Consider the following 269,570-nt stretch of genomic DNA (forward strand, 5'->3'; position numbering starts at 1 on the left):
GGAATTTATTCTTATTTATTACTTCCCAGAGTATTTTTTGTAATGCTAAAATGCAGAAAAAAGTTTCTTTTTCTGCTAGATATAGACTGTAAGCTCTATGGAATAGAAACTTATTTCAGTGTAATCAGAGTCGGACTGGGGGGTGCAGGGCCCCTGGAGTGGGCCGGCTGCATTCCCCACCGCGTTCCATCCCCTGCCGCGACCCCCTAAACCCCCCCACAGGGCCCCCCTCCCGACGTCCTCCCCTGAGCACGCATAAGTGAAACGCGTCAGGGGAGGACACCTGCGGCTGGGGGAGTGGCAACAGGCATAGAGTCTGGGCCGCCGGGGCCCACAGGGTTTCTTCTAGTTCGACCCTGAGTGTAATTTTCTTTGTAGGTCAATTTTAGGGCTATGGCCTTCCAGTGTAGAACACAGATGAAAAGTGCTGCACTTATGGAAAACTATACCCCCGAAAAACGTAGGTCTTTATAAAAATAATTCTCTAATATTAATGGAATATTTCCATTAAATGGGGATCTAAGCGCTGTTGCCCATGCATATTTTACCAGACTTTTTGTAGGTTAAATCAGTTCTGTTCAACTTTGTTATACATTATTAGTGATGGGCGAAATGTTTCGCCAGGCATGGATTCGCGGCAAATTTCCGCATTTCACCATTGGTGGATTGTTTTGTGAAACAAAAAGAATTGTTGTAGCATCAAAAGAATTGTCACGGCATCAAACTAAATAGTCGTGTGTCAAAGAATAGTCAAGCGTCAAATAATAGTCGCGGCGTCAAAATAAAAAGTCGCGGCTTCAAATTAAATAGCCGCACATCAGAAGAATAGTCGCGGGCGACAAAATTTTTTTACGCGCAACATTTTTGCTGTTTCACAAATTTGTCACCGTTTTGCAAATCTTTTGAAAGATTCGCAAATTTTTCGGCAAAGCAAAACGCAACAGATTCGCTCATCACTATACATTATACATGTTCAAGGGCCAGGTTTTTATCAAAATCATGATGTCATACAAAGACTTTGATCATCAAAAAATCCTTGGAAGACTGTATCCAGTCTGTAGTCCTCCAGTCAAACATCTCTGAATTAAAGCATGCTGGGAGCTGTAGTCCAGGGAAATAGGGGTTGTATGGCTGAAACTGAACTGTACTCACCATATATTTCATATGAACAAGATGGCTTATATAGTGCTGCAATTAAGTTTGTGCCACTTTAAAGAGTTAGCGGGAGAAGTGAGGCAATTAAGACCCTCTTTAAAACACTAATGATGTTCCAATAAATGCTTTTTAGTTCCATATCTTTCAAAATGACAAGTTTTTAGTGGGGTTAATATGTCTTAATTGACTTTCAAGATAAATACAAGTAATCCAGTTTCCCATGAGGTGTTTACTAGCCATAACTCAGATTCTGTGTGTGTGAGCTCATTATAACCTGATCTATTTGCAGGGAGATAATGATGTTTCAAGACAAGAAACTATGTCCTTGTATCAAAAATAAGACGATATTTGTCATTCGGAGGCATCATTAAACCTTGAAGCTATTTAGTGCCATGCAATGCTGGAATGACAATAAATAACTGTGTGGAGTAAGTTAGTGCAGCATGCCGGGGAACACTTCTCACTTTTGACTGACTGATGTGTTTTAAGAATATTATTGATGAAAAAATATAGTGTGAAAAATCACTCTTAGGTAGAAACTCAGTCACTTCTACGTACTCATTTCTCCTTCACTGAGGACTTTACAGGTGAGGTTTGGCTCATTCGTAGGTAAGTTACACTCCAGTCCCTTTTCTTTAAATTCTCCAACCAATCCGGATTTGTTATCAGGGTGCCCTGACGCCACCCCCATTCCCCTGAAGTTTTCTGTGCATCCGGTACCCATTATATCAGTGTGGCTTGGGCAACATGCTGCCCCTAAATTTGAGTTGCCCTAGGCCCAGGTTTCGCAATCCATTCAAGCTCCTCCCCACTTCTAAAAACCACCTGTTCAAACCTGCTTCTTGGATACCTTGGGGCCGATTCACTAAAGTGCGATAAAATTTATCGCACGCTTTTTTGCGTTAAATAAGTCGCGACAATTAGCGCGCAATTCACTACAGCATTACCGCATGCGGTAAGTCGCCATATCGCATGCGTAAATTTTCGCGCAACCGGATGCGCTAGTTTAACGCATGCGTTAATTTTTGCGCTGAAAAGAATACAATCGCATGATTCACAATCACTTAGGCGCGCTAAATATCGCATTGGTCTATGCGAAAATTAACACCTACTACAGGCAGGCGTTAAATTATAGAAAAGTACAGTAAATTAGTTTTTGGCAATAAAATATGGACTTACAGTGTTATTTATTCAAGTCTGTGTCTTTTTACTAAATTTTACTAAAGTCTTGGCATGTATGGAATTTCGCTACTATAGTAGTAAATCTTTAGTTGCGATGATATACAGTACTATAGCGGTAAATATTTAGTCGCGATAATATACAGTACTAAGCGGTAAATATTTAGTCGCGATAATATACAGTACTATAGCTGTAAATATTTAGTCGCGATAATATACAGTACTAAGCGGTAAATATTTAGTCGCGATAATATACAGTACTATAGCGGTAAATATTTAGTCGCGATAATATACAGTACTAAGCGGTAAATATTTAGTCGCGATAATATACAGTACTATAGCTGTAAATATTTAGTCGCGATAATATACAGTACTATAGCGGTAAATATTTAGTCGCGATAATATACAGTACTATAGCGGTAAATATTTAGTCGTGATAATATACAGTACTATAGCGGTAAATATTTAGTCGCACAAAATACATTACTAGGTATATTTTGGCTGTTTTTTTGGCGCGATTTTCTAATGTTTTCCAAGTAATGATTCCCAAAAGTACCTAAAGCTATATGTGTGCGTATTTTAGCACCTGATTGGGGGGAGGTGTTGGCCAGAGCACATTTTCCCATTTTTGAACATGGAGTATGATTTTTGGGTGATTTGGAGGAGGAGGTGCAGCAACACCCCCAGCCTTCCCGTGTAATGCGGCCACAGCTCTTCAGGGAGAGGGCCACGTTGGAGGGCTTAGGTGAGGATGAAGTGGTCAGGTGGTACAGGCTCAATAAGGCAGCAATCACCAGCCTGTACGAGCTGCTTTAGCCTGTTAACAATTACTTTGCCTGTAAGTACCTACAATCTTTAATCCTATACACAAGAAATACCAAACAACTTGTCCCAAAAAAAATATATTTATGAGGGAACACTTCCCCAATTTTATTTTTTTTTTTGTAGAACAAAAAAGAAAGCAAAAACAAAAACAAAAAACAAAAACAAAACATAGGACAAACAAAAGATAGGTTCCACAAAACACTAATTGCACCGTGCCCAATTCACTTGCGCTTCCGAAGCTGCCTTGTTGAGCCTGGAGGAGGGGGAGCTGCGGTGGTAGAGCTGGTAGAGCTTGTGGGCTCTGTTGGCTTTTGGCCCTGTTGTTTGAGGGCAGCAACTTGTTCTCTTAGTAGAGCATTCTGTTCTGCCAACAGAGCCACTTTTTGCCTTTTCAGCTTTACTTTCTCCTCCTCCAGGCTCAACATGGCAGCCTCGTGTCTTCGCATTGCCGACTCATGTGCAGCCTGGCGTGCCTGAGCCTCATTGTAGGCCTGAGTGGCCACACACAAGTCGGAATGGAAGAAATTTAGCTTGCGCATCAAGATTTTGTGGTGCTTTATCAGTGTTTTGTGGAACCTATCTTGGGCCTGGGCTTGGAGGCCTGGGGTTGGGGCCTGGGTTGGGAGCTGCTGCTGCTGGGGAACATTGGCCGGCTCCTCATCTGAGAAGAGGGCCACGTCGCTGCCACCGACGTGGGACCCTCTTTCGCTTTCCTCCCCACTAAATCCCTCTCCTTCAAATTCAGGATCACGCCGTGGGGAGTGGAGCCGAGACGAGGAGTGTCCACCTTTGGGAAAAAAAGAAAAAAGTTGATTTAATTTTTTTTTATCTTCATGATGCAAAACAAACTTCATGGACACTGATTGTCAGTTTTGTTCAAACATGACCAAGTTTATTTGTACCCAAACATTTGTGGACATTGATTCATTCCAAATGAGGCAAAAAGGTTAAATCAAGTTGAAAAGATTGACTGTCCAAAAGTCAAAGATGAACTGACTGCACCTAACCCAGCAAGACACACTTGGCAAATAACACCCCTATCTTATTAGCAATACACTGCACTCCTGGAACTGAAACAGCTGCAATATACACAGACACAACTCATTATTATGCCACTGCACAAGCCTAACACAAAACACAGGTCGAACCAAATTTGTTAAGAATAATACCTGGAACGGGAGCAGATGCCGTTTGTCTGCGTCTGCTCGGCCCAGGTGGAGATGAATCTGTTGGAGAAAAAGATTGTTTAACCTTAAAGAGATACAGACACCAGAAAGGAAATTATTTTTAACATTGCCTTTGCATGCTATTTATAATTTGGCCATAAAAGTATTTGGCCAAGCTTTTACATTCCCTATCTGATCCCCCATGTTCCTCTATGAGGGGGCGGCCATATTTGTGCAGCAGGAGGCCGTTAGCATTAGAAGCTATAACTGACAGGCTGAGAAGGGACAGTCAGGCTGGCAAAACAGTCAGGTTTTGGGTTTTCAAGTAACAATTACTTACAAAAGCAGCCCTATCCGTAAAAAATGATCAACACGACCTATAGGCAATTTAAGTAGATTTATAATGTAACATTTTTTTTTTTTAGATCAGTATAACTTTAATCTTAAGCTTCTCTGCCAAAGTAAATACACTTGGATAACTGTCATTACACCTACCTTGGCCAACATTCCGATCTGTATCGAAGATGCCGGAGACACCTCGCACTCTCTCCCGCTGTATAAGTGGCAGCAGCTGCTCCTCATAATGGGTGTAATGGACCCTCTTAGCAGGCCCTCCTCCAGTCCCTGATCTAAAGAAAATATACAAATGGTTTTATTGTGTTGTCTCCAATAAGCAAGCCATAACAACGCAGTCACTTTTTGTTACTCATTGTTGTCGCAATCAATTGCCTTTACTTTCAAGTGTAACAATACTAAGGCTGCGACACCAAAACCATACTAAAATGCTGCAAGTTGCTGCTAAGTGGCCTTGCTAACTCCCATTAAATAAACCCAATAGGACTGTTCTGCCCCAATAAGGGGTAATTATATCTTAGTTGGGATCAAGTACAGGTACTGTTTTATTATTACAGAGAAAAGGGAATCATTTAACCATGAAATAAACCCAATAGGGCTGTTCTGCCCCCAATAAGGGGTAATTATATCTTAGTTGGGATCAAGTACAGGTACTGTTTTATTATTACAGAGAAAAGGGAATCATTTAACCATTAAATAAACCCAATAGGGCTGTTCTGCCCCCAATAAGGGGTAATTATATCTTAGTTGGGATCAATTGCAAGATGCTGTTTAATTATTACAGAGAAAAAGGAAATCAGTTTTTAAATTATGAATTACTTGATTAAAATGGAGTCTATGGGAGACGGGCTTTCCGTAGTTTGGGGCTCTTTGGATAACAGGTTTCCAGATAAGGGATCCCATACCTGTGTGTGTATATATATATAGATAAGTAAAAGATGTCGGCACTCTTAGGAGTGCCGACATCTTTTACTTATCTGCAGATGGCCGGCACACCCTTAAAATTCAAAAAAAAATTTTTTATTGAAAACTCATTGTTTAAAAACCAACGTTTCGGTCCTCATTAGGACCTTTATCAAGGATGGTCCTAATGAGGACCGAAACGTTGGTTTTTAAACAATGAGTTTTCAATAAAAAATGTTTTGAATTTTTGAATTTTAAGGGTGTGCCGGCCATGGATTATTTCATGCTAAATACTCAGATTTTGGCTGTGCACCCCACAGAATACTAAAAGCCTTGGAGTGCAGACACCATCAGGACTGATACATATATATAAGAAGAAAAAGAAGCCGCTCTCTCAGGACTTAGGTGCGAAAATAAAAAGTAATTTATTGAGTAGATGAACTGACGTTTCGGCTGAACACCTCAGCCTTTCTCAAAGTTAAAAACACATTGTGAATGCTAACATTAAATACAATGACTGGCGGGAAAATACAAACAAAAACTGGGTGTGACGTCACAGTTTCACGTAGTCCAATACACATCAAGCGTGAAATACTCATTAGCATAATAAAAATATGTGTCTCATTCTTTATGTATAAACAAATGCTTTGTACAGCCGCAATAAACATAACACCTAAAGAAAGAACCGATACCAGTGGACAGAAAGAGTGAAACTAAGGGGCACATTTACTAAGACACGAATCAGAACCGAATTGGAAAAATTCCAATTTGAAAACAAACATTTTGCGACTTTTTCGTATTTTTTGCGATTTTTTTCGGCGTCTTTACGACTTTTCGGAAATTGTCGCAACTTTTTCGTTACCAATACGATTTGCGCGAAAAAACGCGAGTTTTTCGTAGCCATTCTGAAAGTTGCGCAAAATCTGGTGATTTTTTCGTAGCGTGAAAAGTTGCGCCTTTTTCGTAGCGTTAAAACTTAAAAGGTGCGACGTTTCGCGCAAGTTTTAACGCTACGAAAAATTGACAGATTTTGCGCAACTTTCGGAATGGCTACGAAAAAGTCGCGTTTTTTGGCACAAATCGTATTAGTAACAAAAAAGTCGCGACAATTTTCCGAAAAAATCGCAAAATACCGATCATTACGAAAAAATGCAATCGGACGCATTCGGCCCGTTCGTGGGTTAGTAAATGTGCCCCTAAAAGTATCAAGTATAGACAAACAATGTATCAGATATCGAGTTGAAAGGAAATTATCCAACATGTAACAAGTAGTGAGAGACAAAGTGACACAGGGGTGAGGTTACAGTTAACACGACATGGCCAGGCCCCTGAGGCCCCGGCACCACCAGAGGCCCCAGAGGCTGAGGACGCCGCTGAGGAGGCCCCCGAGGCCGACACTCCCCCCCTTGACTCCTCCCCCAGTTTCCCCGGCCCTTGAGTTCCCCCCCCAGCCCCCCGGATCCCAGCCACCAGGTTCTCCTGCAGACGAGGGAACATCACGTCGGTCAATGCAGGAGGACCTGGAGAACATGAAGGCCAAGCTGGCCCAGCTCCGGGGGGAAATTGCCCAACTGAGGAGGGATGTAAACGAACTCAAGGGCAGCAAGCCCTAAGTTTTTTTTCCCCCCCTTTTTTATTTTTATTTAAAGATTTTATTGTTAAAGTAAAAGTTTTTAGTTTTCTATTTTTGAACTGGGTAATGTCTAATTATTTTTCCTTCCTTGATATGGTATTCTATACTTTCATGTAGTTTCTCCTACACTCTTACATTTATCAGTAACAGCATCAATATGCTATATGGGTTCAATTTTTGTAAATATTCTGCCAACAATTTTGTCTTGAGCCCATTTTGTTGCCAGAATAATTGCAATATTATATTTGTTCCTGTTTATTAAAGTGCCCATAACATATTTGCCATTTATTCTGTGTCTAAAATCTCCCACTTAATTTAAGCCACTTTAGTAAATGGACCCCTAAGTATTTGGCTAAAGATTTCTTAAATGCCCCCCCCCCATTACTGGCCTAATTTGATGTTGTACTACACAGCTTTGAGGACATAAGTTACACACATAATAATAGGCATGCCATACATACAAGTAAAGTAAGCAGGAAAGAAGGCAAAACGGAAGGAAAGACAGTAAGCCAAAAGGAAAAGCCAGTTGAGTAGAAAAGCAGATGAGCAAGTGTTTAAATAGAAAGATGAATGCAAGATATTTACCTGTATCTGGAGTCCTCTGCCATCTTTTTTCTCAGGACCCTTTTTATATCCTGATACCGCTTCTTGCAGTTTTGGACATTGCGGAGGCACACACCCACGCTATTAACAGCCTCCGCAATGTCCTTCCAGGCCTTAGCTTTAAAGGCAGTGGGTGTTTTGGCCGCATATCTGCCTATGACCTTCTCATACACAGGCACCAGGGTCTCTATCAGTGCATCATTTTCAAATGTGTTAAATTTGAGACTACGCAGCCTCTCCTGCCCCTTCCTTTTGCCAGATGACGGGCCAGATGAGGGGGGAGGAAGGCCATCGCTCTCACCGGTGGCTTCCTCCGGTTGGTAGTCCCTGTCTGTGCCCTCTGGCTTGGACTCATCAGGGCTCCCCAAATATAACAGCCTCTCAGAGTCACTGTTAGAGGACACATTTGGCAAGTGTTTTTTCTTATATGCCTGCATGTTAGCAATAGCAAATTTCCCTGGCCACTCCATGTCAGCACTTACCGGGATAGCCCCTCCCCTCTGCTTCCATCAGAAGGACCCTCCCCAAAGCTTTAAAAGACCAACCCTACCTCCTCTCTGGTGTCCCCCCCCCCCCCCCCCCAAGCACATTGCCTCATTTTTTTTTTTTTTTTCCGGAGTCCTTGATGTCTGGGCTCTGGGATCAGGAGGGCACGGTGGTGCTATGGCAGGTATCACTTGTTTGTCCTTGATCCATGTGCTCTCCCAGCTGCGGTTGGCAGGTGCTTATCCCCCCATCTGTGTGCCCTACTGGGCCTGCTTGTGAAGCGTCCAGCGGCAGTGGAGTGTGTGGCCCCTACACTCCTCCTCATTTTTACAGATGGGAGAGGGAGGTGGCAGTTAGCTAAGCATCAGGAAACACGGACTTAGTTAGCGGCCTGAGCCTTATGGCCTCCTTTCCTTATTTCCCCTATACTGGGGCATTATTTTTTTTCTTTAAATGGAGGATTCCAGGTTTCAGAGCCAGCTGCCTTCCTCACAAGTCTTTTCCAAGGTTGAGGTAATTTAAAAAAAAAAATGGGTGCCTTTCAAGCCAGCACACGGAGGTAATGCTCAAGATGCAAGCTTGATTTCCAAAATCTCAACATTTGGAGCAAATTGGTAAGTTTGCAAGTTTGTCTATTCTGTAAGCTGTGCAAATGCAATGCTTGTTGGTGCAGACACCAGTTGCAGGTAATTACCTGACAGGGCAGTATTCAGCTGTAGGTAATGGGGTAGTTAGGTGCCCTCCCCCTTTCCTTCATTCCCTTTCTCCTTCCAGGCTGTGAGGATGAAGCCCCAGGAGTATGAGGTAAAGTCTCTGGGTTACACTTACGTTTTGGTGCCTCAAGTTGCTGTTACTCCCCTTCATACTGCTTCTCATACAGAGTTGGGCGAGTCTTTTTAGGCTCGGGAAGTGGTGTCTGCAATGTGTATATGTAACCTGGTTCAGCCAGTGTGTACATGGGGATATGTGCCTGCCTGGAATGGGCAGCTTAGCACTTGGCTCTGTAGCAGAATCTTTATGGGCCAGATTATTGGAACAGCCTACTAAATGTATATGTTAAATAATTTCAGAGGTTCCCATGCGTAATATACCATCTATGCTGAATGTATATGTTAAATCATTTCTGTGGTTGCTATGGGCAATATACCATCTATGCTAAATGTATATGTTAAATCATTTCAGTGGTTGCTATGGGAAATATACCATCTATACTGAATGTATATGTTTAATCATTTTTGTGGTTGTTATGGGCAATATACCATCTATACTGAATGCATATGTTAAGTCATTCCAGTAAAATACCATCTATGCTGAATGTATATGTGAATTCATTTCAGTGGGATCTCATGAGAAATATACCATCTACGCTGTATGTATAGGTTAAACATATTAGTGGGTAATATTCCATGTAAGTCTGAATGTATAGGTTCAAACACTTGAGCGGTCCTCATGCTGGGTAATATGCCATTTAAACTGATATGTATGTTAAAACACATCAGTGGTTGCCTGGCGGGCTTAGATAACTAACCATTTGAATGTATATGTTGCAGCATTTTAGCGGTACTGTGGGTTGGAGGCTAAGGCAATGTCCATACTGTATTGATTCAGTTTTGGGTCATATTGGCTTAGGCAGCTTCCAGGTAAGTAGGGGTAACATTATCACTGATAGTGACCCTGTATCATGCTTGTTTAATCAACATTCATTTTGGTTAAAAGCATAGTTTCTATTTGGGTATTGCTCACCCAGTGACTATGGCTTATGTAGAAGCAACAGCCAAGCTGGATAATGTAGTTTGCATGTTAATGCAGTCCCTACGCTGTATTTTATTTGTTTTTAAGTTCGTGGTCAACTGACTTAAGGGTACAACCAAGCAGAATTGCGGTTGTAGATGTATTATATCTAACCGAGGTGTTGCGTGCAGGTATTATACTGTATATTTGTATAAAGCTAAATTCCGAAGGGGCAGCAACACAGTGTATATGTATTTTTCTCTTCTTTCAATACAGGAACAGTACAAACAGCCAAGACTGTGTTTAGGTAGGATACACTGGTCTGAAACCAGCAGCCATCCTGGCTTCATATGCACTGTTATACTGTGTAGATGCAAAGGGCAACACTCAAGGTGCAGACAGGTATTACACACTACGTATGCACTGGCATGCTACAGCTGTTCAAATTATATGTGTGTGTTTAATGTGACTTAACTCGGAGTTACAGTCTTACTGTAGACACAGTAGTCATGTGTTATCTTCCAATTACGTTATGGTTTCAGACCTGTTAGGTGCTGGTTTTTCTCAAGACTAGTGGTTGGAGGATTCCCACTACAGCTGTGCTGCTGGGGTAAGAGTTATAAATGTTTATCACTCTTTAAATTGCCAGGGCTTCTGATCTGGCAGATACTTCTAGGAACAAGGAGCGGCTCAGGGGAACGTGGCTCACAATGCCTTGTAGGTTTCCATGGTTATCCATATAGCAGGGCATTATGCTAGAAGCCTGATCAATAGGGCTCTGTATGGTCAATAATTAACATTCCCTGGCTCTGGACTCTATGACTGGTTCACCATTTAAGTCCAGTATTCAGTCAGTGCATTGGTTTAAAGAACTTCTTGTATATGTGACTACAGACATAGTAATCTGTATAGGCAACTATGGCCATGACTAGTGCATCATTTTCAGGCCTAGCTGTTGGGGTAGATAGTAAGATAGGCCTGTCCTGTATCCTTGGTCAGGTACATAGATGGGCCAGTTAGCGGACTAAGTTTAGGCTCAGAGGCCACATATTACAACTGTCATATTTAGAATCTTAGAAGGGTGCTTGGACCATCAGCAGGCTAAGGCTATGGGACAGACCCATGAGCTAGGTGGCCTATGGGTTTGAGCACTGTGATACTGTTGGTATGGGTCGCTTTCCTTTTATATCTATAGGTGGATAACTTTGTCCCCTTACCTAGGTTTAATTCTCTCTTTACCTGGGTCTTCACTTCCTGTTGGTGCCCTTATTTTAGAGTCATAGAGTCATAGGTTCTAGATCTAATCTACATGATGAAACCTTTTATCCTTTTTTAGGGTATATATCCTCATAGGTAAGAGTGCATTTCTGCAAATGCTAGTCTGGTGGGTATGTATTACAGCTGGACCCCCATTCTATTTTTGCGCAGATCCTGTAGTGCCATCAAAATTATGCTTGGGCAGGATACCAGGAGTGTAGGGTTAGGATCAGCCTTGTCTGAAGCTTTCCCTATGCGGTTTCCTCAGAGGCAGGCACTGTTGACTTCCAGTGGTGGCATGTAGTCTCTGGGGGTTAGTATTGGCAAACCATTAGTTAATAACGTTTGGTAGGCTTTTGTGTAGGGTACCATTTTAGAGCCTATGGGACTTACAAGGCTCTTGACTGGTTTGATTAGCCAGGTTAGTTTCATGGGTCTCATGCTTAGCTAGATTTTTCCCAACTGGACTCCTGGAACGATTCATGGGTTTTGGGGTCTAGGACATGGGCAGGCACTTATGCACTCTGTAGACATCAGGGGGAATGACATATTATCTATAAGATGCGTATGTTTTGCAGGGGAAAACAAGAAGGCTATTTGTATTAGCTTGTCCTGGTCTGATACAGGTAGAATGTCATTGACTGACTTTTTTTTTTTTTTTTTGTTTCCCCTGCCAAGTCTTTTCCTCAGGTGTTTACTACTTTAGTGGTTTCCAGCAGTGTTCGCTGAGAGAGCGCATTATTTCAGGCGTGCTGGTAAGTAGTGGAAGTAAGAAGACCTTCGGGTCTGTTACTAGCCTCCTTCCTTATTGGTAAGTGTTTGGTCCTCTTTCCCCGGATGTGGGTTGCACACTCATTATTTGGGCTTTGCCTTTATAGGTAAAGTTGTTACTCTGGCGATTCACACAACTCAATCCTCTTTTATTTCAGCCCTGATTCCTGGGAAGATACAGAGTTCACAGGTTTTTACCAGGTATTGCTTTCTACACCCCACAGTGGGGTTTTCTCTTGGTTTGGGATGTTTCTGGAATAGATTTATACTCTGGGATCCAGACTTCCTTCCTTTGTGGAACTTTTACCCTCCCAATTAGGGATATTAGCTTGCTATGTCCCGGTAAGTGTTGACATGGAGTAGCCAGGGAATAAGGAAAATTGTATCATACTTACCGTGATTTTCCTTTCCTGGCCACTCCATGTCAAGATTCCCACCCTTTTTTTCTCGGTAAGTGTCTAGAAGCTCATTACTAGACACCGGAGTGGAGGTAGGGTTGGTCTTTTAAAGCTTTGGGGAGGGTCCTTCTGATGGAAGCAGAGGGGAGGGGCTATCCCAGTAAGTGTTGACATGGAGTGGCCAGGAAAGGAAAATCACGGTAAGTATGATACAATTTTCCTTATTGAAGCTGAAGCTCAAGCTCTCTCCTCTCTCTAGCACTTCTGTGCTCTCCCAGGGCAAATGGCCAAAATGGCGCCAGTTTTATGCTGCCGCGTGCGTCAAGTCGCGTGGCAATTGCAGCGTGCGCAATGCAAGCGCACGCAACCGTTATCGCATGTGCGCTAATCAGCACGCAAGCGAAAAGTACCACGCTGCACGTGCGCTAATTAGCGCGCACGCAGTCATTACCGCTGTGGGCGTGCGTAAATTAGCGTGCATGCGGTATATACCCCGGGTGCGATAATTAGCGCGCATGCGAAAAGTATCGCACAAGTAGCACTACTAAAATATCGCATGAAATACTATAACTAGCTATAAATAGCGCGCGTTAAAACACACTTTAGTGAATCGGCCCCCTTGGTTCATAAAACCAAAAAAATTAATTAAAACCAAAACTGGAATTGCAATGGTTCATAACTTGATTCTAACGCAAAAGAGCAATCCTTAGAGCCTACCACAAATGGGAGTGGTATTTAGGGGTGTGGTCACAAAAATGGGCGTGGTCAAAAAATGATGTGCTGTGTACGGCATTTGTTTTTGTCCCTCTTTCCATGTTCAAAATGTCACAGGGCGGGGCTATGAAGTGGCAATTGGCTGATCACCGCATCAACATACCTTCCAACATTTTGAAAACGGAAAGAAGGACAAAAATAAATACCACTTGACTAATTTTGGCAGGTTATTTAAAGTTTGAACACAGGTCTGGGGGTTTTGGGGTCCTATTTTATGTGTTATTACAGTTTTAGTGATGCGGGGGTTAAGGAAAACTCACTCAACCCTAATTGGAAAAACCATAACCTGTAGCTGGCCATAACCAGCAAAATGTTGCCATTGTAGAGCCCACACCCGTACCCACAGATCAGTTGTGTCAGGGAATAAGTAGTCTCAAAGGAGAACAGATATTCTACACTTTCTATTCTGGGCTTTTGGACCAGCTTAAGGTCACCATGGCCCTTTAGTTAAAAAGGCTTTTGCCTCCAAAAATGTCCCCACTCACCTTATTCACAGCACATGTTTTAGGCTGTTGCCATGGCAGATGAGTTTGTTTTTTATTATTTCTGATGAAAAATGGCCTAACATGATCAGAAAATGTTCAATGTTCAAGGCCTAGATCATTATTGCTATAGGGCTGCTGAAGGTCTAGTATGGTACCAAAGTTCAGCTTATAAGCTACAGCATCATCTTGAGCTTTGGTTCTTCTTTTCTCTCCCTTCCGCAATTGTTTATATAAGTGTAAGGAAACCTTGCATTCCTTGTGAAAGTTTCTTTAAAAGCTTTATATTTTCCCCCCTGCTTTCTTTGCAGGCGTATTCTGACTTTTCATGTGGAACGACAATAATGATTGAAATGGTAGATTTTATTGCCAAGATGGAAAGATGACAGACAGTCTATGCTTTTATGGTTTAAAGCAAGTGCTTTTATTTTCTTTTTTGATCAGCGACTCCATAGTCCTTTGTTAATTGAAGTTACTATATACTGTGTATCAAGAGGCTTCTACAAGGCTGCAGTCGAGAAAGAATTGGAGATGAACAAAGAATGATGAAAGAGGTTAGAGATGCACAAATATAATTTATATGTGTCTTATTGAAGGTTCAGATGTATATGGCATGGAAACAATACAGCTCTTTCTACTTTCTGAAGACATGAGTTCAAAGGAAAGTTGCTTCACTTCTTCTACATTAAAACAGAACATGAAATATCCCATTTTGTATCTCAAATTATAAGATAGATATATATATAATATTGCAAATGATATTCTCTTTTATTTAAATGTAGAAGATTGAAGGATCAGCTTCTTAGGTTGACTCTTATTTTTTAACAATGGCCTTCAGACAGTAGATTTAGTAAGCCCAAACAAGTGAATCAGGGAAGGCCCAAAGGCTTTAACTTGTAACTTGGATTATCCCTTCTTTACACAACATGGTGAGCCAAGATCTGATACCATAACTGTTTACACAGAATAATGCACCAAAGCAACTCATCGAGTCTGTCCTTCAGGTAATTAAGCACCCATATAGTTGGATGAATGCCGGCACAACCAGAGTGTGTAGTGTGATGCATTGTACATCTTAGCAACATAAGTTAAACTCACATTACACTGTTGTATTAACTTCTCCAAAAGGAATACACTAGGGGGCACATTTATCAAAGTCTGAATGAGTACGAATGTGAAAAATTCATATTTTTCTAACTTTTAGAGCTTTGCGTAATTTCTACAATATTTTCGTTAATTTCTGCAACTTTTTCGTGCTTTGTGTCAATTTGTGCAACAAAATCTTATTTGTCGCAATGACTATGAAAGTTTAGTAATTCATTCAAGCTTCGGTATCGTGACTTTCTTTTGGACAGGTTGGAGCTGCAGAGTGCCATTGAGCCCTATGGGAGACTTTCCTTGGGCCGGGTTGGAGCTGCAGAGTGCCATTGAGCCCTATGGGAGACTTTCCTTGGGCCAGGTTGGAGCTGCAGAGTGCCATTGAGCCCTATGGGAGACTTTCCTTGGGCCGGGTTGGAGCTGCAGAGTGCCATTGAGCCCTATGGGAGACTTTCCTTGGGCCGGGTTGGAGCTGCAGAGTGCCATTGAGCCCTATGGGAGACTTTCCTTGGGCCGGGTTGGAGCTGCAGAGTGCCATTGAGCCCTATGGGAGACTTTCCTTGGGCCGGGTTGGAGCTGCAGAGTGCCATTGAGCCCTATGGGAGACTTTCCTTGGGCCGGGTTGGAGCTGCAGAGTGCCATTGAGCCCTATGGGAGACTTTCCTTGGGCCGGGTTGGAGCTGCAGAGTGCCATTGAGCCCTATGGGAGACTTTCCTTGGGCCGGGTTGGAGCTGCAGAGTGCCATTGAGCCCTATGGGAGACTTTCCTTGGGCCGGGTTGGAGCTGCAGAGTGCCATTGAGCCCTATGGGAGACTTTCCTTGGGCCAGGTTGGAGCTGCAGAGTGCCATTGAGCCCTATAGGAGGCTTCCAAAATCATGCACTGAAGGATCAAAGTCAGAAAGGTTTTTGCTCCGTTTACGATCATTAGGATACAAAAATTTGTAACTTTCGGAACACACCACAATATTTTCATACGACCACGATACGAATTTTCGCGCAATTAACGCACCTCAGAAATTATCGAGGTTAGTCCATACAGGGCCATATTTCAGCAGCCAATTTGGGTCCCTTAGACTTATTTAACTGCTTATCTGCCCATGTATGGGACCCTGATGGGCCTACCCAAACGATATGTGGCCTAAAATTGACCAGATGTCGATCGTGCAGGTTTCATTTTCCCATCAGATCAGGGACCGCATTGGCTCATTGATGTGGTCCTCATTCCAACGAATCCTATTCCTGTCATTGAAAATTCGATATCGCCCACGTTAGGTGGGCATATTAGTAGAAAAATCCGCTCAGATCTTATGGTGTATGGCCACCTTCAGACTAGTACTCTTATTGCTGGGAAGCATTCCCTGAAAGGGTTAAACTTTCAGAAATCTGTTTTACACCCCAACTGGGGTTTTGGTATGTAACTGATCTGTATGTCTCCTAAATGATCAAACTAATTCCTGTCAGTGTACAAAGGAAATACAGGTATGGGACTTGTTATCCAGAATGCTCAGGACCTGGTATTTTCTGGATAAGGAGTTTTCCCATTATTTGGATCTCTATACTAAAAATCAATGAAAAAAAAAATTAAACATTAATTAAACCCAATAGGATTGTTTTGCCTCTAGTAAGAATTAATTATTAATCTTAATTCCAATCAAATTACTGTTTTATTATTACAGAGAAAAAAGGAATCTCTTTTTTTTAAAAATCTGAATTTTTCAATAAAAATGGAGTCTGTGGGGGAGATGGTCTTTCTGTGATTCGGAGCTTTGTGGATAACTGGTTTCCGGATAATGGATCCCATACCTTTACCTCTCTGTTCAGTAAATCTACTGTTTATGGTTAAGAACAGCTAGGGTTGCCATCCGGCTGGTATATAGCCAATATAGCTGGTAAAACACCTGCCAAGGCCGGGATTACAAATTTACCGGCAATGTACTGTATATACTCGAGTATAAGCCTAGTTTTTCAGCACCCAAAATGTGCTGAAAAAGTCACCCTCGACTTATACTCGAGTTGGTTTGCTGTCCCACATTTTTTTTTTAATCTTTATGCCTAAATTGTCACTTTCTCTCTATGCTCTACCCACAGGCATCCTGCTATAGACTCTGGCTGCAACTTTTTTTTACCTCCCAGTTGCTTCATCTACCTTCCTCACCTGTCCCATTCTGCACTAGACATTGCACTTTATATTCTATATAAACTATATATATATAGTTTTGAACTCTTTGTGCTTTATCTTGGTTGCTGATTGAGCTAAGGGGGTAGTACTCTTAAGGTATCATTGATGATACCATATTATTTTTGTTGACCCTCTTCTCCGCTTACAGAGCTAGTTTACTGTTTTTGTTTTATATAAATATTTAAAAACATATACCCCACTGATGCCTCAATTAATGTTATTTTATTGGTATTTATTTTGATTATTGAAACTTAGCAGTAGCTGCTGCATTTCCCACCCTAGGCTTATACTCGAGTCAATACGTTTTTCCAGTTTTCTTAGGTAAAATTAGGTACCTCGGCTTATATTCGTATCGGCTTATACTCTAGTATATACGGTATTTATGCCCATTGTCTGCCTACCTGAACACCAATCTGTTTAATCTTAAATTTCTCTTTCCTGATCCTTCCAGAATCCTCTATCCGCCATTGCTTCACTCCTTTTGTTATTACTCTGCCTCTTTGTATCATCACCGCATTTGTGGTCATTATCTCGCCCCCTTTCATCAGGACCTGCCCACCCAATACAGCCCGCAGGTAAGAAAATGTTATGAAGGTGGCAACCCTAAGAAAAGCTGGTACCCAAATTATTTATTGGTTATTTATTAATAATAATTTCATATGCCTACTAAAATGTAAGAGTTACATTTAAATTTAATGAAAGTTACAGTTCAGTTACAGCAGCATTTCCTGCACTGTTTTTATAAAGGATCATTTTGAAACAATGTTTTCCATGATGCAAACCCAATCACCTGCTAGTCACGGGTTGCCCTTGTCCCCTTTCTGCCACTGTCCCCTTTTCTGCCACTGCCGTGTTCCCTCCTTCACTGGTTCGGATGATATAGGAGGACTTTGGCTGACATTTGTGGGTGGGTGTGTTAGTTTTAACTGACAGTCGATGACAGACCTGTTACTGTGAAAATGTAAAAATGAAACTGGGTAAAAAAGACAGACTGCGCAAAATAAAAAATGTTTTTAATATAGTTAGTTAGACAAAAATGTAATCTATAAAGGCTGGAGTGAATGAATGTCTAACATAATAGCCAGAACACTACTTCCTGCTTTACAGCTCTCTAAGCTGTTAGCAGTCAGTAGCCAATCAGTGACTAGAGGGGGCCATATGGGACACAACTGTCAGTTAGTTTGGTATTGAATCTGACCTACGTGCTCACAAACTATATGAACACTTGTCCAATGTGGCCCCCCTAAAGTCACTGACCAACTAAGAAGCAGGAGCTCTGGCTATTATGTTAGACATCTGCTCACTCTAGCAATTATAGATTACATTTTTGCCCAACTAACTACATTAGAAATATTTTTAATTGTGTGCAATCTTCACTGAAATGTTCCTAAATCAGGTAGATTCCTGAAAAATGGGGGGGGGGGCAGGTTTTATTTTTTCATCAGATTGGGGGGGCACATCGGTTGACATGTTTGCTTTTGGAAGTTTCCCATGTTTTGTTGTTATTAAAGAGTAGAATTTTGTTCACCTGTACCATTTGCCTCACTTACACAATGTTCTGGGGAGTCCCAGTAAACAGCCCGCTGAACCCACAGAACAATAAGCTGAAGGTATTGTATGTAAGCCTTTGTACAAGCATCTGCGTTGCTGTTTCCAATATCCCACGGCAACGGTAGGTTATTAATGTATTCATGAATCAATACTTTTTCTAACAAATATTCTCTTTTCTGCATGAATAAACTAGGTCAGGACCGATGCTTAATCTCAGATAAGCACAGGCTAATCTAGTTTCCCTGATTGCCTTTCTGATTGGCTCAGCCCCACGGCCGCTTTTCATTGTCTCCCAGGTAAATGCAATTTAACTGCCAGTATGTTGTTATTAAAAAATATATCTAAAATAAGAGTGTTCCAAGTGTTTAGTGCGCGGGTCTGACTGTGCTGTGGCCAGCAGGGGGCACATAAGGAACTGCCTATGTCTAATTAGCTGTTCCACCAACATGTTCTTCTCAACCAGATTATCTCTGCATTATGTATCTGTATATTCCATGCACTTCTCCTACATGTGTATATGTATTGCTTCTCCCGGAAATATGCTTTGTGTATTAATTGAAACCCAATGTATCTTGCTACAGAAAACAAGCAGCATGATAGATTAAAGAAGAAATTGAAAACAAAAATACGGGTACAGGTATAGAATCCCTTATCCGGAAACCCGTTATCCAGAAAGTTCCGAATTACGGAAAGACCATCTCCCATAGGCTCCATTATAAGCAAATAATTAAAATTTTAAAAATTATTTTCTTTTCCTCTGTAATAATAAAACAGTACCTGTACTTGATCCCAACTAAGATATAATTACCCCTTATTGGGGGCAGAACAGCCCTATTGGGTTTATTTAATGGTTAAATGATTCCCTTTTCTCTGTAATAATAAAACGGTACCTGTACTTGATCCCAACTAAGATATAATTACCCCTTATTGGGGCAGAACAGCCCTATTGGGTTTATTTAATGGTTAAATGATTCCCTTTTCTCTGTAATAATAAAACAGTACCTGTACTTGATCCCAACTAAGATATAATTACCCCTTATTGGGGGCAGAACAGCCCTATTGGGTTTATTTAATGGTTAAATGATTCCCTTTTCTCTGTAATAATAAAACAGTACCTGTACTTGATCCCCACTAAGATATAATTACCCCTTATTGGGGGCAGACCAGCCCTATTGGGTTTATTTAATGGTTAAATGATTCCCTTTTCTCTGTAATAATAAAACAGTACCTGTACTTGATCCCAACTAAGATATAATTACCCCTTATTGGGGGCAGAACAGCCCTATTGGGTTTATTTAATGGTTAAATGATTCCCTTTTCTCTGTAATAATAAAACAGTACCTGTACTTGATCCCAACTAAGATATAATTACCCCTTATTGGGGGCAGAACAGCCCTATTGGGTTTATTCAATATTTAAATGATTTGTAGTAGACTTAAGTTATGGAGATCCAAATTATGGAAAGATCCCTTATCCAGAAAACCCTGGGACCCAAGCATTCTGGATAACAGGTCCCATACCTGTACTTGACAGGGAGCATGAAGCTCCACCCCCTTTTTCTTTCTGATCACTCCTTCTCTCTGATTATGAAGACCTCAAGAGGTGCCTACTGGGCATGCTCACTTCCTCTGCCTCAATTAAAATCAATCAGGTATGTGCAGTAGGTACGTCTTTGAGGTCTTCGTAGTCTGAGAGAGGAGTGATCAGAAAGAAAAAGGGGGTGGAGCATCATGCTAGACAAGGAAGTCAGTAAAAGAGCTGCAGATCAGCTGCTTGTAATAGAGAAACACAAGTAAGAAAAAAAGCTGTATTTGAACAAAACAAAACTGGATGGAGAGAAAAAGTATGTATGGGGCTGTACAGAATAATTTAAGAGATGTAAAAAAAAAAATAGTCTTTAATAAATAGACTCAGTGTGGCCATTTTAACCTCACTGCAACTGCAGCTGTGGCTGTAAATGAGCCCTTTGACTGTAAGCTCCACTGGAACAGGGCCGAATATGAATGATATATAGTCCCTCTGTTGAATATGTCAGTGCTAAATAAAGGATATAATAATGACAATGGAAATTATATTATTTTCAATATTTTCTCTGGAAACAAACCTGTAAATCATTAAGAGTGGAAACTCCATGAAACCTATTAACTGTGGGGAATCTGCTAAAGCCGGTAAATGTGAAGCGAGGGAGGCAAGGAGACGGCAGAGGGGGCCGAGTGACACCTCAGACACCTCACCGGAGTGTTATTCCAAATGATTTGCCTTCTGATAGCGAAACAGAGTCTAATTAGACAGTAAGAGTTCAGCCTTGTCAGGAACACACAGAAACGCAAATCAAAACTTTCACCTAATTATTGCACATTCATTCATAACTCGTTTAATCTCCCAAGATAATTATTATTACTGTCACTTTGAGGGAAAAAATACAATAACTTTTTATTGGAACAACTTTCTGATGGCATTTCTTACCAATCACAGCAGTTTTCCCACACACGTATCCTCTTCAAACTTGTATTATAGGCAGTAATTCCTACTGATTACACCACCCACACTGAGGGGCACGAGGGTGCAGGGAAGGTGCATTTGTGTCCATAGTTGTTACTCCCACCACACCAGTGAGTGCACCTCCAAAACACTGTTAGTCCCAAGTAATCCCTTCCTTCTCTTCATTCACCCCTCTCCACCTCCAGTACCTTTCCTCAGGGGGACTCACACACCCCCTATCTCAGAGCTTAGCCCAATGGTACCAGCCTTGCCAGGTGCATCTTGGGTCCCTCCAACAACCTCTTCAGGCATCAGTTTGAAGCACACCAGGGTTCTCACTATACCCTGAACTGCACACTTGGTCCCTAAGTTGCTGGGTACCCACTGAGGTGCTAACCCCTTCTTCCTCCTTGGTGGGGAGCCTGCTGTCCTTGCTAAGTGTTCCCTCTCTAGGATGAGCTCTTACAAACGCTTCCTCTATACAAGCTACTCGGACAGTTCTTCCACCTGGTGTCTTCCATCTTGCTGTTTCTGGTGTCCTCAGGCCCCAAACTCGCTGTTGCAGTTGTTTCCCTTTGGCCATACACAGCCACCCCCTGACATTCCCCTTTATACCCTTAAGGGCCCTTGCATGACTCCTGCCAGGGAAAACCCCCTTCTCTTTAGCTCCCACTGATGGTGACTTACGGGACTTACAGTATATAACTAATAACTCTCTGTCCATACACGCACCGATAATATCGTACGAAACCTCGGTCGGTGAGTCGACGGTATCGCAGGAAGCTGCTGATATCGGACGACTCGCCGATCGGCCAGGTCAGAAAATTTTGATCGGGCGCCATAGAAGGCGCCTGAGCAAAATCTGCCGCCAGGGCTGAATCGGCAGAAGGAGGTAGAAATCCTATTGTTTCTACCTCCTTATCTGCTGTTTCAGCCCTGACGGTGTGTGGCGGATCTGACGATGTTTTGTGCGACCGATGGTCCGACTCACTGAAAGTCGATAAAACGAGCGCTATTTATAGCATGCGATAAAAATTTTATCGCTTCTTATTTTTTAAGAACGCTCAATAATGCACGTAACCATTACTTTCGGAAAACTACTGTTCTGAAAATTACCATTTCCAGAAAACTGGAGGAGACTCTAGGGCCAACACAGACTTGAAAAAATCCAACTGCAAAGTCCGTATTGTGTTGCCAAAAGCTGACGAACTGCAATTTTCTTTATGTACCGCCTGCCCCAAGTAGGTGTTAATATTCACACAGACGAATGCGATATTTGGTGCGTTTAACGCTTCATATGTGTTTGTGAATCATGCGTTAGTATTATATCTATGCGAGAATTAACGCAATGCGAGGTAAATGACGCATTGCAATAGTGCGTTTTTTTGCGCATGCGATATGCATCTTAACGCATGCGAAAATGACTGATGAATCGGGACTTAATTATCACGTGCTTTTTAACGCAAAAAAGCATGCAATAAGCCTTATAGACCTTTAGTGAATTGGCCCCAATACATCATTTAACCCTCTCGCTCCCCATTACAGCATGGTATGTTCACCTTCATTTCCCTTCCTCTCCTGTATCAGAAGGATTGCACATGCTCAAAATCATATCTAAAGGGGAAGTTCACAGTCAAATTAGCTTTTGCTTTGTTATAGAGCAGTGCTGTCCAACTGGCGGCCCGCGACCCCCCTCTGTGTGGCCCCCCACCTGTCTGGCTGCTTTGATGGCTTACTCTTGTGTAACCTTTAAATGGTATCAGTACTGTGATTAACTGCCCCCTGCATGGTTCTCACCTCAGATTCAGGCTGTAATCAGGCTGTATTGTTTAAATATGTAATCCCCTGTGTTGTTCACACCTTTTAATCTCTGCATTGTTCACCCCCTGCAGTGTTCACACCTCAGGCTCAGGCTGTAATCACCCCCATTGTTCCCCTGTTCACACCTCAAGAGCAGTAGAAACCCACAAATAATCCCTGCACACTACAAAAAGAACATATACTGAGGTTGTACTGCAATTAAAAAGTTTTTTAATATATAGTTATTGTGCAGACTGTAAGAGCAGTGCCAGTATTGTGTCACTGTAGGCTGCCTGTGTGTGCCATACACACAGGCATCATAGGGCAGGGAGAGTATGGCACACACAGGCAGGGTAGGGAAGGCAGAGTATGGCACACACAGGCCAAGTATGGCACAAACCAGCCAAGAATGGCAAACACAGTGAAAGTATGGCACACTCAGGCAGGGTAGGGAAGGCAGAGTATGGCACACACAGGCCAAGTATGGCACAAACCAGCCAAGTATGGCACACAGGCAGGGAAGGGAAGGCAGAGTATGGCACACACAGGCAGGGTAGGGAAGGCAGAGTATGGCACACACAGGCAGGGTAGGGCAGGCAGAGTATGGAAGGTTTTTGCTGTACTACAACCATTAATATGGGTATGGTCATGTGATAACATGGGTGTGGTTTCAAGTGGGTGCGGTTTTTAAAAAGGGGAGTGGTCAAAACTGGCTTACATTATCGGCCCTCCACCACGTAGTTCGGAAAAATTCCGGCCCTCGGTACAACAGAAGTTGGACAGCACTGTTATAGAGGGTTCTTTCAACTTTTCAGTTGGTCTTCAATTTTTTTTTGTATTATTTGCCTTCCTCTTCTGCCTCTTTCCAGCTTTCAAATGGGTATTACTGAACTAAAAATGTATTAGTGACCTAGGCCAAACAATTCTTCTACAGTGAATGGACTCCATTTAGCTTCTACCCAAACTAGTTTTTGGCACTCTGACTGCTATTTCCTTTTTACTTATTCATGCCATGACTGTAACAACTCCTTAATCAGGAACAGAAGACTCCAAGAAAGCTTATAATAGCCGACAGCCGTGATAATAACTGTTGAAAAACAGAATTACGTGGCAGAATGTTTATTTGTGCTCATAATTTTACGAATGTTGCTTCAATTTACAACTTTTAATATATTTCTCCCATATTTGGCAGAATTGTCTGTGTCCTTCCCAAGTAATGTCACATCTGTACTCGACACTGAACAAGCTGTACGGGTTTCTGTAAGGCAGATTAAACTCCTAGTAACTAAAGTCAAATGGCTATAGCCCTACTGTAAAAGGCAAAACATAACAAACTTAGAAGGGGAACATAGAGCCCCCACAAAAGTGTAGAAAAAATCATTTTTCCTTTTACCAGGGAAGGAAAAAGCTCTATTATCATGAGCATAAATATTGCTAAATAGAGGTGCAGCATGCTGTTCTCTCTGCCTGAAATACACCTGCCCCAGGGGCTGTTCCTGACTGGCACAATTCTCAGCACTCCTGGAGCTGAGTGCAAACTCTACATGCAGAAGAGGTGGCACATTGTCAGGAACTGGGTGTTCCCTTGGGTGGCCCAAAACCTGCAGGACCTTAGATTTACCCATGGGTCAGGCCAACCACCATCCACACATTCTCTGTGGGCCATTGGCAGGTTTGGACCAAACTTTTCCATAAACCCATCCCACCCATAACCTTACTATGCCCTACTTCCTTCCATTTGGTATTTGTTGACTTTATCCTGACTTTTGGTGATGCCAGAGATGGCAGGGTTAGGGTTGAATGTGGGTTTGGGAGTGGGTGGGTTAGGGGTGGTGCAGGTTGGGAGTGGCTGGGTTAGGGGTGGTGCACGTTGGGAGTGGGTGGGTTAGGGGTGGTGCAGGTTGGGAGTGGGTTAGGGGTGGTGCAGGTTGGGAGTGGGTTAGGGGTGGTGCAGGTTGGGAGTGGGTGGGTTAGGGGTGGTGCAGGTTGGGAGTGGGTGGGTTGGGGTGGTGCAGGTTGGGAGTGGACGGGTTGGGGTTGGTGCAGGTTGGGAGTGGACGGGTTAGGGTTGGGAGTGTGTGGGTTAGGGTTGGTGCAGGTTGGGAGTGGGTGGGTTAGGGGTGGTGCAGGTTGGGAGTGGACGGGTTGGGGTTGGTGCAGGTTGGGAGTGGGCGGGTTGGGGTTGGTGCAGGTTGGGAGTGGGCGGGTTGGGGTTGGTGCAGGTTGGGAGTGGACGGGTTGGGGTTGGTGCAGGTTGGGAGTGGACGGGTTGGGGTTGGTGCAGGTTGGGAGTGGACGGGTTAGGGTTGGAAGTGTGTGGGTTAGGGGTGGTGCAGGTTGGGAGTGGGCGGGTTGGGGTTGGTGCAGGTTGGGAGTGGGCGGGTTGGGGTTGGTGCAGGTTGGGAGTGGGCGGGTTGGGGTTGGTGCAGGTTGGGAGTGGGCGGGTTGGGGTTGGTGCAGGTTGGGAGTGGGCGGGTTGGGGTTGGTGCAGGTTGGGAGTGGGCGGGTTGGGGTTGGTGCAGGTTGGGAGTGGGCGGGTTAGGGGATACCAAAGGGTGCACCAGAATACCTGTGAGCATTGTGCTTTGTGTCAAGTGTCAGACATTCCATCAGTTGTAACAGGCGCAGGGGAACATGGGCACAGTGTATTGTGCGTACCTCCCAAACGTCCCAATTTTAACAGCTCAGCCCACAGTCCCTGATTCTTCTTCATTTTCCTTTGATCTCCTGCACTGAACGCTAAAAAAGATACAAAGTTTCTCCAACTTAATTAAATAAGTAGCTTTTTGCAGAGCCTAGAATACTTTACAGGCAACACCTGTACTTTTATACAATTGTAACTAATAAGCTAAATAGGTCTTGCAGCTTAAAGGGCAATTTAACCTTCATTAGCAAAACTGTAATTACACATAAAACAAAACCCCCAGAAATGTGTTCACAATTAAAATAACCTGCCAAATTTTGTAAAAATGGGAGTGGTATAGTGTGCTGATGGGCATTAGGAAATGAGCCCCATGCTCTCCAGACTTATTTTATCTTATAACATTAAAGAAAAGCAATTACGTTTATAAAATACAAACTGACAGTAAAAATGGAGACCCTTCATTTGAACCTCTTAAAAAAAAAAATGTGTCCCTGCACTCAGTATCTGGAAGGTACTCGCGAGCGCTGCTATCTAATGTCATTTAGCGGAGCAATTTAATGCTCTGCTGCAAATTACCGGCCGGGGCACGCAGCAGATATTGTTAGCCAAGAGGAATATTTAATAAAAAATTAAGCGAAGGTCATGCATCTGAAAATATCTAATTTGCTGGAACAGTTAATAAAACTAAAGGCAGGTGGGGGAAAAAATTAATTTTTAATATGAAAAAACAATGAAACAAAATTACCCTGAAAATGGCTCATCCATGTCTGATACAGTTTAAGAATGAAAGTGTCAGCCCTTTCGACCCATTATATATATTTTTTTTGTATTGTTATTCTCATTAAATATTTATATTACATTTCTGCGTACTGAAACAAGAACAGACCTAGAAACCAGCAACAAAATATGAAGGGTCATTTATAAATGCATAAAGGTTTGGGACCTGTTATCCAGAATGCTTTGGACCTGGGGTTTTCCAGATAAGGGATCTTTCCGTAATTTGGATCTCCATACCATAAGTCTGCTAAAAATCATTTAACCATTAAATAAACCCAATAGGATTGTTCTGCCCCCAATAAGGGGTAATTATATCTTAGTTGGGATCAAGTACAGGTACTGTTTTATTATTACAGAGAAAAGGGAATCATTTAACCATGAAATAAACCCAATAGGGCTGTTCTGCCCCCAATAAGGGGTAATTATATCTTAGTTGGGATCAAGTACAGGTACTGTTTTATTATTACAGAGAAAAGGGAATCATTTAACCATGAAATAAACCCAATAGGACTGTTCTGACCCCAATAAGGGGTAATTATATCTTAGTTGGGATCAAGTACAGGTACTTTTTTATTATTACAGAGAAAAAGGGAATCATTTTAAAAAATGTGAATTATTTGATTATAATGCAGTCTATGGGAGTAATTCAGAACTTCCTGGATAACGGGTTTTCGGATAATGGGTCCCTTACCTGTACTTGGATTCAAACATGTTCTTTAATTGCACTATGCTGCATTGCTCCCACCCAGTCAGTGCCCCTAATGAACCCTGGAGCTACCTCTGCCCTAAACATGGTGATAATTCCAGGGTTGGACTGGCCCCCCTGGGCACCAGGAGTAAACCCACTGGGTCCCAGTGCCTGTGTGCCAGAACCAGTGAGGTTCAACAGGAAACAGTGTGGTGGAATATGGGGGTGGGGAAATGTGCAGGATGATTATTGGCTGTGGCAATCATTGGTGTTGGTGACAGTGGTGGAGGGGTACTGTGCAGTGTGCCGGAAGTAGTCGGAGTGTTGGGTAGGGTTGCCACCTGTCCGGTTTTTCCGAAGGGCTGTCCAGGTCAAAACCTCCAATCGCTGTGTCATAGCCACACCCCCCATGGTGTCACAGCCCGCCCCGCAACATCATGGCCCCAGCTCACCCCGGCATCACCCCCACCCCCTGGCCGGCTAAGAAAGCCAGCAGTGGTGGCAACCCTAGTGGTGGGCCTGTAGCTGTGGGGGAAGGGTGGCAATGTGCTGGAGGTGGGCCCTTAGCTCTGTGGGTCCTGCCTCCCCCAGTCCAACACTGAGGGTTCCCATTGCATGTTGTATCAATAGCTGCACTGTGGGTAAAAACATGGAGATTTGTGCACAGTCCACTGTAATTGTCAATGACCCTTATGGTCTTGTATCCAGACCTGCTGTTGAGCAAATTGGACTTGGACACCTTACTGGGTCCAACATTCAATTAGTCCAAGAAAAACTGCAACCAGCAATATTTTGTATTTGACTGTTGAAAATAATAAATGCTTGCCCAGCTCATGTAACTGTAATGCCTTAATGGTATCACTGTGCAGTTGCGAGTGTGGATAATGGATTAGTGGGAAGACAATTGTTCTGCAGGAATATCCGACAAGGTTCCTTTTCTTGCAATTGCTTAATGCCTGATTAACACTGAATGCTGCTCTAGGGTTAATATCAATTTTAAAGACTGGCAAGGAAAACATTAGCATTATGAAAGCTGAAGCCTGACAGGTAACTGACTGGAGACCTGGTGGTGGGAATGCATGAAAGATAAATGAGCATTTATAGCATGTTATTCCTTTTTCATGGAACAACTGACATTGAGCAATACGTGCATGATAGTAAAGGTATGGGATCCATTATCCAGAAACCCGTTATCCAGAAGTTCTGAATTACCAAAAGGCCATATCTTCATTGACTCCATTTTAATCAAATAATTTAAATATTGTAAAAAGATTTCCTTTTTCTCTGTAAAAATAAAACCGTACCTGTACTTGATCCCAACTAAGATATAATTACCCCTTATTGGGGGTAGAACAGCCCTATTGGGTTTATTTCATGGTTAAATGATTCCCTTTTCTCTGTAATAATAAAACAGTACCTGTACTTGATCCCAACTAAGATATAATTACCCCTTATTGGGGGCAGAACAGCCCTATTGGGTTTATTTAATGGTTAAATGATTCCCTTTTCTCTGTAATAATAAAACAGTACCTGTACTTGATCCCAACTAAGATATAATTACCCCTTATTAGGGGCAGAACAGCCCTATTGGGTTTATTTAATGGTTAAATGATTCCCTTTTACATAGTAACATAGTAAGTTGGGTTGAAAAAAGACATACGTCCATCAAGTTCAACCGTAATGCCTATATATAACCTGCCTAACTACTAGTTGATCCAGAGGAAGGCAAAAAACCCCATCTGAAGCCTCTCTAATTTGCCTCAGAGGGGAAAAAATTCCTTCCTGACTCCAAGATGGCAATCGGACCAGTCCCTGGATCAACTAGTACTGAGAGCTATCTCCCCTACCCCTGTATTCCCTCACTTGTACTGAGAGCTATCTCCCCTACCCCTGTATTCCCTCACTTGTACTGAGAGCTATCTCCCATACCCCTGTATTCCCTCACTTGTACTGAGAGCTATCTCCCATACCCCTGTATTCCCTCACTTGTACTGAGAGCTATCTCCCATACCCCTGTATTCCCTCACTTGTACTGAGAGCTATCTCCCCTACCCCTGTATTCCCTCACTTGTACTGAGAGCTATCCCCCCTACCCCTGTATTCCCTCACTTGTACTGAGAGCTATCCCCCATACCCCTGTATTCCCTCACTTGTACTGAGAGCTATCCCCCATACCCCTGTATTCCCTCACTTGTACTGAGAGCTATCCCCCCTACCCCTGTATTCCCTCACTTGTACTGAGAGCTATCTCCCCATACCCCTGTATTCCCTCACTTGTACTGAGAGCTATCTCCCCTACCCCTGTATTCCCTCACTTGTACTGAGAGCTATCTCCCATACCCCTGTATTCCCTCACTTGTACTGAGAGCTATCTCCCATACCCCTGTATTCCCTCACTTGTACTGAGAGCTATCTCCCCTACCCCTGTATTCCCTCACTTGTACTGAGAGCTATCCCCCCTACCCCTGTATTCCCTCACTTGTACTGAGAGCTATCCCCCCTACCCCTGTATTCCCTCACTTGTACTGAGAGCTATCTCCCCTACCCCTGTATTCCCTCACTTGTACTGAGAGCTATCCCCCCTACCCCTGTATTCCCTCACTTGTACTGAGAGCTATCTCCCCTACCCCTGTATTCCCTCACTTGTACTGAGAGCTATCCCCCATACCCCTGTATTCCCTCACTTGTACTGAGAGCTATCCCCCATACCCCTGTATTCCCTCACTTGTACTGAGAGCTATCTCCCATAACCCTGCATTCCCTCACTTGCTAAGAATCCATCCAGCCCCTTCTTACATTATATAACTTTATCAGCCAGCACGACTGATTCGGGGAGGGAATCCCACAACTTCACAGCTCTCACTGTAAAAAATCCTTTCCGAATGTTTAAATGGAACCTCCCTTCTTCTAAACGAAGTGGGTGCCCTCGTGTCCGTTGGAAGGACCTACTGGTAAATAAAACATTAGAGAGGTTATTATATGATCCCTTTTCTCTGTAATAATAAAACAGTACCTGTACTTGATCCCAACTAAGATATAATTACCCCTTATTGGGGGCAGAACAGCCCTATTGGGTTTATTTAATGGTTAAATGATTCCCTTTTCTCTGTAATAATAAAACAGTACCTGTACTTGATCCCAACTAAGATATAATTACCCCTTATTGGGGGCAGAACAGCCCTATTGGGTTTATTTAATGGTTAAATGATTCCCTTTTCTCTGTAATAATAAAACAGTACCTGTACTTGATCCCAACTAAGATATAATTACCCCTTATTGGGGGCAGAACAGCCCTATTGGGTTTATTTAATGGTTAAATGATTCCCTTGTCTCTGTAATAATAAAACAGTACCTGTACTTGATCCCAACTAACTTGGGTTTATTTAATGTTTAAATTATTATTTAGTAGACATAAGGTATGGAGATCCAAATTCTGGAAAGACCCCTTATCCAGAAAACCCTAGGTCCCGAGCATTCTGGATAACAGGTCCAATACCCGTACAACAATTCAGAGGCAAAGGAGTGGGGGATTTGTCCTAATATGAGATGAGCTTTCCAGAATACAGATCACCATGTCTTTTGTTTGGCATTTCTGCAAATTTAGCCATTACGCATATGTTTTGCTCATCACTACTCATTAATCTGCAGTGAGAATCCTACTATCCCCCATAATGTCATCTTGTTGATGAACATGGAGGTAAAATCTGAAATGAAAAAGCCAGAGCAGGAATAATTGCAGAAAAGTTGCAAAAATTCCAAATTCTTTAACTTGTCACATGAAAACTGCAACTTATTGCGAATTGTTATACAAAAAAAATGAAACATCTGACATTTACTAAAGAACGAAACTGAAAAAGTTGTCGGAAAATTGCCAAACTCTGAATTTTCCGACTGGCACCGAAACCTCAACTTTTTCGAATTGATGCTCAAAAAACTATCGTCAAAAAGCCCCAAAACCTCTAAAGTTTTGGAGAAAAGAAGGATCCTGGGAAGGGAAGAGATATCTGCCATTGATTAGTGATGGGCGAATGTTTCAGCAGGCATGGACTCGCAGTGAATTTCTGCGTTTTGCCATTGTCGGATTGTTTCACGAAACGTGAAAAAATTTGCTGCACGTCCAAAAATTGTCATGGGCGTCAAAAGAATTGTCGCACGTCAAAATAAATGGTCACAGGCGGGAAAAGAATAGTCGCGGCGTCAAAATAAATAGTCGCGCGTCAAAGAATAAATAATAGTCGCGCATCAAAAAATTAGTCGTGGACGACAAACTTTTTTTATGTTTGACATTTTCGCTGTTTCGCAAATTTTTCCCGTTTCGCTAATTTTTCGGCGAAGCAAAATGGGACAGATTCGCTCATCACTACCATTGATTTACATAATGTCTCCAAGTTTTAGCTGGCGAATTGTCAGATTCTAACTTATGGCCGTTTGGACACAAAATAAATCTCGAAAAGTCGCAACTTTTTTTTTTCTGCGGCTTTTAGCACTAAAAATCCGAATCAGAAAAAAAAAAATCAGATGGTTAGTAAATGTGTAAAATATTGGGTTAACAATGTCTATAAGTTGATGGAAGTGTTATAAAAATGCAATATAATGCAATCGGTGTCAGATATATGCTCTCTAGTCCCAAACGCCATCAGTATAAATATTGTGATCAAAAAGGTATCGGCAGGAACCCCACTGCTCAGACACTTCCAGACTCAGAGACGATGTGAAATAAAACACTCCAGACAAGAATGAATAATCAAAGAGTAACAGCATTATTAATGGAAATGCCAAGCGCAAGAACAACATCAAACCCAGGCCATAAAGCAATGTGCCCTGCCGCTGATAAGATGCATAAAAATTACATTTCAGATCAACTTTTTATTTTTTTTTTTCTGCAGTCTGGCTTGGAGAATCTGTAGAAGAGTTTAAAAACAAATAAGTTTATTTTTCTATTCTATGTACATTTTGTAAATTGCTTTATTCATTTTAAAGGGGAACTCCACCCAAAAAACTTGAGCTTTTTAAAAAGTAAACTTTAATTTCAAGCAACTTTGCATTATACATCAATTAAAATATATGCAGCCTTTTCATGATGTTTAATGTAATAATATGGTTTGGAACAGTTCTCTAATCCCCGCCCCATGTTTCCCTGCTGATCTGGCTGACTACTTTGTGACTCAAATAAAATATAACAGTAGTCGCCTGTCCTCAGCCTTCAGCCTGCATCCTCCCAGTCCCACAATTCCCTGCACATGTGATGTCAACAAGCAGGGGTGGGCCAAGCCGACTGGGCGCCCTAGGCAACCCGGTAAGCCACCTCGCCCCTACACCTCCCCCTTCGGAGCGAATGCGTTGTTCCGCCAAGCATGGGGGGAGGTGCAGGGGGTCATCACAGGGCAATGCTCTGGGCCAATGCTTCTGATAGAAGAAAACTGCACCAGCCCAGGGTACCCTTCAGCAAGCACCCCTAAGTAACTGAGACTTTCCTTCTCCTTTAGGGTAAGAACCCACAGGGCAAGTTCCTCGCCCCTTAATAGATCTCTGCGAGTTACTGCTCGGAAAAGGCTTTCCACCAACAACAATAGGAGTAGCCATTGGAAAGCCCTTTGCGTCTCTTCGGTAATCCAAAGTTGGGCAAAGTTTCCTCCTGCATGCAACTTTGCGCAATTTCAGAAACCGAAGTGATGCAAAGGGCTTTCCACCGGCAACTTCTGTTGTTGCAGATGGAAAGCCTTTTTGGAGCAGTTACTTGCCTGCAATAGCAGAGATCTATCGTGTGCGAGTAATTTGCTCCTTGGGTTCTTACCCTTATGTTGTCCTGTGCTGGACATACATAGACCAAGTCCTGTCTGACCTACTGTCTTATTGCATGAATTCAAGTTGACCACACAAGTAAAAGCAGGAAAAATGCACAGATTTGCTCAATCAACCTGCAGGAATATCGGTTGCACTATTTAGTAGGAGCACAGTCCATACATGTCTAGATTGGGTACTCACCAAATTACATCTTTATCCACCTTTTCTATCACAATGGTGGATGACCAGCCACACTGATCATTTTGGAAGACAAAGCATGTCCACATCATTGACCTCATTGTCTAAAAAAGAATTTCTGTTTGTGTATTAAGGCTTAAAACTATGCAATGCATAAACTACATAACCGTAACAGTCTGTGTTTCATATCCCAGAGTATTTTATGATATTTGCAATGGTGAAATGACCAACAATGTGAAAAAGCAGACTAACAACACATGTAATATGGTTTAGTATATTCTCCAAGCTTATGTCAAGGCAAGCACGATATGTGGTCCTCCAGTGACCGACTTTCCAACAATAATTTCCTTTGAGCTTTAAATAAAACATTGCTGGACATTTTTCATGGTCATAATCCTGTTTTATTAAACACAATAAATAATATATGAGTTAGAATTCCTGTAGCATAGAGTCAGCCATCAAACGTGAAGCTACGGTGTTTTGTTGATAAATCATACACTGTGAATCTACTCCAGTGTTCATTGTCCAGTGAAAGAACACATTTGGGTTTGCACTCACTTTGTCTCCATCAAGTAAATGTAAATCATAAGAAATACTATAGTGCAATGGAATGTTACTGACTGAACAGCCATTTACAATGGTGGAGCCTTAGCTAAGTGTCCGTTATCATTCCATTCCCACTGCTTATTATAACATAGTAGCTTATGGGTGTTTTTAGAGCAGATACATGATTTTTGCCTTAATCGTTTTGTATTATGCTTATTAATAATGAGAAAATACATAAAGTACTTATTGTCCTATCGACATCAACATTTAATGCCATTATATATGTACTATGTGGCCATGTAAAGGCGTTATTTTTTAAATTGTGAAGTTTCTGTAATATTATACCACAATAAATCACTAAAGTATAAAGTAGCAGATCACTGCAAGCTGTTTGTAAGCTATTTGTAAGCTATTCTAAATAGGGCTCTCCAACCCTATTTGTTACTCAGTAACCCTTGTTAAATTACGGTAAGACCCCCTGTTTGATTTTTTTCACAACTTATGTTTTTGCGCAAAAATATTATTCTGTTTCAGAAAAAACACAATTTTTTTTGCCTTTCATTATGCGACAGCCGTGTCCCCTAACTCCCCCCCCCTCCTGCAGGGGCCCCCCTAACCCCCCCAGGGTCCCCCACCCGATGTCCTCCCCTGAGCTCGTGTAAATTAAACTTGTCAGGGGAGGAACGGTCGGGCAGGGGGAGGGTCTGGGCCGCGGGGCCCACCAAGATTTTTCCCGGCCAAGTCCGACCCTAGTGACAATATGAAAATGATGTGGTTCTCATGGATTTGCCCAGTTTTGACAGGACCGCGCCCAATTTGCTGCGTGACAATAAAAAAATTCAGCGCGACGAATTTTTCCACTCGAATTTTCACTGAAGTTTTGCAAAACAATTTGCCAATGGTCGAAATGCAGAAATTCGCTCAATCATCACTACTTGCATTTAGTGGGTTGGTGTATATATAAACTATAAGAATGATAGAAAAATGTATATGTGACCCTCTGTCAAATCATAGGGAAGACTAGATCCTTCCTACAATCTCACAAGATCAACCTTAACTATACTATAAAGTATTTGGTCTGCATATGGGTGTGTGTGTCCTGGATCTCAATCATATCCTACCAGTAACCACCCAACGGTCACAGGGTGGAGAGGGCCTTGCAATAATGTAAATGTAAATGCTTGTTGCCTAAAATATCAAAGGAGAACTAAAGCTAAACTAAAGAAGTAGGCTTGAAATGTTGTACATTATGTTTTTGGTTTTTGTTCCAGCCCAAAGCAACCACAGTACTTTAGCAGTGAAGATCAGTGCCTCTGAGGATACCCCAGTAGCTCCCCATTTTCCATTAATAATTAGCCCTGTAGCATCAACTCATATGACAGGCAAACCTTATTTTCTTTAATAATTTGCAACAACCCCTAAGCTTAGCTTCTCAACAGCCACCAGAGCTTACTGAGCATGTGCAGTGCCACTGACACTCCTAACTAAAACCTAAGATGGAGAATGCCTGTGCACAAGTGTAAAGACCTAAACCATTACTACTATAGAGATGCTGAATAGTGATGGGCGAAATGTTTCTCCAGGCATGGATTCGCGGCAAATTTCAGTGTCTCGCCATTGGCGGATTGTTTCGTGAACTGGATGAAAAAATTTGCTGTGGAAAATTTAGCCGCATGTCCAAAAATTGTCACTGGCGTCAAAAAAGAATAGTCGGGGCGTCAAAAGAATAGCCGTGCAACAAAATAATAGCCGCGCTACGAAATAATAGCTGCGGGCGACAAAATAATAGCCACGCAACAAAATAATAGCCGCGGGAGACAGAATAATAGCTGTGGGAGACAAAATAATAGCCGTGCGACAAAATAATAGCCGTGCGACAAAATAATAGCTGCGGGTGACAAAAGAATAGTCGCGGGCGACATTTTTTTTTTTTTTGCCGCACAACATTTTCACCGTTTTGCGGATCTTTTGAAACATTCGCAAATTTTTCCGCAAAGCGAAACGGAAAAGATTCGCTCATCACTAATGCTGAACCTTTAGGCTGGTACAGTAAGTTCATGATATAAAATATGGATTTCTAGACATATACATTTTTAGGGTTTAGTTCTCCTTTAATGCAAAAACAGTCTGAAGATCATTTAGAAGGAGCCATAAATGCTTATTTGCTTTTCTAAATATATTTAAAACTATAGCTTTGCTGATATTTTTTATATTTCTGTACCCACATTATGAAGTAAAGGGGAGCTTGACCTAATTTTTGACCACAAAAAAAAGAGCTTTAGCTCAAAAAGTCTAAAAACGACTGTTCTAGAACCATTGTAGATATCAAAGTGATAAAAATGTCTGTGAGTGAATGAAATATGCGGTGGATTGTGCTTAATTTGAAAAAAACATATTTGACATTCACGAGATATTCAAGAAAAATGCAGCTAAAAACTTAATTTTTAAAAATGTCAAATTATTAAAAAGTCAACAGAGACTTGTTCTTCAGCATTCAAAAATTTAATGTTTATATTTTTTTTCAGGGATTTTTGAAAGTCCAGATTTACAGCCATATTGAATATTAATTTTTTGTTTGTCATTTTTTTTTTACTATGAATTTAGTCTCACTATATTATTTATTTATTCTAGTTATTTAGGTTTTTTTATGGAAATCTATTTTCAATAGAAAAATGTTGAATGTGAAACTATAAATAGCCAAAAAAATGGAACAAACAAAAGCCAATCTGCTGTTAACGCAGAACCCATTATGGGAGGAAAAGTAGAAAAACACACGAAAATGATTGGACTTTTGCCATCTGATGCTGCAAATGATTCCTGCCTCCTTAGCAGCGAATGAGGGACAATAACCAAAGATTTCATTCTTGAGTTTTTTTTTCATCTAGAACAAGAATATCAAACCACCTTCTGTAGTTACAAAATTGTAAATACAAATGACCATATTTAGATATGTATGTATGTATGTATAACTTTATTTATAAAGCGCCACAAGGGTACGCAGCGCTGTACAGTCTTACAGAATACAAAATTACACACAGGGAGGACAAGTGATATAATAAATAAATACAATAAATACATATATGTATATATATATATATATATATATATATATATATAAGTGCCATGTGGTATGAGACACAGTAGGAAGGAGGTCCCTGCCCCGTAGAGCTTACAATCTAAGTGGTTGGGTAACATACAGGCACAAATTGGAAGGTAAGAGTGCACCAGGTATGGGCATTTGCCCTTAAGCGCAGGACTGGGCAAAATAATGTCTTAGTGCTCCAGAAGGTAACAGCTGAGTTTTTTCTTAAAGAGAGTTAGTGAGTGTTCCCTACGGAGGGATTCAGGGATAGAGTTCCAGGTAAGGAGCAGCGAGATAGAAAGGTTTAAGACGAGAGAGCGCAGTGGGTGTGGATGGTGTAAAGAGACGGAGGCTCTGAGAGGAGCGGAGGAGACGACCAGGAACATGTAGGGAGACCAGTGAAGAAATGTAGTGAGGAGCAGAGGAGTGAAGGGCTTTGAATGTCAACAGAAGGATTTTGTAAGCTATCCTTTGCTTGACAGGCAGCCATGCTAGCGAGCTTAAATGAGGCTGAGCAGGATCCCTCTTAGGAGAGAGCAGGAGGGTCCTGGCAGCAGAGTTTAAGATTGATTGCAGGGGAGAGAGGTGGGAGTCTGGGAGGCCGGTTAGTAGGAGATTGCAGTAATCTAAGCGGGAAAGGATAAGGGCATGGATTAGTGTTTTAGCTGTTGCTTGTGAAAGAAAGGGGCGTATCTTGGCAATATTGCGGAGGAAAAAGCGGCAGGTTTTGGCAGTGTTATTAATATGGTTAGAGAAGGAGAGAGACTGGTCAAAGATAACCCCAAAGCAGCGTGCAGAATTTACAGGGTTGATGGTCATGCCATCAATAGTAATGGTGAAAGGAGGAGGAGGGCCAGGTTTGGGCGGGAAGACCATGAGCTCTGTTTTAGCTAGGTTAAGTTTGAGCTGGCGTCGGTTCATCCAGGAGGAGATAGCCAGGAGGCAGTTACCAATCTGGGTTTGATCATCAGTGGTTAGTGCAGGGGTGTCTAAATATATCTGGATGTCATCTGCATATAAGTGGTATTTAAGACCAAAAGAAGAAATAAGGTCTCCTAGAGAGAGAGTGTACAGGGAGAACAGCAAAGGACCAAGCACAGAGCCCTGAGGGACCCCCACACTAAGCGGAACCAGGGTAGAGGATTTGTTAGTAAGAGCGACAGAGAAGGAGCGGTTAGAGAGATAGGAAGAGAACCAGGATGCTGCTTGATCCCAGATACCCAGAGAATAGAGAATTTTCATAAGGATATAATGGTCCATAGTATCAAAAGCAGAGGAAAGGTCTAGGAGAATGAGAACCGAGTAGCGTCCTTTGGCCTTGGCAGTCTGGAGATCATTTGCCACTCTACATAAGGCCGTCTCAGTGGAGTGCGCAGGCCGAAAACCAGACTGCATAGGGTCCAGCAGATTATGGGTGCAGAGGAAGTTAGTTACACGAGAAAAGACAAGACATTCCAGGAGTTTAGAGGCTAGGGGCAGGAGAGAGACAGGACGGGTCCAGCGTAGCCTTTTTAAGAATGGGTTTGACACATGCTTCTTTGAAGAGACAGGGAAAAGTACCAGAAGCCAGAGAGGAATTGAATATGTGGGTAAGAGCTGGAGTAAGGGCAGATATACAGGTATAGGACCAGTTATCCAGAAGGCCCGGGACCAAGGGTATTCCTGATAAGGGGTCTTTCCGTAATTTGGATCTCCATACCTTAAGTCTACTAAAAAATAATTAAAACATGAATTAAACCCAATAGGGTTGTTCTGCCCCCAATAAGGGGTAATTATATCTTAGTTGGGATCAATTACAGGTACTGTTTTATTATTACAGAGAAAAGGGAATCATTTAACCATTAAATAAACCCAATAGGGCTGTTTTGCCCCCAATAAGGGGTAATTATATCTTAATTGGGATCAAGTACAGGTACTGTTTTATTATTACAGAGAAAAGGGAATCATTTAACCATTAAATAAACCCAATAGGGCTGTTCTGCTCCCAATGGGAGACAGGCTGTCTGCAATTTCTGTAATTTGAACGGGTTTCCGGTTAACGGATCCCATACCTGTACTATTAAAATGTACAAAATGAGAATAATAAAGATAATATAATTTGGGTTCCAAAAAACTAATAACTGTATATGTTTGTCCATAAATGTTGGCTAGAGATATGGCAGGGCCTCATAGACAGTTCTCATACTGTTGATAAAAAATAAAATCTGAACTGTCTTGGCTGCTTGCATTGATGTATGTGGTATGTGCTGTCCTTGGGGTAAAGTCAATAATGTAGAATTGTATTTCTTTTGGCAGAGGTGCACCAAAATGTCCTCCTGTTTTCCCTTCAGTGCACTTTGTCAGCAGACCCTGTTAAGGCACAAGTGGATCAATAATAGAAATACGTATTTCTGACAGATCCACCTGAGATACACATTGATCTATTCTGGTTTCAGAGTGGGTAGCTCACCCCAGAAGATGACATAACATTTCAGCAAGGTCTTGACCTGTATTACAAATCTGCCTGCTGTTAAACATGTTTATTGATTAAACCATTGATCACAATTTGTATCAAGTGTAGGTGTCCCAAAAACCTGCACTCAACTCGAACACCTGTCTCGACAGCACCGGAATATCATTGCAGACCAGTGGTGCAATGATATTGACTATACAGGGACTATAGAGATTGATCTACAACAGAAATTGAAGATCCACAAACAGCATTAGCAAATGAAAGCATTAACTAGACCAGGTCCATCTATCCCAAGTTTTAATATTGTATCTGTGCCTACCGGTGTCTGTCCTTACAGGATACACCTCAATGGAAGATACCTTCTTTTGAATTGAAGATACTTTCTTCTATCAATTGTGCGCTACAAAATCTAGCTCTCCTACCCCTTAGGCTGATGGCAGGTACTTCCCATTCAAGTCAATGGGAGACTGCAGGGAGCAATTTCAGGCACTTTTCAGCTTGATGGAAAGGGTCAACTGAAAAGCACTCTTAGTGCCATCAGCCTTGAAAAATGTGCCACGTATCGGCCTCTTTTTGGACCATGCTTAACATTACCTCCAGGGTAAAGCCTAATGTAAATAACAGCTCATCTATTCTTAGCAACATACTCAGTCAAGCATGATGTACTGTACCACTGGATTCCTTATTTATTTTACCTTCAAGAGCAGCTAGAACTGCTGTCTTCCTACTTAAACATATATATATACTGCTATTCTATACACCTGAAATTCCATCCATGAATTCCTCAGTGAACAACCTTTCTTTAACCCTTTCAAATCTAAACTCAAAGCATGCCTCTTTGAGCACTAGCGCAACATTGGATTTTTGACTCTTGCGATCCAATGCCTGCACCACTGTGAATGGCAGTTCCTTCAGTTGACATACTGTACATACACATATTCAATGTTTACTTGCAAATTAGCTTGCTTGTAAGAATCCAGAACAAAAACAAAAATATATTCATGTATTTAGCCTGCTTTAGATGTTTAATGTTGTGACTCTTTTGTTTACACTCTACCAGTGGAGAACCTGCTATAGTTGCTGGAGATTTCAGGGAGAAATTTTGCTTCAGTCTATCTGGAGACCATCTACACCTCAATGGTTTGTTGAGTAAACCTAGTCAGGATTACACCATCATATAAAAGATAATTGGAATATTTAATATATAGAGCAACAGGTAAATTGCTTGGATAAACTAGTGAATAACAGACAACATCTGGCACAACAAAGTCCATATACTTAATTGGCAATTAAATGATAGTAGTGAAAATGCAATTAAAATATACTGTAGATCTAAATATTAGGACAAAATGCTTGTAGCACATTACTTAGGTGTTTAAAATATACACTTTGATAATGAAGCTGAACGCCACATTTCACAATGGTATTCTGTACGCTGGCACGAGCAGCTTGAACGGACACACTTTGGAACCTCATTTTTGGTACAATAAGGCGTTTATGCATAGGAAATGCATTTGTGCAATTGGTCACAATTTGTCACAATGATGTGCAACAGACCATGGATAACTGGGACTATACGTATGGCAGATATAAACTGTAACAGTTTGATACCAATTGAGGCTGCTACAGTATCTGTAAGCAGTTGTTGTGGATGTCAGCAGAACTAAATTGAGGCTAATACTGCAGAAGCCAAAAGACCAGTGGGTACTCCATTCTTCTGATAAAACGACTGAATTGGGCAATAACAATATTGCAGTATTAGCAGTTGTAAAATTGGAAGAGACCTCACTCCTCTGAAAATACCCAAGTCGCTCTGTGGTGGAAGGAGGAGAGACTGGGCACCTGGTACTTGTGGAATCTGAAAATACTTTTACAATTGACCCCACTAGGAACCATAATAACACAGACATGTTATTTTTTGGTAAGTGTCGGGACCCAGGACTAAAGCCCTACACATGTATGTTATAAAAAATCTCAGTAAGTCTGAAGAAGGTCTAGCAACCCATAACAACCAGGCAGTTTGTTCTGGTCACTTGTTTCAAAACAAACATCTGATTGGCAGCTATGGGTTACTAGACCAGGTGCAAACTTTTTGCAAATTTGACTATATTAATGCCAAAGGAGGTTACATTTTGCCCAGGATGACATTATATCATAGCAGGTGGGCATTCCTTTATTATTATATTCTGTATAATTCTGTGCTTACTAATTTGTGGCAATGGTTTATAGAAGGCAATTTCCTTATTGCTTCAGAGTAATGACATTGTCACAAAGTATGGTCCATACTGTGTTGGTTTGCAGAGATGGCAGAAGTGGTAGAACTTGACTGGCCGTCACCTTAACACCAGTCTTGAGTGACTTTCAAAAATATATTATAATGGCATTTTAAATAAACAGAGGGGCAAACAGACCCTCCACAGGCCCAATAAATGGCAACTGTCTGTGACTTCCTACAGCAGCCAGTGTGGGCCTGCTCAACACCTGTGGCATGAATTGGAACACCAATACAACCAAGACTGGTCTACAATCATCAATATGCAACTTCTGTAATTGGAAGCAAATCCCACAGACATTGTTCCAACCTCTAGTGGAAATCATTCCCAGAAAAAATAAAGGGTAAGGGCTGTTGTAGCAGCAAAGAGAGAACCAAATTCATATTAATACCCTTGGTTAGAGAATGAGATGTTAGACCGGAAGGTGTCCACATAATTGAACCACATAATTTACCAATATATATGCTGCATTCTTCATATAACACAGACGGAAGTTGTTATTCTGGTTCCCACCATAGCATTTGCCCTTATAACAGTTGTTGCAAAGAGAAATGTACCTTTGTTCATACATGTGGGTTGTACGTTAGTCGTGTATTGAACCAAGTAAATAAAGACAATTAATTGCACAGTTAATTTACAGTTGGTTTCTCAAGGCATGTCTTTTGGTGAATGGAAGTTATGGGAGAAATAGTATTTGGATAATTTGTCTAAAGACTTTTATTTAGGCCTAAGACTATAAATACGCTGTGTTATGTAACACAGAATAAACTAGTCTATAAAATGAATGGCAGCAACAAGACACACCAATAAATCTTAGGAGACTGGGAAATTGTTGTCAACTATAATCTTCCATTTCATGTTCTATTTGTAGTCATATTTTATGTTAAGGTAGTGCAGGGTGCAACATAATAAAAGCTAGATGCAAGGAGGTGCCTGGGTTGTGACCCAACTCCATCTGGGTATGGTATGATAAGCAATCAGAGTCTATATAATTGGGGGTTTGCAATGGTTTGCAGAGTACTTTTCATAGTGAAACTATCCCTAATTTCTTTGCAGCTTTTGCTAACTTTTCTGGCAACTTTCCCTTTAATAAAATGAGCCCTATAGTAAGAAACATTATCGAACTGAGAAGGAGCTCAAGTTAAATGTTTAGAAAGAACTTTGGTTTGAAACTGGATTTGTTTATGAGAAGATGTTAGATTTGTTTATTTGTTTATGAGACAAATCAGATGAGTAACCCACTAGGTAAACTAATAGAGCAGAATATTAAATTATTAAATTTTTCTTCTTAGATATTTTCTCCTGCAAAGAAAAAACCCAAAAGATCTGAATGATAGTCCGGAGGTTACACGCAGCTGTAAGCTGTCAAATTAGCAAAATGTTAGGAGGTATCTTCATTTCATTCATGCATAAAACATGCACCGATATAACAGGAGACACAGGGCCAGATGCTCTGCTCTTTTTTGTATTATTATAGGTCACAATTGTTTAAAGATTTTTTACCCTTTCTGAAATGAGATTCTTCCATTGTATTGTGCGAAAAAGAAATGTAAAGCTTTCCAGTCATGATACTTATAGGAGGTGCCTGTTTTTCAGGGAGCGATTATCATCAGGTGTTTTGATCTCACTCCTTTATAAAAGTGGTTTTACATGGCAGAGACATGACTTTACAGCACAGTGATCATCATTAGCTCAGTGGAGCTGAAAAGTTCCCGAAATGCTTCTATCAGAAAATGTCCCATAGGAATCATATACTCATCCATGAAATAATAGGTCGGGTCTAGTTGTGCCCTTTATTTCTTCCATTTCTGATGGAGTGTGTTGTGTGTTAGAGCATTATACCATTAAAGATGGAGTTCAATAGTGATGTAAAAGTCAATAGCCTGGGGGTGGGGAGATTTATTTAGCATACACTACCCACAATGCTCCCAAATTCATACTTATTAGAGATCTTTGGATCCATCATTACCCCTGACTAGTGATGAGCAAATTTTTGTTGCCAGATATGGATTCACAGCAAATTTCCCCATTTTGCCATTGGCGAATTGTTTTGCAAAATCACCGTAGAAAAATTCATCCCGCGGTTGTGGCAAAAAAAGGCACGTGAGACAAAAAAAAAAAAGACGTCGTCGACAAAATAAGACGCCGGCAACAAAAAAGTTGCATGTGAAAAGTGTTTCACGGATTTTACTGCCGTTTTGAGAATTTTTTGGCGAAACCGGACAGATATGCTCATCACTACCCCATAATCAGGTACATTATATGGTCCTAATGAACCTAATGACTTATAACCTGTAACGCTAAGTGATTAGCAATAGCAACCCAAATCCATTCTGATAAAAAAATGTCTACTACCATATCTGAAATGTGTCATCTTATCTTAAACAATGGCCTTAATCTCTTTGCTCTAAAAGTAAAGGATAAGGAACTGATTTACCGAAATTTCTATTTGTTTTTGCAGCAAAAATCGCAAATTTATATTTGGGTTTCCAAATGTTTAAGGACTTGAATGAAAATATTTGCCATCAAAAAGCGGGTGGGTTCATGTAGAAGTCGATGGGAGTTGTATTCTCAGAATTCAATCTATTTTTCAATTTGAGATTTCAAGAATAATTTGAAATTTGTCAGACTCTTTTAAAATGAAGGGAATGTGATTTCACAAGTGATGAGCAAATTTTTTCAGAAGGCATGGATTTGCAGCGAATCTCCACATTTCGCCATTGGCGAACTGTTTTGCGAAACGTCCACGGAAATGTGCATGGATTCGCAACGAATTTCTGCATTTCCCCATTGGCGAATTGTTTTGCAAAACTTCAGCAGAAATTCACAGCAGAAAAATTTGTTGCGTGTCAAAAACAAGTCGCGGTCACGTCAGAATGAGTGTGGTGGCAGCAAAAAAAAAAAAAAGATGCGCAGCAAAAAAAGAGGCGGGTGACAAAAAAGACGTGGGCAACAAGAAAGTCACACAACAAATGCGTTTCGTGGATTTTCCGCCATTTCACTAATTTTCCTGTTTCGCGAATTTCTCAGTGAAGCGAAACGGGACAGATTCTCTCATCACCAGATATCACTGCGTATTAATCTGTTTTTGCGATCAAGTTTTTTTATTTTTTTTAAAAAAGTGCACAGTCAAGATACGAGTGATCCTCTCATTGGCCCGAAAACATGGTGGAAATAGCATAAATAAAGTAACAACTATCCCTAAGGATATTTCCATGAAAAAAGTGCTAGATCCTGAAGACTCCAAGATTTGCCCATTTGTTAAACTGCACACCATGGGCACAACTTTCTCCTGCAAAGGAATGGGCACCACAATGGTGAGAGTTGGGTGGGCACTTACACACCCATCACACTATTAGTGTGCCAATCAACTAACCCATAGTAGCCATGGCATTACCACTTAGACAAGGCACAACGAACAAATTGGCAAACATCCCCAGTATGATGAACATGACTAGCGATGAGCGAATGTGTCCCGTTTTGCTTTGCCGAAAAATTTGCAAAACTTTTTTTTGCCAGGCCCGCACCTATTTTGCTGAGTCCATTTTGCCGAGCCGGCATCCAATTTGATGGGACCACACCTATTTTGATGCGATAGTGCCAAATTTGATGTGAGCGCAACTTTTTTTGACGCGCAACCAATTTTTCAGCAAATTTTTGCAGGAGTTTTGCCAATGCTGAAATGTGGAAATTTGCTGTGAATCCATGCCTGGTGGAAAAATTTGCTCATCACTAAACATAACCTTCATACACCTTGGGGCAGATTTACAGCAAAAAAGGATTCTCCAGGGAAGGGAAGAGCCATAGATTTCTATATGATCTCAGCAAGTTTTCGCTGGCAAATTGTCGGATTCAGATTTTTAGCCCTTTTGTTGCTCAGTAAATCTCAAAAAATTCACAACTTTTAGTGCTAAAATATCTGAATTGGAAAAAAAAATCTGAAAGTTAGTAAATGACCCCCATATTATTAGTAAACTAGTTCTCAAGAATGTTGAATATAGAATTAGTGATGAGCGAATCTGTCCCATTTCGCTTTGCCATAAAATTCGCGAAATGGCAAGGAAATTCGCAAATCAGCGAAAAATCTACGAAACGCATTTGTCGCATGTCATTTTTTGTCGCCCGCGTCTATTTTTGTCACCCATGGTTTTTTTACATGACCGCACCTTTTTTTGATGCGACTGTGCCCAATTTGACATGACTGTGCCCCCTTTTTTACGCAACCTTTATGATGCGGCCACGCCCAATTGCGTGCAACAAAAAATCTGTGCGTCAAATTTTTCTGTGACGAATTTTCACCAAGGTTTCGCGAAACAATTCGCCAATGGTGAAATGCGGAAAAAAATCACTCATCCCTGTACATAACAAATTGAAACAAATTTTTATCCTCACCGCTGACCCCTGAAATAGTTGTCCAATTTCCGTGGCCATTTCAGCTTAAACACTTGCGGTTTTGTCAGTGCTTTCTGGAGATACTGTAGATGCATTTGGAATGAAAGTTTGATGGCAAATGCTTTCACATATATATACAAATAATACATGATGTTATTAGTCTGTGGGGAAAAGTGAATTTACAGTCAGGTTTCCGGCTTCTCATTTAATATAATATTTAAAAGTGAAAAGAAATATGAAGAACATACATAATAAAACAATTTCATGTTAGGCTCAGACAGAATTAAATTCCCCGGAGTAGTGGAACACTATTTTTAAAAATTCAGAAGGCAGAACCATATGTTAATACCCTCTGGATTCTCCATGTGGATGCTCTTATGTAACGGATTGTACCATAATGAGTCACGCCTCGTCCTAGTGCTTACAGTCTGTAGCGTTACTCGCTATCTCTTTATTAGTGTGCGGCAAAACATCAAAGCAAGGAAACTAGAAATTCAAAAATGAAAACGAGTATATTGTGTATTACTTAAGTCTCAATTTTACAAAAAAAAGTACAAAATTCCCATTTCCGATTAGGGAAAGTCTGTAATATTCCATGAGATATTGTTCCATTTTCATATTACTGCAAAACCCTCGGTTTTCTAGAAGTAGTGATGAGCGAATCTGTCCCGTTTCGCTTCACCGAAAAATTAGCAAAACAACAGAAAAATTTGTGACACAGCAGATAATTAGCGCACAAAACAAACGGAAAAATTTGTGACACGGCAGATAATTAGCGCACACAACAAACGGAAAAATTTGTGACACGGCAGATAATTAGCGCCAATGTGATGCAACTGCGCCTATTTTAACATGCCGATGGTGAAATGTGGATATTCGCTGCAAATCCATGCCTCACTAGTGATGAGCGAATCTGTCCCACTTCACTTCATCGAAAAATTTGCGAATCTTTCAAAAGATTCACGGAACGGTGAGAAATTTGCGGAACGGTGAAAATGTTGTGCGTCAAATTGTAAATTCTACAACAATTCCTTTGATGAGGGATGAAAAGGGAAATCATTTGACCATTAAATAAACCCAATAGGACTGTTCTGCCCCCAATAAGGGGTAATTATATCTTAGTTGGGATCAAGTACAGGTACTGTTTTATTATTACAGAGAAAAGGGAATCATTTAACCATGAAATAAACCCAATAGGGCTGTTCTGCCCCCAATAAGGGGTAATTATATCTTAGTTGGGATCAAGTACAGGTACTGTTTTATTATTACAGAGAAAAGGGAATCATTTAACCATTAAATAAACCCAATAGGGCTGTTCTGCCCCCACTGAGGGGTAATTACATCTTAGTTGGGATCAAGTACAGGTACTGTTTTATTATTACAGAGAAAAGGGAATCATTTAACCATTAAATAAACCCAATATGGCTGTTCTGCCCCAAAAAGGGGTAATTTTATCTTAGTTGGGATCAAGTACAGGTACTGTTTTATTATTACAGAGAAAAGGGAATCATTTAACCATTAAATAAACCCAATAGGGCTGTTCTGCCCCAATAAGGGGTAATTATATCTTAGTTGGGATCAAGTACAGGTACTGTTTTATTATTACAGAGAAAAGGGAATCATTTAACCATTAAATAAACCCAATAGGGCTGTTCTGCCCCAATAAGGGGTAATTATATCTTAGTTGGGATCAAGTACAGGTACTGTTTTATTATTACAGAGAAAAGGGAATCATTTAACCATTAAATAAACCCAATAGGGCTGTTCTGCCCCCAATAAGGGGTAATTGTATCTTAGTTGGGATCCAGTACAGCTACTGTTTTATTATTACAAAGAAAAAAGAAATCATTTTTAAAAATGTAAATGATTTGATTGAAAAGGAGTCTATGGGAGATGGGCTTTTTGTAATTCAGAACTTTCTAGTTAACGGGTTTCTGGATAAGAGGTCCGATAACTGACTTATAAGTCTAGGAGGACCATATGTTTATATAATACTGCACTCAATATAGAATGGATAGAGTAAAATCTTTGGAGAAATCTATGGGCAGGTAATAAATGACTTGAAAGCTCATACTTGTACATACATTTATACCAGGTATGGATCTTTAAATAAAATAAAGAATTTCGGTTTCATATTTAATTTGCCTTTATTATACAGCGTTTTACGTGTGAGTGACAGGTTCCCTTTGAAGAACCAGTTTTATCATTCCAAACTGCCAATCAAAATCTGATTTTTGTGGTTCCACATTAACATTACAAAAGGAAAGATGGAAATGGTATTTTCCCTGTGTAGATGTGTTTGTAGCATTCCCGACACTTGCATTGGTTGTGATAATACCGGTGCATTAATAACCATTGCCATTGATTTCCTCCAATAGATCTGAGTGCCAGCGTGCATTAGAACTGCTGTTTTTGACATTAAGGGTTGAGCATTGTGCTCTTGACATTCCGTGGAGCAGATAATCCACTGGAGTCTTGGGAAACAGTTTAATTCTTTTCCTTTTAGTTCCGTTCCATGAAGCGTCTTTCTTCAGTATCCACTTTGCTCAACATAAAAAGCCATTTCTATTGACTTCTAAAGGACTTTCAAATGATAATGCCGTTCACTTCATATCAATATGGCCTAGATTTGAGTGAGAAATCTATAAATGGAACGCTGTGATTAATTTTCTCATTTTTTTTTGCTGTGCGTTTCTGTTGATAAGAATCACAATTGTAAGCACAAGACTGGAAAGGAATTAAAAAGACGTACGAAATAATTTCATTTGCTATTTATTCCGGGGTTGCCGTTTATTTTCACTTACCTGCGCTGCACAGATATTCTGCATTGCGTCTTTGACTTGAAATGAAAGAAACGTGCAAGAAAAAGAGAGATAATAATAGGTTTATTTATCATTAATAGGGCTTCAAAGTGCATCCATTAAAAACTATACACAAAGCACTTGCACCCACTACATTCAGCTATACTGGCCTACTGTGGGGCGAGGGAGCCATGTTCCTTTCACATGGAAGATGGTGAATATGGGGGTCTCTTTGTATGATGTGCATATAGTCACTAAATGTTTAGTAACTGTCTAGTTTAGAACCATGGCCCTGTGTTTACTGGCTGCTGTTCTACTTTGTGGGCATCGTGGGCTCTACATTGTAACGTGTAATCCTTTATTGCTTACCCTCTACCTGTGCCTGCTTTAAGCTGTAGAGCAGGGGTCCCCAACCTTTCTTACTCGTGAGCCTCAGACAAATGTAAAAAGACTTGGGGAGCAACACAAGCACCATAAAAGTTCATGGAGGTGCCAAATAAGGGCTGTGATTGGCTATTAGGCAGCCTCTATGCACCCTATCAGCTTACAGGGGCTTTATTTGGTAGGAAATCTTGTTTTTATTAAACCAAAACTTGCCCCCAAGTCAGGAATTCAAAAATAAACCCCTGGTTTGGGGGCACTGAGAGCAACATCCAAGGGGTTGGGGAGCAGCATGTTGCCACCGAGCCACTGGTTGGGGAGCACTGCTGTAATGCAATTGCCTTAATTAGGGGCTAGTCAAGTCTACCTCTTCCTTCACCCTCTTGCCTTCTGAATTCCTGAATCTTGAGTTTCTATACCCAGAATTCCTATAAGTCTGTTATGCTCTTGCCCTTTTCCCCATATTCTAACTTTCTTTGTGTTTTTAACCCTGTTCAAGAGATGTCAACCAGCCCCATGTCACAAGGTAGATAATGAGGTAGATAATGATCCACTACTGGCCTTTTTGAGACGGTTTTGTTTATATATCATTTAGTGTGAAGAGAAATTCAGGCCTTAAAAAGACCAGGACTGGATTATTATATCCCTCATGCCATGGGGTTGGTTGATGTCTCTGCTGGCCTGTTACAAGGACTTTGCCTACCACCTGCCCAGATCTTTCCTGCTATATGGACATTTCTCCCTGTCCACTCCTTGTTACTCCTTTGCTCAGTAAATCTTGCTTTAACTAAGGCCAGACCTAGGAATGGGCAGGGTAGACTCCTGCCTAAAGTGCAGTGTCTTTGGGGTGCAAAGTTCCCAGCAGGCTGCTGACCAAAGGACCACCAGCAGATGATTGAGGAGTAAGTGACGTCTTTGGGTGGAGGAGCGAGTGATAATTTGTGGGAATGGGTGGCTAGCGGTGGCATGATGGGGGTGTTTTGAGTCATGGTGGGGCACCGAGCCAGGTAGTATTATCTTTTGCAGCAATCCTACCTGGCCCAGGTCTGGCTTTTACTGCACATTGACTCTCAGTGTTATTCAGTCAATGCAATGTTTTCTAGAAGCTTCTAGAAGCACTCTCCTCAGATAATTCAGGAGAAAACCCTGGCAACCAAACCATACCTCACAGACACAATCTCTACCCATTTGCGCCAGTGATGCCTTGGTAGAAAATATAAGAAAATATTTAACCTGGATGAAATAATGTAAAACAAATACTGTGGGTGCAATATATTGGACTGTGTAAACCTTAATAGGCATGGGGGGGGGTCATTTATAAAATTCGAGCAGCGCATATTTTGCATAGTTTGCACGTAAATATTCACAATTTGCGATTATGCCATATTTAAAAACTTGTAAGGACAATCGCACACACAATTATGTTTGTACATCAAATGCACCGATCCTGTCCAGCTTTATAAATACAGGTTTAAGATCCGGAAACCCGTTATCTAGAAAGTTCAGAATTACGGAAAGCCCGTCTCCCATAGACTCCATTTTAATAAAATAATTCAGATTTTTAAAATGTATTACCTTTTTCTCTGTAATAATAAAACAGTACCTGTACTTGATCCCAACTAAGATATAATTACCCCTTATTGGGGGCAGAACAGCCCTATTGGGTTTATTTAATGGTTAAATGATTCCCTTTTCTCTGTAATAATAAAACAGTACCTGTACTTGATCCCAACTAAGATATAATTACCCCTTATTGGGGGCAGAACAGCCCTATTGGGTTTATTTAATGGTTAAATGATTCCCTTTTCTCTGTAATAATAAAACAGTACCTGTACTTGATCCCAACTAAGAGATAATTACCCCTTATTGGGGGCAGAACAGCCCTATTGGGTTTATTTAATGGTTAAATGATTCCCTTTTCTCTGTAATAATAAAACAGTACCTGTACTTGATCCCAACTAAGATATAATTACCCCTTATTGGGGGCAGAACAGCCCTATTGGGTTTATTTAATGGTTAAATGATTCCCTTTTCTCTGTAATAATAAAACAGTACCTGTACTTGATCCCAACTAAGATATAATTAATCCTTATTGGATGCAAAACAATCCTATTGGGTTGAATTCATGTTTTAGTGATTTTTTAGCAGACTTAAGGTATGGAGATCCAAATTACGGAAAGACCCCTTATCCGGAATACCCTTGGTCCCGAGGATTCTGGATAATGGGTCCTATACCTGTATAAACACAGGCAGGGCAAATAGGTTCACTGTAAAAATAATTCTGCGCTGCACAAACTTTATAAATGAGCCCCAATGTCTATAGAAAAATGATACGTTCTGGCACAATATAGGATAAAATCTTACTTGGAATTAATAAGGATTGTGCACCTGAATTTGCCTTCCAGCATCATCATAGCCGATTAAACACGGCCTTAATATTCTGAACGGAAGATCCGCAGCTGCTCATTATGATGCCAAAGTATGTGGCTTATTAGAACATTTCTTCATTTGCAGCGTCCCAAAGGTCAACAGCTAGAAGGTTCCGCACAAATGCAGATGTTCCATTTTATTGACGTATTTTCATAATTTATTAGTAGCCATGGATTCTTTTTCAACGGAAAACTGCTAGTTTAAAGAGAAATGAGAAACAGATACAATTGTACAGATAACTGTAATTGTTATATTATATATTTCAGAACAGAATATTAGTTTTTTTTTTCTAAATGGTCCAAATAGGTAGATTTATTAACATTTTAAAAATGTTCCAGTTCCAGACAGAATTTACTCAAGTGCATTCAGCAGTTGAATTTAAATCTGTGGTCACAAATGAGACTTTGATTCTTATTCTATTGAATGCACCCATATTATCATGGGTAGTGATGGGCGAAATGTTTCACCAGGCATGGATTCGTGGCGAATTGTTTCGCGAAATGGATGAAAAAAATTGCCACGGAAAAATTTGCCGCACGTCCAAAAATTGTCGCCGGCATCAAAAAAGAATAGCCGCGCGGCGAAATAATAACCACGGGAGACTAAATAATAGCCACGTGACAAAATAATAACCGCGGGAGACAAAATAATAGCTGCGCGACAAAATAACCGCGGGAGACGAAATAATAGCCGCGCGACAAAATAACCGCGGGAGACGAAATAATAGCCGCGCGACTAAATAACAACCACGGGAGACGAAATAATAGCCGCGTGACGAAATAATAACCGCGGGAGACGAAATAATAGCCGCGTGACGAAATAATAACCGCGGGAGACGAAATAATAGCCATGCGACGAAATAATAGCCGTTTGAAGCGAAAGCGATTCGCTCATCACTAATCATGGGATATCCAGGGTAAGGGGTAACTCTATGCAGAAAACATCTGCAACAGAATTGAACTTCTAGAAGCAAAATCCAAATCCAAAAAGATTTGTTGAAACACATGCACTTTTCATATCAATGACAGAATTAAATCCAAAAGTTGACAACCCACAGGAAGTAATAGCATTAAAATAATGAAATTGGCACAAAGTGGAAATGCATCATAAATCAGGCAATTTATTAAACTCAAATTCGGTTCCAGAATTCGGAGAGCAATAGCTGCCCGAATGTTTTTAATCGTCTCCATTGATGTGCCACAATATAAGTTATTACACTCGGATGGATTTAGCTCTGGGCTGTGACGGGATCGACCAGGATCAATAAATGCAATTTCCAATTTTGTTCATTTACTACAAGTTTAAGTGGCCCAGTGCACTATACAGTGGGTACGCCAATGGATTTTCATGCTCATTTTCTTAAAAAATTTGGTTTTTCTCAAAGCTATTTCTCTACATTGCTGGACTTGTAGTATGTTCATCTCTATCCTCCAAATTCTTACCAGTGAGACATATAACCCAATACTACCACCCCTATGCTTCATAGCCATGATGGGATTCTTTATGGATGTTCTGTACATGGGTTTAGGCTAAAGTTTTTACTCAAAGGGTAATGGTACATGGGACATCACTCGAGATAAATTATCTCCAGCATGGGTGATAAAATATCTCAAAATACATTTCCATTGACATCAACCTGATTTGCCGATTGTAAAACAGTTTACTTGCATATTCAAGCCAATAGTCTGCGGGGGCATTTTTTACTGTTTAACATGCAAGAAATCTTCAACGTAAATGTATTTTGGATGTTTTGTTGTTTAATGATCTAGTGTGGGCAACAAGGTGTCCCATTTGCCATTACCCTATGTAGCCGAATAGTATGTGTTATATGTCCCGCTATGTGGCTAATTGGTTGCCTATTGTAACCAGATTTGATGGCTGGCATGCTAGATAGCCCAAAAAGACATGTGTTGGAGGTGCTTGCGGCAAGCATTCCTTGGGAGTGTTTTTGGGTATTGTTCCAAAACTTATTCCAAACTTATATGGTTTGAAGATAATATTTTGGGTTTTGTTGTTCACATTTATAAAATAGCTACAAATTGTTAATTTAAGCAGTGGTCTTCATCATTCCCAAGACTTTCTCTCATTTTGTTGTTTAGTGGTTTAAATGAAAACTAAGGGGAGGTTCTGGTAAGTACTTTGGGGGATTTGGTTATGCCTATTTGACAATGCCCTGGTCATGTGATTCTGGTTTAGTTACTACTCAGCCATACATTGTGAATGTTATACTAGCCAGTCTTAGGCCTCAGGGATTTTAGAAAGTACAATATATATATATGTGTACAGGTTTCTGACCCGTTATCCAGAATGCTCAGGACCAAGGGTATTCCGGATAAGGTGTCTTTCTGTAATTTGGATCTCCATACATTTAGGGGCACATTTACTAAGACACGAATTCGAATCCGAATTGGAAAAATCCGATTGGAAAACGAACATTTTGCGACTTTTTCGTATTTTTTTCGATTTTTTTCAGCGCCTTTACGACTTTTTCGGAAATTGTCGCGACTTTTTCGTTACCAATACGATTTGCGCGAAAAAACGCGAGTTTTTCGTAGCCATTACGATGCGCTCGTATCTTATCGCGACTTTTTCGTATTGAGCGCTCGTAAGCGGCGGGCGAAACTTTCAGACTTAGCATGATTTTGGAAGCCTCCCATAGGACTCAATGGCACCCTGCAGCTCCAACCCGGCCCAAGGGAAGCCTCCCATAGGGCTCAATGGCACTCTGCAGCTCCAACCCGGCCCAAGGAAAGTCTCCCATAGGGCTCAATGGCACTCTGCAGCTCCAACCCGGCCCAAGGAAAGTCTCCCATAGGGCTCAATGGCACTCTGCAGCTCCAACCCGGCCCAAGGAAAGTCTCCCATAGGGCTCAATGGCACTCTGCAGCTCCAACCCGGCCCAAGGAAAGTCTCCCATAGGGCTCAATGGCACTCTGCAGCTCCAACCTGGCCCAAGGAAAGTCTCCCATAGGGCTCAATGGCACTCTGCAGCCCCAACCTGGCCCAAGTAAAGTCTCCCATAGGGCTCAATGGCACTCTGCAGCCCCAACCTGGCCCAAGTAAAGTCTCCCATAGGGCTCAATGGCACTCTGCAGCCCCAACCTGGCCCAAGTAAAGTCACCGTACTGAAGCTTGAATGAATCCGAATCTTTTGTACTCGGCACAAAGGCTACGAAAAAGTCGCGACAAAATACGAGAGCATCGTAACGGCTACGGAAAACTCGCGTTTTTTCGCGCAAATCGTATTGGTAACGAAAAAGTCACGACAATTTCCGAAAAAGTCGCAAAGGCGCCGAAAAAAAACGCCAAAAATACGAAAAAGTCGCAAAATGTTCGTTTTCCAATCGGATTTTTCCAATTCGGATTCGAATTCGTGTCTTAGTAAATGTGCCCCTAAATGTATGGAGATCCAAATTACAGAAAGACACCTTATCCGGAATACCCTTGGTCCTGAGCATTCTGGATAACGGGTCTGAAACCTGTACACATATATATATATTGTACTTTCTAAAATCCCTGAGGCCTAAGACTGGCTAGTATAACATTCACAATGTATGGCTGAGTAGTATTGGTAACGAAAAAGTCGCGACAATTTTCCGAAAAAAACGCCAAATACCGATCATTACTATAAAAAAACGCAATTGGACGCATTCGGCCGGTTCGTGAGTAAGTAAATGGGCCCCTAAGTCTACTTACTACTTACTACTATATCAAGAAAACATTAATTAAACCCAATAGGATTGTTTTGCATCCAATAAGTATTATTTATATCTTAGTTGGGATCAAGTACCGGTACTGTTTTATTATTACAGAGAAAAGGGAATCATTTAACCATTAAATAAACCCAATAGGGCTGTTCTGCCCCCAATAAGGGGTAATTATATCTTAGTTGGGATCAAGTACAGGTACTGTTTTATTATTACAGAGAAAAGGGAATCATTTAACCATTAAATAAACCCAATAGGGCTGTTCTGCCCCAATAAGGGGTAATTATATCTTAGTTGGGATCAAGTACAGGTACTGTTTTATTATTACAGAGAAAAGGGAATCATTTAACCATTAAATAAACCCAATAGGGCTGTTCTGCCCCCAATAAGGGGTAATTATATCTTAGTTGGGATCAAGTACAGGTACTGTTTAATTATTACAGAGAAAAAGGAAATCATTTTTAAAATTTTGTATTATTTGATTAAAATGGAGTCTATGGGAGACAGGCTTTCCATAATTCGGAGCTTTCTGGATAATGGGTTTCCGGATGAGGGATCCCATACCTGTGTGTGTATATATATATATATATATATATATATATATATATATATATATATATCCAATGCATTCTTTTTGGCATAACTTGCAAGGTATGGGGAGATTTATTATGGTAGTGATGTGTAGAGTCAGAATGAATGGGAAAAATATGTAAATAAATAAAATACACCCCCTTCTGGAGGTAAATTGATGACTGCTTTACCTTATTACCATGGCTACAATACAAACATAACTTAATGGCAATGTGTATAAAACACAACTTGATGGGAGTTGTACATAAACCCCAACATTTCACTTTAGATAAGATCAACTGTGGTTTTTTTGTTGCCAAATCCTCCATTATGGAGCGCACATATCTACGCACGGGCGCATCTATAAAATATATTTGTCAATGAATAATCAGTCAAGAATATGAGACATATGTAGGCACTTACAAAACAGATTAACTGATTACAGTGTAATGAAACAGCGTTTCATGATTTTGAATTATTCCATCCATTAGTTATTCAAGCTGGCTCCCAAATTAGCAGTTAATAATTGCTTCTTCATTTAAGTGAGGCAAGAAATTACTATTAATGCAGTTATCATTTGTGCGTGTTTTGTTTGCTGAGAATTTATTAAGCTTTTCGGTGTCGGCGAGAGTATTTACTTTAATGAGGCAAAAATACATTTAGTTTATTGCTTTTAAATGGGTAAATGTAAAACGTATTATTCCTGTTTGTTTGCAGTAGCAGCTCAGTGACAGAGATGGATTCATGGGGCAAAGTGCAGAGACTTGAAGCAATTCTTCTAAGGGGCTGATTTACTAACCCACGAATCCGACCCGAATCGGAAAAGTTCCGACTTGAAAACGAACATTTTGCGACGTTTTCGTATTTGTTGCGATTTTTTCGGCTTCTTTACAAATTTTTCGTTACCAATACGATTTTTGCGTAAAAACGCGAGTTTTTCGTAGCCATTACAAAAGTTGCGTAAAAAGTTGTGCTTTTTTCGTAGCATTAAAACTTACACGAAAAGTTGCGCCTTTTTCGTAGCGTTAAAACTTAAATGGTGCAAAGTCTCGCGTAAGTTTTAACGCTACGAAAAAAGCGCAACTTTTTGCGCAAGTTTTAACGCTACGAAAAATCGCCAGATTTTACGCAACTTTCGTAATGGCTACAAAAACTCGCGTTTTTACGCAAAAATCGTATTGGTAACGAAAAAATTCGTAAAGAAGCCGAAAAAAACGCAAAAAATACGAAAAAATCGCAAAATACCAATCATTACGAAAAAAACGCAATCGGACTCATTTCGACCCGTTCGTGGGTTAGTAAATGTGCCCCTAAGTGTTGGGTAGAGTTCACAATTTTTTGCAGCTGGGGGTTCCCTTTTAGTAAGGATTTGGGGTTCGGCCGAATCCCAATATAGTGTCTTCGGTGCATCTCTACATTGTAGACAACACACACAATTCAAGTTTTGCACAGCTGTAGATTACTGAAATGTTGAGGGACCACAAGTTTGTTGACTACTTTGGGAATTTGTTATGGCTAAGCTGCCCATGGAAAACTAGAGAGTTTATCAATTTACCAATCTATTTTGGAAGTCATTGTAAACAGGTAGAAAAGATTTAGTTGAAGCATCCATAAGCCATAGCCGCACACTCATCCTGAATTGGGATTGGTACAATAGGGAACTGCCTAAAGTGCAGCTGGTGGGAGGGACCAATTTTAAAAAAAAAGGACTTCATAGTGACTCCCACCCTAGTTTGCTCTAACTTCCGGAAAAAAGTGAAGGGGAGTGGTCTACAGTGGGGAGCAGGGAATGGAAGGGTTACCACAACCAGCAGGGAGGCTGTTGATGATGCCACAGGTGGTCTAGGGGGCGAGTGGGACCAGGTCAAGAGGTAATTGCCTTGAATGTATACACAGAGGGTAGGGGTTTGCATTGGTTTGGCAGTGGGCAAGGGGTGGGCACCAGTGGTCGCTGACAGTGGGGTCCTAAAGGCCATGTCCTCTGGTTGGCCCTTGGTTCTCCAGTCCTACACTGTAATCACCATTTTTTCCCATCGAAATGAACAGTATGGTGTGTGTCCTCCAGATGTCTTCTGCATGAAACTTCAGATAATGCATTTACAACATAGTGCATTTCTCTAATTGGTAATTGTTAAAAAAACAACCAATCTGTCCACATAATCCAGTGTGTAGAAGTAAGGACATACAGTACATTAATGTGACCTTCTGTTGTCCACCTTCTATTGTCAGTACAGTACTAACTCTAGGGTGTATTCCTACTGCAACGTCTATCCAACACTAATATTAATGAATACAGGGAATTAAGATGAGAAAACAATGCATTTCATAAACTACACAGTAAATATATGGGACCTGTTATCCAGAATGCTCGGGACCTGGGGTTTTCAGGATAAGGGGCTTTCCATAATTTGGATCTCCTACCATGTCTATTAAAAAAATATTTAAACAGTAATTAAACCCAAATAGGATTGTTTTGGTTCCAATTAGGATTAATTATATCTTAGTTGGGATCAAGTACAGGTACTGTTTTATTATTACAGAGAAAAGGGAATCATTTAACCATTAAATAAACCCAATAGGACTGTTCTGCCCCCAATAAGGGGTAATTATATCTTAGTTGGGATCAAGTACAGGTACTGTTTTATTATTACAGAGAAAAGGGAATCATTTAACCATGAAATAAACCCAATAGCGCTGTTCTGCCCCCAATAAGGGGTAATTATATCTTAGTTGGGATCAAGTACAGGTACTGTTTTATTATTACAGAGAAAAGGGAATCATTTAACCATTAAATAAACCCAATAGGACTGTTCTGCCCCCAATAAGGGGTAATTATATCTTAGTTGGGATCAAGTACAGGTACTGTTTTATTATTACAGAGAAAAGGGAATCATTTAACCATGAAATAAACCCAATAGCGCTGTTCTGCCCCCAATAAGGGGTAATTATATCTTAGTTGGGATCAAGTACAGGTACTGTTTTATTATTACAGAGAAAAGGGAATCATTTAACCATTAAATAAACCCAATAGGGCTGTTCTGCCCCCAATAAGGGGTAATTATATCTTAGTTGGGATCAAGTACAGGTACTGTTTTATTATTACAGAGAAAAGGGAATCATTTAACCATTAAATAAACCCAATAGGATTGTTCTGCCCCAATAAGGGGTAATTATATCTTAGTTGGGATCAAGTACAGGTACTGTTTTATTATTACAGAGAAAAAGGAAATCATTTTAAAAATGTGAATTATTTGATTACAGTGGAGTCCATGGGAAATGGAATTCAGAACTTTCTGGAAAATTTGTTTCCGGATAAGGGGTTCGAGCAAATTAAACCTCCTTTGTGGGAGCAAATGCCACAGGTGGAAGACATTAGGAGACCTCCTCTGCAAGCTCCCCTGGCTGCATGCACCAAGAATAATATACTGTACATACCTATATAGACATATACAGGCAGATACCTACATTAATGCATTCTGGCAGTCAAACCTTCTCTTTTTTTTCTTCCTGCGGATCTTAATGATACAAATAAGAATCAGGAACACTTTAACACAAGGTTTTATTGCTCAAGGACCTGTATCTTGAAGAATAATTTTCCTAATGAAAGTCTAAATGGCATTTTGTGCTCGTCTCAAAGAAAATGTCATGTGGAGTTTCCCTTTGAATTAATCCGTCGGGTACATTTGAATTCAGTCTATTCCACTTGTTTTTTCTTCTTTTCTATCCTACAGGATCTTAGACAGAGAGAGTACTGCCATGGTGTGAAATTACAAGCTCTGGTTTTATCCATCAGACATGTCTGGGGCATGAGATTTTCATATCAATAATATCTTTATATGTCAATATTACCTGCTGGTACCATGTGCACTGGTCTAGATTTAATACACAAAAACCTATAACGGATGTTATTGTGCCATATCAGAACATTATAGATAGGGCTCTGCATATTAAAGGAGAAGGAAAGTTATTTTTGTCATTTTACTGCCAATAGATTTGCCACATTAGTGCCACCTAGAACACTATATTTATTCTGCAGAAACCATTACCATACCTGAGTAAACAGCTTTAGAAGCTTTCTCCCTTTGCTTAAGATAGCAGCTGCCATTTTAAGTAGCTTCCTTCCTGCAGTCTCTAGCTGTTATAGCTCAGATCACACATTCCTAGGGGGTAAATGAGTTCTTAGCATTCTGGTGGGAGGAGAGAGCAGAAGAGGGGAGAGAGGAGAAAGCTGGGCAGACTCTGGCCACGGGAATTAAGGATTTCTGAGAGAGGAAGTCAGACACTGGAACATCATGTTTACAAAAAAAAGACAAGAAATCCTGTGTTTCTCTTGATAGGGGCTTATTGCTGTATTTACATAGACCTTTGTGATAAATATTACTTAGTATTTACCTTTCCTTCACCTTTAAAGGAGCAGTTAAGTGTAAAAATGAAACTGGTAAAATAGACAGACTGTGCAAAATAAAAAAATGTTTTCAATATAGTTAGTTAGACAAAAATGTAATCCATAAAGGCTGGAGTTGGCAGATGTCTAACATATTAGCCAGAACACTACTTCCTGCTCTACAGCTCTCTAAGCTGTTAGCAGTCAGTAACCAATCAGTGACTTGAGGGGGGTTGGCATATGGGACATAACTGTTCAATAAGTTTGCTATTGAATCTGACCTGCGTGCTCACAAACTAACTGAATAGTTATGTCCCATGTGCCCCCCCCCCCAAAAAAAACTAACTAAGAGGTTAGAGAGCTGAAAGCAAGAAGTTGTGCTCTGGCTATTATGTTAGACATCTGCCCACTCTAGGATTTATAGATTACATTTTTGCCCAACTAAATATATTTCAAATATTTTTTATTTTGCACAGTCTGTCTATTTTACCCAGTTTCATTTTTACACTGAACTGGAGGGGACCCTTGTGTTACAATTGTTATATTCTGTGGGTTGATGAAATCAAATGATGCTGTGTGAGCTGTTGTTGTACCTCAAGAACAGTGGGCTCAGATGTTAACTGTTTCGTCATGTGATCATCACTGAGTTTCTAGCAGTGAAGTACTAGGTACAGGTATGGGACCCGTTATCCAGAATGCTCGGGACCTGGGGGTTTTCCAATAAGGGGTCTTTCTGTAATTTGGATCTCCTACCTTAAGTCTACTAAAAAATTATTTAAACAGTAATTAAACCCAATAAGATGGTTTTGACTCAAATAAGGATTAATTATATCTTAGTTGGGATCAAGTACAGGTACTGTTTTATTATTACAGAGAAAAGGGAATCATTTAACCATGAAATAAACCCAATAGGGCTGTTCTGCCCCAATAAGGGGTAATTATATCTTAGTTGGGATCAAGTACAGGTACTGTTTTATTATTACAGAGAAAAGGGAATCATTTAACCATGAAATAAACCCAATAGAGCTGTTCTGCCCCAATAAGGGGTAATTATATCTTAGTTGGGATCAAGTACAGGTACTGTTTTATTATTACAGAGAAAAGGGAATCATTTAACCATTAAATAAACCCAATAGGGCTGTTCTGCCCCCAATAAGGGATAATTATATCTTAGTTGGGATCAAGTACAGGTACTGTTTTATTATTACAGAGAAAAGGGAATCATTTAACCATTAAATAAACCCAATAGGGCTGTTCTGCCCCCAATAAGGGTAATTCTATCTTAGTTGGGATCAAGTACCGGTACTGTTTTATTATTACAGAGAAAAAGGAAACCATTTTTAAAAATGTGAATGATTTGATTAAAATGGAGTCTATGGGAGATGGCCTTTCTGTAATTTGGAAGTGGAGAAGTGAGAAATACAATGACAGTGTTTTATAAAAGGTTTAGTCCACCCCTTTTACTTTACACAGTTTTTAAAGCCTTAACTTTTTTTTTTTTTGAGATGATTAAATATGAGCAATTCAAAGGTTGTTCTACTCATCATCTGAGAGGGAAATGCTTGCTTTATCTTTATACATATGGTAAAAAGGGCTAGTCGGGTACCTAATGATACTGCCTAAAACTTCATCTATTTGATTCATTCTATTTGCATGAAATAGAAGTGACACCAGTGTAATCAATAGAGAGCGCTCTGTGTTATGTGCAATGTATTCTCTTTCATACTCAGGCCTGTAGCACTGCTATTTTTTATTGATTTTGGCAGTCACAAACTGTAGAATATAGTTACAAGTTCAAAATTGCAAATATGCAGTCTTTATTTTGGTATCTATCTATTCATCCATGTGTCTCTCTCTATTCATCCATGTATCTCTCTATCTCTCTCTATTCATCCATGTATCTCTCTATCTCTCTCTATTTATCCATGTATCTCTCTATCTCTCTCTCTTCATCCATGTATCTATCTATCTCTCTCTATTTATCCATGTATCTCTCTATCTCTCTCTCTCTATCCATGTATCTCTCTATCTCTCTCTCTTCATCCATGTATCTATCTATCTCTCTCTATTTATCCATGTATCTCTCTATCTCTCTCTATCCATCCATGTATCTCTCTATCTCTTTCTCTCTATATTTATCCATGTATCTCTCTATCTCTCTCTATCCATCCATGTATCTCTCTATTTATCTATATTTATCCATGTATCTCTCTATCTCTCTCTATTCATCCATGTATCTCTCTATTTATCTATATTTATCCATGTATCTCTCTATCTCTCTCTATTCATCCATGTATCTCTCTATCTCTCCCTATTCATCCATGTATCTCTCTATCTCTCTCTATTCATCCATGTATCTCTCTATCTCTCCCTATTCATCCATGTATCTCTCTATCTCTCTCTATTCATCCATGTATCTCTCTATCTCTCCCTATTCATCCATGTATCTCTCTATCTCTCTCTCTTCATCCATGTATCTCTCACTATTCATCCATGTATCTCTCTATCTCTCACTATTCATCCATGTATCTCTCTCTATTTATCCATTTATCTCTCTATTTATCTATATTCATCCATGTATCTCTCTATCTCTCTTTCTCTCTCTATTCATCCATGTATCTATCATCATAATTCGAAATATTGCCGCTGCTACATAGAACCTGAAACTAATGCATTGTACCATGGGAACCAGCACTTAACATAGATGTATCTTTTCTCTTGTTGGACTGACTATTACTTTTTACCAGGTGAAATATTGGATCTTTATTAGGTCTCTAACAGGACCCACCGGACCCAGACTGGCAATCTGTGGGTTCTGGTAAATGCCAGAGGGGCTGCTGTATGATGCCATAGACACTCACTAATTATTGGGCTGCTGGGGGGGCTGTTTGGGCCTCTGTGCCCAAATGCCAGGGCCTATTTCACACTTATTCCACATTGTGTAAAAACAGACAGCCCAAATGTAATGACAGATTTCAAGAGATGTTCCAATGAGAACCCTGCTTACTGAAGATGTGCCATTTATATTGCTCTTGCCTATTACTATGCAATCATAGGTGCTTTCATTCTCCTACAGGGAGCCTACACCCCTGTGATTATGGGTAGGCTGAAATCTTCACCGTCCATATGGCGAAATCCATTGAAGTGATTAATTTTCTACATTAAGTACAGTCATTTTCAGTGGAACAAAATCAGGAGAACTCAATCAGGAGAAAATTGATGTTCTATTTACAACACAAAGCAAAAATAAACGAGACAGGTATATATTTTCAGGTTGGAATTGTTCTGACAGTTATTAAAACAAATTGCGGTGCAGCCAGGAATGGATTGGATTTGTTCCTGGGAGCAGAGACACAGATGTGTATTTTCTTCATATAATACATTTGATACATTTTGATTCTGATGAAGCTTTGAGATGCTGGGAACTGTTTAAATGAACTTACAGTGTTCTGGAAAGCTTTTGTAATCATAACAAATGTAAAGAAAGAAAGTATATTGTATTAGGGTGTTATTGAATTAGTTGTTAGGTTTGTATAAAGCAGCATTTTTTTGGTAAGGTCTGTGTGAAGCTGCAGGGGTTACATAGTTGCAGGGGTTACATACAGTAGCTGCAGGGGTTACATAGCTGCAGGGGTTACATAGCTGCAGGGGTTACATACAGTAGCTGCAGGGGTTACATAGTTGCAGGGGTTACATACAGTAGCTGCAGGGGTTACATAGTTGCAGGGGTTACATACAGTAGCTGCAGGGGTTACATAGCTGCAGGGGTTACATACAGTAGCTGCAGGGGTTACATAGTTGCAGGGGTTACATACAGTAGCTGCAGGGGTTACATAGCTGCAGGGGTTACATAGCTGCAGGGGTTACATACAGTAGCTGCAGGGGTTACATAGCTGCAGGGGTTACATACAGTAGCTGCAGGGGTTACATAGTTGCAGGGGTTACATACAGTAGCTGCAGGGGTTACATAGTTGCAGGGGTTACATACAGTAGCTGCAGGGGTTACATAGCTGCAGGGGTTACATACAGTAGCTGCAGGGGTTACATAGTTGCAGGGGTTACATACAGTAGCTGCAGGGTTACATAGCTGCAGGGGTTACATAGCTGCAGGGGTTACATACAGTAGCTGCAGGGGTTACATAGTTGCAGGGGTTACATACAGTAGCTGCAGGGGTTACATAGTTGCAGGGGTTACATACAGTAGCTGCAGGGGTTACATAGCTGCAGGGGTTACATAGTTGCAGGGGTTACATACAGTAGCTGCAGGGGTTACATACAGTAGCTGCAGGGGTTACATAGCTGCAGGGGTTACATAGTTGCAGGGGTTACATACAGTAGCTGCAGGGGTTACATAGTTGCAGGGGTTACATACAGTAGCTGCAGGGGTTACATACAGTAGCTGCAGGGGTTACATAGTTGCAGGGGTTACATACAGTAGCTGCAGGGGTTACATAGCTGCAGGGGTTACATAGTTGCAGGGGTTACATACAGTAGCTGCAGGGGTTACATAGTTGCAGGGGTTACATACAGTAGCTGCAGGGGTTACATAGTTGCAGGGGTTACATACAGTAGCTGCAGGGGTTATATAGTTGCAGGGGTTACATATCTACATAGGGTTAATGTCCAAGGGCAACACATATTTGGTTATTGGGGAATGGGAAGCCCTTGTAGTGCATATATATATATATATATATATATATCTATCCCACAAACCACTCAACTATTATGGGCATTCTGTGATTCAGGGCTGGGCCAATGGAGAAACCCTCTTGGGTATTTATTAAGACTTCGACTGCTTTATTATACATTTTTTTTCCACAGGGACTAAGTTCTACCCGCAACTTGCTTGCTTTCAAGGTTAAAATTCCTAAATGGTTGCCCTTTAATTGGCCACCACCTAAATCACCTGACTGTAGTTGGCCAGCTTCAGATGGGTTTTTTTGCCTTCCTCTGGATCAACTAGCAGTTAGGCAGGTTATATATAGGCATTATGGTTGAACATGACGGACGTTTGTCTTTTTTCTACCTAACTTACTATGTTACTATGTTACTTGACCCATTGCCTGGTTGGCTGGGTTTGGCACTTATGCACTTATTTGGTGAGGTTGCCAAATGAACAGTTTGGGGAAAACATAAGTTTTAGATTTTATTAAATGAAATGCTATGTATATTATCTGGGAAACGTTCCTATCATCTTAAAAATTGAGTTAGAAGAGGTCATACAAGATTAGCTGACCACATGCTATTGAAGTCAACATCCTTGCACAGCATTCTATTTCAGGGACCATTGGTTCAGGACAGCAGGACTCCGATATGCTGTTACTTTCTTTGCCAATAAAGAAAATATCACAAAATAATATAGTCTGTACGGAACGGATCAACATCACTTACAAGGAAACATACTTTTAGTTTCCCTTTTTATTCAGCTATAATTCGTATAATAACGGATACGTTCATAATAGATTTCTGTTGCTGGGTTTCCAAAGATTTTATAAAGACATTACTGATTGTTAAAGGGATACAATTATGATTTTTATGGTTTTTATGGCAAATAATTCCCTCTGCCATTTAAAATTTTATTCTTGAACCAACAAATGTATTTTTAGCTGTAATATTGGTGTGTAGGCGCCATCTCAGTGCATTGTGCCTGAGTCTGAGCTTTCAGCCAGCGCTACACATTAGAACTGCTTTCAGCTAACCTATTGTTTCTCCTACTCCCATGTAACTGGAGGAGTCCCAAGCCGGACTTGGATTTCTTACTATTGAGCACTTAACTTTCTGCTGCTGGGCGTAACACTGAGTTGCACCACGCACATTTCGACACACACATTTTGACCTGCTCATCTCCTCTCCTGACTTTGGCCCATCCCTCGTTCAAGAACCTTAGCTGCCTGTGTCAATCCGGATCTGCCTGACCAAGCCTTCGTCTCATCCCTGTGTACCTCACTATCTGGCCTCACCAGCTACTCGTCACTCCCTTGCTCCCTGTATCATCCTCAGGCAAACTCTAGGGCAGTGTGGGGCGCTTGTGGGTCTCTCTATCAACAACTTGATCCTTTCTGGTAAGTCTGACACCTGGAAATACCACCACATTCAGGTTAGCAGTAGTTCTAGGGTTCTCTTGCAGAGGCAGGACAGACACAATGGTGCTTGGTGTAATTATATCAAAGTACAAAGACCATGTTTTGAGGCAAGAACCTTTAATGCAGTGATCCCCAACCAGTGGCTTGTTAGTAACATGTTGCACACCACCCCAATTAATGTTGCTCCCAGTGGCCTCAATGCAGGGGCGTATTCTTAGTTTCCTTCAAGTTTTGGCTACATAAAAACCCAGTATAATGCCAAACAGAGCCTTCTGTAGGGTTAACCCCACAGGGGTTGTTCAAAAACAATCTTGGCCTATTATTTAGAAAGCTAGCATGTGTAGTCAACTCTCGTACACATTGCCAGCCAGTCAGGGTTTATATAACAATATTATGCAACACTGGTATATATTTCTGTGTGCTGGATCAAGGGTACATCATCAGTAGAGTTTTAATCAATAACTGTGTGAATATTTTCATTTTATGAAGCCCTTGGTTTCCTTCCAGATTTCCCTTTGGATTATATATTACAGCTACGTACAGTTCACAGCTGCTGTTGGATTTGTAACTCCCTATTTAAATAAGTGTTGGATCTCATGTGTAACCTTTAGTCTTCTCAGTCCATTTCCTTTAAAGAAGATATTTTACATGCAAAACTATAAAAGAAAAAGCTACATACTGTATCCATATGGAGGTCATTAAACCAAGAGGCTCTCAATTTAATACCATATTGGCTGATAACCACCTTGGCTGGGTCTTTAGGATAAGCCTTAAGGTGGCCATACACGCTAAGATTGGCCAAGCAAGCAGATCTTCTCTCGATATCCCCACCTATGGGTGGGCGATATTGGGCTAATTCGATCATTTGGCCCTGGGGCAAAAAGATCAAATTAGAGAGACGGGTACAGGCGTCGGCCAGATCTTGATCGGACAGGTTTGAAAATTACTCGGATCAGTGACTGCATCGGCTCGTTGATGTTAATTTTCAAACCTGTCCAATCGAGATCTGTCTGATTTCAGGCCAGATATCGTTTGGGCAGGCTCATCGTTAGTGCCCATACACGGGCCAAATAGCTGCCAAATCAGTCTAAGGGACCGATATCGGCAGCTAGAATCGGCCCGTGTATGGCCACCTTTATTAAAGTATTTTGTCTTGTTTTCCCTGCAACTTTTTTATCATTCCGCTCCTAAATCTCAATGTTTGGCAGTTTACACGTGTTATATACAAGATCTTTCTTCCTTCCTTCGCTACTGAGTTCTTCAAAGCACACTTTATACATGCCTGGTAATATCACCAATAGGTGGCAAAATAAAGACCCCATTTGGCTCTGAGCTTTAGGAGCAACCTTGGCATACATGTATCTATACTGCCAGAGGGCTCTTGTGGCTCCGCTGTGGTTTTACTCTGTAAAAACGCTACATTATTTATAGCCTAGAGTATTGTGATCTAGCATTATGAATCGCTGTATTCTCTTCCAGCTTCAAAAGAACAAGATTGATTTAGTATCTCCTCTTGAGGCTTGGTTCAGGAGAACAAATACAGAACCATCTTATTGACTACTTGAAATGCATTTTCTTTGCTAAATCTAAGAGAATCCAGCAAGCTGACAATATGCGCCTGATTCATTTCCCTTGTCTGCTAGGAAAATAGTGAATATAACTGGTTTCAGGTTCTGCTCAGCCCAGTTCCCCCTGTCCCTGCCTGGAAGCAATGTACTCGCACACTGAATGCTGTTCTTTGGAACGCTTCGTGTAGTTTCTTAGAACAAGGCAGGATTTTGTAGACTGGTTTAAAAGAATAAACTTATGTAGATCAATTTCTCAGTGTCCATGAATTTGGGTTGTACTAATAAATAGGATAATGCGTTGTCTGGATATATAGATGGCTGTTTCTTAAACCGTAAGTAGTGATGAGCGTATTTTTTTCGTCAGGCATGTATTCACAGCGAATTTCCGCATTTCGCCATTGGCGAATTGTTTCACAAAAGTTCAGTGAAAATCCGCCGCGGAAAAAATTAATCGCGGTCACATAAAAATGGGCACGCTTGCGTAAAAAAAGCATGGGGGACAAAAATAAAATAGCCGTGGCAAAAACAAATATATGCAGGCAACAAAAAATAGCCGCGGGCGACAAAAAATTGCTGCGGGCGACAAAAAAATAGCCGCGGGTGACAAAAAAAGACGCGGATGACAAAAAAAAATCACGCAACAAATGCGGTTCGCAAATTTTTCGCTGTTTTGCGAATTTTCTTGCCGTTTCGCTAATTTTATGGTGAAACGGGACAGATTCGCTCATCACTAACCGTAAGGCTACTCTGGTGAGGCATGAGTTTCCTTCTTGCCCATCATAAATAAAAGGGCACAAAAGCATGCCCTTAGCTCTCATACTAAAGAGCTTGACGCCAGGATCTGGTTGGATTGGAAATCCGGTGCTAGGCGAAGAGTGCAACACCAGTAACCATATATTCGCAGCAAATTTCCCCGCATTATGCCATTGGCGAATTGTTTCGCGAAACTTACGTGAAAATTCGGAGCAGAAAAATTCGTCACGCTGAAATTTTTTGTTGCCCACAGTGTAAAAAAAGCGTGGACGTGTCAAATTGGGCACGGTCCCGCCAAAAAGGAGCAGGCAACAACAAAAAAATAGACACGGGCAACAAAATAGACGCAGGCAACAAAAAAATCACGCTTCGTGATCTGTAAATTTTTCGCCGTTTCACGAATTTTATGGCGAAACGGGACAGATTCAGTCATAACTAGGGCTTATGAAAATTAGGGTGTGTGTAAGGAGCAGGAGAAGGGATACCTACATCTTCCCCCCCCCCCCCCACACATCTCAAGAATACAGCACTGCCAAATGCAGGAAAATTGTACCCAAGATTTGCACTTTTGTGCACTTTTAATGGAAATATGTGTCATTATGGGTCCCAGCCTGTGTTTGTTTTTTGCATTATGGGGGCAGAAGGCCTTGGAGAAGATAATGATAAAAAAGGGACAAACTGGAGTGCTGCCCAATAACAAGTTCGATCAACCAAAAATCATAAACAAAATAAGAACTGTAGTAGCCATAATAAAGATTGTCTGCTCCTTAGACTCAAGGCCGTGCTGTACAGAAGGATGTCATAAAACAATACCATCATTCACAGTAAACAAAGTTCTTTTACATCTTTAATATTCTGCGTAAACAAAGTTAGCAAAGATCTGATCAACGCTGAGTAAAGAAACTGAACAGACAAAACATATTTGGAAGATTAATAGCCAGGCATCTGCAGGAGAAGAAGGGAAGGCTGAATCTGTGCCAAGATCAGTTGATAAATACATTGTCCAATTACAAGTTGGCAACAGAGACAAACATAAAATGATAATAACACTGAAGTTTTTATTTTTTCTGTCTTCGCAAAAATATCTTGCCTTGCTTATTCTTAATACAGGTATGGGATCCCTTATCTGGAAACCCGTTATGCAGAAAGCTCCAAATTACGGAAAGGTCATCTCCCATAGACTCCATTATAAGAAAATAATTCTAATTTTTAAAAATGATTCCCTTTTCTCTGTAATAATAAAACAGTACCTGTACTTGATCCCAACTAAGATATAATTACCCCTTATTGGGGCAGAACAGCCCTATTGGGTTTATTTAATGGTTAAATGATTCCCTTTTCTCTGTAATAATAAAACAGTACCTGTACTTGATCCCAACTAAGATATAATTACCCCTTATTGGGGGCAGAACAGCCCTATTGGGTTTATTTAATGGTTAAATGATTCCCTTTTCTCTGTAATAATAAAACAGTACCTGTACTTGATCCCAACTAAGATATAATTACCCCTTATTGGGGCAGAACAGCCCTATTGGGTTTATTTAATGGTTAAATGATTCCCTTTTCTCTGTAATAATAAAACAGTACCTGTACTTGATCCCAACTAAGATATAATTACCCCTTATTGGGGGCAGAACAGCCCTATTGGGTTTATTTAATGGTTAAATTATTCCCTTTTTTCTGTAATAATAAAACAGTACCTGTACTTGATCCCAACTAAGATATAATTACCCCTTATTGGGGCAGAACAGCCCTATTGGGTTTATTTCATGGTTAAATGATTCCCTTTTTTCTGTAATAATAAAACAGTACCTGTACTTGATCCCAACTAAGATATAATTACCCCTTATTGGGGGCAGAACATTCCTATTGGGCTTATTCAATGTTTAATATTTTTTTAGTAGACTTAAGACATGGAGATCCAAAATATGGAAGGATCCCTTATCCGGAAAGCCCCAGGTCCCGAGCATTCTGGATAACAGGACCCGTACCTGTATACAGTATGTATTGATATACATCCATTAGTATATTGTAGGACGTTGCCTCTGCTTGAAGGGAAAGTCAGTTTCTGTACATTTGCTACTCAACCATACTTACTTCTCTGACTTCTTTCTGATATCCATATCATACTCCAAACTAATAGACAGTAATGTTAATGTGAATTTTGCACCCTTTGACCTTCCATAATAAGGGTGTGTTGCCATTTTCGGTGCAGCTGTATTTCAGTACAATTGAATAGATCCATCCGCCCACTAAAAAGACCAGCTAGGTGGGTTATCTACAAACACCTGATTTGCAGCCCTCCCTCTGTAGTAGACAAGTCAGAAGTAGTCTGTATCATTTTCCTAATTCTTACCAGCTGGAAATTTTCAGGAACATACACTTTGCTGTTGTTGTACTGCATAGCACATTATTATAGGCTTCCCAAGCTTAATTACTAATGCTAAAGAATGTTCCTATGAGGAACATTTCAATTGTGCTATGTCAGTAATCCCATTGTTATCTACCGTAGTAAAATTGTCATGTAATTTTCATTTGCTGTACTTCAGTACTGTAATCAGACTCCACAGAGGGTAGAAATACTGACATTTAGGTGAGTAGAGCCAGTAATGAAATAGCTCTATTGCTTTAGTAATAATATGACACAGAGAAAAGCAAGGATCCTCTTGCATCAGTTGGACCATTGGCCCTGGCAGTATTGCTGTCAAAATCCATCAGTACGACTGCTGGGCATGATATTGACTGCTTTTATCTGCAGTCTAGCAACTTTTCAGAAGGTTTATGTCCCCTTTAAACTGCTATCTGGGGGCCTTGGCTTAATCACCCTACCAACCAGACAACCGTTTGGAAGTCAGAATGGAAACCTATTATTTTTTTTCCTTGTGCAGGTAAGAGCAGGAATCCAAAATTTACTTAGCGATTTAATAAGATTTACCGGTGAGAAACCTGTTTACCAACAGTCTTCTTATTATTATCCAACATGCAGAGATTATGGTGCACTTTTGGCTTCCCAGTATTCATTACCGATATTGTCCTTCCCTCTGGTCACACTTCTGAAGAGGGGAAATCCTTTAGTTGTTCCGGAGAAAGAAAATGAATTTTATGCTTCCCTCTCCAACTGCCAATGCAACAAAAAGGGAAACAGATATACAGAAAGCCGCTGGGACTCTCAGCTTATATTCTATTTTTGGTTCCTCAAGAAATGAGAGAAAGGGCTACTGAGTGAGCAGTGTGACACGTTGGCGAGCAGTCTAGTAGGGTTAGTAACATGGGCGTCCGCAGAAAATTTTCCAAGGGGGGGCAAGTAAGCTAGCATCATCCTGCAGCAGACAAATATATATATATATATATATATAAATATATATATATTTTTTTTTTGCAGGATGATACTAGGGGAGGCTAAAGATGGCCCATACACAGACTGACCTACAGCTAATGTGACACTTAGGGGCACATTTACTAACCCACGAACGGGCCGAATGCTTCCGATTGCGTTTTTTTCGTAATGATCGGTATTTTGCGATTTTTTCGGAAAATTATCGCGACTTTTTCGTTACCAATACGATTTTTGCGAAAAAACGCAAGTTTTTCGTAGCCATTCCGAAAGTTGCGATTTTTTCGTAGCGTTAAAACTTGCGCGAAATGTCGCGCCTTTTAAGTTTTAACGCTACGAAAAAAGCGCAACTTTTCGCGCAAGTTTTAACGCTACGAAAAAATCGCAACTTTCAGAATGGCTACGAAAAACTCGCGTTTTTTCGCGCAAATCGTATTGGTAATGAAAAAGTCGCGATAATTTCCGAAAAGTCGTAAAGGCGCTGAAAAAATCGCAAAAAATACGAAAAAGTCGCAAAATGTTCGTTTTCCAATCGGAATTTTTCCAATTCGGTCGGAATTCGTGTCTTAGTAAATCAGCCCCTTAGTGGATTCGCTGCTGGTGTAAAAAGTTAACCTCCCAACTACCTCTTGCCGTTCCCACTGACTCCCAGGGATACTGTACAAAAGTGCGGGTGGGGGTGCTTTTTTTTTTTTACCCTAAAATGTTTAGTATGTAAAAGCATTCATACGCGCACTTCTGTTAGGGGATCTGCAAACATTTGTGTTTGGGATCAGTTAGCTTAAAGGGGTAGTTCGCATTCAAATTCACTTTTATTTTTAATGGTTTTTCAGTTATTTCGCTTTTTGTTCAGCAGCTCTCCATTTGGTATTTCAGCAGCTATCTGGTTGCTAGGGTCTTATTTACCCTAGCAACCAGGTAGTGGTTTAAACAAGAGATGGGAATATGAATAGTTAAGGGGCCTACTTGGAAAAATAAGTAATACAAAATTATAATAATAATAAAATTGTAGCCTCACAGAGCAATATTTTTTGGCCCCCATTTGAAATCTGTATAGAGGCAGAAGAGAAAGGCAAATTATTCAAAAAAATTAATTAGGAAGACCAATTGCAAAGTTGCTAGGAATAGGCCATTTTATAACATACTAAAGGTTAACTTAAAAGTGAACCACCCCTTTAGATGTGTTTATGTTAGTTTTATAGCAAGAAAGGCAGTGGGTACTGACTCCCCATTATATACAGTGAGACGCAGTCCGTATTTACAAACCCAGCACATTATATACAGTGAGGAGCAGTGGGTACTGATGGCAGATATTCAGGCCCTGGCACTATAACACTGGCACTGATACACAGCATTGGCCCCACTGTAACTTACTATAAATGAACAAAACAATGACAAAAATAAAAAAAAAAATAGTAAGTGCAAAAAACAACAACAAATATACAAACACACAATGAGCTTTTTCAGAGGGAAAGAGTTAACTTACCCTCCATGTGTTAGGGTAGGGGATAGATTATAAATTATTATAGATGTCAGGTCAGGCAAAAAACAATTTAATGTCAGCTAGTGATTCTTTAGAATTGTATAGTACCTGGGCATAGTACCTGTGTATAGTACCTGTGTATAGTACCTGTGTATAGTACCTGTGTATAGTACCTGTGTATAGTGCCTGGGTATAGTGCCTGGGTATAGTACCTGTGTATAGTACCCGTGTATAGTACCCGTGTATAGTGCCCGGGTATAGTGCCCGGGTATAGTACCTGTGTATAGTGCCTGGGTATAGTACCCGTGTATAGTGCCTGGGTATAGTACCTGGGTATAGTGCCTGTGTATAGTGCCTGGGTATAGTACCTGGGTATAGTACCTGGGTATAGTGCCCGTGTATAGTGCCCGTGTATAGTGCCCGTGTATAGTGCCCGGGTATAGTGCCCGGGTATAGTGCCCGGGTATAGTGCCCGGGTATAGTGCCCGGGTATAGTGCCTGGGTATAGTGCCTGGGTATAGTACCCGTGTATAGTGCCTGTGTATAGTACCTGTGTATAGTGCCTGGGTATAGTGCCTGTGTATAGTGCCTGGGTATAGTACCTGTGTATAGTGCCTGGGTATAGTACCTGGGTATAGTGCCTGGGTATAGTGTCCGTGTATAGTGCCCGGGTATAGTGCCCGGGTATAGTACCCGTGTATAGTGCCTGGGTATAGTGCCTGGGTATAGTGCCTGGGTATAGTGCCTGGGTATAGTGCCTGGGTATAGTGCCTGTGTATAGTGCCTGGGTATAGTACCTGTGTATAGTACCTGTGTATAGTACCTGTGTATATAATACCTGTGTATAGTATCTGTGGGATGAAAACTGCAGCAAAAGTTGAGAGTTGGTTCTTAGGTAAAGTTACAGCTGCAGATTCTTCTTTTCAGTCTTCATTTCTGTTTCCAGTTTGCAAAATCTCCCGATCCCTGTGTGCTTCTGTGCTCTGATTGGTCAATTTTACTGTCTGTCAAGGAAGCTGTGCTCTGATTGGAGAATCCACAAGAAGAAAGATCCAATCGGAGCACAGCAAAACGGGCTTGAGGGGACAGTGCAGAAACGGAGTAAGGTTTTTTGGTTTTTTTTTGTTTTTTTGCTACTTTTCCGGGGGGGGGGGGGCAAGTGCCCCCTCTTGCCCCCTTCTGTGGACGCCCATGGTTAGTAACCTGTGTTACCAGCAGGGAACCCAAGGGCATAGATTCTGAGTGGAAAACATCTCCTTATTAGTCCACCCTTGAAGATCCTTGTTTGAGCTGTGATTAAAACCCATGTGTGCCTAATACTGATTTGCTATAACCCAGATTTGCTGAGTAACTGTATGTAATACTGTCTTGTTAAACAACCATTCCTAATGTTACGCTCCCACCATTGTTTCCTATAATTAGTGAGGGCTCATCCTAAGGGTAAATGGGTCAACTGTGAAACCTGTGTTCTGGTCAGAATAAGCCGGGAAGGGTGGTTGTTTGTCATAAATAATATTATATATGATCTGATATAAATATATAGTTTATGGAATTTTCATTTATCAGTATTAACTCACCAGCACATATGACATAAAACTCCTTTAGTCATCATGGATGGGTGGTTTCTTAGTCAGATGTGATTCCATATTTAAAGGGGACCTGTCACCCACACATAAAAACCCAAACCACACAGTTCCAAACCAAAACATCAGTCCCTTTCCCCATCTCCATCATTTATACAGAAATGATCTAGTCACTTTATTGTAACCCCTGGGACTTGAAGACCAATTGTATTTCTGATTCAAGTATCTTGATTCCCAGTTGGGCAGTTGGTTGGAAGCTGAAGAACAATAACGAAGACTGATCCAAGATCTGATCCAAGGCTTGTTATTGGTGGGACTGATTGTATTTCTGATTCAAGTATCTTGATTCCTAGTTGGGCAGTTGGTTGGAAGCTGAAGAGCAATAACAAAGACTGATCCAAGATCTGATCCAAGGCTTGTTATTGGTGGGACTGATTGTATTTCTGATTCAAGTATCTTGATTCCTAGTTGGGCAGTTGATTGAAAGCTGAAGAGCAATAACAAAGACTGATCCAAGATCTGATCCAAGGCTTGTTATTGGTGGGACTGATTGTATTTCTGATTCAAGTATCTTGATTCCTAGTTGGGCAGTTGATTGAAAGCTGAAGAGCAATAACAAAGACTGATCCAAGGTCTGATCCAAGGCTTGTTATTGGTGGGACTGATTGTATTTCTAATTCAAGTATCTTGATTCCCAGTTGGGCAGTTGGTTGGAAGCTGAAGAGCAATAACAAAGACTGATCCAAGGTCTGATCCAAGGCTTGTTATTAGTTGGACTGATGATGGCCCTTGATTCCCGCACTTGAATTCATCTTTATCTACCATCCTCACCTGTCCCATTCTGCACTATGTATGGCACTTTATATTCTATATAAACTATATACAGTTTTGAAGGAATGAGCTAAGGGGTGTAGTACTCTTAAGTTATCATTGTTGATACCATATTGTTTTTGTTGACCCTCTTCTCCACTTACAGAGCTAGTTTACTGTTTTTCTTTGAAATAAATATTTAAAAACATATACCCCACTGATGCCTCAATTAATGTAATTTTATTGTTATTTATTTTGATTATTGACACTTAGCAGTAGCTGCTGCATTTCCCACCCTAGGCTTATACTCGAGTCAATACGTTTTTCCAGTTTTCTTAAGTAAAATTAGGTACCTCGGCTTATATTCGGATCGGCTTATACTCGAGTATATACGGTAACTACTGAGGGATTTGCAATTTGTTGGCACAAACCTAGTAATCCTATGCCTATAGACATATCAGTTTGATATTTACAACAGCAGCGAAACACTACAATGTGGCAAATGAATAGCAATAACCTCAACAAACAAGGGCCAAACATGGAAAGTTTAAAAAACCAATAAACTTTATTGAGTTGTTATTATGCACTGCACACTGTACATCAGGTGTTCCTTAATATCTGTAATTACATTCCACAATCATTTTATGGCTATTTTCGCCATCTCAATTGATGGTATTGTTGATATGATCTACTTAATATCATTTGGAATAAATAAATATAGAAAAGATAAGCACTACATAAGTCATATCCTGAGTAGAGATGTGAAAGTTTGGCAAAATATATATATATATTTGTTAAAACCTTTCCCAGAGTAAAATAAAATAAGAATGATATAAGCTCCTCCTTAATTCTTTGTCCAGGCTTTTACATCTCTAGTCAAAGAGAAGCAGAGTTATATGGTACATGGAAGCCTTTCAAATTAGGGTGTGTCCTTATCAACAAAGCACTGAAACGGTTAACAGTGACATATTTTGACTTCACAATCAGATGCTTTCATTATTCTGACTACATAGGCTAATAAAAGCTAAGTTCTGATTGGTTGTTACAGTCTAGTTAATCAGGGCAAAGCTGATTACTACATAACTGCCCAATATACCATTCATACAGTATAAAGAAATGTTCTGTTATCATATAAATGCACCAGTTCTCTCGTTCAGGTCATGGAACTCTGAGATGGCCTCTGTTATTGTAAAGTACCCATTATGATATGATTATGAAATGAGTCAGGGGACATAAATTACATTACTTAGTATCATTTACAAAGATATGCTTTAGCTTTAACGGTGTACAGGTTTATTACTTTGAGAAGAACTGTTTAAAAAAGGCAAAAAGTAGGGTAATTAAAAATGAAGTAGTTTTTTTGGAAGAGAAAACATATTCGATGAGGCAGGCACTACCATCAAACTTCAGCCCAAATTAATATATGATTTTGAACCTCAAATGAGACATAATTAAATCACTATTACAGCTTGTTGTGTAGTTATGCGATGAAGATATTTTTAAAGGAGAAGGAGAGGTAAAAACTAAGTTTTATCAGAAAGGTCTATGTAAATACAGCCATAAGCACTCACAGAAACGCTGCACTGAGTCCTCTATCAAAAGAAACACAGAATTTCTTGTCTCCTTTTTTGTAAACATGTTCTTAGGGTATCTGACTTCCTCTCTCAGAAAAATCCTTCATTCCCGGGGCCCGGAGTCTGCACAGTTCTCTCTCCCTCCTCCCATAAGAATTCATAAAACTCACTGCCCCCTCCCTTAGGAATATGTAATCTGAGCTATAACGGCTAGAGCTGCAGCAGGAAGCTACGGAGACCAAGCTAAAATGGCAGCCGCTATCTTGAACAAACAGAGGGAGCTTCTAGGGCTCTTTACTCAGGTATGGTAAAGCTTTCTGCAGAATAAATATATTCTAGGTGGCACTAATGCGGCGAATCTATTGGCAGTAAAATGCCAAAATTACTTTCCTTCTCCTTTAAATGTGTGAAAGAATTTTTTTTTTTATGTTTTAGGATGAAATCTGAATTTCTTTTTAAATTCATGGTGTTGTCTTTGTTAAACCTGTAAAAATGCTTTATCACAAGGTTTTCACAATAAAAGGCAAGTTTATTCAAATTTAAACTGATTTAGGAAAATACAGAAAAAAATTAATTTGAAAAAGGTTGAATTTGAGTTTTCTGGATTGGATTCGAGTTCGGATTCAAGTTTTTTAAAAAAAAAAATATTCTGTCAGAACCCCCCCAAGTCCCATTAGTCAATTTTGTTTGACTCTTACTGGACTTCTTATTGCATTACAAGGGAATATATTCTGTAGGGATTGTGAAAATTATTAATCATAATAATGATAAATGTTTGGAAAGGTATCTCATTTCTTCTGATAAAAGATTATTAAATTATATTAAAATGGAAATGGTGGCCCATTAGTGATGAGCGAATTTTTTTGGCACCGAATTTCCACATTTCGGCATTTGCAAAACTTGCGCAAAAATTTGCCGTGGAAAATTTCACACACATCAAAAAAAGTTGTGGTTGCGTCAAAATAGGCGTCGTCAAATTGGACGTGGTTGCGGCAAAATAGTCATGGTCGCGACAGACAACCGCGTTTCGCAGATTTTTTGCCGTTTCACAAACTTTCCTGTTTCACAGATTTGCTCATCACTAGTGGTCATCTGTTCAGTAATTCATTTATGCTTTTCAGGAAAATTTTTGAGAAAATGTAATATCAAACTGGTCAAAAAAGTGCTTTATACATAGGAATAGTTTATAGACAAATATATATATAACTAAGTTAGGGAGGCCAATTTTTTAGTTCAAGTTTTTTTCTACAATTGAAAAAATTTGATCACATTTGTAAAGTTAAAAAATAACTCCATCACATAAAATTTGCATTGTTTCATTATTATTATTATTTTTTTTTTTAAATATGACTATTTGGAAAAAAAAAAAAATCAAAAATAATACAGATGGAAAGTTTAAATACACCTCCCACTGACCTTTATAGAAGCTGAATTTTTTTCATTTGGGTTGGAGAGGGTTTTTTTTTTATCAGTTGATATATCTTGAAAATGTAAGTTAAGAAAAATATAAATTCATTTAAAAAAATGGGCATGATTTTGTGGAATAGTGGAAAAAACACATTTCATATTTTAATAAATTTGCCCCTTAATTATGTAAAATGAGTTATTAAATCTTTTGTATAATGCAAATGTAATATAAAAATCTGAAGTTCCATGACCTGTATAAAAGCTGGAGGACATTTTTGGTTTCCCTGAGACCACTAATTATAGATCACGAGGCCATTGGCCAACATGTTCCCTAACTCCAAGGGCTCATTTTAATGATTACATTTATGTTTCCTTATCCAATGAGATAAAGCCTTTGCACAATTTCTAAAAATGATAAATGTGCCTCTGATTTCTGTGATCTGAATTCAGGCTGCACCCAGGGTCAGACTGGGGGGGTGCAGGGCCCACCGGGGCTGCTGCCCCAGGGGCACCGCACCCCTCAAGGTGCCCCCGCCGGCTGTGTCTCCCACACCCCCCGCCGCTCCCCCAAACCCCCAGCAGTAAAGGTGCCCATACACCTTCAGATCTGCTCACTTGGCGATGTCACCAAGCGTGCGGATCTTCTCCCGATATCCCCACCTACGGGTGGGCAATATCGGGAGAATCCAGGGCCAAACGATCGAATTATAACGACTGGTATAGGCAAAGTCGCTCCGGGGACCGCATCAATGAGCCGATGCGGTCCCCGATCCGACTAGATTTTTTAACCTGCCCGATCAATATCTGCCCGATTTCAAGCCAGATATCAGTCGGGCAGGCCCGTCTGTAGTGCCCATTAGGGATGTAGCGAACCTAAAAAAAAAAGTTCGCGAACATGTTCGTGAACTTACGCCAAAACCCGCGAATATTCACGAACTTTGCGAACCCCATAGACTTCAATGGGAAGGCAAACTTTAAAACCTAGAAAAGCCATTTCTGGCCAGAAAACTGATTTTAAAGTTGTTTAAAGGGTGCCACGACCTGGACAGTGGCATGCAGGAGGGGGATCAAGGGCAAAAACTTCTCTGAAAATTATGTTGTTGGCACAGCGTTGCGCAAAAAACGCAAGCTATTCTAGCGAAAATACGCGGCTTTTTTGCTATGTGGCGCTAAACACCATGAAAACGGGATTTGCGGAAAAACGCCATGTGTGACTTGTGCGGCGTATTGTACAATACTTTTGCGACGAAAAAAAACACGGCGGAAAACGCAGCGCAAACTCAAACTGCGAACATACACTGAAAGTTCGCGAACATATGCGTTCTCGAACACCCGATGTTCGCGCGAATTTGTTCGCCGGCGAACAGTTCGCTACATCTCTAGTGCCCATACACGGGCCGATTGCAGGTAGAATCAGCCTGTGTATGGGGACCTTAACAGCAATCGAGTCTGGTCCACACCGGGTTTTTTCCCGGTATCCCAGCGGCCCAGTCCAACACTGGCTGCACCTTTATAGTATGGTCAGTAAACACTTGGGTGCCTTCTAATATCCTTTTTTATTTACTGTATGGGTATACTGTATATATATATATATATATATATATATATATATATATATATATATATATTTTTTTTTTTTATAAGCATTACTAACTTGAAGTACAGTGCATTTATTTTAAAATAATAATAATAAATAAGTGATATATAATAATAAACTGCTATACTGGTCAGTTTGAGCATTTCTGAAGATACTGTTATAGTATTGCACTACATAAAGTGCATGTTCTGTATGTAGGTATATTTCTTTATACACTTTGGGTAATACAGTACCAGGAAAGAAAAACTTCTTTTACACGTCCCAGTTTATATAACTAACAAAATGGCCACAGTACAACATAAGTGAAATGTAAATTGGCAGCAATATCTTCCTTTGTGCCTAAATTGTATATTATATTCCTGAGTTCCAGAGTTCTTTGTGCCTATAGCATATACACAGCTCTTAAAAACAAATACAATTCATATTCATATAAATGCTTCTCTATAAAGAAAGTCGAATTAATGTATAATACCCCAGGGCAGGCTGGGAAAGTATTGTGGATCATGGGTATTTAAATGATTTTAGTTCGTATTTATCAGTAAATGAAAAATAAATCCCCAAATTAAGTATAAAATGAATAGTAATACTCTTCATTAGAGATATGTCAATGCAAGTTTGAGTTGAGTATAGTGCATTTTTTAATACCTGCTTGAAAGTGGCACATGTTTTTGCACAAAAATAACTTTCAGTAAGCCACAGACTACCCCAGTCCAATTGGTAGATGAGGGGGTAAGGGGTTTTAAAAGGGTAAAATGAAAAAACTGTGCATGTATTTTCCATTATCATTTATTTCATTATTCCATTAGACTCCGTAAGTTAAATCCATAGCAACCAATCAGCTCTGATTAGTTTTGTGCAGATAGAACCATATACATGTAGCTTTCTGGCTGGTTGCTATGGGCACAGACACAAGGGGCACATTTAGGGGCTGATTTACTAATCCACGAATGTGAATCCGAATGAGAAAAATTCGGATTGGAAAAAGAACATTTTGCGACTTTTTTTTTTTGTATTTTTTTCGTCGCCGTTACTTTTCCGTAAATTGTCGCGACTTTTTCGTAACCGTCACGACTTGCGCGAATTGTCGCGACTTTTTCATAGCCATTACAAATTTCGTGAATTGTTGCGACTTTTTCATTGCCATTATGACTTTCGCGAATTGTCGCAACTTTCGTATTGAAGGCTCGAAAAAGTCGCGACAATTCGCGATAACGTCGCAAAGTACCGATCATTACGAAAAAAACGCATTCGGACGCTTTTCGGACGTTCGTGGATTAGTAAATGTGCCCCATAGTGACCCTACTGTGTATAGGATGACAGCTTTAGAACGACTATTGTAGAAAAAGTATGAATTGGGTTTGAAACACATATTTTTACAGAAGCAGTTTTGGGGGTGAATATAAATCATTCAATGGGTTCACAAATAATTATCAAGGTCAAGAAACTTTTTTCCTACTGTAGTGATTGAGCAAATTTTTGGGCAGGCATGGATTCACAGCAAAATTCTGTATGTCGCCATTGGCAAATTTTTCCACGGAACTGCCGAAAAAATTTAGCGTGGCAAAACTTCGCTGAGTGAGGAAAAAGTTGCAGTTGCGTCCAAAAAAGTTGCATGTGTCAAAAAAGTCATGCAGTAGACACGTTTCACTCATTTTTTAGCAGGTTTGCAAATTTTTCATCGAAACGGGACAGATTCGATCATCACTAGCTTACTGTTTGATTAAGAAATATCTATCGTTTTTGTTCATTCTTGCTTTGAACTGAATAAAAGTCCAAAACTGAAAGCACGTTCACTTTCTGAGCAGGGTAATAATGGTCAGGCAGGCAAGCATCTCAATTTCATATGCAAAAGAATTCTCCATTGAGAGCCACCCCTTTCAGGTCTACAGAAGTATTTCTGCTCTTAAAAGAGACCTAAACCCTCCATATCAGATTTTCTCCACCCAAACTTTGGTGGACTGCAAATTCCAGCTGGGGCAAAGCATGAAGGGAATTGTAGTCAAGTAACCATAGGGATGGATTCTTAAAGCAACATTACACAATAAAATATATTTCAAGGTCCTCCAGGGCCAGTGGCTAAATTGATGTAAGGGTATCCTCTAATTAGAATACTCTACATCAGGGATCCCCAACCTTTTATGCCTGTGAGCCGCATTTAAATGGAAAAAGTGTTGGGGAGCAACACAATCATGAAAAAGGTTCCTGTAGGTGCCAGTAAGAGCTATAATTAGCTACTTAATAGCCCCTATGTAGACTGGTAGTCTGCAGAAGGCTCAATTTGGCATTATACTTGGTTTTTATGCAACCAAAACTTTTCTCCTTACCAGAAATTCAATAATGAGCACCTGCTTTGTGGCCACTGGGAGCAACATCCAAGGGGTTGGTGAGCAACATGTTACTCACGAGCCACTGGTTGGGGAACACTGCTCTAAATAGAGCCAGTAGGAATGATTCTCAATGGAACATTCTTTTGCATCTGCTTGGAATGCCTAATTTAGAGAGCTAGGGGGAGCAAATCAGTCAATTTTAGGGACGCTTCCCTTCAAAACAACAATGCACAATAACATTTTCTATTGTCCTCCGGGGCTAGTGGCCCAACTGATGCAGAAGGATCTCCATTGAGAACCCTGCCTGCTAAATTTGTGCTAGCCTCTATCTTCTTAGTTTCAACTTTACAATCTTTACTGAAGGTTTTGGAGGATCCTTTTGCATCTACGTAGCCACCATGGTGGCCGTGGAAAGCGTTTTATTGTGCAGTGTTGCTCTACAAAAGCATTCTTGGAGTATGCTGCGGGCTGTAGAGCAGTGGGTACAGTAACACTGCTCAGGAAGGTCATGGAATAACACGCGCTGTGCCTTTTCATGGAAAAATAAAATGTTTAGGCATCAATGTTTCTTTTTTGGTGATGTACAAAATTGCATCATTATGGCTTTCATATAGTTTCCCCATGAGAGTTATAAATGTAACCCAGTGCTAATTATAGTATGTAACATGGTTTACCTCTATAACTAAATATATTTTATTTATAAACAAGTATATAAAGAATAATAGCATTCTCAGAAGTTCAGTTATTTCATGGAACGGTCAAAAAAGGTTACAATTGAAGGTTCTAGCAACATATATATGTGTTATTACAGTTTTGGGGGGGGAAATCTCTTGCATCCCATTTTTGTAATGAACAGTTGCTTTGAAATAGCCTGGACAAAAAGGGAACATATTTAAAGCAGAAATTCCCATTGATATATCATTTTGCTGTGACAGAATTGTGCAAGTAAAGTATATTTTCAATTTGCTGGTATTTTTAAAGGTATGGAAATGGTATTGAGGCCTTATCTACAATGCATCTTTGGTGAAATCACTGAGACACAATCATTTAATTTCACTATATCATCACTATTTTCCTTTTTTATTTGCCTTTGTCATTGTCTTTTGTACTATCTCAGCCCACAGCCTTGCCTAAGCAGCCAATGCCTTCCTTGTTGCCTCTGAATGTCTTCCTATTGTTGTATAATGCCCTTGCAATCAGAAGGAGGTGTGGCTTACTACTCAATCGACAAAGAGATAAAATTGAGTAAAGTCTAGTTATCCAGCTGTATTAAGCAGTGTGCAGAGGCATGTAACATGAGCAATGGCCCTTTAAGTAATACCCTAAGGGGAGGTAGCACTTTCTACAAAGCAAGCCACACAAGCAGGTACCTCCAGCTCCTCAACATCACTTGGTAGGCCCTGTCTGTTATATTCTGGCCTAACTGATCATTTTAGTAGAATATGGCTTACATATTGAAGAACTTCAAAGCCCCTGATAAGCACAAACCAATCACATTCATTTTCCAGTGAACATAAATGGAGACTTCCAAGGGACTTGTCTGCAGGTTCAACCCAAGACCATCTCAAGCAATGCTTGCATGATCTGAATGACTCTGATCCTAGTAGTTGAAAAAGGAACTGCTTGTGCTTTGCCATATTGAATTTAAGTAGCCCTATGTAATTTGAAATATCTGTCAAAGCAGTATATAAAACAAAATACATTTATGGGAATAATATCTTCCCCTTCACACTGACTCTGTTAGGTCAAGATGTCAAGAGCTGCAATACTTCTATGCTTAACCAATATTATCAAGCTCATCCCTCCCAGTTCCTTTTGGGATCATATATCAAAATGTAAGGCTAGTTTAACCAAAGGATGAACTGAATTGACTAGGTCTATAGGTCTACTTGTCTCTGTGGAATGATAACGTGTGCTGCTTCTTATCTTTCATTCCCCAATATGGTTATAATAAACACTGTAATCATACATACTCTGTAAATAGGTGAGAAATGGAGTTAAAATAGAATTTGACCCAATAGGGGTCCAGCAACCTTAGCCAGCCCTTGGCTGAAGGGTCCACAGTAGTGATGGGCGAAAAGTTTCGCCAGGCATGGATTCGCGGCGAATTTCCGCGTTTCGCCATTGGCGGATTGTTTCGCGAAACGGATGAAAAATTTCGCCGCAGAAAAATTCGCCGCACGTCCAAAAATTGTCGCGGCGTCAAAAAAGAATAGTCGCGGGCGACGAAACAAGAGCCGCGCGACGAAACAAGAGCCGCGCGACGAAACAAGAGCCGCGGGCGACGAAACAAGAGCCGCGGGCGACGAAACAAGAGCCGCGCGACAAAATAATAGCTGCGGGCGACGAAACAAGAGCCGCGGGCGACGAAACAAGAGCCGCGCGACGAAACAAGAGCCGCGCGACGAAACAAGAGCCGTGGGCGACGAAACAAGAGCCGCGCGACGAAACAAGAGCCGCGGGCGACGAAACAAGAGCCGGGGGCGACGAAACAAGAGCCGCGCGACGAAACAAGAGCCGCGCGACGAAACAAGAGCCGCGGGCGACGAAACAAGAGCCGCGGGCGACGAAACAAGAGCCGCGCGACGAAACAAGAGCCGTGCGCGACAAAATAATAGCCGCGGGCGACAATTTTTTTGTCGCACGACATTTTCGCCGCTTCGCGAATTTTTCGCCGTTTCGCGGATCTTTTCAAAGATTCGCGAATTTTTCGGCGAAGCGAAACGGAACAGATTCGCTCATCACTAGTCCACAGTCTAATGATCCTATGTCAAGCCCTTACATATTTATATATGGCATTCTGTATGTTTACAGTATCCGGTGTAAGAAGGTCTGCAAAATCTTGAAATCAGTTGTCAAGCAAAATTCTAGCGGTTGGGGCGGAATTTCTGCTTTAAGAAATAACACATGCTCTTATATTACTTGCAATAACAAATATATACAATCTACATCTGAATATTAAATCAGCTTAAATAAAACCTTGCCCTTAGAGATAACCATTCTTAGGAGATCTACTAGTCTTAAAAAATATGGGGATTTTAATGCCCCTTTTCTTTTGTTTTTTTTTTTTTTAGATTATACAATAAAAATTAAGAATCATGCCATAAAACTATATGCAAAATATGCACACTATTATTGCATGCGTCATGTGATACTACATGCCAGTTAGTATTACTTTAGTTTTAGTAAGACCATAAAAACATCATAGGTCTTTTATCAAAGCACTATATGTACAATACAGTCCTTACTACCTCGGCATTAGCGCGTTGCCGGGGTGGGATGTCGTACAAAGAAAAATGCGTTCCTATATATTGTAGGAAGAACTGCGCTGTTGCAGATCCCCCTTTGTAAATAATATTGAGTCCTTAGCAATTCACACTTAATTAATTAATAATTAATTAATGCCTAGAAGTTTGTGTTATGTAAAACGGTCAGAATTCATTTTCCGTAATTTTGGAGGCAGGTTTCCATCCATCCTTCCCCCGGACAATCTTTGAAGCTTTGGCGGTAAATCTGCTACTGACTGACTCATTGGATCAGAAATCATCTTTGTGGTTTTTATCACCAGTTTCTCTTCTGAATTGCCCGGGACTGAACTTATTCGTTGAAGTTTCATTGGTAAATCGCCCATGCTATATGCTTTCTCGGATGTCGTGGAGCTCATCCTGAGAAGCTTTCTGGGCAGGTCCTCCCTGCCAGTTATTTTCTGTAGTTTTGGTGGCATCTTTGTACTTATGTCGTCGAGACTATCCAGACAGTCTACGGAATTATTTTTCTCTTTGATGTTACTTACTGCTGGTGCTATTAAAGGAGAAGACATCAGAAGCATATCTTCCTGTTCTTTAACACTATACGGAGCTGTCGGAACTTCAAAGGTTGCGTGGAACTGGGAATAATCAACTTTAAAGAATCCTTCTTCCAAGGAAATAACTGGAAAGAAGCGGTGCCCCCATAAAACTTCGTCTTCTGTGTATGAGGTCCTTGCTTGACAAGTCATGCCTGAAATGTAAGAAAGATATGAATTATCATGATATCATTTTGTTCCAATACCTACAGTTCAAACTCAATACCTAAATGCAGGGTTCATTGATCATGGTGTGCCAAGTTTTTTTATTAAACACTCAGTGTGGCCCAGACCAAAGAGGAATAAAGAACCATAGAATCTCCACCATTGGCACAACAATGTGTTTATGCCGGTGCACTAAAGTCTAAGATTGAGGCCCAATAAGGCTTAAAGCCTTTTTTTGCCAACTAATTGTGGATATACAGTATCTACTAGAATTAAGTCTAAAACAACTGGACTTTTCGGAGTTTTTCTTGAAAACGTACCAGTCATTTGAACTGAAGAAGCCACATGGATGAGTGGTGAAATGTTTTCAAGAAAAACTCAGAAAAGTCCAGTTGTTTTAGACTTAATTCTACTAGACAGTGTATATCATGGCCTGGGTGAATGAGAATCTTCATAGACTAATTGTGGATTTCAAAAACAAATATTCATAAACAAGGGTCCCCATGGGACGTCCATCAAATGCCAAGTGCAGAGTTCAAAAACGAGTTATACATACAGGAATTTTGTGTACTACAAGTAAAAATGTAATAGGTTTTAGGGATGAGTTTTTTCCATTGTTGTTCTGCAACTAATACACATAGGGGCTGATTTACTAAGACACGATTTCGAATCCGAATTGGAAACGAACATTTAGCGACTTTTTCGTATTTTTTGCGATTTTTTCGGCGTCTTTACGATTTTTGCGTAAAAACGCGAGTTTTTCCGTAGCCATTACGAAAGTTGCGCAAAGTCGCGATTTTTTCGTAGCGTTAACACTTGCGCGCAAAGTCGCGCCTTTTTCGTAGCGTTAAAACTTAAAAGGCGCGACGTTTCGCGCAAGTTTTAACGCTACGAAAAAATCGCGACTTTGCGCAACTTTCGTAATGGCTACGAAAAACTCGCGTTTTTACGCAAATATCGTAAAGACGCCTAAAAATCGCAAAATTACCGATCATTACGAAAAAAACGCAATCGGACGCATTCGGCCCGTTCGTGGGTTAGTAAATGTGCCCCATAGTATAACATAAAGCAGATGTTGTCTTAGAGCAGAATAAACTATAGATCTATGTTTTACTTAATATTCTCTGGAAAATATAGGAAATTCAAGGATTTGTATAACTTTTTTCACCTTTGACTGGTCATAAAGCCTAAATGTGACCAATGTGATGACAATAGCATTTGTATCAAAAGTGTACAGTAAATTAATAGACTGGGCATATGCGATACTTTGTAATTCCACTCCTTATGCACACAAGAACACATCATTATCCCAAAAGAACAATATATTTAATGAAAATTTCCAATATTATAAATACAAAACAGAGGTGGGATATTTCTTTACACGTCCTTGTAAAATCATGGCTGTAAAAAGGCAAAACTTGCAGTAGTATGTGCTCCACCTATATACAAGTATAGGACCCGTTATCCAAAATGCTAAGGACCTGGGGTTTTCCGGATAAGGGGTTTTTCCGTAATTTGCATCTCCATACCTTAAGTCTACTAAAAAATCAATACAACATTTATTAAACCCAATAGGACTGTTCTGCCCCCAATAAGGGGTAATTATATCTTAGTTGGGATCAAGTACAGGTACTGTTTTATTATTACAGAGAAAAGGGAATCCTTTAACCATTAAATAAACCCAATAGGGCTGTTCTGCCCCCAATAAGGGGTAATTATATCTTAGTTGGGATCAAGTACAGGTACTGTTTTATTATTACAGAGAAAAGGGAATCATTTAACCATTAAATAAACCCAATAGGGCTGTTCTGCCCCCAATAAGGGGTAATTATATCTTAGTTGGGATCAAGTACAGGTACTGTTTTATTATTACAGAGAAAAGGGAATCATTTAACCATTAAATAAACCCAATAGGGCTGTTCTGCCCCCAATAAGGGGTAATTATATCCTAGTTGGGATCAAGTACAGGTACTGTTTTATTATTACAGAGAAAAGGGAATCATTTAACCATTAAATAAACCCAATAGGGCTGTTCTGCCCCAATAAGGGGTAATTATATCTTAGTTGGGATCAAGTACAGGTACTGTTTTATTATTACAGAGAAAAGGGAATCATTTAACCATTAAATACACCCAATAGGGCTGTTCTGCCCCAATAAGGGGTAATTATATCTTAGTTGGGATCAAATATAACAGGTACTGTTTTATTTTTATAGATAAAAAGGAAATCAATTATAAAAATCTGAATTATTTAATTAAAATGGAGTCTATGGCCGACAAGCTTTCCATAATTCTGAGCTTTCTGCATAACAGGTTTCCGGATAATGGATCCCATACCTGTATTACTTTTAAAATAATCCTTTGAGGTCTTCAAGAGAGATCAACATTTTTAGCACTTTGTCAAAAAACCACATTTTCATCTATGTTTTTAACATCATAGACTCCATTACCCCTAGAAATTAAAAGAATGTAACGTGGCTCTTAAAAGCCAATGACTCACACAACATCTGTAACTCAATAACAACAAATTGCTAGTGAAAAATGGAGGTTCTTATCAACATCGGACAGGTAGATACTGATATTATAGCTACTGCACAGCAGAAGGACACCTACAGTACAGTAAGCTCTGCCTGATGACGTCAATAGAGATCCCACTGAAGTATAACTTACTTTATCACTGCCTGACTACAAAGACATGTTAAAGTTTCATTACATCAATGTTAAATTATTGGCTCCACCAAAAAGAAGCTACATAAAGCCGAGGCTAAATATATAGTGAAAAGGACTTCTGTACAGCAAAGCAAAATAATATTTAATCTATGGTTGTTGTATTATTACCAACATAATAACATGCTTGAAAATAGGTGCAGAATGCAGGGAGGTCTAGTGCAGTAACATGTGTGTGGAGCATTGCTGTTATGGAAGGTTTATTTGCTCTTAAAAGTAAACCAAATGGAATATAAATTCTACCCATAAGCCTTCTTGTCCATGTTCAGGTACGGTATCCGTTATCTGGAAACCCTTTATCCAGAAAGCTCCGAATTACAAGAAGGCCATCTCCCATAGACTCTATTATAAGCAAATAATTCTATCTCTGTAATAATAAAACAGTACCTGTACTTGAACCCAACTAAGATATAATTACCCCTTATTGGGGCAGAACAGCCCTATTGGGTTTATTTAATGGTTAAATGATTCCCTTTTCTCTGTAATAATAAAACAGTACCTGTACTTACATAGTAAGCTGGGTTGAAAAAAGACATATGTCCATCAAGTTCAACCATAATGCCTATATATAACCTGCCTAACTACTAGTTGATCCAGAGGAAGGCAAAAAAACCCCATCTGAAGCCTCTCTAATTTGCCGCAGAGGGGAAAAAATTCCTTCCTGACTCCAAGATGGCAATCGGACCAGTCCCTGCATCAACTAGTACTAAGAGCTATAACCGTGTATTCCCTCACTTGTACTGAGAGCTATCTCCCATACCCCTGTATTCCCTCACTTGTACTGAGAGCTATCCCCCCTACCCCTGTATTCCCTCACTTGTACTGAGAGCTATCTCCCATAACCCTGTATTCCCTCACTTGTACTGAGAGCTATCCCCCCTACCCCTGTATTCCCTCACTTGTACTGAGAGCTATCTCCCATACCCCTGTATTCCCTCACTTGTACTGAGAGCTATCTCCCCTACCCCTGTATTCCCTCACTTGTACTGAGAGCTATCTCCCCTACCCCTGTATTCCCTCACTTGTACTAAGAGCTATCTCCCCTACCCCTGTATTCCCTCACTTGTACTGAGAGCTATCTCCCATACCCCTGTATTCCCTCACTTGTACTGAGAGCTATCTCCCCTACCCCTGTATTCCCTCACTTGTACTGAGAGCTATCCCCCCTACCCCTGTATTCCCTCACTTGTACTGAGAGCTATCTCCCATACCCCTGTATTCCCTCACTTGTACTGAGAGCTATCTCCCCTACCCCTGTATTCCCTCACTTGTACTGAGAGCTATCTCCCCTACCCCTGTATTCCCTCACTTGTACTAAGAGCTATCTCCCATAACCGTGTATTCCCTCACTTGTACTGAGAGCTATCTCCCATACCCCTGTATTCCCTCACTTGTACTGAGAGCTATCTCCCCTACCCCTGTATTCCCTCACTTGTACTAAGAGCTATCTCCCATAACCCTGTATTCCCTCACTTGTACTGAGAGCTATCTCCCATACCCCTGTATTCCCTCACTTGTACTGAGAGCTATCTCCCCTACCCCTGTATTCCCTCACTTGTACTGAGAGCTATCTCCCCTACCCCTGTATTCCCTCACTTGTACTGAGAGCTATCTCCCCTACCCCTGTATTCCCTCACTTGTACTGAGAGCTATCCCCCCTACCCCTGTATTCCCTCACTTGTACTGAGAGCTATCTCCCCTACCCCTGTATTCGCTCACTTGTACTGAGAGCTATCCCCCCTACCCCTGTATTCCCTCACTTGTACTGAGAGCTATCTCCCCTACCCCTGTATTCCCTCACTTGTACTGAGAGCTATCTCCCCTACCCCTGTATTCCCTCACTTGTACTGAGAGCTATCTCCCCTACCCCTGTATTCCCTCACTTGTACTGAGAGCTATCTCCCCTACCCCTGTATTCCCTCACTTGTACTGAGAGCTATCCCCCCTACCCCTGTATTCCCTCACTTGTACTGAGAGCTATCTCCCCTACCCCTGTATTCCCTCACTTGTACTGAGAGCTATCCCCCCTACCCCTGTATTCCCTCACTTGTACTGAGAGCTATCTCCCCTACCCCTGTATTCCCTCACTTGTACTGAGAGCTATCTCCCATACCCCTGTATTCCCTCACTTGTACGGAGAGCTATCTCCCATACCCCTGTATTCCCTCACTTGCTAAGAATCCATCCAGCCCCTTCTTAAAGTTATATAATGTATCAGCCAGCACGACTGATTCGGGGAGGGAATTCCAGAACTTCACAGCTCTCACTGTAAAAAAACCTTTCCGAATATTTAAATGGAACCTCCCTTCTTCTAAACGGAGTGGGTGCCCTCGTGTCCGTTGGAAGGACCTACTGGTAAATAAAACATTAGAAAGGTTATTATATGATCCCTTTATATATTTATACATAGTTATCATGTCACCTCTTAAGCATCTCTTCTCCAGTGTAAACAGACCCAACTTGGCCAGTCTTTCTTCATAACTGAGACTTTCCATACCCTTTACCAGCTTAGTTGCCCTTCTCTGGACCCTCTCTAACTCAATAATGTCCCGTTTGAGCACTGGAGACCAAAACTGAACAGCATATTCTAGATGGGGCCTTACCAGCGCTCTGTAAAGGGGAAGAATAACCCCCTCCTCCTGTGAATCTATACCCCTTTTAATACAGCTCAGAACCCTGTTTGCCCTTGCAGCTGCTGCCTGGCATTGCTTGCTACAGCCAAGTTTATTATCTACAAGGACTCCAAGGTCCTTCTCCATTATGGATTTGCCTAGTGCAGTCCCATTAAGGGTATACGGGGCTTGCATATTTTTACATCCCAGGTGCATGACCTTACATTTATCCACATTAAATCTCATCTGCCACTTAGCTGCCCAGATTGCCAGTTGGTCAAGATCCTGCTGCAGGGATGTCACATCCTGGATAGAATTGACTGGTCTGCAGAGTTTTGTGTCATCTGCAAACACTGATACATTACTCATAATACCCTCCCCTAAGTCATTTATGAACAAATTAAACAAAAGTGGACCCAGTACAGAACCCTGAGGGACCCCACTGAGGACCTTATTCCAAGTAGAGAATGTGCCATTAACAACCACCCTCTGTACCCGATCCTGTAGCCAGTTTTCTATCCATGTGCAAACGACTTCACTAAGACCAATAGACCTTAGCTTAGAAAGCAGTCGTTTGTGGGGAACGGTATCAAATGCTTTGGCAAAATGCTTGATCCCAACTAAGATATAATTACTCCTTATTGGGGGCAGAACAGCCCTATTGGGTTTATTTAATGGTTAAATGATTCCCTTTTCTCTGTAATAATAAAACAGTACCTGTACTTGATCCCAACTAAGATATAATTACCCCTTATTGGGGGCAGAACAGCCCTATTGGGTTTATTTAATGGTTAAATGATTCCCTTTTCTCTGTAATAATAAAACAGTACCTGTACTTGATCCCAACTAAGATATAATTACCCCTTATTGGGGGCAGAACAGTCCTATTGGGTTTATTTAATGGTTAAATGATTCCCTTTTCTCTGTAATAATAAAACAGTACCTGTACTTGATCCCAACTAAGATATAATTACCCCTTATTGGGGCAGAACAGTCCTATTGGGTTTATTGTTTAAATAATCTTTTAGTTGACTTAAGGTGTGGAGTAGTTATAAGCGAATCTGTGCCATTTTGCGTCGCCTAAAAATTTGTAAATCTTTCAAAAGATCTGCGAAATGAGGAAAATGTTGCATAAAAAAAACAATTTATGGATGCAGGCAACATTTTTTGACATAAGACAGCAAAACATAGAAATCCATTTCCCCCATCACTAGTGTGAAGATCTAAATTACTGAAAGATCCCTTATCTGGAAAACCCCAGATCCTGAGCATTACGGATAATGGCTCCCATACCTGTATATCTTTATTTTTTTATGACTTGAAGTCGCAATAGTATTTGCCTGTCAGAGACTGATCCATGGAGTTTGGCTTAATTGTAGTTTTTACAATCTGAAACTCCTTGAAACCCATTTTTTTCCCCCTATTGATCTTGTGTTACTCCTGGATGAATGATTGTCTTTTCTTTCCAGATCAGAATACACTGGTACAGTACAAAAATCCCTAAACCATTTCTTTTAATAGCTCTAAGTCATTGTAATTGATCCCACGGTGATTTGGTGCAAGATTTCAATTTGCAGCAATCTGTGAACATCATTATCTTTTATTCCCATCAAGATGTTTCCAAACATAAATATAAGACTCATCAAAGCAGCTTAGCATTCTGCGCTGGTATATACTCTGAAATGGTGTTGGTGTGACTATATGTTAATGTTTGCCTTGCTTGTTATTGCTTTTGAGCTGTCATTTGTCAGGGGAAAAGGTTCTGCAAGTAGGTTTAAAGGGGAAGTTCACCTTTACGTTAACTTTTAGTATGTTATAGACTGCCCTAATCCTAGCGACTTTGCCATTGGTTTTCGTTATTTATATTTTTACAGTTTTGTTAAGTATTTGCTTTCCTCTTCTGCCACTTCCAGCTTTCAAATGGGGGTCACTGACCCCGGCAGCCAAAAACTATTGCTCTGTAAGGCTACATTTTTATTATTATTGTTAATTGTGATTACTTATCTTTTACTATTCATTTTCCCATCTCTCGTTTAAACCACTGCCTGGTTACTAGGGTAAATTAGATCCTAGCAACAAGATAGCTGCTAAAATATAATGGAGAGCTGCTGAACAAAAAGCTAAATAACCGAAAAACCATAAAAAAGACCAATTGCTAATTGTAACAGAATATCATCAGTTATCATATTGCCTGTCCCAGACATTAAAAGGGGTCTTCCATTCATCGCTTTCTTGAATCCAAATCAAATTATAGGCCCCATTAGGTCTGGAGAAGGTTTTTGCCTAATAATCGGTCAAAAGGTTTCAAAATAAGGGGATAAAAACGTTATATAGAGGATATTTTTTAGACGTCATCATCATTATTATTGATGAGCAAATCTGTCTCGTTTTGCTTCGGCGGAAAATTTGCAAAATGGCGAAAATGACCTGCATTCCAAAAAAAAAAAATTGTTGCGCAACTTTTTTTTGACGTCATTTTTTTTACACCCAATTTTTTTTAATGTGGGCGACAAGTTTTTGACGTGGGCCACATTTATTTTCACAATTCATTTCTGTGGCAAATTTTGAAGCCCATTTCGCACAAAAAAATGCCAATGGCGAAATGCAGAAATTCGCTGCAAATCAATGCCTGGCAAATTCTTTTGCCCATCACTAATCATAATGTGCCGATGGCTAGCACTCCCTATAATGCTCCTTTTAACTGTAACCTATAAGCTTTATCTTCCTATAAAGTGAAACCATTAATTTCTGCATTATTTCTGTTCAGAGTAGGACAATATACTTGTTATAAGGCAGTTATTCGACATTTAGGATATGTAAGCTTCCCTGACAAAGCGAGCGCTGCAGGTACCATTATTTCCCTGTATTTCCCTGTATTTCCCCATACAGAAAAGCAGAAGAGACAGGCTCATGTATCTTGGCTCCCAGAGAGCTATGGAAACGGTCACATTTGTATCTGGAAATGTCACGGCATGCCCTTTCTGGTGATGCTAATAATGTTTTTTGTATAAACCCATTTAGCTTGTGTTTTCCAGTTATTATAAGGCTAAACACTTTCACTACAGGGATAAGAATATTTATATCACACAGACAAAAAAAGACATTTCCTGTCAATGATGAACATTTTTGTTATAGATAAATAAACTGACATAATGTAGCATTGCGTGTTATTGTATAGGGTCTTGTATTCAGTACATTGATAAGCACAGACATTAGGTGTGAAAACCCACAGCTCCATATGTGTTTGTTCCTAATGAACCTATGAATCAAGGCACAATGCACAACATATAAAGCCAACCTTTTTTACCTGTGAGCCACATTACAATTTTAAAAAAATGTTGGGGAGTAACATAAGAAAAATGTAGCTGGGGGGTACTAAATACGAGCTATGATTGGCTATTTGGTACCCCCTTATGTGGATTGGCAGCCTACACGAGGCTTTGTTTAGCAGTACACCAGGTTTCTATGCAACCAAAACTTGCCTCCAGTCCAAGAATTCAATAATAAGCCCCTGCTTTGAGGCCGCTGGGAGCAACACCCATGGGGTTAGGTTGCAACATGTTGCCCCTGAGCCACTGATTGGGGATCACTGACATAAAGGCACAGAAAAGCCCTATACTCTTAGTTATCACCTAGTCCATACCGGAGGCATCAGTCATTCTGTTCCATCAAACCGCATAAGTCTGACTAACCCCATTCTGCCCCATTCCTAGCTGCCCAGAACACCCATTCCATCACTGTAGTGCCGCACATTTTGCTGATATGGTTTAATCCACCACCTGTAGACTGTAGATTTGGGGCTTGGTACCCAAAGTTTCTACTGGTCAGTCTACGGTTTACAAATCTATGGGATTATGGTTTTTTCTTTTACAGTAGAACAGTGGAGGTTTTGTTTATCCAACAGATACAAGATGGCCGACCATTATACAGTACACAAAAAGCACTAGGGATGCATCGAACCCAGTTTTTTGGGTTTGGCCTAACCCCCGAATCCATGTTAAGGGATTCGGCTGAATACTGAACCGAATCCGGTTGGCGCGTGCTTCGTGTGCGGTGAATTTTTATGCGGCATTAACCCTTCCTAATCCTAATTAGGATTCGGCCAGGACCGTCGATTCGGCCAAATACTGAACCAAATTCTGGATTCGGTGCATCCCTAACAAGCACACTAAAAACAGGACTTGTGTTTATTATAATCCTCTTTTTATACCCAGTGCCAGGCCAAGCTGGCCATGCACCCTGTGCAACCTGGTCGGTCTCCTTGCCCAGCTGTACAGGGAGATGGCGAGGAGCGATGCCGGGAGGCTGGTGGCACTAAAGACAGGGGAGGGAGTTAGTCCACGGTGGGGGGGGAAAAGGGCCCAGAACTATGGGTAGGCAAGGGAAGAGTTACGTGCCTAGTGCCCCCTCACTGTTGCAGACAAAAAAATTCACAGCTGCACTCACCTTAGGCAATTTTCTGTGATGCAAAATCTCCTAGACGTATGGCAGCGCCCCAACAATGTATAGAACAAAGCAGAAATAGAGACTGCACTCAAGCTGAATTTCAGCTGGGAAGCTTACCTCACTTATTATGCCAATGTACCCCAAAAAAAATCAACGTTTTGGGGGGGGCACTCCCTCCCTTGGTCAAGATGAGACCCTAGGCATGAGCATCTTCTGCCTCCCCTAGTTCCGGCCCTGTTTACCCCTCATTCCCATTAGTCCCCCCGGTGTAGCAGCTGGTCGCTGAACACAAATGCAGCAATTTTCAGGAAGCATCTGGCGCTCCCATCTCGTGCTTCTACGTACGATGTATCGATACATTCTTCAGCATTCAAAAATGAATGGACAAACTGAACAAAGGGAAAAAAAACCAAACCTTTGATCTCCTCGTGGCAGCGAGCGATAACATCTACTCTCTGTATGAAGTTGCTGCCTTTAGAGGCTGACATAACCCACAAAGATCAGAGCAATATGTCATAAGACACTCACATTATCAGGCCTGGAAATTGTATAAGGTTGGTTTCCTACAGAGTGAAAAAGTATTTCTAAGTGTGTGTTGGTGACAAGTGTAAGGATATTTCCAACGGGAACGTACTAATTCTAAAGGAACAAATCAGTAACTGGAGACAATAAAATCTGCCATCTTCACCTTCTCTGCATTTGCTCCCAGGACCCCCCCCCTATTTGAAATAATTATTCCTAAGTCTTTTTAGAAGGATTTAAATAGAAATCGATTGCTCCGTTAAGGGCAGGAGACATGAGCAGCTGAAATAATGTGTCCTCGAGGTCAGCCCTGATATGTGCTCAGAGCGCCTTGGAGTCGCCTGTTACCATAGCAACCACAATACCATAGAAACCTCTGGCAGCCGAGATGGAGATTATTTATTTATCTTTTGCTAAAAAAAAAAAAAAAAGTTAATTCTTAGGGGATGAGATATTTAAGTGATATGTTTTCTGTGTAGATGGCCCGACGATATAAAATGTATAAAAGGAGAATATAATGAAACATTGCCTTCGTTTCAGAGTATCCACCCTGGACCTTTGCCTGCGGCGTCTGCCAAAAATATGCGTAAGTATTTCAATAAACATCTGAGCAACTTGTCTGATGAGAAACACCAGACAGACGTGGGAAATGTGAGCTAAGGGGCCGTAGAGATGCTGCAGAGTGGGCAGAAAGGGTGTTTCCCTGGGTGTGGAACCTTGCCCAGAAAATGGGAGAACCGTCAATATAACATGAACGTATTGTATAACTGTGATACAATTCTAGTGCTTATTTCAACCAGCTGGAGTGTGGGTGGTGTAAAGGGGATATAACAATTATAAATATTGCCATGCATTCCCCCCCAAATGCTTTATACTCAACTAGAATTGTAGCATGATTGTGGGCTTTACAAACCAGTGCAGGTCCTTGGTGGTGCACCACTCCGCCTCTGATCTACCCTAGCCCCCATCAACCCCAGCTGCACCCTGCCCAATATATCCCACCTGCCCCCACCAACACTGCCGTGCCCCATGGAAAACATGGCCGCTGGGATATAATGAGGCCCAGCAGTGGTAATGCTTATAGTAATCTGCCATTGACCATGACTGACATAGAACTGGCAGAGGTTTCCTCCTCCTTCCATCTGCCGTTGCTTATTTATGTAATGGCCCTGCCTTGCCCTTTCTGGTTACTTCAGAGATTAATGTGTCAGGTATATAAGTAATAATAACATGCTGAGTCACAGTAGTGTTCCTAGACCACACACCCCCGAAGCAATACCTGCCCCTCCTCTTTCACACCCACTTGCCCCTCACATCCCAACTTTCCTACTTCCTTTATATCAGTGATCCCCAACCAGTGGCTCAGGGGCAACATGTTGCTCCCCAACCCCTTGGATGTTGCTCTCAGTGCCCCCAAACCAGGGAGTTATTTTTGAATTCCTGACTTGGGGCAAGTTTTGGTTGAATAAAAACAAGATTTACTACCAAATAAAGCCCCCTGTAAGCTGATAGGGTGCATAGAGGCCCCTAATAGCCAATCACAGCCCTTATTTGGCTCCTCCATGAACTTTTATGGTGCTTGTGTTGCTCTCCAAGTCTTTTAACATTTGACTGTGGCTCACGAGTAAGAAAGGTTGGGGATCCCTGGTCTATAGTTATGCCAATGCTTGGTCAGGTTGGTTTTGGGTTTGAAAAGGGTGGGCTATGTTTGGGTGCAGGGCGACCTGTGCATCACTACAACAATTTTCTTGCATCTGGTGTCATAATGGACCTACTTGGTTCCTCAAGAGCCTGTGGTGGGAATATGAAGGAGCTTATGGGAATTTTCGTTGGCTGGGAAATGATGGTCTGAGCCTGCTAGATGTAGTTAACCAGTCCGAATTGCAGGTGTAAATATTGTAAATCTGAGCCCAAATCTTTGTAGAAACACTTGGAAGATTATTTGTACTTTGTTATCTTCTCCATTTCAAATGATTTTACAAAAACTGCACAAAACAAGAACAGTTTTAAGCCAATAGATGTGCCGAATCTTATGTCATTTCACTGGATAATACACAGCTATGTTCAGTGTGAGCCCTATGAATAGGGGTTTTTAAATGAAACTATTGAGCAACATTTATCATGCAGTGAGCAGGGTCAGACTGGGGTGTCTGGGCCCCACCGGGACTACTGCCTGGGGGAAAATAATATACAGTACTATTGTAAGAATAAAGTTGTTAGCATAGCAAGAAACAAAGGACAAGACCTCTAGCTCCTCTTCAGGCCCAGGAAAATCCCATTAGAAATAAAGTACAGTTTGGCTTTTTAGACACATCTGTTGGGAAAGATAAAGAAAATGCCTTTCTCCATTCGCTGCAGTTGGAATTCCTATCAGCGGCAATAGATGCTGCACACGAGTTACACCACAGTCTGTCTTTGCTACAAGTCTACCAGGCTTTGATGCGTGCTGAGATTAAATGGACATACAGAGGAGCGGACATATTATTTCAGATCACAGGAACCTTCAAATTAATAAATGCTCTAACTCTCAGTCTGGAGCATTCGCGTAGAAGGCCTTACTGGGGAGATTGGCTGAGACCGTTTTATGTGCTAAGATCCCTGTTCGTATTGAGGAATTAGGCAGATAAAGGCTCAGTTACTACAGTGCAAAATGAGTGCAAACTGCTCTGGGGCCCATGCTAATCCACTGCAATGTGCAAGGGAAACATTCTTGGGAGCCCAGTCCTTGACTCCATGTTCTACATGTTCTACATCGGAAGCACAATTTGAGCCTCCTACATACCAGGGGGCTCATTTGTACCAGCAATGTGCTGTATGGAGTGTGAGGTGGAAGTCCTTATACTCTGTTCCAGGTTAGGGTTGTCAACTATTCAGCGTTAACCCAAACAGCTTGGGTGTTTGGGTCACAACTGTCTGTTTGGGTTTCAGCCTTGGGAAACCTGAACAATGATCTGGCCAATAATCAGCCCTGATGTCACCCCTTGGTTTTTGGAGAGGTCAAAGGTGGCAACCCTATTCTCCCAGGTCCAGTAATAGTTTTCCAGATACAGGTATAGGATCCCTTATCCGGAAACCCGTTATCCAGAAAGTTCCGAATTACGAAAAGGCCATCTCCCATAGACTCCATTATAAGCAAATAATTCTAATTTTTAAAATGATTTCCTTTTTTTCAGTAATAATAAAACAGTACCTGTACTTGATCCCAACTAAGATATAATTACCCCTTATTGGGGCAGAACAGCCCTATTGGGTTTATTTAATGGTTAAATGATTCCCTTTTCTCTGTAATAATAAAACAGTACCTGTACTTGATCCCAACTAAGATATAATTACCCCTTATTGGGGGCAGAACAGCCCTATTGGGTTTATTTAATGGTTAAATGATTCCCTTTTCTCTGTAATAATAAAACAGTACCTGTACTTGATCCCAACTAAGATATAATTACCCCTTATTGGGGGCAGAACAGCCCTATTGGGTTTATTTCATGGTTAAATGATTCCCTTTTCTCTGTAATAATAAAACAGTACCTGTACTTGATCCCAACTAAGATATAATTAATCCTTATTGGAGGCAAAACAATCCTATTGTGTTTATTCAATATTTAAATGATTTTTAGCAGACTTAAGTTATGGAGATCCAAATTACAGAAAGATCCCTTATCCGGAAAACCGCAGGCCCTGAGCATTCTGGATAACAGGTCCCATACAAGTACAGGGTCTCTTCGTAATTTGGATCTCCATACCTTAAGTCTATCATTTAAACATGAATTAAACCCAATAGAATTGTTTTGCCTCCAATAAAGATGAATTATATCTTAGTTGGTATTAAGTACAAGGAACTAAATGATTTAAGTGTAGTCTATGTGAGACGGCCTTCCTGTAATTCGGAACTTACTGGATAATGGGTTTCCAGATAAGGGATAACCTGTAGTTCCAGTTTGAGCTCTTAATATTCTCAATTATGAATTCTGTATTACTTTGTATGATTAATCAGAATCCAACGAAGAGCAGGTATATTAGACATATATTTTATCACTGATTGATTAGTTCAGGAAAATCAGACCCGTTTTAATTAAGTTTCTTTACTTGCCCATTTATCCATATCGAGCAGAGGATTGGATTTGCTGCTGTGAGCACATTTATATTATTTGAAGCAGAATATGAAGCTTGTAGCAAAGATCACTATCTTGTAACTATCATAGTGCTCAGCGGCCCGTGTAGCATAGCAGCTCTACATAACCCTGGCTGCTTTTTAATAAAGGGATTTAAACTTAATTATTATTATTTCAAGTTGGAACACCTGGCCCTTGACTGTCATACTCCTATGTACGCATACGTTTGACGTCACATAGGTAACATATGGCAGCTGGCAGTCAGTGATGGCCCCAGGGCCAATCCAACAGAGGCAGACAAGTGAAGGCAGACTGAGGCAGCCAAGGTGAGTTATTTTGAATGCATTACACGCTGGTTGGGTCAATATGAACATGCCACTGCCTTCTCCCGATTGGCTGAGCCAGCAGGCACGGAGTGGGGAATATCTGCCCATCCATGAAGAGAAATCTGTTTGTTATCTGTGCCCTTGGACATGGTGGAGTGTAAATCTCTGTCACATTACCAAACTGATAATAGTAGAAACACACTAGCAAACATGTCTTTTTGAATGTGTCGTTAAGCATTGTTCCTTTATATAGGGATACTATCTCTGGCAGCAGCATATGATTCATTTTAATGCATTCTATATGCTACTGTAGGTCCAAAACATTATCCCCAATAGATCCTTTCACTTTTATTTACATTAACTGATCTCTGTTTATTGCAGTTATACCCCCATATGTAATAAAAGGCACTATGTTTGCCCAGGAGCAGTAACCCATAGCAACCAATAAAATGTTTGCTTTTAAACAGGTGACCAGTAGATGCTACCTGCTGATTGGCTGCTATAGGTTACTGCTCATGGGAAAACGTAGTGCCTTGCATTACATAACCACCTTAGTTTCTATTTAATATTATCTATGTTTTAAATAAACACACTGCAGCTGCTACACTTTTCCACAACCACATATTGCACTTTCTCCTTGCAGCCGTGATGGGAGGGGGAGTGGCGGCACCCACAGTTACCAATGGGTGGAGGAAGTGGGCCTTGGTTGTGGTGGGGGAAGGTCAACGAAGGCCAGGGCCCTCCTTCCGGGAAGGATGGAAGGAAGGGAGGGAGTAAGAAAAGGAGGGAAGGGAGAGATGGAGGGAGGGAAGAGAAGGAAAAGGAGGGAAGGAAGATAATAAGGGAGGGAGGAAGAAAGAAAAGGAGGGAAGGATATCAGAAGGGAAGGGGGAAGAAAGGAAGAAAGAAAAAGAGGGAAGGAAGGGAGGAAGGAAGGGATATAAGAAGGGAAGGGGGAAGAAAGAAAAGGAAGGAAGGAAGGAGGTAAGAAAGAAGAGGAGGGAAGGAAGGACTCAGAAAAGCATCAGGGAGAGAGTAAGAAAGAAAGAAGGAAGGGAGGGAGGGATATAAGAAGGGAAGGGGGAAGAAAGAAAAGGAGGGAAGGAAGGGAGGAAGTAAGTTAGGGATATAAGAAGGGAAGGAAGGAAGGAAGGGAGGGAGGGAGGGAGGGATATAAGAAGGGAAGGGGAAAGAAAGAAAAGGAGGGAAGGAAGGGAGGAAGTAAGTTAGGGATATAAGAAGGGAAGGAGGAAGGAAGGAAGGAAGGAAGGGAGGGAGGGAGGGAGGGATATAAGAAGGGAAGGGGGAAGATAGAAAAGGAAGGAAGGAAGGAAGGAAGAAGAGGAGGGAAGGGAGGGAGGGATATAAGAAGGGAAGGGGGAAGAAAGAAAAGGAAGGAAGGACTCAGAAAAGCATCAGGGAGGGAGTAAAAAAGAAGGAAGGAAGGAAGGAAGGAAGGAAGGAAGGAAGGAAGGAAGGAAGGAAGGAAGGAAGGAAGGAAGGAAGGAAGGAAGGGAGGGAGGGAGGGAGGGAGGGATATAAGAAGGGAAGGGGGAAGATAGAAAAGGAAGGAAGGAAGGAAGGAAGGAAGAAGAGGAGGGAAGGGAGGGAGGGATATAAGAAGGGAAGGGGGAAGAAAGAAAAGGAAGGAAGTACTCAGAAAGCATCAGGGAGGGAGGAAGGAAGGAAGGAAGGAAGGAAGGAAGGAAGGAAGGGATATAAGAAGGGAAGGGGGGAGAAAGAAAAGGAAGGAAGGATGGAAGGAAGGACTCAGAAAAGCATCAGGGAGGGAGTAAGAAAGAAGGAAGAGAGGAAGGGAGGAAGGACGGACTCAGAAAAGCATCAGCACACTTTCATTGATTCCCTCTAAATAGGCATCATTTACTAAAATAATATTTTGAGAGTAACCCAAAGCATCCAATCAGATTATCTTTGATCTGTTGCACTTACAACCTGCCACTGACTATTAACAGCTGATGGGTATTCAATGTCTGATAAGTTGACTGCTATCATAGCAATTATTGATCTCAATCGACATGATGCGATGCCTGAGGCTGAGGGAGGTAATAGCCGAAGGCCACACTTGATATCACAGTTAGGCCTACATACACACAGCAACACTATGTCACAGTGCATAAATGAATGCAGTAATGAGAAAATTAAACCAATAGAAAAAAGTGTATTTCAAAAACACTCCCTAAATCCCTTCTAATTTCATTGATTAATTACACAGCAAGGTTAAAGGAAAGAAGGCCGGTGAGGTCAGAAAGTGCGCATTGGGATAAGAACTTAATGCACACAGCTCTGGTATGTACGGTACTTGAAACATGTAGCTGATATGAATATTACAAAGTAAAAATAGGTTAAATGTCGGCAAACTTAGATAACAACAACGGAATGCCTGCGGCTGCTTTGCATCGGGGTAAATGAAATGTGACAATTTCAGATAAAGATGGTGTTTTCTTGCAGTGTAAGTGAGTTGCACGAGCATTCGCTCTCATTAATTATAGATATATACATAGGTATAGGATCTATTATCCAACATGCTTGGGACATGGGTTTTTTTTCTAATAAGGGATTTTTCCATAATTTGGATCCCCATATAAAAATAATTTAAACATTAAATAAATCTAATAGGATTGGCTTGCCACTAATATGGGTTCATGCAGCTTAGTTACCCTTAAGTACAAGGCACTTTTTTATTATTACATACTGTAGAAAAAGAAAATCATGTTTAAAAATTAGAATTACTGTATTTGCTTAAATAATTGTGAACATTCTGGTTAACAGGAACATTCTGGTTAATGGGATTTCTGGATAAGGGATCTAATACACTTATATATACAGTATATGTCCCCTTCATCCTTAGTTGGCCCAGTAAATGTACCCTATATAATGCCAACCAATCAAAAACAACCAAATGCTAAAGCTACAGAACATGTCCATTAGTAAATGAGGCTAGGCATTAAGCCATTATTAAATGAACTACAACATTCACTCTACAACTATAGTAACCTGGTTATTCATGTGTGTTTTATATGTGTCAAACTATCATCTTCATTCTTACATGGATAACCGTGAATCTGATAAATAGCAAGGAAAGTTTTATTTTTTATAATTAATAATGATCCCTATCCAAAAGTATTCTACCCATTACATGAATACAGGTATGGGGCCTGTTATCCAGAATGCTCGTGACCTGGGTTTTTCCAGATAAGGGATCTTTCTGTAATTGGTATCTCCATAACTTAAGTCTGCTAAAAATCATTCAAATATTGAACAAACCCAATAGGCTTCTTTTGCCTCCACTAAGGATTAATTATATCTTAGTTGGGATCAAGTACAGGTACTGTTTTATTATTACAGAGAAAAGGGAATCATTTAACCATTAAATAAACCCAATAGGGCTGTTCTGCCCCCAATAAGGGGTAATTATATCTTAGTTGGGATCAAGTACAAGGTACTGTTTTATTATTACAGAGAAAAGGGAATCATTTAGCCATTAAATAAACCCAATAGGGCTGTTCTGCCCCCAATAAGGGGTAATTATATCTTAGTTGGGATCAAGTACAGGTACTGTTTTATTATTACAGAGAAAAGGGAATCATTTAACCATTAAATAAACCCAATAGGGCTGTTCTGCCCCCAATAAGGGGTAATTATATCTTAGTTGGGATCAAGTACAGGTACTGTTTTATTATTACAGAGAAAAGGGAATCATTTAACCATGAAATAAACCCAATAAGGCTGTTCTGCCCCCAATAAGGGGTAATTATATCTTAGTTGGGATCAAGTACAGGTTCTGTTTTATTATTACAGAGAAAAAGGAAATCATTTGTAAAAATTAGAATTATTTGCTTATAAGGGAGTCAATGGGAGATGGCCTTTCTGTAATAACGGGTTTCCGGATAAGGGATCCCATACCTGTACTAGATTCCCATATTCATTCTGTATATAGTCCATATGCTCTTAGGTCAAGAGTTTGCACCATTCCTGAAGATCTAAAAGTGTTAAATTATAGCAGAATGTTGCCCCTCTGAGAAATTAATTTAAGAATGCAAGTAGAGCATGCAAAGTGCAATTTTGAATGCAATGTCTTGATTTTTTTAACCCATAATGCATTATTTCCTTCTCTAAAACCAGTGCAATTATGGCAGTGATTTCAGTTGTGTCCACCACAATTGCTCCCAATACGCTCTTGTGTACTGCGGGTGCAAACGGTGTCACTTCTAGACTAGAGGTTCAAAACAGTGTTTGCACCTAATTCCGATAGCAGGACCCAGGGGGCACGAAGTACAAGTTACTGTATGATGAGCTCCAAGCGGAGAGTGTTCCCCCTGCTCCCTTTAAATGGTATTTGATTTGTGCCATTTTTATAAATCTCAGTATACTGGGATGACCCCACTTAAATTGTATCCAATAAACTACAGCTCCGTGGTCCAACTGTCATCTGTAATCTCATTTCTAATCTTTTTTATCCAAAGATATTGCACACAAATCTCTCTTTAGCTTCACTGCGCACTTCCTCGGACAGATCTTTACACTGGGGTGATCAGATTAAGTAAATTGAGGTTGAGGTATATTGAATGTGTCTAGCTGCAAATGGCTGCCGAGCTCTCCTCCTGGTCTTTGTATCTGTTAAATTCAACTAAATGGGCAAACCCCTTCTTTATATGTGATTATAAAGCTGTTAAACCATTTACAACCTGAACAAAAGAAAATATTACGTTAGAGTGTAGAGCAGAGTGATGGACTTGGTTGAGGGATACAGCTTGGTTCCATCTCAGCTTTCTCCGGCAGTTACTGTTGGAGCCATGGGACATAAAACCTTATGGTTACATAGTTACATAGTTACATAGTTACATAGGGTTGAAAAAAGACCAGAGTCCATCAAGTTCAACCCTTCCAAGTAAACCCAGCACACACAAACATCTACTGACCTATCTATACACTCACATACATAAACAATATATACAACCACTAATACTAACTGTAGATATTAGTACCACAATAGCCTTGGATATTCTGATTGTTCAAGAACTCATCCAGGCCCCTCTTATAGGCACTAACAGAATCTGCCATTACCCCATCACTAGGAAGGGCATTCCCCAACCTCACTGCCCTCACCGTGAGGAACCCCCTACGCTGCTTCAAATGGAAGCTCCGTTCCTCTAATCTAAAGGGGGGGCCTCTGGTGCGCTGATTGTTTTTATAGGAAAAAAGAACCCACCCCTATCTGCCTTTAACCCCCTCTGTACTTGTACAGAGAAAACAACCCCACCCTCGACAGTCTAACCTCATAGTTTAACCCTTCCATCCCCTTAACCAGTTTAGTTGCACGTCTCTGCACTCTCTCCAGCTCATTAATATTCTTTTTGAGGACTGGAGCCCAAAACTGCACTGCAAACTAAAGGTGAGGTGGTTGCTGCTACTGTTGGTGGTAGAGACCAGTGACCCACGACCCGTGACCCTAACCCACAACCCGCATTTTAACCTGCATGGACCTGCCTCCCGGCCCAACCCGTAACTGCCCCATCCACAACCCACTGATCACCATTAAACAGGAAGTGCTGTTGCTTCACACCACAAGTGACATCATCAGAAGTGGGCTGGGGTAGAAAAAAAGTGTTTTTAAAAAAATGGAGTAAAATATAGATAATATAATATAAAATAAGAACTATAGACAAAACCTTCAACCCAACCCTCAACCCCTAGACCTGTGATCCACAGACCCACATCTAAAAATCCTACTTGGAACCCACAGACTAGACGGCCTACTGTAGGACTCTAGTTGGTGGCATTCAAAACTGTACTCCATAGGCCACCTGGTATCCACTGATACTACTAGAAAACATGTCACCATTCAGCTATTCACCCCCATACAGTCAAAATACTGTCAAAACACATCAGTTAATAGAGCTTCTCCTACATGTGCTGCAAGTTGTATATTTGTGTTTCTATAAAGCTTTTTTACGAGTATCTGTAGGATCTGTGATACTCACATTGCAATGCTGTTGAAGGATAAAGGAATAAGAAACTTTCAGCTGAAATTTCTGGGGTGATATAGTACAACGTAAAAGGCCCAACACTAAGTTCAGATCTAAATGTTGCTTGGTTGGTTTCTATGGGTTAATACAAGTTGAGCAATGCAATAGTAACAAATCAAATACTTGCTTTTAAACAGCTTTAAACAGTGAATCAGTAAATTCCACCTCTCCATGGGCTGCTATTGGATACTATAACTGGAACAAACTCTACAACTTTTATTACACTAACCTTTTCTGCATTTGCCCCTGGAGTCTGGAATTAGGGAAGAGGGGTCTCAATTGCTGCGTTAACAGTTATAGTTCAACAATAGATGCAAAAAATATAATAAATTGATTTTCATTTTTAAGCCCTATTAGTACCCATTTTACACAGGGATCAAAGGCCAATGCCCTTACTGCCCTGCCCTAATTCTTGCTCTGTTGCCCCTGAATAACTTGCCAATGACTCTTGGCAGAACATATCTATTTATGTGAATGAGTTCCTAGCCGCAGGCAGAGGGGGTTTTCCTGAACGTGATGCAAGGTCAGAGCCTTTTTATTGAGAAGGGAATTGAAGGCTGGCCTATGGCCCAATGAGAAGAGAAGTGCTTGTTTAACACAGCAGAGCATAAATACATGTATAACTGAGCATATAGCAAATAGGATGCGGTCAGATGGCAGCAAAGGAAGAAAACACATTAAGCCGTGGCATTGTGTGAATTACAAAGAGCAGAATTGTCTCACTTTGGATTAAAATGTACATTACTCAGTGGCTGTTGCTTCCAGGTCAGCGCCGTAAGGAATTTATGCTTCAAGACTGATGATGATTTGAGGTTCAGTATTTGGTGAAAGAGGAAAGTCGGGGGGGGGGAAGTAGTTGGTGGGAGGGGGAGTGCCGGTCCCCAAGTGCCACTTTGGAGCATTTTAGCATTTAAGGCAGGGTTCAAAGTGCAAAAATACTTTCTTTGTATTTAGCACCCCGCTTTGCACATTTTATATGTCCCCTGTTAAGGCTGAGATAAGAGATTTACAACTATTGTCAAAGGGCCTTTTCTTCTTCTTTAAAAGGGATTATTATTATTTGGTTAAAAGGGAACTTTTAAACACAACTTACATAATTTTCATTAACTTCGCAATATACATCAATTAAAAAACATGCAGTCTTTCCGTGATTTTTAATGTAATAATATGGTTTGGAACAGTTCCCTAAGCCACGCCCCCTGTTCCCCTGCTGATCTGGCTGACTGCTTTGAGACTCAAATAAAATGTAACAGTAGTCTCCTGCCCTCAGCCTGCCTTCAGCCTGCATCCTCCCAATCCCACAATTCCCTGCACACGTGATGCCAATATGGAAAGGAACATCCCAGTGCAATGCATTGTGGGTTATGTAGTTCCTGCATGCTGTCTGTAAGCTGTGGAGAAGTTGTTACAATTTTAACATCAATGTTTTAGTCCCTCCTCCCCTGCCAGGATTTCAGATGATGCAGAAAGAGAAGGACTATTTTGCCCCTGGATTTCAGCATATAAAAATGGTATTTATTTAAACTTTTTGAAGGAACAGATTATAGTGATAGGTATATTATTATATTATTCTGTGTTGTGTGGGGCTCAAATTTTGGTTTGAAAGCCGGAGTAACTACTCTCAGACATACAGTACTGAGGCTTTGCAAGAACCAGGCTTTAACAAAAGATTTAATAATGAAAACACAAAAGACCCAGCAGAAATGTATAAATCAGCAGACAGAAAATAATGCCAAAGAACAGGCAATTGGTCTGGGCAGCCGGCAAGAAAAGAGAGTTTACGAACAGTCACAGGGTGAGGGAAGGGAAGGCCACAAACAATCAAAGTGTAAGTAACAGGCCAAGGATAGTGTCAGGGAATCAGATAATTAGGAAAAAGGGCGAAAACAGACTAACAGGATTCAGGAGCAAGAACGTCAGGATACAAGAACACAGGATCTAAGGAGCTCGGAACAGGAGACGTGGTCACCACAACAGGGCTTATTGATCCACACAGGGTAGTGGAGAAGGCAGGCTTGAATAGTCCCTTAACTATTGCCTTCGTCTGGATCATACCAAGTTAGCAGGGAACACAGACATGGGGGAAAAAGTAACTGACTGACTGCTGCACCAAAAGCCCATCCTGGAGACCTCTAGTGGCTCAACAAGGAGACTTGTGGCCATTAAATCTCTGGTTCCTGACAGAACAGTCAGGTACAAGTTATACAAGTTAGCTTAGGATTGGCCAGATTTTCATGTAGATGACCAGGTTAAATAATTTGCACCATATGGAGAAAGAACCCCAATACTGTTCAAGGGAAGCTTTTTATTAGATGATATTTCCATGTCTTAGCAGGTTGCTGTAAAATATGCAGTGCTAAAATCCAATACACTGAGATTTCAAATGTGCATATATTAAATAGAAAGCTTTCTCTTCTTAAGAAGGGTTCTATTATGCATGAAGTCAGGGCCACCATCAATGGGGAATGTAGAGTACTCCGGTCAAAGGCCCCATGGAAGACAAGAGCCTCAGGATACCCAAAGGTATGAATCATGGGTTGTGACGTAGGCAGGGTATGGGGGATCATGGGTGGGTCAACATTGGGCATGGCCGTGTTTTTCTTTTTTCCTTTTACTTCACTTGGTCACTGCCAAGAAGGATCAGCTGAACAGTGGGCTAATAATTATATGGGGGCCCCATGATTCCTGAAAGTGGCACTGTATAAAGTTTCAAACGCCACACTACAGGGAGTCTTTGATCCAAAAAGCCAAAATAAATAATAAACGAAACAATGTCATTAATTAGGGGGTCTTCCAAATATGTTTCCCTTCAGTTTTAGTGGGGATCTTTAATGATGCGGACAGGTTTCTGCACATTGAATCTATTATTTATATTGATTATTTATAATTAAGAAACCCATTAATATTTGAAGAGAGTGCGTATTTAAAATTGCATGTGGCGCGTGCCATCACACACACCTGCAGTGCTACAGCGGAGAAGCCTTCGTGCACCTTTGCTGCCGCGGCTCTCTTTTATGTTATATTTATTATATTATGGCTCACATCAGCTTCCCCTTTGGCTACTGAATGTCATATACCATGCAAAGCAAAACTGTCAGCTCGCTGGTTTCACCGCTCAGGGCCAATCTATAAGTGACTCAAATGGGTTATGCCTCTTGCCATGTTCCGCTGACTCATTCTGGAAGACAATTCTTAGTCTAATCCATTAGCGTCCATGTTTATTAGTCTTCAGACGCACTTTGAGGCGATCTGTACCCAAAAACTTGACGTAAATCAGCCCCTAAATTGACTTTTTATTGAATATCCATGCTATATACCAGTATATCTGCACAAAGAGGCAATGCCAATGCTAGCACATCAAATGTTTATCAATATTTGGCTGCGCTAATTACATATGTCAAAACGTAGGCTCTGCCGTAGCCAGTAATTGCACAGGTAGCAAAGCGCAAGCTAAATGTGATTGATAGCTAAATGATCTTACAGCTGTACTCAGAAACAGAGAGTTCTGATTTAACATAAATGATTTAGCTTGATCATTAGTAATGCTGTCTCGGCAAGCCCAAATGGTGTCTCACAGTCTCAGCAAGGATCTTCCCCTAACAAGATTTATAGCTGCCCTACATTTATTGGAATTAGACCTTCCCTACAGTTAAGGGACATAGACTTTCCCTAAAATTGGCTCTTTGGCACCACCTATTAGGCATCGACAGGTATCACCAAAGCTATCTCATCGCAGGTAAGGGAAGGGTTGCTACTCTACGGGGCCCCTTTGAAGAATTTTCCAGGGAGGTGGGGGCTCTTGCAGAGTAGTTACATCAATGCCTATGTTACCTATCAGATTCACATTCACAGTGTCAGTTTCATCAGGAGCTAATAATCTTCCTGTATGGAAAGAAACCCATGTAGACATTGGGATAACATAGACACTTCATGCAGTTAGTACCCAGGGAGAATCAAATTAAGGACGGAAAGAGCCTCCGTGCCACTCTAGTATGCAAACACATCATAAAAAAACATCCTGTAATGTTCTGGGGCAAAACTGCAGTTAAAGGGTCAGTATACACTCTTAAGTTCCAGTATCCAATGCCTTCACTCCCACCTTTGTTGTGACTGTTTTGGTTGCATTATGAGAATGATTATTGTGCATAGGTAATCTAATTAATCACCTCACAAGGATAGGGTTGCTAAACCTGGCAAAGGGGGTGAGGGCATGATGTTGGGGGGCCGATGTGATGGTGTCTGTGACGAATCTAATGACATTGTGATGTTTGGGCGGAGCTATAGCTATTATTACAGAGAAAAGGGAATTGTTTAAACATGAAATAAACCCAATAGGACTGTTCTGCCCCCAATAAGGGGTAATTATATCTTAGTTGGGATCAAGTACAGGTACTGTTTTATTATTACAGAGAAAAGGGAATCATTTAACCATTAAATAAACCCAATAGGACTGTTCTGCCCCCAATAAGGGGTAATTATATCTTAGTTGGGATCAAGTACAGGTACTGTTTTATTATTACAGAGAAAAGGTAATCATTTAACCATTAAATAAACCCAATAGGGCTGTTCTGCCCCCAATAAGGGGTAATTATATCTTAGTTGGGATCAAGTACAGGTACTGTTTTATTATTACAGAGAAAAGGGAATCATTTAACCATTAAATAAACCCAATAGGGCTGTTCTGCCCCCAATAAGGGGTAATTATATCTTAATTGGGATCAAGTACAGGTCCTGTTTTATTATTACAGAGAAAAGGGAATCATTTAACCATTAAATAAACCCAATAGGGCTGTTCTGCCCCAATAAGGGGTAATTATATCTTAGTTGGCATCAAGTACAGGTACTGTTTTATTATTACAGAGAAAAGGGAATCATTTAACCATTAAATAAACCCAATAGGGCTGTTCTGCCCCCAATAAGGGGTAATTATATCTTAGTTGGGATCAAGTACAGGTAATGTTTTATTATTACAGAGAAAAGGGAAATATTTTTTAAAAATGTGAATTATTTCCTTAAAATGGAGTCTACGGGAGATGACCTTTCCATAATTCGGGACTTTCTGGATAAAAAAATTTCCGGATAATGGGTCTCATACCAGTATTATGCTTTTTTCTGTGCCCTTAACATAAGCACATAGGCTGAACAAGTTCTAATACTCACTAGCATATCCATTTAAGATGAGAGCTGATTTTTATATCTTCAATTAACACTGGTACAAGATACTGTGCACAGAGCAGATAATTCCACATTTACTCTGCCTTTGCAGTGGAAGGAAAAAATATTGTTTTCATTCGCTCAATATATTGGCAAACATTGCAAAGTATTCAGCTACAGTTATGCTCACAATATTAATGAGTACATTACAGTACGATTATATACTGTATGTACAGCAACCCTTTGTGCAGTTTTAGGTGCGTATCTGTGTCAAGGAATCTGTGTGTGAGCTTCTATGACTCTTGTGTTGAAGAAAGTTAATAGCTGTGTAGTCCAGCAACAAATATTTCTTAATACAATAGTGCACAATACAATTTCTTCCAGGGCCAGGGCCACATTAAAATGCAAAATAATTCTCCAATGAGAATCCCAGCTGATCTGTGTAAATCTGTCTCCGTGTTCTCTGTTCCACCAACAGGAGTTGGGAGCTTTAAGCACAGTTTCCCAGCACTGAACAAGTCTGTCCCTTTATCCCCATGTCTGATTCCTGTGCCATATAATGAAGGGAAAAATGCCATAATTATCTCTATATGTAAGGTAACAGCAAAATGCCTGACACAGTGCTGGGAATCAGCATTCTCATTGGTGTTACTTTTATTTGTATGGGTAAGGAATTCATTTTAATAAATCTATTATCAAAACAATATTACACTGCACTGAAACTAACATACAAATTCATATAAAAGGTTTTCTTTCTGCATCATTTGTAATCCTGGCAGGGGAGGAGGGACTAAAACATTGATATTACAAATTGTAACAACTTCTCTACGGCTTACAGACAGCATGCAGGAACTACATAACCCACAATGCATTGCACTGTGATGTTCCTTTCCTTATTGACACCACGTGTGCAGGGAATTGTGGGACTGGGAGGATGCAGGCTGAGGGCAGGCGACTACTGTTCCATTTTATTTGAGTCTCAAAGTAGTCAGCCAGATCAGCAGGGGAACAGGGGGCGGGGCTTAGGGAACTGTTCCAAACCATATAATTACATATCATAAAAAGGCTGCATATTTTTTAGGGATGCACCGAAGCCAGGATTCGGCCAAGATTCTGCCTTTTTCAGCAGTACAGGTATAGGACCCATTATCCAGAATGCTCGGGACCAAGGGTATACCGGATAAGGGATCTTTCTGTAATTTGGATCTCCATACCTTAAGTCTGCTAAAAAATCAATAAAACATGAATTAACCCCAATAGGATTGTTTTGCATCCAATAAGGATTATTTATATCTTAGTTGGGATCAATTACAGGTACTGTTTTATTATTACAGAGAAAAGGGAATCATTTAACCATTAAATAAACCCAATAGGACTGTTCTTCCCCCAATAAGGGGTAATTATATCTTAGTTGGGATCAAGTACAGGTACTGTTTTATTATTAATGAGAAAAGGGAATCATTTAACCATTAAATAAACCCAATAGGGCTGTTCTGCCCCCAATAAGGGGTAGTTATATCTTAGTTGGGATCAAGTACAGGTACTGTTTTATTATTAATGAGAAAAGGGAATCATTTAACCATGAAATAAACCCAATAGGGCTGTTCTGCCCCCAATAAGGGGTAATTATATCTTAGTTGGGATCAAGTACAGGTACTGTTTTATTATTACAGAGAAAAGGGAATCATTTAACCATTAAATAAACCCAATAGGGCTGTTCTGCCCCCAATAAGGGGTAATTATATCTTAGTTGGGATCAAGTACAGGTACTGTTTTATTATTACAGAGAAAAGGGAATCATTTAACCATGAAATAAACCCAATAGGGCTGTTCTGCCCCAATAAGGATTAATTATATCTTAGTTGGGATCAAGTACAGGTACTGTTTTATTATTACAGAGAAAAAGGAAATCAGTTTAAAAATTCTGAATTATTTGATTACAATGGAGTCTATGGGAGACGGGCTTTCCGTAATTCGGAGCTTTCTCTGGCCGAACCAAATTCGTATTCAGATCAGTCGAAACTTTCACAAAGGATTTAGGGATCAGCTGGATCCCAAATTGTTGATTTGGTGTATCACTAATATGTTTTAATTGATGTACAGTATATTGCAAAGTTGCCTGAAATTATGTTTACTTTTCAAAAAGTTTAAGGTGTGTTTGGGTGAAGTTCCCCTTTAAATGAAGTATTGACTGTAGCCGCCTTTGTCCTTTTCTTTCCCCTCAACCGAAGTAATAAAAATGCCTTAAAATAGCCGGAGACAGACTAAGTACTAGCCATAGGGAGGGTCAAATGTGGCTATAATTTAATTTGCTAGATAGTGGCAATCACAGCTAAAGCGAGGGGGAGCGCTGAGGGAATGCTAGGGCTGCTGCTGGGGGCACCTCCTCTGTTTTCTTTTAGGGTGAATCAGTCTTTTGACTTTAAGGAACGTGGATCAGCTCTAATTACAGTGTTTCCATTTCAAGCTCATATCATGGGCAGCGCTGGGTGACTACGCTCAACATTCCGCCTGCTAATTGTGTCTCTTTCCTTCTCTTTGTAGAACTCAGCAAAGCATTCGGCCTTATTTATAGCATTTAGCTGCAAAAACCTAAACATTGGATAGAGATGAATATAGACAGAGCTACACAATCAAATTCTCACATCAAATGACAATCAAATGAAGCCTGATGGTGATGCTGAATTTGGCCAATCATGTGGATAATGTAGTCCTAATATTGTCCTATACAGACCTGATCAGAGAAGATTACATCAGTGGGTTGATGTGGTTCTCACCCAAAAAAGGCAAGAATTTGCCTGGCTGATATTGGTTGGAAAGGACATTTGGACATCCCCATATACTGGCCAATAGACCGCTGACACGGTCCAGAACAACTGAGTTGCCATTATATAGTGGCCCATGTAAGGCAAGCTTTAAGCTCAGATTTGGACTTGGAATCTAATAGGAAATGTGACCATTGCTCGCACAAGCTCTTCATTTGCTATTAATTGTAAGTTGGAGATTGGTGTTCCATCTGTTTCCACATATCACCAATATTTCATAAGCTTTAGGAAGTAAACTTGTTTAAAGACATACCGTATATACTCAAGTATAAGCCGATCCGAATATAAGCCGAGGTACCTAATTTTACCTAAGAAAACCGGAAAAAATTATTGACTCGAGTATAAGCCTAGGGTGGGAAATGCAGCCGCTACTGCTAAGTTTCAATAATCAAAATAGATGCCAATAAAATTACACTAAATGAGGCATCAGTGGAGTATATGTTTTTAAATATTTAATTCAAAGAAAAACAGTAAGTTAGCTCTGTATGTGGAGAAGAGGGTCAACAAAAACAATATGGTATCAACAATGATAACTTACGAGTACTACCCCCTTAGCTCAATCAGCAACCAAGCTAAAACACAAAGAGTTAAAATCCTTCAAAACTATATATAGTTTATATAGAATATAAAGTGCAATGTCTAGTGCAGAATGGGACAGGTGAGGATGGTAGATAAAGATGAATTTGGGAGCAGCCAGGGCACTGGAGGGTCTGGTTGCGGGTGGCCTAATTTGCACACAAAGGACAGAGGGTGCTAGTCTGGAGGGACCCATGGCACCTGACTCGAGTATAAGCCGAGGGTGACTTTTTCAGAACATTTTGGGTGCTGAAAAACTAGGCTTATACTCGAGTATATACAGTATACATGACAAATAAAGGACATATAGCGGTGTTGCTCAACTAAAATGTTCCTCTAATACAACATTCAGCCCTTTCCAGCATATTATTAATGTGAGATGTTGTTCACCAGCAACAGAGGTGGGTTATTGAAGCAATATTGCACAATTCCCTCCATAAGACCCTAGACTAAAGTGTAGGGAAGTGTTTTAGGGGGCCAAGTACATGCAGGTACCCACAGAAAATACAGGCACTGGACAGTTTAGTTAAAAGCAGATCTATGGGTCACAGGTTGGGTCTGGTAGAGCATTTTGCTTTGCTTCGCTCAAAGTAGACTTTCCACCTCCCTTCTAATCTTTTATAGGTAGCAGTTTGGGCAGTGGCCCAAGCTAGTAATAAAGTGGGTGTTGGGTCTGGGTGTAGGCCGTTGGTTCTCAGGGTCGGGTCTGGTCTACCCTATTAATCCAAAATAAGGTCCCTGATCAAAAATAAACCAGTGCCCGAGGGAGCATGAAAATGATGAAAATGTTTTTTTGTGCCCTTGTTATGGTCCATGATAAAAGGAAAGAAGGCATACAGAAAATTCTGTTTGCCTTTGTTTATTTGTGTTAGGTTTAATTATAGAACTGGGATACAAGATACTAATATATGCATTCTCTACCCTACTCTTCCCCCTGTTATGCTGCATCCCAACTTATCAACATGTTGTTGACGTTGCTCCCAGTGGCCTCAAAGTAGGTGCCATTTTTAAATCTCTGGCTTGGAGACAAGTTTTAGAAGCCCAGAGACACAGTTTTCCAAGCAGAGCCTCCTGCAGGCTAGCAGTCCCCATGGGGCTACCAAATAGCCAATTACAGCCCTTATTTGGCCTCCCAAAGAACTTTTTTCATGCTTGTATTGCTCACCAACACTTTTTACATCTGAGTGTGACTCATGAGTAACAAAGGTTTGGGATCCCTGGAATAGGGGGTCTGATGAACATGCACATAATTTTAATGCCTTCTTGCTGACCTGATAACATGATAGAACAAAAAGGTTAGAAACTTCCTACGGTCTTTAAATGATTCCTAATTTCTAAAATATAATTTCTAAAAAGTCAACCCAATCTTATAGAAAAATGGTTTTCAAGTCGAGTTAATATCACAGAGCGATATTCTACAATGTCACCAACAGTGCTCTTCAAAAAGGGCATCCTGCACCTCCTATATATCCAAGTAAACCAAAGTACAGGTATGGGACCTGTTATCCAGAATGCTCAGGACCTGGGGTTTTCCGGACAAGGGATCTTTCCATAATTTGGATCTCCATAACTTAAGTCTGCTAAAAATCATTCAAATATTGAATAAACCCAATAGGATTGTTTTGCCCCCAATAAGGGGTAATTATATCTTAGTTGGGATCAAGTACAAGTACTGTTTTATTATTACAGAAAAAAGGGAATCATTTAACCATGAAATAAACCCAATAGGGCTGTTCTGCCCCCAATAAGGGGTAATTATATCTTAGTTGGGATCAAGTACAGGTACTGTTTTATTATTACAGAGAAAAGGGAATCATTTAACCATGAAATAAACCCAATAGGGCTGTTCTGCCCCAATAAGGGGTAATTATATCTTAGTTGGGATCAAGTACAGGTACTGTTTTATTATTACAGAGAAAAGGGAATCATTTAACCATGAAATAAACCCAATAGGGCTGTTCTGCCCCCAATAAGGGGTAATTATATCTTAGTTGGGATCAAGTACAGGTACTGTTTTATTATTACAGAGAATAGGGAATCATTTAACCATTAAATAAACCCAATAGGGCTGTTCTGCCCCCAATAAGGGGTAATTATATCTTAGTTGGGATCAAGTACAGGTACTGTTTTATTATTACAGAGAAAAGGAAATCATTTTTAAAAATTTGAATTATTTGCTTATAATGGAGTCTATGTGAGATGGCCTTTCTGTAATTCGGAACTTTCTGCATAATGGGTTTCTGGATAAGGGATCCCATACCTGTATAAAAAGAGAATTTGATGATGGAATCAAAGTAATCTGCTAATTTAGTTTCTGTTTATCTCACATTCTATTGCTTGATACATCCGAAAGTTTCCATCCAAGCTCCTCTCTGGCTTCTCTGTTCTCAGCGACTTCTTTGCTGACACTGTTGCAGCTCCGTACCATTACTCACTGTGGCCCCGTGAGTCACCTCTGGTAGAATTAAAATGAACGCAACTCTCCCTCGGCAGGCTGTTCCTACATTTCCATCGCTAAGACTAATGATGATCAAAGATATCAAAGGCACAACATTGCCGGAAGCCAAGGGTATTTAAGGTCACAGCACCCAGAGGGGACATTTAATATGCTATTTCATTCTGGGTTTTGGGAGCATTTTCTGACATAAATTATGATTTGGGGAGGGGTTAGTTTTTTGTAACCCACATAATAACAGTAAACACCTGAATGTTATTAAAAAATGTTACCCATAATGCAACTGAACCTTCATTTAGTATACACAGTTTTTGGCTTTGTTATTTTTGTGATTTACCCCTGTGCTTTGGGCAATCCACTGGCATCAGTGACAGTGACATAACCCCTTATTCTTATAACTGTGATGTATGATACAAAGAGGGGAGACTTCTCTAAACTCAGGGGGCTGTTCCTGCTGAATTGTGCTTAGTACAGGGGAATCCCTATGCTGCCATAGCTTTATGGTATCTCTCTGTACAGGTTATGAGCAAACTTAGGGGGCTGTTCCTGCTGAATTGTGCTTAGTACAAGGGAATTCCTATGCTGCCATAGTTTTATGGTATCTCTCTGTACAGGCTATTAGTAAGCCTAGGGGGCTGTTCCTGCTGAATTGTGCTTAGTACAGGGGAATCCCTTTGCTGCCATAGTTTTATGGTATCTCTCTGTACAGGCTATGAGCAAACTTAGGGGGCTGTTCCTGCTGAATTGTGCTTAGTACAGGGGAATCCCTATGCTGCCATAGTTTGATGGTATATCTCTGTACAGGCTATGAGCAAACTTAGGGGGCTGTTCCTGCTGAATTGTGCTTAGTACAGGGGAATCCCTATGCTGCCATAGTTTGATGGTATCTCTCTGTACAGGCTATGAGCAGACTTAGGGGGCTGTTCCTGCTGAATTGTGCTTAGTACAGGGGAATCCCTATGCTGCCATAGTTTTATGGTATCTCTCTGTACAGGCTATGAGCAAACTTAGGGGGCTGTTCCTGCTGAATAGTGCTGAATATAGGGGAATCCCTATGCTGCCATAGTTTTATGCTATCTCTCTGTACAGGCTATGAGCAAACTGAGGGGGCTGTTCCTGCTGAATTATGCTTAGTTCCAGGGAATTGGTATATATTGGTAATATATATATATATATATATCACAATCTCAATCATTCTTACAAATAAAAAAAGAAAGTTTGGTACTGTATTGATACATTTCTTCATTCCCTCTATATAATATGTATGAGTGGTAAAGACCATCCTACATAATGTTGGTGGGGGGCACAGCTTTATACCCTACAGACTAATGACCTATTAATTAGCTTTGGGCATAAGAGCATTTCCATGTTAATGATTTTATCCTATTAGAAATCCCGGTGAGCCAATGACACAGTTGCTTGTTTGTTTCATACCCTGTAATCGGAGGTGGAGAAAGGATTAGAATATCAATATCATCTCCCACTAAACAGCGTACAGTTATTACTCTAATTATCCATTGTGATGAGAGGAAAGGCTTTTATAGGAGACTCATTTGGCCGCTGATGAATACAGGCTGCTTTTATGCACGGTATCAAATATGCATCTTCTGCAGCCAAAGCCCCGGTAACGAGAGAGCAAGTTACAGAAGCTGCCTGCGGAACAACATAGCTTCAGTCTGGGGTTTATATTAGAATTACCATGGTTACTCCAAATGATGGGTACTTGTAACGTAGCAACCGCATAAGGAGTTAGTGGATACAGATACTGCTATAGGTCACGCAGCTCTATGTATTTCTCTGTGTATCAATTTTACCCATACGCCGTATCCTCAGGCTGGGATATTTATTCTGCACATAGACGCATCATGGAAACTAAAATATTTATAATGTGCAAAGTTATTTCTTGTGAGATGTGTAGCGCATTTACTGGGAAGAGAATGTATTTTGATGCAGTAAAACACAATAACGTTTCTTTATGGCAACATAGTATATTTACTGTGTTATATGCTGCCCTCTGCCCTGAACATTATTCTTGTTATGTTCTGAGCTTTGTATTGTTGTTTCAAGCTCCATTATCTGGAAACCCGTTATCCAGAAGGTTCTGAATTTCGGGAAGGCCATCTCCCATAGACTCCATTATAAGCAAATAATTCTAATAACATTAATTTCTTTTTTATCTGTAATAATAAAACAGCATCTGTACTTGATCCCAACTAAGATATAATTACCCCTTATTGGGGCAGAACAGCCCTATTGGGTTTATTTCATGGTTAAATGATTCCCTTTTATCTGTAATAATAAAACAGTACCTGTACTTGATCCCAACTAAGATATAATTACCCCTTATTGGGGGCAGAACAGCCCTATTGGGTTTATTTCATGGTTAAATGATTCCCTTTTCTCTGTAATAATAAAACAGTACCTGTACTTGATCCCAACTAAGATATAATTACCCCTTATTGGGGGCAGAACAGTCCTATTGGGTTTATTTAATGGTTAAATGATTCCCTTTTCTCTGTAATAATAAAACAGTACCTGTACTTGATCCCAACTAAGATATAATTACCCCTTATTGGGGGCAGAACAGTCCTATTGGGTTTATTTAATGGTTAAATGATTCCCTTTTCTCTGTAATAATAAAACAGTACCTGTACTTGATCCCAACTAAGATATAATTACCCCTTATTGGGGGCAGAACAGTCCTATTGGGTTTATTTAATGGTTAAATGATTCAACCTTCTTATATATTTAGCCATTTAAAACTATAGCAGAGGGTGATTAACCCAGCCTGGCCTCTATATATTAAACAAATATTTTTTTTTTTCCTGATGTACTAATTATAAGGGAAATATGGAATCACTGATTTTCTTTCAGCTTCCCGCAAAATGACAGCCCTGACATATCGTTTTATATTAATTAGTCTTCAGCAGTGTCGAAGCCGTGCAGCGGCAGCCCATGATCAAATGGCTCTTAAGTGAGCGAACAGTTGCAAGAAAGGTCATTTGAGGAGGTCTCCGTGAGTTGTTGGGGCCAAATCGAAAATGAACCTTATACGAAAAAGAAGGAGAAAGCATTTTATTTAATTATCCGGCGGTGACTGTTCCCGGGATGGGGACAAGTTTAAGTATTGATCGGCGCTAATAGTGTATGTCCATAGATTTCCTCTGAGAATTGCCTGCTAAAGAGCCGAAGCTACGGCTGGAGTTTGGGAAATGCAGGGAAAGCTTTGCTTGGGGCCCCGGTGACCCCATGTCACTCCTATTCCTGTCCTGTGATTGGCAGAGATTCTGGAGTTCACAAAGCCACCCAGGATCTAGGTCAGAGTAAAAAAAAAGGCAAAAGTTGGCATCTTTTCAACTAAATAAATAACTAACAAACACACATGTACCATAGCGCTGCTCCACCTACATATTGCTACACTATAGGGGTCATTTACAGAGACCATGGATAGAAGTGCAACTATATGAAGAGGCAGTAATAGTCTCATTCTAAAAGCAATTGAGTGTTGGGTTTGGCAGATTGGAAATCTGGTACAGGTATGGGATTCCTTATCTGGAAACCCGCTATCCAGAAAGTTCTAAATTACAGGAAGACCATCTCCCATAGACTACATTATAAACAAATAATTCACATTTTTAAAAATGATTCCCTTTTCTCTGTAATAATAAAACAGTACCTGTACTTGATCCCAACTAAGATATAATTAATCCTTATTGGGGCAGAACAGCCCTATTGGGTTTATTTCATGGTTAAATGATTCCCTTTTCTCTGTAATAATAAAACAGTACCTGTACTTGATCCCAACTAAGATATAATTACCCCTTATTGGGGGCAGAACAGCCCTATTGGGTTTATTTAATGGTTAAATGATTCCCTTTTCTCTGTAATAATAAAACAGTACCTGTACTTGATCCCAACTAAGATATAATTACCCCTTATTGGGGCAGAACAGCCCTATTGGGTTTATTTAATGGTTAAATGATTCCCTTGTCTCTGTAATAATAAAACAGTACCTGTACTTGATCCCAACTAAGATACAATAAATCCTTACTGGAGGCAAAACAAGCCTATTGGAGTTATTTAATGTTTAAATGATTTTTAGCAGACTTAGGGTATGGATATCCAAATTACGGAAAGATCCCATAACCCAAAAACTCCAGGTCCCGGGCATTCTGCATAATAGGTCTAGAAGGTGACCATACATGGGCAGATTTATGCTTCTGATTTGAATCCTTTAGACCTATTCAGCAGCTTATCCTCCAATAGAAATCCTGCTTTGCTCTCTTTATGCTTGGCTTCATCCTCTGGTTTCATTCCATCATCTACAAAGCATTTTAATTAAAAAGCCCTACAGAATATCCTCCTTTCTGAAATTGCATTACAATGTAATACTGGCATTCAGAAACTGCCCAGTAACCACAATGTATTATAGAAAACACAGAGATGCCTTGACTAGCCACCACATTTTTAAGAAGGTCTACTTACCCTTTATAGCATTCCCTTGCTTGTTTGTGCCATAAAGGGAAGCTCCTATGATTCTACGGAAAAATTCCATTTTATTCTAAAAGATTTTCATTTCCAGAAACCTGACGTAGTCAGTTCAGAGGTCGGCACATGAGGAATTCTGAAATTTGAAGTCCAATTGAGTAAAGTGCGGTTGAGCAACAGCGTTTAGTTCCCCTTTAAGATGCGACGCTGCATTGTCCTTGCATAGTCAATGATGCATTTAATGAAACTCATACGGTGAGGATTCTTCCCCGTAATGAGTGTAGCTGCATTTAATAGCTGCAATAACACACTTGTGTAGCAAACACCGGACAGTGTTTTTTCATATCAGAATGAAGATGAATTAATTTCACTTAGTACATTTAATTAAAATGTAAATCAGGTATAACAAAGCACATATTGTCTTCTGTTCTGGAGATGCCTGTCCAACTCGCCTTAAGCGCCGCGTTATGGAAATACTTGGAAAGGTTACGAGCCAATGGTTGAATGCCCGGCTTAATAGAGAAATAAAAAGGAAAGTACCAGAGCCAAAGGGTCTTCAGTCTATTAAAGTGATACTGACACCTTTACATTGATGGAAGCTGCCGGTGTCTAGGATATTAAGGTACCCTTGGCTGTTTTTAAAACAATATTAAAGAAATCTCAATACTTTAGCGTGAATAGGACATGGTGTTATATCCGATATATAGCTCAGGTCTAATAGAGACAAGGCATTGGAATGACACCTGCCTGTTACAGTTGGTACTTCCCTTAAACAGGTAGGGGATGAGGGTACAGGTATGGGACCTGTTATCCAGAATATTCGGGACCTGGGGTTTTCTGGATAAGGGATCTTTCCCTAATTTGGATCTCCATAACATAAACATAATTTAAAAATTGAATAAACCCAGTAGGCATGTCTTGCCTCCAATAAGGGGTAATTATATCTTAGTTGGGATCAAGTACAGGTACTGTTTTATTATTACAGAGAAAAGGGACTCATTTAACCATGAAATAAACCCAATAGGGCTGTTCTGCCCCCAATAAGGGGTAATTATATCTTAGTTTGGATCAAGTACAGGTACTGTTTTATTATTACAGAGAAAAGGGAATCATTTAACCATTAAATAAACCCAATAGGGCTGTTCTGCCCCAATAAGGGGTAATTATATCTTAGTTGGGATCAAGTACAGGTACTGTTTTATAATTACAGAGAAAAAGGAGAAAAATCATTTTTAAAAAATGTAATTATTTGCTTATAATAGAGTCTATGGGAGATGGCCTTTACATAATTCTGAACTTTCTGGATATCGGGTTTCCGGGTAATGGATCCCATACCTGTACAAGGGTTCTCTGAAAAGTCAAGGGACTCCAAGCAATAAGCTCAACTTGACTGTATCCGGCCAATGAAGGTTGGCAAGTACCTGTTACCTTGTGTGTTGTCCTTTTGGCTCATTATGCTCGGGATGGCAAATCAATGGCAGCCAACTACAAACTTCCAGGTTCATTTAATATCTGCCAGTTAAAGGTCAGTCAATTAAAACTGATTTTTTGTGGGACTTTACTTTCTGCAAGCTAAGAATGATTCACTTGATGGCAAACAATCTGTTGAATTAGAAACTGAAACGGAAAACTTAGTAAATTAAAATTGCCCTGAGGGATTGTACAAAGTTTCTTTCTGCGCTCCCCTGCGGTGGTGTTCTCCTGCGTTCCATCATGTTTCCACGAGCGGTTCTTTCGGCACCCCCCGCCCCCTGTGGTGGAACACATGAGAACACCACGGCAGGGAAGTGCAGGTAGAAAAGTTACTCTGTACGAGCTCTAGATCTCTCATTTGTTATTATAGGACATGGTGCAAAGTGGAAAAAGTACAAGAGCATTCTAATGGTATGCACAAATTTGCAACTTTTTGCTCTGACCAAATTAAATGCAAACGGTTACATAGTTAAGCCGAGTTAAACAAATATCAAAGTCCATAAAGTTTAACCCTTCCAAATATACAACACTTTTATACAAACCTAGCAATGCACTCACATATATACAACTATATATATATCAATATCTATACCTACTGTAGATATTAGTATTACAATAGCCTTGGATACTATGCTTGTTCAAGAACTCATCCAGGCCCCTCTTATAGGCATTAACAGAATCTGCCATTACAGCATCACTAGGAAGGGCATTCCCCAACCTCACTGCCCTCACCGTGAGGAACCCCCTACCCTGCTTCAATGGAAAGTTCTGTTCCTCTAGTCTAAAGGGGGGCCTCTGGTGCACTGATCTTTTCTAGGGGAAAACAATCCCTGCTTTCTGTCCATAATGTCCTCTAATGTAATTGTAAAGTGTAATCATGTCCTCTCACTAGGGATGTAGCGAACCTCAAAAAAAAAGTTCGCGAACCTGTTCGCGAACTTCCGCCGAAAATTGCGAATATTCGAGAACTTTGCGAACCCCATAGACTTCAATGGGAAGGCGAACTTTAAAACCTAGAAAAGCCATTTCTGGCCAGAAAACTGATTTTAAAGTTGTTTAAAGGGTGCCACGACCTGGACAGTGACATGCAGGAGGGGGATCAAGGGCAAAAACTTCTCTGAAAAATTGACACACGCCGTTTTTCGAAATGATCGGTAATTTTGCGACTTTTTCGTAATTTCCGGCGCTTTCGTAAAGTTATCGTAAGTTTTGCGACTTTTTCGGAGCATTCGTAACGTTATCGTAAGTTTTGCGACTTTTTCGGAGCATTCGTAACGTTATCGTAAGTTTTGCGACTTTTTCGGAGCATTCGTAACGTTATCGTAAGTTTTGCGACTTTTTCGGAGCATTCGTAACGTTATCGTAAGTTTTGCGACTTTTCGGAGCATTCGTAACGTTATCGTAAGTTTTGCGACTTTTCGGAGCATTCGTAACGTTATCGTAAGTTTTGCGACTTTTTCGGAGCATTCGTAACGTTATCGTAAGTTTTGCGACTTTTTCGGAGCATTCGTAAAGTTATCGTAAGTTTTGCGACTTTTTCGGAGCATTCGTAACGTTATCGTAAGTTTTGCGATTTTTTCGGTGCCGGCGAACCCAAATTGCGAACATCACGAAAAGTTCGCGAATTTGCGGACTTGCGAACACCCGATGTTCGCGCGAATTAGTTCGCCGGCGAACAGTTCGCTACATCTCTACCTCTCACAAGTAATAGAGATGAGTAAATTAGTTTGTCTAAATACTTAATCTCAAATCTACAGCATGTAGGAATCTAGGTAGGATTTGTCATCACAAAGGTGACCGAACCCATCATCAAGCTATTTGCACAACCCAGTTCTAAATGTACAGCATACATTTTAAATCCCCTTTAGTTTTGACCACTAGACTGGGGATAGGTGACAGTAAAAGGTGAGGCAGGGAGTAAAGTATGAGGTAGAACAAGTTAAGAAGGTTAGAGATTAGGGAATATTGAGCTTGGAAGCCTTACCCCAATCAACCTTTCCGCAAGCCCAAATTGTACAAGGGAAGGAATGCCCATAAAAGTCCATCTGGCACCTTTCTATTCCTGGGAAAGGATGAGACTCTTTCATGAATGAGACCCTCTAATATCATCAGAACTTCTTTTACATATTCTGATATTAATATCCACATGGAATAAAATAAATAAATAAAGCCACTGTCCTGTAGGCGGCTTTAAGCCAGTTTGGGAAAGACAACTGTGCCAACGAGCCCAATCAACTGGCATTATGCAGTATCAACAGGAACTTCTATTTTCTTGCCAATTAATACTATATATAGCAAACATAAGTGGTGTTATTTTCATTTGAAAGCCCTGATCCTGTTTACAAAAGCAAGAATAAAAGAATCTATTTGCATCCTTATAGATTTTTTTTTTATGTTGTTCTTTTATAGAAAAAGTAGCAATCGGCGCTCTGTTGCCCCCACAGTGAAAAAACAATTGCTCTCTAATTTATCGCTTTGGAGTTTTGCTCTTGCAGTGACTAGCATGGCATTATTATATAACAGCAGAAAAAAACAAGTTGCGTGTATTAATAGTCTTTAGCTCTAAACTTGGCCTAAGGATCTACCTATTAGCCTTGGTAAAGAAATACCAACAAGTTCAAATAGAAAGCCCAGTCACTGACACCTAAGCCAAATGTGTTTTATTAGCCCCTAATTACACAGGTAATGAATTATCGTTGACTTAAATTCTCCATGTTATTTTCAACTTTGCACCTTGCTGTCCATCTTGAAAAAACTCTTTACCCATCTACATTGTGCTCTGCACCGAACCAACGTGTCAAGGCAACCAGAAGTGCTTTAGTATGAGCATTAAGAGCATATTCTTGCTCTAGCATCTAGTCTCTGTAAATAACCCCAGGCATATACCTTCCCTTTGCTTTCTCTAGCTTTCCCCAGTCTCAGGCCAAAGTCCATGGCTGACACTCAGTTTCATGAGGGGTTTCAAGGGTTTCTAAGTCCATGGCTGACACTCAGTTTCATGAGGGGTTTCAAGGGTTTCTAAGTCCATGGCTGACACTCAGTTTCATGAGGGGTTGCAAGGGTTTCTAAGTCCATGGCTGACACTCAGATTTATGAGGGTTTTCAAGGGTTTCTAAGTCCATGGCTGACACTCAGTTTCATGAGGGGTTTCAAGGGTTTCTAAGTCCATGGCTGACACTCAGATTTATGAGGGTTTTCAAGGGTTTCTAAGTCCATGGCTGACACTCAGTTTCATGAGGGGGTTTCAAGAGTTTCTAAGTCCATGGCTGACACTCAGTTTCATGAGGGGTTTTCAAGGGTTTCTAAGTCCATGGCTGACACTCAGTTTCATGAGAGGGTTTCAAGGGTTTCTAAGTCCATGGCTGACACTCAGTTTCATGAGGGGGTTTCAAGGGTTTCTAAGTCCATGGCTGACACTCAGTTTCATGAGGGGTTACAAGGGTTTCTAAGTCCATGGTTGACACTCAGTTTCATGAGGGGTTTCAAGGGTTTCTAAGTCCATGGCTGACACTCAGTTTCATGAGGGGTTTCAAGGGTTTCTAAGTCCATGGCTGACACTCAGATTTATGAGGGTTTTCAAGGGTTTCTAAGTCCATGGCTGACACTCAGTTTCATGAGGGGGTTTCAAGAGTTTCTAAGTCCATGGCTGACACTCAGTTTCATGAGGGGTTTTCAAGGGTTTCTAAGTCCATGGCTGACACTCAGTTTCATGAGAGGGTTTCAAGGGTTTCTAAGTCCATGGCTGACACTCAGTTTCATGAGGGGGTTTCAAGGGTTTCTAAGTCCATGGCTGACACTCAGTTTCATGAGGGGTTACAAAGGTTTCTAAGTCCATGGTTGACACTCAGTTTCATGAGGGGTTTCAAGGGTTTCTAAGTCCATGGCTGACACTCAGTTTCATGAGGGGTTTCAAGGGTTTCTAAGTCCATGGCTGACACTCAGTTTCATGAGGGGTTTCAAGGGTTTCTAAGTCCATGGCTGACACTCAGTTTCATGAGGGGTTGCAAGGGTTTCTAAGTCCATGGCTGACACTCAGTTTCATGAGGGGTTTCAAGGGTTTCTAAGTCCATGGCTGACACTCAGTTTTATGAGGGGTTTCAAGGGTTTCTAAGTCCATGGCTGACACTCAGTTTCATGAGGGGTTTCAAGGGTTTCCAAGTCCATGGCTGACACTCAGTTTCATGAGGGGTTGCAAGGGTTTCTAAGTCCATGGCTGACACTCAGTTTCATGAGGGGTTTCAAGGGTTTCTAAGTCCATGGTTCACACTCAGTTTCATGAGGGGTTTCAAGGGTTTCTAAGTCCATGGCTGACACTCAGTTTCATGAGGGGTTGCAAGGGTTTCTAAGTCCATGGCTGACACTCAGTTTCATGAGGGGTTGCAAGGGTTTCTAAGTCCATGGCTGACACTCAGTTTCATGAGGGGTTACAAGGGTTTCTCTGCCAGTTGAAATAGGCTAGTGGAGAAATGACATGTGTTGTACATGTGCTGTATAGTGATGAGCGAATCTTTTCCGTTTTGCTTCACCAAAGAATCTGCGAATCTTTCAAAAGATCCGCAAAACGGTGCAAAATTTGCAAAACAGCGAAAATGTTGTGCGCCAAAAAAATATTGTCGCCCACGACTATTCGTTTGTTGCCCCCGGCTATTCTTCTGTCGCCCGCGACTATTCTTTTGTCACCCCCGGCTATTATTTTGTCGCGCAGCGATTATTTTTTTTCGCCCACGGCTATTATTTTTGGATGTGCGGCAAATTTTTCAGCAGCAAATTTTTTCATCTGTTTCGCAAAAAAATCCGCCAATGGCGAAACGCGGGAATTCGCCGCGAATCCATGCCTGGCAAAACATTTCGCCCATCACTAGTGCTGTACATACAGGAATGCAAAGACATGGAGTCAGGAGTGCAATAAAGATCTAATTGTAGCATTCTCTTGGCTCTATAGGGTTGGTAAGATTTTTATTGCTTTATAGTAAAATAGTAGGCATCCAAAACTCAAAGAGACACTAACCCTTATTATAAAGCAGTCCCACTGTGCCCTCTCGTTCACTATAGGAGTTGAAAAAACTTCATCACACATGGAAAACAATTCACAACTGAAAGTTTCACTAAACAAAACTTTATAGATGCAAGGAAATTCACCAACGCTGATTACCTGCACTGCGTCAGCCATCTTGCTGTTATCAAACATATGGTGATTATTGTGTCATTTTGACTTCATTATATGACACAGGAATCAGACATGGGGCTAAAGGGACAGACTTGTTCAGTGCTGGGAAACTGTGTTTTAAACTTTCAATTCCATTAGCAAAACAAAGAACACGGAGCCAGATTTACACAGATCAGCTGGGATTCTCATTGGAGGATTAGTTTGCATTTTATTACAGCGCCGGCCCTGGTTTTATTGAGCAATATTGCTTTAAGAATACAGCCCTGATTTAAATGATGACCAATACCAGTAAAGCCATCTATCTAAAATATAATAAATAAATCAAATATCTTCTCCTTTACTTTCAACAGGGACTTTCAACATTACCTTGACCTTGTTTACTGGATCATAAACTACTCCATTCATGTTCTTTCTTGTGATATCCCAAACAGAGCAAGTTAAAAGCTTCCTGCTTGAAGCTGTATATGGCATGAAATATAATATGAGAAAGGAAGAGTTTGTAGAATAGAATGTATTTGTTCTGCCGTAGAATAATGCAGAATTCATTTTCCAGTACGATCATTTGCACTTAACATTTTACACAGCTTTATTGCCATGGCGATATTAATGAATTGAAATGTTCTCCATCCAGTAATGGAAGTCCCATGTTTCCAAAGCCCCAGCTTCATGCCTCGTTACAGTAATAACCAATATTAAACAGGATTTCATGCTATTTTGCAGATTTGGATTTTTTTTTTCTAGAGGAGTGCTTAGGAAAAGAGCACAGATCTTTCGGGTGAATTCCATGTTTAACCTATTTTTTTTTTCTCCTGCCATATGCAACTTCCGCGTGAAGGATTTAAATCTTATTAATGAAAAATGCAGCAAGAAGCACTATTTTCCTGCACATCCTCCAGCTTTTAGCTCTCTTTTTTGTCCCAATTTTATGAATCAAAATGAACAGTAGTCAAACAAAGAAAGCACCGAACAATCCGGACACCGAAGCTTCGCTAAAACCAGATCTTTATTTGTCCATTTAAATGCAAGACGCCTAACGCGTTTCGTGCACGTGCGCACTTAATCATAGGCATGAGCAGTAGCTCATCATTGAGTACAATGAGAGCAGGTCTACCTTCCATGTGTGTTGTCCAGTTTACTCTTCAGACTGGCTGGCATCAGGAACTGCCACTGCCACTGTCTTGTAATGCAAATGTTCCCTAGGTGGGCTGCCTTTATGATTGGCACTGCCAAGAGTATTCCACACACCCCCTATAAAAAATGAGCATGGGGTCCAGGCAGTGCAAAATGGGATTCCTATGCTCACTGTAGCTTATAGACATAGCAAAGCATATTTCAAAAAGAACTAAAGCTAGAACAGAGTATCCCCTGGAATTTTGCACATTGCATTACATTTTAAAGGAGAACTAAAGCTTAACAAACAAGTTGGCTACAAATTATGTTTGAATTCTTCACTAGCCCAAGATGACCACAACCCTTTAGCAATGAAGATCCGTCTTTATGGCAATGCCCCAGTAGATTGTCATCATAATGTAGTGACTAGTGATGGGCGAAATGTTTCGCCAGGTATGGATTCGCGGTGAATTTCCACATTTCGCCATTGGCGGATTGTTGCGCGAAATGGATGAAAAAATTTGCTGCGGAAAAATTTGCTGCATGTCCAAATATTGTCGCGGGCGTCAAAAGAATAGCCGCGCGACGAAATAATAGCCGCGTGCGACGAAACAATAGCCGTGCGACGAAACAATAGCCGCGGGCGACGAAACAATAGCCGCGCGCGACGAAATAATAGCCGCGTGCGACGAAACAATAGCCGCGTGCGACGAAACAATAGCCGCGGGCGAAGAAACAATAGCCGCGCGACAAAATAATAGCCGCAGACGACGAAACAATAGCTGCGCGACGAAATAATAGCCGCGCGACAAAATAATAGCCGCGCGACAAAATAATAGCCTCAGACGACGAAACAATAGCCGCGCGACGAAATAATAGCCGCGCGACGAAATAATAGCCGCGCGACGAAATAATAGCCGCGTGCGACGAAACAATAGCCGCGTGCGACGAAACAATAGCCGCGGGTGACAAATTTTTTTGTTGCACGACATTTTCGCCGTTTCACAAATTTTTTCGTCGTTTCACGGATCTTTTTAAAGATTCGCGAATTTTTCGGCAAAGCAAAACGGAACAGATTTGCTCATCACTAGTAGTGACTGTCTGTCAACCCCCAAACCCCATTCCTATCTGCCAAATACCCCTCCCCCTTGGGTTATAGCCCCAGCATTTATGTTATTACATCTCCCTTCAACATCATTGCCCTGCCCTCCAACATCATCGCTTCATTCCTGCAACATTACTAATCTCTTTGACACCACTATCCAATTTTAGAAATCCAAAAAGGTGGCAAACTTAGGTCTGAGTTGGTTTTAGCTGCCTAAGCTTAAGGACTGAATATACAAATATATATATTATATAATATATATGTGATACAAGGCTGATTAGATTCAAGTCAGATTCACATAACATGGCTCAGAGACCAGTGTATTATTCTGTATTTAATAATCAGCCCTGTAGTATTAGAGTCTATGACAGATGAACCTAAGTGTCTCCTTCATGATTTCCAACAACTCCTAAGCTTAGGTTCTTAACAGCAGCCCAGAGCCCACTGAACACGTGCAATGCCCCTGACACTGGAAATATGGCCTAGCAAGTTCCAAGATGGCAAGCTTCTGTGAACAACTTCTCAACTGATACAGTTAGTTCAGTATATAAAGTTCAACATTTCTAGCCATATCTTTACCTTGAAGCATATTAATAAACATTTCAGTATTTTTTTGTACTCCCTAGACTTGGTATTCTTCACATCACAAATGCGCTATAAGTTTATATCATCAAGACTAGTAAGGGGAGCAACCAGTGGATACTAGGGGGCACATTTACTAATCCACGAATCCCGATTGGGAAAAAATCTGAATGGAAACGAAAATTTCGTGACTTTTTCGCCGCCGCCAAATTTTTTCCGTATTTTGCGCAATTTTTTCGTTGCCGTCACAACTTTATCGTATTTTGCGCAACTTTTTCATTGCCGTCGCGATTTTTTCGTATTGAGCAATTGTAAACGGCGGAAAAACCAATCCGATTTATCCGCGACGGCATCAATTTGCGAAAAAGTCTTGACGGCGCCGAAAAAGTCGCGACGCCGATGAAAATATCGCAAAATACCGATACGGAAAAAACGCATTCGACCGCTTTTCGGACGTTCGTGGATTAGTAAATGTGCCCCTAGGACTTGTATTTTCCACTCCTATAGTGGGAACCCCAAAATGACTGCCTACCTATGGCAATAATCCAAGCATGGGCTAAATATCTCCACTGGATCAGCATAGGCACATACTGAGGAAATTAGCTGTACAAATAAAAAATAACAGCAATACTGTAAAGTCAATGTTATTCTCTGCTACAGTCAGTTAGACCATTATTAAAATTCTGAACAGGAAGCCTTTACATTTTAGAAAGTTTTCATTAAAAGCAAAATCTTGCTTCACATTGGGACTGTCACATGTACATGTACTTACGCTGAGCAGCAATGTACTAAAATGTAATGATGCGGCAAAGTCATTGGGAGACAACATAGTATACTGGGGCAGCCATGGCTACAACTGACTGCACTTGGGCATTCACTTGGGACATGTATTAAGCACATTAGCAAGTCATTTTTAAATTATGAGAGTACTCTTAAAGGGCCAGTAACACCATAAAGATTTTTTTATTTCTTTATTAACACTTGAGTTTGCATTTGTCCAACCAGCATCTACATATACATTATTTTTAGATAACCAATGCTCTACATTACATATGTGAAAGGTTTTTAGTCTATAATTATCTTTACAGTCAAGAATGGCATTTGACCCCTGTTTCTCCACCATTTAGTATGGAAACCATTGTATTCTACAGAGCTTATCTGTAAATTAATTTCCTATTGAGGCAGACCCACACACATGGGCTTATCACACAGTCCAATTGTATAGTCCTTTAGGGCTCTGGTACACGGGGAGATTAGTCGCCCGCGAGCAGGGAGTTTTGCCGCGGGCGACTAATCTCCCCGTGTACCAGAGCCCTCATGGGTGAGTGGCCACTTAATCCAATTAATTTAGTCGATCAAGTTCTGGTGCAGTCAGACCAAAGACAATGAGCCAAATGTCAAAAGTTGGCCATATGATGACCTTATTTGCAAGATAAATGAACTGCACCACAATTTTCCTATACCAATCCCCGAACCGACTGTGCCATTGCCGCCGTTAGAATTCGATCGTTTGGCCCCAGGCCTACATTTGCCCTATATCGCCCACCCGTAGGTGGGGATATCAGGAGAAGATACGCGAGCTTGGCGAGCTTGTGTATGGGCACCTTAACTGTGATCCCTTACCAACATGTTTGTTGATGTTGCTCCCAATGGCCTCAAAGTAGGTGCCCATTTTTAAGTTTCTGGCTTGGAGACAAGTTTTGGAAGCCCAGAGACACAGTTTTACTCCAAGCAGAGGCTCCTGCAGGCCAGCAGTCCCCATGGGGCTACTGAATAGCCAATCACAGTGGGCATCCCCAAAGGACTTATTTTATGCTTGTGTGGGTCACAAGTAGAAAATGTTGGGGATCCCTGCTCTATATAATGCCTTTTGCATTTAGCACTAGTTTTTGTGAGCGTGGGCCCTCAATGTCAGGTTCTCTGATGGGACCTAGGAGTCCCAGATCACAACTGCCAATCAGATCAATGTAAGTTGAACATTTTGTTCCTTACAAGAACACTGACTAAATATTTATATGATGCTATTTGTTTGACACGGAGAATAATATGTAAGGATTATAAGTGCAAATCTATACTTGCAGCGTAGCTCAAATACCAGATTATCCCTGCATTTTGCTGTTATCTTTTCCATGAAGACTGCACATTAAAGTACAGGAAGAATTAGAATAATGTGTTCATTTGACTGGGTAAAGCTTATTATACCATAAGCATTACAACAAACAAGGACACGTGGTCTCAGTCTTGGGATTTGTCTGATAAGAATGTTAATTTAAACGTATTTAAACTACAGTCTGTCGAGCAGATGCCTTGCTCATCCAGAGCTTATTCCATTCCTCCAGCCCAATATTTTCACTGCTGGTTGGGCAGGACCACACACAGATGGCTTCCCTGGACATCACAGAGCCAATTTCCCTCTATGTTTACTTGTTAGTTGCACAGCAATTAAAGTAACATCGCAAACGACAAGGGAAATATGAAAAAATATCAAATTTAAGATCAGAACCAGGAAAGTAAATTTCCATTTGCACTTGAATGCAAAAATACAGGTAAGAAGATTTGGTGAGGACATGGAGCTGGGGAAATAACTCGTTATATTAAAATAGCCCTTTAGTTATTGGATATTGCAAACTGACACTGGTATCATGGCTTTGGGGATTCTTTTTTTTTTTTTTTAAATAAAATATAAATGAGAACTTTGAATAAAGGCAGTAGTTATAGCTATGAGGTGAATATGTCCCAGGCATAATAGGCAAGGTTGCATGCCAACTACTCTTATTCTCAAAATATGATTTGGCAAAGGAACAGATGGCAGCACTGAGTACAACAGGATGCCAGATGCTAAGGTGCCAGACTGGAAAGTGATGATGGAGTTAAGATCGGGGAGGGGGTCAGTTGTATCTAATTTGACTTCTAGTTTTACTTAATTGCAAGTAACTAGAATGAGTTCTACTGATGACTTGTATACAGTATAGGGGATTCTAAGCTAGGTTTCCACTGTACAGCAGAGGGGAGGTTGGATATATGGGGAATGTTACTAGGGATCTAACCCCTATATAAAGCCTTTCCACTGTATCCCTTAGTTCTCCAAAGAAGATGCCCAAAAATGTAACTATAGATGCAAGCGTATTCAGCAACAAGAATCCTACTGGCTAAAAACTATAATTCTACAAGCAACAGAATTCACCTGTGAGAATGCTGCCTACCAGCACTATGCCAGTCATGGAGAACATGGTACCAGTCAGATGGGACTCGCAGTGAATGATTCTTCTGCATTTTAATGTCATCGCTGATCTTGGAGAGATTGAAATTTTTTTATTATAGCACAGGTGTGGGATCCCTTTATCCGGAAACACGTTATCTAGAAAGCTCCGAATTACGGAAAGCCCATCTCCCATAGACTCCATTTTAATCAAATAATTCAGAATTTTAAAGCTGATTTCCTTTTTCTCTATAATAATAAAACAGCACCTTGTAATTGATCCCAACTAAGATATAATTACCCCTTATTGGGGCAGAACAGTCCTATTGGGTTTAATTAATGGTTAAATGATTCCCTTTTCTCTGTAATAATAAAACAGTACCTGTACTTGATCCCAACTAAGATATAATTACCCCTTATTGGGGGCAGAACAGCCCTATTGGGTTTATTTAATGGTTAAATGATTCCCTTTTCTCTGTAATAATAAAACAGTACCTGTACTTGATCCCAACTAAGATATAATTACCCCTTATTGGGGGCAGAACAGCCCTATTGGGTTTATTTAATGGTTAAATGATTCCCTTTTCTCTGTAATAATAAAACAGTACCTGTACTTGATCCCAACTAAGATATAATTACCCCTTATTGGGGCAGAACAGCCCTATTGGGTTTATTTAATGGTTAAATGATTCCCTTTTCTCTGTAATAATAAAACAGTACCTGTACTTGATCCCAACTAAGATATAATTACCCCTTATTGGGGGCAGAACAGCCCTATTGGGTTTATTTCATGGTTAAATGATTCCCTTTTCTCTGTAATAATAAAACAGTACCTGTACTTGATCCCAACTAAGATTTAACTAATCCTTATTGGATGCAAAACAATAACTAACGCTTTATTGATTTTTCAGTAGACAAGGTATGGAGATCCAAATTATGGAAAGACGGAATACCCGGAATACCTTTGGTCCCGAGCATTCTGGATAAAGGGTCCTATACCTGTATTGGCTAACCCTGATGTTGCTGGGCTACACTTGTACACCTGTACTTTATAATGTATAGTATGCTGGGATTTATAGTCCAGCACTAATTAAACAAGATACATTATTAAAGTGTGGTTGAGCAGCAGTGTTTAGATCGCCTTTACAGGGGAAGGAAAGGTAAAATCACTAGGGGGCTTCAAAATGTTAGTCACCCCCCCAGTGATTGTAATCATTTACCTTATACCCTGGGTTGGTGCTCCTGTTACAAGAAAACCACACCAGCCCAGGGTAGCTGGGAAAGAATGATCCTCATCCATCTTTTGTCTATCTTTGGAATCCCAGGCCCATGCATGAACAGTACAGGGTTAAAGCCGGATTTTTTTGTTAAAGTTCATTCGGTTGCATCAATAAGAGAATTGGATGCATTGGATGCAATTGCTGTTTCTAATGTGAGCTCTGGAAGTGACACAGCCCACAAAATGATAGACTCAACGTGCACATTACTTTTTGTAATGAATTACCTTTATTATTCAAAATGTTTAGTTTGAAAGCTACAGACCAGGATCAGTTCTGCTAAAACTCTCACCAATATGCTCTCTGCTCTCTCTGTAGGGGGTTTCCCAGAGGAGGACTTGGCAGGCAGACAAATAAAATAAGTCCACACTGAACTGTTTTACACATACCTTCCCTCTCCTGTTTCATATCTTTGATACCATTGGCTGGTAATATCAATAAAATGCAAATGAAGCAGGAAAAGGAAGGTATGTGCAGTAACCAGTTTAGTGTCAACTTCTTGTTTGGGCAGTTGGTGTCGGTGATCCCTTCCAAAGAGAGAGGAGAGAGAGTTTTAGCAGTGCTAATCCCCTTTAATAGCAATTGCAGAGGCTACATTTATGCAGGAATTAGGCTAGAAATGTTAACACTGCATTATAGGGAAAATATAAAATTTCACGTCCAAAATTGCACACTGCACTTGCGATTGTTGATGACCACCACCGCCATGTTCCTCGGTTTCAAATAAGCAAAGACGACCCTCTCTTCCTCCCATTGCCTCAAACATTGACGTTATAGAGTAGCATCTGTTTTTATCTATCAGAGCTATAGCAACAGCTGTTGAATTGTAAGTTAAAAGACACGTTTCGCACACTTTATGAATGGAAAGAAGACATAAGGCTCTTCTGTTGCTTCCCTGCTCGCCACACTCCATTCACACACACACTACTGTGTAGCTCACAATGAGATGTAAGTTCTAAATTTAACATTAAAGATGGGAGAGCTGAATGAATCTTGGCAGGAGCTGAACCTGTGCACTGAAGGTCAAGCGGATCTTCCCAGTATTGCATTAAATTGGACACATATATCATTGCAGAGGGGAAAACTGGGAATCGTTACAAAAATGCTGATATAACGAGCTTAACCACAGATGAATCATAATGGGCAAAAATATCAGAAGAGAATGGGACATAACTGCTCGCTGATCTGTGTCTGTCCTTTGCTCTGACCATCCGCAGCTGCCAAATGTAGTTGAGGGGGAGGGAGGAAACACACATCCAATCAGTTTGGCCAGAACGCAAGGAAAAAACTGATTTTCACCACATAAAAAGTATTCACTGAACATAAATTCATATCATACAAAATTGAGATAAATAAGAATAAAAATAATGGGTTATTATTATAGGGAACTGTCAAGATGTCACAAACATCATAGATAAAATAAATTATCGTTATTTCCATCACCATCTGTTATTTATATAGCGCCAACACATTTACACAGCTCTGTACTGAGATTGCTAATCATTCCCATCAGTCCATGGCCCAGCAGAGCTTACAATCTAAGGCCATTCTGATCTAGGGCCAATAAATTTGCCTGTGTGTTTTTAAATTTGGGAGGAAACTTTAATACCCTAAGGAAAACCATGCAGACAAAGCAATAATATACAAACACCTTGTCAATACCGCCCATGCTAGAACAGAACTCAAGTTTATATCAACATTAAGGGTGAAGACACACTTCAGCTACTAAATGCCAAAAAATCCCCTGCCATAGACAACACTGAGAATTACTTCTGCTAAAACACATGCAGAGACAATTATCAGTAAATGATCAGCATTGTCTATTTTAGTAGCCATGACAAGTAGCTGCTACTAGTAGCTCCGTGTGTCTTCACCCTAAAGGGGATGTAAACCTTCACCAAAGCTTCCAACTTTCAAAAGCAGACGTCACAAGTTTAATTGTAGATACAAGAGACATTTTCAATGAGAATTATTCTTCCTAGCTCTAGATCTGACAGTTGCAAGACTGCTATAGAAGGTTTATGTCCAGAGAGGGAAAATGAGTAAATGTACAATATGTAGGCTGGCTGTAGGAACTCCATATGCCATTTGCCTACCCCTCCCAAATCCAATGAGTATGCCCCTCCATTATCATTTTTTGAGAGGATGTGTAATATATATAGGATGACTCAAAGAACTCTATATGCTAAACATGATACTGCAGTTAAAGCTTTAGCCCCACCCATAACCAACAACATGGCCGCCACACATTGTAGCGTTAAGAATACACATATTTACATATTTTACTCTTTCTTATAAATAAAAAATCATGTCTATAAAATGCTGCATACGAAAAATTAAATATCCTTAGAATTTAAGCATGAAGTGTTCCCTTTCAGTGACAGGGTAACACATTTGCTTTCAGATTCAGTACAGTAAGTTGGTGGAATGGAGGGTAGCATTATACAAAGTAAGGCCAAGAGATGTGTTTTAACACCAAATCCTTTTCTATCATATTAGTTGAGCAAAATAAATGTTACTTATACCTTATAAACTATTTAATTTTTTTACCCTTTAGTCTTGGAATTTATAGTCACGGCCAGTGGGCCGGCGCCATTTTGTGTACAGTATTATTAAGGCAAGCTTTGTATGACCCCAAAATCTTGTGCATTTGCCATCTCTGGGAAGTGCTGAATGGAAAATTAAGTAATTGTAATTAAAAATCTGAGCTGTCAATCATATACTGCCTGCCCCGCCTCTATGCCGCAGTCATAGAGGCGGGGCAGGCAAAATATGATTGACAGCTCAGATTTTTAAATGCATTTATAACAGGCATGGATGATTTAATTTAAAAAAGAATTAGGGTTTCATGTTTAATTTTATTATACAGTTTTTTATGTGTGGGTGACAGGTCCCCTTTAAGGTAGATTCACCTGTAGAATGATCAGAAGCCCTATACGGAGCAGTAAATGTTCCCTGTGATAGAAAGAAGCTGGAAAGTGTACGAGTAACAACTAGTCCCCACCGACTGGGAATCCATTTGCCCCGTTCTGTGCTTTGACCCAGTGCGATGACATATGAAATCCGCAGTCTTTGTGTGCGACAAATATCACCTGCCCGAGGATTTTGCTATGTGCTTATTAGTGGCCTATAAAAAGCTAAGTCGGATGTGTTAGCCATGACAACTCAGAGCTTTTTTGTGTTCAGGAGAAATCTTTCAGGGAAGAGAGAGGCGGAATAGTGAAGGGGCTGCAGGATTATCGGCTTAAAGGTGCATGGAACATTCTTCCCAGACTCACTGTTTCAGCAATAAGAACTTTCTGCTGGGAATCCGTCTCCATTAAACGGAAAACTATACCCCAAAATGATGTATAAAAGTATATTGCATAAAACATATCATATGTAAAACCCTGTTTCATCTAAACAAACCATTTTTATAAAAGTATACTTTTTTACTAGTACAGGTATGGGACCTGTTATCCAGAATGCTTGGGACCTGGGGTTTTCTGGATAAGTGATCTTTCTGTAATTTTGATCCCCATAACTTAAGTCTGCTAAAAATCATTAAAATATTGAATAAACCCAATAGGACTGTTCTGCCCCAAATAAGGGGTAATTATATCTTAGTTGTGATCAAGTACAGGTACTGTTTTATTATTACAGAGAAAAAGGAATCATTTAACCATTAAATAAACCCAATAGGGCTGTTCTGCCCCCAATAAGGGGTAATTATATCTTAGTTGGGATCAAGTACAGGTACTGTTTTATTATTACAGAGAAAAGGGAATCATTTAACCATTAAATAAACCCAATAGGGCTGTTCTGCCCCCAATAAGGGGTAATTATATCTTAGTTGGGATCAAGTACAGGTACTGTTTTATTATACCAGAGAAAAGGGAATCATTTAACCATTAAATAAACCCAATAGGGCTGTTCTGCCCCCAATAAGGATTAATTATATCTTAGTTGGGATCAAGTACAAGGTATATTTTTATTATTACTGAGAAAAAGGAAATCATTTTTAAAACTTAGAATTATTGGCTTATAATGGAGTCTATGGAAGGTGGCCTTTCCCTAATTTGGGACTTTCTGGATAACAGGTTTCCAGATAACGGATCCCATACCTATATGTGCCATTGGGCACTCCTAAATAGAAAGTACTAAGGGCCACCTCCAGGGATCATAGTATCCCACACAGTGCACACAAACAAGCCAAGGCACACATACATGCTAGGCCCCATCAGCCAATGAATGGGCAGACTTCTGCCTTTTGCTCCCACACTACTTCCTGTTACAGTAAGAGCTGCATTATTTCCTGTCAGCTGATCTCTGAGGGAGCACACAGCCCATCACTAAATTGTGTCTATGTCTTATTTAAAACAATGCAATTTTGTTTACGGACATGAAAAACCCATCAGGCAAAAGGCACATCTATAATATTACAGTTTGGTTTTTGAAACTTCTACTTGGTTCCTGGTTTAATAAATGTAGGGACCCATAGGGTTAAGTTCCCTATGGTGTTATCCCCTACCTTTATGTTATCTGTGTTGTAATAGGGCAGAGCCCTCTACACTCAGATTACAGTATTAGGCTACCCCCTATAGGTTTAGCCCAGGTTGACCACTCCCCTTGTGCAGACTATATAGTGTCTGGCATAAGGAAGTGTCTTCCTCTTTGGCTGATGTTGTCCTGAGGCTGCATGTCATCGAGCCTGAGGCAATTAGGCCCCAGTAAAGAGAACTGCTGATTTGTAAGTCGGGGACAGGGCCCCGTGAATGAGATAAAGCCAGCACAGTCAGTCATATGTAATAGCACCCTCTAGGAGTGGTGAGCATAGATAGCTTATTTAGTAAGGGCAGCACTAGCCCCATCAAAGGAGACTGTAAGGGTTTAGTCTAACCCAGGCTTTGTATGCCTTGCTGTAGGGACCACAGTTAAGACGCAGGATTCAGGCAGTTCCTTACCCTGAACCATAGTTGGCTGGAAGGGATCCGTTCCAGTAAAGGGCATCCATTCCTGGGCTCACAACTAATACTCTGCATATCCTCCAAGTGGGCTATACTGTTACCTTGAGTGTCACTTCTGCTGTGTTCTCTGTGACCAAGTTCTATACTGCTGTGACTGTGAGTATATACCCTGCTGCACTATTCTATATGTGCCTTGTCCAAATAAAGTATTCAGTTAACTGCAAGAGCTCCTGGCGTCCTATCACTTATTATATTGCACAACACCAGTGTGAGTTGTAGTTCAACTACCTCATCTAGCCTGACATAGCTCCCATATAGCGGAGGCCCATTCCTGGGAAAGGGGGTTGAATGTAACCCATGCTCTAAGTGCCCAACTAGCCTGGTAATATACCCCTATTAAGCCAAACAAGTGTTACATTTTGGCGCCCAACGTGGGGCTGGAAAACACTGTGTGTAAATTGTGCTTCTAAATTCGCTGACAGGCAAAAAGGCTAGCCTGCATTGAAAAATCTAAATTGTAATTGGCCGTGGGTTCGGTTCTTTTGGAGCTCTTAGACCGTTTCCCATTGGTTGCCCTGCGCTGTCAATCACCCTCTGCTGTTTCGCGCACTTTCTGAGTGACGCGGGAGGTATTTGGCGCGAAGGGGGAGTCTCGCGTGAAGATTAGTCTAGACGCGAGATCTCAAAGGGCGGCTCCCGGACGCACGTCACCGCCGCCATTTTGTGAAGAGACTTTGTAGAGAGCGGACGCGTGCAAGCTAGCTCCTCACTGCTGTGCCTAGAGACCTCTTGCGGAGAGATCACTTCCTTCAGTTAGTTCAGTATGTGAAATGGTTCTCCTCCTAAGGGAGGCACTACTGAGACAATAACTTTTAGTTGTACATAGTTGGCTCTAAAAGGACTACTGAGCCCCCACCTCACTACAACCTCTACCTCAACCTCACAGGGAGGACCCATTGCAGTAATCCACCCCTACGAAGTGCATGACGGGAGATTCATGAACACTGGGCTAGGGTGGGAAGCAATGGACTAATAAAGTTGGCTTGGGTGGGGCCATAAATGTCTAATGAGTTAACTATTGTTTGCACTAACATTTTTCTCTTTAAGCTTGAGCCTGGAACACCTGAATGAAGGCAGGATCGTTTCCATGTGTAAGTGTATCTGTTATACCCCTGTTGCAGGTTACAGGTGGTATATAAAGGATCTCTTAAGTGTGTGCCTGAGCACCCCTGTAGTGGTCAGGAAGGTGACTCAAGAATTGCTCTAAGTATTGTGCCTGTCATACCTCTGTTGCAGAGTCAGATGGTGTGTCATGGATCTATAAGTAAAGTGCCTGAGTGATCTATTATGACACTCATGATTGTATATGGTTTACAGTAACGTAACTAGCAACGAAACAGTTAATATTTTGTTTAAATCAAAATTCTGTTACAGCTAAGAAGGTGCCTGGGAACCTGTACCTCAGGAGAATTCCCATGTGTGCACTGGAGTGATCCTACAGGACACTCAAAGTGTATATGATTCAATACAAGTTGCTGTATGTGCCTAATCTTTTCCTTGCAGATATCCAATGTACCAGATACTCCTCAGGAGAGGGTATCAGAAACGGATGTATGGGTACTGTATTTTTGCACTAACTCAATGCACTACTGTTATTGCTTGAAAAGTGTACTTATTGTTATTTACCATTGCCGGGTCGGAATGGATTCTTCCCCCGGGTGAATGTAGGGACCCATAGGGTTAAGTTCCCTATGGTGTTATCCCCTACCTTTATGTTATCTGTGTTGTAATAGGGCAGAGCCCTCTACACTCAGATTACAGTATTAGGCTACCCCCTATAGGTTTAGCCCAGGTTGACCACTCCCCTTGTGCAGACTATATAGTGTCTGGCATAAGGAAGTGTCTTCCTCTTTGGCTGATGTTGTCCTGAGGCTTCATGTCACTGAGCCTGAGGCAATTAGGCCCCAGTAAAGAGAACTGCTGATTTGTAAGTCGGGGACAGGGCCCCGTGAATGAGATAAAGCCAGCACAGTCAATCATATGTAATAGCACCCTCTAGGAGTGGTGAGCATAGATAGCTTATTTAGTAAGGGCAGCACTAGCCCCATCAAAGGAGACTGTAAGGGTTTAGTCTAACCCAGGCTTTGTATGCCTTGCTGTAGGGACCACAGTTAAGACGCAGGATTCAGGCAGTTCCTTACCCTGAACCATAGTTGGCTGGAGGGGATCCGTTCCAGTAAAGGGCATCCATTCCTGGCATACAGCTAATACTCTGCATATCCTCCAAGTGGGCTATACTGTTACCTTGAGTGTCACATCTGCTGTGTTCTCTGTGACCAAGTTCTATACTGCTGTGACTGTGAGTATATACCCTGCTGCACTATTCTATATGTGCCTTGTCCGAATAAAGTATCATTCAGTTAACTGCAAGAGCTCCTGGCGTCCAATCACTTACTATATTGCACAACACCAGTGTGAGTTGTAGTTCAACTACCTCATCTAGCCTGACATAGCTCCCATATAGCGGAGGCCCATTCCTGGGAAAGGGGGTTGAATGTAACCCATGCTCTAAGTGCCCAACTAGCCTGGTAATATACCCCTATTAAGCCAAACAAGTGTTACATAAACATGATGAAAACTTTCTGGAATCCCCTACTGTTGCACTGCTCATCTGGCCAATACAGAAAGCCAAATTTAATTACAGATGCAAGACAACATCTCCGTGGGACTTCTGCCTAGCAGCCGCCTTGCTGTTATCATAACACAGGGAGATTGCTCTGCAGCTTTGGCTTGTCACACTGCAAACGCAGATCCGAAAGGCAGACAAAGTAGAGTTAAAGTTTTCAGTATTTTAAAGGGAACATATACCTTCATCAAAACTTGGAAAGTTATTTAGATTGAATTGTAACCAAGAATAGAGGGTCAGGTGGAATCAAAGCAGGTAGGATTCTCATTGGAGGGTACTCTTGCATGAATTGGACCACTGGCCTTAGAGGTATTAATTCAAGAATTAATTTCTATGGTTTCTGGAATAGTGTTCTCATTATGCCTTAACCCATGATAACATGCACGAGAATGCTGGAAGTAATCCAATAACACGGAGGCTAAATGCGCCTGGAAAACTATTACTGTCAAGGGAAAACTTGGTTTTTTTTCAAAACCCATCAGTTAATAGAGTTTCTCCAGCAGAATCCTGCATTGTAACACTAACAGATTTATTTATATTTAATTTTGAAATTTCACATGGGGCTAGCCATATTCTTTATTTCCCAGGGTGCCACAGCCATGTGACCTGTGCTCGGTTAAACTTCAGTCACACTTTACTGCTGAGCTGCAAGTTGGAGTGATTCCCCCCCCCCCCACCCCCCCAGCAGCCGATCAGCAGAACAATGGGAAGGGAGCAAGATAGCAGCTCCCAGTAGGTATCAGAATAGCACTCAATAGTAAGAAATCCAAGTCCGGCTTGGGACTCCTCCAGTTACATGGGAGTAGGAGAAACAATAGGTTACCAGAAAGCAGTTCTAATGTGTAGCACTGGCTCCTTCTGAAAGCTCAGACTCAGGCACAATGCACTCAGATGGCGCCTACACACCAATATTACAGCTAATATTACAGTACTCAAACTAGATATTATTGAACTAGAAAGTCAAGGGCAGCTAAGCTGGTAAAGGGTATGGAAAGCCTTGGTTATTTATTGTTTAAGCTGGAGAAGAGAAGAATATGATAACTCTGTATAAATATATAAGGGGACCATATAATAATCTTTCTAAAGCTTTATTTAAAAGTCTTTTGCAATGGCAATTTATTGAGATTTTGGAAATGCAACTCAGCGTATCACGCATGCAACTGACACTGCAGTTTTAGAATACAAATATAAAACAAGACACAAAAGGGTTTTATTTGGAACTGCCTGGGGCTCTCTCTAATTACTAGAAAAATAATAACGTTTCTTCATGCACCTTGCTTGAGATCTCAATCATTTGACCTGAAGTAATAATTACCATTAGTTAAGCAAGCTTTGCTAATTGATGAGCTAAAGCTGATTCACAGGGACGGATATTAAGGGGCAGATTTACGAAAGATGGGAGAGTTGGGGACAGGGTCGAACTGGGCTGCCGGGACACCCCCGATGTCCTCTCCTGATGCGTTTTACTTATGCACACTCAGGGGAGGACGTCAGGAGGAGGCCCCTGTGAGGGGTTAGGGGGTGTGCGGAGGGGCGGTAGCCCTGGTTAGCCCTGCAACCCCCAGCCCGACCCTGGTTGAGGAATCCAGAAGGACTGTGATCTTTTTCATATTTATCAAAACAGAGGCAAGTAAAATGGATCATCTATTTATTTGCATAAAGATTTGACTGAGATTTTGGGTGAGGTATTTGTTTGGGGGGGGGGCTAACAATAGTGCACTTCCTGCAAGGGGCATTTGGAAAGTGTCCGCACTCAATCTGGTCTTGCGCAATCATGGGTGCTAGGTCAAATTTTATTATAAAATAATTCATATGGACTAGGACTCCATATTTATATATATATATATATATAAATATATTCTGTATATACTGTATACAATTTCTTTATGGGGTGGCAAATAAGAAATCACAAAGTTTCCACCAACTCTAGTAGTAATCTCTCCCAAAGCAACCAATAAGATGTTTGCTTTTAAATAGGTGGCCTTTGTGTATTTGAGCCCTTGCACCTTTTATTACATTACGCCTGCACCTTCATTATTCTATACCTTGGTTGCTATGGGTTACTAGACCTGTTATAGACCATTGTGTCTTTTATTATATTTCCACATCTTTACTACAACTTCACCCCATGCTTCCCGTCTGATACTAATGTGCCTCACTCCCTAACTGTTCACTTTCAAGTAGGAGAGCACTGGATCTGTACAGGTATAGAGAAAGAAGGTCCTGGGGTCTGGCCCCTCCTCTCCCCCGGGCCCCCCTGCAACCGTGGGGTCTGCTTCCTGTATAGTTATGCCCCTGTGTGCCAGTTATGGAACAGGAGAAGAGAAGACACCTATGTGCACCCTGCCAGCACTACATTCATGGGGCAGATACTTTGCACTCCAATGAATGAAATGCCCAAGATTTCCTTAGCCTCCCCTTTGCAGAATAATTTGCCAGTGATGTAGAACTGGAGTCTGTAGAATTCTGAAATTTGCTGAAGTCTTTGGCTACGCTCCTTTGAGTTACAGTCATAAAACTGAATGTTACCCATGTCCTATTTTCAGAGAGTCTACAAAAATAATGGAGCATTAAATTGCCCAGTGAGGCAAAATGTTACGCTTCTTTACTGCAGAGATATTGGAGAGGGTCTGTAGGGGTCAGGTAAGGGACTCGAGCTGTTAGTTTATATAATGTAACTGGGTATATAAAAGGAAACCTGAGGCACAGAGCTAGGCATACGGCTTTGGTTCATCCACCCAGTGCAGTAGTAGCAGATACAGCCATTACTTAGCCTAATCCAAAATTTAATACATAAAATAGCTAAAGAGACAGGGAAATAAGCAGGCTGATATCACAGGATGGAATTATATTAATGGATTCAAAGGCCACATAGCATAGATTTACCGTGATTATGGCCCATCCATACACAATTAAGCTATACTGCTTGCTTTTCAGAAGATTAGTCCCATCAAATAATGGAAACCATTACAGCACAAGAAGCTGCTATTTCAGAGATTTCTTTTACCTTTTCACACACTTTACTCTTATGTATTTTTGTATTTCTATTCATTATGTTATTTTGTTTAGTGTATCTCAGGGTCACATAAAGTACATGAAATGCTGGAAACAGCGACATTTTATTCTGTCTGTTGCTATTATTGATGCAGCCTCTCATGGTAAACTTAGAATGAGTTGCACTATGGTTCATTGCTTCAATAGGAAGAGGTAGGACAGACACCGTATCCTATGGTCCAGCTATATGGAAGAGAGAGCATATTTAGAGCAAGTAGGAAACTTGCTGAAAATAACGCACATCATTTTTTTTTTGCATGAATTTTTTGCTCGTGCAACATTTTTGTTGATGCGCATGACACTTTTTTGTCGAACTGCAAATGATTGCTCCCGTTTTGCGAAAAATTCCACGAATGGATGAAAATGTGCTTCCAAAACTTGTCTCCAAGCCAGAAATTCGCTGCGAATCCATGTCTGGCAAAAAATTTTGCTCATCACCAAATGCAAGCACCTTTAATTGACAGCATATAAAGACAATACATTGGAGTCAATAGGCCTTTTTTCTAATGCCAATTCTATTAGAGTCAATGGGCATTTTTCCCTTGAGTTTTTTTTTGCCAAATGCCAAATGCATTGGAGCCACTGGAGTTTGAGAGAAACAGAATTCATGGCAAAATTCTAGCTTAACTTCTAGCAACTTTTCACCACTTGCAAAAATGCTAATTTCTTAGTGTATCAGGTGAAAAAAATCTGCTCATCTATGATGAGCGAATCTGTCCCGTTTCGCTTTGCCGAAAAATTCGCAAATCTTTCCAAAAGATTCGTGAAATGGTGAAAAATTTGCTAAACAGCGAAAATGGCGCACGTCAAAAAAAATTGTTGCCCACGGCTATTCTTTTGTCGCCCGCGGCTATTCTTGTTTCGCCCGCGGCTATTCTTGTTTCGCCCGCAGCTATTCTTTTGTTGCCCACGGCTATTCTTTCATCGCATGGCTATTATTTAGTCGCGCGGCTATTCTTTTGTTGCGCAGCTATTCTTTTGTCACCCGCGACTATTATTTTTGGACGCACGACTATTCTTTTGATGTGGGCAAATTTTTTCATACATTTCGCAAAACAATCCGCCAATGGTGAAACGCAGAATTTCGCCGCGAATCCATACCTGCCGAAAAATTTCACCCATCACTCGCGAGTCTTTTTCGGCGATTTCCTGAAATCGCCCCGCCGCGTCTGCCATCCCGCCGGCGTCTTACATGTTCGCCGGTGGGATGGCAGGGGTAGGCAACTCGGGGAGATTAGTCGCCCGCGAACAGGGAGTTTTGCCGCGGGCGACTAATCTCCCCGTGTGCCAGAGCCCTTAAAAGTTTAAGTGAGCCACATAGAGCATAAAAAAAGTTCTTTGGGGCTGCCAAATAAGGGCTGTGATTGGCTATTTGGTAGCCCCATTTGGCCTGCTAGCCTGCAGGGGGCTCTGCTTGGGGTAAAACTGTGTCTCTGGGCTTCCAAAACTTGTCTCCAAGACAGAAATTTAAAAATAGCACCTACTTTGAAGCCACTGGGTGCAACATCAAAGAGGGGGTGAGCAACATGTTGCCCCGAGCCACTGGTTGGGGATCACTGGGCTAGGCACAGATATTTTTGATTGATAGTTATCTATTCATGACCTCAGGGTGCTTTTCTGCTGCCATCAAGGCAAAAGCAGCACCTACTTATAAGTATAGTTCTACGGACAATGCAATATGGCCTAGGATATTGCTATGGTAGTGAGAATTGAGAGCTCTATCCCATTTGTAAGCCAGCTATGTTCCCCCACTATATATGCATTAGTATTCACAGTGTTTCTAAGGAAATGGGAGGAATCCCCCGTTGTTACGGTGACATTCTACAGAAGCAATTTTTTTTCTACCGTAAGTGGAAAACAGTTTGATCTATGTAATGCCTAATAGCTCTCCTCAAAGGATCATCAGTAAGGTCAGGGTAACGCTATCCCTGCAAACACAGGAATTCAATCCATTTCACTTTATCATATTAACCTTGGTATTAGCACAATATCAATCTCATCTCCTGCCTCCGCTGACAGAAATAATGCCAATTTATTGTTAAACGAGACAATTTTGATTTTGAACAGCTTTCCTTTTGAGATGTAGAAATAAGGGGACAAAGGTGGCTCTGGGAAGAGTTGGTTTAACACACACAGCAAAAAAAATATATCTTAAATATACTGTATTATATTACATTGTAAATAGAAATATATAACAATAAAAGCTTTCAAATTTGAACCTAAGGTAGCCCCAGGGGTAACATCTAGTGATCACTCACCAGTAGACACGTTGGGTTGGGGGGGGCTCATTCCCAAACCTACAGCCAAGGGGAGAGAATTGCTCAAAGCTTACTATGGATATATCATTTAAATACAGATACTTTGCTTTTTTATATAATTTTGTTCAGCAAGTTGGAAGGTTTGCAGTGCCTGCCCTTATCTTTGTAGTGGTGACCATACACTAGCCAACCCTTAGTGGTATCTAGCTGATCAATCCTCAGGCTGAGGAGAAGGATACTATATAACTGGGGTCCCTCTTGGATAGCGTGCAGGCACTGGTTTATGCAGGCAGTGGTTTATTCAAGGGGATGACCACAGGTTATTTGCAAAATGCAAATGACTGCGGGTGCTAAATCGTTCCCCTAACAGCACTTTAGGCTACTTGGGGCCAAAGGATTGAATTAGAAAGATGGTAATAGGCCCAATTGGTTCGGCAGGTGAAAAAATTTAGTCGGAACGGGGACCACATCGGCTCGTTGATGCGGTCCCTGTTCCGACTAAATTTTTTCACCTGCCGATCGATATCTGCCCGATTTCAGACCAGATGTTGGTCAGGCAGGCCTGTTGTTTGTGCCCCTACACGTGTATGGCCACCTTAAGGTGTGAAGGTGGACACAACACAGCTTTATAGGGAAGGTGTCAAAGACATGGCTCCCTAACTTGGGAATCTGAATAACCTGGAAAGGTAAAGGATACTGTATAGGATGAAGGGCACCTACCTACCTTCCCCTATCTGAGCCTCATGAATACAGCACAAGCAGATAGCACTGCATTCATGGGGCAGGTGCAGGTCTCCATATTTTATTTTCTAGCGAAGACACCTGCAGACATTCAGCGGGGCAGATGTGCAGTGAGAGAGGGCAGGGGGCAATTGTTCAAAGATAAATGTTTAAAAAATGTATATAGATATAAATAATATAGTATATATGGACCTTGGCTTCTATTTAATAAAATGGCCCATGCTGTTCTCATGTGTTATGAGCCATCTACACCTATGTTTATGAAATTCATTATTCTGTGAAAGTGGGACTCGGGCTGCAGATATCAATTTCCTGCAATAACATAAAAACCCATAACACCTGGTGTGGAAATTTCCAGGAGACATGAGGATCCCCAGGCATGATAATCCCAGCGTTCTGCTCTAGAAGCCCAGAACAATCACATACAAGCGGCACGGTGTCCTCCCTGACTTCGACTCACGGTGTCTTTCGATGGGTCACAAGTTTGGAGCAACAAGCGTATACTCTGTATGGAGCTCTCTATTGACACAGACACAAAGGGAGTTATTTACAAAGGCAAGCGGAGTGTGAAAACTGCAATTTCATATGCAAACCATCATTTTTTTACCCATATTACAGCATTTTCCTCTATAATTTCAGTGTTATAGAAGGCCTGGAAACCGGGCGCAGCGTAGGGGGGAGGGCCACATGACTGGGCAGACAGAGTGAGCGCCGATTGGGCAGCTCGGGGCACTGGATTAGCAGGAGTTAAAAGGGGGGAGCAGAAGGAGGCGCAAGCACTTGCGCGGGAAGGCAGGGAGGAAGTAGTTGGGCAGCAGCCATACAAATTCCCACCCACCCTCCCCATTTGCCAATTCGGTAAGGGGATGCGGGTACCCTGTGGGCTAGGGATAGGCCCAGGAGGGAGCGGAATGCACCTAGCACAGGAAACAAGACAGGCCACCCATGGCGGCGTACTAGTCACAGCTCTGGCAGGTCCCTTGCCAGTCTGCCGGGCATGTGGGTGTGGTTTGGACAATACTGGACCGTTGGGGCAACCCCTAAGGTGGGTACCCACGGTGATGTTTAATATGTGCAGTTAATTTCCCCCAGGGCTTGGTCCCTGGTGGATTGTTTCCCTTTAACAACTGTGGTGTGGATATCACAATGCCACGCATACTCATTGAGCTAGGGGCAAGCGGCTAGTGAGCATTGCTGGCATTTGGAAGAGCAGACTGGCAGAGGGCTTTACCAAGGGTTACCGATTGTTACCAATTGTTGTTACCAATTGTTGTCAATTGCTGTCAATTACTATTACCAATCGTTACAATTTTGTGCCATGTTTATTAAGGATGTTTTTCTGCTATGTAAACAATAAAGTATTGCTACATGACTGTTGTACAAATAAAAGCTGTGGCCATATCATCCAACAGAGGTGATGTCACGCGTGTTTATTTGGTACGGTTGGAGAGAGGAGCGAGCAATGGGTCATGCCCTTAGTCATGTGGCTGTACTGTGATTTGCTCCCACCACAATTGAACTTCTTGCTTCTAAACGGACACAAATGAACTTGCCTTTGCCAGAAATCGGATTCTCTGGGTGCACCTATTAACACAAATTATTGGGTCAATACGCAATCCCTATTGTGTCCATTTTAGAACACCTACACTGGTGGGTGCATTGGTAAATGTCCCATCAAGCCTATTTACAAGCAGAGTATTGTTAATTACATGATTAGGGGACCCCAACCCTTTTTATCCCTTTCATCCTCCCAAAAAGGCATAGGCATAATTATAATTTGCGATACAGTCAGTAGAGTGTTTTTCAGAGGCGGAACCCTCTTTTTTTCATCCTATCTTACTCTATAACTGCAATACTATGTCATATTAATCTGTGGTTCTTTATGGTTCTTTGTTTTGAGTGTGTGACATGAGATGATTATACCACTAGGAAAGATACAGTATTGCACAAATAAAAAGCATTCTCAGAATAATTCCAGACTAATTTGCGTATGCAGTTTTTTGATTGGTTACTTAATAGAGGGACGAAGAGCCAAGCTGGGCGCATTAAATCGTGGTCGACCTAAAAATAATTTGAAATGGAAGATCCCTGTTTGATCAAGTATCTATGGAAACTAAATATAGAGGAAAGGAAATTCTGACTGCAGGGCACAGAACCAAGAATAAATTCCGTGCTGCGTATGTGCAGAGAGCATGTAAGGAAAAGGTGACCAATAATGGCAATAGGCAGGCGAGTCTATACGTTGTTTCCATAGGGACCGGATACTAATTCCACTGCATGCCGGGATTCAGGACAAGGACATGGTTACTGCTTGCTGCATAAGACAAACTTTATTGGGAGTGTTTTTGATTGCTTAACGTTTAATCATAAACAGAAAACAATCGGACCCCTTGCCAATGGGGACCCTCTACATGCTGCACACTTCCTTACGTAATGAGACTGTGATGTCGCTCCCCATATTATATCAATCTTTTGATGAGTCCTGGGATCGATGTGCAGGGCTTTTGGCAGGGGTCTTTCACTGTGGCTTGGGCCCACGGTGTTATGAAAAGCTTAGGGGCCACAGTGTGTCCTAAAATGCATGGGGGACAGAGAATGTCATCAAATGTATGAGGTCCAAACTGTGCTGAACAAAGGAGAAAGCAGCATTACAGCCTCAATTAGAAGGATAGAGGGAGGGGAAGACATCATTTGCCCACCCAACCCTAGATCCCCCATGGTTCACCAACCAGCAAGACCCTTCCAATGGGGCCCTTGCCCTTCTTGACCAGCCCTGACTGCCCTAGGATAAAAGATAATAGAGTGCAAAACCTCAGGGTCCCCCATGGTCCATCAGCCAACAAGACCCAGTCCATGGGGCCCCACTAAAATCATCCAAAGGTGATAAGACCAACCCTAACTGCTCTAGGATAAAAGATACTAAAGTGCAAAAACGTTATGTTTAGGGCACCTCAGTGGGTATTGCATAGGGGTGTCTGAACATATGGGGACATGAAGTTCCTGGTCACATGAAAGAACATAACAGTGTTGCCCTTTAAACACAATTTTTCATCAATATTATTTCCATTAATATGGAAGGAGCGGCTGCACTTTATTTAAAACTAAAGACTTTTTAATCAACAGAATTCAGGTATAATAATAATATATAAAAAAAGAAACATTGCAATATATGTATGGCCATTAGGGGTGCTGCTGGTTTGGATGCCTTCTTTTCAGTTTAGCTTTGTTTTACTCCTCAGTAAATGTCTATGGAATTCTTGTTTACCTGGCAGAGCTGTTCACACAGTAGTACATATTGTTTTAATAAAAACTTAAGGATGAGAAGTCTCTTCTAAGGTTCAGCTTGCAAAGTGTCTGATCTCTTGCCAGTATTTATCAGTAACACCCTTATATATTTCCCTGTGTAACTGAGACGCCGTGCCGTATTCCCTTCACGCCGAACAAATACCCATTCGCTCCTGATGCAGCACAAATATTCATCCTAAGGGACTTTTATCCAAGCTTTCCTTGTAACTATCTTTGTTACTGACCATTTAAGAAGCTTTGATCACTGCGCTGAATAACTCAGATTCCTATTATAGATCGCAGTATCCCATGCAAGAAAAGTGCCTTTTTTTTCCAGATCTCCATATTCATTGCATTCAAGCTGTTACAGATTTCCTATCATGGAGGTGCCAGCAAGCAGAAATACAAAGCCAGTGCCCACTTAAAGGGGTTTTTTTGTTCAATAAACATCAAATGTTTGCTTGTATAAGCACTAGCTCAGTGCTAGCAGGAGTTGCACACTGATAGGGATGGAGAATGCTACCGGGGAATATTCAAGCAGAGCACATTGACTAGAGGAGGGAAGGAGGCATCATGGCTTTGAGGATGAAGAGTGTAGAAAATGGAATATTTTAGTAGTCTGGCCCAAATAAGAAAATATACTCTAGTAATTCAGAATAAAGTGTTCTACTATAAGAACAGCATCATATGAATTAGAAAGAATCCATGGCAGCCTGAATGGGAGGGAAGGGGCATGATGGTTGGGTCAGGTTAATAGGCAGCCTTGGCACAGTCGGGGCAGGTGGTTAAAGTCAGAGGGCAGCAGGACCACGTTCAATATGCTTGCCCCCCCCTCCCTTTGTTGCTGAAGGTGCTCATGGGAATGGGGTAAGAAAAGGTAAGTTGATCAGCATGACTAGGGTTAAGTAGTACTAAGGATGGAGAATTATAGTATCTGAGAGATGTTTGTAATGGGCAATTAATTAGGTAGGCTATGGCCACACTCTGGTGGTGGTCCTAGGAGGCAATGGGGTTAAGAAGCGTGGAATTTTGGTTAGAAGTATGGACAGTGGTTATTGAGCCACCCTGGACATGGGGTCCATTGGTGGCAGCTATGTGTTAATCCCATTGAGTCAGAGTACTGCCAGTTGATGGGTCCATTGGTGGCAGCTATGTGTTAATCCCATTGAGTCAGAGTACTGGCAGCTGATGGGTTACTAAAGGCATGTTGAGTCCAGAAAGGACAACACACTTAAATTGTAATCCCACAACTACTTGCCTGGTGGGTTAGGCTATGGATTAGTGATAGTGGGGTTCAAGTTATGATGTTATACTATGTTACACCAATTTTATATTGGTTATTTTGTTCAAATGGTAATATCCTAGTCTACATTATACTGATCAATGTTAATGGATCATTTTCTAATTTGCTGTGGTCAGGATTATCCAAAAATATAATAAATTGTGTGTTTGGTTGGAGGGATTATGGGCTATAGCTGAAGTGTTTTGGGTAAGTAAATTAACCCTGGCCTTCCATAGTCGTAAATAGTCTAAAGGAGAAGATGCCAGAAGATAAGCAGGAGATAGACAGGTAGGTGTGGCAGAATTTGGCAGGACTGTACAGTAGATAGAAACGGTTAGGTGTCAGCCCATCTGCCGTTATAGATAGTAGAACTGTTGAGTTGTTACAGAAACAGATGGACCCATAGTTTTCCCACAGTTCGTCTCAGTGTGCTACTCAAGCCCCCTAATTAGGAGAAATATCAGTAAAACTGAGCCGACGTGATTATCCGCATTATGTTATCCTCTTGTAGAAAAATGCTGGATAATTCTGGACCCATATGTAGATATAGATACAGATCCTAGATAAAGCAATGAATTATCTAAAGCCTGGGAAAGGAAGTCTGTCGCCTTCCAAGGTGATTTGTATCGATCCTGATATGTTCAGGCGCTTTACCAACCACAGGAGAGGAAATTTCCGATTGATAACAAAGCGCCCAGTGTTTAGATGTAGACATATCTCCAAGATAGCCCCTACTTATACAAATACAAGCTGGGGTGTCAAGGAGAACCTTAAGGTGCTTAATTATTAAAGCTGGCCATACACGCACCGATAATATCGTACGAAACCTCATTTCGTACGATATTCGGTGCGTGTATTGCAAGTCGGTGAGTCGACCAATATTGCAGGAAGCTGCTGATATCGGTCGACTCGCCGATCGGGCCAGTTTAAAGATTTTGACCGGGCGCCATAGAAGGCGCCTGAGCAAAATCTGTCTTCGGGGCTGAATCGGCAGAAGGAGGTAGAAATCCTATTGTTTCTACAGTTAGTGGCGGGTTGTACGATCTTTCGTGCGACCGATGGTCTAAAATCGCCTTGTGTGTGGCCACCTTAAGTCTCAAAGCAATGAAATATAATTATAAGAAATCTTTGGGCCCCTATATAATGACATTTTTGGGTGACCAGTACAGCAGCAAAAAACTATTGTTAGGGTGAAGACACACAGAGCTACTTGTAGCAGCTACTTGCCGTGGCTACTAAAATAGACAATCAGTTACTGATAATCATTTCTATGTGTGTTTTAGCAGAGGCAATTCTCAGTATTGTCTATGGCAGGAGTTAAGTAGCCTTATTTTTTTTACATTTCAGTCTCTCATTCAAACCATTGCTAGGGTAGTTTAGACCATAGCAACCAGGTAGGTGCTGAATACAAAGGTCATCTATGCAACATCTGTTACATCTGCTATGTAACCTGTGCCTTTTCTCCTTTTTTCCAGTTTGAATGGCTGCCCCCATACTACACAGCAGCTTATTTATATAAACTATAGTAGCATTTCTGAAGCAAACACACAACTTTTACCAGTGCAGGGCAACAGTACATAATTATATTAATTACTTTGATACACTTTCATTTTCTGGTGTTACTGTTCCTTTAAGGAATCAGTCTACCAGGATCACTAGAAACTAAACACTAGTAGCTCTTGTGTTTTCTATTGGCTAAATCACCAACATTAAAAACCCATGACAAAACTTTATTTACTGATGCTTCCTACTGCATATGCATCATTATTACCTGAAGGTGAGATTCCCCTATAATTAACCACCCAACACCTTCCTATGCTTTGAACTCTTGGGACTTCTCCAAATCGCCTTGGGGAGAATTCAGTTCATTTCGTTGCATAATAAGAACAGATCCCCTGAACTAGGTATTTTGTCTTTCAATTGCATCTAAACGGAACAAAAATATAACGCCACCAAGAATCATCTTATTAATATTGATTATTTTATGATTCTTCACTCTGAGCTGCTTTTAATTACCATGGAAACTGTTATTTCTACTCATGGCGCATTGTCACGGAGTGAGATATCACATGCAGTATTTACACATGGACTGGAACAAATCTTAAAAAATTGGTCTTAAATATGCTGCAAAGGTACACCGTGTCTCCCGTTATATAAGAGCTATTGATGACAATAGAATAGGAAGAATTTAGGTATGTGAGACCCTAGAAATATACATTTTGTGGGAATATGGTTGATAGCAGTGATGGAATGCTGTTGAATGATGACTGTTCATGGGCACCAGTATATGCTTCTGTAAAGTGACAGGGCTTTTCTGCCTGCAGGCCCCCCTGAGAGGTTCTGAAGCTTAATATTTCAAGCATATGGTGGATAAATCAAGACATTTTACAGCCTAAAGCAGCCCATGTCTTCTTGTGTCCTATTAATGTGACATTCCTGTATCTGCTGCACCAGAGCGAATGCATTGGGTCAGTGCTGGTTTTAGTTACTCAGCAGAAGAGAATACTGTACATCGCAGATATATATATGGTAAAACGAAAGAGGTCTCATTGGTTAAAACCATAATAAGGGCCTAACATATCAACAAGGTCTGCTCCATTTAACTGCTAAAATGGACAATGTAGTATCTTCTCGCTTCTAAAGGTCTTCAGGATTGCAGGGTGCTGCACTTATGTTCTCTCTTGGGCATTTGTAGGATTTTGTACACAAAGAACCACCCAACTAATGATTATGGGTAGGACTACTTGGGGCAGTACTGTAGGATCACAGCAAAATGTGTTGACTGCAAAGTCAACTTGAGGAAGCACGTTTCAGTGGCCAAAAGCCATCATAAGGGTGGGATTTACTTCTCCTATAAAAGTAAAGATAATAAAAGTAAATTATATTTATTACAATATAAGCTGTTTATTTTATGCACAGGGAGAACTCACTTAAGGCATGAAATACCTTACTGGACAACACTATACCATACAAAGGTGTAATTTACCATTATTATTATTATTATCAACATTTATTTATAAAGCGCCAACATATCCCGCAGCGCTGTACAATACGTGGGTTTCATACATTGGACATACAGAGTAACATATAAAGCAATCAATAACAGATACAAGAGGTGAAGAGGGCCCTGCCCAAAAGAGCTTACAATCTACAAGGAGAACGGGTTGAGACACAAGGTGTGTACCATGACCCCAGATGCAAGTCTTGGGGCACTAATGGGTACAAAATTTCATCTCTTAGTGCTCATCCAAGAAGCACTTGTTTTCTTGATTTGCACCACATGCTGAATGTACTGTAGGTGGAGAGTGCAGTCAAGGTGGCCACAAGGCAGGGTGTCTTTACCATAAGGGGGCAAAAAGTGGGTGACTACATGTAACCCCCTACAACTCATGAACAGCGTGTAGTGATGTATTGTTGGGAGGAACACAAGTCCCTGCTCTCCATTCTGGAATACAAAGACCTGCAGCCAGAAGCTCTGAAGGTGCTGAAATCTGAAAAGCACATTTAAGACTTTATATCACCCTTTAGTTAAGCATGGCTGTCCATATTAGAGTTTTCTGGTCATAAAAATAGTAATACCTATGTTTACAGAGCTGTGTTTAGAGTCTAAAGTCTAAGGTCATCAAACGTTAACTAGACTTTCTTGGAGGTTCCTCAAGGAAATTTCCAAAATGATTTCATTCTTTGCCATTTCATTTCATTCATTCTTCAGCACATATACAGTAGCTCATTTAGTTTAGAAACATTCCATTGGTTGGACATCCCTAAATCAAGTATTTTTAGGGTCATGACCATCTTCACTTGTCCTGGTTCCCCACTTTTCTAAATCCAACCCTGCATGGAAGATCGATGATAACTCATGGCTTTAATATAAACTTTACTTCATAATACAGAGATATCTAACTGTAAGTCTGTTTTCCAACAATACAGTTTCTCTGTGCAGAAAGCCAGGACCAGAAAGAGAATAATGAAAGAAGAAGATGATAGGAGGCACATAGAACAGTGATGGCAAAATAAATTTAAAAAGGATTTTCTTAGCTCATAGTTATCAGTAGGGGTTTAATTATGAGATTTGTGGAGTTCTGGAATATGAATCCACTAATCATGCATATTGACACTGTGTGGCTTGTGGGACTTGTAATATTGTTTGAAGAGGCAACAAGATTAGAGGCATAAGATATGGGAAATGGAATCAATGAGCTGTGCATTGTTAATAACAAACCAAGATTAGGGGGAGATAAAAATGATAAATTAGACAAATGCTTGTGGCTTTAGTATGCAAGTCTCTGGCAAGGCATTGATGGCATCAATTAAATAGAGAGAAAATCCCTTTCAGTGCATAAACGGTTGAGATACCACGTGCTGCTGAGGGGGTCAGTTACAAAGTGCAGAGAATGGTGAAAAGTGCACCACGAATACAGCAGTGCCTGGGATCAGCAACATTATATGCATGTGGACAGGCATAAAAATTAACCCTGTTGCTCCCAGAGGCTAACCTCTCATACCTCACATGCCTTATATCAGGGGTCCCCAACCACTGGGCCGGGGACCGGTGCGGGGCCATGGGCTGTGCTAAATTGGACCACCTCTGCTCCCAATTACCTGTTATCTGCTATGCAAAGCCCAGGAAGATTTCTACTGATCGTGAAAAGGACTAAAGTACTTAAAGCTCCATATTAAGCGTCAGGGGATGCCACCAGGTGGGAGTAAAAAGAGCAAGAGAGCTGGGGGCATCTAGTTGCAGGGAAACAAGCTCTAGTCTATATTCACCACCCCTGGTCCTCGGAAAAATAGTCTTGCTTGAAACCGGTCCATGGTTCAAAAAAGGTTGGAGACCACTGCCTTAGATCACTCTGTGTGGCAGATACTGTAGTTAAAGTCTGTATTTAGTCTGCACATACACGTTCCCACTTACGCTGTCCTTCCAGACTGAGTCAGCAGCTTATTGACCTTTTTATGGGGCCCAATGAAAGTCACCTAGATACCAGACAGATATTGAGCAGGTTTCTATCCATCGAGGACTGCACTGGAGTGTGTTGTGGTCCTCATCCGACTGGACTGTAGCACCCTCAGTATTATTTGGACATTGCCCCCCTTTGTCCAACATTCGGGCCCAGATCTGGCAGTGTGTGGCCAACTTTATAAACATCAACCTTACCACCTAACCCCTGCCCTCCATAATGTAGTACTGTACAATATATTTCTCTAAATTTCTAAACCAGTGGGGCCTAGAGTGGTGTGCACCCCCTACAATCTAGGTCACAACCATACCAAAAGGTTTGAGAACTTTTAGAATGATAGTAACACATAATAACTGTTCATTTTTATCAGTTCTGGATTGCAGCTGCCTTCTTATGACCCACGGTGAATCAGGACTGTATTCTCAACTACTTAGTGCTCATATTCTCCTTTGTTCTCCACTTCTTCGGATACCTTTTGCCACTTTAGACATAAAGGAGTAAAGTGTTTGTATCTGGGTAGTGGCCAAGACTATAGCTGGGGCGAAATGTATGTATGTATGTTTGTATGTATGTATATCTTTATTTATAAAGTGCTACTTATGTACGCAGCGCTGTACAGTAGGATACATTAATACAAACAGGGGGTTATTAAGATAATAATAGATAAATACAAAGTATAACAATAAATATAAATAAATAAATACGACGTACAGTTGCAATAAGTTAAGAGTAAAAGACACTAGGGGATGGAGGTCCCTCCCCCGTAGAGCTTACAATCTATTTATGGGCAGGGGAGGTTCCAACTGAAGGATTCACATCTCTTCATCTCTTTATCTCTTGCCTACACTATAGTCTTACCACCCTCAGCTTTTATAACTGTGTCCAACGCAAAAAAACCCAAGGCTGCCCAGAACTGAAATGGTTAACAGATTTGATCATCTGGTTTCATCCCCTTCACCACGTCCCCTTTGTTTTGTTTTCGTATTTATAGTGAGTTTTTGTACTCAATAAAAGTAATTTCCGTGGAGCAGCAGGTGTGCTCCGTTATTGATTTTCGTACATAAGAGTTCTGTCTTAAGTGTTTCTTTCCTTTGTTTTTTCTTTGTTTCCACAGCAAAAATAGAACCAAATAAATTGGCCACTGGTTTTTATATTTTCGAATCAGCATGATGTTTATGTGCTACAAAGGGCCAGCACCGGCAACTATATTGACAAAAAACTAGAATGGATGATTTATGGAGAGATTCCGGGCTGATCTTACATAAAGCCCAAATATGAGATGCCACAAGAACAAACCAAGTGCTTTATAATATCCCATGAGCCCTAGAATCAGAAATGACTGATTCAATAAGCACCAGGCCTGTGCCTAGCAGTGCTCCCTAACTGAATGGCTCAGGGATGGGTAGGGGCAACCCTATGTGCCTCTATTCACCCACCCCTCATCAATACAATGCTGCCAAACACAAATGTAGGTCTCTGCTCTGCATTTTTGGCCACAGAGACCGGCAGCTGTTCTTCATTTCACAGGGTGGAAACTGCAAAAAACATGGCAGACTGCATTCATTTTTTGCACTTTGCACCCTACTCAGTTAGTAAATATAAAGCCTCAAGATGCAGAACCTTGAGGCTGATGCAATAAGTTCAGTACATAAAATATGGCATTTCAAGCCATATTCATGATTAGGGTTTAGTTCTTCTTTAAATGATACTGGGAAAGTACCCAACATTGCGGGCACCTAATTCTATCCTATTCTTTTACCACCCCATCCATTGTGTTGCCTAGAAATAACAGAATATTTTCAATAAAAGTCTCCAAAAACTACTTGAAAGAAGTGTGGGACATTTACTGAAAATGGATGGTTTTTAACCAGCAGTAAATAAAAAATAAATATAATGAGCCCCCCCATCCTGCCTAATGGTTTAACATTTAGTAGTGTACATAACCGGGGGTGAGTGAGTGTAGGACAGGCCAGACTGGAGGTGAGTGAGTGTAGGACTGGCCAGACCGGGGGTGAGTGAGTGTAGGACAGGCCAGTCCGGGGGTGAGTGAGTGTAGGACAGGCCAGACCGGGGGTGAGTGAGTGTAGGACAGGCCAGACTGGGGGTGAGTGAGTGTAGGACTGGCCAGACCGGGGGTGAGTGAGTGTAGGACAGGCCAGACCGGGGGTGAGTGAGTGTAGGACAGGCCAGACCGGGGGTGAGTGAGTGTAGGACAGGCCAGACCGGGGGTGAGTGAGTGTAGGACCGGCCAGACCGGGGGTGAGTGAGTGTAGGACAGGCCAGAACGGAGGTGAGTGAGTGTAGGACTGGCCAGACCGGGGGGTGAGTGAGTGTAGGACAGGCCAGACTGGGGGTGAGTGAGTGTAGGACTGGCCAGACCGGGGGTGAGTGAGTGTAGGACAGGCCAGACCGGGGGTGAGTGAGTGTAGGACTGGCCAGACCGGGGGTGAGTGAGTGTAGGACTGGCCAGACTGGGGGTGAGTGAGTGTGGGACAGGCCAGACCGGGGGTGAGTGAGTGTGGGACTGGCCAGACCGGGGGTGAGTGAGTGTAGGACTGGCCAGACCGGGGGTGAGTGAGTGTAGGACCGGCCAGACCGGGGGTGAGTGAGTGTAGGACTGGCCAGACCGGGGGTGAGTGAGTGTAGGACTGGCCAGACCGGGGGTGAGTGAGTGTGGGACTGGCCAGACCGGGGGTGAGTGAGTGTAGGACTGGCCAGACCGGGGGTGAGTGAGTGTAGGACCGGCCAGACCGGGGGTGAGTGAGTGTAGGACTGGCCAGACCGGGGGTGAGTGAGTGTAGGACAGGCCAGACCGGGGGTGAGTGAGTGTAGGACAGGCCAGACCGGGGGTGAGTGAGTGTAGGACTGGCCAGACTGGGGGTGAGTGAGTGTAGGACAGGCCAGACTGGGGGTGACTGTGACGGAGTTGGCCAGCTTGTATATATTGCAATATATGGACAAACAATCCCTGTTTTGCTTGAAGGAGAGGACATTGCTTAGTAGCTTAATGCACAGAATATCTTGATAACTTTTTTCAATACCTGTTACCACGTTCCTTTTTATATTTTCAAACTTCCACAATCATTTTAAAATCAAGCTACTGTAATTATCCCCTAAGCTGTTTATTACAAGATTTATCCTGCTGATGAGAATGGAAGACTTTTTACAATGCAAGGAAAGAATGGCTGCCTTAATGAAGATGGTGTGTGATGAATTGTACCAGTAACATGAGGCCATCAGTGTCTTGTTTATGCACAGAAAAGCAGCAAGTGATTGCTAAGGGGGAAATATATCAATGCCGATGATAGTAAGATAGAAGCAGATATAATGGCTAGTACATAACAGAACCGACCATGCCTGGTTCAACGATAGGTTTCCCAAACAATATCTGTAGGGGCTCAACCAATATCTGCTGAGATTCAACAATATATGAATATATAAAAAGCTGTATAATAGAAGTCCTTCGCAAATTCAAAACTTCACATTTCTTTTTTTTTATTAAAACATCTATACGTGTTATAAATGTATTTCAAAATCTGAGCTGTCCATCTTATATTACCTTCCCCTCAGGCACAGAGGCTTGCCCGGCAGTTACTTTCTTTTCTAGATTTGCCCAAGTGGAGATTTAAATCAAGGTTATTAAGAACACAAACTGTAAAATGATGGTCTAAAAACACATAATAACAAACTGTTTGCCAATAGAACCTTACTGAGTGAATGGGCCACTACCATGCCAACCATCCCATAGCTGCAGCACGTAAGCCTCACTCAAGCCCTTACCTCCTGGGACCATTACCCAAGGAGGTGCTGACCAAATTTACAAAAATATGGAACTGACCCATTCCTACTCAAGCATTCCCCTCCCAACCCAACTGCAACAGAAGCCGTAAACTTGCATATTACAGAACCCTGGAAATAACCTTGTCTCGCCACTGAATTACTGGGTGGAAATGTGGGATACTGCTCCTACCGACTGCTAAAACAGAATGAGGGGTTTCTAACTATGCACTTCCTTTCCTTTCTTGTTGACCACTCTTCCTATACCTCAAACAACTTTGTTAACTCCTCTCTACGCTAACCAGGCCAATGCTCCCCTTCCATTATTGGTACCATCAGGGAAGCCATGCTATTGCATTGTTTAGCCATCAATATGGATTTCTGCAGCTTAGTTACCATCAAGTACAAGGTACAGGTATGGGATCCCTTATCCGGAAACCCGTCATCCAGAAAGTTCTGAATTACAGAAAGGCCATCTCCCATAGACTCCATAATAAGCAAATAATTTTAATTTTATAAAATGATTTTCTTTTTCTCTGTAATAATAAAATAGAACCAGTACTTAATCCCAACTAAGATATAATTACCCCTTATTGGGGGCAGAACAATCCTATTGGGTTTATTTAATGGTTAAATGATTCCCTTTTCTCTGTAATAATAAAACAGTACCTGTACTTGATCCCAACTAAGATATAATTACCCCTTATTGGGGGGTAGAACAGCCCTATTGGGTTTATTTAATGGTTAAATGATTCCCTTTTCTCTGTAATAATAAAACAGTACCTGTACTTGATCCCAACTAAGATATAATTACCCCTTATTGGGGGCAGAACAGCCCTATTGGGTTTATTTAATGGTTAAATGATTCCCTTTTCTCTGTAATAATAAAACAGTACCTGTACTTGATCCCAACTAAGATATAATTACCCCTTATTGGGGCAGAACAGCCCTATTGGGTTTATTTAATGGTTAAATGATTCCCTTTTCTCTGTAATAATAAAACAGTACCTGTACTTGATCCCAACTAAGATATAATTACCCCTTATTGGGGCAGAACAGCCCTATTGGGTTTATTTAATGGTTAAATGATTCCCTTTTCTCTGTAATAATAAAACAGTACCTGTACTTGATCCCAACTAAGATATAATTACCCCTTATTGGGGGCAGAACAGCCCTATTGGGTTTATTTAATGGTTAAATGATTCCCTTTTCTCTGTAATAATAAAACAGTACCTGTACTTGATCCCAGCTAAGATATAATTACCCCTTATTGGGTTTATTCACTATATATATATATATATATAATTTGTAGCAGACTTAAGTTATGGAGATCCAAATTACGGAAAGATCCCTTATCCGGAAAACCCCAGGTTCCGAGCATTCTGGATAACAGGTCTCATACCTGTACTGGCTTCTTATCAGAGAGCAAAAGCAAGTCGGCCAAGAACTGTAACTTAACTAGTAAGCCATGGCAAATGGCGTTTTCTTATTACAGAGTTTTCTGGATGACAATTTCAGAATGAAATATACACATTCCCAGTTTAGGAATGCTTAGGCCATTCTAGGTTTATTCTGATTCCTTTCTACATTTCATAAATTAGTCATTAAAATTGATAATTAAAAAAAAGATACATTTATTAATCAAAACAGCGCCAAACAGGACAAACATAATAAAGTCACAATCAATCAGTTGGACTCTTCTATCTAGGTCTCTTTAATTGGTTTGGGAAAGAGATGATTATTTTGCAAAACTATTAGCAGGGAAGAAGAGGGTTTATATGAATGTTATGGTCTAAAGCCTTCTTCCCATTGCGAGACACTGTAGGGAAGTAAGACTGAAGGTGATGGATGTGCCCTACATGTGTTATGCAGTTCAGCAGAATGAGGTTTTATGGGGAAATATAAACATTCTTAGTCCAACTGTGTAGCAGTCAGACAGTTGGTTTATTCTCTAACATGAATGTTAATGCACGAGACCCAGTATTAAATGTGCACTGACTGTAGTAATTAAGTATTCTGTATTTCATTATTGTCACTTATTAACATCAAGCCAACGCCCGTAGGATCAGAGTGGCAGTAAATAAGTCATTGTCATTTTGCTTTGCGTTCCAATTTCTTCCCATGTGAACACTGAACCAACTCTTTCCTGACACCCACAGTATATTACAACTGTTACAGCTTCTATTTATAAATAAAGGGGATACTAGGTAGAGGGAAATACTTTGAAACACTTTTCAACAATCTTTGGCACAAAAGGGGACTTATGGAAATGAAAATCTGAAATATGAATGTAGAGAATGTCACTATAGATGCAGAAGGCATCTGGGGGTCATTAAAATGTACCCATCAATGAATAGACAGCAAGGAAGGTGGGGAAAATTTATAACATAACAGAAGAGGGGCAAAAAACAGAAGGGAAAGTAGGAGGCAATGGGCAGCAGGCTAGGCTAGCAGGAAGGTCAGTAGGTAAAACAATCCAATGTATAAAGGTTTTTAGTAGTCTAGCATGGTGCTCCATGTCATGAAAAGATGTCATTATCCAGAAAACCTCAGGTCTCAAGCATTCTTGATAATAGTTCCCATACGTGTATCTTACATTCTCAACACACAATACATGCTAACATCCTTTATTAGGAAATAAGTTGATTTTTGATAAATATGTTCACCCATGTGGTGATTTATACTCCAGAGCAGGGACTGGATCACATTCCACTGTGTACAGAATTTGCATCTATGGCTTAATGTGGTCCTTGCTCAATATAATTTTTGAGCTAGCTCGGTTGATATATGTTTGAGCGCCAGCAGGTATTGGTTTGGGAGGCTATAATTTTGGCCCCATAAATGGGCAAATAAGCTTCTCGCCTGGTCAGATACTGGTTGAAGTCCCAACTGATTTTGGTTGGGGATTCTGTGGTTTTGGCCCTATAAATGGACAATGAGCTTCTCACCTGATTAGAAGTGACTAAAATTGAGTTCTGGATATTGGTTGGGGAGGCGGTGGTTTTGCCCCTATAAATAGACAAATGACCTGCTCACGTGGTTAGAAGTGACTAAGGCTGAGTGCCAATGGATATTGGTTGGGGAGGCTGTGGTTTTGGCCCTGTAAATGGACAATGAGCTTCTCACCTGGTTAGAAGTGAGTAAAGCTGAATTCTGGATACTGGTTGGGGAGGCTGTGGTTTTGGCCCTATAAATGGACAATGAGCTTCTCATGTGGTTAGAAGTGACTAAAGCTGAATTCTGGATATTGGTTGGGTAGGCTGTAGTTTTGGCCCTATAAATGGACAATGAGCTTCTCATGTGGTTAGAAGTGACTAAAGCTGAATTCTGGATATTGGTTGGGGAGGCTGTGGTTTTGGCCCAATAAATGGACAATGAGCTTCTCACCTGGTTAGAAGTGAGTAAAGCTGAATTCTAGATATTGGTTGGGGAGGCTGTGGTTTTGGCCTTATAATTAGACAAATGACCTGCTCACCTGGTTAGAAGTGACTAAGGCTGAGTCCCAACGGATATTGGTTGGAGAGGCTGTAGTTTTTACGCTATAAATGGACAATGAGCTTCTCACCTGGTTAGAAGTGAGTAAAGCTGAATTCTAGATATTGGTTGGGGAGGTTGTGGTTTTGGCCTTATAATTAGACAAATGACCTGCTCACCTGGTTAGAAGTGACTAAGGCTGAGTCCCAACGGATATTGGTTGGAGAGGCTGTAGTTTTTACGCTATAAATGGACAAATGAGCTTCTCACCTGGTTAGAAGTGAGTAAAGCTGAATTCTAGATATTGGTTGGGGAGGTTGTGGTTTTGGCCTTATAATTAGACAAATGACCTGCTCACCTGGTTAGAAGTGACTAAAGCTGAGTCCCAAGGGATACTGGTTGGGGAGGCTCTGGTTTTGGCCCTATAAATAGACAAATAAGCTGCTCGCCTGGTCAAAAGTGACGAAGGCTGAGCCCCAACAGATACTGGCTGGGGAGGCTGTGGTTTTGGCATATAAAAGGGCAAATAAGCTGCTCATATGGTAAGGGGCAATGTGTGGGTGATTTGAAATTTCTCTTAAAAGAATCAACAGTGCGCTGATATATACTGTCAGTAACTGTATCTATAATGTAGATATTTTCAGCTGTTCTTGTATAAATACATTATTATTATTACTTATAAATATGAAAATTGCTGAAGAACGTGAATACCATTTCCATCATTATTTATCTCTAGGACATTCCTACAAAACCACTGTTCATTCTAATTTTGCAGGTGAATATGGAAGAATGAATTTATTTTCTTGCTGCAGACTTTGCACAATGGTGGGTACAATTTGTTTACAGATAATAGATATGTATAGGAAGGAAATCATTTTATTTTTTATTAACCCGAGTACATTCTCCTTTGCAAAAGAAAAGCCCACCCCTGGAAATGATGGTACGTTTCCGTGCAGTATCTCAGTTGCTAGTAGCAATGATTTGGACAAATAGAAGGCTGTTGTTTGCACGGCAGCCAAGCAATTGTGTTACATAGGGCATATATATGTTTATCTCTGTAATGTTCCTTGCTATCACCAAGTGGGAGTACAACAAACTGTTATTAGGGAAAATAGAAGTAGAATGGACAAATTGCTGGAAAATAATGCCTTATACAGAATCACTTAACCACCCTATACTCACTTGCCTATTTACAAAATTGTGTTATTTAGTACAATCTTTGCACTACTCATGGCTATGACAAGCTAACTTTGTGAAACTGCTGCATGAAGTGGGGCATTAATTAATGTTTGTACAGGTATGGGACCTGTTATCCAGAATACTCAGGACCTGGGGTTTTCCGGAAAAAGGGATATTTCCATAATTTGGATCTCCATAAGTCTGCTAAAAATCTGTAACCCTATTTTGGCTACGGTTGTACTTTTAACACGCAATCACCTGCGTGTGGCGCTACAGGAGCCCTGAGCCCCCGCTTATTATGGGGGACAGGTGTAATATAAATGAATGGCGTGCCTCCACCCAGGGTAGGTATAGGTAGAACTATATGTCTCCTCCCTGGGAAAACTCTATGAGGTCCTCCTTGGACCCGGACTCCCAGCAACTCCCGGTACCTTGCCCCTCCCTTGGGGTAGCTGCTTACCAGGCAGTTGAGGATCCTCAGTATATGAACCACCAAGACACTGGTTAAAATGGTGAACCAGATGAACTTGTTTATTGATGCAGGCAGAACACTTCAGAGGATGTCACACAGACGGCTCAAGTCACACACTCTCTCTTTGGGCTACCCCCGGTACTCCCGCCGGATGCTTCCACCTAGGAACTCACCCCGGTCCACGCGTAGGGCCCCTTCACTGGGAACACTCCCAGGTGCTGACTTGGCTCCTCTTACTACACACTACAGGCCCTTAACTCCAGCCATGAGTGCTGGGGGGTCTTAACCCCTCTCTCTCCTGTCGGGGCTATCACTGCCCGTTCTCTCTAGCCTGCCTGTCACTCCTAGAGTGACCTGTTACAGTACCTCCTGTACTAGAACACAAGCCTGTTATACGCTTCTTTACAAGAAGCAGTCCCAGGACGAAGACCTGCTGAAACTGGGAGTCATTCCCTTTTATACTTTTAGCACAGCGACATCTAGTGGTGGCTGTTAACTTGCAGGGAAACTCCCTTTTCACACATAAACACCCAGGACCACCTTTAGGTGTCCAAATCTCATAAGGCCACCCTCATGGTGCCTGTCTAAAGGGGAACTAATCCTGGAGGGGCCCAATTCTTTTGGGGTCCCTACAAATCATTTAAATATTGAATAAACCCAATAGGATTGTTTTGCCTCCAATAAGGGTTATTATATCTTAGTTGGGATCAAGTACAGGTACTGTTTTATTATTACAGAGAAAAGGGAATCATTTAACCATTAAATAAACCCAATAGGATTGTTCTGCCCCCAATAGGGGGTAATTATATCTTAGTTGGGATCAAGTACAGGTACTGTTTTATTATTACAGAGAAAAGGGAATCATTTAACCATTAAATAAACTCAATAGGGCTGTTCTGCCCCCAATAAGGGGTAATTATATCTTAGTTGGGATCAAGTACAGGTACTGTTTTATTATTACAGAGAAAAGGGAATCATTTAACCATTAAATAAACCCAATAGGCCTGTTCTGCCCCCAATAAGGGGTAATTATATCTTAGTTGGGATCAAATACAGGTACTGTTTTATTATTACAGAGAAAAGGGAATCATTTAACCATTAAATAAACCCAATAGGGCTGTTCTGCCCCAATAAGGGGTAATTATATCTTAGTTGGGATCAAGTACAGGTACTGTTTTATTATTACAGAGAAAAGGGAATCATTTAACCATGAAATAAACCCAATAGGGCTGTTCTGCCCCCAATAAGGGGTAATTATATCTTAGTTGGGATCAAGTACAGGTACTGTTTTATTATTACAGAGACTGACAGACTGACTGAAGTCAATCAGTAAGTTAATCTGACGCCAAAGTAACATCTCGTAGATGATGGATAAGGGGTAAAAATGGTTGGTTCTTTGGTTGTATTTCCTGTCTAGTGAGACATATACCATGATTAAAAGGCTAAAAACATTCAGCACAGTGTCTATATATCTGTATACTAAAACTCACTGAGCCAGTGTTGGGTGCCTAGGGTGACTATGTCACCACAGCACCTTGTTTATACTAACTTGAAAATTTCATAGGCCAAGATACAACAGTATGGTCAAAAGCAGAAATGTCAGGGTGAAACCCATAGGTTCCTACTGACAGTAGTGTATTCTGTGACAAAGCGCCGTATTTAGGGTGTGGATATAAGGCTATTCCTAATAAGGGTCTTCCAAAAGATTTGTCCATCAGAAATGATGCTCTAGAGAAATCTTACCATCTTAGAAAGGAATATGAACTCTTCAAAATGCCAAATACAAGAAGCAATTCTATGGCAAGATGAGTTATCTTTCAAAAAGTTGGCGTAATCAAGGACAAGGGTTGAATACGATGCAATATAACTACAAGGAACTGCATCAGTAGAGGAACGTCATCACATTCACTTTATTCAATATAGTGGTTGGACACCATACCTTGTTATTTTTATTATCACCTGATATATTTAACACTACACTATATATTTTGTTGTGCACTTCCTTGTACAGGGTCAGACTGGGGGGGTGCCCTGCAGGTGCCCCAGCCAGCCGTGTCCCCTACCCCCCCATGGGCCCCCCTAACACCCCCGCAGGGCCCCCACCTGACGTCCTCCCCAAGCGCATATAAATTGAATGTGTCAGGGAGGAACAGTCAGAAGGGGAAGCACTGGCAAGGGTCGGACTGGGGGGAGTCCACTAGGGCCGGGGCCCACCGGGATTTTTCCCGGTGTCCCGGCGGCCCAGTCCGACCCTGCCTTTGTAGTTATACTATACCGTTTCTATACAGAGGAGAAGTTAGGCTGATTAGATTTTGATTCACTTGGAAGATCATGACAAAGCGCTGAAACTTTACTTATTGGTATTTTTCAATTATAAGGGTTGATGGCTTCTCAACCAGGAGACAATATAAGAAATGGGAATTGCTTTCTAGTATACAGGGAACATTGCTAAATATACTATCTCAGGATCAAAATGTTCAGTACTATGTGTTTCTTATTTGCAGTATATACAGTATAAGTTGATGAACAGTAAGCAGAAATAGCTAGAATGAATGAGGAGGAACCATCAACATCCTTTGATCATAGGGACCATTCTCTCCTTTAGAATTCCAATTATGGTTGAAGATTAAAAAACGAATAAAAGACTTTACTGAACATCTCATATCTCAATACTCGGAGCAGCTATCTGACATGACACTCTCTCAGGGATCATACAGACGTAGCTTGATGTTCTTTGGATTAGCACGCCATGCAAAGCATTGTCCTGTACTGAGTTATCGCTGCTTGCATGGAGCCTGTTATTGACCGCAATAAAGAGAAAGGTTGGGGTTGCATCCCAGTAAATAGGTTCTCTCTCTCATAAAGGCTTATTTGCAATTCCTCTCCATCTGTAGATTCTTATCACAAGTGTATAATGAATCAACACTGTGCATCTACCGTCGCTCTCTTTTTCTGCCTATTTGCTCTTATTTAATCCTATGAACGTTTCTCACAGTCACATCTTATCCTTCCTGAAAAAGAAAAACCATGAGTCATTTTATGCTTTCAAAGCAAGAAACCTTATTATAGAAGGGAGTGAGAACAAGAGACTTTGCTTTCTGCAAGAAACAGTATCCAGAGGAAGATTTGTTTTTCTTTGTTTGGTTTCCTCAAGATTTGCCCTGGATTTGTTTAAAAAAGAAACAGAATGTGATTTTAACTGAGGGATCCATTTCCAAACAAAACTTTGTTTGTTTGGCTATGTATGTGTTAGGGTTGCCACCTCTGCTGACATTTGTTGCCAGGCAGGGGGCAGGTAGTGACATCACGTGGGGTGAAAGAGGTGGGGCTGCGATGTCACAGGGATGGGGAAGAGGCGGAGCCGTGATGGTACTGGGCGGGGATATGACGCGATGATCTCAATGAGTCCTGCCCGGTTTTCCAAATTGGGAAAACCAGGCAGAAGGTTTTGACCCGGAGAGCCCTTCCAAAAACTGGGCTGTCTGGGTCAAAAGTGGACAGGTGGCAACCGTAGTGTGTGTGTGTGTGGGGGGGGCCATCACGATCGATATCCGTGTACTATTGGTGATGATTGGGCAGGTTTGAAAACTCTATCTGCAGAAACACAATGTTGAATAGTGAATGGTCCATTAACAGATGAAAAAGGGAGGAGGAGCCAGAGCTTGCATGCTTTGCCTGTAGGCTTATGCCTGATTGGTCGGTGTATAGTCACCTAGTCAGCTGCACTGAGAAAAGGAAATTAGGAAGGTTGTATTGGTTCTGTGCCTTGTAATTGGAATCTCATTCCTTATGTCAAAAGATGACAAAGATGAGGTACTTATTTTTTAAGGGTTCATGCATTTGTTGTTTACCTTAGCAACCAGGCAGTGAGTCAAATGAAATACTGGAATAGGAATAGGAGAGGAGCTGAATAGTAAGATATGCAATAAAAAGTAACAATAGTAATACATTTGTAAGCGCGCAGAGCGATCATTTTTGGCTGTTGGGGTCAGTGACCCCCATTTGAAAGCTGGAAAAATGTAGAAGTAGCAGGCAAATATTTATTTATATTTAATTATGAAAAAATAAATAATGAACACCAATTGCAGTGTTATGACATTCTATAACATACTAAAAGCTAATGTAAAGGTGAACCACCCTGTTTATATGTATAATTACTACTGACTGCACGCTAGAGACTCCTTTACATGTTAAAGGCATCAAGATCTACAATGGATCCTTCCTCAAGGTAACTGTAATGAGATATAGAATTGTAACAGAATGTACTGTAATGTAGCCTTAGAATGGAACGTGCCACTGTACAAAGGAAAACACCGTTTGAGTTACAGTTTGCTGTTGTAAGAAGCTAATGTGTATCAACAGCTCCTTCACAGCGGCATCGAGCTGGTTTCCCTATAAATAGATTCTTATGTAATCCATGCATAGTATGTAAATGTATCATTAGGCACCACCATCTGAAGATATGGGGGGAGAATCCACTTAGCAACTAGAAAGCTCCTGAAATACACGGTAAATGAGATTAATGTTAAGCAGAAACTTTGTTTAACCAAGGGAATGGCCTTGGAGGAGTCATTTTCTGTGGATATGATCTTGCTTCCTGCACAGGCCTGCCCAACACCTTGGCCAAAGCTATTATAAGTCTATTATAAGTCAGCTCTGACCCATTGCATTCAGCAGAACAGATGCCAAGGGCGATGGTAAAAAGGTAATCAGCATATGTCGATCCTCCATCTAAAGGGAAATATACAGTAAGGATGCACAAAATAAATTCAAACAGAAGCTAATGTGAATATAATTCACAAAATGTTCTGTAGATCAGTTCTGTGTTGTGTCCAATATTTATCTGCCGTCCCTTCTTGTTCTGCCCCTTATTTTTTTTTTTTTGTGCATCCAAAATGCAAAATACATAGAAACGTGTCCCACTGTGTTGCTCTTGTCTAATAGGGATAAGTGAATCTTTCCAAATTAATTGAACAAATTTAGGCCACAATTACAGCCCCAGATTTACTCACTTGGGTGCTGGTCCCCTTATTGGGTGATTGTGTATCCTTGGCTTGCTAATTAAGCTGTGCCTAATAGCACCAATGGAGCTAAATTCTTTGGGTAAACGAACAAAAAGACCTTTTTTTCGCACACCCTCAGCTCTCCAAAAAACTTCACAGCTCGGTGCACACTGCTGGAGGGATCGGCACCCTTCCAAACATTCTATTCTATTTGTTAAATTCTTTGGGGCCACAAGTCCAGTTTATGACCAACTTTAGTAAACCCTGTATGAATATCCAAGTCAGGGACCCAATAGAAATCACTGACCCTTTAGCGCAAGGGTTCCCAAGCCTTATTAACCGTGAGCAAACATTCAAATGTAAAAAGAGTGTAGGGGAGTAACGCAAGCATGAAAAATTTACTTAGGGGTGCCAAATAAGGGCTGTGATTGGTTACTTTGTAGCCCCTATGTGGACTGGCATCCTACAGTTGACTCTGTTTGGCAGTACATCTCTTTGTTATGCAACTAAAACTTGCCTCCAAGCGAGGAATTCAAAAATAAGCCCCTGCTTTGAAGCCACTGGGAGCAACATCCAAGCGGTTGGGCTGCAACATGTGGTCGGGGATCACTGCCTTAGCAGTTTTGGGGCATCCCCCTAGTTTGGGAAAGCCAATATGTGCATATATTCACTGACAATGCAGACTAGTTGGGACATCTATAGGCCTTTTATACTCCTAGGCCCCTGTGCAGCTGTTGAGCCTTTGGTCTATGGGCCTCATTCACTGCCATATTTGTTATACTTTTGCACCTTGCCCTGCATCTTGCACTGGAGCACAAAGACCTTTGCTTCCCCTTTGAATACAGTGCTCAGCAGGTCTGTATTCATGAGGGGCAGGACATAGGTGCTACATGCCATGTTGTAGACAGGGCAGTCCTTTTAAGAAGAGGACTGGGCCATACTCTGCCAGTACTAGAACAGCCATGTGCGTATGTCTTTTAGATTCGCTTCTCAAAAATCATAAGCTATAAAAATACAGTGGTAAAAATGCAGTGCTTGTTGCTTAGCAACACCATAACTATATATAACGCCGCTAATGCGCTCATTGTTTTAATGAAAAAAAGAGCAGCCTGTATGCAATTGTACAATTGCTCCAAAAACGTAGCCAAACCATGGTACTCCCTGCGCCCGTGGATGTGCAATTAGCCCAGGCACTTCGCTAATGGGGCGTTTGAGCAGTAAGGGATTCAGCATGAAACCTTTGTGATGTGGTGCCATTATTTTATTTTGTGCATGTAAAATTCCCAGCACTATAAGACTTTTTGTACATGAACATGTAGGATTTTTGTTTTTATTTATTTTTCTCGTGAGTTCAGGTGTAAATATAATACACAAGAGCCATGAATATCCTGTAAATTATATCATTATTATATAAACTGTGTCTAGTGATTTCATCAGTTATAATTGGTGCTTAGTGATGTAATTTTTGTCACATGACTCACTGAGATAGTGTTGTAATGTGTTATAATAAATAATAAATAATATGGGTCTTCAACCTCGTGCTTATATATGGTGCTATATGGACTTATAACTTCCTTATATTTTACAATGGGGGTATGAAGATCAAGATGTATAACCAGACAAAACTGAGCATTAGTAAGGCAGAAAGCTTTAATTATTTTATTAGGTCCACCCCAAAATTGTCCAACATTGGCCCTAAAATTAAATAAATTGATGTGATGAATAAAATGACCTCAATACACTTGGAGTTTTTTTTTTCCATATCTTATGGCAACAGAAGTCCATAATGGAGAAACATTGCAACCACGTAAAGAGTGCCCATGATCACCTATAGGGACCAGGACCATTAAAATAAATGGGTCCATCAGGGCCCATCAGACAATTCATCTGGTATATCTTTTGACAGCAACAACCCCCGGAGATGGCAGCCCCCTCTTTATAATCAAGAAGCGCTTTACCACATGACCATTGCTTGTGTCCTCATTTTGTCATATATCAGCTCCTTTGGCTGTTGGTCCAGGGCAGCTCACGTGGGAATCATATCTTCTTGCATAAGCCCAGACCATTTCCTCATTGCCTGCCTTGTTATATTGAAGTTCACTTTCCAGTAGAAGGAACAAATGTATATATGGGTTATCCTCATGCTGGGATTAAGTACAGGTACTGTTTTATTATTACAGAGAAAAGGGAATCATTTAACCATTAAATAAACCCAATAGGGCTGTTCTGCCCCCAATAAGGGGTAATTATATCTTAGTTGGGATCAAGTACAGGTACTGTTTTATTATTACAGAGAAAAGGGAATCATTTAACCATTAAATAAACCCAATAGGGCTGTTCTGCCCCCAATAAGGGGTAATTATATCTTAGTTGGGATCAAGTACAGGTACTGTTTTATTATTACAGACAAAAGGGAATCATTTAACCATTAAATAAACCCAATAGGACTGTTCTGCCCCCAATAAGGGGTAATTATATCTTAGCTGGGATCAAGTACAGGTACTGTTTTATTATTACAGAGAAAAGAGAATCATTTAAACATGAAATAAACCCAAACAATAGAGGTCTCTATAAAAATATATTGCATAAAACAGCCCATACGTAAAACCCTGCTTCATCTAAATCAACCATTTTCATAAAAATATACTTTTTTAGTAGTATGTGCTATTGGATAATCCTAAATAGAAAATTGTCATTTTAAGAATTAAGGGCCGCCCCCTGGGATCATAGGATTCACAGTGCACACAAACATGCCAAGGCACACATCCATGCTAGGCTCCATCAGCCAATGAATGGACAGAGTTCTGCCTTTGTCTCCCACACTACTTCCTGTTACAGTTAGAGCTGCATCACTTCCTGTCAGCTGATCTCTGAGAGAGCACACAGCCCATCACAAAATGGCGGCTCAAGAGAAAGGATGTAAAAGGGCAATATTTACTGATATATATATTGCAGTTTGGTGAGATTCTTTAATAGGCCACTTAACATAATATAAACTGTCTGTTGCTTAAGTATTCATTCTGGGGGTATAGTTTTCCTTTAAAACTTATACTTTTGTCTTTTTGAACCTACGCTTTTGGAACTACGTAACCAACCACACAGATTGCCTCAAACCCCCCAAAATAATATTTTTTGATCAAGCTCTTTCCCTGCAGGAAGTTGGAAGCGAGACGTTCCCGCTCCATACGGCTCGGCGGAACATTGAAGATCGCTGTATCTAACAAAGGTGTCACTGTTCACCTTATCAGCTGGATCAAGTGAAAGATGCGTCTCTTTTGTGCTTGCTCTGTTAGTGACATAGAGAACATCCATGGGTTGCAGACTAGGTTGTTAGTAGGAAATCATTTGATTTTATTTGACAGAAAATGTTGTAACATTTATAATATGAAGCATCTATGACAAAGAAGAGAAGGAGTGCAGTTGAATTTCCCCGCCCGCAGGATAGCGGTGCAGCCAGTGTCAAATCCATCTAGTTCTCACGCGCTCTGGAACTTTATAGCTGTGTTTTCTGTATGTACGCTTATAAATGAAGAACAATGGCTGGTGTGTTTTAAAGGAGAAGAAAAGGCTAATAAAGAGTTAATCTCAAACTGCAGGCATACCTTCATTTGTCTCAATAGTGCCCTTAAGTCTCCCCATATTGCTCCTGTTCAGATGAACAGAAGGAAAGGAAAAAAAATGCTGAGCTTTGTAAAGAAATGTCCCATAATGCCTCGCTCCTACATCAAGACCAAGACCGGTGTACATGCTCAGTTAGTTAGACAAGTGTTTTTCAACCTTTTTTGGGCAAAGGCACACTTGTTTCATGAAAAAAATCACGAGGCACACCACCATTAGAAAATGTTAAAAAATTTAACTCTGTGCCCAGCAGCAGTGCCCCCCTAGTACACTGGTGCCCAGCAGCAGTGCCCCCCTAGTACATTGGTGCCAAGAGCAGTGCCCCCCTAGTACATTGGTGCCCAGCAGCAGTGCCCCCCTAGTACATTGGTGCCAAGAGCAGTGCCCCCCTAGTACATTGGTGCCCAGCAGCATTTTACTCTTCGGCGGCTTCAGCAGCATCTTCCCCTCACGCGCGCCACCTCTGCACTTCTGCCTACACGTGACCGCACACAGGCCCTTTTATAACGTTGCGCCCTGTGCGTACTGACGTCACCCATACACACGGGGCGCAACCAATGACAGGGCCCGGATTTTTTTTTTTTTAAAGTAAAAATTGCGGCCCTGCCTACGGCACACCAGGCAACACTAGTGTGCCGCGGAACAGCGGTTGAAAAACGCTGAGTTAGACTATGAGGAAGCTTCCTGCTGATTGGTTCAGATCACACATTCCTATGGGGGGAGTGAGTTCTTAGCATTATTGAGGGAGGGGGGAGCAGGAGAGGGGAGAGAGCAGAGAGCCGCGTGTCTCTGGCACAGGAAAACAAAGAGACAACAGATCCTGTTTCTTTTGATAGAGGACTCAGTGCAGCATTACTGTAAGTGCTTATGGCTATATTTACATAGACCTTTCTGATAAAGCTTACTTAGTTTTTACCTTTCCTTCTCATATAGAAAATTATTATAGCCCTCTGCAATTTGACCACCCACATAACCCCCTTACTATTTGCTGACATACCCCCTAACTATTGGTGTCCCATTATTCCTTATGCACTTACCATTACTATACTATCCTAACCTAACCAATAGAAACTCTACAGTCACACTAGTTACCCTTTCCTCTCTCTTTTAAATTGTTCTAAAGTTCTCACCAGTAGGCCCCTCCCCTATGGTCTAACAATATCAGGTCCTCTCCTATTCATATATCAGTCTTTCATTCAAACCGCAACCAAATAGCTGCTGAAACTCCAAGCTGGAGAGCTGTTGAACAAAAACTGTAATATTTTAAAAAAAACTTCAAATAATAAAAAATGAAGACCAATTGCAAATTGTCTCAGAATATTACTCTCTACATCATACTAAAAGACAATTTGTAATTGGTTTTCATTTTTAATTGTTTGTGTTTTGTTTTCAATTATTTAGCCTTTTTTGGAGCAGTTCTCCAGATTGGATTAGGTTAGATTGGATTAGATTTCATCCGTTATGTGGTTGCTAGGATCTTGTTTACCTTAGCAACCATGCAGTGGATTGCATGAGAGACTGGAATATGATTAGGCAAGGAACTTAATTCAAATATAAGGAATACAAAATAACAATAAAATTGAAAGCTCACACAGCAAAAGTTCTTTTACACAGGCAATTTATAATATCTTTATACAATTTACTAGATGGTATATACTCATTATAATCTACAGTATTTGGCAGTACAGGTATAGGACCCGTTATCCAGAATGCTCGGGACCATGGGTATTCCGGAAAAGGGGTCTTTCCATAATTTGGATCTCCATACCTTAAGTCTACTAAAAAACAATAAAACATTAATTAAACCCAATAGGATTGTTTTTGCTCCAATAAGGATCCATTATACCTTAGCTGGTATTGAATACAAGATACTGTTTTACTATTACAGAGAAAAAGGAAATCAATTTTAAAAATCTGAATTATTTGATTAAAATGGAGTCTATGGGAGACGGGCTTTCCGTAATCCGGAGCTTTCTGGATAACGGGTTCCCGGATAAGGGATCCCATACCTGTACCTGTCTTCAGTGAGCTATCTTCTTTGCTGCAGGTTCCCCCCAATCCTTCTCTTTGGTGCTGTGGGTGGGCAGTCATTCCCGAGAGCTAGGATAAACACTGCCTTTCCACACTGCCTGAATGAGCTAATGTTTGAAGCAAAACGTGAAGTGTATATTTGGCTGCAACACACAAATCTCACCTCCCAGATGGAATACAATGATGGTGGTTAAGCAATATCACTTATGTACTGTGCTGTGAAGTAGCTATCCTCTCGGGGTGGAACATTGAAGAACTGCTAAAGAATCGCAGCTAAAAAGGGTTTTTACACTGCCAGCCGTTGCACTAAAAGCAACCTAGACTTTTATCCTCTTCCAGCAATGTAGTAGGGCTTACTTGTACAGGCAGCCCAATCGGATTCATTAATGAGTAACCAGAATACTTATAATAGCGATAATCATAGTAGTAAAATATGTTTTAACGCCACTTCTTTTTCAAATGATATTTGCTTAGCTATCATGGGAGAAAATATATATTACCGAGTATATATAACTTAAAAAATAGTAATAAAGTGATAATGTTTAAGACTTTTAGTTAATTGTGGTATTTTAGGCTTGTATACATGGCTATGGAACCAGGCAATTTCGTTATTGTACAGACAAAAAGTCATTAAAGACTAACAATTATCATGGAGCACTTTAGAGTGAGGTTTTATGAGCAGATATATGACCACTCTTGATCCACAAAGAACACATTGGCACAGTATTAATGTGTAAGGTTACCTTTCATTGAAATATATAAGGGCTAGGGTGGCTTCTACTGTAAAAAATGAGGGTATTACCAATCACTAAGGAGTTCATGATGATATAAAAGCTCACGGATGGGGTTAGAGATAACATATATATAATAGGCTATATTATATATATATATAAAGAACAGAAGGGAGCTGTGGGAAGGTGGAAGAAAGACATGGAAGAATGGAAGAGCTGAGGAACCTTGACTTGCTCTAGAACAGCGGTTCTTAACCTGTGGGTCGGGACCCCTTTGGGAGTTGAACAACCCTTTCACCCTTTCATGGCCTAAGACCATTGGAAAACACATATTTCCGATGGTCTTAGGAATAATTTTATGACTGGGGGTCACCACAACATGAGGAACAGTATTAAAGGGTTGCGGCATTAGGAAGGTTGAGAACCACTGCTCTAGACCCAAAGACTGGCGTTGGATGCTTTTAATGCTCATATCACACAGGCCAGTCACTGGCTAGAAAGACTTTTATTTGTTTGATGTTCAACAAATAAATGAGGAAGGCCCTAAACCAGAATGGTGCCTATTTACAAGCAGTAAGGAAGGGTGGAAAAGTGAAAAAAAACAGGTGTGATGCCCCATCTTCTTGCACTTTTCCCCTGCCTTCTTCTTTTAAGTAATAGCCACAGGTCCTGCCTACATTTGGCCGTGCTGTAGTCATAAAGGGCTGGAGGGGGTATGTAAATGTTCTTCCTGGTCCCTATTTGTCCCCTGACTTATGTTATATTTAAACTTGCCCTACGGCAGTCAGTATGGACAAGGCTGGCATGTACCTACTAACACAGCGCTCTGTGCAGATTTTTATCCAAAGAGAGGTGCAGAGAGAAGCCAGAAGTGACCAATGCATAAGTACTGAGTCTACTGCCGCACAGGGCTGATTCTCAGCCTCGGGCTGACACATGATTGAGTAAAGGCCAGCGAATCAGCTGATTAATGAGCCCCATGTGGCAGAAGCCTGAGGGGCACGATCTTGCATGTCTACTCGGGTCTTGGTATATGACCCCCAGTGTATCAGCATTCTGTGCAGAATACAGGTTTTAGTTGGAGACATGTAGCACATTAGGAGGGCGATGGTATCAATGCGAAAATATCCTTATATTTATATCTTACTCAATAAAATCAGTAGCAAAACCAGAACAAGCCTTTAGCTGAAGACTAATGTCAACACCCACGTAAATGACTCTATGGCACTGGATCCAGCCTTATCCTTAAACACTTTCTCGTTTGATTTTGCGAAATCTCCATTCTGCCCGTTTCATACCAGTTTTTAGAAAACAAAAGTATATTGAAAGTATTTTTCAGAGCGAATGATGTTTAAGGGTTGACAGCTAAGCTCTCCGAGGCACGCTTTCTTGCTTATTTTTTGTTTTTAGAAAGAATGTCATGAAAGATGGAAAGATTGTTTTTCTTTTTTAACCAACAGTCAACATAATGGATCTCCTAGAAACACTTCTTATATCATCATTCTATCATTTTGTTATAGGAATTACCTGAACTCTATGATAAAAAAAAAAGTCAACTGAATTTATCAGAGACCATTTTATTTTCCTTTTTTAGCAGCCAAATGGAAAGCTGGCCAAAAGCATTTACAGAAGACTTAGCAAATGTTAAACTTTGAAATAACTCACAGTAAATTAAACTTAAGCTTGGAATCCAATAAATCATTACAAACCCCAAGCACAGAATTTTAACTCGATGTGTCCTTCCCAGCTTTCCAATAACATCAGTACAAATGGCGCAATTCATTCTACCCTAGTGCAAAGAGAAAGATAAATACCCAATGCCCATAAGAAAATCTATCCTATTCATTTTTATCAGCTGGACCTTTAATATTACATATATATTGGGTTTATATAAATCAGTTGACCCATAATCCTAATCCCAAAATGAAAAAGCCCCGCTGGTACTGTTTTCAGGCATTTTAACCTCATTAACTGGACAGACTGTTTAGATATTACATGTTTATATTTTTTGTCATCCAAATAATAAGCAACCAAAAATTAAGGTGTTAGATAAAATAGTGTATATATAAATCAATATAAGGGGTCATTTATAATGTGATTGATGCAAAAATAGCGGCAAGTCCTCATATTTTTTGCACTTTGCACCTTTCCTTCCAGCCTAGATAAACTGCCACAGGTCTCTACACTCCATTTTGGAGCAATAGTGTTGCCACCTGTCTATTTTTGACTCAGACAGTCCAGTTTTTCAAGGGGCTGTCCAAATCAAAACCATCTGCCTTGTTTTCAACATTCTGAAAATCAAAAATTCTCCAAACTGCACCCAACAGGTGCAATAACCTTACCCCCAACATCATCATGGCACCCAAAATGTCATCTTGTTGCTACCTGTCAGATGGTGCCTGTGGGAAGTGTGATGACATTGACAGCATACGCAATGATGACGGTGGGGGGATGGACCGCTAATATCATTGCACCCCCTTCCTGTTTCTAAGTTTATAACCTTATGAAGCAGAGAGACCTGTAGTCACCCCCATGAATACAGCACTACCTGCTTTCAGGCAGTTGTATTCATAAGCGGTGGGTGGGGGGAATTACCCCACAAGTGACCTCCTGCCTGGCACTGCACTCTGCACCTCGCTCTGTATATTTGTATCCAGAACAATGTGCAGATTGCAGCCAGAACCCAGGCAAGATCTCTGGACAAGCAAGCCCATTAGTACTCCTGCACTTTTGTCTGGGGGCAATGTAATAACATAACCCCAATAATATTCAATACAATTTCTCTCTCTCTCTCTCTCTCTCTCTCTATATATATATATATATATATATCTACTATATAGACATATAGAATACCACAACCAATATCCTCCTGGGTATGCTATAGGTAACATTTAGACCCCTAACACCCAAAGGGGACCCTTATAATGCACACATAGTAACCACTGCTAAGTGTGGTGATGGCGCCCAACTGTTCCAGGCTGCGGAACACATACCTTAATAAATTAAATATTTGATATAAAAATTATGGATCCCCCCCCCCCATATGTAATAAAAGGCACTAACTTTGCCTAGATGCACTTACCCATATCAGCTAAGCAGTTGGTGACTTTTAAATAGGTACCAGTAAATGCTATCTACTGATTACTACTGGTTGCTATGGGTTACTGTACCTGGGCAAGCTCAGTGTTGTTTATTAAATAAACCCATTAGTGATTAAAATGGACAATAATGGCTTCATTTTAATTCAAGGCAGTTCCAAATGTAATTCCACAAACATTATTATTGGATGGACGCTACAATAAAAGGAGCTTGTTTCTATCTGTATTCATAATGTATATCTTATAGCATGAAATGTGTAGACTATTGGCTATACCGTATGTTCTGGGGCAGATTATAATAAATAACTATGTCATTGATGAGTCTGGAAGATACAAAAATCTTTTAGTGGGCAACGTCTGCCCCACTGGTTTACAGCTGGATGTGTTGACTTAAAACCAAACCCTAGCTTACATTATAGACTTTCTACAGCAGATTCTGACCAGCCTTGATATATTGACAGGAATAATCATACATTTAATCATGTTCAGTTCCTAAAGGCAGGAGACCCAGTTGTCTAGGTAGCAAAAAAATCAATTGACTTTCATTTGAAAGTATAAAGAAAATACTTGACACCGTATTCTAGTTTTGCTTTATTAGCCAATGTAATCATTTACATTAAGTGAGTTTATTTAGATCATGGTGCCATTTGGGTTCTAATCACAATGAATGATTGGATCTATTCAGTTCAGAACCCTCACCAATGTCGATAGCCTCATTGTTTAGAGTAGATATAAACAAAAGCATCCAGGAACGCTGTGTCCAGTCCAACAGATAGGAGCAACCATCTGCAGCCCAATTCTGCATAGACCCAAAGGTACGATAGATCTATTGATGCCAACGCATTTCCCTAATTTGTCTGCCAAATAGACAGATGTTCCTAATGGAACTGCGTACAATGACACCTGGGTCCTGTTCTTTACAGTATATCCAGAGGGGTGAAATAAACGTATAATGTAAGGCATGCTACCTGTGTTTGCTGATTGTTCTTGTAGAGCCCAACCCCTTTGCTGACTATTGTTTTGCGCACAATAAGAACGGTGCGAGGTTCAACGCGAATAAAGAAGGGTGTCGTTAAAGTGGATGCACGCTCACAATAGATATTTTCTCATAGACAAAAACAAGTACATGTTCCATTTTGTCAGAACTGAAAGGCACCACAATAGGAAAGGTAGACTTTGTTTAAAACGGCACTTAGACATAAAAGAACTCGGGAGTATGAAACCGTTTGGAACATTATAGTGTTGGATGGATAACAATGGTACCAAATACGTTCTTTATAATTGTTCCTGTACTTCGTTCCATAAATAATAGGCTTTCATTGTGGAATATGAATGGAGAATGTTACTGCAACTTGGAGGGAAGCCCAATGGTACCGTCTATAAGGAAATTATATGCATTTATACTGGGAATTCAACATGGGGAAGACTTAGAGAATTGTGTATGTTTTCATGAAAGCATGCACAGAATCCCATATTGATGAGTGAAATGTTTCGCCAGGCATGGATTTGCGGCGAATTCTGCGTTTCGCCATTGGCGGATTGTTTCGCAAAACGGATGAAAAAATTTGCCGCGGAAAAATTTGCTGCACGTCCAAATATTGTCGCCGGCGTAAAAAAAAGAATAGTCGCGGGCATCAAAAGAATAGCCGCGCGATGAAATAATAGCCGCTGGCGACAAAAGAATAGCCGTGCAACGAAATAATAGCTGCGGGCGACAAAATAATAGCCGCACGACAAAATAATAGCTGCGGGCGGCGAAATAATAGCCGGGCGACGAAATAATAGCTGCGCGACAAAAGAATAGTCGCGGGCGACAATTTTTTCTGCCGAACAACATTTTTGCCGTTGCGTGAATTTTTCCGCCGATCTTTTGAAAGATTCGCAAATTTTTCAGCGAAACGGAACAGATTCGGTCATCACTAGTGATTATTTATTATTATGATTATTACATTAAAACAAGCCTCAAGAGCGGTAACCCATAGCTACCAATCAGCAGGTAGAATTTACTGGTCATCTGATTAAAAGCAAACATCTTATTGGTTGCTGTGGGTTACTGCTCCTGGGCAAACTAAGCGCCTTTTATGACATAGGAGGGATAGACTATTAATCCATCAGCTATATGGCTGGACGTTGAGGGCAAGTTAGTCTATAATTAATCAACAAGGTCTCAGTTTAACTCGCTTGCACCACATATTTACTATTTCTCCCTGCTACTTAATTCCAATGGTTTCTATTTTCAGTCCCGTTTCCCTTGTATCTGGAAATAGCAGCTCAGAAAATTAACATTTCCTTTTGTCTGTAGGAATGTTGGTGGATTCTATTTTCAACTCTCTAGTTTTAACTCTTTTCTTCAGTCCCAACTTGACAAAATTAAAGATCTGCTTCCAGCGACAAATTATGTCTACGTAAACTCTATTTCCATCATGTTGGGGCAACATGGCATTTAAATGCTATAGATCTATGCACAAAATCTGTTAGGGTAGGGCAAATGTATATCTGAAACAAGGTACTACTGCCGTCTTTAGTAATCAAATCTTATTTTCAAGGCTACGTTACTCTTGAATTATTAATATAAGTGATTAACTGTTAAAGACTCCCTGCTGCACACTATCATCGGAGGGTTGGAATTCTAAGTCTCTGAGTAATGACCATGACATAAAAGTGCCTGCCTGTGCATTTCCTACTGTCTCTGCATTAGCCCATGTCACTTAATATATAATCAAGCCCTGAGATAGAAGGACTGGGAATCTAGACTTGGTTTGAAGAATGAACAAAATAATTTCTATCTATCTATCTATTATCTATCTATCTACCTATGTCTATCTCTATCTATCTATCTATCTATCTATCTAATCTATCTGTCTTTCTGTCTGTCTATTTGTCTATCTATATATCTGTTCATCTCTGTCAACTATATAATACAGTGCCTTATCCTTTCAGATTCACTAAAAACCTTACTTAGAAGAACTGGGAATCAAGACTTGGTTTGAAGAATGAACAAAATAATTTCTATCTATCTATCTATCTATCTATCTATCTATCTATCTATCATCTATCGATCTATCTATCTATTATATATCTATCTATCTATGTATCTATATATGTCTATCTCTATCTATCCATCTATCTATCTATCTATCTATCTATCTATCTATCTATCCATCTATCTATCTTTCCATCTATCTATCTATCTATCTATCTATCTATCTATCTATCTATCTAATCTATCTGTCTTTCTGTCTGTCTATTTGTCTATCTATATATCTGTTCATCTCTGTCAACTATATAATACAGTGCCTTATCCTTTCAGATTTACTAAAAACCTTACTTAAAAGAACTGGGAATCAAGACTTGGTTTGAAGAATGAACAAAATAATTGCTATTTATCTATCATCTATCTATCTATCTATCATCTATGTCTATGTCTATCTATCTATCTATCTATCTATCTATCTATCTATCTATCTATCTATCTATCATCTATCTATCTATCTATCTATCTATCTATCTATCAGTCATCTATCTATCTATCTATCTATCTATCTATCTATCTATCTATCAATCTAATCTATCTATCTATCTATCTATCAATCTAATCTATCATCTATCTATCTATCTATCTATCTATCTATCTATCTATCTATCTATCTATCTATCTATCTATCTATCTATCTATCTATCTATCTAATCTATCTGTCTTTCTGTCTGTCTATTTGTCTATCTATATATCTGTCTCTTTGTCAACTATATAATACAGTGCCTCACCCTTTCAGATTCACTAAAAACCTTCCTTTAATCTGAAGGTAGTCTTATTGCATCCGGGGTATTAACCCATACATGACGGATGCAGAATGGAGTAAGTAACGAGTTTCTCTATTTTTTAGGTGAAGACCAGTCTATCTTTTTTTTATTAATATAGAGACAACGCTATGGTATCGCAAGAGACATGTGTTCCCTCTTTTGGAATTAATTGACCTCTTTAGCCATAAGAGAAAAGATATTGCTAAATGATTCCTTTATGGAAATTTTTGGAGACACAGGTTCCCTCTTTTGAAATTAATTGACCTCTTAAGTCATAAGAGAAAAGATATTACTAAATGATTCCTTTATGGAAATATTTGGAGACATTAATGAATGTGGGTGCTCTAAAATGAATGCAATGGAGAGCGTATATTGACGCAATTCACACTCTTGCATCCAAAGGCAGTCCTTCACCTCCACGTGGTTGCCAATGTGTCCAACCTGCGTCTTCTGAGGAATGGTGCTCAAATGCACCTTATAATGATAGGAAACCCTGTATTTACCTCCTGGACCTGTTGGTAGCTCTATTATATAACTGTTTGTGTCAATAGGCACACCAAAATTCAAATGCTGTTCTAGAACACTGTTCCCCAACCAGTGGCTCATAAGCAACATGTTGCTCCCCAACCCCTTGGATGTTGCTCTTCGTGGCCTCAAAGCAGGTGCTTATTTTTGAATATATGGAAAGGAGACAAGTTTTGGTTGCATAAAAACCAAGTATAATGCCAAACAGAGCCTTCTATAGGCTGCCAGTCCCCATAGGGGCTATAAAGCAGCCAATTAAAGCTCTTGTTTTTACCCCCAGGAACCTTTGTCATGCTTGTGTTGCTCCCCAACACTTTTTCCACTTAAATGTGGCTTACGTATATAAAAGGTTGGGCATCCCTGTTCTAGAATGATTGAAACCCCAATTAGACACAGCAGACACAATCACAGTTGCATCTATTTCAATGCATTAGGTGCGTTGCGGAATTGTGTTAAAAAAGCTGCATTATGGGTATAAAAAATATGGCAATTTGCATCAGAAATTGCCCTTTGCACACTGCACTTGTATTTATAACTGACCTATTTAGGAGCTTTGTGTTGTGTAACAAAAGAAGTTATTTCTACTGTATATGTATGTGACACTATATACCGGAATACCTGGGTTGAGCACTGAATGCATTTAGTAAAGATAATTCTAAAAATAATAGTATGCAATGGAATTATATCTGCCCATAGCGCAATGTAATTTGCACATTATTATGTTCCATTTGTTTTCAGAAGAAAAACGATGTTGATAATTAAATAGCTCAAAACAGACACTCCCAACAGATTTAAAGCGACACACAAAGGCACATATCATTCCAATAGCTGCGGCTATCATCGTTAGCTTTCTCCAGTTCTGCCCCAGGAACAATAGAACTTCAGTGCACATTCCCAGATAACACAAACGATAATGAGATATTCCACTGCATGTTAAGGTAAGGCCTTCTCTAGAGGATTTTGACTGTATCTAGTTAGAAGGTATAACAACCATGGACCCATCTGAAATAAAATCATTACTCAAAGAATAAGGAAAATGTCAGAGAGGCTCAGAGGAAGCTAAATATAAATAGAAAAGAATTGGAAAAAGTGTAGATCAGCCTTAACTATTGAGAAAAAGTCCGGAAAGATCCTTTGATAATATCTAAAGCCATTACTCGTTTAATGACATTGCCGTTGACATCAAACGCCAATTATATCATGACAGATACTATTGATAGCCTCAGCCCCATAAGATGCTACTTTAAGCATCTTTTAATAAGGACTTACGTCTTAAAGTGGATAAAGTAGCACGATTACTTCATACGATCTAACTCCTTGGTACGGTGGTCCCATCTAGACATGGTCCCCCATGGTACTATTATTAGTGATGAGCAAATCTGTCCCGTGTCCCGAAAATGTTGCTCGTCAAAAAAAATTGTCACCCGCGACTATTCTTTTGTCGCCCGCGGGTATTCTTTTTATGCCCACGGCTATTCTTTTGTCGTCCGCTGCTATTCTTTTGTCGCCCGCGGCTATTCTTTTGTCACCCGCGGCTATTCTTTTGTCACCCACGGCTATTCTTTTGTCGGCCACGGCTATTCTTTTGTCGCCCGCGGCTATTCTTTTGTCGCCCACGGCTATTCTTTTGTCGCCCACGGCTATTCTTTTGTCACCCACGGCTATTCTTTTGTCACCCACGGCTATTCTTTTGTCGCCCACGTTTATTCTTTTGTCGCCCACGGCTATTCTTTTGATGCCCACGGCTATTCTTTTGTCGCCCGCTGCTATTCTTTTGTCGCCCGCGTCTATTCTTTTGTCACCCGCGGCTATTCTTTTGTCACCCACGGCTATTCTTTTGTCGGCCACGGCTATTCTTTTGTCGCCCACGTTTATTCTTTTGTCGCCCACGGCTATTCTTTTGTCGCCCACGGCTATTCTTTTGGCAAATTTTTTCATCCATTTCGCGAAACAATCCGCCAATGGCGAAACGCGGTAATTCGCCACGAATCCATGCCTGACAAAACATTTCGCCCATCACTAACTATTATCACTACACTGAATTACTGATGATGAATACCCTACAAAGTTGAAGCCACATAGAAGTAAGTTTATTTTAATTAGCAACTGAGCGTATTGATCATTATGTGAGTGTATTTGAGGGTCATATTGCACTTATATGAACCATCAACAGTTAGCCAGTTCTCCATCAGTCAAGGTTCAGATTTCAAGAACATACTGTACATGGCATTGTGGTAACTGGCGTCTAGGTTCAAGGAGATCTGACAATTGCAATGATGTTTCAGTGGTACATATAGTCAATACCAGTAACGCAGCCAATAGCTAACTATCGACAGATACTGCTTTCAAAAATAATTACATTAAAGGCGAACAAAAGACCCACCCCCCCCCCCCCAACATGTTTCCTTCCATCCTCCCAATCTGTACGATTGGGAACACAACAAGAACAACAATCAATTATAACAAGTACTTAGGAGTAAGCCACCATTAGATGCTTCATCAAATGAAGCATCCAATGATGTGAAATGTGTTAGAGGGATGAGATCAAGGACCATGGAGCACTGAGGTACCTCTGTCCTTTTTTTGGATCAATTTATGATTGTGTTGTGCACTAAATAAACATTTCATGTGTAATAGTGCCTACCATTTGCATTGTTATATTGTGAACTCAACAAACAGCTGCTATAATGTAGGTAACTCAGTGGGGCTATCAAGCTCTATTTCACCCTGCTTCCATTTACCGTGATTGGCGACATGGAGCAAGGTCTGGTCTCACCTGTGCATGTTTCTGTAAAACAGTGATCCCCAACCAGTGGCTCGGGGGCAACATGTTGCTCACCAACCCCTTGGATGTTGCTCTCAGTGCCCCCAAACTAACTTGGGGGCAAGTTTTGGTTGAATAAAAACAAGATTTACTCCCAAATAAAGCCCTGTAAGCTTTAATTACCTAAATCAGGGATCCTTGACTCCTTAACCTTTTATACACATGAGTCACACCACATTCGAATGGAAGAAGTGTTGGGGAGCAACACAAGCATGGAAAAAGTTCCTGGGGGTGTAAATAAGAGCTATAATTGGTAGCCCCTATGTGGAATGGCAGCCTATAGTAGACTTTGTTAGGCTCTACACTGGGTTTAATGCAATCAACCCTTACCTCCAAGCCAGAAATTAAAAAATGAGCACCTACTTTGAGGCCACTGGGAGCAACATCCAAGGGGTTGGGGAGCAACATGTTGCCCCTGAGCCACAGACTGGGGATCACTGACTTAAATGAATGCATATTGGAAAGTCTCTTAGACTTATAAAGGGATAGGACCCTTTATCCAGAATGCTCGGGACCAAGTGTATTCTGGATAAGGGGTCTTTACGTAATTTGGATCTCCATACCTTGAGTCTACTACAAAATCAATAAATCATTAATTTAACCCAATAGGATTGTTCTGCCCCAATAAGGGGTAATTATATCTTAGTTGGGATCAAGTACAGGTACTGTTTTATTATTACAGAGAAAAGGGAATCATTTAACCATTAAATAAACCCAATAGGGCTGTTCTGCCCCCAATAAGGGGTAATTATATCTTAGTTGGGATCAAGTACAGGTACTGTTTTATTATTACAGAGAAAAGGGAATCATTTAACCATTAAATAAACCCAATAGGGCTGTTCTGCCCCCAATAAGGGGTAATTATATCTTAGTTGGGATCAAGTACAGGTACTGTTTTATTATTACAGAGAAAAGGGAATCATTTAACCATTAAATAAACCCAATAGGACTGTTCTGCCCCAATAAGGGGTAATTATATCTTAGTTGGGATCAAGTACAGGTACTGTTTTATTATTACAGAGAAAAGGGAATCATTTAACCATTAAATAAACCCAATAGGGCTGTTCTGCCCCCAATAAGGGGTAATTATATCTTAGTTGGGATCAAGTACAGGTACTGTTTTATTATTACAGAGAAAAGGGAATCATTTAACCATTAAATAAACCCAATAGGGCTGTTCTGCCCCCGATAAGGGGTAATTATATCTTAGTTGGGATCAAGTACAGGTACTGTTTTATTATTACAGAGAAAAGGGAATCATTTAACCATGAAATAAACCCAATAGGACTGTTCTGCCCCAATAAGGGGTAATTATATCTTAGTTGGGATCAAGTACAGGTACTGTTTTATTATTACAGAGAAAAGGGAATCATTTAACCATTAAATAAACCCAATAGGACTGTTCTGCCCCAATAAGGGGTAATTATATCTTAGTTGGGATCAAGTACAGGTACTGTTTTATTATTACAGAGAAAAGGGAATCATTTAACCATTAAATAAACCCAATAGGGCTGTTCTGCCCCCAATAAGGGGTAATTATATCTTAGTTGGGATCAAGTACAGGTACTGTTTTATTATTACAGAGAAAAGGGAATCATTTAACCATGAAATAAACCCAATAGGACTGTTCTGCCCCCAATAAGGGGTAATTATATCTTAGTTGGGATCAAGTACAGGTACTGTTTTATTATTACAGAGAAAAGGGAATCATTTAACCATGAAATAAACCCAATAGGACTGTTCTGCCCCCAATAAGGGCTAATTATATCTTAGTTGGGATCAAGTACAGGTACTGTTTTATTATTACAGAGAAAAGGGAATCAGTTTTAAAAGTTTTAATTATTTGATTAAAATGGAGTCTATGGGAGATGGCCTTTCCGTAATTTGGAGCTTTCTGGATAATGGGTTTCCGGTTTTTTATAATGCTGAATTACAGCTCCCAGAATGTTCCAGCCCTTAAAACATGTCAAACATCTTGGATAGTAGTATGAGTTTCAATGAAGCAAACACCAGAAAACAATATTTTGCTGTAGTTTCAGGCTTTATTTACCATGTAGTCTATAATCTTATACAATTGTCGAAGCAAAGCTATCATCTGTTTATAAAGAAAAAGTGGGGCTGGCATGATGAATCACTGGAAGAAATATTGAATACTCTTCAATGTGAAAATGATTGTTTTTATCCCTTATTGATGTTGCCTTTTTTTGCTGCACTCTTTAATACATAAAATTAGTCAACAAGCATTTAATTATCTCTTTAAAGATGAACAGAAGGAATTTCTTTCTTTCTTTCCCGGCATTATTGACTCAGTCTTTTCAGATGCAATCAACATCATAATCATTTCTGAGCATAAAGGCAGATTTATTCAATATACTTTAGAATGACAATATAACTGTTCAATGTGGGACTTTCTATCATTATGATACAATTGCCTTTATATTATGAGTCTTGTGTTTGAGATGTCAGCAGCATGCATGTCATTCTCTGAAGAATACACCATACAGAGATTCAACTCCATCAATTAAATTGATCCATGCAGGCTGCATAGGATAGAGTATCGTTTTTCAATATTGTACTATAGAAAAGGTGCTTAAATCCTTTATGGTAGTGTTGGCTTTTACTGTAAACACCAAAGTTGCCCCAATGTTCTTATTTAAGTCGATATGAAATCACTTTGAGAATAAAGAAAGACAATCAATTGAATCACCCCTCTATTCTTAACAATGGTTCCTATACACTCCATGAACATCAACGGTTTCCTGGGCTTACAGCAGATCTTTCTACATGGACCTTCAGAAATATAAAATAAAAAAGGTTCCACATAAAAGATAAAAATAGACCAAATTGACCCATCAGTTTCTAGGTGCTACACCTATACCAAGCCTCCATAGGACTTTTGGAATTTTGCACCCCTGGTGCTCTAGCACCTGTGTCCTGGGCATTTATAAATGGGGCCCTTGTGGCGGGTCAAAACTGATGCACATATGGATGCAAAAACTATCATCTCTGTAAAGGGTTAAGAAATAGGGAGTCCCTAAAAAGATTTTTCTGTGGGGCCCACTAGCTCCTGAATGTGCTCATCGTTTGCACCCAAATTGACTACTGCATCCATGTTGGTACTAACTGCATCCATGTTGGTAAATCACAAGTAAGAACACCGTGGTGCCCACTGTAGCACTGGAATTCTCTGAGGAACACTGCATTGTGGGTAACAACAACTATTTGCTTGCTTTTGGTGCCTTGTACTATTGTGTACCACTAAAATGTGTGAATAGCCTATGCATAAGCCAAACAGCTGTACGGGGACAGATATAAAATAAGCAACCACTCAACAAGATGAAGAACATCTTGAGCTAAATGGCACCACCCAACAAGCAAAAAATAGTTGACCGGAACAACGAGTGTAATACAAGCGGGGCTTAGCCCCTGCGTGTTTATTCAAAAATGGCAGCAACATTTCGGGGGCGTACCCATTCGTCTGGGAGTGCCGACTCTCTGGGCTGTGCACCGAGTAAGAATTGTTGGAGGAGGCAAGGGAGTGCTGGGTGATCTTTCTTTGTTGTATACCACCCAACAAGCAACCACCCAGCCAACAAGATGAAGAACACCTTGAGCTAAATGGCACCACCCAACTAGCAACCACCCAGCCAACAAAATGAAGAACATCTTGAGCTAAATAGCACCACCCAGCCAACAAGATGAAGAACATCTTGAGCTAAATGGCACCAGCCAACAAGCAACCACCCAGCCAACAAGATGAAGAACATCTTGAGCTAAATGGCACCAGCCAACAAGATGAAGAACATCTTGAGCTAAATGGCACCACCCAACAATCAACCACCCAGCCAACAAGATCCTCTCTGACCCCAGCCACCCCAGCCACAGACTTTTCACGCTCCTACCATCAGGCAGGCGGTACAGGAGCATCCAGACCCGCACCAGCAGATACAGAGACAGTTTCTACCCACAAGCTATCAGGCTTCTGAACTGCTGACATTCTACCCAAACCAACACACACTCCCCATAACTACTGGACTCTTCCCAGTGTCACTTTAAGCAAAGCCACTTTAAATCCTCACTGCACAATTTCAAATATTGCATTTTATTATTGTAAATACTTGTACCTTTATTGCACACTTTTATTATATTTAATATTTGTATTTTTTTTTTGTTTGTTTGTCTATGTAAAGTTGGGAGGAACACGGGTCAAAAAAATTTCATTACAGTAATGATGCTTCATTGTTATTTGTATATGACAATAAACTTGAAACTTGAGATGAAGAACATCTTGATCTAAATGGCACCACCCAACAATCAACCATCCAGCCAACAAGATGAAGAACATCTTGAGCTAAATCGCACCACAGGTCTTATCTTTACAACTAAAAAGAATGGATATGCCAAGTCGCACCTACCTCTGATGATTATTTTTCAGGCACAGATATAGCCACTTCATGCCTTGACAACAACGTCTCATTTCTTCTAGGTTTTAGGACGTGGTAGGAAGAACACATGGGAAGTTTCTCCCAATCTTTATCCATGTCCCAGCCTAGAATACCAGGGGGTTAACACTACTTAAGGCTGGGCTAATGAATGACAACTTCAGGGCTAAAGAAATCTTTGCTGCCCTTTTCATGCTTTAATCTTGCAAGATGTGCTTGATTTAATTTCTAATATCTTCTCCAACGCAAAAGAACGCACAATATGGTTCTTCTTCCAGGTCACTGTGTTAAGGGGATCCCAGTTGGTATAATGAATGCGTTCTAATCTCATGAGTACCTTAGGGACTGCCAGTCACGTGTAGACTGAATTCTGCTGCACATCTGTTACATAGATCTGACCTGTGCTAATTGCTTAGTGGCCGTGTGTTAATATATGAGGGGGGAAAAAAGAGAAAATAGTGTGATTTCGATGTCAATTTTTCCATTAACTTGTCTTCGAAATATGGCACATCTTTTGTGATATTTTTTTTTTTTCTTTATTCTAGTATGCATGATTAATATTCTTTGGCTAAACACATTAGACTTGTGTGAACATGACAAAGGAACACTTTCCATTACCCCTTTTAAATTAAATATTTATTGGAATTTGAATGTTCACTTAACTCTTTGGGAAAAGGTGCAAATGCACAATTATCCGCTGTGACCCTGGCACACACACACACACACACAATATTATGGGGGATATTACATCCCTGCCTCGTTATTAGGAGATTGACAAAGGAAATACACGGTAAATAACAATTGTATTATAGTGTTTTTGGTGCATAGCATTGTATTAGTACTGTTATATTCTGCAAGCTTTAGGACTGGAATTATAGAAAATATGTTACTACAAGGGGTAAATAGGCTACTCATTTCTCCCTCCTTGACTGAACTGGAAGACTATTGGTTTCTGTATCACCCCCCAAGATTGCCATTGATTTATAAAAGACCATATTACATTAGGAATCATATATCTTTGCAAATGCCAAATAAAAATTCCATGTGTTATAAAGGGGACCTGTCACCCTACGAAATCCTTCTTCTCCTCCTTCCTATCATGGTAGTTGAGAAAAAAATAGTTGCAACTTTTTTGAGATTAACTATATATAGTGATGAGCGAATCTGTTTCGCTTCGCCGAAAAATTCGCGAATCTTTCAAAAGATCCGCGAAATGGCGAAAAATTTGCAAAACGGCGAAAATGTCATGCGGCAAAAAAAAATTGTCACCCGCGACTATTCTTTTGTCACCCTTGGCTATTATTTTGTCACGCAGCTATTATTTTGTCGCCTGCGGCTATTATTTTGTCGCACAGCTATTGTTTTGTCGCTCGCAGCTATTATTTTGTCGTCCGCGGCTATTCTTTTGTCGCTCGCGGCTATTATTTCATCACTCGGCTATTCTTTTGTCACCCGTGGCTATTATTTAGTTGCACGGCTATTCTTTTGACGCCCACGACTATTCTTTTTCGGCGCTGGCGACAATTTTTGGATGTGCTGCGAATGTTTCCGCGGCAAATTTTTTCATCCGTTTCGCAAAACAATCTGCCAATGGCGAAACGCGGAAATTCGCCGCGAATCCGTGCCTGGCGAAACATTTCGCCCATCACTAACTATATGTCCAAATGGCTAAAAATTAGAAACTGACAATTCACCAGCTGAAACTTGCTGAGATCATGTAGAAGTCAATGGCAGATGCCCCTTCCCTTTCCTGAAAGATCCTTCTTTTTGCTAAATTTATATGTTTTGAATCTTTGACGCTGGTTTTTGTGCAATAAAATAGAGTATTCGGTGCTACAATTTCCTAAAAGTCACAGTTTTTGAGTTTTTTACAGCAGACTTTTTCAGTTCAGATTTTTTAGTAAATGTCAGTCATTCGTGGAAATGAGTTAAATTATATATATGAAAAATGTTAGAGGTTTTGTTAATATGCCCTTTAAAGGGAAACTATACCCCCAACAGTGTAGGTCTCTATAAAAATATATTGTATAAACAGCCCATATGTAAAACCCTGCTTCATCTAAATAAACCATTTTCATAAAATATACTTTAATAGTTATGTACTATTGGGTAATCCTAAATAGAAAATTGCCATTTTGAGAATTAAGAGCCGCCCCCTGGGATCATAGGATTCACAGTGCACACAAACATGCCAAGGCACACATACATGCTAGGCCCCATCAGCCAATGAATGGACAGAGTTCTGCCTTTTACTCCCACACTACTTCCTGTTACAGTTAGAGCTGCATTATTTCCTGTCAGCTGATCTCTGAGGGAGCACCCAGCCCATCACTAAATGGCGGCTCAAGGGAAAGGATGTAAAAGGGCAATATTTACTGATATATACAGTATATTCCAGTTTGGTGAGATTCTTTAATAGGCCACCTAACATAATATAAACAATCTGTTGGATAAATATTCATTGTTGGGTTATAGTTTTCCTTTAAAGTCTGATGATCCAGATTATGGAAAGACCCCTTATCCATAAAACCCCAGGTCCCCAGAATTCTGGATAACAGGTCCCATACCTGTACTTTAAGCTAAACTCAAAACCTGAGCTAAATAATAGCTTCCCTTATCCTATTTAGTATATCATACTCGTTCCATCCCTCAGTCTATATGTTTAATTACAGGGGATTCCACAAGTTGTGAAATTAATTTCTCAAAATGATAATAAATATACAAAACCCATTAAAATCACTCGAATTGCCCGTTGGACACTGGCAGAGTCATTGTACCATCATGCTGGTTATATAATGAAATCTCTTTCCTCTAAACAGAAGCCGTCACGTAATTATAATGGATGTCTCTATAATATACATTAGGCAATTATTCCGTTGTGTTCACATTGTAACAGTAAAATACTGGGGCTTTTATTATTGTGTCTTGAAATTGTTTTTTTTTTTTTCTTCGCACTGGTAAAAAATAGATTTAATTAACCACACTAGAGATTTAATCCAAGGGTAGAACATCCAGTTCTTACATTGATGCATATCCAGGCACCTGGAAGATCCTGTCACAAGAAACTTCTACTTTATAAGGTAAATACACCAATAATGTGATTTTGGAGAGTTATAGTTGAGCTTTACTTGATGAACATTTGGACAGGAAAGTTGGTTCATGAAATAGGGCCTACGTACAGCAGGAAAAAATAGCTATAATGTCCCTTTGATTTAGGGACTACTTTACAATTAGTACAACATATAGCCCGACATATATTACAGCAGGATAGCATCCCTAAAGCGTAGTAATATCCCACATTGCTACCTCCAAATCAGAATGTCTGCCACAGTGGCGGATTTATCACAGTTATCAAATAATTTTCTGCTTTGTCCAGCAGAAAGGGTTTCATTAGTGTAGGGACCCATAGGGTTAATGTGTCCCTATGGCTTTAAGCCCTGCCGTTTGCTATATATTCTTGTTACTGGGCAAAGGCCCATGTATCTAGTTTGATATTAGCATTTTCTGCCCATTGGGTTAATAGGTAGACCACTCCCTTTGCACTCTATTATAGTGTATAGCAAAGGGGTGGATCCTCCTTTTTGGCTGCATCTGTTGACTCAGGTGGAAGTTCCACTGAGCCTGGGATCAACCGGGCCCCAGTAAAGCCTTCTACCCTAGAGAACCATCTAACTCTAGCAAAGTTGGGGAACAGGGACCCTGTAAATGAGGATTAGTAAGAATCAGGATAACATCTTTAATAGCACTTTCTAGGAAAATGAGATAGCGAGACTTGTTAGAAAGAGCAGTTTCCGGCTCCAACCAGGAGAGATTAGCTGGAAGTACCCTCCCCTACAGGCACTGTTGCCTTAGTGTAGGACCAAGGTTAAGATGCAGGTATAAGGTTAGTTCCTATTTTGCTAAAAAGCCCCACACAACACAGAAACTTTTAATATACCTTTCACTGTAATCTGTTCCTTCAAAAACTGCAAAACAGTTCTTCTCTTTCTGCATCATGTTAAATCCTTGCAGGGGAGGAGGGACTAAAACATTGATGTTACAAATTGTAACAACTTCCCCACAGCTTACAGACAGCCTGCAGGAACTACATAACCACAATGCATTGCACTGTGATGTTCCTTTCCTTATTGGCATCACATGTCAGGGAATTGTGGGATTGGGAGGATGCAGGCTGAAGCCAGTTTAATTGATGTATATTGTTATACATCGCTTCCCAATGATTATAATTTCGTACCTGAGACCTGCTACTTTTCATGAAAGCTGCATCAGCTGGGGTAGTACTATAGGAGTGCGTTATTGCCATCTTCTTCTTATCAATGGATCTTTTGTATGCATCTGGGTAGGAAACACATGCACAGTGGAGTGAAAAGCCAAAAGTTAACATTTTGCTCTAGTGCGCCACATAAAGATTCCAAGCAGAGGAAGAAGATGGTGGCATGGTGTCCCTACGGTAGTACCTCAGGCTGGTGCAACTTCCTAGCAAATGGAAGCATCAGCTCAGGGTATCACGCAATTGTAATCGTTGGGGGTGATTAGTGATAATGCCTTTCCTTAACCTTTGGGGTAACTGCAGAAGAGCTAAAGCCCAAGAAGTCTCAGCACTTTCATTCATTTGCACAATTATTTCAGCTACAAGGGAGCCCTGTACTTGGCATTTGCCATATGCATGCACAAGGGTTCTATAGTGCCTATAGTACCCCAGCCTTGGTCATTCCCCCCCCTATAAGCAGTGTTGCAGAGCACAGATGATCCTTGGGGCTCTAGGAACCAATGCGGCTCGTTGCTCCTTTTGTTCAGATTAAAAGGAACCAGCAGCTAATTATGGAGAAATGTCCTCTTTTTGCAAAGGAGGATAAATCAATGCAACTAAAATCAAACATCAGGTCATCAATACTCTGCATTCATACTGATTCATCACGCCTGGACACCCTTCCTGCAGCAGAAAAACCTTGTGAGAATTTATTTTTCTGAAATGTTAAATTGGCATTTTGACTTCCGTGCAACAGGGAACGTCTTCAATCATTTGTCACTGATGGGCCATTTAAAGGGCCACTGTACTTTTATTTTTACTACTGAATCATGCTTAGAACAGGAGAATGCCTGTAATGTACAGGGTACAGCATATAAAGTCACACCATGTACATTTGTACAGGCCCCTCTGTTGCTACATTTATGCTGAATTACAGAGAAAGTAAAATAATTTATTATATATGACCACAGACTTGTTCATTGTACACAATTGCTCCTAGATGCTAAAAGAAATGCCTGGAGGGTGGTTGATCTCCAAGAGCTACCATGCCATTCACTTTAAAGCATTATTATATTTAAACTGCTGTACAACATAGATGAAGAACATGCAATGAAACATCTCTACCAGTAATGGAATTACCATTAAACCATTGCCTCTTGTCAGAGTAAACTGGCCCTAGCAACCAAGCCCTAGCAACCAGATAGCTGCTTGATCTACACCCTGGAGAGCTGTTGAATAGTGATGGGCAAAATTTTTCTGCAAGCATGGATATGCAGCGAATTTCTGCGTTTTGCCATTGGCGGCAAAATTGCAGACTAAATTTTCACCCTATGACAAAAATTGTCACCCACGTCCGAAAATTTTGTCGCGCTCGGCAAAACAACGAAGCACATGTCATGTGCGTCAAAAATGTTTTGGTTTTTTTTTTGACGCGTGTCATTTTCTACGTTTCACTCACTTTTCAGCGTTTTGGCAAAGCAAAAAGGGACAGATTTGCTCATCACTACTGCTGAACAAAAAGCTAAATAATGAAATAAAAAAAGACATTAAAAACATTACCATAAACTTAGAATTAGTGATGAGCAAAAATGACCCATTCCACCCAAAAATTCATAAAGAAGGAATGTAGCGTTTTCCCCTATTCTTTCAATTGGTTTATTCCCTGGTTCAAATGGCAGAAATAAAGGGGGGTGAGTTTGGGTGGTTGCTAATACTATTATTTTTTTATTCTGCTGAATAATCCAATATACTCAAATTTTTGTTTGCCAAATTCTATTAAAATGAACATGTGATTTATCAAAGTCTGCAGAGATTTTGCTCAGGTCAGTGGGATCATAAATACAAAAAAGGCACAGAAGGTTGTCATTTGGTCCCTGTGTTTCTAGCTGCTAATTTATAATATATTTTCAATATGAGTGAAAGAAAGGAAGAAAACACCACCATTTCCGTGTATAATACCCAGAGGCATAGATGGAAGATACTGGGCCTCAAAGCAAAATCATATCAAAGCCCCTTAAATAAAAAAAGACATTTTTTTATAACTATATATTAAAATTATGCCCAGGGGACATGGCAGAAAAAAATCCATTTCCATGCGTGATGCCAATATAACAAATGAGATATAAAGTGCCAGTTTATTGTATGATATCCCACGGAGCACATGTGGAGTAGATGATGTGTGATTATTAAATATAAAATAGCCAGAACAACAAAAATATAAATAAATCAAAATGCTGGCTATTTTTCAAAGAAAGTTTTTGTTTTTTGACCCCTATCTATTTATATAATTCACTGCATTCTGCCTTGCTGTGATGGGTATTTAATAGCCTTCCAGATCTTGTTGTACAAATATAATATATAATATACCCCGCAGCCACCACTAGAAGGAGTGAGATATTCCTCTAGTTCAACAACATCCAGAGAGCCTCAGAGTGGCAATTGCCCTTTCTAATGTTCTTCTTTACATCCGGCTGCAGTAATGGTATCCCCAGATACTGATAGGTCTTTTACAAGCAAATCTATGGTGGACAGAGATCAGAGCAATACATCTCCCATGTATTCATTTATGAGCCACCCATGATTTTTGTTCAAGCACAAATAACAAGCTACTGGTGGGCAATAAAATCTGCCTTTTACTTACTTTGCTAATAGCCTCTCCCGGCTGCAGCTATGCACTTGCTATCCTGCTTTTCTTTGTAGATTCCTGCTCCTCTACGATTGGATAGGCAACAATTACAAGGCTGCTCATCCTAATGTCACACCAATAAAAGTCAGCAGTAGATTTAGCCTTCTTTCTGCCTATTATCCAATCAGAAGGCAGAAGGAGGTTCAGTCTATGCAGATTCAATATCTCTAGCTGCATTCGCTGCTTCACTTAATCAGTCATTTTGCCACTATCCCCAATCCCTAAACCTGCACTAGATGTTTGATCATGATGGTTTAAAATCTGCCCCTGACTTTTGAGTTGTGAGAAACAGGGTGCAAGGTAGAACAAGGTAGCGCATATGCAAACACAAAGTACAGTATATAAATGAGGCTACGGAAGGGTTACATTTTTTTACTTCCATGTTCATGTGGCCAAAAGTCACATGATTTTAAGGATTCGGGTTTCCGGTCAGTCAGACACTTGTCAAAATCACTAGTACAAAGTGGAATAGTACAAGGTAGAACAGAGTGCAAGGTAGAACGGGGTACAAAGTAGAACAGAGTACAAAGTAGAATAGGGTACAAGGTAGAATAGAGTACAAGGTAGAACAAGGTACAAGGTAGAACAGAGAACAAAGTAGAATAGAGTACATGGTACAACAGGGTACAAGGTAGAAAAAGGTACAAAGTAGAATAGAGTACAAGGTAGAACAGAGAACAATGTAGAATAGAGTACAAGGTAGAACAGGGTACAAAGTAGAATAGAGTACAAGGTCTAACAGGGTACAAGGTAGAACAGGGTACAAGGTAGAACAGGGTACAAAGTAGAATAAAGTACAAGGTCTAACAGGGTACAAGGTAGAACAGGGTACAAAGTAGAATAGAGTACAAGGTCTAACAGGGTACAAGGTAGAACAGGGTACAAGGTAGAACAGGGTACAAGGTAGAACAGGGTATATGGTGGAGAGCAGCAACTTGGAATGTTTCTGGTTAATCATGCCAACATATAAAGTGACCAGAAGAATCAATATACAGGGAGTTGTGATTAAACACATTCATTACTGATGCGATTGATTCATTTATACAAATAATGATCTGTTCCTTTAATGGGTTTTCCCAATGAGCATTAATTAGGGTCTCATTATATATAGTTGCTCATCATATAACATTCTAAATCCCATTAAGAATAAGGCATAGTCATGCTTACATTGTTAGTGAAATAGAGAAGGAAGGAAAAGCTTGTTGATACACCTAAAGAATTAAAGAAAGAAAGAAGGAAGGAAACATATAATGGTGTCAAGTCATTGCTCTACCACTGTAACAGATTCAGCTCTCTACATAGATGAGCAAATCGATTAATCCAAATCTTTTTGCTGGACAAATCATGGCAATTTGTGTCATGCTGATCAATCAGCGAAGCTGTGTTCTTGACAACACACATCCGCAGACATTTCACGGTTATGGCAGGAAACAAATATGGGTAAATCAAGAACAGAGCAAGGGTCAGCCAGTAATACAATGACAATGACAATCAGATCAATCCTGAACTGGAGCATAACAACTACCCTCCCTGGATAATCTGGCAAATATGGTGATAGGGGAGACTGCTAATTCAGTATCCCATGGAACCAAAATCCTTATTTTTTATATCAGAAAGGGAAATATGTGGTTATTATAGGACTCGTGTACTTACAAATAGAAAGCTAAGTCTTCTTCATCTGTATTTCAAACACTAAGCACATATTTATATTCAAGGAAACTGGGTGAGTGGGAAGGAGCTGGAAAAGTGGTATGATGTCTTTTTGGTACAATTAAGCACGGTGTATAATGTTTCAAAAACTGATGGAAAACAAACTAAACAACCTTATAAGATTATAGTTGGCATTAAAATGGATGGTGAATAATTCAAAAACTATAAATAATAAATAATGAAGACCAATTGAAAAGTTGCATAGATTTGACCACTCTATAACACACCAATAGTCAATGTAAAGGTGAACCACACCTTTAAAGAGTACTGACATTATTAAAATAATAAAAAAAATATAAAAACCAAACTTTCAGAGATTCCAAAATGAGTTGAACCTGGACATTTGGGGGCTTGAAATAATTGTCATCTTAGGACATTATAGGGGGCCTGTGTAACCTAAAAAAATGTATGTATATATATATATATGCTTACCTTGGTTGGTTTGTATTTTGTCTGTATATACCCATGGGTGCTTCCCATTACTCAACAGCGACAACAAAGGGGTCAAACACTAAATTCAATACATATTCTCTTGTTTTTGTATTTTTTTTAAATATTGTTTTAAACAAGACTCAACCTAGAAATTCAGATGATAATATGGAACCCAACCATTTATACTGCAGGCAATATTAGAAGTTGGGATGTTATTTTTAAGAATAGACCCAGATCATCTCTAGAGCATTATCTCATTAGAGCTACTGTACGTTATTGTAACTATATTTAAACACAATTACACACACACACATTCACGCAAAGGCTGATAGGTATGAAAATGTAGTCCAAGTAAACAAAAGTTTAAGTCCTGTTCTGTAACTATATAAAATATAATAAGAAATGGTGACAATGTAGGAAGGAAGAAGGGAGGGAGGGAGGGAGGGAGGGAAGGAAGGAGAGAAGAAAGGAGGGAGGGGGAAAGGAGATAGGAGGGACGGAAGGAAGGAAAGAAGGAAGGAAGGGAGGGAGGGAGGAAGGAAGGAAGGAAGGAAGGAAGGAAGGAAGGAAGGAAGGAAGGAAGGAAGGAAGGAAGGAAGGAAGGAAACAAGGAAAGAAGGAAGTAAGGAAAGAAGGAAGGAAGGAAACAAGGAAAGAAGGAAGTAAGGAAAGAAGGAAGGAAGGAAACAAGGAAAGAATGAAGTAAGGAAAGAAGGAAAGAAGGAAGGAAGGAAACAAGGAAAGAAGGAAGCAAGGAAAGAAGTAAGTAAGGAAGGAAGGAAACAAGGAAGGAAACCACCCATGCATTGTGAATGCATCCATTCAGTGTTTAAGTAGCACTAGCAGGGGCTACATATGTTGATGAATAAAAAGGAGCGATGTTCTGTTTCTCTGAGATAGTAGATGAAGTAATTACTGGAGATAAAACAGTAGGGCCGTAGATTTTTGCTTGCAATACATTTTTATAACATACAGTACTGATGTCTAATTTGTGTAGAAAAATTAATCTAGAGACAACAGCAAGATAATGCTCTGTAATAAAAAATGGTACACGGGAAACTAAAGGAGTATTGATAAAAGCTCAGAAGAATACAAATGCATGTTGTTGTACATAATTGCCAACTGTCTTTTAAATCCATGCACTACTGTACAATTATTTGTGTAGATATATATTAATCTACAAATGTAACACATGGTGTAATAATAAAGGGTAGATAAAGAAATATAGTATATAAGAGGGTCTGTACCATAAACTGCAGGTCTACACTGTAACCCTTGGGTTTGGAGGTTCTAAATCCGCAAGACATCATTGTACGTTTCCACTGAATAGGCAGCGTGTATCATGGGGTCTGTAAAGAATAAAGGGCTATGCAAATGCTTTACTCTGGGACTCCTTTAGAAGCAACCAGCAGAGCCGGAACTAGGGGTAGGCAGAAGAGGCATCTGACTCGGGGTGGGAGAGTCAGGCAGGTAACTCTCCTGCTTACCCCTAGTACAGACTTTCTTTCCCCCACCGCTTGTCTAGGGTGGGGTCCCCCCCCCTGTGATGTCCCTGTTCATGCATGGGGGGAGGGTACATGGGCAAGGTAGCTAGCCAGGTTGCTTAGGGTGCCCGGTCAGCTTGGCCCGTCTTTGGCAACCAACAAGTCCTGTAGTGGTGCTAAAGCCTTCTGGTTTTGCCATCTTACTTCAGTGTTATTCCAATTTATTTATTAAGTGCAGGTGGGGTGGGAGATTTACATCAGAAGCTTCTACTGGCCTGATCCCTCCCCATTATACCTGTAAGGAGCGCAGAAAGTCAGACTTAAGGTTGGTTTGGTAGTAAAGGTGGGCTTGGGAATATGGGAGCTGTACAGTAGATGGGCCAGTCAAAAATAATATAACTACAATTATATTGGTCAAAGCTATATTTTCTCTGTTCATGTACATTAATACAGTTCAGTACTATAGATACATTTTGAAAAGAAATTAATTAATAATATGTTTATTCCATAAATGCATTGATGCACAGTATAGTGGCTTATTTTAAGAGTAATGAATCTTTTTTACACCCATAAGGTATCTATAAGTGCCTTCACAAACACATTTCCCCTCCCATTAACACAAGGCAATTTCAAACCTCTGTCGATCCTTTAAAAAAAAAAAAGGTGTTTGATGCAGATATCCAACTCGATTGCTTCAAATCCTGTTATCAAATAGCCATTCAGCACTTTATTTCTGAACAGATGGCGTAAACAAAATGCAGGAAACTACAAAAGACAACAAAATCACTCGAGCTCTTCTGCATTTCTACTAATTAGCTATTGTTTATTATCGCAAGGTTTTTGCAGGGGCTGCCCAAAGCTGGATTTGTGAAAAAGTGGCCCAATCAAATATTAAATGGAAAATAACCAGGTTGGCTTCAAAAGAATGCAAGAAATCAAGTTTAAAAAGAAAAACACAAATCATGGAACTACCGTCTAAATTCTCCTTGTGACCCAGGAAAGATACATGGGTCAGCCAATGACATTAAAGTCAGTAGCAAAGCTGAAAGTTATCTTCGCTGAAGGTCACAGGTTCTATATAACATAATTCTATATTGTCCATGCCAAGTCTTGCCCAGACGACCAGACTTCATCTAAACAAATAAGACTTTCCCCATCAATCCATTTAAATAATCATGCCCTACCTTATGGAAAACTCATACTCCTTCAAAAGCTGAAAGTTATCTTCATTGAAGGTCACAGGTTCTACAGTATATAACATAATTCTACATTGTCCATGCCAAGTCTTGCCCAGACGACCAGACTTCATCTAAACAAATAAGACTTTCCCCATCAATCCATTTAAATAATTATTTCCTACCTTATGGATAACTCATATTCCTTCAAGACATAAGTTCCCCTAAAGAAAAACTTAGTTGAAGAAGGTTGGAAAAGATCTCTCTTACCGGTAGTTTCCACAATGCCTTCGAGGATGACGACGATTTCAAACTGCTCCGTTTGCATGGATCTCTGCGAGAGCTCGTAGAAGGGACTCTTTGTATCAATCACGTGGCAGATTGTAAGTGGGGAAACCAGAAAAAGCTGGTCAGCCCCTGTGCTAAAGCCTACATCCAATTCAAGTTGATCGAGGGGGAGGAACTCACCTTCGGGTGTTTGGCGAGACTGCACAGAAAAGGAACGGAAGCGTTAATGGCTTTTCATAACAACTTGACATTGTGTTACAACTGTATTTGCATTTGAGATGTTCAAGGCCATATTATTATTTTTAATGAAAATGTAATATAAAACAGAATATTTTTGATAGAAATAAAGTTTAGGAAAAATGCTAGTGCCAGCTAGGGGTAAAAAGTATCGAGAGCCTATAGCAGGGATCCCCAATCTTTTTTTTACTGGTGAGCCACAGTCAAATGTAAAAAGACTTGGAGAGCAACACAAGCACCAGAAAAGTTCATGGAGGAGCCAAATAAGGACTGTGATTGGCTATTAGGGGCCTCTATGCACCCTATCAGCTTACAGGGGCTTTATTTGGTAGGAAATTTTGTTTTTATTCAACCAAAACTTGCCCCCAAGTCAGGAATTCAAAAATAACTCCCTGGTTTGGGGGCACTGAGAGCAACATCCAAGGGGTTGGGGAGCAACATGTTGCCCCTGAGCCACTGGTTGGGGATGCCTGGCCTATAGTGAACACTTTTACCTCCAACGTCACAGCCTTTGAAGTATGACCAACCAACCAACACCTCCGTGTCTTACTGATACAGAAAGTGCAAAGAAGTGCTTTGATAGGAAACGTTTTGCACCATGAATTCACTATAACATGCAGAGAACTAACGCTAACTAGAACTAACCCAAAGTCAAAGGGTTAATGAATACAGCAATCAGCTCATACATTGGCCATAGGGTGCCAGTCAAATGCTATGAATTAATTATACAGAAAGAACTCATTCAGAAATCCTAGCTAGAAACCACAATGTGCTTTCTCAAAGATCTACATTCAGTCCTGCTAAGAACTTTCCACAAGTTGTTTTTATCATGGATATGAGATTAACACAAAAAAGAAATATAAAAAGTAGAATAGAAATAGAAACACATTATTAGCTTTCTTTGTTTGAGAAAGTGTATTTTTAAGGCATGCCGATGGAGCCAACTGTGCTATAAATCAGATAAACTGCTTTTAAAAAAGCTTATTTTTAAAAACAAATGTTCTACCTTATTTATAGTGTGAAGAAAAAAAGATACAATTGTAATTAATGAACAATTAGCAAGAATGAAAGCAAAGGCCACTCCACTTCCACATATTCTTTTAAATCATTATATGGCTAAAAGTAGATTAAGCCACATCTGTGATGGCCAACAGAGGTGACTGAATTCTCAATAACATTCTTAAAAATTCCACACTACTTACTGTGGCAACAGGTTGGGGAGCCAAGCCGGCTGGGCACCCTAGAAAAACCCAAATGGTCACTTTGCCCCCCTTTCCCCTGTGCTTATGCAAAAGAGTGTAGTGCCACGCACAGTGACAACATGGAGGAGAACCAAACTCATGAGTGGCAGTGAGGGACCCAGGGCCTAGACCAGGGAAAGGTTTGTTCCTAGCGCCTCCCCCCATCATTATGCCTTAGGCATCTGCCTCTCCTGTCTACCCCTAGTTCCAGCCCTGCTTTTGCAGCATAATAACCCATGCACAAAGGCCCATAAAGAATAGATTTGCAGAGATGGGAGTGGAAGAACGTGACTGACCTGCACAGCTCAACCCAACAGAACCCCTGTGGGATGATATGGAACAGTGATGTGAGCCAGGCCTTATCACCCAACCTCATGGGTAGAAATTCTTCCAACAATTGGCCAGTTTATATTCAGTGAGAAAAAGTTTTATGGCATAAAAACTCATGGACGAGATTCAATTTGAAAAAAATTGGAACTGAATGGAGAAAAGTTTTATCTCCTCGAAAAGAATCCACTCCATGAGTTTCCATGTGATAGACCAGGGAACCTCAACCTTTCAAATGGAAGATATTTTGGAGAGCAACACAAGCATGAAAAAAGTTCCTGGAGGTGCCAATGAGAGGTATGATTGGATATTTGATAGCCCCTATGTTGACTGGAAGCCTACAGAAGGCTCTGTTTGGCATTATACTGGGTTTTTATGCAATCAAAACTTGTCTCCTAACCAGAAATTCAAAAATAAGCATCTAATTTGAGGCCCCTGGGAGCAACATCCAAAGGGTTTGTGAGCAACATGTTACTCACGAGCCACTAGTTGGAGATCACTGCGATAGACCATGAGATAACTTTTTCTCACTCAATTGAATCTGGCCCAATATTCCAACACCTAGATGTAGATTCACTAAAACTCAAATATTTCTCATTTTTTCATAGTTCCCATAAATATCACCACACAAGGACTACTTGTGCCACAATGCATGATATTTAGCATCACTACATGCTTGTGGCAATGGCAACTTGCACAAACCTATGTACATGCAGGGAACACACCATTAGTATGGTCCTGACAGTAATGATCCACATTAAATTATGGGGCTTTAATCACTTCTAGAATGTAAAGTAATCACAACACTCATTAGGCCATTGAACTATATGGTGCTTGTAACGTTAAAGCACACTACCATGCTGCAGCAAATATAATCAATAATGTAGTTGTGTTTTCCCTATGGACTACATGGTACAGCCCTAGGTGATCTTTAAACATCATCTTGAGTACAAACATTGACACATGAGGGCAGCTATAAGGCTCTTGCAATGTCATTAAACTCAATATTTGACCTCTAAGACCTGACTGAGGGGGTGCAAATGATTGTACTGCCCAACTGACACTGATACCTGTCCATTGATTCTATGCTCTTTTCTTCTCTGAATGAGCATTCATACTGCCCACATATGCATCAGCCAAAAGACGCCCATCACAGTGTCCCTCAACTGGGACAATACATAGCCAGAGACTGCTCTGAGCCTGACTCTCTCTGTCTCTCATTTTTGGTGTCTATGAGGTCAGTTTATTCTTAATTAAAAGACCCAATTATCTCCTTACTTCCAAACATTAAACATGAGATCTTATCAGGTTTCAGCTGCAAAAATTCCTAGCACACAATAAGAAATCCAAAGCCTCCTTGCAGAATAAAAAAAACCTCAAACTCAATCTTCCATTGCAGTGGAAAATGGATACAGTAGTAAAAGTACTACTTGCCGTAGCGATGATTTCGTATTAGTTGGGAAATAATAAGTATGAGCAGATCTGAAGTATAGAACAACCTGTCCTGCTTTGAATTCAGTTACATGCAGGTACAAGTATGGGATCCGTTATCCATAGCATAGACATAGCAGTACAGTGACATCAATGGGGGCTTGGTCAACATGTACAAAAAAATATAAATCAGGGTTGCCCAGATTTTACCAATTCTAGTATTCTCTCTAATATTAGTGATGCTGCCCCATCAAGCTCTACAGTTGACATTGTCTGTCTAATGATCTACTATTAATAACAGTCTACCTTTAGGGGGCCCCTGCCATAGGTCTATGCAAGTATTAGTATTCCCTTGTATTATGTACCTGTCTGTTGATAAATATACCCCCTTTTTGATATGAGCTAATTCACTTGGGTCTATATAAAATAAAGGTGCATAGGCTTAGACATAGGCTGATTCCAGAGATTAAAAGAACCATGATGGTCTGTGTGCTCACTGGGACAAGCCCTCATAGGCTCACAGTGTAGTACAACCCCTCCCATGCCTTATTCAATTCTAAAGTGATGATTGAAAAATTTGAAGTCACTCTGCTTTCCACAGTGTGCACTTGAGTAAAGTCACTTTTTTCTACAACATTTCCGGAGTGCTGCTGTTTTTTCATTTTATCCTGGATATTGTTTTACCCTGGCTGAGGGTTCAGCTTGCACCTGGGGCTACAATTAGCTGGTTTGTCCATTGTGTAGCACACCTTAATCAATTTATTTTCCCGTTAAGGATACAGTGGCCTGGTAGGGTCAAAAGACTCATTCTGCATTTCTTCTCACCATATACAAATTGATAAGGTATCAGCAACGTATCTTAATAGTGCAGATTAATGTAAACGATTTTCCATTTCTTTCTGATACCTGCAGTATTACCATAGAAAAGCACATATTGGCCCCCCATGAGCTGTTCATTTATAACATTAGAATATTAATTAAAAAAATAATAGATTGACTGCATTTCTACAGATAATTCTGTATCTCTATCACCCAGTATGGATTTCTCCAGGATTAAGTAATAGTGATAAAAGCAGTTGTTACTATTACATTTCCCTCAGCTTGATGAGCCCAGTGATTCTGAGAATAAGTGTTGTACAATAACCTTTATATGGCCTGACTGGTATAGAGGGAACCCACTCGGAAATGTGAGTATATATTATCATCAGAGCACTTACTACATCAAAGCAATGCAGACAATCCTGTCAGTTTTAAATTGGAAAAATATTCCCAGGGCTCAGTTGTACATTTCTAGTCTCCTAGAAACATAAATAGGTGGAGTATAGTTGGTTTTGACATTGTACTGTTCATACCAGCGCATTCCTTACAATGGAAATAGGTGAGAGAACCCCAGTATGCCCCTAGTCAACCCAAAGCTCAGCCCTGGAGTTATATCAACCCCAGACTCTCCTCTCTCCTATTTTATTAGCTAGATTTGAATTGTCTATGACAGTGATCCCCAACCAGTGGCTCGGGGGGAACATGTTGCTCCCAGCGGCCTCAACGTTGGTGCCATTTTTACATTTCTGGTTTGGAGGCAAGTTTTGGAAGCCCAGAGACACAGTTTTACCCCAAGCAGAGTCTTCTGCAGGCCAGCAATCCCCATGGGGCTACCAAATAGCCAATCACAGACCTTATTTGGCACCCCCAAGGACTTTTTTAAATGCTTTTGTGGCTCACCAACACTTTTTACATCTGGCTGTGGCTCACAAGTAAAAAAAAGGTTGGGGATCCTGATCTATGGCCATGTGCCAAATTGTGCCAGATTTTGCAGCAATCATCTGGCAGCAATTAGTAAATTATATTTTTAGTGCAGGTACCTATATAAAAATACAGGCCAGCCAAAACTATCTGCTTGTTTTCCACCAAGTGTGGCGCCTTTTGGGTTTACTCTTTGAGGCTGTCCTGACCAAAATGGGACCACTGGGAGGTATGGTGAGGTAAAGTGAGCCATCTGCTGCCAAATGTCTATATGTTTGCTCTATCTGTATGTGACACTGAAACACTCTAGGGCCCTCAACAGCCACCGAGTCAACTACAGGGGTGTAACCTATCCTACCTGAATGTGCCCCTACCATGTGAGAGAGAGTGATTCCCCTGATGTCGCCCTCCCTTACATTTACTACACTCTTTGTGAATTAAGGAGAGACTGCATCTCTAATGTAGAGCACAATCTCTGAACCAGAAAAAAAAAGAAACACAATATGGGGTCTTGGATGTCTTTCTGATGCCCAAGGCAAAGCACCTACACTGCTAACTGAAGCAATATCAATATTTCAACTTTTCTCACAACAGAAATGGCACTGCCCCCATCACATATACATCTAGTAGTAGGAGGGCATATGGGTCTTTAATGGGCTTCCTCCACCTCATGCAGCTATTGGGTCTACACTCCCTTTTGTTATGGTCTACTTCCCCATTGTATCACACTTTTCAACTCCCATAAACATCAGAATGATAATTAGAGATGTGACCCTTCTGAGGGCGTTTTTAGGCCAAACCATCCCCATCGCACTACAACTATGATCAGTTATGTCTTAGTTACACCCCCATAACAAGTCTCCCTTTCCCCATTCAAGACCACAGATTCTGAATGATCACATTATTACACCAGAAGATATATGATTGGGTCAGCCCCGTTTGGCCCACCATTTGAGTGGACTAATTAGGGAAACAAATGCTCACTTTCCATACATTATGCTGCTATGCATACCAGTTAATGTCCAGAGCAGATTATTGAGACCTGAACCCGACCTAGACCAGCGGCCCGCAACCCGGACCCACACCCTGAATTTTTACTTGCTTTGACCCGCTACCTGTCCTGCAACTTCCTTATCCACAACCTGATGCATGACTGGCTGACCACCATTAAACAGGAAGTGCTGTTGTTGCAAACCAGAAGTGACATCATCAGAAGTGGGCGGGAGTAGAAAAAAATGTTTTTCGGAGTAAAATATAGATAATATAGGTAATATAAGAAATAGGGATAAGTCCCACAAAGCGACCCTCAGACCCGCAACCCGCTGACCTGCATCTATTCCCACATCTGACAATTCTTCCCACAACCCACAGGGTACCCGTTTTTTTCTTGCAGCAAAGTAACCAACCCACTGCAGGACTCTAATACCAATGCCGCAAATATTGTTTTTGGGTTTCAATTTAATTTCTGCTGCTCCATACGTTGCCTGGTAACACAGCAGAGAGAGCCCAAAGCAGCCCAGCAGCCAAAGGGTTAAATTTAAGCAGGAGGTTGTTTATGGAAAACTTCATTTAAAGCTTTGCCATCTGGGAGCATTTTGCGTGTATACAAATGACTTTTTAGTATTAAATTGCAAGACATCATTATCTCCCACGCGTGCGGTGCGATGTACATTTACAGTACACACTGCTTATAAGCCCAATACTCCTTCCCAATAGGAACAGCGAAATGTTAAAGGTGATTAGTGGCTTCCAAAAGAAACAGCAGATGCAGAATATGCTCAACAAAAAGATCTGTTCATTTGCTGCTAGGAATTTTGCGATTCCAACAAACAGGCTATTGATTGAAAACCCAGATCCCCAAGAGGTTCCTTATCAGAAATAGGCCATCATATACAGAATTTTCTGCTTCGTCCTCTACTTTCCTAACATGGTGACTTGAATCATTAAAATCTAACCAGCCTGGGGCAAATGCTTTTTTTTTTCTTTCCGCCAAGCAGACCAGACCTGCTCTTAACAAGAATCTAAAATATGACTCTCTTCCCCAGAACAGCAGCTACATAATAAACCTCATTGGAACAATGTTTGGAAGGGCAATCTGACCCGACGCTTCCTTCCAATTGATACAAGAAGAGTCTCATCTGCTGAAATCATTTACAATCAAATTAAGCTCGGGTTTTTCTTTTCCACGGAGCGAAGTGTTAATGCAAATTTGTAAAGGTTTAGCCAACCTTCTGCAATCCTAATGAAAGGAAATCAAAGGACAGAATGTTTTGCTAATGAACATCCATCTTGGTGAATTCAGGTAAAGCTTTTTAGTACGACCTCATTCCCAAAAAAAGCCAAGCAAGGAGGTTTTTTTTCCGCTGCACTCCATTATTCAGCAAAAATTTAATCCACCGCTAAAGCTTCTTCAACGACTTATTTTGCTACAGCCAAACACAAATTGCTTGCATTTTTAATACACATATTCATCAGCCATCTCTAAAAATATACCCAGGAATGTACCTAACTGCAGAGCCATCAGTTAGAGAGACCATGGGGCTTAATGTCAAGTTATTGCCTATTTTATTTATTTCCTGTTACTAGCACCACAAATTTCTGCAGCACTTAACAGAGATTATACATCAGTCCCTGCCCCAGAGGAGTTTACAATCTAACATCCCTATCACATTCACATTATCACATTATTTGTGTCTGTAAGTTACCCTCCCATATAGATTGTAAGCTCTACAGGGCAGGGACCTCCATCCTCTTGTGTCTTTGACTCTTAACTGTACAGCGCTTTATAAATAAAGATATAGATACATTCACACACACTTTAGTCAATTGTAGTCAGAAGCCAGTTAACCTGCACATATGTTTTTGGAGTGTGGGAAAGAAACTGGAGTACATGGAGGAAACCCAAGCAGACATGGGAAAAACATACAAACTCTTTGCAGATAGTGCCCTGACTGGGATTGAACACAGGACCCCAGTGCAGGAAGGCGCTACTCACTCAGCCATCATACAGCCTCTCCTATATATCGGCCATTTATAAAATTAGGCTATATGGATTAAAGTGCTTGTTATGTTCAGCATTATTGAAATGTTTCGCCAGGCATGGATTTGAGGCGAATTTCCGCATTTCGCCACACGTCCAAAAATTGTCACAAGAATAGTCGTGTGTCCAAAAATTATCTCAAGAATAGTTGCGGACGTCAAAAGAATAGTCGGGCGTCAAAAGAATAGCTGCGGGCAGCAATTTTTTTTGCCGTACAACATTTTTAAAGATTCGCTCATCACTATTCAGCATTGGAATGGGGTGTGCAAATGCCACTGGAGTTACTACCCCAGGGGACCCCACACCTCCTCAGGGGCCCCCACCACCTACCCCCTCACTCGCTCACCCACCCCATACACCTTATACTTATTTTGCAGTGATTGAGTTTTACCTGGTGTCCCGCTGGCCAGTCCGACCCTGGTTATGCTTTGCACCAGAAAATCAAGTAAAACGGATTCTAAATAAAATAAGAAGAGGTGGCGCCACCTCATCTTTACGCATTGCCACCTTGCACACCATGAACAATATTTCGGAATCAGTACATATTAATATGTATTTGGTTCTGAAACAGTGTTGGTAAGAACGACCAAGCTGTTAAAGTTGTTTAATGAATATGTTAATGTTCCTCTGCTCCAATAAAATGACTCACGCAGTCTATCCCAGATAAACACCATGATTAAGTCAACAGAAAGGGCAGTGTGTGTACAAAAGTATTCTTATATTATCACAACAGTGGGGTGGATCATAAAACCACCCTGATTTTCTCCCATTCTTTTTTCTCTCATACTGTGGTTTTCCCACTTTTCTGTTTCAATCACTTTTTCATGGTCAAACACATAATCAACACCCTATTAGTCATTAACAAACTTATTGATATATGAAAACGTCACCTGAAGACTCACCACTTTAATTTCTTAGTGTATCTATTAGAGCAGGGATCCCCAACCTTTCTAACTCATGAGCCAAAGTCAAATGTAAAAAGACTTGGAGAGCAACACAAGCACCATAAAAGTTCATGGAGGAGCCAAATAAGGGCTGTGATTGGCTATTAGGCAGCCTCTATGCACCCTATCAGCTTACAGGGGCTTTATTTGGTAGGAAATCTTGTTTTTATTTAACCAAAACTTGCCCCCAAGTCAGGAATTCATAAATAACTCCCTGGTTTGGGGGCACTGAGAGCAACACCCAAGGGGTTGGGGAGCAACATGTTGCCCCCGAGTCACTGGTTGGGGATCACTGTATTAGAGCAAATAAGCATTTTTTCCACAGCTCATTCTAACTGGCCCTTAGTCTGAACCCCACCAGTCACTGCTCCAGGCCCCCCTAGAAGTGGCAGCTGTGCAGTTTGAGAGCAACTATTCTAATGTTCTAATGTCTCCTTGATTCTCCTCAGTGCAAAGTGGACCATTCATATCCATTCATATCAGCTGCCGATTCTGCCCCTTCAGACTAAGTCGGCAGTTTCTCTGCCCATGTATGAGTATTTCCTAATATCATCCTCAACAGACGATTGAAAGTTGGGTAGATTTGAAAATGAAGAGCTCCGCATTGGTGCATTAATGCAGTAGTCTCCAAAAGGGCCTGCATAGCCTTTGTCATGATCATCAACCTCACCAAACAAGTGGATCTTTATGTGTATGGCCAGCTTTAGGCCTTGAAGTGGGGTAAAATTGCATCAGTGTAGTAAATTATAGCTAACAACTAGATCTTTGCTTTCATATTCTACCTGAAGTAAACTAATTACTGATTGGCTAGTGCACAGAGGCAATATTGCCCAGAGTCAGTAAATGAGCCCAGTAGGGGCTGGTCACTATATTTATAGAGTGTGGTAGCATATAGTAAATTATAGGGTCAACAACTTTATTTCTCTGCAGTCCAGAAATCATACAGGTTCGTCCCTATCTGTCATACAACCAATGTTCAAGCTTTAATCATTGACTTTAAAAATGTGTTCTATGCATCATTACAAGGCAATGGGGGTTATTATTAAACACTGGGAAAATTTGCACCTAGGCAGTAGCTCATGGCAACCAATCAAATCATCAAATCATAGCTTTCAGTGTTCAACTTGCAGCTGGTTGGAAAAATCTAACCACTGATTGGTTGCTATGGGTTACTGCCCAGGTGCAGATTTGCTCAGTGTTTATAAATGAGCCCCAGTACAGGTATGAGACCTGTTATCCAGAATGCTTGGGACCTGGGGTTTTCCGGATAAGGGATCTTTCCGTAATTTGGATCTCCTTAACTTAGGTCTGCTAAAAATTTAAATATTGAATAAACCCAATAGAATTGTTCTGCCTCCAATAAGGATTAATTATATCTTAGTTGGGATCAAATACAGGTACTGTTTTATTATTACAGAGAAAAGGGAATCATTTAACCATTAAATAAACCCAATAGGATTGTTCTGCCCCCAATAAGGGGCAATTATATCTTAGTTGGGATCAAGTACAGGTACTGTTTTATTATTACAGAGAAAAGGGAATCATTTAACCATTAAATAAACCCAATAGGGCTGTTCTGCCCCCAATAAGGGGTAATTATATCTTAGTTGGGATCAAGTACAGGTACTGTTTTATTATTACAGAGAAAAGGGAATCATTTAACCATTAAATAAACCCAATAGGGCTGTTCTGCCCCCAATAAGGGGTAATTATATCTTAGTTGGGATCAAGTACAGGTACTGTTTTATTATTACAGAGAAAAGGGAATCATTTAACCATGAAATAAACCCAATAGGGCTGTTCTGCCCCAATAAGGGGTAATTATATCTTAGTTGGGATCAAGTACAGGTACTGTTTTATTATTACAGAGAAAAGGGAATCATTTAACCATTAAATAAACCCAATAGGGCTGTTCTGCCCCCAATAAGGGGTAATTATATCTTAGTTGGGATCAAGTACAGGTACAGTTTTATTATTACAGAGAAAAAGGAATTTTTTTAAAAATTTGAATTATTTGCTTATAATGGAGTCTATGGGAGATGGCCTTTCCGTAATTCAGAACTTTCTGGATAGCGGGTTTCCGGAAAAGGGATCCCATACATGTATTTGTAATTAGTTCTACTGCTGGCGCAAGAGTGCCTTGCTTTTGTAAGACAGCGATCTGACAGGTACAACCATTGTCTAAAAGACAATGTCCCAGATGCCCACACACAATAGGGCTCTGTAAGCTAAACATTTGGTACATTTTCAATGAGACGCGAAAGGCAGACAATGGTAAACATGGAAAAGAGAAAATAAACATGGGTGTTTGGAAGAAGAAGAGACATGCCCAAATAAAAAATGGTTGGCTGAAAAAGCAATGAAATGTATGAGGGAGAGGAAGATGAATTAACAGAGATGGAGAGAATGGGGGCTAGAAGAAGGATGTACAAAAGACGAGATAAATGACAAGAAAAAGAGAATAAAGGAATTCACTGGAAGCTGAGAAAGAGGTGGATAAGAGAAGGGTGAAGAAGTAATAAAAATAACAGGCAAGGGAAACATTTGTGCAGGGACTATGAGAAGAAGAAGAGGACACAATGGGCAGAGAAGAGGCACAAAAATGTAAAATTGGTTACGTTTTATGGTGGGTTACATGGAGCCCAGTCAAACACTATAATCTCATCAGTTTTACTGTTGGGTTATTTGACAGTTACACTGAATGTATATGCCAAGATGCAATGCAGGGAAAATAATATTTCCACTTTAACTGAAGATCATCATGAGGATCATCATGAAGTTCATCATCATCATCATCATCATCATCATTAGATATCCCCCAACTGATATTGCATTAAAAAATACATTGAATCTCCTGAATTAAAACACATGTGAATCTCTCTAAACTGCATTGTGAATCAGTCGGTTTGCTTATCAATAACGCACCTATAGATTTTAGCTTAGAAATACATTTTTGGTCATTTTTTCTTCTTTGACTGACCTAGTGACCTAAAATAACCATGTGACCTTCTGAGGGTTTGGTAGTGTTTCTCACCTGTACCTTTTAGTGTGCACTGAGTACAGCGTTTTGTTTTGGGATTAAGTCACTTTCTAGCATTTTGTGCAGGATTTGGATCTGACCAAATTCATAGTGTTCAGTTCAGTGTGGGCTACTTACATGGTTAACATTGTTGCATAGTTAAGTTGGGTTGAAAGACTCAAGTCCATCATATTCAACTCTTCCAAGTGAACCCCAGCTCATTAATATCCTTCTTAAGGACTGGAACCCAAAACTGCCCCCCATACTCAAGGTGAGGCCTTACCAGGGACCTATAAAGAGGCAAAATTCAATGCCCTTTTTTATACAAGACAGCACTTTATTTGCTTTAGTAGCCACAGAATGACACTGCCTGGAATTAGACAACTTGTGATCTACAAAAACCCCTAGATCCTTCTCCATTAAGGATCCCCCCAACACACTACCATTCAGTAGATAGCTTGCGTTTATATTATTTCTACCAAAATGCATAACTTTGCACTTATCAACATTGAACCTCATTTTCCAGTTTGCTGCCCAGTTTTCTAATTTTGTCAAATCGCTCTGCAAAGCGGCAGCATCCTGCATGGAACTTATAGTTTTGCACAATTTTGTGTTGTCAGCAAAAATAGAAACAGTACTGTCTATGCCAGGGGTGGGCAAACTATGGCCCGCGGGCCACATCCGGCCCGTCAGCCCTTTTAATCCGGCCCGCCATCTCCGGCCCCCTTAAAAGAATGACGGGCTCTGATTGGTTGCGCCCCGTGCGTGCGCACAGCGGCAGCACGCACGGGGCGCAACCATATAAAAGAATGCACTGGGGAGCCGGGGAACAGAAGGATGGGACGGAGGAAGCAGCGGGTCGCTGGGGGGGAGCTGAGAGGCGTAACGCTGTCCCGGCCCAGTCCGGCCCGTATGTTAATTAATGTGGCCCCTGAGCTAAAAAGTTTGCCCACCCCTGGTCTATGCCCACCTCCAGGTCATTACCCCCACTCTGTATAATCTATCCTTCAGCCAGTTCTCTTCCCAAGTACAAATATTGTGTTCTAGGCCAATATACCTCTGTGCAGTACTGTATCAAACGCTTTAGCCCGAAGTCCAAGTATATGACATCCACTCCTGACTTCGACCAAGTTTTATTCATATCAGGCAGTTTTGTTTCAGCTCAGATTTTAATACGTAAATTATATATTATATAATATATTAATTATGATCAGTTAGTATCCAATTTGTCATTTGGAAACTTTTTTAGAGGATTTTATTTTCAAATGAATACAAAAATAATGGCCTCAAGAACACGAGTCTGGACTCTGTCATGTAAGCTAGCAATACATAGAAATAACTGCTCATTTTTGTGCACTCACCAAACAAGCACACCTACAGTATCAGCCAAGGCCTACGCCAAACAAAATTCTCCAGTCTAAACGAGCTCCAGTTAGATATCAATTACAGCGGCTATGGTTTTCAATCCATTTGCATCTGTAGGGCTAGATTTAGAGTAACAAAGAATGGAAATATGCAGCATAAGTGAATATTAGTGGCCTGGACCTTAATTCTCAGATTACACTTCTATTCCTGTCTGAAAAGGCAACCCTATGTATACAAATTATTTAGAAAGTTCAGTCATACCCCTTTAGATGACTACTGACCAGGGCCAGAACGAGGGGTAGGCAGAAGATGTACATGCCTAGGGCGCAACAGTGAAGGGGGCTAGGCACCTATTTCTTCCTTCTGCCTATATCTAGTCTAGGTTCTCATCCCCCCCCAATGTCACAGGGCACCTGGGCTGTTATGGCCCAACTCTGCCACTTACTCCAAACTGAGGCAAAGAAACATGGCAATCATGGCAATCTGATGCAAAACTAAGAACTTGATGGACATATCAAAACCGGACAAATAGTGTTGCTCAGCTACAGGCTACTCAGATGTTACTGGATTGCAGCACATTTCATTCTAGACAGCTTGGTACTGGCAGACAGGATATATACTTGAGTGCATCATCTGGTACCTGTAATTAAGTCGGGGTTGCCTATTCTGAAAATGAATGGTTTGGAATGGCAGGTTTATGGAAGGATTGTAGCCTTAAATGCTTTTCCTACGCACACTATCTCTTTGGTGGCAAATGAGTGCACAGAGACACTATATGAGAGAAGTCTCATGTGAAGTTCGTTCCCTATCCCTATTGATGCACATAAAATTCCTTTGGGATTTACATTTGCTTTGGTGCGACTTGAACCTACCGTTAGGTATATCTAGTATAAATAAATCTAAAGCAACTGGACTTCATTTGAATCATTGAAGACGTTTCACTACTCATCCGAGCAGCTTCTTCAGTTCAACTGACTGGCATGGGAAGTCCTCAGCAAGTCCAGTTGCTTTCGATTTATTTATACTAGACATACCATGACCTGGATGAATAAAAATCTTCATAGGCATACTACCATTAGGCACATTTCAGCATCGTGGGTAAATAAAAATGCAAAAATGTTTGGACTTTTGGCACTTTGCTCCATTCCAACATGAGGCCCCATATCTCCCATTCATCAATACTTTCTTCTAGAAGTCATTCTTCAAGGAACAAAGAGTAACAAAGAACTATTTTCCAAGACATAAAGGAAAATGTACTGAAAAAGTCTTTGCAGGGAAAAATATGGGTAATCAAAACATATTTCTCCTATGCATAATTAAACAGCTTTTGTGAACTGGCCAACAGTAACATTGTGAATTTTATCATTATATAGGGCACTGTGAATATAACAGAATTTCTTAATAAGACATTTGTGGTGCTTGCTCCAAAAAAGCTACCCTTAAGCAGGTCTTAAAAAATTTACTATGCACAATTAAAATTTACAATCAAATAACTGTCTAATGAAGAATATTATCCCACAAAATGTGAACATTTGTTCTTATTTATACAAATTATTTCCATTTATGACTTGTATTACATTCCCCCAGTAATTAGTAGGTAAATCTTTCTGCCTGCTCCAAGTCCTGCTTTTGTACAAACCCGTAATGCGCATACATCGCTCGCTGGCAGGGACCGCACTCTCTGGAGGTGCAGATGTAAATGATTTGGCGTACAAGTGTATTTATGGATTTCTGCGGTGTTTATGGGGTCAAACGTGGAGGACGAAAGGAAAACCCTAGTGGGTGCAGCCTTGTTCTGTTCACCGTAAACAATCATAATCGCAATTGACTAATTTTGAAAAAAGGCCTGTACCTAACGTTCAGAACAAATTGAATTTCGACCTGACATATGTTATACTGCACATACTGGGGGAGGAGGAGATGTGAGGACAACACACCATCATGGAGATACAGAAATCTTCCTCTTTCACAAATGAATCCAAGTAAAGAACTTAGATGTTCATAGTTATGGGGCTAGGGAAGGAACGGCAATGGGGGACTAGAAATACTGGGGGTCTTCCAGATTAAATAGATGAGGTAAGGAAGGCATATACTATCAGATACCCAAGATGTGGGCAGGACAGGGGGGTACAAAGTAGTTAAACAATCAGTGCTAGACTGTTGGCAGGACATATTAGATAAACTACCAATATCTACACAAACAGAATCTTAATAATTAGCACTTAAAAAGTCTCCATGCTTAAGGGGTACTCTTGCCAAGGGCAAATGCCCAGCTTATAGGGCTAAAATAGCTTTAGTTTCTAAATATTCCCTATGAATTTGCCTAATCTAAATGTGAAGACATAATGAAAAAACACATTCACCCCCCCCCCACCCCCTATATTAAAGAACAAGGAAACTGCAATTAACTGGGGGGGTGCAAATATATTAGGCTGCTTTTAGGGGGAAAAAATGCACCATTCTGTCTTGCTTAGCTTTCCCAGAAGTCTCTCTTTAGGCATAGAGTCTAACTCTGCACTAGGGACAATGATGTGCTACTTTTTCAGTGGGCCAGATGATTACCTAAATGGAGCACTGGCCTGGAGAAAAAAAAACATAGTGATTCAACCAACTAGGGCAAGGAGTCTAAAATATTGGCACCCCAACCCCCAAGGCATTGGCTCTCCTTGTCCCTTAAGGTGGTACTAGCCCAGCTTATAGTTTCAGACTTCTCTCGGACTGACTGGTCACAAAGGTGTTCAGCACTGTCCACAGTCATCCCGTTAAACCCATTTATAGGGGAACCAGTAGAGGTAGTTGCTATTCTGGCAAACTGGTATGACCCTATTCTCATTAATTGCACGGCCAGTCATGTGTAGCCAACAACTAGAGAATTTGAATTCTTAGGACAAGCAGGAATAAGTTGGCTGAACAGAAAGATAACATTAAAATACATAAGCATTTATACCCTGTACTAGTTCTAATGGCTGCTGTGGCTCAATGAAGTTGGGCCTATGCTCAACATTTATAGGGAAAAAGTCATTTAGGATCATTCTCATCATTTTTGCACTCTGCAGTGTACCCCAATGCCATTTGCCTGCAACACCCACAGATGCAACACTTTGTGCTCCCAGAATAGAGCACCAAGCATTGCTCCCCTCTCCACTAAAACCGGGTACACTTGAAGGTCATTAGCAAGCAGTAAATTGAAGGCTACATAGTGCTTTGCATTGTGCGCCTATGAGTAGGGTACAAGATATAAGTTTATGGGCCCTTATCCCACAACTTTGTGTCCCTAAAGACTCAACCACTTGCACCACTCCTCATCGTACATAATCCAATTTGACAGCTGTTTATACATAATCTCCTTAATGTATTGCAATTTATTCCGTCAGCTGCCTGGATTCGTCTAGAAAATGTACATCAGGGGAACTGTCATTGTTTATTGTATAACTGAGAAACGGTGGGGGTATTCCCAAGTGGCCGGTCAGCAAGGTGGTAGGATTTTTCCTTTTTCTAATTGTGCCTGTTCCCTCTGCAGCTAATGAAAGAGGCCTCGTGTTCCTAAGTAACCTACCGGGCAGGAAGCCTTCAATGATTTATTTGCTTGTTTGCTGTATGAAGCAGGGAGCAAGTGTACACCATTCCTCCTATTTAACACCGCGCTGACGAAGGCAAAGGATTTCTATGAATGCATCTCTTGGAAAGCTATTCAAGGGTCTCCGCAGGCATAATGAATCTGCGTTTTCTCAAAAAAGAGCTAACCATTGCCCATAATGCACTATACTGCAAACCTACAACCATCCACCACTTTAATTCACACTGTAGAAGATTAAGAAGAAGAAAAAAAAAAGGCAAGGATCATCTTTCAACCATAATGTAAACCGTGAACCGTGCATAATGCTAAAATAAACACGGAGTGAAGTCTAAATGTGAGTCACTGAACTATAATTGTTAATGTGCTTAATGTGAATGGCATGACTGCATTGATTGGCATTGGGTTAACCCCTTTGAAGTCATGGATTCTGCCAACGAATTGCTTATCAGTAGTAGCAGGGGATTGCAATGCATAAGATAATTTCCTAGCACTTAATGGGTTGTTGGAAATCAGAGACATGAAAAAGAGCAACATTTATAGTGACAGTTACGTTGATGATGTTTTTTTTTTTTCCACTGCAGAACTGCTATGGGCTGCTACACAGCACACATTTATTGTATACCAGAAATAGAATAAAATATCTTGTTGCCACACATCTTTGCTACTTAGGGTCATTTTATGAGTAGGGTTGACATGGGTCTCAAAGCAACAATGAAAAAAAGACACTGTTGTAACAAGTGATTTTCAATAAACACATCAGCGATGGCCATGGGTGCTAAAAGTTGTGGCTCAAAAAAAATAAATCTGGAAATGCTGGGAGTATAATTGTCTAATATTATGGCCTTTCAGCCCCCCTTCCACCACCATTTGCATAACCCTTGCCCTGTTGTTGCTATTTAATTATATTTCTGAACCAAATGGAATCAGGCAGCTCAGATAATTAAAGAGCAATGCAAGCAAAGAGAAGGACAGCGGTCGCAGAGTAAATCAATACAGTGGAAGTTTGACCAAGAGAGCAGAGATTCAAACTGGGAGACTCAAGGGGATCATTAAGCTGAAAAGTTGTTTGAGCAAACAAATTCCTTGGTCTAACCATGATGGATGAGTGGATAATTTATCAACCTTCTAAGTATTTATCATTTCTGTTATGGGTGAGAAAAACCAAACAGGATTCTCCATGAGCAACTCGTAGCCTATTAACCTAACAAGTGTAGTGAAACGTGTTCTAAAAATACCAGTGCTCCACTGTCAAAAGCTTAGAGCCAGCAGCTCTGGAACAGTCGCTGTTAAGGTCTATAAAGGGCAACTGAAGCTGGAGCACAGTAAAAAGCAGTCAGATGCAAATGGCTGGAGTTATCAGTTCTGTGCAGAGTCTGTAAGCACCTTGGGTAGGATGTTCTCTCTTCACTTGTTATGCCTATGGGCCAAACAAACAAATAACTGCAGTTTTTCCGCTGATATGTGTGGTTAATTAGTCCACTATGACCTAATTTGGTCTATGGGTCCAATAAGCAGTCCACAATGGAATCCATTAATGTGCTGCAAATGTATCTGAGATACTTCTACTTTCAGATAGCTGAGACAAGTCAGTTGCACTAATTAATGACCTTTCCCTTACTGACTGGTCATTTGGTGACTGATTTTGTGTAAAGCCTGGTCTAAACTTAATGAACACAAAGTGGATGAAATACTTTTTAAAGTCAAGCATGAGCCAGAACGTGCGGTTGATTCCTTCATTCAATCAGTAGGCCTCTAGGAACCATTTGAATGGGCCCCAGAATCCTAAAATGAATTGAACCTAAACTATTTTCATATATTTTCATCAAGCATTTCATTATTTCATATGCAACAAAATATTTCTTTGGCCTGCAATAAAACTAGAAAATTCAGCCTAAAAGTTTAGATTGCATATATCCCGACCCACCCCCCAGCAGATACGTAGGACAATATTGACTAACTCTGTAAAGTTGTCCAGTTCTTTCAATTAATCCAACTAGACCAAAAGCACATAACCATACCAACCTAGAATGATACAAATAAACGTTCCCAGCATTCCCTTCTCATGCCCATAAATATCTTAATACTTACTTTTAGCAATTTACACCGAATCTGAGCAGAAACCATATGGCTGTTTCGGAGGTTGCCCACCCTGAACATGAGGGTGAGTTTGCCATCTCTCATGGAGATAACAGCATGTTCACTGAACATTAACGTCTCAGCTCTCTTTTTGGGTTGAGACATCTTTATAAACATACAACCGATGAGAAAGGCATCAACGATGGACCCTAAGATGGACTGGAAGAGGAAAAGGATAATCCCTTCTGGGCACTTATCAGTGATATACCTGAATCCATAACCAATAGTGGCCTCTGTCTCTATGAAGAAGAGAAAAGCAGAGGGAAAGTTGTAGACATTGGCCACACAAGGCGTGTAATTTTCATCATGTGCTTTATTGAGATCCCCTCTCATATAGGCAATAACCCACCACATTGATGCCATAAAGAGCCAGGCCACTGTGTAAGTTAAGATGAAAATGAAAAGGTTCCAGCGCCATTTAAGGTCCACAAGAGTGGTGAACAAATCAGAGAGGTATCTGCTGGTCTCACTCCCCAGGTTCCCATGCTGAACATTACATCGGCCGTTCTTCTCCACGAACCTCTGTCTTTTACGTTTTGGGGCAGCTTGGTTGAAACCAGAGCCACTGGACGAAGTGGTCACTACCTGATAATCGTCCCCAAATTTCCTTCGGAGAGCAGACATAATACGGAAAAAACAACCAGATTAAAGGGATATGGAAATCAATGTCAGATAACTGCTGCAATGGACAATTTTTTTTTTGTTCACCTCTAGCCTTTGTTCCTAAAGCTTGTCAAGTAACGATCCCTTATTCCAGGCTACAATGCACATAATCCACAAAGTTCCATTGGGGATTCGTCGTTGCTCCTCAGATGGAAAGCTTGGCTACAGAACTGATTTACCGTCTCAATTTCTTCTTTTCCTATACACAATACAAATGATCTCATTATCTCATCCCCAGATCATATTCCTCCAGCTTGGATGCCATAGCAAAGCCTGTTCCTACGGGTTTGGGGGTCGTCTAGAAGTTGACATGCAGAATGGGAAGAGAATGATTGTGGAGCAGCCTGGTTAGATCTAATCGCCCACCTCTGCACCTTGGCAAAGTGTCCTGGTTTTAGGAGATCCCTTATGAAAACTCTTACAGAGAGAACTGCATGGGTTGAAGCTGTGGTCCAGCACAGGGACCTCAAAACCCCCCCACCCCCAAATCTATAGATCACCGGTGCAGAACTGCTGTGCTGTTGAGGCTCCAACGATCTGAGCTTGGAATGGGAAAGATTTCAGCGTAGCACGGAGGTTGGTTCCTTACCCAAAGCAGCCCACTCCGAGCTTCCTGGGATGTTGGGAACAAAAGCACTAATGATCCTCACAGTGCAGAGTCCTTGCTTGCTGCTTCTGTGGCTGTACCTTCATGCTCTTCGCAGGTGATGCTGCTGTTCCAAGGAGGGTAGGTGGGTGACATTAATAGACCCTGTGTAGGAAGGAATTGCTGGAGTTCTTTTTTTTCGGGGGAGGTGGAAGAATCATGGTTGTGGTGAGTGTGTGTGTGAGGGAAAGAGAGGATGAAGATAGTGCTGGTGTATGTGTGTGTGTGATCAGCTGCAGTGATCACTGGCTCCGCCTGCTCCTTCCTTCCACTCCACTCCCCATCTGTAAGGGTGCAGTGCCAAAGTCAGTATCCTGACAGATTCTGGATCTAGGCAGCAGCCTTGTGGGTGTGTTTTTGCTCTGTGTATGAGCAGGCAAAGCTGCAGGGTCCTAAACATGGGGAAGCAGCATGTTCTGTAGTTGCTGAGCATGGTACTGAAATCCCCCTGCCTCCGGCCAATGCACACAGTGCAGCTGAAGGCAAACATTTTAACCCTCCCAGCGCCGATAAGCAGTTGTCATAATGTTGCAGGCAGTATTGTTGCATCCCTGAATCTAGTACAGGTATAGGACCCGTTATCCAGAATGCTCGGGACCATAGGTATTCCGGATACGGGGTCTTTCCTTAATTTGGATCTCCATAACTTAAGTCTACTAAAAAATCAATAAAGCATTATTTAAACCCGATAGGATTGTTTTTCATCCAATAAGGATTATTTATATTTTAGTTGGGATCAAATACAGGTACTGTTTTATTATTACAGAGAAAAGGGAATCATTTAACCATGAAATAAACCCAATAGGGCTGTTCTGCCCCCAATAAGGGGTAATTATATCTTAGTTGGGATCAAGTACAGGTACTGTTTTATTATTACAGAGAAAAGGGAATCATTTAACCATGAAATAAACCCAATAGGGCTGTTCTGCCCCCAATAAGGGGTAGTTATATCTTAGTTGGGATCAATTACAAGGTACTGTTTTATTATTACAGAGAAAAGGGAATCATTTAACTATTAAATAAACCCAATAGGGCTGTTCTGCCCCCAATAAGGGGTAATTATATCTTAGTTGGGATCAAGTACAGGTACTGTTTTATTATTACAGAGAAAAGGGAATCATTTAACTATTAAATAAACCCAATAGGGCTGTTCTGCCCCCAATAAGGGGTAATTATATCTTAGTTGGGATCAAGTACAGGTACTGTTTTATTATTACAGAGAAAAGGGAATCATTTAACTATTAAATAAACCCAATAGGGCTGTTCTGCCCCCAATAAGGGGTAATTATATCTTAGTTGGGATCAAGTACAGGTACTGTTTTATTATTACAGAGAAAAGGGAATCATTTAACCATTAAATAAACCCAATAGGGCTGTTCTGCCCCCAATAAGGGGTAATTATATCTTAGTTGGGATCAAGTACAGGTACTGTTTTATTATTACAGAGAAAAGGGAATCATTTAACCATTAAATAAACCCAATAGGGCTGTTCTGCCCCCAATAAGGGGTAATTATATCTTAGTTGGGATCAAGTACAGGTACTGTTTTATTATTACAGAGAAAAAGGAATCATTTTTAAAAATGCGAATTATTTGCTTATAATGGAGTCTATGGGAGATGGCCTTTCCGTAATTCGTAACTTTCTGGCTAATGGGTTTCCGGGAAAGGGGTCCGATACTTGTACTATGCTTTTCGGCAAAACTAAAGGTGGCCACGCATGGGCAGATTTAAGCTGCCGATTCAGGTCCTTCAGACCAGCTTATTTGCCTGTGTATGGGGCCCTCTGACGGGGCTTCCCTGACAAAATTGGCAAGATGAGGATCAGGTTTGGCTTAATTTTACCATCAGTTCAAGGACCGAATCAGCTCATTGATGCAGTCCTCACTCCAATGGCTTGTATCCCCTTCGATCTAATGCAAGATATTGCCTACCAGGTGGGTATATCAGAGGAAAGATACACTTGTTTGGCATCCATGTTAAAAGTAGATCTCAGCAGTCGGCAGTCTAAGGGTGAAGACACACTGAGCTACTAGTAGCAGCTACTTGTCACCGCTCCTAAACTCCAGAAAATCCCCTGCCATAGACAACACTGAGAATTGCCTCTGCTAAAACATACGTAGAGACAATTATCAGTAAATGATTAGCAGTGTCTATTTTAGTAGCCACAACAAGTAGCTGCTACTAGTAGCTCTGCGTGTCTTCACCCTAAGACTGGAAATCAGCAGTCTGCAGTTTTTCAACAGTTGACTACAACTCCCAGCATCCTCTGATCGCCAAAGCCCCAGCAAGGACGTGTAGTCTAAAGATCCGTACCAATACATTTGCGCCTTCCCAGCTGCTGCTAAAGTTCCACAGTTCCCAGCATCCTTTTGGAGACTCAATTTCTTATGGAATAAGTGTTAAATATAAGGATATCAGGCAAAGATGCAGTATAAATGTTGTAAACACAGATATACCTGTATATAAGTGTTTGTATGCATATATTTTAAGATCGTGGTGGTGATGTAATAATAGATACTAAGCATTATACCGTATTTATCATGCTGTGTAAAAAGTGGAGTGAAGCATTACCAGTGATGTTGCCCAGGGCAACCAATCAGCAATTAGATAGGTAGAAAACCAAAGCAAAGCATCTGATTGGCTGCTATGAACAACATGACTGGTAATTTTTTACTCCACTGTTTACACAGCATAATAAATATACCCCTGAGAGACATATTTATTATAGTGTGTAAGCCTACATCACTTGTTATGTTGCCCATAGCAACCAATCAGCAATTGAACTGTCACCTACAAGTTACAAAACATGCAATGCAAAGAGCTGATTGGTTGCTATGGCAACATCACCAGTGATGTAGGCTTACACACCATAATAAATATTGCCCAGGAGCAGTAACCTATAGCAACCAATCAGCAGGTAGCATTTACTGGTCACCTGTTTAAAAGCAAACATCCTATTGGTTGCTATGGGTTACTGCACCTAGACAAATGTAGTGACTTTTATTACATACAGGGGCATTTATCTAAATTGTTAGGTAAGGTTTTGAGGAAAAGGCAACACTAGTTATATCATTGACAATCTATAAGGGAAATATATATATATTAGATTCCCTTATATACTGCCAGTGATATGACTAGTGTTTGCTTATCCTCAATTATAAAAACGCTGAATAAAAAAAGGAGCTTGAAGAGCATTCTGGGAAATGTAGTTCTACAACGGAAGACTCAAGGGTTGATTGTCCCTTCACTATTCTATAATATTCATGTTTTCTCCCCGGATTTGCTCCTGGTCTAGTGACCTATAGCAACCAATGAAGTTTTGCTTTCTAAGAGTAGAGACGTAAATACCACCTGCTGGTTGGTTGCTATGGGTTACTAAGACGGAAGCAAACTTTGCACCTTTTATTGCGTTACTTTATTATCTCATTCGTCTAGCAGATGTGAGTGCCTATGCATAGTATGAGATCCCACTGGGAATGTCACAAGCTATTATATTCCTCATTCATCTCTGGGTTGTGTGTCTGGAAATTGTACGTACAGGTATGGGAACTGATAACCACAATGCTCGGGACCTGGGGTTTTATGGATAAGGGATATTTCCATAATTGGGATCTCCATACCTTAAGTCTACTAAAAAATCATTTTAATATTAAATAAACCCAATATGATTGTTTTGTCTTAGTTGGGATCAAGTACAGGTACTGTTTTATTATTACAGAGAAAAGGGAATCATTTAACCATGAAATAAACCCAATAGGGCTGTTCTGCCCCCAATAAGGGGTAATTATATCTTAGTTGGGATCAAGTACAGGTACTGTTTTATTATTACAGAGAAAAGGGAATCATTTAACCATTAAATAAACCCAATAGGGCTGTTCTGCCCCCAATAAGGGGTAATTATATCTTAGTTGGGATCAAGTACAGGTACTGTTTTATTATTACAGAGAAAAGGGAATCATTTAACCATTAAATAAACCCAATAGGGCTGTTCTGCCCCAATAAGGGGTAATTATATCTTAGTTGGGATCAAGTACAGGTACTGTTTTATTATTACAGAGAAAAGGGAATCATTTAACCATGAAATAAACCCAATAGGGCTGTTCTGCCCCCAATAAGGGGTAATTATATCTTAGTTGGGATCAAGTACAGGTACTGTTTTATTATTACAGAGAAAAGGGAATCATTTAACCATGAAATAAACCCAATAGGGCTGTTCTGCCCCCAATAAGGGGTAATTATATCTTAGTTGGGATCAAGTACAGGTACTGTTTTATTATTACTTTTAAAAATTAAAACTATTTGATTATAATGTAGTCTATGGGAGATGACCTTCCTATATTTTGGAGCTTTCTGGATAATGGATTCTATACCTGTGCCTCTAAAAGCAGCCATACACAGGCTAACTGGAAGGGGCCCACACACAGTATGACTGCCATTCTATTGGTATGTGTTTGGGAAGCTGTAGCCCAATGAATTCACTCTATGAATGCCATATATTTGCATAACAAAGTTGCCTAAAGCTGCCCAACTCTAACTGCAATCGTGTGCCATAAATGTATAGTGCCCCCAAATCCTACAGAACCTATTTCTTTGCCCTAGTTTCCAAATATAAATTGGTCTCTACTAGGACCCCTTGCAACCACATTGAGGGGCACCAGTGGAAGATGTCTTGGTTTAGAAAGAGTTCTATGATCCCAGGGAATAATTGTTTCCTAGTGAGGGGATGTGGCAATACAACAAGCCACACACATATCACTAGCTTACTCAGCCAAATTATCATTCTTAGTATCTTCAATTTAGATAGTGTCCTGAGAACGGATTTTGGTCATAGAGAAATTTACTAATACAGGTGCTAAACTGCGCCATTGCAGTTAAATATATCAGGCCTTCGGGACTTTCTATTCATTTCATTAATCTAATTAGACTGATATCCAATAATTGCTGATTTGTTGCTACACAATTTAGCACCTAAAGGTGACACTTTAAGACCTTCCCAAACAAGTGGATCTTCTCCATATAAGCCCAGCTAAGGTGGGTGAATTCAGGCTAATTTGATCATTTGGCCCTAGGGCCTGATCCGACGGAAAAATCAAACCTGCCCAATTGACACCTGACACATATTTCAATATATTCGTTCAGATATCGATCAGGGAGACCTGTTGGGGGGCCCTATATATGGGCGGATAAGCTGCCAAATCAGTCTGAAGGACCCAAATCGGCAGCTTCAATCTGCCAGTGTATGGCTACATTTAATTAGCAAATGAACCCAATCTCATCTGTACAGTTGCCCACTTTTAAAAAATAAGGGGCAGAAAATAGGGACTAGTGGCTTCTGTAGAAACACCTATTCTATTCCTCTCCCCCCACCCCCTTGAATCCTGTTCTACTGCGAGGCTTCTGGAACTGCCGCTGACACCAGTTAATGTGGGAGTGGAGGGGGGAGTGTGGGAAAATGAGCAGTCTTCTAACACTACGACTGTGAGCAAAGCTACGCCAGAGACACACACACAGCCTCCTCCACTACTAGAACCACCAGACCCAACTAGAATAGCAGGGGTGGGCGGGGAGCTGGTAGGGGATCATTCCTGCTGGCCTAGATAGTAGAGCATTACTTGCCCCTATAATATTATATGTAAGGGCTGAATTGTGAATCACATAATACAATGCAATTGGTCTCATTTGCTAAAGGCAAAATTGTAGCCAAAGAGAATATTTTTTACCATGCTGATTTGTAGCATCAGGAAATTATTTTTAAAAACAGATTATTCTGTAGAGATCCTTGGCATGCACACTGCAGGTTTAGATCTAATTATGTCTATATATATACAGTATAAAGGGCACCTATCACCCCTATTTTGTTTCCCCCATAAATAGAGCCCGCACTCCATATAGGGGAAACAATAGTTTTTAAAAACAAAAAACTCCTCACACAAGTGCTGGGCTACCCAAACCAGGAAGAAGCCCCCGGTGCTGGCAGCCATGTTGGGTCATACACATGCATATAATGAATGAGTACTACATGTGTGTTACGTAGGAGGGTGATTTACATTTACTGCTCCTACGTCAGATGCATGTGCATAGTAAGTGAGTGGGGAGATCCCTTATTATGCACATGGGTGCCAACCAACATGGCCTCCCTGTGCGGGTATCCCAGCGCTGGCAGAGGAAGTTTCTATTTAAAGAAAAACTATTGTTTCCCCCAACCGTAGTGTCGGCTTTATTAGCCTGCACCTCTCGTGGGGGAAACAAAATAGGGGTGATAGGTGCCCTTTAAGAGTACAGTAACATCTAATACCACTGGTATTACCACTGGGTAAGATCTCTTATCCAGAAATCTAAGCATTCCAGATAAGAGACCTTGCCTGTGTCTGTATGGAATATTCCATACTCAGTATACCATAATATACCATCTTAAGGCGGCCATATACGAGCCAATTCTAGCTGCCGATATCGATACCTGATTAGGCAGCTAATCGGCCCGTGTATGGGCACTACCGACGGGCCTGCCTGACAGATATCTGGCCTGAAATCTCGATCGGGCAGGTTAAAAAACCTAGTCAGATCGGGGACCGCATCGGCTCGTTGATGCGGTCTCCGAACCGACTTTGCCTATATCCGTCATTATAATTCGACCGTTTGGCCCCAGGGGATTTGGCCTGGATTCTCCCGATATCGCCCACCCGTAGGTGGGGATATTGGGAGAAGATCCGCTCGCTTGGCGACATCGCCAAGCGAGCGGATCTGAAGGTGTATGGGCACCTTTAGAAATAGGTTGCATTTCCATGTAATACGAATCCTTGTATAACAGGAAAAGAGCGTAACCTACAGGCTTCTAGGTACCGGCAGCCCATGTAACAGAAGGGCTCTGCTGAGAGCACAGGTCTGCGCATTTCATTTTTTAAATTAAACAGCAGGTGCCACTTTAACCTCATTTCCCTTTTCATAATCCTTAAGTGGGCGCACTTTATACCGGCAAAAAATAGCACTTCCCAGGTGAGAGCGCGAACAGAAAGCAAAGCCGACCCAGGACATGGCCCGCTGGCTTCCATACAAGCCCTAAGTAAACAGTTCTGATTGAAACATTCGCCCCCGAATGTGATTGATGTATTTGATTAGGAAATTTCCCATAAATAATGTTTTATCCAGACCTGGTGCTGCATTTGATTGAACTGATTTTTGTAAAGCAGTTTTTAGCTCTGAAACAGTCAGGGGAAAGAGAGATCTCAGCGAGTACTGTATATACTCGAGTATAAGCCTAGTTTTTCAGCACCCAAAATGTGCTGAAAAAGTCACCCTCGGCTTATACTCGAGTCGGGTGCCATGGGTCCCTCTAGACTAGCACCCTGTCTCCTTTGTGTGCAAATTAGGCCCCCCGCAACCAGACCCTCCAGTGCCCCGGCCTAGGCTCCCACTAGCAATACTTATTAACCCTTACATCCCTCCGGGACCGGGTCTGCTGCCAATTTGGCAATGTGCAATGAGCGTGGCGTAGTACTCATATTGTTTTTGTTGACCCTCTTCTCTGCTTACAGAGCTAGTTTACTGTTTTCCTTTGAAATAAATATTAAAAACACATACCCCACTGATGCCTCAATTAATGTAATTTTATTGGTATTTATTTTGTATTATTGAAACTTAGCAGTAGCTGCTGCATTTCCCATCCTAGGCTTTTACTCGAGTCAATAAGTTTTTCCAGTTTTCTTAGGTAAAATTAGGTACCTCGGCTTATATTCGGATCGGCTTATACTCGAGTATATACGGTAGTTTAGTTTACTGGATATTTACAATATGGCTCAGCCATATTCAACAAATTATTAGGGCTTGAAGCATGCTGGGATCTGTAGTAATCAGCATTATGGGGTTTTTTTTTAGTAATAAAACTTTTCTTTTGGCTCTCCTGGGTCAGTATATGTATCTATGTATGTATAATTTTTTATTTATAAAGCGCCACAAGGGTACACAGCGCTGTACAATCTTACACAATACACAATTACACACAGGGAGTGCAAGTGTTATAATAAATACAATAAATATATATAAATACACAGGGAATAAGTGCCATGAGGTATGAGACACAGTAGGAAGGAGGTCCCTGCCCCGTAGAGCTTACAATCTAAGTGGTTGGGTAACATACAGGCACAAATCGGAAGGTAAGAGTGCACCAGGTATTGGCATTTGCCCTTAAGTGCAGGACTGGGCAAAATAATGTTTTATTGCCCCAGAAGGTAACAGCTTTTTCAGGGATAGAGTTCCAGAGGGAAGGAGCACACTGGAATTGCCAATAGGAGTTGCAAAGACCCCGGAGACAGGGGTCTGAATGATGACAAAGATTGGAGATGCGGGGGGAGCCTATGTGCCTCCACCTGCAAGCCCCCTTAGAGCACTGCTGTATGCAGGCAGCACTGTATTCATGAGGGTGTCACTGTGCTTTGAAATGGGGTGCACAGGCCCAGACTGGCAATCTGTGGGTTCTGGCAAATGCCATAGACACTCACTATTTAGTGGGCTGGTGGGGCTCATTGGGCCTCTGTGTACTGGAAATGCTGTGTTTTAAATTGCAGTCCAAGCCTGGTGCAGAGACCTGCTGCAATTTAGAAAGTGTGGTAATCAGAGTGCAAACAATATGTCAGATTGTGCCCTGTTTTTTGCACTTTAGACCCTTTCTTCACATTGTAATTGAGCCACACAGAATCCCAACTGATTTATGTTAATCTGGCTCCCTGTTTCTTCTCCCCGCAACTGGAGATGGAATTGGAACTGGTTAATCTATAAAAGTGAATTTAAAGGTAAATGGATGGCAAACTATTTCAAGTCAAAGTAACCCACTAGTGATTTGTTCTGCAAAGCATCCCGACGCAGTGTAAACATTAAACCTAATAAACAACAAGAAATGTGTTTCTGTTTGCAACCGTAGACTCTATAAAATCTGTAAAATAAAAAAAAACATAATATCCTTCCCAAGCAACAAATACTTCTTGTCCAGGTGAATTCACTTACCCCTTTTACAAGACTTGTACCTGTAAGCAAGGACAAAGTCACATGTGCAGAGTTAGTATTGGCAGGTAACATATTACTCTGCAGTATGTATCATAGAAATACTGATTACTTATCTGCTCCAGTGTGAGCAAACCTTATCTAAATGATAGGCCTGTGAAATACCCCACAAAAAAAAGCAATAACATATTGAACCTAGAAACAACATTGGATTGGACCTTCTAGGACCAAACAGAGAGCCCAATATCTAGTGCTCCCTCTCACAAATATTGGACATAGCTAGCGTTAAATTATAAAGGTGTAAACAAGAAAGGGTTAATGGAAAATGTTCCTAGGCTCGGACCCACTAGAGTTTGGGCCTACTGTGTAATTTCTGGCCAGTCCAGCCCTGCATACAAAGAGAATGATGTGACCACCTCGCCGTGGAACTGAAATGACTGGACCCGCTATATTGGTATATACAGGTATAGGACCCTTTATCCAGAATGCTCGGGACCAAGGGTATTCTGAAAAAGGGGTCTTTCGTAATTTGGATCTTTATACCTTAAGTCTACTAAAAATTAATAAAACATTAATTAAACCCAATAGGATTGTTTTGCATCCAATAAGGATTAATTATATCTTAGTTGTGATCAAGTACAGGTACTGTTTTATTATTACAGAGAAAAGGGAATCATTTAACCATTAAATAAACCCAATAGGGCTGTTCTGCCCCCAATAAGGGGTAATTATATCTTAGTTGGGATCAAGTACAGGTACTGTTTTATTATTACAGAGAAAAGGGAATCATTTAACCATGAAATAAACCCAATAGGGCTGTTCTGCCCCAATAAGGGGTAATTATATCTTAGTTGGGATCAAGTACAGGTACTGTTTTATTATTACAGAGAAAAGGGAATCATTTAACCATTAAATAAACCCAATAGGGCTGTTCTGCCCCCAATAAGGGGTAATTATATCTTAGTTGGGATCAAGTACAGGTACTGTTTTATTATTACAGAGAAAAGGGAATCATTTAACCATTAAATAAACCCAATAGGGCTGTTCTGCCCCCAATAAGGGGTAATTATATCTTAGTTGGGATCAAGTACAGGTACTGTTTTATTATTACAGAGAAAAGGGAATCATTTAACCATTAAATAAACCCAATAAGGCTGTTCTGCCCCAATAAGGGGTAATTATATCTTAGTTGGGATCAACTACAGGTACTGTTTTATTATTACAGAGAAAAGGGAATCATTTAACCATTAAATAAACCCAATAGGACTGTTCTGCCCCCAATAAGGGGTAATTATATCTTAGTTGGGATCAAGTACAGGTACTGTTTTATTTTTATAGAGAAAAAAGGAAATCAATTTTAAAAATCTGAATTATTTTATTAAAATCGAATCTATAGGAGACAGGCTTTCCGTAATTTGGAGCATTCTGGATAATGGGTTTCCAGATAATGGATACCTGTAATACACATGACCCATGTAAATCCTGTAAATTATATACTTATAATGCACAAGAGCCATAAATATCCTGTAAATTATATGCTTATAAATGGTGCTTAGTGATGTCATCAGTTACAATCGATTCTTAGTGATGTCATTTTTGTCACACGACTCACTGAAACGTGAATATTCTAATAAATAATGGTAGCCCCTGTTAAAAAAAAAAGAAAATTAGAAGTCACCCCAGAGTTCCATGAGCTGTATAAAAGCTTGTGTATTAATAATAAATACCTTATAATATCCATATATCTTACAAAAGGGGGTACTTTATTCACTATATATATATACTGTATATATATATATATATATATAGAGAGAGAGAGAGAGAGAGAGAGAGAGAGAGAAAGAGAGAGAGAGAGAGAGAGAAATAATGCCAAATGGTTCAATTCCATAGAACTAACCTGGATGCACCTTTTCTTTTACTCCTGATGAAGGTCCTTATGAGGCATTATGTTAATACTTATACTAGAAGTCCACATAGACTGTAAGCTCTACGGGGCAGGGACCTCCTTCCTACTGTGTCTCATACCACATGGCACTTACTCCCTGTGTATTTATACTTATTTATTGTATTTATTATAACACTTGTCCTCCCTGTGTGTATTTTATATATTGTAAGATTGTACAGCGCTGCGTACCCTTGTGGCGCTTTATAAATAAAGTTATACATACATAAATCTGATTGGTCTGTTGGAGGCCACGTTGCATCTTCTGGAAGAGAGAAAACATGCATCCGGTGAGGAGTGGGGGGCCCGGTTGCATGTCCTTCACCATAGCCCAGGGGGTGCTAGTTATATTACTGATAATTTCTGTTACATGGCTCATTCAGACTTGTGTAGTATAATAAATAATGTATCCCCTGTTAAAAAATATCATGAGGATATTAGACTTGTTAGAGTATAGACCATATAGATTGTAAGCTCTACGGGGCCGGGACCTCCATTCTCTTGTGTCTTTGACTCTTAACTTATTGCAACTGTATTTATCTTGTATTTATTGTTATACTTTGTATTTATCTATTATTATCTTAATAACCCCCTGTTTGTATTAATGTATTCTACTGTACAGCGCTGCGTACATATAAATAAAGATATACATACATACTTGTTGGCTTATAATATCCTTATATTTTACAATGGGAGGTACGTTAAATGAAAGGTATTAAACTATCTCTAATTGAATAGCAGTTTCCAATGTGCCAGTCCAAGTGGATACTGAGGATTGTAGCTTGGAAGCGTTTGGTTGCTCTAAAGGCCGGCTTTTCTGGTGGAATTGCCAAAAGAGGGACTGTAGCTGGAATCTGCCTATAGAGTATTTCCAGGAATGAATAGAGAGATGGCAAGTAAAGCACACTCAAGTATGCAGGGAGAATTTCTAGTGAAGCGGAATAAATGAATGATGCAGTAGGTTAAGAAGGCTGGTTGGCCACGGAGGCTATATTTAGCCATGTTCTTCTAACGTGGCTCTTTTGGAGTGTTACAGACATTTTTGCCTCTGCTTACTGACATAATTAACATTTTCCTCTAGCTTTCCACGTACTTAATTGTTAGTGTTTCTACCTTGCTGCTAAATGCATCCCAGAAGCTGAGTGTATTTAGCTGATCGATCTGTCACCCTAATGCCACGTGCCTGACACTCTGCTACTCAATAAAGCAACCTAACGGGGTCAAAATGAAAATCCCTCCCAGCGGTTTAATTGATTAATTGTATAACAGCCCACCTGCTGCAATGGCAGGTTTTTTTTCTAGAAAATTCCCCAACTGCTCAGTCATCAGGGTAAAGAAAACGATAGCGTTTGATTAAGTGGCAAACTGGTGCTCAAGAGGAAGATGGATAAGCGCTGCTTTTAGCAACGTCTGCTGCCTGCTGGAAGCCAGCTGAGATGGGCCTTGTTCATTTCAGAATGGATCAATCAGTGCCTTACAGTTTTTGGTCACGTTCCTGTGCTCATTAATGGATAGGATTAACATGGTAGTGCTGCCCCTTCCCTGCCCCCCAAGGCCAATATCACAAAGAAAAATCCTCAGGTTTAAAGCAATTCTGAAATGTTTTTATGAAACGGTCTTTAACTGGGAACAGAGGGGCTGGTAGTGTTGACCAATCTGGACAACTGGATCGAACTGGGTCATTTTTTCCCATGTGTATGTTTCTGATTGGACAGAACTGGATTTGAACTTTTTGAGAGTAGTGGGCTCACCTATTAGATATGATTGTTCTGGGAACAGCTTAATAGTCACATCAGGGCCTTTAATGTTCAACTTTGAAGGGGGTTGATCACGTTAAAATTTAACTTTTAGGGGCAGATTTATCAAAATGTGAGTTTAGAGCTTAGTACATAAAAATTCACCCACGTTCTATTCATTTCTATGAGATTTTTAGAAGAGTATTTATCAATGGGTGAAAGTTAGAACGCTTCTAAAAAACCCATAGGAATGAAAAGAACATGTTTTTATGTTTTAAGCTCATTTTGATAAATCTGCCCCTTAGTATAATGTAGAGAGTGGGACAATTTGAAGTTTTTCATATGTGGGATTTTTGATTTATTAAGTAGTTCTCCAGTTTGGCATTTTAGCAGCAATCGGGTTGCTAAGGTGCAAAATACACTAGCAACCAAGCAGTGTTGTGAGTGAGATGAATAGGAGAGGCCTGAATAGAAAGATAAGTAATAAAATATAACTATAACAATACAACTGTAGCCTCACAGAGCAATAGGTTTTTTTATGGCTTCAGTGACAATTTTAAAGCTGGACAAAGATGGAAGGCAAATAATTCAAATAATATTTTTTAAAAATGAAGACCACTGAAAAGTTGCTAAGAATTGATCATTTTATAACATACTAAGGGGCTGATTTACTAAGACACGAATTCGAATCCGAATTGGAAAAATTCCGATTGGAAAACGAACATTTTGCGTCTTTTTCGTATTTTTTGCGATTTTTTTTCGGCGCCTTTACGACTTTTCGGAAATTGACGTGACTTTTTCGTTACCAATACGATTTTCGCGAAAAAACGCGAGTTTTTCGTAGCCATTACGATTCGCTCGTATCTTGTCGCGACTTTTTCGTATTGAGCGCTCGTAAGCGGCGGCCGAAACTTTCAGACTTAGCATGATTTTGGAAGTCTCCCATAGGACTCAATGGCACCCTGCAGCTCCAACCTGGCCCAAGGAAAGTCTCCCATAGGACTCAATGGCACTCTGCAGCTCCAACCCGGCCCAAGGAAAGTCTCCCATAGGGCTCAATGGCACTCTGCAGCTCCAACCTGGCCCAAGGAAAGTCTCCCATAGGGCTCAATGGCACTCTGCAGCTCCAACCTGGCCCAAGGAAAGTCTCCAATAGGGCTCAATGGCACTCTGCAGCTCCAACCCGGCCCAAGGAAAGTCTCCCATAGGGCTCAATGGCACTCTGCAGCTCCAACCTGGCCCAAGGAAAGTCTCCCATAGGGCTCAATGGCACTCTGCAGCTCCAACCTGGCCCAAGGAAAGTCTCCAATAGGGCTCAATGGCACTCTGCAGCTCCAACCCGGCCCAAGGAAAGTCTCCCATAGGACTCAATGGCACCCTGCAGCTCCAACCTGGCCCAAGGAAAGTCTCCCATAGGACTCAATGGCACTCTGCAGCTCCAACCCGGCCCAAGGAAAGTCTCCCATAGGGCTCAATGGCACTCTGCAGCTCCAACCTGGCCCAAGGAAAGTCTCCCATAGGGCTCAATGGCACTCTGCAGCTCCAACCTGGCCCAAGGAAAGTCTCCAATAGGGCTCAATGGCACTCTGCAGCTCCAACCCGGCCCAAGGAAAGTCTCCCATAGGGCTCAATGGCACTCTGCAGCTCCAACCCGGCCCAAGGAAAGTCTCCCATAGGGCTCAATGACACTCTGCAGCTCCAACCCGGCCCAAGGAAAGTCTCCCATAGGGCTCAATGGCACTCTGCAGCTCCAACCCGGCCCAAGGAAAGTCTCCCATAGGGCTCAATGGCACTCTGCAGATCCAACCCGGCCCAAGGAAAGTCTCCCATAGGGCTCAATGGCACTCTGCAGCTCCAACCCGGCCCAAGGAAAGTCTCCCATAGGGCTCAATGGCACTCTGCAGCTCCAACCCGGCCCAAGGAAAGTCTCCCATAGGGCTCAATGGCACTCTGCAGCTCCAACCCGGCCCAAGGAAAGTCTCCCATAGGGCTCAATGGCACTCTGCAGCTCCAACCCGGCCCAAGGAAAGTCTCCCATAGGGCTCAATGGCACTCTGCAGCTCCAACCCGGCCCAAGGAAAGTCTCCCATAGGGCTCAATGGCACTCTGCAGCTCCAACCTGGCCCAAGGAAAGTCTCCCATAGGGCTCAATGGCACTCTGCAGCTCCAACCTGGCCCAAGGAAAGTCTCCCATAGGGCTCAATGGCACTCTGCAGCCCCAACCCGGCCCAAGGAAAGTCTCCCATAGGGCTCAATGGCACTCTGCAGCTCCAACCCGGGCCCAAGGAAAGTCTCCCATAGGGCTCAATGGCACTCTGCAGCTCCAACCCGGCCCAAGGAAAGTCTCCCATAGGACTCAATGGCACTTTGTAGCTCCAACCCGGCCCAAGGAAAGTCTCCCATAGGGCTCAATGGCACTCTGCAGCTCCAACCCGGCCCAAGGAAAGTCTCCCATAGGACTCAATGGCACTCTGTAGCTCCAACCCGGCCCAAGGAAAGTCTCCCATAGGACTCAATGGCACTCTGCAGCTCCAACCCGGCCCAAGGAAAGTCTCCCATAGGGCTCAATGGCACTCTGCAGCTCCAACCCGGCCCAAGGAAAGTCTCCCATAGGGCTCAATGGCACTCTGCAGCTCCAACCCGGCCCAAGGAAAGTCTCCCATAGGGCTCAATGGCACTCTGCAGCTCCAACCCGGCCCAAGGAAAGTCTCCCATAGGGCTCAATGGCACTCTGCAGCTCCAACCCGGCCCAAGGAAAGTCTCCCATAGGGCTCAATGGCACTCTGCGGCTCCAACCCGGCCCAAGGAAAGTCTCCCATAGGGCTCAATGGCACTCTGCGGCTCCAACCCGGCCCAAGGAAAGTCTCCCATAGGGCTCAATGGCACTCTGCAGCTCCAACCTGGCCCAAGGAAAGTCTCCCATAGGGCTCAATGGCACCCTGCAGCTCCAACCCGGCCCAAGGAAAGTCTCCTATAGGACTCAATGGCACCCTGCAGCTCCAACCTGGCCCAAGAAAAGTCACCATACTGAAGCTTGAATGAATTCGAACACTACGAAAAAATCGCAACATTTTGCGCAACTTTCGGAATGGCTAAGAAAAAGGCGTGACTTTTCGCGCAAGTTTTAACACTACGAAAAAATCGCCAGATTTTACGCAACATTCGGATGGCAACGAAAAAGTAGCGATAATTTTCCGAAAAAATCGCCAAATATCGATCATTACGAAAAAAACGCAATCGGACGCATTCGGCCAGTTCGTGAGTAAGTAAATGGGCCCCTAAAAGTTAATTTGAAGGTAAATGTAAAGTTATACTTAATTTTTATGCTTACTATCCCTTCGCCATGGACAACCAGACGTATATGTCATAAACCTCCAATTCCTGTCCCCCCAAGGGGACGCTGGTTTCCCCTCGACAGCTGCTTTCTATTTACACTGACCATTTTAGTTGCAGGGAGTGTTTACACCTTCAGTAGTAACTGCTTAGAGTCATTATGAGTAACGCACAGTGGGCATATGTGCCTCTGGGCAGTAACCCATAGCAACCAATCAGCAATTAGGTTTGTCCAGCCATGGTCTTGAAGAATAATGAAAACAAAACTGTCACTGATTATCATGGTTGCTGCATTAGAACTGATTTTCCTTCTGTTAGTAAGGGGCAGATTTATCAAAATGTGAATTTGGAGCTTAATACATAAAAACTCACCCATGTTCTATTCATTCCTATGTGATTTTTAGAAGCGTATTTATCAAATGGCGAGTTCTAACTTGCACTTATTGATAAATACGCTTCTAAAAATTACATAGGAGTGAATAGAACATGGGTGCGCTAAACTCACATTTTGTAAATCATTTTGATAAATCTGTCCCTGAGCATTTACTAAAATTTCATTTCTTTTTCATCTTCAAAATCGACTAAACTCGTTTCCTCAAATATCTAACATTTACTATAAAGCTCCGCATTTTCTGTGCAAGAAAAGATGCAAAAAACTTGCCTTTTTCTCCAAAACCTCAGCTTTTCCGAATTGTCGCACAAAAACCACTGTCAAAAATCCGAAAACTCTAACGTTTGAAGATAAAAGAAAGATCTTCCAGGAAAACAAAGGGACATCTGCTTTTGACTTCTACATCAACTCGGCAAGTTTTAGATGCTGAATTGTCGCATTTTGATTTTCAGCCATTTAGGCGCATAGTAAATCTTGAAAAAATAGCGACTTTTTTTCCGGCGACTTTTAGTGCTAAAAATCCAAGTACAGAAAAAAAATCCGATGGTTAGTAAATGGTCCCCTTAATGTATTAAGCTATAAATTCACATTTTGGTAAATCTGCCCCTAAATGGGCCCTAGAGATTAAAAAGACCAAAAGGGGGACTGCAGGCAGCAATACCAGCCAATCATAAAATAAAACCCTTTTCCATGTTGGAAATGAAAGGACCCGCACTCCTGCTTGCTGGAAGCAGGAATATAATCCATAACTCAAAGGGGCTGATTTATCAAATATCAAACTGGGGAGTCCTGTAGGGAGTAGCCTGCAGGGTTCCCGAAAGTTTGATATTTTCCCTATTTATCAAAACCTTCCTGGCTGTCAGGAATAGAGATGTAGCGAACTGTTCACCGGAGAACTAATTTGCACGAAAATCGGGTGTTCGCAAGTTCGCGAACTTTTAGCGATGTTCGCAATTTTGGGTTCGCCTTAGCTGGAGCCAAATTTTGACCTCTCACCCCAGAGCCAGCAGATACATGGCAGCCAATCAGGCAGCTCTCCCTCCTGGACCACTCCCGGACCACTCCCTTCCATATATAAACCGAAGCCCAGCAGCCATTTTACATTCTGCCTGTGTGTGCTTGATGAGTTAGCATAGGGAGAGAGCTGTGCAGGGGTTTGAGGGACAGTTTAGGTAGCTTTGCTGACTAGTAATCTACTTTCTACTGCTCTGTATGTAGCTGCTGGGGACAGCTCTCCTGCTGATCTCATCTGCTGTAACCCAATAGTCCTTGTAAAAGCAGTTTATTACACAAGTTTAGAAATGTATTGTGATTTCTGCCCTTTACAGCACAAAACGCAACGCTGTGTCAACAATGTATTTTTCAGAGAAATTTTTGCCCTTGATCCCCCTCCTGCATGCCACTGTCCAGGTCGTGGCACCCTTTAAACAACTTTAAAATCAGTTTTCTGGCCAGAAATGGCTTTTCTAGATTTTAAAGTTCGCCTTCCCATTGAAGTCTATGGGGTTCGCAAAGTTCGCAAAAGTTCGCACTTTTTGGCAGAAGTTCGCAAACTTTTTTTCTGAGGTTCGCTACATCTCTAGTCAGGAAACAGTTTTTTAATAAATTGACACATTTATCAAACGTGATACCTGCACCGACTCCCCAGACCGCCGACTGCTTTGAGCAGTGGAATTCCATTCTGATTTATTGGCTGGAATTGGCCGGTGCAGCTTAGTACTATCCCTTCTCCCAATCCTTGCCCCCCCAATGTGTGTCTTATGGAGCAAGAAAGAATTCAATTATTCAATTATTTCCTGAGCTGGAGCAATCATACTGTACATTGTTTAAGAAGGAAAGGTGAAATCATGGGGGCTGGCAAGTGTGAGGGGTGTCTTATGGCGATTCTCTGTCCTCCAGCTCAGCATCAAAATGGTGGCACCCAAGGCCACCAGATGTGAAAATCAAAATAAATATACCAAAGGTATATCAAAGGTTCAGTGCCCGAATATCTTACTCTGTGAGTTCCTGGGTGCCTCTAAATTGCTATTTTGAAGTCTGGTCCCTGACTTTGATTGTTTGCCGCCCACATCGACCTTTTGCCTGAATATAACTAAGAGCCTTCCTATTCCCTTGGGGACCACAAATTGGACTTTCTGAACACAAGCTTCCTCCTTGGTCCAGTCTTTAACCCGTCAAGGGCTGTAACCCCAGAATCAATACTTATACCAACAGACAGTTTATATTATATTAAGTGACCTATTAAATAATCTTATGAAACAGGAATATATATATATATCAGTAAATATTGCCCTTTTACATCCTTTCCCTTGAGCCGCCATTTAGTGATGGGCTGTGTGCCCCCTCAGAGATCAGCTGACAGGAATTAATGCAGCTCTTACTGTAACAGGAAGTGGTGAGGGGACATCTTGCATTGACTTCTGCAGGATCTCAACAGGCTTTATCTGATATAATAATAATAATAATAATATGATAATAATATCCCTTTAGCAAAACTACTAGAAAATGTGCCGTTATACAGCATTTTCTTCTAAAATGTGTTATTGTTTTATATCAGCCATGAACTAGGAGACGTTTGGGTGGCAGCGCCAGAGGAGTTACCACCAATGGGACAACAAAGTCCATATGATGTGAAATTGCAGCTGCTGAGATGTTGCAGTTGCAGTTAAGCATTGTGTTACATGATTCCGGTATGTGCTTGTATTATTTATTATTACAGCATGATATTTTTCATTCCCCATCTGTCAGGGGTCTGAATAAATCCTGACAATAAATCTCACTATCAATATCAGCACACTGAGCATCATGAGATTCCTCAATACATTCGTTTTGTTATCTAGGTGACACACTAACCAGTGCGAGAACACATAAGTCATTGAATCCTTGGTAACCTGCATGGGAGAAATTACACTTTAGAAGAAAATTGTTATGTTTAAGACAATAATTATGAGTGTATGTTATGTGTAGGTGTTGGATGACAAGCAATTCCCGAGCCATAGAATGTCTGAGCTTAAAGAATTGAATTTTCAAAGACAAGAGATAAGGTTACATTGGGTGGCATGAAGCAGTGTGTTCCCTGTAGGCGTGAAAGATCTGATGAGGAGGAGGACCATCATTCATCCACGGGCTACAAAGACAGCGGGAGTTAAATAAGGTTGGCCAAGCAGCTTGGGAAAAAATAGGTATATTCATTACTGTAACAAATAACAGCATTTTAAAAGGCAGTTTCTGGCTGATGTATTCCTCTTCGAGCCTAACAATACTCATAAGCAATATCGGTAGTTTGATACCAAGTATTGCCTAGATCTTAGGGACTAAAGCTTAAGTAGGTCCTTCCAACGGACACAAAGGCACCCACTCCGTTTAGAAGAAAGGAGGTTCCGTTTAAATATTCTGAAAGGATTTTTTACTGTGAGAGCTGTGAAGTTGTGGGATTCCCTCATCCAGGGACTGGTCCGATTGCCATCTTGGAGTCAGGAAGGAATTTTTTCCCCTCTGCGGCAAATTAGAGAGGTTTCAGATGGTTTTTTTGCCTTTCTCTGGATTAACTAGCAGTTAGGCAGGTTATATATGGGCATTAAGGTTGAACTTGATGGACATATGTCTTTTTTCGACCTAACTTACTATGTTACTATGTAAAGCCCTAAAGGAAATCTTGTGCAATTGTTCATGTCACAGGGATGTTGTACAAATATATAGATACAGTCTATTAAATGTTTCAATACCCTTTTCTGGGTTCTGTACTAGCACGTTGTGTCTGTTTGCCTCTATCACTATTTCTGATACAAAACAAATGTTAATGCCGACATATCTGGCCCTTGTGTGTTGTTTAATTCACGTATACAGACCCTTTTTTCAACAGTATCAGTAAATGTACAGTATATCTGTACGCATGTACATTGATAACACATGAGGGATTCATTTCACATTGTGGACGGCTACGATGATGTCTATTTAACATCAATAAAGATATTGATGTTGGATGGGAATTGTCTTGCTGTGCCATAAAACATGGTTTGTAATTGTTGGTGCAACAGAAGGAAAGAAACATTGAGATGATTCACGCTGATCATTGACCACATTTCTTTGATTTCTCCTAAAATAGTATTGGAAGCCTTTATTCATTAGCCTCCCAACATGTGTATAAAGGACAAAGAGATGGAAACTGGTGTGTATCTACCAAGCCCAGAAGAAAATAGCATAGACCTACAGTATTTCTATCTCTAGTATTTTATCTTATCGATAACAGAATCAACAACTACAAAATAAGTGAATCTGCCCCAATTCACTTTGCAGAAAAATCTGCAAAACTGCAAAAAATTTGCAAAATATTGAAAAATTGGGAAACGCAACTACCGTACAACTTTTTTGACATGTGCAACTTTTTTTGATGCGTTTGCAACTTTTTTGAAGCAACCATGATGTATTTGACACTGTTTTTGATGCAACTTTTCTCCTCTCTGCCAAATTTGTTTTTATGCCCAATGGCGAAATGTGGATTTTGTTTATTGCTACTAAAATACTAATTGGTTAACAAAACAAAGAAAGGAAACAATTAGGACGTAGGATAGGATGTTATGGGACGTAGGATAGGATGTCATGGGACGTAGGATAGGATGTCATGGGACGTAGGATAGGATGTCATGGGACATAGGATAGGATGTCATGGGACGTAGGATAGGATGTCATGGGACGTAGGATAGGATGTCATGGGATGTTGGATAGGATGTCATGGGACGTAGGGTAGGATGTCATGGGACGTACATCATGGGAATGTATGAAATCTCTCTAATTTCTCTTATTATTCAGGGCTGAGCTCGTGTCCTTTGCTACTGGAGAATAGCCATACAGTATCTACCAGTGCCATGTTGGATGAGTTCATTTCCATTTCTGCAACATCTAATGAGCATGAAGATTCTGAACGTTGGCACGGCCATGGGGGATTCAGAATGGTTTCATATCCTAAAACTGTGTAGATCTACCCAGCCCAGAAGAAATTAGTAAAGACCTACAGTATTTCTGTGTTTCATCTCATGGATTACATAGTCATCAGCTGAAATACAAACTGGATAACAAACTTAAAGAGGAATAAAAATATTGACAAAAGCAACAGTTTTATAGGATGTCATAAGAAGCACACCATGGCTATTTATTACATCTATCCAAATTCAGGTTTGGACTGGGGGGTGCAGGGCCAACCGGGGGTTCTGCACCCCCCAATGGCCCCCGCCACAGCCTTTCAATCCCCCCTCCCGCAGGGCCCCCACAACCCATCCATCCGACCCCCTTCCCCGAGCGTGCCTAAATTAAACTTACGGTCAACACATTGGGGGAGGCGGAAGGGAGACCAGCGGCTCAGTATAGTCTCCTGCGGGGATCAGGTCTGAGTCGCCGGGGCCCACCGGGTTTTTTCCCGGTGTACCAGCGGCCCAGTCTGACCCTGTCCCAATTCTCTCATTATTCAGGACTAAACTGGTTTTCTTTGCTACTACCAGGGTCAGACTGGGGGGTGCAGGGCCCACCAGGGCTCCCGTCCCAGGGGCCCTGCAGGTGCCCCAGCCAGCTGTGTCCCCTAACCTCCCCCCCCTGCAGGGCCCCCCCTAACCCCCCCTGCAGGGCCTCCACCTGACGTCCCCCCCGAGCGCGTATAAATTGAACGCATCAGGGGAGGAACAGTCAGAAGGGGGAGCGCCGGCAAAGGTCGGACTGGGCCGCCGGGGCCCACTAGGGCCGGGCCCACCAGGATTTTTCCCGGTGTCCCGGCGGCACAGTCCGACCCTGGCTACTACCTACTGCACAACACCATGCATTGAGATGATTTCCATTTCTACAACATCTAATGAGCATGAAGATTCTTAAATAAATAAATAAACCTTGGCACGGCCATGGGGGGGGATTGAGAATTTTTTTTTAAACCTGTAGATTTGGTATAACCCTTAATACAGTAAGATTGTCTAAAATGGTAGTTTTATGGGGAAGAAATTGAGATTAGATTACTCTGAGGCAATACTATACAATAATGCATAATAAGAAAAAGAAACAATCCTTTTTACAAAACCAATAACGGTACAATCCCTGCAGAGGTTCCTCCCCCACCTCCAGGATCTTCTGTTGCTCCTTACATATTCATCCGATCAATAGCATTGCTTATTATTATTACAGCCTATCCAACATCTGTTCTCTCCTAACCATTTATAACTTTAACGTTATTAGAAGTCCTTTCATGCTCCGGGGAATATTCTCCCCAATTCTAATTATTACATGTAAACAAGAAAAAAAAAGAGATCACGTTTCTGTGAAAGAAGATAAGAATACCACTTATATTATCTTGTAAGTTTCTAGGAAAATTATATTTTATTGGAAACCTGTGTCTTTTTTAATTAAATATGTGTCTTACAGAGTCCTCTCGCCTGAGCTGCAGCGCTATAATTATCTCACTAAAAAGAGAGGTTTTTATCTTTCTTCACAATAATCTTCGCTATTTAATTCGCCTTTCATCTTAGTTAATTCCACTCTGCTTTCCTTTCATCAGTACTGAGAATCTTTGATCTTCGCTTTTCCCGTCCGTATTCCGAGGAACAATTCCATGCTGATTTTTTTAGTCTTGATAGAATCACTTCTTGCTGACATTTTTCTAACAAGAATATGCTGAGTTGGAATGCTAAGGTATTTTCCTATGGCCCATGAAGTTATGTAGTATACACACACACAATCAATGGAATACATAACAATGTCAAATATATAGCAACACAAGAGCAATGAATTCCTCCTGTTTTGGTCGGTACTAGGGATGAGCGAATCTGTCCCATTTCGCTTCGCCGAAAAATTAGAGAATCTTTCAAAATATTTACGAAACGGCGAAAATGTCGTGCATCAAAAAAATTGTCACCGGCGACTATTACATACATAGTAACATAGTAAGTTGGGTTGAAAAAAGACATACGTCCATCAAGTTCAACCATAATGCCTATATATAACCTGCCTAACTGGTAGTTGATCCAGAGGAAGGCAAAACCCCATCTGAAGCCTCTCTAATTTGCCGCAGAGGGAAAAAATTCCTTCCTGACTCCAAGAGTCTGTTGTCACCTGCGGCTATTCTTTTGTCGGGCGACTATTCTTTTGACGCCCGCGACTATTCTTTTTGATGCGCGACTATTCTTTTTGATGCGCGACTATTCTTTTTACGTGGGCAGCAATTTTTGGACGCGTGGCAAATTTTTCCGCGGCAAAGTTTTTCATCCGTTTCGCTAAACAATCCACCAATGGCGAAACGCGGAAATTCGCCGCAAATCCATGCCTGGCAAAACATTTTTCCCATCACTAGTCGGTACCGCTATGATTCACGTTTTCAAATGTCGATTTTCGCCATGCATTTTATTGTGCTGGGAATTTTTTTATTTGCGTGGAATGCACACTAGTGATGGGCGAAATTATTCAGCAGTAGTGATGAGCGAATCTGTCCCATTTCGCTATGACATAAAATTTGCGAAAATTTGTGAAGCGTATTTGTCGCACAATTTTTTTTTTCGCATGTGTCTTTTTTTGTCTCCCGCGGCTATTTTTGTCGCGACCGCACCCAATTTTGATTAGTTGCCCGTGTCTTTTTTTGCCGTCCGTGTCTATTTTTTGTCTCCCGCGTCTATTTTTTTATCGCCAACGCTTTTTTTGTCATGACAGGGCCCAATTTGATGCGACCGCACCCTTTTTTTATGTGCAAAAAAAAAAATTCCGTGTGATGAATTTTTCCGCTGCAAATTTTCACGGCAAAATACATAAATTCGTTGCTCATCACTATTCAGCAGGCATGGATTCGCAGCGAATTTCTGTGTTTCGCCACGGGTGGATTATTTTGCGAAATGGGCAACAAAATTTGTCGCATAAAAATTCTGCACACGTCCAAAAATTGTCACCCATGTTAAAAAATTGACGCCGCACTTTTTTGGACGCATGAATAAAAAAATTATTGCGTGCGTCCACAAATTGTGTAGGCCATTTTCAACTTTTCATGGATTTTTCAGTGTTTCATAAAACTTTTCAAAGATTCACAAGCGAAAAGGGACAGCTTCGCTCATCACTAATGCACACCATTGACTCTAATGCATTTGACGAGCAGAAAAAAGCCCATTGACCCCAATGCATTTTGCAAATAGTGTTCTTGATTACCAATCAATTTTTCACTTTGCCAAAAAGTTTCGAAAAGGAATACTTACAGAGAGATGCAATTATAAAATGTTCAACAACTCACCAAAGGAAGAAAGAGGTCTAAGTGCCCACCCTGATCCTTTAGCTAGGGGAGTGGATATCACTGTTTGTTTGAAGAGCAGACACTCACTGAGCAAATCTTCAGGCAGAATCCTTGATTGAAAAGTAACTTTATTCGAGTACTGCCTCACGCGTTTCATGCTCACACACACTTAATCATAGGCAATGATGTAACAGTAATCACAAGATATCTAAAGGTGGCCTCACCGATCAAGTATGCATCTCAAATGGAAGCTCTTTTATAATTCGTGAAATAATTAACTAGTGTGCTTTGATTGATGGGATTGGAGAGCATGAAACGCGTGAGGCTGTACTCCAATAAAGTTGCTTCTTAATCAAGAATTCTGCCTGAAGATTTGCTCAGTGGGTGTATTTCAATCCCTCAAACAATATTTCCTTCTACAATAGAGAGCAAGACAGTTCAACTCATTTTTATTGGTTGCAAGCATATTTAAAAAAAAAAAAAAAAAAATAGGGAGAAACTGGAAAAAATTCAATCACAATGTAAATCACATTGTTCCATTCCTCATGCCTATACAAATGTTTTTCCATTACTAAACCTACTGGAACAACTCAAGTAAACAAAAGTTTAATTTGCTACTTAGAAATTTGGCCCTTAACAGCGACAAGCGAATGTTTTCGCCAGGCATGGATTCGCAGCGAATTTCCGCATTTCGCCACTAGTGAATTGTTTTGCAAAACATCTGTGAAAATTTGCTGCGGAAAAATGAGTTGTGCTGAGATTTGTTTTGTTGTGCGTTAAATTGGGTGCGGTCGCATCAAATTGGGCGTGGTCACGTAAAAAAAAGGTCCGGTCGCATCAAAAAAGCACGGGGCGATAAAAAACAGACGCGGGCAACAAAAAAATAGACATGGGTGACAAAATATAGACGCGGGGGAGTCATTGGCGAATTGTTTCGCGAAACTTCCGTGAAAATCCGGCGTGGAAAAATTCATCGTGCTGAAATTTGTTTTGTCGTGCATCAAATCGGCCGCGTCAAAAAAAGGGCACGGTCGCGTCAAAAAAACATGGAGCGATAAAGAAACAGACGCGGGCGACAAAAAAAATAGACGTGGGTGACAAAATATAGAGGCGGGAGACAAAAAAGACACGGGTGACAAAAATTTTTTTTTGCAGCTTTACAAATTTTCTTGCCGTTTCACTAATTTTAAGGCAAAGCGAAACGGGACAGATTCGCTCATCACTAGCCCTTAATGTTTTAAGTGTATTATGGCAGGGGTCCCATACCGCTGGGCCGCAGACCAGTTCCGGGCCGTGGACGGCATGGCAGTGGGCCGCAGCGCACCCCCCCCCCAGCGCGTTGCATGTATTACGCGCCACGCCACGCCCCTCTGCCTCTGGTCCGCGAAAAATTGTTTTTGCCTCCTACCGGGCCGTGGTGCTCAAAAGGTTGGGGACCCCTGTATTATGGTGCATTAAGGGACATATTTATTACTGCTTGATCTAGTGTGTGTTTTCTGGCATCGAATACTTTTTCCCATTTGTGTGGCAATTGTTCACGATTGTCTTATCTAAAAAAACTATAAAGCTCGCCAGGTTTTCGGTTGGAAACTTTTTATTAACAAAAAAAAAAACAGATAATGGATAGTGATTAGAGAATCTGTCCTGTTTCGCTTCCCCTGAAAAATTTGCGTAACGATAGGAACATTTGCAAAACGGCCAAAAAATCGCGAAATGCGTTTGTCGTGCAAAATTTTGTTGCAAGCGACAATTTTTTTTGTGGTGGATTTTTGCTGAAGTTGTGTGAAACAATTCGCCAATGGCAAAATGCTGAAATTTGCTGCGAATCCATGCCTGGCAAAAAAATTTGCTCATCACTAATAATGGAAAAAACTGACAGAATGACAAAAAGGTAACGAGTGCTGAGCGAATCTGTCCTGTTTTGCTTTGCAGAAACATTTTGTGAAAAAACAGAAAATTATGCTTGACAAAATTGGATTTTTTATGCGACCAAGCCTTTTATGACACAACTGCGCCCATGTTGATGCAACCTTGCCAATTTTATGCGATCATGCCTATTTTGGCGCAACCGGAATTTTTTTTTTGACCTGCAACAAATTTTTCCACTGCAAATTTTTTCTGAAGTTTCGCAAAACATTATTTGGCTGCTATGTTTATGGAGTCCAACTCTTAACCACCCAGACTGGAGCACAGCTGTTTTACTGACCAAACAATCTAATTTTAACTATAATCCCCATTCTAGCTAGCGTCTAAATTAGGTTTCCCAATATGCTTCCATAAAGGGCAACTAAAGGTTGCCAAATGACTGTTCAATATGTGCCTTAGCAGTCAGCAAAAATTAAAAATGCCTATGGGGAGTTCATTATTTTGCTTGTGTTTTCTAATCAAATCATTGGTTCCATCCATGAATGCTGATATATGCAATCTGTAGTCGGAATTATTTTTGGTTTAACCCCTTGACAGCAAAGGATTTTCTTACTGTTAACATGACTGGTCTAGAGGAAAATAAAATACAATTATATTTTCCAGCACAGCAAGCACATTGTTTCACCCTATATACTGTATGTAGGTGAATGCTGGTGTAGGGAAATGTAATATCCTAGTGGTTGGTATATGAACTAATAAAAGCATGAAGCCTGCTATAAAATAAATAATAATAAATAAGCTACCTATGATATCCAGGTTACAATGCTGCAGCTAAAATACTGTGTGGTTTTAAGTGGTGGCTACTTTGGGCACATATCTAATGAACTAGTGGTGGCTACTTTGGGCACATACTGTATCTAATGAACTAGTGGTGGCTACTTTGGGCACATATCTAATGAACTAGTGGTGGCTACTTTGGGCACATATCTAATGAAATAGTGGTGGCTACTTTGGGCACATATCTAATGAACTAGTGGTGGCTACTTTGGGCACATATCTAATGAACTAGTGGTGGCTACTTTGGGCACATATCGAATGAACTAGTGGTGGCTACTTTGGGCACATATCTAATGAACTAGTGGTGGCTACTTTGGGCACATATCTAATGAACTAGTGGTGGCTACTTTGGGCACATATCTAATGAACTAGTGGTGGCTACTTTGTGCACATATTCTAATGAACTAGTGGTGGCTACTTTGGGCACATATTCTAATGAACTAGTGGTGGCTACTTTGGGCACATATCTAATGAACTAGTGGTGGCTACTTTGGGCACATATCTAATGAACTAGTGGTGGCTACTTTGGGCACATATCTAATGAACTAAAATCTGCATTCACCATAACCAGGGTTGGACTGGGCTGCTGGGACATTGGGAAAAAACCCAATGGGCCCCGGCCCTGGTGGCCCAGACCCGATTCCCACAGGGCACTATACCGAGCCGCCGGTCTCCCTTCTGCCTTCCCTGACGCACCGACCATAAGTTTAATTTAGGCACGTCAGGGGGAGGGAGTCAGATGGGTGGGGAGGGGGGTGTGTAAAGGCTGCAGTGGCCATTGAGGGGTGCAGGGGGCCCCGAGGCAGAAGCCCCCATGGGCCCTACACCCCCAGTCTGACCTTGACCATAACAAAACAATAAAATAGCTTCAACAAAGTGAGGTCAAGATGAACCACCATCACCTAATTTTTCATTACTTATTTAGAGAGAACATCGCTGTCCTTGGTACAATAACTCAAATACAATCTGTGAGGTTAGAAAATATTGTGTAATGTTGATAAAATGGGTGATCTTTCCAGATGAGAAAAAGAAAAGTCATTGGAGCGAGAAGTATCCTGCGGCAGTAAATGTGATCCATTTTAGTCTATATAAACCCTTGAAAGATACCTTACTAAATGCCAATGCCATAACTCCTTGCTCTATCTGTCCCCTTCCATGGGGTAAGTGTCATTTGTAATCATTCCTTTTGTAATTTACTATTAAAAAGGATAAGTGCCCTTTATGTATTTGTATGAGTGAATGTAGTTACTATTACAGGCAGCTGATGTCATTTCCCTTCAGGCCATAGAACACATCTTGTCTTGCTCCATGGATTTCATTTAAGTTATAGATTTAGAAACAGAGCAAATATCATAGCAAATATCATTTACCACACTATTGGCTGGAAAAAAATCATTATAGCTATAGGTTAGAAGAGGAAAAGCAACAAAACCCTGGAATATGTATGAAAATCTTGCCTTTGACATAACAGAAAACAGTAAGTAGGGGCTGATTAATCAACATTAGTGATGAGCGAATTTTTCGCTCGACAATTCTTTTGACACGAGAGACAATTCTTTTTAATTTGGATTCAGTTTGGTATTCGCCCAAAACCCTTGGGATGAATTTGGGGGTACAGTGACAATTCTTTTGATGAGAGAGACAATTCTTCTTGACACACAACAATTCTTTTGACGCAGGGGACAATTTTTGGACACACTGTGAATCATTCCGTGGCGAATCTTGACGCTCGTTTCGAAAAAAAACCCACCAATGGTGAAACACGGAAATGGCAAAACATGCCGCAAATCCATGCCTGGCGAATTTTTTCGCCCATCACTAGAAAACAGGCCTTCTGCTGCAAAGAAAATGTTTCAGCTTGTACAACAGTGATCCCCAACCAGTGGCTCAGGGGCAACATGTTGCTCACCAACCCCTTGGATGTTGCTCTCAGTGCCCCCAAACCAGGGAGTTATTTTTGAATTCCTGACTTGGGGGCAAGTTTTGGTTGAATAAAAACAAAATTTACTACCAAATAATAAAGCTGATAGTGTGCATAGAGGCTGCCTAATAGCCAATCTCAGCCCTTATTTGGCTCCTCCATGAACTTTTATGGTGCTTGTGTTGCTCCCCAAGTCTTTTTACATTTGACTGTGGCTCACGAGTAAGAAAGGTTGGGGACCCCTGTTGTACAGGATAAATATATGTGACATATCAGCTCAAAAAGTATTTGGAATCTCTTTGGTTTAAACGTAAAATAGATTTTAAATATAAAATGTACTTAAACGAGAAGACTGTAAGGTGCCCAATTAATCAGTGCCTAAAACTAATTGCTTATACCACATATGAACTCTTCCTTAGGTGAGATCCGTTGGATTACCGCTAATGAATGACACGCTAAGCTACAGGCATTTTTTCCCTTGTGGACCACTAAATCAGAAACACTACTTTATTCTATGTAAATAATTTATTTGAAATTCTGCCATCTGATTGTTTTTTTGTGTTCCTACAAGAGCACAATTTAATGAACAACACTATTAGGAAAAGAGGAATAATTGGTAGAGTGAGTTAGTAATTGCAAGGAGGTCATGTTTCCAAATGTCAGGTTCATGCAAGGTGCCATCAAACAGCAATGCGGGAGCACAGTGCATGTACTAATTACGCATTCTAATTGATCAAATAAAGAGAGAGAGAAAGAGAGAAAGAGAGAGAGAGAGAGAGAGAAAGAGAGAGAGAGAGAGAGAGAGAGAAAACTGGATTTAGCATGGGATAGAGTGCAATCATCTTGCCTTTACTTCATTCTTTCCGGAATCATCCTACAGAAAAATAATGAGGGTTTCTGGTGAGCTGGAGCTAAAGATGGAGTAAAAATGATCTAGATATTTGGGTCAAAAGGCAACAGATCATAAGCATGACATTTTCCAATGAAATGATTGCTGTGACATTTGTGCAATGGAGAACTCTGGCGCCCTGGTAGAGCTGTGTAATGTCAAAACAACGATTGCTCTGTCGGTAGGAATCGGATCCCTTATCCGGAAACCCATTATTCAGAAAGCTCAGAATTACGGAAAGCCCGTCTCCCATAGACTCCATCTTAATAAAATAATATAGAATTTGTGATTTCCTTTTTCTCTGTAGTAATAAAACATTACCTTATACTTCATCCCAACTAAGATATAATTACCCCTTATTGGGGGCAGAACAGCCCTATTGGGTTTATTTAATGGTTAAATGATTCCCTTTTCTCTGTAATAATAAAACAGTACCTGTACTTGATCCCAACTAAGATATAATTACCCCTTATTGGGGGCAGAACAGCCCTATTGGGTTTATTTAATGGTTAAATGATTCCCTTTTCTCTGTAATAATAAAACAGTACCTGTACTTGATCCCAACTAAGATATAATTACCCCTTATTGGGGGCAGAACAGCCCTATTGGGTTTATTTAATGGTTAAATGATTCCCTTTTCTCTGTAATAATAAAACAGTACCTGTACTTGATCCCAACTAAGATATAATTACCCCTTATTGGGGGCAGAACAGCCCTATTGGGTTTATTTAATGGTTAAATGATTCCCTTTTCTCTGTAATAATAAAACAGTACCTGTACTTGATCCCAACTAAGATATAATTATTCCTTATTGGAGGAAAACCAATCCTATTGGGTTTATTTAATGTTTCAATGATCCAAATTATGGAAAGGACCCTTATCTGGAAAACCCCACGTCCCGAGCATTCTGGATAACAGGTCCAACACCTGTATAGGTTTTCAAGTTGGGCATTGACTCAGGTGTGAAGATGGTAAGGATGGCCTTTCTTATTTCCACCAATTGATCTGTATCTGATCTGGATATAAGAAGCATGAGCATCCAGAAGCAGCTGCACCAATATTAGCACCATTACTGATACAAGATAGAAGTAAATATGAACTTCTTAAGTTAATTAGAATGCTTCCAACACAACACCCTAGATTAGTCCATATTCTCTTAAATATACATCAGTCCTCACAGGTGGGTCCCTTGTTTAATGCGGTTAAAGAGCACCAGAGCATACCAAATGTATGGGGGAAAAGCAACAAGGTCCTCTGTTCTCCTTTTTCAAACACCATTTCCAATTTGGACTCAAGGAGAAGCGAGATTAGAAGCTGGAAATGGTCCAACATTTTTCTTCAATTACACATTCATCTTAGGGATTTTTATTTATTTATATTCGTAGACTTGATGAGTTGCTTTTAATCTTCTGCTGATGGCAGAGAACCACTTGTTCATCAGAAAAGCCAACCGGCGTTTCCATTAGCGTAACACATCCATCTATGTAAGGGGAAGGGAACAAAATGATTAAAGTCCCTCTTTCACATTTGGAATATGGAATGTCAGTTATCATGGGGTAAATACATTTCATCAGCAATAAGAAAAGCAGCGTTTGTATCAGTGCCTTGCTACTTGGTCAGTTTGTTCAACATTTGAACAATGCTGAATAGTGATGGCCGAAATGTTTCGCCAGGCATGGATTCACGAATTTCCGCGTTTCAGCATTGGCGGATTGTTTCGCGAAACGGAAAAAAATTTCTGCGCAACCAAAAATTGTCGCGGGTGGCAAAAGAATTGTGGCGACAAAATAAATAGTCGCGCGTCAAAAGAATAGTCGCTGCGTCAAAGAATATTTGTGGCGTCAAAGAATAGTCGCGGCGTCAAAGAATAGTCACGGTGTCAAATTAAATAGTCGCGGCATCAAAAGAATAGTCGCAGCATCAAAATAAATAGTTGCAGCGTCCAAAGAATAGTCTCGCATCAAAATAAATAGTTGCGCGTCAAAAGAATAGTCACGGCGTCAAAGAATAGTCACGGTGTCAAATTAAATAGTCGCAGCACCAAAATAATTAGTTGCGCCTCAAAAGAATAGTCGCTGCGTCAAAGAATATTTGTGGCATCAAAGAATAGTCGCTGCGTCAAAGAATATTTGTGGCGTCAAAGAATAGTCGCTGTGTCAAAGAATATTTGTGGCGTCAAAGAATAGTCGCTGCGTCAAAGAATAGTCACGGTGTCAAATTAAATAGTCGCGGCATCAAAATAAATAGTTGCGCATCAAAAGAATAGTCGCGGCATCAAAATAAATAGTCTCGCATCAAAAGAATAGTCGCGGCATCAAAATAAATAGTCGCGCATCAAAAGAATAGTCGCAGTACCAAAATAAATAGTTGTGCGTCAAAAGAATAGTCGCGGCATCAAAGAAATGTTGCGGCATCAAAATAAATAGTCGCGGCGTCAAAATAAATAGTCGCGTGTCAAAAAATTAGTTGCGGGCGGCAAAAAATTTTTACGCGTGCCATTTTCGCCGTTTCACGACTTTTTCGCTGTTTCGTGAATCTTTTGAAAGATTCTCAAATTTTTCAGCAAAGCAAAATGGGACAGATTCGCTCATCACTAATGCTGAACCAATGACAACAATGGATGGCTGCCTTTATGGTTCTGTATAATTAGGGGCGATATAATAACACTCAATAAGTTTACTAGTAGGGTTTGTATTCTATTTGATTTTTTTTTTTTTTAAATCCTTAGGGTATCAGACACAAGTGGGATCTTGAGCATACGATCAATGCTTCCTTTTCAGGTCAGAATTCAAAAGTAGGAAAGTATTAAGGTATATTTACAGCAATACAAAACATACATGGGAAAATATATAGATTGTAAGCTCTACGGGGCAGGGACCTCCATTCTCTTCTCTCTTTGACTCTTAACTTATTGCAACTGTATCTTGTATTTATTTGTGTTTATTGTTATACTTTGTATTTATCTATTATTATCTTAATAACCCCGTCTGTATTAATCTATTCTACTGTACAATGCTGCGTACATAAGTAGCACTTTATAAATAAAGATATACATACATACATACATATGAATGGGTAAATGTTGGCACAATACATGGCTCAGCTCTATGGGCACCAAATGAACAGCAACTGCCACATTAGATGATGTTTCTATGGACAAAGGCTTTTCAGTGGCAATAGAAGGGCAATCCTGATTCATATGTAATGGACTGACTCACAGTAATACAACTATTCAGCTGTGATGTTTTCTGTGAATCATACAGTACATGCAAACTGTACATAATACTGTTTTTCAGAAGGCTCTTCTGAGAAGTCTCTATCCCCCCCCACCAAAATGAAATTTTATCAATGCAATCAATCATGAATCTTGAATTTACTACAGTTTGAAGTCAGTTTTTCTAATAGAAATCAAGAAATTACAGTTGTCCATATATTTTATATGAAATAGAACTTTTTAACAGTCTGGACCTATGGTCTTGGTTTATTATCATCATTGGTTACTACCATTACTAAAAACAAGAAAACAAAAATGAATTTATATGTAGGGACCTACACAGTCAAATGTAAAAAGACTTGGAGAGCAACACAAGCACCATAAAAGTTCATGGAGGTGCCAAATAAGGGCTGTGATTGGCTATTAGGCTTTATGTGGGAGTAAATCTTAAGTATAGGCACAATTTACACATTTCACTATGGCTTGAGCTACTGCACGTTGTGAATGTGAGGAAAGGCCTTCTTACAACAGAAGGTGTTTCTCATGCTTAACCCATAGCCCCACCAAAACCCACAGAAAAGAGGCCTTAACCCTCACTTTAAGACAGGGATCCCCAACCTTTCTTACTTGTGAGTCACAGTCAAATGTAAAAAGACTTGGGGAGCAACACAAGCACCATAAAAGTTCATGGAGGTGCCAAATAAGGGCTGTGATTGGTTATTAGGCAGCCTCTATGCACCCTATCAGCTTACAGGGGCTTTATTTGGTAGGAAATCTTGTTTTTATTCAACCAAAACTTGCCCCCAAGTCAGGAATTCAAAAATAACTCCCTGGTTTGGGGGCACTGAGAGCAACATCCAAGGGGTTGGGGAGCAACATGTCACCCCCAAGCCACTAGTTGGGGATCACTGCTCTATAGCCTATCTAGCTTGTCTTTGCCTGTTTACAGCCAAAAAGGGGTTACATATATATTGCAAAACCTTGCAGAACATTGAAAAACAATGCAGAACGCTTAGCAAGGCATAGGAGCAGCTAATAGAGTTTTTAAAGAGCAGTGAATATGTCAAAATGAAGTCCCACTTAGAGAATTAGGCATTTCGAAAAATGGTCTTTTGAATTCAGCATTTATTATCAATTTCAAAATTGATATCGCAAAGGGCCATTTTGTTATATTTGAAATGGAGCAGTAATATTTTATCATGGCACTTTGCTGTGAGCTATAATTCAGAATCACAAGAATCACAGTTACAACTACTAAGCTATAGGTTGTTAAAGGAGAAGGAAAGGCAAAGTCACTTGGGGGTGCCAAAATGTTAGGCACCCCCAAGTGACTTTAACCGCTTACCTCGTACCCCGGGCTGGTGCCCCTGTTCGGAGAAAACAGCACCAGCCTGGGGCACCTGGAGCGGAGCGCTTCCTCCTTCCGGCTTCCACTTTCTAAAATGCCGGTGGCCGGACATGCACAGTAGAGCAAAAAAGCCGACTTTAATGTTTAAGTTCGGCTTTTCACTATACTGCGCATGCGCGCGCAGCGAATCACAAAGGAGGAAGTGCAGGCAGCTACCCCGGGCTGGTGCTGTTCTCTTCGAACAGGGGCACCAGCCCGGGGTAAAAGGTAGGCGGTTAAAGTCACTTGGGGGTGCCTAACATTTTGCAGGGGATCCTTATTTTTGCTTTGCACCAGATACCTGAACTGGGGGGGGTTCCCAGGTTTTGAATATATAATAACTGAGATATGCCTTTAATAGTGAGTAAAGAGCTCCTACTCCTGCTCACTATGCTTCTTTTGCATTTACCAGAGATATCCGTGTTTATATTATGGCCACCTTAGTCACATAGAAGGAGCCATTTTTCTATTACTGTAGAATTAGACTCTGTAGGCTCTTGACGTCAGCCTCACACATTCTCATAAAATCCCATATGTTTCATACAGAGTCTCACATATATCATAGATAGTCTATCAAAACTCAATTCATAGCTCATCTATATCTCATATAGCCACTGTGGCAAGAATATATTCATATGTCTTCCACCAAATCCATACATGCGTGTGTGTGTGTGTGTGTGTGTGTGTGTGTGTGTGTGTGTGTGTGTGTGTGTGTGTGTGTGTGTGTGTGTGTGTGTGTGTGTGTGTGTGTGTGTGTGTGTGTGTGTGTGTGTGTGTGTGTGTGTGTGTGTGTGTGTGTGTGTGTGTGTGTGTGTGTGTGTGTGTGTGTGTGTGTGTGTGTGTGTGTGTGTGTGTGTGTGTGTGTGTGTGTGTGTGTGTGTGTGTGTGTGTGTGCATATGTGTTTGTGTGTGTACAAATCCGTAGGGAGTATTATCCCTATTGCATTGCATTTGATGAGAAGTATAAAAAACACAGAGCATCTTAGATGCATTTGCCGGCATGTACAGTAATATAATGTCATTATTCTCATGCAGAAATGATTTATGAAGATAACTTTTTAAATGAAATTATGTGACATGACACCAATAGAGCTGATCATACAGAGTTGTGCAGCTTTGTACTGCGCTCTTATCTTGCTGTCAGTTAATAGACGGCTCATAAACATGCAATGTCCTGTTCTTCATTCTTTATGCTACCCTAGAGTGCAAGAAATGACATTATTTTCCTAATTCTACACTAATAGGCCAAGAATAACAACGCTGCTCCTTAAATAGAATCATTTTGCTGTTATTTCATACTGATACATTTTCAGAGAGGCAAAATCATTTTATGTTGATTGGCTGGGAGCCTGCACAATTCCCATCAAGCTGTCAATCCCAAAAGATATTTTCTTGTAATATTTTCTATAACCCTATGTCCAATAATATCTAAATTGTATGGAACAATTTGCTATATATTGCTGGCATTTGGCTCAGGAGAGCAAGAGTCTATTAGCAAATCTTTATGGGACACAACAATCTTATGGGTTGACAAGAGGGTAAGTGATTACAGATGGACATTGTCCTCTTAAGTCTAACTTAGGGATCCTAAATCTTTTTTACTCATGAAGCACCTCCATTTAAAAAGTGTTGTTGAGCCACACAAGTATGAAAAAGTTCTTTGGGGAGGCCAAATAAGGGCTGTGATTGGCTATTCAGTAGCCGCATGTGACCTGCTAGCCTGCAGGAGGTTCTGCTTGGGGTAAAACTTGTCTCCAAGCCAGAATTTCAAAAATAGCACCTACTTTGAAGCCACTGGGAGCAACATCAAAGGGGTTGGTGAGCAATAGTCTCTGGTTGGTGATCACTGCTCTAACTCATGCTACTAAGCATGGATTTTTCATGGCTCTCTAGATCCATCTCTTTCTAATTATACCAATAAAAGCAGCTTAGCAAAGACAGGTAACTGAGATAGCCTTGGATGTGATTTTGAGATACTGCACTAGGGAGATTTATTGCCTTGACCTAGGGCTCTTGCCCACAACTGCCCCAGCCCGAGCCTGTGATGTAAACACAACATTGAAGCTTTAGGGTTACTTTAAAAAAATAATGCAGGAGTATGAATTGTAACAAGAAAGCTGCCAAATGTAGCTAGGGCTTTCCTGTCTCATTGCCATGTTTCTTCTAGTAAATGTCTCTTAGAGGTTATGTAAGAGCCACCTCGATATGCCCAGGATCCCTTTTCAATTAACGTAATGGCTTCATGGATCTTCCCCACTCCGCGATATCATACGTTCAACTTGCATCACAGTGTAGCTGTCTTTCTTAAGGAGATGTATACAGTGTATTAACAATATTGTCATTTTATTTAATTGTTTTTATATAATATATAATTTTGATTTTTGATATTGTGAATGCATATGTATATAAATTAAATGAATGAATATATATATACAGGTATGGGATCCCTTATCTGGAAACCCATTATCCAGAAAGCTCCGAATTACGGAATGCCCGTCTCCCATAGACTCCATTTTAATCAATTCAGAATTTTAAAACTGATTTCCTTTTTCTCTGTAATAATAAAATAGTACCTGTACTTGATCCCAACTAAGATATAATTACCCCTTATTGGGGGCAGAACAGCCCTATTGGGTTTATTTAATGGTTAAATGATTCCCTTTTCTCTGTAATAATAAAACAGTACCTGTACTTGATCCCAACTAAGATATAATTACCCCTTATTGGGGGCAGAACAGCCCTATTGGGTTTATTTAATGGTTAAATGATTCCCTTTTCTCTGTAATAATAAAACAGTACCTGTACTTGATCCCAACTAAGATATAATTACCCCTTATTGGGGGCAGAACAGCCCTATTGGGTTTATTTAATGGTTAAATGATTCCCTTTTCTCTGTAATAATAAAACAGTACCTGTACTTTATCCCAACTAAGATATAATTACCCCTTATTGGGGGCAGAACAGCCCTATTGGGTTTATTTAATGGTTAAATGATTCCCTTTTCTCTGTAATAATAAAACAGTACCTTGTAATTGATCCCAACTAAGATATAAATAATCCTTATTGGATACAAAACAATCCCATAGGGTGTAATTAATGTTTTATTGATTCTTTAGTAGACTTAAGGTATGGAGATCCATCCCTTATCCGAAATACCCTTGGTCCCAAGCATTCTGGATAATGGGTCCAATACCTGTACATATATATATACAACAGTGAAGAGATCCGCACTCACAGGACTTATAGAAATAATCTGGTGTTTATTGAGAAGTCTTCTCAATAAACACCAGATTAATTCTATAAGTCCTGTGAGTGCGGATCTCTTCGCTGTTGTATCTAATTCTTCATTTGGACCTGCACCCAGGCTATTGTGACCCGATTGACGTGAGTGCCGGCTCTATCCTGATGCAAACTTGTACATATATATATATCAATTACATGATATTTGTTAAACAAGTAGGAGTTATTTTCTGCGGTGGCAAAAAGAAGCTGTGTTGGAAAAGGTTTAAGAAGAGCGAGGTCAAAGATCCACTTTTTAAAAAGAAAACTATTGAATTGAAAGGAAAGGGTTTATCTTGTTATTTACCCAAAATACGATTTGCTGTTGTAGAGATAACTGGGATCGGCCATAAGAGTAGTGTCTCCCATTGTACTTCCTTCATCCAGGGCCAGGAGGCTGGAGGCATAAAACATATTTATCTCACACTTAATCCCTAATCAGAATTCTATATGTCTTTCTGTTGGTTAATTATAGTGTGTCACTAGGAAGTCAATGTTGTCATAAATCTCCTCATGTTAGATAACAGCAAGATTACTGATATATCACTGCTAGTCAGAATTGTAATAAGAGAATTCAACGGAAGATGTAATTAAGTTCAGACTCCTTACTTTGATTAGAGCTTTATGGAAGGTATAAGTTCCATATTCATGGTAAAGGTATGGGAGCCCTTATCCAGAATGCTCAGGACCTGGGGTTTTCCGGATAGGGGGTCTTACCGTAATTCAGATCTAAAAAAATTATATAAACAGTAATTAAGCCCAATAGGGCTGTTCTGCCCCCAGTAAGGGGTAATTATATCTTAGTTGGGATCAAGTACAGGTACTGTTTTATTATTACAGAGAAAAGGGAATCATTTAACCATTAAATAAACCCAATAGGGCTGTTCTGCCCCCAATAAGGGGTAATTATATCTTAGTTGGGATCAAGTACAGGTACTATTTTATTATTACAGAGAAAAGGGAATCATTTAACCATTAAATAAACCCAATAGGACTGTTCTGCCCCCAATAAGGGGTAATTATATCTTAGTTGGGATCAAGTACAGGTACTATTTTATTATTACAGAGAAAAGGGAATCATTTAACCATTAAATAAACCCAATAGGGCTGTTCTGCCCCCAATAAGGGGTAATTATATCTTAGTTGGGATCAAGTACAGGTACTATTTTATTATTACAGAGAAAAGGGAATCATTTAACCATGAAATAAACCCAATAGGGCTGTTCTGCCCCCAATAAGGGGTAATTATATCTTAGTTGGGATCAAGTACAGGTACTGTTTTATTATTACAGAGAAAAAGGAAACCATTATTAAAATATGAATTATTTGATTAAAATGGAGTCTATGGGAGACGGCCTTTCCGTAATTTGGAACGTTCTGGATAATGGGTTTCTGGAGCATTAGCGAAGAATTTTTTAAGGTGGACGTATAAATGTGCCCTTCTGATCATGCCATACCTTCACGTGCAGCCTTTCTAGTTATATCAGGTGACATGCTATAATGTGTAGATATGATGTTTCACCAGTGTTCTTCCCACGTCCATAGGAGATTAGTGGGCGTTCTGAAAACAGTTTGCCATATGCTCAGTTATTTTGTAAAAAGCACCAATATTTATTTACAGCCCTCTTCACAAATTCCGAGTGAGGACCATATGTTGAAGCTAACGAAGCCATTAGTCTTCTGCTGTTCTATCCACTGTCGCCCTTCCATTCACTTGTACACTTTCCTCTCTAATTATGAGCAATTCTTTCTTATTATAGCCCTGTTTTTTATTTGACAACTAAAATGGTCTTTTAGGAAAATCTATTGGTACCATTAATGTTCCCAAGCAACGTTTAGGGACAACTATGCCAAAATGCATGTAAGGTACAAAAGTACAGGGTGTACTAAAGGTATGTACGTGTAGATAATGGTTCCAATGTCAATGTTTACTTTAATATGGTGTTAAGGACCTGGTGTGCAGTACCTTTAAAAAATGTAGGGGATTTAACCCATGGTTGTCCTGGATAATAAAGTGTGTTAAATTAGTATAGATGCTTATACTAAACCTTCCTAGGAGGTTGAGTCTTTCCATGGGATAGAACTGATAGAGCTTAGAAAAGCCCAACTTAGTTAGGGTTTCACATACCAGGAGCCAATTCCTATTGGCTAAATTTAATTTAGATGTCTGATAACCCCAGCAATCCAAAGTATAAATTCTAAGTAGGGTAAAATGAGGGTATAATAATTTGGAATAGCCAGCACCCCAAACATAAAGTAATAAGAGGTGTTTGCTTTCAAACAACAGACCAATAAATTCTACCAGTTTCGTTGCAAGAACTTGAGCAAATTCAGAACTACTTAGCCAGAAGCCCAGCCTTAATGTTTGCTCCAATTCTAGTAACCCATAGCAACTGCCGTGGCAACCTTAAGCACTGAAGCATAGAGATGTAGCGAACTGTTCGCCGGCGAACTAATTCGCGCGAACATCGGGTGTTCGCAAATTCGCAAACTTTTCGCGATGTTCGCAATTTGGGTTTGCCTTAGGCGTTTTTCCGCTGCGTTTTTTCTCGGCCTAAAAACGCCACACAAGCCACACATGGCATTTTTCAGCCTAGTACTGGTGTAAGCAAATCCCGTTTCCATGGTGCTAATAGTGCGAAATAGCAAAAAATGCCGCGGATTTCCGCTAGGTCTGCCAGCTGCCTTTGCGTATACATAGGAATAGTTTGCGGTTTTACGCAACGCTGTGTCAACAACGTATTTTTCAGAGAAATTTTTGCCCTTGATCCCCCTCCTGCATGCCACTGTCCAGGTCGTGGCACCCTTTAAACAACTTTAAAATCAGTTTTCTGGCCAGAAATGGCTTTTCTAGGTTTTAAAGTTCGCCTTCCCATTGAAGTCTATGGGGTTCGCAAAGTTCGCGAACGTTCACACTTTTTGGCGTAAGTTCGCCAATGGGTTCGCAAACTTTTTTTTTTGAGGTTCGCTACATCCCTACTGAAGCAGCATGCCAAGAGCAAAAAATTGGTTCAATCCATTTCAGAACAACATGGAATATAGCACTGTCTGCCTTGGGCAGCTCTATGTTTATGAGGGGTGGAATGGGGAAGGTACAAACGTAACCTCCCCCTCACCCTATATCCACCCCCTAAATTGCACATCTTTTAGACACATAAGTAAGGGAGAATCAGATGGTAGCAATGGGACCCTCTCCTGGGAACTTTGACTTTAAAAAGAGATAAAGTAAAATAAATAGTAACATTTACAAATGTTGCTGTCTATATGAATTGCACCCCCTAATGGTTTAAAATTTAGATGTGAGCACAACTTCTCCTTTCTTGCTATAGTTTATACAGGAGCAGAGGCCGCTCCATGTTGTAGCTCCCACCCTTCCCAGCTGCAGTCAGGTGATCCATCCCAGTGGAGCCAATAAAAGGGCAACCACTTGGGGGTTTTAACCTTGAAAGCAAGTAAGTTGCAGGTAAAACTCAGTCCCTTTGTTAAATTTATAATGAAGCAGTAGAATTCTTAATGAATCAGATAAAAGTGAGTGTAGGACTGGCCAGACCGGGGGTGAGTGAGTGTAGGACTGGCCAGACCGGGGGTGAGTGAGTGTAGGACTGGCCAGACCGGGGGTGAGTGAGTGTAGGACAGGCCAGACTGGGGGTGAGTGAGTGTAGGACAGGCCAGACCGGGGGTGAGTGAGTGTAGGACAGGCCAGTCCAGGGGTGAGTGAGTGTAGGACAGGCCAGACCGGGGGTGAGTGAGTGTAGGACTGGCCAGACCGGGGGTGAGTGAGTGTAGGAGGGGCCAGACCGGGGGTGAGTGAGTGTAGGACTGGCCAGACCGGGGGTGAGTGAGTGTAGGACAGGCCAGACTGGGGGTGAGTGAGTGTAGGACAGGCCAGACCGGTGGTGAGTGAGTGTAGGACAGGCAAGACCGGGGGTGAGTGAGTGTAGGACAGGCCAGACCGGGGGTGAGTGAGTGTAGGACTGGCCAGACCGGGGGTGAGTGAGTGTAGGACTGCCCAGACCGGGGGTGAGTGAGTGTAGGACAGGCCAGACCGGGGGTGAGTGAGTGTAGGAGGGGCCAGACCGGGGGTGAGTGAGTGTAGGACAGGCAAGACCGGGGGTGAGTGAGTGTAGGACAGGCCAGACCGGGGGTGAGTGAGTGTAGGACTGGCCAGACCGGGGGTGAGTGAGTGTAGGACTGCCCAGACCGGGGGTGAGTGAGTGTAGGACAGGCCAGACCGGGGGTGAGTGAGTGTAGGAGGGGCCAGACCGGGGGTGAGTGAGTGTAGGACAGGCAA

General features: G+C 40.7%; 2 protein-coding genes across 2 annotated transcripts; both read right to left on the bottom strand.

Annotated features, from left to right (window-relative positions):
• Positions 1–3,307: 3,307 nt before the first annotated feature.
• LOC101733183 lies at positions 3,308–8,304 on the bottom strand. Its single transcript, XM_004917685.4, has 4 exons — positions 7,801–8,304; positions 4,821–4,954; positions 4,329–4,385; positions 3,308–3,946 (listed from the first exon to the last, which is right to left on the bottom strand). The coding sequence occupies exons 1-4, from the start codon at positions 8,286–8,288 to the stop codon at positions 3,381–3,383; spliced, it is 1,245 nt and encodes a 414-aa protein (XP_004917742.2). The 5' UTR covers positions 8,289–8,304; the 3' UTR covers positions 3,308–3,380.
• Positions 8,305–85,212: 76,908 nt separating this feature from the next.
• Positions 85,213–227,549, bottom strand: kcnj3 (potassium inwardly rectifying channel subfamily J member 3). The gene is made up of 3 exons (XM_002936652.4): positions 225,889–227,549; positions 206,862–207,078; positions 85,213–86,455 (listed from the first exon to the last, which is right to left on the bottom strand). The coding sequence occupies exons 1-3, from the start codon at positions 226,558–226,560 to the stop codon at positions 85,875–85,877; spliced, it is 1,470 nt and encodes a 489-aa protein (XP_002936698.1). The 5' UTR covers positions 226,561–227,549; the 3' UTR covers positions 85,213–85,874.
• Between the last annotated feature and the right edge of the window lie 42,021 nt (positions 227,550–269,570).

This window comes from Xenopus tropicalis, chromosome 9 (genome assembly GCF_000004195.4).
Source record: "Xenopus tropicalis strain Nigerian chromosome 9, UCB_Xtro_10.0, whole genome shotgun sequence".
Lineage (NCBI taxonomy): Eukaryota > Metazoa > Chordata > Amphibia > Anura > Pipidae > Xenopus > Xenopus tropicalis.

Excerpts from the sequence above, each read along its gene's own strand:
- LOC101733183 (XM_004917685.4), bottom strand. The coding sequence starts at position 8,288 with ATGGAGTGGCCAGGGAAATTTGCTATTGCTAACATGCAGGCATATAAG. Across the intron at positions 4,955-7,800 it reads GCAGAGGACTCCAGATACAG|ATCAGGGACTGGAGGAGGGC; the intron begins GTAAATATCTTG and ends TATTTTCTTTAG. Across the intron at positions 3,947-4,328 it reads GGCATCTGCTCCCGTTCCAG|GTGGACACTCCTCGTCTCGG; the intron begins GTATTATTCTTA and ends TTTTTCCCAAAG.
- kcnj3 (XM_002936652.4), bottom strand. The coding sequence starts at position 226,560 with ATGTCTGCTCTCCGAAGGAAATTTGGGGACGATTATCAGGTAGTGACC. Across the intron at positions 207,079-225,888 it reads TTCGGTGTAAATTGCTAAAA|TCTCGCCAAACACCCGAAGG; the intron begins GTAAGTATTAAG and ends TTTTCTGTGCAG. Across the intron at positions 86,456-206,861 it reads AGGCATTGTGGAAACTACCG|GCATGACTTGTCAAGCAAGG; the intron begins GTAAGAGAGATC and ends CTTACATTTCAG.